Source organism: Lepidochelys olivacea (assembly GCF_965140295.1).
Source record: "Lepidochelys olivacea isolate rLepOli2 genome assembly, chromosome: 9".
NCBI classification, from domain to species: Eukaryota; Metazoa; Chordata; order Testudines; family Cheloniidae; genus Lepidochelys; species Lepidochelys olivacea.
The window spans coordinates 49,553,250-49,812,521 of record NC_140419.1 but is presented as its reverse complement, the minus strand read 5'-3'; the positions used below and the strand labels follow the sequence as shown (position 1 = coordinate 49,812,521).

The 259,272-nt window shown below is 45.1% G+C and overlaps 4 protein-coding genes and 1 long non-coding RNA gene across 11 annotated transcripts; 4 read left to right on the top strand and 1 right to left on the bottom strand.

The window, feature by feature from the left end:
• The first annotated feature begins 7,716 nt into the window (after positions 1–7,716).
• On the top strand, positions 7,717–26,833 carry LIPH (lipase H). The gene is made up of 9 exons (XM_084640321.1): positions 7,717–8,068; positions 9,607–9,715; positions 10,304–10,405; positions 12,073–12,162; positions 14,229–14,396; positions 15,400–15,495; positions 21,970–22,081; positions 25,068–25,241; positions 26,393–26,833. Exons 1-9 carry the CDS (start codon positions 7,781–7,783, stop codon positions 26,478–26,480), a joined length of 1,227 nt encoding a protein of 408 aa, XP_084496447.1. The 5' UTR covers positions 7,717–7,780; the 3' UTR covers positions 26,481–26,833.
• A 4,934-nt stretch (positions 26,834–31,767) lies between these two features.
• On the top strand, positions 31,768–43,821 carry TMEM41A (transmembrane protein 41A). 3 transcript variants are annotated; one of them, XM_084638203.1, is made up of 6 exons: positions 31,823–31,963; positions 35,240–35,324; positions 36,894–37,047; positions 38,589–38,750; positions 40,815–40,953; positions 41,847–43,821. In XM_084638203.1, exons 2-6 carry the CDS (start codon positions 35,263–35,265, stop codon positions 42,068–42,070), a joined length of 741 nt encoding a protein of 246 aa, XP_084494329.1. In that variant the 5' UTR covers positions 31,823–31,963; positions 35,240–35,262; the 3' UTR covers positions 42,071–43,821. The 3 variants fall into 3 exon arrangements, with proteins under 3 accessions (XP_084494328.1, XP_084494329.1, XP_084494330.1); XM_084638202.1 differs by lacking the exon at positions 35,240–35,324 and having other exon boundaries at positions 31,768–31,963; XM_084638204.1 differs by lacking the exons at positions 31,823–31,963; positions 35,240–35,324 and adding an exon at positions 35,593–35,800.
• A 16,750-nt stretch (positions 43,822–60,571) lies between these two features.
• On the bottom strand, positions 60,572–190,454 carry MAP3K13 (mitogen-activated protein kinase kinase kinase 13). 5 transcript variants are annotated; one of them, XM_084639328.1, is made up of 19 exons: positions 190,335–190,423; positions 182,322–182,451; positions 163,522–163,612; positions 160,150–161,485; positions 154,375–154,514; positions 148,130–148,284; positions 102,640–103,211; positions 92,617–92,800; positions 89,380–89,571; positions 87,620–87,778; positions 85,152–85,310; positions 82,130–82,238; positions 79,297–79,406; positions 78,762–78,878; positions 77,625–77,762; positions 74,882–75,635; positions 69,471–69,541; positions 64,118–64,415; positions 60,572–61,461 (listed from the first exon to the last, which is right to left on the bottom strand). In XM_084639328.1, exons 7-19 carry the CDS (start codon positions 103,136–103,138, stop codon positions 61,360–61,362), a joined length of 2,892 nt encoding a protein of 963 aa, XP_084495454.1. In that variant the 5' UTR covers positions 103,139–103,211; positions 148,130–148,284; positions 154,375–154,514; positions 160,150–161,485; positions 163,522–163,612; positions 182,322–182,451; positions 190,335–190,423; the 3' UTR covers positions 60,572–61,359. The 5 variants fall into 5 exon arrangements, with proteins under 5 accessions (XP_084495454.1, XP_084495457.1, XP_084495456.1 ...); XM_084639331.1 differs by lacking the exons at positions 154,375–154,514; positions 160,150–161,485; positions 163,522–163,612; positions 182,322–182,451 and having other exon boundaries at positions 190,335–190,454; XM_084639330.1 differs by lacking the exons at positions 154,375–154,514; positions 160,150–161,485; positions 163,522–163,612; positions 182,322–182,451 and having other exon boundaries at positions 190,360–190,444.
• Positions 190,455–208,713: 18,259 nt separating this feature from the next.
• On the top strand, positions 208,714–258,005 carry EHHADH (enoyl-CoA hydratase and 3-hydroxyacyl CoA dehydrogenase). Its single transcript, XM_084639333.1, has 7 exons — positions 208,714–208,992; positions 219,338–219,441; positions 220,934–221,109; positions 226,377–226,488; positions 231,761–231,865; positions 241,032–241,373; positions 255,291–258,005. The coding sequence occupies exons 1-7, from the start codon at positions 208,916–208,918 to the stop codon at positions 256,559–256,561; spliced, it is 2,187 nt and encodes a 728-aa protein (XP_084495459.1). The 5' UTR covers positions 208,714–208,915; the 3' UTR covers positions 256,562–258,005.
• LOC311526379 lies at positions 226,499–229,083 on the top strand. The gene is made up of 3 exons (XR_014712997.1): positions 226,499–227,705; positions 228,200–228,313; positions 228,448–229,083. It is a non-coding gene; the product is annotated as an uncharacterized lncRNA (long non-coding RNA).
• Positions 258,006–259,272: the final 1,267 nt, after the last annotated feature.

Genomic DNA, 259,272 nt, shown 5'->3' with positions numbered 1-259,272 from the left:
AGCATTTAGAGCCAAATAATTGACACTGACTAGCTCTCACATGTCGACATTCCTCACATAATGAAGTCTCAGGTGTAGAGCAACCTACCAAAGAAGGTCCTGAGAGTCTCACCAGCCTGTAGCATTAATCTGACTGTATTAATCATGTTTGCACAATTCCAGTAGTCTCAGTGTAGCTACTACAAGGCTTTTCAAATATTTTCGGTGCTACTTATTAGCAAACATGGATGTGATCTTAAACAGATATCCTCTGCCACGGAATCTGATGAGTCTTAGATCTCGGTCTGGTGACTGTGGTGGCACACAGCAAAGTGCTTGCCTGAGCAAGTCTGAGCGCTGGCTACAGGACACGTAGGCACGAATAAAGTTAAGCAATAAGTGGTAGTGCTCTGCACTGAATGATAGGAACTCTCAGGCCCAGTTCCTGCCTGCTCCCATACAACTGTGATGATGATGTTTATAAGAAGACATACAATCGTATGTATTTGTTTTGGGGTAGCAGCTAGATACCCCAGGGACGACTGGCACCCTCTTGTGTTAGGCACTGCACTGAAAAGTATGCCTTTCCCCCAAAGAGCTTACAGTCTGCATTGCCCATGACAGCCCGTGTCGACAGCCTGGGGCTAGCAGGGTTCACGCTAGTGCTCTTAACAATGGCGGTGTAGACAGCGCTCTGAAGTTACACCTTGGGCTGGAGCTCGGGCTCTGAGGCCTAGGGAAGAGGTGGCCTTCAAAGCCTGACCCACCGCCTGAGCTACACCTTCAAACCACTCTCTACACAGCATTTTTAGAGCACTAGCGTGATCCCCTGCAACCCAAGTCTGCCAACCTGGGCTGGGAGGCTCGATGCCGCGGCTGGGCAGACATACCCTAAGGCACCAGATCTGCAAAGTTGCGCACACATACTTCCTTTAACACAGGTGCAAGTCTTTGTACACTCAGCATCTGAGTACGTAATGCGTATCTTCCTTGGTAGACTATTCTGAGATCTATAGAAGAAACGCACCTTAGAAAAGCTATTAATTAATTATTATTATTTAATTAAACTGGGTGAAAAAGACAAGATGGAGAGGAGATGGGTTAAGGCCAATACTCATCCTGGTAATGAGGCACTTAGCTATGAATTCCCCTCTAGGCCGTACTCCAACTATAGGCAGACACAACTTGGTAGCGGCATTGCAGCATTCTCCTTAGCAGCCTGATCCAAAGCCCACTGAGGGCAATGACTTCAATAGGTGTTAGACCAGGGCCTGTGATAGACTGAGCTTTTCTCTGGGGTCACACCCAGGCTGTTTCAGAGTCTCTTTCACTTTCAAAGTCCTCTCCCTGCTTGGGAACTTTACTCCAGCCTTTCTGAGTTCATAGCTGTGGGGGTCTCCCACTGAAGGGGATGTTCAGTCACTGAGTTTCCTTATAAAAGTCTGGTTTATACATGATAGTCTGGCACCCTAGGCTGCAGTGATCAGCTTGTCTTGGGTCTGAAAAGTCCTTGTGGGTGGGGGAGACTTGTCAGCTGTTTCTTCTTAGCCACTCTGCAAGAGTCAGCTGCTTCTGAGGCGCAGCGGCTTTCTTCCTGGTTGCCACCCCTTCCTGTGGCAAGCTCTCTTTTGAAGCCTCCTCCCCAAGCTTTGCAGGTGTGCCCGTTTGGTACTGGTTGAGCCCAGAGGAGTGCGTTAGCCTTCTCCTGATTGGGATGGAGGCATGCTCCATCACACACCCCACCCCTCAAGATGGAAAAGGGCTTCTGGTTCAGAATGTCCACCTCTCCAGGTTCCCTCTAAAAAAAAATCACCATTGGTGTGGTCTTTCCCTGCATGCTGTTGCACTCTGATCCTGTACGGCTGGAGTGTGAGCTACCACTGCATTATACGAGGGTTCCAGTCCTTCAGGTATTCAACCAACTTAAAGGGGCATGATCAGTGACCAATGAGAAGGAACTCCCCAGCTGGTAGAACCTGAAAGACTCTATGGCTCACTTAATTGCCAGTGCCTCTTTCTCAATAACCGAATAGGTCCTCTTCCTGGGGAACAATTTTCTACTTAAATCCAGAACTGGGTGCTCCTTGCCTGCACAGTCCTTGAAAGCACAGCATCCAAGCTCCATCCGAGCCTCCACATGGAATATAAATTCTCAGGAAAAGTTGGGTTTAAAAAGGATGGGTGCCTGACAAAGGCATGTCTTCAAGGTATTAAAAACCTTCTCGCAGTCTGTATCCCATCAGATCATCCGGGGGTTAGCTCCCTCTATAAGGTCTGTTAGGGGAGCCACAATAAGAGTGAAGTTAAGGGTAAATTTCTGCTAATATCTGGCAAGGCCCAGGAAGTGCCTCAAGTGCCTTTTAGTTTTGGGGACTGGGCATGTTTTTATCGATTACTGGCTTCATGAGTCCATCCCCTATGTCGTAACCTAGAAAGGTCCCCTCCATAATTGTTAATATACTTCACTATAGGAAGCTGGTCTCACAGCCTAACCCTACAATCCTAATACTGCCTTCATACGTAGTAGGGGCTCTTCCCCCATGGAGCTATAGAAAATGATATAATCCATGTAGGCTGTGGCATAATGCTAGTGGGCTGAGAACTTTATTCATAAGCTGCTGAACGTTTGCCACAGGCCTATGCCGTTCAAATGGCATGGTCTTGAAATTACAGTGTCCAGAGGGGGTTGAAAAGGCGATAAGGGGGATAAAGGAATTTGTCAATATCCCTTCATGAGCTTGATTGTACTAAGTTATCCCAGAGGTCCCAACTACTCCAGTGGCTTATCTCTCATGACATTAGAATAGCATGGAATTTCAAAATGCAGTTAACTTTATAGGAAACAATGCAAAAACTAATCAAACTGTCAGGTTGGGGGACCAGAATTATGGGGCTCCTCCACTCACTTTTGGACTATTCAACTACCCCCTGTCACACTGTCTAAGGTGGCTCATGACTGTGAGTGACGACCACAGGGCAGACTGGCAAAAAAAGAAACAAAAAACAAAAAAACCAACAAACTGGTGGTGTGTTGTATCATTAAATTTCACCAAGCCTGTAACAAATGTGAACTCCTGGATCACTGTAACAATCTCTCCATGGAGTCACAGACAGTCGCCTTAGCCTGTCCAGGCTATCTTGTGACCCAGACAAACTGGACTTAGTGATAAACGGTCACTTACATCAAAAATCACCACATTCAGGTTGAGACCATTCAAGAGACCAGTTACTTATTCCAAATCAGTTGGTACAATCCTACACCAAAGAGAACACCTGTAGCTAATCCAGTAATAAACTATCTAAAGGTTTATTAACTAGGAAAAAGAAGTAAGTGAGTTATTTACAGGTTAAAGCAAACAAACACACACACCAATGAGTTACCATCTAAATCCTAAGGAGTCTGGTTGCACCTTAAAGACTAACAGATTTATTTGGGCATAAGCTTTCATGGGTAAAAAAACACTTCTGCCATGCATCTAAAGAAGTGGTTTTTTACCCACGAAAGCTTATGCCCAAATAAATCTGTTAGTCTTTAAGGTGCCACCGGACTCCTTGTTGTTTTTGTGGATACAAACTAACATGGCTACCCCTGATACTTGACATCTAAATCCTAGGAGTGACAGAGCTGTAGTGACCCGTCAATTCAAAGTGTCTTTCAGGGCAGACTCAGGAGGCAGCCCCTGGGGAATCTCTGGCTTCAGTTTAGCATTTCTAGCCCTTCGGAGTTTAAATAGCCCAAAAGACACAGTTTCTTCTTGTCAGGGATTTTTATTCCCTTCCCTCAGGGTTTAATGGGGGGGCGGCAGAATCAACAAAGTCTTTTGCACTCTGATGTGCCACAGTGGTTTGTCTGGTGTCTATGGCTCTTCTTTTGTTGGGCAGGAGATCACACCTCCTTTGGCAAACTAGTATTTCACACTTGGGAATGCTTCTCTCCTGACTGGCAGTTTACAGTAACAGAGCAAACACTTAAATATTATTTTATAACAAGGGATGTAGGTATTACAAGTGAGATTAATGCATGCAGCAATTTACAAGCCTTTCATAGAGTCTACACACAAACTATATTCTTATAAGACTAATACTTATTTTAAGCAAAACTAACATACAGGTGACCTGGTCTGGTCTCCAGCCACAAGGTTGTCTGTTCTTAGCTAATGCCTGCAGCTTTGGCATGAGTCAAATGCCAGCGTCATGTCCCCATTTTTAAGATTGCCTGTACTTCTTCCCAGACTATGTCCCACATTTTCTGCAGTAGGTTAGGGTTCTCCCTAGCTTGTTCTCCAGATGTGGTTTCCAGGTAGTGTTTCACTAGCTGGGTTTTTCCAGATATTGAGGAGAACACATGAGTGAAGTTCTCAGTTTCTTGGGAGAGTTGTGCTCTCTGATCAGGAGGGAGTCCCACACCTTCTACCACAGGTATCAACCCCTGGCAGATATGAACCTGAGGGCCTAATTCAGGTCTCACAGGGAAAGGAGTCATCAGCAAAGCTTCCCAAGTTTTCCAGGGCTTGATAAGACTCACGTGGTAGATTCTGATCTCTTTTCTTCTACCTGGTAACCAGATTTCATAATTGACCAGTCTTGCTTGTCTAGCTACCTCAAAAGGATCCTGCCAACAGGCCATTAATTTAGACTTAGCTGACAGTAACAATAATAGGACTCAGTCTCCCAGCTGGGAAGTACTCAGCCATGCCCCTCAGTTATAACCTTGTTCTTCTCTTTGTTGTGCCTTCTGTAGATTTTCACTAGCAAATAAACCCAGCTGCTTAAGATATTCCCTTAGGCGAATAATATACTGAGTCACATTGACAGCATTGTGTCCTGTTCCTCCCAGCCTCATGTAGAAAATCTTAAGATTCCTTGAGGTGCATGGCCATACAATAGTTCAAAGGGGGAGAATCCCATAGAGGCCTGTGGGACCTCTCTTGCAGGACTAAGAGTAGTGGAAGCAATTGGTCCCAATGCTTGAGCCAGATTTGGTTAAGCACTTTAGCATTTCTTTTAGACTTTTGTTAAATCTCTCTGTGAGACCACCTGTCTGTGAATGGCATAGAGAAGTTCTCAAAGATTTGCTCTTCAAAAGAGAGCACAGCTCTTGCACAGCCTGCGAAGTATAGCTGGTCCCTGGGTTGGTTAATATCTCATGAGGGCACTCCACAAATGAAAAAAGTTTCATAAGTTCTGGTGCAATCGCGGTTGCCTTTGCTGTGTGAAGGGGAAGAGCCTCCAGATACCAGGTCACATAGTCAACAACTACCAAGATGTACTGGTACCTGGAGGCACTCTTCTCTAGGAACCTGACTATGTCCATCCCTATTCTCTCAAAGGGTGTCTCCATCAGTGGCAAAAGAACTAGGGGAGCCTTTGGAGTACTGCTGCCGATGGACAATTGGCAGGCTGGCAGGAGGAGCAGTATTTCCTCACTTCCTGATGGAGGCCAGGATAGAAGTTGGCCATTATCCACGACAGTGTCTTCTGCCACCCCTAATGCCCAGCACAAGGGATGTCATGTGCAAGCTGCATCACTGGTTGGCAGTATTTGTGTGGCACTGGTAGTTGTGTCCTCATCTCCCCAGACTGTTGGTCTTGCTTAATGCCATATAGGTACTCCTTCTTGAGCACAAAATGGGGGTAGTGCTCCAGGCACTGAGATTCCGTCAGTTCTCCATTTACAGAGGTCAGTTGCTTGTGGGAGCAGCTGTATGTGGGGTCATCCCTCCGTGCCTGAACAAAGTTTCCTGCCTGCAGTAGGGGCCCTAGGTCCAGGGTGGATATCTTCCCCTTCTCCACCTCCGGCCTTGGTTGCGTTGCTCTCGAGGTATCCTCTCCCAGGTCTGCTGGGCCCTCAAGTCCTGCATCTTACATGCAATGGGATCGGTCCCAGTCCATAATCCTCTGGCTGGTGAGCTCATCCATGATTTGATGAAAAAAAGGCCAGTCTCATCCCACTATTATTGAGTAGGCCTCTTCTCCAGCCAGAGCCGCAGGTATGGTTTCTGAGTGAGTGCCCACAGTCAATTGTAACCGGTGGCTGAGGTAGGCTTTTCCATCACCATGCATGGACTCTATGCAGATTGTCTCTCTTGGGGTGCCATCTTCCCCAGCCAGGGACGCAGGAACTACTGTCTGGCTGCACCCAAAGCTTAGGAGTCCTTACACTCTCTTCCCTTATACCCAGACCAGCATTATCAATCTGTGGGGAGTTTTCTTATGGGTGCGCATCTCCATGGTCCAGTCCTGGGCGCATTCACACTCCACAGGGGACATTCTTCCCTTAGATGTCCCTGCTGCCCACATGAGTCGCAGGTCACTGGGCTGGCTTCAGAGGCATCTGTCAGAGGTTGATTTGGTTCTGGGATGGTGAGAGAGCCTCTATCTTAGGATCCTGTTTCAGTCAACTGGGGTATAAGACGCACATTCAGGTGAGGCCCCACCCTAACCCCACCTCATTGTGCTCCTGGGCCTCTCCATGATGAGAAGGTGGCCCGGCCTTCCTGGACCTAATTGGTGTGATTTATGTGGCCTCTTGTGAGCTGCAGTTAGAGGCTTAGTGTCTGTGTCCCGTGCCTCCCTTTGGTCAGTCCTATCGGCTGTTCAGGGTCTGGGAAATTCTGCATCTAGGGACCCTTTGACCACTAAGAAATTTTCCATCTGTCACACAGTGTCTGACAGAGACCCAAGGCTGCATCATCCATTCTCGACTTTTCGCTGGTAGTAGCCATATAAATTGTTGAGTTAGAATAAACTTGGCAACCTGGGCCCTAGACCACTGTTCAGAGCGAACCCACTGTCCACAATGTTCCTTCAGGCATTGGGCTACTACACAAGGTCTAGTGCTTTGGGATACATTTCTGACCTACATCGCTGGTGATGCATCTCTTCATTAATAGTAAATAGTCTAGAATAACAACTCTCACTTGCTTGTTGTCCTTGGTCTGCTCTTGGTCCAATAGGCTGACTGTGCCTGCCCCCTCAAACATGACACCAACATCAAAGTCCAGTGCTCAAGGGGCCACTGAGTGGCTTGGGCTACCCTCCCAAAGGTTGTCACAAATGCTTCAAGGGTCATCATTCAGTAACTAGGGTTGTGCCCACTCGCACCTCAATTGAATTTGGCTCACAATCTCTTCATCAGCAGATCCAGGCATGACAAAGGAAGCAATTAATATTGCTGTCGGACAGAAGTGCTGAAGTATGCTCACTGTGTGGCATGACCTTGTACTGATATATAGAGAGCATGATTTATGAGGGCTCTGATATGTCCATCCTAGATGGGGAGGCGCTCAGGTGCCACAATGGTGATGGGCACAGTGTACAGAATATATAAGAACATAAGAATGGCCATAAAGGGTTGACCAATGGTCCATATGGCCCAGTATCCTGTCTTCTGACAGTGGCCAATGCCAGGGGCTTCAGAGGGTATGAACAGAACAGCTATATACATAGAGCTAGAGGAAGTGGAAAGATGATGGCCAGAAGTTTGAGAGTACTGTGATGTTGGCTCCAGGCCGAGGCTCTCATCCTGGTGCTGCAACTAAAGCTGGGTTCCCATGATGGCCCCAGCAGTACAGATGATGAAGGGAAAAGGAGGGAAATGAGTGACCCGAAGGGATGGAACTGGATGGAACTGGTGATGGGGTCTTGCTGATGGGGAAAAAGGCAGAGAAGTTTATTGTCTCTAATCTGATTAATAACGACCTGCCATCCCCTGTTTTCAGGTACAGAAGAACAATGTCCTGCATTTACAGGTCTCAGTATAAGCAGTGCTTTGACTGGCACAAACTTGAAAGTGAAGCTAATGCTGTACACAAGACAAAACCAGAACTGTGCTGAAACTCTCAGTTCAGCTGGCTCCAGGTATCTGAATGTGACCAAGAAAACTACCCTCATTGTGCATGGGTACAGACCCACAGGTTCTCCCCCAGTCTGGATACAACAAGCAGTACATCTCTTGCTCTCTGTGGAAGACATGAACATAATCATTGTAGATTGGAACCGCGGGGCTACGACTCTGCTCTATCACAGGGCTTCTAGCAACACTAAGAAAGTTGCTGAATTCTTGAAGACACTTATAGACCAAATGTTGGTAAGTTAGATGTTCATAATAATTGTGATGGTGTTAACGGAGTAAAGGAAGTATTGTAATACAGCAGGATCTTAGGGATAGCAAATTGTTCTTTAAAGAGATGCATTAATTACTGTAAACTCAAATATACGCAGTGCCAAAATCTTTACTTTGGCTTTGCATGTTAGCATTTTACAGCTTTGTTCAGTTTAAACTTGGAGTACCAATTTTTTTTAAAAGCCTCTAATCTGAGGTACATACATTTCAAGTGCCCCAGAAATCAGATTTGCAGGTGCACATTTGAACACACAAACTAGGCAGCTGGATGTCTAACAGGAGACTGGCATGCACCAGTTGGAGTTTGGGGGCACCTCCACACTGTTCTCTAAACTCGAATTCCCAAAAGTTAGGTGCCTAAAGTTGGACAATTAAAAGTACAGATTTGGTCGCAGCCACTTCAAAAATGTGTCACTGAGAGTATACTTGAGTTCAATTCACATCCAGGGATTAATGGTTTTAAATGTGAAGCTACCAACTTGAATGGCAGAGGAAATATGAATGAGATTATTGTAAGGACAGTATAACACTGAATTACATGCACTTAAGTGGTCTCTCCCTGTAAAGAGGGGTGCTGAATGGTCTGTGCAGATCAGGATGTAAAGGTGTTCCACTGAGCTACACTCCCCCTGCAAATAGGAGATAGCCTCATACAGGTAACGATGACACTGATGACTCATTCAAGCTTATGCACACCCAACAGGCTCCGTGTCCTCTCATTACCCACATAATGATTATCACCTTCTGACCTCGGAGCAATCTTTTTCTGATGAAACATCAGGGTTCCAACAGATAAAGTGAAAAAAAGTGAATGAAAATATGGTTTTATTTTGTTTAAGGTGTTAAATGTTATTTTACATTCTTATTTTGACCAAATATTATACGATTGTTCAAGTCTTATTGATTTCACTTGGCTGTTAACTGGTGACTGGGAACACTGGTGTGATTGAAGAACATGTGTCAAAAGTGTACAGGGCAGGACATTTTTATGGAGGACCAGACTAACGTGAGCACTTGTGACATATTGCACAGATTAGTTAACAGCTTCAGGGAGGCCATGGGCTGCAGCAACTTGCATTAGGATATTTTAATTAGCAAATACATTTCTGAAACCACATGCTGGCAATTTGGGGTTTATTATTAATTATTGGTATTGCCACAGCAGCCACACACACTAGACACTGTTCCATGCATAATTGCTGTCCCAGGAAAACACAGTGACGGCCCGGAAATGTTTAGCTATCAGATTCACATCACCAAAGGGTGTTGAGCATGAGATACCTCAGTGGACAAAAGGAGGCTCATTTCAGTGGAATTTGCCTTGGGCATTATGTCTCAAAAGACACCTCCATTTGGGGAAAAGAGAAGAACTGGCAGGTAAAATTAGGACGGGCTATTTACGTTATCCCTGGAACCAGCTGGATGGCCTTTTCCTGCTCTTGATGTTTCTTATGTGCTTAACATTTCTGTAACCTATGATCATGGACATTTTTAAATCACAGGCCGACGGAGCATCACTTGACTCTGTTTATATGATAGGAATTAGTCTTGGAGCGCATATCTCTGGGTTTGTGGGACAGCTGTATAATGGCAAACTTGGGAGAATAACAGGTAAGCCTCTTTCTCAATCCCTGCTCCTGCCTTGGGCAAATCACTTCAGCTCTCTGCCTCCATTTACCCAAACACTGAATAATACTTTCTGTCCTGAGCTCCAGGAGAACTGCATAGATTAGTTAGTTAGTGAGTGCCAGTCCTGTGTTCTGAACACATGGAGCACTACATCACTGATAGGCCTTATGCAACAGTGTCAGGTGCAAAAACCCTACATGGAGATGTAGTTATTTCTGCTAACTAGCCCTCCGAACAGACATGGTGAGCCCTGTCAGCCACATGCCAGGAACATAAGCTGCCTTGGGGCCTCTCTGAGGAAGAAGGAACTCCGAGTAGGGACAGCAGGGTCTTGAGGGGGAGCCCTAGGAACCTATGCTAAGGAAGAGGCTCAGACTGAGGCTTATATTTTGTACTTCACCAGGAGGGAGGGAAAACCCTGTAACAGTTTGTGTGTTCTCAGATGCTAACCCAGTGTGTGAGTGTGCTGTATCCGGGGTGGAGTGGGGACTGCCCATTCACAGGGATATAGAGAATCATTTAAATAGCACCACATTACAGTCATGCCATAATAATCATTTTGCATTTCAGGTCTTGACCCAGCAGGCCCCTTATTTAATGGGAAACCCCCTGAGGAAAGGTTAGATCCTACAGATGCCCAATTTGTTGATGTCATTCATTCTGATATTGATGGTAATATTTCATTTCTTCCTTCTCTGTGTTTCATTAGATGGAAACCCAGGAACTAAACTGGTGCAGGAGTGAGAAGGCTACTGTGAGGCAATGCCTGGGCTCCTCTCTCATTGGCTGGAACACTGTGCCTGCAGGGGGCAGTGATCTAACTCAGATCACAGGGTTATGCCCAGGCTGCGTGGGGGTGGCAGGGTGGGTCCCATTCTGCACAGGTCAGAAAATGGGTCACTATTCACCCCAGAGCTATTTCTGCTGCGTTACTGGTTTAACAGGACGTATCTCAACAGCCAAACCCAGAGGACTCAGTGACATGGGTGGTGCCGAGCTTCACAGCCCCCAAGGGAACACTGGCCGTTCCTAGGTCTGCACAAGGTGCACGTGTGCTGCTATAGACCTGCATGGGATACAGCTTGCTTTGCTGGCCGGGGGAGAGGCATTATGGCCCCTGGAGAGGGAGGGCAGAGCGGTCCTTGTGTTCCACTAAGTGCAAGGATTTCAGCTGTGAGCTGGCAAAGGGAGAGCACCCTCATGTGCATAGCACCTCAGAGCCAGCTCTGCCTGGCTGTGGGAGCGCTGCTGCTCGCAGTGGTCACAGATCACTAAGGAACTGGAGCCAGGAATTAAAATAGCAAAAGCTAATCACACCAACTTGAAAAGCTGAACCGTTTCATTCCCTTAGACATAGTGTTAATAACATAAAACTCCATGGCTGCTTGTAACCTGCCCTGTGGTCCTCAGCTGGGAGGCATTACACAGCTTTGCATAACGCTACCTGCCTTTATTATTCTCCTTGGGCCAAGAATACTTTCATCAGGTGAGTCTGTATCCTTGGCATCATCCTGGATTCTGAACCTTTCTTCCCACACTGTTTCCCAATCACCCCATCACCATTTGGTAATTGCCCCCCCCGCAGTTCCTCCTCTGCTGAAACCCACACCCATATGTTTGACTTCTCTGACCTAGACTACTGTATCGCTCTCCTCCATGGCACTCAAGACCCACCTGCCAGACTCCAGCAGCATATGCTAATGGCTGTGGCTCCCCTTAACAAAGCAGCATCACCCTGTTCTCACACAGCTCCACTAGCTCTGTATTCATTTCAGGATCCTGTTCAGAATCCACCTCCTTGCATGAGATCAAGCCCTGGCCCATATCTGTGCACGGAGGGGACCATCCACTCATGGATTTTCTCCTCCTGCATGGAGGAGGGATGTCAGCAGTTTCTAGAAGGTGCTCTGTGAGTCCAAGATCTACCCTTGGATAAGGCAAGAAGACAGGCCAGGGTCACCACTGTCTGGACCATCAATTTGCCTTCTTGAAGGCCTGGCAAACTCCTTCCCTAAGAAGGCCACAAAACCACAGAGATTTAACTTACCTTTTTTCCCTCCCATGGTTTCTCTGTAGGTGATGGGCCCAGATACACATCATGCACATGTCACACACATTGTCTTGTTGTGAGCATTTAATGTCATTATCTAAAATATGGCAATGGGGTCATTGTCTTTTAGTTCAATGATGCATAAATAGATTAAGGAAGCTAAATCTCTTGCACAGCTGAGACTGCCAATGCTAAAAGAATCCAGGTTATTTGTTCCTAATTCTTCATCTGAAATTTCTTTTCCCGGCACTTTAAGATTCTTTCTAAAAATGATATTTTCTTTGATTAGGACTAGGCTACAGAGAAGCTTTAGGACATATAGACTTCTATGCCAATGGAGGAACCGACCAGCCCGGCTGTCCACAAACAATATTTTCTGGTAATGAAATACACTTTGCATTGGGAAAACTAGGACAAAATATTTTCAACAAATCACCCAAAGAAGTGTGAGGGAAACACTCACTGACAGTAAAAAAAATCCACAACCAACTTTTTGAAAAACAACCCAAAAGTCAGATCCCCAGCTGCTGTATATTGGGGGGTCGCTACACTGAAGTCCAGGGAGCCACGCTGATTTGCACCAGAGGAGGATCTGACCCATAACTTTTTGCTGTTTCATCCTGGATTTTCTGCTCTCTTCCAAGTGAGCGAATGAGATCAAATTTTGCTGTGGAGCAAATTTGCATGCATAAATTCAGTGAGCAAGTTTACCCCCAAGAACTTGTAGAAATGTTTAGAAGATGTGGGATTTTTTATTTAAAAAAAAAAAAAAGCAAATTCAGTGTGAAAGCACAAGTGTTACCAGTAATGAGTCCCCAGAACCAGTGCAGAGAACAGTGTAAATGGAGAAGACAACACTTAGGCAATGATGCATGTCTTGGCAATGACAGACATTTTGGCACTCAGGAGACCTGTGATCTGTTCCTGCCACTGAGCTAGTATGTGACCGTGAGCAAGTCGCTTCCCCTTTGTGTGCCTCTGGTTCCCTTCCCGCCCTTTGTCTAGTCTCTTCTATTGTATAAACTCTTCAGAGAGGTACTGGCTCTTGCTGTGTTTAGTCAGGCACTAAAAAAATATAAAACTTGTGTATTTTAAACAAAAATTTAAATTCTACAGAAAACACTGAAATTTGCAGCAAACCCATACATTTGAGACCAATAGCAATGTTTTTGCAGTGTAAATTTCCACTTGCCCTGGTTAGGCATTGATATCATGTCCATAAAACCATGTGTCTAAACTGTGAGACAGCAATTTGAGGCTTTAGCTCCTGGCAGTGAGGACATCTAGAGTCACCCATTGAAGAGAGGGAAAAAATGCAGCATGTGTGCTGGGGAAAGATGCCAAGCCCTGCACTATTATACATCGGGCAACAACCTTACTAAGGAGTCATGGTCCATGGAAACATTTTTCAAAGGACTTTTATGGTGGGCTGAAGCTTGTTTTGCTTCAGAGGTGCAGATCTCTTATGTTGCTTAGTGTAGCCATCATTGCCCTTTTCTGTAATGCTCTGTGGCATTTTTCAAGGGTAGCACACACAGGAATTTAGCTTTGCCCTGGCTATTCTCACACATCCTGAGTCCCTCTCCTGCTGTTTGTAGGTCTTTAACAGAACTTCCTTACAGTTCCTGTGAGGTCACCAGCATGCCAAATTGGAGAGGTGGGCATTTTGAGGCAGGTTTTAGTACACTGCTGTGCGTTTCAGCACAGACCATGGAATCAGTTGCTTCTGTAAGAGCTTTTATCAGGAATGACAAGAGCTTATGCAAAAGGAATGCACCACCTAAGTGACAACCCCAGCTAAGAACCGGGTGGCTAATTCATGAGGTGGAGTAGAATCCATAGTTGTGCATACCAGCAGTGGCTCTGCAGTGCTAACCATAGGCTAGTCTTCTTTTAGTCTGGAGACAGGTATGACTTGAAGGTACATATGAAGCAGACAGTGTATGGTGAGTATGAAGGTGCCATTTTACAGTGTTTTTAAACATACCCATACTTTTGGGCCTGGTCTCATGAAAGTCCATTGTGGTTAGATTACTTGAGGCACTGTTTAGATTCTAAGCCCCTGTTCATTGGTAGGAACAGGTATGTCCCGGTTGACAGCCCAGAAGCAGTGGGCACAATCAGTGTCTCTGGCCCAGAAGCAGTGGGGGATAATCTATGTCCAGCCCAGAAGCAGTGTGGAGCGCTTAGGGTCTCCTTCCATCTGATTTATAGTGCGAGTTGCACAAGCTGCGCTGGCTCAGAGTTTCTTGCTTTACAGGATGTGCAGCTCTACATCAAGTTGCTGGACATGATTTAACGTGACCCTGTGAACATCTCTTGTGTTAAGAATGGACAGTGATACTGTCACAACAACAGGGTGCTTGCTGTTTTGCTGTTGCACTAACATTTTGCCTGCCTTACACAGATTTCTAATGAAATATCCCTTTTCTTTGTGTCAACAAGGATCACAGTATTTTAAATGTGACCATCAGAGGTCTGTTTTCCTGTTCCTGTCATCCTTGAAAGAGAGCTGCAACATCACTGCATACCCCTGTAATACATACAGAGATTACAGGAACAGCAAGTGTGCCAGCTGTGAGGCTTTCCAGCCCATGCCATGCCCCGTCCTGGGTAAGGATGATGCAGTGTCCAATGTGGATAAAAGCTGTGTATTGGAGATGGTTTTTAACAATCCAAGGGACTCATACTGCTGCCTGTCACACTGTACCCTATGTTATGCCATGTAACCTGTAACAAACATTCTGGTACATGTTGCCAAAGGACTCATGAGACAGAGCTGTTTGCAGAGTCCCTTAACACATACAGCCTTTGTTTCCTTCTGCGGGTGGGTGGGTGGGTGAGATGACACCATTTCACATCTGGAAAGGTAGGTATAAATCCTAGCTTACGTTACAAGTGAAAATGGATTTGGATGCTTCATTTAGCCTTTGTACATTCACATCACAGTTACTGCACAGATCAGCACTCACAGGAGACCGAACAGCCAAATCAAGAACTTGTAGATTTTTCTGGGGGGCAGAGCAGAATTCACATACTTTTGGGGAGCTGAATGGGGATAAGCACATGCTCCTGCTAAGTGCTGAGTGCTTCCAAGAGGTGTTCAGTATCTTAAACCCTTACTGACTTCAACAGGAGCTGCTGAATCCTCTCCACTTTTGAAAATCAGATCACTTGTTTTACTTGTCCAAATATACATTTAGGAGTATAACTTTAGGCTCTCATGTTTGGAAACCCTGGCTCTAGAAAATATACTTGAGCTCCTGGAAATAAACTTCCAAAGTAAGGGAGATTATTGTTCTATTGAGCAACACTTTGTCTTGACAAGAGACAGCAGATATTAAAAAAGGATGGCTCTTAAAATATGGGATGGACAGAAAACAGCCATATTTAGGCCTCATTCCTGTGAGCACTAACACATGGGCTTAGCTTACTCACATGAGTATACAGAGTATTAGGGATTTTGTCTATGCTGTGTTTTATCAGTAACTATTTGCAATATTCACCTTGTGGCTGAAAAGCAATTTGGTATAAATCAAGCACTAACTTGATTTCTTTTCAGTCATTTGGTCTTGTACAGTCACCTAATGCTGAATTTTCACACTGTGGTCTACAGGTTATTATGCTGACAAGTGGAAAAGCTATTTAATACTAAAGAATCCTCCCGTGACTAAAGTGTTTTTTGATACATCAGACGAAGAACCATTCTGCCGTGAGTGATTAACATTCCTTCAACTTTGCATTGAGGACTCTCTCTGTCAGCAACAGCACTTACATCGAATTCAGAACAGTCAGTTAGCTGTCATTGCATTTCACAGCTTGTAGCTGATGGATAAAATGCATTTCAATTTGCAATGATAGCACTCTGCCCCAAAAGGGCAGATACACTTGGCACAGTGACAAAACAATCTTTCCCTATCAGCTCCGTAGAGACACACAGGAACAGACCAGTTTCTCTTTTAGAACTAGTAAATTTGGTGATATGTGAATAAAGCCTAGGAAAAAACAGTAACTGTCTTGGGGTCTAATCTTACTACCATTGAAGTCAATGGCATACCTCTCAGTGAGTTTAACTGTGTAAGATTGAACTGTTAACCCTTAAAGGTGACCTGCAAAGAAAAAACAATAGATATTTATCAGCTTTATGATGGATGATGAAGCAGTGACAAGTGTTTGGGTTTTCTGTTTTTTTAACTTTATCTGCTTGGGTTTTTTTCCCCATGAGAAATTCAGGTTCTGTGTAGGCTGGAAGGTTCCAGGGTGACTGGAGAGTAGGGAAATGGTGACATCACAAGAATCCAGGAAGTAGAACTGGAGCAAACTGGAGAAAGGAAGGGGTTTTCAATTAAACCATTTCAAACTCTGTTTGCTTTAACACTCGTGTAACTCAATTGTTGATTGCCACTGTGGCTAACAGAGGATTCAGCACTCCCAGCTCTTCAGAGTGCTAGAGTTCACAATAAACATCGGGGAGATCTCCAGCAAAGCCAGGGAGACCAGACTAGACATTTCTAAGGTAAATCCCTTTCAGGTATTCTTAATCCATCATACACAAATACAAATGAGCACAAGCCCAACTTTCCAAAACTCCTTTGCAGGTCACCCTTGAAGGCTCTCTGTAAAACGCACTTTTGCTCTGACAGTGACTCTGTACAATGACACGGTGGTGCCCCATGTTTATTGGCAAGTCAAATTATGTGAATGTGGAGCATGTGGGAAGAGGACAAAAGGAGCTTCCACCCAGAGCTGACACAACCCAAACAAAGGCCAAGTGCAATTGGTGTTCTCTCCCCTGCTCCTGCCTCAAACCATGGGAAGGAAGTGGGCTGCAGAGGAGCAGGCTCCATCCCATAAGGATGTAGTAGGCACCCTCCCTCACTCTGCCAAGAAGCTCAAAGAGGCAGGGTGTGTTCCCCTGGGGCAGTGCAGCTCTTAAAGGGTCAATATAACCCTCAGTGACTTCTGGAGCAAATATGCTCAGTGTAAGAATACCAAGATGTTTTGTCCAACTGCCAGTCCTGCTAGGGATTGGAGAGTCTTTCATTCTCTTGCCTCATCACTGGGAAAGGCTCTGCCAGCCAGACTCTGAGCTCAGCTAAATCTGCACAATTCTCATTGTCTTCAGAGTTGCTCTGCTGTGACTGGGGGCAGGAGGTGGTCCTGATGCCGCTGCTTAGCTAACAGATGTGATCTGTGAGCTGGAAGAGAATCATGCTCACTGTCCTAGAGCTAGGGGGACTCTTAGTTTTAATGGGATTAAAAAGTAGCAAAAACCTATTTTAGCCCCTAAAACAAGCAAGTCGGACAGCAAACATGCACAAGGGAAAGTCTGCAGAGTGAAAAGGTGCCTTTATAGGGAGACACATTTCAGAGCAGAATCAGGCTTTAAACAGATACAAAAAATTCAAGTTTGTTTCCATAAAGAACAAGGAAAAAACACCTGGCAACCTCAAAAACAAGAGAGAGAAACTGTGGGGTACACAGGCAGGAACTGGGAAAAGACACCATGTAGAGATACAAAGGGGACTGATCTGGGCAGGAGGAAGCACACGCACAGGGCTGGACAGAAGGGATAGCGGGCGGAGAGAGACTGGAGCAAGCAGGAGCAAGGATAAATTAGTTGAGAAGAAGCTGGCACAAAGGAGAGAGGCTTCACTGGGCAGGAGTGATAGCACTGAGGAAAGGGTGTTCTGGAAACAAAGAAAGAGTGAGTGGATGAGAAGAAATCAAGGAGCAGAGAGAAAAGGACTGAGCAGAAGGGTGAAAAACCTGGAAATCGTAGGAAAGAAAAGGAAGGGAATAATTTAAGCAGGAAGGTGAAAGATCTGTCATCATCCTCATGGCAAATCCCAACAGGATGTAACCTCCTTGCAGACTGAGCATCAACTGGATCACTCTCTGACGAGGTCCTGAAGGCATTCTGACAGCAATAGACATAGACTGAACATCCAGCCAATCTCACTGCCCCACTGAAATGTTTGGTGACCACATGATCCCCAGCCATGTAAGCAGCATTCATTGGTAAACATGCTTTGTAATTCATTGGTCTTCCATCCTAATAATATGTCCATACCAAGAAAGCAATAAACCAGAACAGCACTGATAGAGGCATTTGCTGGGTTCAGCTATGAATATCCTCACTGCTGATCTATTCCTCCCATTTAATATGGAGCAGCTGACGAAGATGACAATAAATGAAAATGTAACCACCATTTGTCAGCCTTCCTCAGCACCCATGTTTCACTGCCATACAATAGAGTGGGTAAAACCATGGTCCTATAGATCTGCAGCTTCCTAGCAAGATTGATGTCCCAATGTCTTCACTGAGGCTGTTGAATGGCCCGAAACATGGCTCTCTCGCACAGTCTGTGATGCTTCCCAAGTATTTGACAGTCACCACCTGCTTGAAGTCCCGTCCGAGCAGGTTAATATTGAGCTGGGTGTAATCTGGAGTTGGACGCTGCATGATGGTCAGCAAGTTGGTTTAATCCAGATAAATAGCCAGACCAATGCTCGCTGCTTCTTGCCCAACCAGATCAGCCATCAGCTGCAGTGATTCACCACACTGAGCCAGCAATGTCATTGGCATATTCGAGATCTCAAAGCAGAATGGTGTTCAGCGCAACACCAAAAGGCACATCCTCATGTTTATCCATCAATCAGTACCAATACTGAACAACAATGGTGACAGGATGCAGCTTTGTTGAACTCCCATGGAGATAGGAACCATACCATGTATCTGCCATGGACTTGAACGCAGCTTTCCATTCCATTATAGAGTTTTTCTTTCAATGACACTATCTTCCCAGGGATGCTGAGTCATGTCATCAGATCCCATAAGCTTACCTGATGCACTGAATCAGAGGCATGACGGAAGTCTATAAAAACTGCTGCACACAGCTTATTAAATTCAGCCATCTCCTCCAAAAGCTGCCTTAAGGTAAAGATCTGGTTGACAGTGGAATGAGCAGGTCTAGAGCAACACTGAGTATCCCAGCCTTTGCCACAAAGTGCGTTAGTGATTCAAGACATTAACATGGAATTGAAGACTCCCTCTGGGGGACAGCATAATACCTCTGTAGTTGCTACATTCTGCCTTATTGCCCTTTTTGAACAGAGGCAAAATAACCACCTTCTTCAAATCATCAGGGATGATATTAGCTTGCCAGAGGGTCTGGAGGAGTCTATGCAGCATGGTACAACAATACTCTGACCTGTCTTCAACACCTCATGGGTGATGTTACAAACCCTGGTGCCTTTCCAGACTACAGCTTTTGGACAATAGACAGTCAACCTGTGGGACTTGTTGCCAGGGGATGCTATGAGGGCCAAAACTGTAACGGGATTCAAAAAAGAATGAGGTAAGTTCATTGATGACAGGTCCATCAATTCCTGTTAGCCAAGTTAGTCAGGGATGCAATCCCATGCTCTGGGTGTCTCTAAGCCTCTAATTGCCATAAAATGGGAGTGGATGACAGGGGATGGATCACTTGATGATTGCCTATTCTGGTCATTCCCTCTGATGCATCTGGCATTGGCCACTGTCGGAAGATAGGATACTGGGCTAGATGGACCATTGTACTGACCCAGTATGGCCGTTCTTATGACTGATTCAGATCTCATCTTGGTTGAAGAAAGGTTCTTAACTGGATCTTCCTGGCCCTCTTCAAATGGAAAAGGGAATGCAGGCAGCAGTCAATTGAGGAACATATTGAAATGATCTACCCATCGATGCAACAGATCTTGCATAGTGGCTAATGCTGCCATCTTGATTCTTTACTGGACAAGCTGGTGCCACCTTCCCCCACAAACACTGCAAAGGTGAAAAGACGGTGTGGAGATCATGCCTGATGGCAGCCTGTTCTACACTCGCTGCCTGAGTCGATCACCATGATTCCTTATTGTTCTTACAAAGTGACTTGATGATGTTCCAAAGCTGAACCCATTCAGCTTTTGCTTTCGCTCTTGACAAACATCTTTAAAGACTCAAATTGTAGTCTCACTTTTTTCTTAGTTGCGAATGAAGTGAGTGAGCATGTCCTCACTGATTCTTGGATGACATCTGAAGTGACGAGCCCCAGCACTGAGCTGGCAGCAGTTTGCACTGACAACTTGAAACAATACCATTCCTCATCAGGTGACAGGAAGTGAGACTTAAGTCTCTAATGCTTCAATGGCCTTATGCAGTTCAGAATAGATGACAGAACATAAGAACAGCCATACCGGATCAGACCAAAGGTCCATCTAGCCCAATATCCTGTTTCCTGACAGTGGCCAGTGCCAGGTGTTTTAGAGGGAATGAATAGAACAGGTAATCATCAAGTGATCCATCCTGTTGTCCATTCCCAGCTTCTGGCAAACAGAGGCTAGGTACACCATCCCTGCCCATCCTGGTTAATAGCCACTGATGGACCTATCCTCCAAGAATTTATCTAGTTCTTTTTTGATAGCTTAGTTGTAATAAGAGGTTTTAATTGAATTGGACTAATTTTGGCCCATTAACTGGCTGACATCAAAGTCAGAGGTGCACTTTTGCCAGCTAAAGCTGATGATCCAGTGTCAAGTCCGATGCCTCTGCAAACTCCTACATCTATGACTGCCAATGGTTGTTAACAAAGTCACAATCAATAAGAGTCCTAGAGAAACCATCTGGGCTGTACCATGTCTGCTTGTGAATCTTGTGGTGATGGAAAAATGAGTCAGTGATCATGTCGCTGGCAGCTGCAAATTCCAGCCATTGCTGCTCATTCCTATTATTTATTATTTGGATTACTATAGCACTTAGGATCCCCAATCATGGACAAGGATGTCATTGTGCTTGGTGCTGTACAAATACTGAATACCCAACTTCCCAAGTGAATTTGCCCAGGAGTCATTATCCTCTTCTACCAGGACATTAAAGGTGCCCAGGATCATCTCTTCCTGGGGTTTCATTTAAGACTATCTGCGGTTGCTTGTAAAAAAAATCTGCAGCCACATCATTGGTGTTGGTAGAACCATAGACTATGTTGATGGGAAGATGCCCACAGTTGGTATGGAATCACATGCTGATAAATCGCTCAATTAATCTCCTGCCAATCCTACAATGCCTGTCAGGCATTAGGTAAAAGTACAATAGCCACACTTTGCTGGCGCAACCCATCAAGTTCTCAGCTTTCTTTTCACAGCTTCCTGGCCAGGGCACTTCACATAAAGCACAGATCTCAATTCAGGGTTTTTAACTGCTGGATGAAAAGGAGGATGTTAGCTGTTTCAAACAATGTTCAGGTGTTCCATGCTCCAGTTTTACATTTGCCATCAACACACAGAATGACAAGATGGCCCTTTTGCAAGGTTTCATTGGTCTTTTTTGTCTCAGCAGCAGAGAAACTCTTGGCCATTTTGGCTTCAAGGACAACTGACCAGGTTGTCCCAAGTAGTTGGATTCAGTATACATACTCTTGTGCTATGAATGTACCCACCCTAGAAGGTGGGGAAAAATCCTGAAGTGAATCAAAAAGAAAAGGGAGAGAAAAAGATATGAGAGCAGACAACAGATCTGTGGAAAATTTCATAAATTCCAATCCTGAAAGGGACCCTTGTGCTCATTTAGTCTGACCTCCTGTATAGCACAGGCTATATACAGAACTGCCTCAAAATGATTCCTAGAGCAAAGTGTAGAACAGCTAGAGACAGCATGCTTGGCTAGGCAGTGCAACAGCAGAGGAGATGGGCTAGAAGGAAGAAAGTGGCTAGTTGAGAGAGTCCAAGTAGACAAGGTGGGCAGTTCAAGAGCAGTAAAGGAAGTTCTGGAGAACTAAGGAAATCTACATCATGCAGAGGGGAAAGAATCCCATATGAAAAGAGCCATGTGGAAGGGTCAAGTGAGAGCCTGCTAGGAGACAGTAAACAGAGTAGAGTGGCAACAGAAAGGAAAAGGTCCACTGCAAGGAAATGCACAGTGAGAAATGGAGAAGAGTGATCATGTGAAGGGGCAAAGAAATGAAGCAAATGAGAAGGGGCTAGGAGATGACAAGCAAGAGGGAGACTGAAAGTTGAGAGTGAAAGGAAGCAACAGAAGCAAGACACAAATGTCAGATAAATGAGAGGAAAATGTGCTCCATCTGCAGCTCAGCTTCCAGCCCAAAGCACTTTGTCAGAAAAGGAAAGAAGTTGAATCTAACCGAGCTCTCCCTCTGCCTTGCAGTTCATCATTACTTGGTGGATATTATTATCTGGAACAAAACTGTTAGAAGAGGCTCCCTCATAATTAAACTAACAGATCAAGCTGGGAACACAGCAGAATCCACAATCAATCAGTAAGTCCTACTGGGTTCAAGATCCAAAACTCTTGGCAATTAATTTAGGCCAATCAACCCCTGGTGCTGGCAGGAAGCAAGCACACACGATTTGGGGGTTGCTTGCACCTCATGGAATAAATCCCATGTAAGCAGGTGTAAATTAATCAAACTATGTGACTCCAGTGGAACTTTTCCAGTTTACACCAGTTGAGCATCTGGCCTTGAGAGTATAATCTCCAGAAATACTGCATTATTCTCAAGGGTGAAATGGTGATTCATGTGATTATGCAAATTTGTGAGACTAATCTAATCTTGCTACAGCCAGACATTTCCTGCATGACCAGTTTTTCAGTGACTCTTCAATGACTTGTCAAGGAAGTTCTAGCTGCATATTCCTTCAGCTTTGAGTCATATGCGGCTTATGCTGGATTTACTTGCATATCTAAAACTCTCTAGTGTTTCATGGTATGTACTCCATGCATTTCTAAGCATTTAATAACCCGCCAGTCACCATGCATGAAGGAACAAAGACATATTCAGGTGAAATTGTAAATACTTTTCACATAAACACTGGGTTTCATCTTGCTGACCTTCTCATAGCTCCTAAATATGTTAATAAAGCACATCAAATTGAATGCTAGACTCTGAAAATGTTGCACACTTCCAATTACATCTCCATGTTTACATTTGTAATGGAATTTGCCACCATAATCCACTAGTGGTGGAATAACAAAGCAGCATCTACATTTTTAAAAGACTTTTGATTACGGCAAAGTTAGTTAAAATACTACATTATACATTACTTATTCAGGATCCGTATCTTTAAATATCCATCCATATATAGAGAGACCTTCATGAAGTACGGTCACATGTGCATGTTTATTACTGTTGCACTGAAAGGTTGCTGGTATTTGCTTCAGGTTGGGGGGCTGTCTGTAAGCAAGGACTGGCCTGTCTCTCAAGATCTGTGAGAGTGATGGGTCGTCCTTCAGGATAGGTTGTAGATCCTTGATGATGTGTTGAAGAGGTTTTAGTTGGGGGCTGAAGGTGATGGCTAGTGGCGTTCTGTTATTTTCTTTGTTGGGCCTGTCCTGTAGTAGGTAACTTCTACAGCCACGCTCTACGATACAACCACATTTGCTCCAACCCCTCAGACAGAGACAAACACCTACAAGATCTCTATCAAGCATTCTTACAACTACAGTACCCACCTGCTGAAGTGAAGAAACAGACTGACAGAGCCAGAAGAGTACCCAGAAGTCACCTACTACAGGACAGGCCCAACAAAGAAAATAACAGAACGCCACTAGCCATCACCTTCAGCCCCCAACTAAAACCTCTTCAACACATCATCAAGAATCTACAACCTATCCTGAAGGACGACCCATCACTCTCACAGATCTTGGGAGACAGGCCAGTTCTTGCTTACAGACAGCCCCCCAACCTGAAGCAAATACTCACCAGCAACCACACACCACACAACAGAACCACTAACCCAGGAACCTATCCTTGCAACAAAGCCCGTTACCAACTGTGTCCACATATCTATTCAGGGGACACCATCATAGGGCCTAATCACATCAGCCACACTATCAGAGGCTTGTTCACCTGCACATCTACCAATGTGATATATGCCATCATGTGCCAGCAATGCCTCTCTGCCATGTATATTGGTCAAACTGGACAGTCTCTACGTAAAAGAATAAATGGACACAAATCAGACGTCAAGAATTATAACATTCAAAAACCAGCTGGAGAACACTTCAATCTCTTTGGTCACTCAATTACAGACCTAAAAGTGGCAATTCTTCAACAAAAAAACTTCAAAAACAGACTCCAACGAGAGACTGCTGAATTGGAATTAATTTGCAAACTGGATACAATTAACTTAGACTTGAATAGAAACTGGGAGTGGATGGGTAATTACACAAAGTAAAACTATTTCCCCATGTTTAATCCTCCCCCATCCCCCACTGTTCCTCAGACGTTCTTGTCAACTGCTGGAAATGGCCCACCTTGATTATCACTACAAAAGGTTTTCCCCCTGCCCCCTGCTCTCCTGCTGGTAATAGCTCACCTTAAGTGATCACTCTGGTTACAGTAAAAAGAAAAGGAGTACTTGTGGCACCTTAGAGACTAACCAATTTATTTGAGCATGAGCTTTCGTGAGCTACAGCTCACTTCAAAGTGAGCTGTAGCTCACGAAAGCTCATGCTCAAATAAATTGGTTAGTCTCTAAGGTGCCACAAGTACTCCTTTTCTTTTTGCGAATACAGACTAACACGGCTGTTACTCTGGTTACAGTGTGTATGGTAACACTCATTGTTTCATGTTCTCTGTGTATATAAATCTCCCCACTGTATTTTCCTCTGAATGCATCTGATGAAGTGAGCTGTAGCTCACGAAAGCTTATGCTCAAATAAATTTGTTAGTCTCTAAGATGCCACAAGTACTCCTTTACTTTTAACATAGAATTTTGTATTTAGCATATGTTATACAGTATACATGGCTGCCTAAATGAACATATAGGTCCATATAAAAGGCAGTGTTTGAACCATGATTGGATTTAATCTATGACTTTGAGTTCAGGTTGAAGGCAGAATCAGAGCTCAGATTCTATTTTGGGGTCAGATTCAACGACACCAAAATCTTGTGAGCTGTTCTAACTAGATTTCAGTCTACGGTGTCAGAAATCAAATGATTTCCCAAGATATCCACCCTCTTGAATGATAAAAATAATACCCTTCTCATGAGATTTTTCCCACCTCTGAACAAGACCAGAAAAGTAGATGCCTTGGGGGTTTGGTGGGGACTGGGTACCAAAATCATAAGAACAGGTTTGGATCTGAGAATCTGAATTGATAGCCCACTCTCAGAAAAATCAGCAGGAATTCAAGAGCCTGGCACTTCTCCATAACCTCCATTGTGAATATTACACGGAATCTAGTCAAAATGTGATTTGCTTCTTAGTGAGTATATTCTAAATTGTTTGCTTTCTGTTTAGTGAAGTTGCAACTTTTCAACAATACAACCAAACTAGTGTGCTAGCTGGATTTGACCAGGATTTTGAAAAAATTGCAAGAATTTCCTTGGCATTTTCCACAGGGTCTGTAATAGGCCCAAAGCACAAACTCAGGATTCTTCAAATGAGGTTAAGGTCAATTACAAATCCAGAAAGGTAAGTGGATGATTACTAACAATCTCCATACTGGCAAATTAGATGGTTTTAAATGTTTCATGTGGATTACTGGGCTGATTGAGGCCAGAAGAATTACATTTAGACCACATAGTCTAATTACCGTACATATATTTTGGGGTCAAATTCTGCCCTCAAATTTATACATACAATTCCCATTGTAGTCACTGAGAATTTTGTATCTATGCTTGAAGACAGAATTTGGTTTATTGTCTCTAAAATGTGTAATCTGGGATCTCAATGTACAGTTTTATTCAGGCAAAATTTGCATTGATTAAAAGGAGATTTAAATAAGGGCCTTGGAAAGAAGTACAGGCCCTTTATGCAGTTACAAGGATGTTGCCTACGGCTCAATACTATACTGAAAATAAATGTGATGCAAGTAAATACAAATGTTCAGCATATAGAGGCTGACGAGTTTTCTTGTCTTTGGGACAGTCTGTGTGAAATTTCTTGAGCAACAGGCCATGGATCATCTACTTGTGTTAAAAATAAGGTTTATTAACAATAGAGAGAAAATGGTAGCAAAATAAAAGGAATGAACTGCATATTTAGATTTCTCATAAATTCTGCTAGATCAGGCACTTTGGGCTTCGCTACAGAATAATAAAAGGAAAATTTATTCTGTTCCTAGTAAGCCAGGTCTCTTCTCTCCAACCCTCTCTTGCGACACCTCTTCATTTCTGTGTCTCAGATCTCCTCACTCCCTGCTTTTCAAGTTCCAGGTCCATATCCAGTCCTTTGATATATCTGGTTTTCATGAGCCTCTCACCCCAGCTGTCACCTAGGAGATAGCAGCAGACTGACCCCCGTCTGCATTGACTTCATCCTCTGGAAAAGTCTTTTCTAAGGAGAAAGTGGCTATCACTTTCTTTTATCATTAAGAGAGGCAAGAGACTTTTCCAGTGCAGAATGTCACAAAAAATCTGGTTTAAATATTCCTGTGATCCACAGCATAGGCAGGAAGCAACCCCACCTCACCTACCAGCCCCTCTTTTCCGCCTAAGCATACTACAGACAACTCATTCTATACAAATCCCTAAAGTGCTATAAGAGGACATGTGAACAAAGAAAAGAGGGTAGCTTGTTTTTATATCAATGGCTTCTTTTGTTTATTTATTCTCTTTATGCAGGCCACATCTGTGCAGATATGACCTTGTACTGCTGGAAAACACTGAAATAATCTTCAAACCTATTCCATGTGAAAACATGCAAACTTGAGCCAAGAAAGACTCAGCTGTATGCCATGTTATACTGACAACAGCACACATTTCACATACTGTGGGGAAATGGCAGGGGGGAAAAAAGGACTAATTTTCAAGTGTCTTCACATCTTGTCATCTGTGGATGTCAAACTATAGTGCAATTCCTCATGCTCTCCAGGTGTCCTGCTGCCCATGCAGTGACTCTCAAATCATTTATGGTGGTGGTATTAAAAAAAAAATGTTTTAGATTCACAAGGCCTTCCATCCAAGGAGCTCAGAGTGCTTCCCAAACATAAGCTATTGAGGAACAGCAAGGATATTGCAGGAGACTACCGTTCTCGGCTTATAAACTAGCCATCTTCATTTTGAAAATCATTAGGAAATGATTGGTTATAAAACAATTATTAGAAATTATTTATTTTTTTAAAAGATGTCTTTTGATGGTAAATAAAGCTTTGCCACAAGCCAATTGAGTGTAGTGGAGGTATCATTTTCAGACTGTACTTTTGGCTTATTAACTTCTTACAATAGGTATGGTTATTTTATGATGAAGCTACCATCAGAATAGGACTTTTCTTTCCACTGAAAGCAATGATTTGCTACATGTGCATACGCATACCTAATAAAAGTTAAAGCTAAATAACTGGTGTTATATGTAGTAATCGACACTTTCACTCTGATCGTAACAACTTAGAAGTGAAACATTCCTTTTTACATAAAGCTAGTTTTCAAGCTTGTGGTTTTGGTAGTTAGGACTTTAAACCAGTTTGTGTAAAGAAAAAGTTTCTTTAAAACAGTGATATCAGGCAAGAAACCTTAGAATCACAAGTTGAAACACCCTCATGCAGAAGGACAACCTTACTATAAACACATATGGTGAGCAATGTTTAGAGAGAGGCCAGAACCAAATTCTGTGGCTCATAACTTAGTCAAATCTCTGACCACAAGACCCTGTCAAATTTCAAACCTAGCTCGAACCCTGAGAGACTCTTAAAAAAAACAGTTGGGAAATTTTATATTAGCAAATCTACCTGTTTTTCACTTGCCTCGTTCTCAGAAAACTTTAATAAATTTAATTTTTACTAAAGCTTTGCATAAAAATTCTGCCTGAGGCCAATACCCAGCTGTAGTGAGGAATGCTTTTAGGGCTCTGGTGCCTCCTACTGGCCCATCTGGAGATTAGCTTGCCACATGGTCTGACACCCCTTCCTGCAATTGCTCATCCCATCATCCTATTCATTTACTCCACAGCCTCCCCCTTGCTCCCAGAGTTGCAGCACTTTCCTCTTAGAGGCTCAGCTCTCTGGCTAAGTCACATTGAAATTCCCTCTCTTCCACAGTATTATCAAAGTCTCCTTCCAAACTGTCCCTGGCAGTCTCCAGATAGTTTGCCCCTAGCATGCCCTTTCTGCAGTGACTTGTGGGGGAACTCAGGCCCACCATCTACACTGGGTTCCAGTCAAGGGACCCTCAACCCAGCAGCTCAGGTCTTTAGTCTCCCAACCCTTATTGCTCCTTCCCTAAATGGCTTCCTACACTGCCTATCACAGGCTCCTACTCTTCCCCCTTGTATCAGGGACTGTGACTGCAGACTCTCTCACTGCAGGCCCTTCTTCTGTTGCCAGCTCTCTGGCTTTATAGAAGCCCCACTTGTTTCTGCCCAGTTGAGCTTCATTCCCAGCTAAGCCTCACTGGGTATGTCTGCATAGGAAAGAAAACCTACAGCTGCGCCAGCAGACTCAAGCTTGCGGGGATCAGACTGCGGGGCTATTTCGTTGCTGTGTAGACCTCTAGGCTCAGGCTGAAGCCGGGGCTCTAGGATCCTGTGCAGTGGGAGCCCCAAAGTCTACACAGCAATGAAACAGAACGCACAGCCCAGCCACAGGGTTTTCTTTCCTGTGTAGACATACCCATTGGATCATTTTTTCCCTCCAGGTGCATCAAATGGCTAATTAGCCTCTCTTGCCTTGTTAACCCTGCCAGGGCTAGTGTGGGATGAACACCCCATCATGGAAAATTTCAGCCTCTGTTTAATAATTATAAGCAATTGATAATAGGGCGCTATAATGGAAAGTGCTGGACAACCCTGATATAAAGGTCATCGCCAATGTCTCCTATAATATAGTGCTACACACACACCTCTCTCTCTATCCTTTATATACTGGTTTTATTGGCATTTGGGTGGGAGCGCTGCATGAGTCATGCCAAGAAAACCTTCATACAGCACCACATCATCATGTACTTTGTGCAAGACACCTGCTGTACAATAAAACTATTTTAAATACTTTCTGAGAATTATTTTTTATATATTGCTGCCTGTAAAGCCAGGCTTCCTTAGCAGTGTGAATCTAATTCTAAAGGCTTCCACGGTAGAGAAAAATCATAACTGATACAGTTGTAGACATCTAAAATGACATAAAATAGCTTTTCCATGTATAGAAATGTAATTTTAATGGCCACTATTCCAGGATCTTTTAGGGAGTGATGCAAGTGTGTGCACCACTGGGAAACTGGGACTAAAGCTCTCTCTACCAGCCCCAAAAAGTTGTTCAGCCTTAAATCTATAGTAAGTACAGGACTGAATATTGTTTATCCCCAGGGCAAAAATTCTACATATGTCAGGGGGAAAAAGAAAATGTTTCTCTGGCAGCTTCATGGGGTAGCAGTGTTGGGGGGTACAATGGCAGCACGGGCACATGCTTACAACAAATTATTATGGCCAACATAAAATGAGAATAAGAATCTTTCCTTTCTCTCACCCTTTGTCTGTCTGGCCTAGTTAGGTACAACACTCTCTGGTGCAGTGACTGTCTCCTACTCTGTGCTGGGGCCTCATCTCAGTTGGCGTGCTCTAGGGTCTACCATAATACAAATAATAATACAAAAAGTACTGAGAACTCATCTTTGCTACTGACTTCAATTTCAGTTGTGGGTGCTCAGTACTTTTTTATACTACTATTTGTATTATGGTGGCCCCTAGAAACGTCCAACTGAAATCAGGCCCAAGCACAGACACAGAGTAGGAGACAGTCCCTGCACTCAACACAATTAATATTAACAAGGGGGAAGGAATGAAAGCCAAAATAGCAAAAGAACAGGTTAAAGACTATTTAGATAAATTAGATGTAGTCAAGTTGGCAGGGCCTGATTAAATTAATCCTATGGTACTTAAAACACTAGATGAAGTAATCTTGGAACCATTAGCAATTACCTTTGAGAACTCCAGAAGGATGGGTGAGGGCCCAGAAGACTGGAGAAGGGTAAACATAGTACCTGTCTTTAAAACAGGGGAACAAAGAGGGTCCAGGGAATTATAGGTCAATTAGCCTAACTTTGATACCTTGAAAGATTCTGGAACTAATTATTAAACAATTTGTCAGCACCTGGAGAATAATAGGGTTATAGGCAGTGGTGAGCTGGAGCTGGTTCACACCAGTTCGCTAGAACCGGTTGTTAAATTTAGAAGCCCTTTTAGAACCAGTTGTTCCGCAAGGGACAACCGGTTCTCAAAGGGCATCTAAATTTAACCGGCCAAAAGTGGCGCCTTAGGTGCCGACTCCACGGGTGCTCCAGCCCTGGAGCACCCAAGGGGAAAATTTGGTGGGTGCAGAGCACCCACCAGCAGCTCCCCACCCCCAGCTCACCTCCGCTCCGCCTCCTCCCCTGAACGCGCTGCCCCGCTGTGCTTCTCCGCCCCCCACCCCCGGCTTCCCGCAAATCAGCTGTTCGCCTGGGAAGCCGGGGTGGGCTGAGAAGCAAGCGGTGGCTTCCGGCTCAGGCTCAGGCCCAGGGAGGCAGAGCGGAGGTGAGCTCGTGCGAGGGCTGCCTGCGCCGCAGCAGGTAACCCAGGGTGGGGTCGCGCAGGGGAACCACTCCCCGCCCCAGCTCACCTCCGCCACCCTTGGCCTGAGCGGGAAGCCGCGGCCTGCTTCTCAGTCCTCCCAGGCTTCCCGCCGAACAACTGATTCGCGGGAAGCCGGGGCAGGGGGCGAGAGGCAGAGTGGGGAGGTGCATTCAGGAAAGGAAGCGGAGGCGAGCTGGGGCCGGGCGCGGGGTGGGGAGCTGCCGGGGGGTGCTCTGCACCCACCAATTTTCCCTGTGGGTGCTCCAGCCCCGGAGCACCCAGGGAGTTGGCGCCTAAGGCGCCACTTTTGATGTGATCGGTGGGGGGAGCGACCACTCCCCCTGTTCCCCCCCTAGCTACGCTCCCCCACCCCTAGGAGCCAGAGGGACCTGCCGGATGCTTCCTGGGAGCTGCCCTAGGTAAGCACCGCCGGGACTTCCCACCTCGCCCCGCAGCAGGTGCCTCTGGCTCTTAGGGCTGGGGTGGGCACCCACTACGGTGGCCCATGAAACCCTCCTGCCCGGTTCTGGAGGCAGTCAGGGGACAGGGGTGGATGGGACAGGGGTCCTGGGGGGGAGTGGGCGTCAAGGAATGCAGGGGGGGGGAGCTGGATGGGGCAAGAGTTGGCAACCACCCCCTCGCGGGTTGAGGAGGGAACTCGTTGTTAAGATTTTGGCATCTCATCACTAGTTATAGGGAATAGCCAGCATGGATTCATCACAAAGAAACCAACCTCATTTCCTCCTTTGACAGAGTTCCTGGACTAGGGGATTGCAGGGAAGCAGCAGACGTGAGCTACCTTGATTTTAATAAGGCTTTTGACACAGCCCCACCTGACATTCTCTTAAACAAACCGGGGCAATGGGGTTGAGATGGATTTGCTAAACGGTGGGTGGGTGCACGCTGGGAAAGGCTGTGCCCCCAGAGTAGTAACCAGGAGTCCGTTGTCAAACCGGGAGGCCACATCTCCCGCGGCCCCACAGGCTCAGCCTCGGGCGGGTGCTATCCAACACGGTCATTAGTAACCCGGGTAAGGGAGGAGAAAACACGCGACTGAGGCGAGCGGCGAGCACTGCGGAGGGCAGGCCCGGCCCCCGGTCACCGCGCCAACCCGAGCAGGCTCCGTCTGAACACGGCAAGGCGGAGGTGCAGGGCAGCCCAGGGCAGGGCGGGACGCGCAGAGGGAAGACTCCCGCGCAAACCACGCCGGGGCGCTGCTGCCCAGCAGGCTCGGGGGCGCCAGGGCACAAACTCCCGATGAGCCAAGGCCGGAGGCAGCCGCAGCCCCAGTTCTACCCGTGGCGAGCGAGCGCGCCCGAGGCCCGGGGCCCAGCCCCCGCTGACGCCCGGGGCGGGGCCTCAGGCCGCACGGGAGCCGATCGCTCTCACGCGGGCGGGCGAGGCCGCAACAGGGTGGGCTGCAGGAGCGCGGCCCGTGTCACGTGGCTCCGCTCACGTGGCTCCGTGGGGCGAGCCGCCGGTCGGTCACGTGATCGGCCGCCGCGAACGGCCGGTACCCGGCGCTCTTGGCGCTGCAGCTCCCGCGCCGGGATGCGGCCGCTCTGCGGTTTCCTGGCGCTGCTCGGGGCCGCTTCCTGCGGCCTCTACCTGCTGTCGGCGCGGCTGCGCCCGGGGGGCCCGCTCGGGGCCGGCAGGTGGGTGACGGCCGGGCCCAGCCCCCTCCCCCCAGCTCGGCTCCGGTCCTGCCCTCTCTGGCCCGGGGAAGCGGCTCCTCCCTGCAGCGGGAGCCGCCCGCATCTCGCGCCCGTGCCTGACGGCGCCGCTCTCGCTGTGGGCCCGGGACCCCTGGGTCACCAGAGCTGGGCGCGAGCGCCCGTGGGCTGCCGAGGGGGCCGGGCTCCCCAGGCTCGTGGTGTGGGGCACGGGGCCGGGCCTGCAGGCGGGGTGCTGGGGTCCGGGAGCATGTGGGCCAGGGTGGGACCAACAGGCCGGGCCATCTAGGGCTTTACTGCAGCTGCAGCCCACCGTCCCAGCATCCCGGAGCCGCTTTCGAGAAAACCCTTCGACCCTCGCTTCGTCCGTCTGTCACCCCGCCGACAGAATTTGCAGGGTGGCGGCGCTGTGGGCAATGTGCTTTGCTGAGGGACTGCTGTGATGCCTTGGGTGTCCTGGAGGAAAGCCCAGAGGAGAATGACTGTTGTGATCTATTTCAGAGTAACAGCCGTGTTAGTCTGTATTCGCAAAAAGAAAAGGAGTACTTGTGGCACCTTAGAGACTGACCAATTTATTAGAGCATAAGCTTTCGTGAGCTACAGCTGTAGCTCACGAAAGCTCATGCTCTAATAAATTGGTCAGTCTCTAAGGTGCCACAAGTACTCCTTTTCTTGTTGTGATCTAATGCATGTGCACATTTTGCAATGGAAAATGGCAACTTTCAGGTGCATGCACTATTTCCCCATGTGAAAAGATTTTAAATGATTCAAGAGGTAGGAGGGTTTTCTCTATCTGATTTTGACTGAGGGTAATGTTCAGGATGAATGGGTGAAATACTGGATTTTTGTTGACCTGTTAGTATAGGGTGGCAGCCTAAAAATATATCCCCACCATGTGATGATCTTTGCAGGGTGTGAAATCCATAGAAATATGGTGTTGCATGTTCTGAGCTATGTTTAGCAATAGCAAATCAGTGTGAAATCAGATCTTTGAGAAGCTTTGAAACTAACAATGTTAGTGCCGGTCATCTTTGGCTTGACATACCCTTCTAGGATCCTTCATCTATCCTGACTGCTAGGATTTGGCAGATGTTTTGTGTTTTATTGCTTTGATTTATATTGTAGCAAGAAAGGTCCCTCTCCAAAGCTGTAGGTGTCCTTGATACTTCTTTAAAACAACAAATAGCAAAAAGGCAAGTGCTCCAGCAAATTCCATTATACACCAGCAATAGCTGACTGATGGTATGTCTATGCTATGGGGTTATGCCGACAATGTCCCAACTAGACATAACCCCATAGCACAGATGCAACCTACACCTGCAGAAGAGGTTTTTCTGTCAGTGTAAGAGTGCCACATCCCTGATGATGATAGTATTCTTACATTAACATAGATGTGTTTGCACTGGGGCTAGGGTGGTATAAGTATGGCATTCAAGGGTTTGATTTTTTTTTTCACACCTGTTGTCCACTTAGCTATGTCAACCTTTTAAATGTGGACCAGGCCTAACCCTTACAGCAGCACTGTATAAAGAAAATACCCTGCTTCTGAAATAGCAGCCCTCAGGTAGTGTCCCCCATCCCAAAAGCCCCTGTAAAAGGAGAGGCTGTGTTATGTGCTCTGAACGGCAACACATTTGGGCCATATGACACCTAGGAAGAGTGAATTCTGACGTGGAGGACCCTCATAGAGAATACCCTGCTTCTGGCTGCTCAGAACCAAAGGGCCTTCTGCTTCTCTGCACTGTGACGCTATGGTCCTGAGAGAGTGACTGCTCAAGTAGGCAGGTGCAAGGCCAGGTAACTCTTAGTTAAACTACTTTTTTTTTTTTTTTTTTTTTTTTACAGAAAGCACATAAAAGCCTAGACACGTGCGGTCTATCTCTAGTTGGGATTCCTTTCGATTTTTAGCTCTGCCTAACAAAGGTTTGGCCAGCTTTGAGCCCTTTGTTGCCCCAAAACCAGGAATTACCACCCAGAAAACAAGTCAGAGCAAGCAATAGCCCACCCTACCCACAGATACTAGCTCTCATTGCATCACTTAACTGTGGATTCTAATATACCATTTGCTATGTGTTACCTGAGTTTGTTCTCTAGGCCCCTGTGCTCTTTGGGGCAGAACCTCAGCTGGTGCAAATTGTCATAGCTCCACTGAGGTCAATGGCACAAGGACAATTAATATCAGCTGAGGATCTGACCCTGCTGAAGACCTGCTCATGCCTTACTGCCTGGGGTGAAACCAGGTGACTTGTACTGACCAGTAACTCTTTCTAGCTTAATGTTATTTTGCCAATAAGGTGCAAAAAGGTCTCTGACAGTCAAGGGTAGAACGCTGTTGTGGAGCAAGGCAAGTGAAAAACACATGTGTGCACACAGTGAAAACTCCTTTAATGATGAGATATGTGTAGAGATGTAGACTCCCCTCTCAAACTGGAATGCCAGTGTGTGGCCCCTCGCACAGACTGACATATTCCAGACTGCTATCTGGCTCTGTAGAAAGGATGTGGTGTTCTTTAAATGAACTGTATAGGCCAGCAGAGGGCTGGGCATTCTTTTACTTTTTCAGAGAGAAGAGGGCTAACATGCTTAGAGGTAGGACAAAAGGCAGGAGACTTGAATGGGTCCCCTTGATTTTTCTCTCTCTGAGTGAATTAACTCATTGACTCTGCGACAGGATTCAGGCCATGATATCTAAGAATGGGTATCTGTCTGTTAAGCTCATTTTATCTTTCTCTGTAACAGTTTCCCCAAGCTTGAACAAATCCTGATAGCTGTGCAGATTTTGTATGGTTGACAATTGTTTACGATACGCACTTTGATGGTGATAGTAGATGCACTCTCTCTTTAACTGCGTTGCATTTTATGGGTGTTTCAGACAACAATGGACAAGTGTCCCCTGCTGGTCTTCCCCAGTCAGGTCAGATGCTAGTCCAAAGAGTAGATTGTGGAACACAGTGATACCAACAGCCCTTGTCCAACCAGAGACAATTCAGTGTTTGAACTCTCCAGAAATCACTCTGCAGCCACAGAAGCAGGTGGTTGTGTCGGAATCTGCTTGGTGTGTTGGAGTTTTGTTGCGTACAGAGTAACAGCTGTTTCCTATTCATTCATCAGCATAAATCATCTGAGTGAGACTTAGTGGGTACAGTGGTGGAAGCAAAGAAACTTTTGCACACCCACAGCATGAGATTTCAAGATATGTTATGAAGCAATTTGTCCAATTCAGTGTGAGATTTCTGCCACTTGAGCTTTTTCCATCAGTTGCCAGAGGAGAGATGTAACCCATGATGACCTGTGAGGTGGAAACCAATAAGGAAGATGCACAGCACTTAACCAGTAGTGGAAGGTAAAAGATCTTCATACAGTCCTGTTCAACCAGCAGAAGGGTGTGAACAATATTCTTCTTCAAGAAATGACCAGGTCCAATTAATCTCTGAGGAAGGGCCATCAAAGTGCCTAGCCCCAACCTCAAATTGCAGGAGGCAACAGTCAGTCCCTGCCATGGGTAAAATCTCCAGTTGTCACACCTCCATACTCAGCCCAAACACCAGATCCAGAGGGCAGCCAGTGGTATGAGTCGGGCCAGCAGCAACCTGGGATAGTCAGTGCCATGGTGGCCAAGAGATCCTGGCACTGGTGTCTCCAACACCTCCTCTGTGAGGAATGTCGGCTGCTTGCACGCAGCATGGTGATCTGTGCACTGGCTCCAGTCCCATCTAATGATGTCCTGGATGCTGTTTTCAGTCCTGCTTCAGGGTAGGAGATGAATGCTCCAGGCTGGATGCAAACAGTACTGTTAATTTTCAGTTTGCTGAAGACCAGGTAGGGAAAACTCTCTCTCTTTTTTTTCTGGCAGTTTCAGCTTGTTCTGTGCAGGCTGGATGGGTCCGCTGAGCAATACCAAAGGTCGGTCATGGGAACGTTTGTCAAGCTGAATGGGTGCACTGCGTAGATAAAGCAGGAGCTTGCTCTGCAATATAGCACTGCTGTTCACACTTAGAAAAGGCCTAGGTTGGTGTAAAGCCTGCTGGTGGATTTCCTAGGAACTCTGTTGTTCAAATGAGAATGTCCTTGAGTCACTAGCAATGTTCCCTCTAATTTTTTATATCCAGGTGCAGAATTAATTTTGTTATGTGAACCGAATATCGAGGTGATGTGTGGTGGGGGTGGGACCAAAGGGTTCGGAGAGGGCTTGGGGCTGGGGCAGAGGTTTGGGGTGCGGGCTCTGGGGTGGGGACAGAGATGAAGGGTTTGGGTGTGGGAGCGGGTTCAGCTAGGGCAGAGGGTTGGGCATGGGGTGCTGGGGATGCAGGCTCTAGGGTGGGGCTGGCAATGATGGGTTTGGGATGCAGGAGGGGGCTCAGGGCTGGGGCAGATGGTGAGTGCAGGGGTGAGGGCTCTGGGTTGGAGCTGGGGAAGAGGGGTTCTGGGTGTGGGGGGGGCTCAGGGCTGGGGGCTCTGGAAGGGGGTGTGGGCTCTGGGGTGGGGCCAGGGATGAGGGGTTTGGGGTGCAGGCTGCCCCGGGGAGAGAGGACTCCCCCAGCCCTCTCTCACCACAACAGCCCTGGGGCCGGGGGGAGAGGCGCCTCTCCCTGCCGGCAGCCCTGCGTGCCCCAACTTGCTCCCCTCCCCACCCACCCCCTACCTCTCACCTCTCCAGGCTGCGTGCCTACATGGATCTTTATAGCCTGCTGCATGGCCACGCAGCTTAGAGAGAACTTAAGTCACTAGACAGTTTGCCACAGACTTCCTCTGACCCGAAGTAACTTAACCTGCCTCAGTTTCCCCATTTGTAAAATCAGGTGAAGATATTTGACCTTGGCTGTCCATTTGTTAATGTGTGCAGAATGTCTGAGAGATGCTTGGAGTGTAAAGGGTTTATCATTTTTAGCTGGATCTCCCTCTTCCTTCTCAGGTCACTCAAGTTCCCATCAGACCTGGAGGAGCTGCGAGAGCTTGCAGAGTTTCTACAGTATTATAAGCAAGAGCACCAGAGCTATGTGCTGCTGCTGTTCTGTGCTGCCTACCTCTACAAGCAATCCTTTGCCATCCCCGGCTCCAGCTTTCTGGTACGCACCTGCTCAGCTCTCTAGCACTCTGTTCCTTTTCCCTCACCAGACTTTCCGAAGCTGGGATTTGCCGTAGGGTCTTAGCCCACTCACTGGGCTCTCTCGTTTATTGGGGTCACTATTTAACCCCCACTGTCCTGGCCTGTCATCTTGCTTCCAGGTGAACAGGACTTCTCTCTGGGAGTTTGAGAAATGCATTGCACACCCCTTGCCTGGGGACTAGACCTACTAGCCAGAGGCGGATAAAAAATACTACGTGGGCTGCACCATCAAGGTTTAGTGACAATGCTATGGGGTGAAGCTCATCCCTGCTCCTTTATATTCCCCCGGTTATACCTCCAAGGGTCAAAGCCGCGCACTGGAAGCTCATGCTCAGTTTAATGACTTCTAAGTCCTATCCAGAGTCACTGCTTTCAGGCTAGGGTTCCATATGCCATGTGACTAACATTCTCTGTTTATAGATGTGACCTTATGTTTGGCCATATTAAAATGTGTAGTTTTGGATCATGCCCAATTTACCAAGTGATTCTGTTGTCTCTGTATGACACCCCACCCCCGCCTTCCTCATTATTTAGGAAACAACCAGTTTTTCCATATACAATATCTACAGTGACTCTGTTTATCTCTAAATTGTTGATAAAAATATTAATATTGAACAGCCTTGGGCTGAGGTCCAATCTCTGCAGGATTCCACCCAATGATTACACGTGGCGATCTGTTAGTAATCCACTTACTATGCACCTGGTTGAGTTTGGATAGAGCTGGTTTTCAATCAGACTGTTGTGCGGTGCTCAAGCACTTTACTCATGTCCATGTTTTTGGTTCACCCTGGTTCCTGCCACCTTGAATAGCTTTAAATAAGTTCTAAATATTCCTCTGCTCTTACCATTCCATGTCAGCAGAGGTTGTAGTTGGCCTGGGCCTATTGTCTGATCACAAATGGGAAGGGGGAGGCGCCCATGAGACAACCTCTGCTAAGATGCTGGCTGCACTGTGGAAATGCTTTAGGTCACCTGAGCCAGGTACCTTTCAAGCCCTGAAACTAAGGGACTGAGGGAAGAACCAAGTGAGTCTCCTCCATAAGGCAGCTGAGCTGCCTGACTCAAGGACTGAGACTGCAGTGGTCAGTTCAGACACTGCTCTCCTGCACTGGTGAAGTTTCTAGAATGAGCCATGAGTTTTAACCATTTGTGTTATGGTGGCACTCGGAGGCCACAACTGAGCTAGGTGCTTCCCTGCCCCAGATGTGGCTGGCATCTTATGCGAAGGTGACAGAGCTCCTCTCTTTGGAACGGTTGATGCTGTCCCCAAACTCTCTGCCTTCTCTGGATGGGGGATCCTCTCTGGAGCTTTAATACAGAAAGTCCACAACAGGCAGTGAAGCTGTGCCCCTGTGGGAGCAAAGGGGATGGCTGGCTCCCCATCAAGCTACCCATGTGGCCAGAGGAGGGTTGGGCTGGCTGTGATTGTGTACGCATTGCTGAATGCTTTTGTCCAGTCTCTTATTCATAAAGTCTCACTCCCTGCTTTTGTTCTACCAGAACATCCTGGCTGGGGCTCTGTTTGGACCATGGATGGGGCTCTTGCTGTGCTCTGCTTTGACTTCCGTGGGTGCCACCTGCTGTTACCTGCTCTCCGGGGCCTTTGGAAAACAGTTTGTAGTCTACTGGTTTCCTGATAAAGTGGCCATGCTGCAAAGAAAGGTAAAGAGATCCTTGCTGCTAGTCCCTCTGCTCAGGGCATGGGGACAAACCCCCGGTGATGGGCTGACTGGAGCAGAGCTGAGCTGTGATTCTACAGCCCCGTCTTAGCTCAGGGCTTGCATTTGTGGTTCCTCAGTCCCCTGTGTCCTACCACCATGGCAGTTTTTGTCCTTCTGGCTTTGGAATCAGTCCAGTGGACCCAAAATGCAAGCAACATGAGCTTTTCAGAGGGAGAACTAACCATATTAGCTATCCCTTGGATAATGGAGTAGGTACTCCTGCTCTGAGAGCAGGGACATGGTAGTGCCCTCTAGCGTCAGCCCAGTTTGCTTTGAAAAGGAATTGGATGAGTGGCTCCAGGGGGTTCCATGTTTGTGTGTCAGTCTCTCTCTGCTCCTCTCAAAGGTAAATGCACCCTGGATTCTGAGAGTTGAGCTGGGCTCTGCTTTCTCATGCATTGTCGCCAGCAGGCCAAATTGGGCCTTCAGAGATTCCTTAGCAACCTCTTTGAAGGCAGGTGTAACTAGCTGGAACTTGGTAAGTAACTTTGATGCCCAGGAAGATACTAGCTCGTTCTGCCATAACCCTGCTTGACCAGTACAGCTGACAAGAATAAAATGCAGTGGACACTTAGGAAGGGTGGGATACTTTGAGCTCTCAAGCAATAATGGCTGAATTCTGCAAACAGAAACTTGACGTAGATTCAGTTCCTGTATTCACATTTAAAAATCAGCTCTGGCACAGAGACCGCCTGACTTGGTGCCCCACCTGTTCGTGCCTGCTGTCCAGTCCACCTGCCATCCCCTGCTAGGACTGTCCGGGAGCATATGGGAAGGCTGCTCTTGTTTTGCAATGTAAATTGGTACAAATCCTTAAAATGATCTAAGGCATTACAAGGGCTGGAAGCTGCTTTAAGCCAGCCCTCTTAGTCTTGTGTCTGTTAAACAGAGCAAAGGCTGTAGGTTGGCTGAAGACGTTTGCTGCACAAGAGCTTTAGAGTGGTTTTAACTGCAGAATAATATTGTGGAGAATGCAGCTTGGAGGCTGAGTGCTGGCCGGGGGTGTGTGTGTGTGAGAGAGACTGATGCTGCCTTGAACTGTGCCCTGAGGGGTCTGCATAGGAACGGCAGTGCCTCCTTAGCCTGCAGCCCCAAGAGTCAGCAGAGCATGGGATAGTGGCTGGCCAAGCTGACAGGTGCCTATTGTGCTAAGGAGGTTGATGGGCTCCATGGGACAGGAGGGAGGGGCTTGCTGTGTCCTTCTTTGTCCTTTTTAACCCCTCCAAAGTCTGGCCACTAAGTGCAAAGCCTCCCTTAGGCAGTATTGTGCTGTTAGAATTGATCGGTGCCCGTGTACAGCACTGGGAATACTCCCAACAGCTGTGTTACTGAGGGCCCGAGCCTGAAAACACTGCTGTCAGGCGGAGCGTTTCCTAGTGGGAGTGGAGTCAGTCAGGTAAGCGTTGGCAGGAGCAAGCCCTGCAGGTGTGGAGAACGTCTGGCTGATCACATCCTAATGCTTTCTCCCAGTGCTGCTGCCTGGACACAGCAAAAGGTGCACTTACGCTGTTAAGGAGATGCTCAAGGGACAGGGCTAAGGTTGCATGTTCACCCTTCCCTTCCACACTGTCATTCGGCTGCCTTTTTAATTTTAAGGACTACCCATTATAGTGACCTTGAGAACCAATTTTCACTAGCAGAATGGCGCTGCCGGAAAGCAGGGTAAGTTGCAGGGAATGCAGCTGCCCTTTGTGTAAGTGTTTTTTTCGATCATGTCTGTCCGTTAGTGATTGCCCCCTTTTCCACTGGTCTTTCATGCCCCAGGTTTGCGCGTATGTTCACTGGGTGCAGCTGCTGCACAGACGAAGCTGATCCTGGTGCATGTGGGTACGGTGGTACTAAGCTATTCTGGTTTGCTTTTATTTCTGGGCTGATGTTACATTGTGGCTTATTGAAATGAAGTCCTGACCTTCTGCTCGTGTCAGACTGGATGTCTCGGCTCTGCAGTAGTTGGCCAGTAACAGGCAGTGGCAGCACTGACCTGGTTTCTCTTGTCCAATGGCAGGTGGAGGAGAACAGGAGCTGCTTATTTTTCTTCTTGTTGTTTCTGAGACTTTTCCCCATGACCCCAAACTGGTTTCTGAACCTGGCGTCTCCGATTCTGAACATCCCGGTTTCTCAGTTCTTCTTCTCCGTCCTTATCGGTAAGGGGCTGGGGCTGGGGGCGCGCAGGCTCTGTGTTCAGGAGGGGATCAAACCCAACCTACTCTATGCTGTTACTAGAACCCAGCAAGCTTGAGAACGTACCATGCTACACTTGAGGAATTCCATCGTTAAGGATCCCACAGCAACAGTCACCTGGCTGTGTTAGTTTCCTGATTCGCTGCTGTCTGTGCCCTTACACTGTCACCTCTTCCCAAGGTGAAATGGCTGTTCCTTTAGAGAACTTAGCTGTCGTCGGGTGTCCCGATGCCCACTGGTTTTTAATGAGTGCTGGGAAATGGCATTGCAGCTCCGCTGTTCAACACGAGTGATTTCTAATCTCCCCTGTTCGCACAAACCCATACAATGGCCCTGCAGAAGCTTGCCCCTGGCCTGAGCCTCATGTGTGCTGCCCTCTCTCCAGGTGCTGTACAGCATATTTGATGCAGATTGCCCACTGCGCTGCTGCAGCCAGGTTGGCCACTTGGCTGTGTCAGGGGCTGGGAGCGGAGTATTCCCAGTGACAGGACCCCAGCTGTGTTAGATGAGGCTGGGCGCAGCCTGTCCAGAAATCCTTCCCCAGGATGGAGGGGCAGAGAGGGGGCATTGCTTGTCCCTGTCTCCTGCTTCACAATGGTTAGTCCCCCTTAGTGCTAGCAAAGGAAAGTGACCCTTCCAGGGGCACTGAGCTGTACTCCCCCATGTGCAGCTCTCACTTTGTCAGCACACCTGGATGCAGAGAAGATGTGACCTTTGACCAGTGTCTTACACTGTACCCTGCATGCCATCTCCGAGCAATACAGATCTGTGGTGTCTAGCCAGAGCAATCCTGAAGACAACACCAGGGCACTAGGGATGGTTGTCTAGTAACAGGCTTCTCCCTCTTCTCTTCCAGGTCTGATCCCCTATAACTTCATCTGTGTGCAGACGGGTGCCATCCTCTCACAGATCACCTCCCTGGATGCCATTTTCTCCTGGGGCACGTTGTTTAAGCTACTGGCCATAGCCATGGTGGCGTTGATACCAGGCACCCTGATTAAGAAATTCAGCTGGACACACCTGAAATTGGATGAAAAGGACCAGAGCGTTCGCCTGCTCAACGGCAGAAAGAGCTCATGATGGACCGGGCGCAGCAGCTGCTCAGAATACCTGATTGTGCATTTATGGGGATGGTGCAATCCTCAGCAACCAGATGGTGTTTTAACTTGCTGCCTGCACTGCCTCTTCTCTGCACAGGCCAAGGCAGAGGACAACTGCAGTTCTTAAATCTTTTTAAATCTAGGAGGAGACGTGATGGTCTCGTTTTAAATGGTGCTTGTATAAATGTGAATGTCTGGCTTGCTGGGGAGCTGCCAGTGGGCTTTGGAAAAATCTACAGGGCCATTTTCTGACCCTGGTGAAGTGCTGCCACATTTAGTGCCATAGTGGAGCTCCTGGCCTCCACAGAGGTTTGCCAAGTGTGTCCGGTGCCCTGGGGCTCTCCGAAGTGCTGGTGACTGGCATTCTCATGGCGGTTGGTTTAAGATGGCTGTGGTGGAGGTAGAGCTTAGTGAGGACTGGGCTGGCTGTGATAAATGAGCCACTTGTGTGCCCACCTGCACAGCGAAAGCAGCTCTGCTTGCCCTGGCACACGGAGTTCAGGTGTGTTCAGACAAGGCCTCCTGCAAGGCTGCAGTGTGTCACTGCCTCCTTCCTCCCCAGTCTCCGTGAGCTGTGCAGTGGGGCTTTCACTGGAGCTGAGCTAATGCTACAGGCTCGAGGGTTAACAGGCCCCCTGCCAGGGTGATTGTGCCTGGGGGTACTGGGGAGCTTGTGCCTGGGGTACTTACCATGCTGGAGCCCAGACCAGACTTCCCCTTGCTTGGTTCACAAGGATCGTGGTTCCTGTTGTTTTGGATTCAGGAGAGCACAGGTGCCCTTGCTGCATCCACAGCTGGCCTGCTCCTTTCCTTCTGGCATAGGGTACTTCTAGGCACACCTCAGCCCCACCCCACCCAGATCCTTTCCTGTGATTGCTTGTTGTTCTACAGCTCACTTCAGTGGCTGCATGTTTCCCACCGTAGAATCCCCCCCCCCCCCCACCGGTTGCTGTATTCTTCAATGTCATTCTTTTAATGCTTCCGAAGGAATCAGAATAGCTGTACTTCCTGTCCCAGGGAAGCCCATTGCATCCTCATCCCTTGTAGCCTGCCTCCAGCAGTGGCCAATAAATCCCCAGTATTTCAGCAGAAGATACAAAATCTCCTGCTGCTTCCATAATGCCCCTGGCCATGTGTGCAATTCTGTGCATGGAAAGAGACTGCCTGCTTGAGAAAATGGATACACAGCTCCAGAAGTAGCTTTGCTTGGTTATCCAGCCTGTCTGGTCCAGAGTCAGTGCTCCTGGGTTTATTGGAGTATAGTTTCTTAATGCAGGAAACCAGCACTAAACCTGGTTACTTCACAGCCAAGCCCTGAGCTTTTTACATGCCTATTTCTGAACAGAGGAAACCCCAGGAACAGTATCTCCAGGGAATCAGTCTCAGCATCACTTGTGCCATCCAAGTGTTTGGGGAAATAGCAACTCTTTCTGTCTGTATTTAGCTGTTCAGGATCTGTGTCCTGCTGACAAGGTTTCATACTGAGGAATGGACTTCTCTGCAGCGAGGTTGCGTCTGTGCCTGTGGCAGGTACCATCTGGGGTGCATTGTGAATCAGCTGCTCCTTAGACAAGAAGACTGAAGGAAACGCAGCCCAGAAATCCCTGGCTGCTGAAGCCCATCTGAGTGGTTATTTGTCTCCTTGCCTGGTCTCACCAAGTGCCTTACCACCCAGGTGTCTGTGTTTACATGTAAATTACTGCGTCTCAAATAAATGGTGGTGAAACTTTACCGAGCAAGTTTGTTAAATGAAGCGAATGTCGTGCTTGCAAAGGTGGCTGGCAGCAAGCAGCCCCTATACTTCCCCTCAGAGCTAAGGGATCGCTCTCACACCTGGGGAGGGTAGCTCAGTGTCCAAGCCCATTCCAGGAAGCCTCAGGCAAGAGGTTTAGCAAAGTGGCTGTCTGTAAGGCACTGGCCTGAGAATAAGTTCACTTTGCCCAGTGAGCCGGAAGTTGCTGCTAACCAGTCTTCACTGCCATTGGCTGGAAACTTGCTTGTAATGGCAACTGGCAATGAGAGGAGATCCGTATGGTCAAGGAAACATCTAGAGCATAAAGTTCACTTGTTTGTGGCCTTTGCTTAGCATTCCTGCTGCACTCAGATGCCCTGCAGTGGCGTGTCAGTATTCCCTGATGCGGGATGTGCTGCCATCCTACCTTGCAGTGTCTTTCCCAGTTTAAAATGTTTTCTGGAAGAGCTAAGCATGCTGAAATTCCCTTGAGGCTAGGGCCTGTTGGATTCTGAGTTCACTGCCATGGGGCTGATTTCTCAAAGTCTGGGAGCTAACACACACCTAATCCCAGCTGGATTCTTAAATGAAGTGTTCTCCTGCTTTTCTCATAAGAACGGCCAGACTGGGTCAGACCAACAGTCCCACCTAGCCCAGCATCCTGTCTTCCGGTAGTGACCAGCGCCAGGTGCCCCAGAGGAAATTAACAGAATAGGGCAGTTATTGAGTGATCCATCCCGTCACCCAGTCCCAATATCGCAGTAAGAAGCTAGCGACACGCAGAGCATAGAGTTGCATCCCTGACCCTCTTGGCTAATACCCATTGATGGGCCTGTCCTCCGTGAACTTATCTAATGCTTTTTTTCAACCCAGTTATGCTTTTGGCCTTCACAGCATCCCCTGGCAATGAGTTCCACAGCACTGTGTGTTAGCCGACGGCCAAGGATGTTTGGTGAGGTGCCAGCTATGCCCGTTTATACCATCCGTGACTTTAACCGCTAGGACGCACTGTCCCTTCGCGGCGGGCAGCCCGGGCTAGGCTGACGGATGCCCCAAGGTCCTAACCACCCGTGACTTTAACTGCTAGAGCTCAGAGCTCCTTCGCAGCGGGCAGTCAATACTGACTGACAGGTGCCCCAATGGCAGCACTAAGAGCCTCTCCACACCCGTGACTTTAACTGCTAGAGCTCAGAGCTCCTTCGCAGCGGGCAGCCAGGATTGACTGACAGGTGCCCCAAGAGTTTGCCCCGTGGAGGCGGCACAATTCAACGCTAGGCTCTTAGTACTCTCACCTAATGGCCAGGCTTTAGAGCCAAAACGGCTGAGGTTCTTTAATTGTGTTGGCTGCTTTACAGTAAACCAGAGAAAACAAGTCAGGCTTATGCATAAATGGTTACCAAAATTTATTAAGCTAGATTCTAATCATGTGGTTACAAAATTGCTAGTGCCTACTTATTTAAATGTAGAGATGTTACACACACAAACAAGTTACAAAACTGAAGCCACAATCCCAAAGAAAGAAAACAAAGTATAGAGCTCTATTTCAAAATATGTGTACACTAAAGATAGGAGATCAGGTGTGGGTGCTTCTTACCCTCCTTGCATCTCTCGATTCCAGCGGTGCCAAGCCAGGATCGGTCACTCAATTCCGCGGAAAGACGAATAAGGGACAAGGCGTAGGGACCCTCTTAGCTGCAGAAGCCTTGGGAGGCTGTCACTTATCTGACCAGCAGATAGATAGTGAAAAGCACTCAAAAATCATGGTGCTGTAGGTCCCCTACTTATACCTCTGTACTCCTTTATTCTCTTTCTCCTTTCTTATGCCAAATTGAGGCTGGTCTGTCGGGGTGACGCCAGCTTTTGCAAGAGTAGTTTACATTTGCAAGGGAGAGAAACAATAAGTTTCGACTACTGGACATTTCTTTTATCAGGGTAAATATTTTCCCACCTAGGATGTTGGTGTGTGTGCATCACCCTATTTAGTAGGGGCTAAGAGCCATGTCTGTCACAGGGCCTCTGCCTGCTGTGAGCTTAATCCTTGTATCTGCTCCCAGAGGCACATTGTAGCAGCACACCTGTGCTTTTCACAGCTTCAAAGGCTGTGCTGGAATATATGTTAAGTGCCCTGTTCCGGCTTCCTCCTGTGTTTCCAGCAATGCTGGTCTGAGAAGGGGGGGGGCTGTCTGTCTGGCTACACTGTGTGAAGAAGTACTTCCTTATGTTTGTTTTTAAACCTGCTGTTAATTTCATCAGATGACCTCAGGTTCTTGTGTTTATATGAAGGGGTAAATAACTTTCTTCACACCATTTGTGATTGATTTTTTTTTTATAGACCTCTATCATATTTCTCCCCATAGTCATCTTTTTTCTAAGCTGAACGGTCCCAATCTCTCCTTGCACGGAAGCTGTTCCATACTCCCAGTCATTTTTGTTGCCCTTCTTGGTACCTTTTCGAATTCTAATCTATCTTTTTTTGAGATGGGGCGACCAGAACTGCACGCAGTATTCAAGGTGTTGATGTACCATGGATTTATATAGTGGCATGATGTTTACTGTCTTTCTTTCTATCCCTTTACTAATGGTTACTAACATTGTTAGCTTTTTTTACTGCTGCCACTGCATGTTGAGCAGAAGTTTTCAGAGAACTATCCTCAATGACTCCAAGATATTTCTTGAGTGATAACAGGTAATTTAGACCCCATCATTTTGTGTGTGTGTGTGCATGTATATATGTATATGTGTGTATAATAGTTGGAATTGTATTTTCCAGTGTGCATTTCTTTGCATTTATCAACATTGATTTTCATATATTTTGATGCCAAGTCATCCAGTTTGAGATCTCATGGTATCTCTTTGCAGTCTGCTTTGGACATAACTATACTGAATAATTTTTGTATCATCTGGAAACTTTACCACCTCACTGTTTACCCCTTTTCCCAGATCATTTACGAATGCTGAACAGCACTGGTCTAAAAGATCCCTGTGAAAACGGACTATTTATTCCTACCTTTTGTTTCCTATCTTTTAACCACTTACTGATCCATGAGAGGACCTTACCTCTTATCCAATGACTATTTACTTTGCTTAAAAGGTTTTGGTGAGGAATCTTGTCCAAGTCTTTCTGAAAGTCCAAGTACACTGTGTCTACTGGAACACCCTTGTCCATGTGCATGTTGATACCCTCAAAGAATTCTAATAGATCGGTGAGGCATGATTTCCTTTTACAAAAGCCATGTTGACTCTTCCTCAACATATAGCATTCATCTATGTGTCCGATAATTCTGTTCTTTACTATAGTTTCAATCAGTTTGCGTAGTATTGAAGTTAGGCCTACCGACCTGTAAGTCCCAGGATTGCCTCTGGAGCCTTTATAAAAACATAGGAGTTACATTAGTTATCTGCCAGGCAACTGGTACAGAACCTGAGTTAAGCAATAGATTACATACAACAGTTAGTAGTTCCGCAGTTTCATACAAGTTTCCACAGACCCTTGGGGTGAATTCCGTCTGGTCCTAGTGAGTTATTACTGTTTATCACTTTCTTCCAAAACCTCCTCTACTGACACTTCAATCTGGGACAGTTCCTCAACTTTGTCACCTGAAAAGAATGGCTCAGGTGTGGGAATCTCCCTCACATTCTCTGCAGTGAAGACTTCAAAGAATTCATTTAGCTTCTCCACAATGGCCTGATCTTCCATGAGTGCTCCTTTAACACCTTGACCATCCAGTGGCCCCACTGGTTGTTTAGCAGGCTTCCTATTTCTAATGTACTTACAATTTTTTTTGCTGTTAGTTTTTGTGTCTTTTGCTAGTTGATCTTCAAATTCTTTTTTGGCCTGCCTTATTTATGTTTACACTTGACTTTCCAGAGTTTATGCTCCTTTTTATTTTCCTCAGTAGAATTTGACTTCCAATTTTTAAAAGACATCTTTTTGTCTCTGACCATCTGTTTTACTCTGTTTAACTGTGGTGACTTTTTTTTTGGTCCCCTCACGGTTTTTATTTGGGGAATACATTTAGTTTGAGCCTCTGTTATCATGGTTTTTAAAAGTATCCATACAGCTTGCAGCATTTCACCCATGTAACTGTGTTCCTTTTAATTTCTGTTTAACTTGAGTCTGGTCTACACTACACGGTTAGGTCGATGCAAGGCATCTTGCATCAACCTGGCTGTGGAAATGTCTATGCTTTTAAATTTCACTCTTGCTGGCAAAACTGCTCCACTACACCGATTTAATAACACCATTTCCCTGAGTGGCATAGAATCAAGGTCGATGTAGTTAGGTCGACAGAGGGTCAGCGTTGACACTGTTACTTACTTTGACTGTTACTGGCCTCCAGGTGATGTCCCACAATGCCCCACATTGACAGCTCTGGTCACCAGTGTGTACTCTGCTGCCCAGGGGCCAGGTGGACAGGAAGCTGCCCCTCCCCTTTAAAGCCTCGCAACTTCTTTAAATTCCTTTTCCTGATTGCCTGGCTTGGTGAGCACACCTAGTGGGGCAGCTCTCCACTCTTGTGTGCTACTGCCCAGCTGACTATGCCAGCTACGTGCTCCAGATACGCTCCTGCCTGGAGTACATAGGTGGTGTTGGATCTCCTGGGGCTGTGGGGAGACGAGGCTGTGCAGGCACACTTCCAATCCAGCCACGGAGCTGTTGACCTCTGTGAGCGGGTGGCTCAGGGCATGCAGGAGAAGGGCTACAAGCGGGACCAGCAGCAGTGCTGTGTGAAAGCCAAGGAGCTGCAGCGGGGGTACCAGAAGGCTAAGGAGGCCAACAATCCATCTGGTGCTGAGCTGCAGACCTGCCTCTTTTACAAAGAGCTGCATGTCAACCTTGGAGAAGACCCCACCACTGTCCCCAAGAGCCCTATGGATAACTTTGGAGGACCATGAGCCCTCACCATGATCAGCGAGAGGGGAGGGTGGACAAGGAAGAGGCGGAGGAGGCTGGTGGACAGGCAACTGGGGGATCCAGCTGTGCAGTGAGCCAGGACCTGTGTTTGACTCCAGTGCAGTCCAGCCAGTCCCAACAGGTGAGCCTGATGCAGGGGAAGGAACCTCTGGTAAATGTGCAGTTTGCTTTGAAGTTACAAGGGTAGAGCCCCCAAAGTAGCAGGACACATCTGTTGAATTACTCTCTATCACTTCTGCTAGACAAGGCAGTGGTAGAACCAAGAGAGGTAGAGTTGCTGTCTGCTCCTCATTCCTCTCTGGAGTTATGCAGAGGGGGCCAGGCGGAGCAGTTTGTTTACATGCACCAGGACGTCCTGTGAATCCTCTATAGAGATCTCGCTGACACTTTTATGCAGGTACTCTGCAATCCTCTGCCAAAGGTTTCTGGGGAGGCTTGCCTTACTACTTCTGCCACGGTAGGACACTTTCCCATGCCACTTAGCAGTTAATTCAGCAGGCATCATTGCAGCACATGGGCTAACAGCATATGGGTCTAGGTGGCATCAGGATGCCAGCAGTAGCTGTGCTCTCTCACTCCTGAGGGTGACAGAGGCAGAGTGGCTACAATCACTTCTGCCTGTGGGAATTGGTGCCAGTATTGAGTTTCATTGCCCTATATAAATATATTCATGCCTGGGGTGTATCCCCCTCATTCTGGCCCCACCCCAAGAGCCATACTCACCAGGGCTGGTGCTCTGACTGATGCCATGCTGTATCAATCCCAAGGAGAAGTGAGAAGGCAGTGCTTACAACTTCTGCGGATCAAGGGGAGTGAGTTCAGTAGCCTAAGTTTTGATTTTTGTTGTGAACACACTGACAACGCTTCCTGTGTGTGTTATACCTGCAGTTGCTGCTATTGTGGCCTTGAGGCTCTCCCCCTCCACACCCGCCAAAAATCTTAGCCAGATGAGATGAGTGGGAGAAAGAAGCGGGCTCAGGATGACCTGTTCCAGGAGATCCTGCAAGCCTGTGCTGCAACAGAGAATGAGACCAGAGCCTGGAGGATCACCCTTGCAGCCAGCATGGAGAAAGAGAGGGGGATGCACAAGGACATAGTGGGGCTTCTCAGGCCGCAAACAGAGATGCTGCAGACTCTGGTAGACCTGCAGGTCCAAGAATCCCAGGCTCACCTCCCTCTGCAGGCCCCGCCCCCTCCACATTCCATGTGCCATGAGCAATTGCTGTGCTACCACTCCACCCCAGGGGACATGAAGACAATCAGAGCTGCCCATGCACGGACTTGTGAAAGGCACGGTTGGTGCATGTGAAATGGAAATGACTGTTGTTTCCCCTTCATACGTTCTGTTTCCTTAATTTATTAAGTTCTAAATGTTTTATTATTTGTCTGGTTCTGTCACAGAATAAAATTTCACTTTCTGGAACATAATTCATTTTTATTAGTTCACAACATACGCTGGCTGGTGCTGAGCAGGTCTGACATCCACCAATTTCATGTTACTTCATTTTGTCACAGAACCTATAACAACGTTCACAGACAACATTAATAGGTGCATTGACAATGCTCTATTTCCTACACACACACACACACACACACAGAGCAATTACTACAAGATTCATTCTGGGCTGGAAAAGAGAAAGTCCAGGTAGAGCATACTCCAGCAACCCACACTACTCTGGCTCACTATTAAAATGATCTTTAACAGCCTCCCTGAGCTGTACAGCTCCACTTTGAGCTCTTCTTCTAGCCCTTTTATCTGGCTGTTCGTATTACCCAGAGTCACAGTCCTGCATAGCAGGAGGTGATTAATAGCCCTGCGCCCTTATATGAGCACTGCCCCTGTGGTAGATTTCTGACTCCAAATTGATTCCCAGCTGACCAGTAGCAATCTAGCATAGGAAGTTTCTACAGTGCAGTCACCACTTGCTTCTTAGCTGTCAGTGCAGATCTCCTTTTGATGTCCCTGCATGGGAGGGCTGGGGCAAGTTCAGCACAGAGATCCAGGAATGTGGCCTTGCACAGCTGAAAGTTCTGTGGCCACTGCTCAGTGTCCCAAACCTGCATTACAAGGCGATCCCACCAGTCAGTGCTTGTTTCTTGGGCCCAGAACTAGTGCTCCACCATCTCCAGCTGCTCTGAGAACACCAACAACCTTGAATTGTTTCTTTTTATATCCCACAGCAGTCTAGCCTCCGAGGAATCATGTTCCCCATGGGTCCTCTTGCATCTCTGCAAATACTGCAGGATTAGGTATCCTCCCTATGCTCATGACAATAGTGCTGAGCTGTGCAGGTTCTGTGCTTCTGTCAGAGGGGACAGCCAGCAAGGAGGGATGTGGGGATTTTGAAGAAGTGTGAACTATTACGGGAAGCAGATGAAATGATTGGCTGGAGAACATTGCATTACAGGCAGTTGAACCTATGCTCCATGTCACCCCTGTGCATCTCATTTTGGCTCCATGAGGCATTGCAAATACTTCTCAAAACACTCTACACTGGGTGGTGGCGAGTTGCACAGGATACCTACCCATGGTGCACTGCACTCTATCGCTACAAGCCCGCCCAGTGAGGACAGAGCCCTCGCTGACACATGGCGAGTAGTGTGCTCACACACAAGCGATGCAATAACTGTGGTGGCTCATGTAACAACAGTGGACATGATTTTGTAGTGTAGGCCTGGCCTAGAGTCTTTTTGTGTAGCTCCCCTTTTTGAAGTTAAATGCTGCTATGGTGGGATACTTCGGTATTTCCCCCTACAAGAAGGTTAAATGTAGTTACATTCTGGTTGCTATTACCAAGCAGTTCAGCTATATTCATTCACCTCTTGAACCAGATCCTGTGCTCCACTTAGAACTAAATCAAGCATTGCCTCAGCCCTGGTGGGTTCCAGGACTATCTGCTCCCTGAAGCAGTCATACAGGAAGCAGGCTCAGAGGTTACCTTAGAGCAGCGGTTCCCAACCTGTGTTCCGCGGAACACTGCTGTTCCGCCCGAGGTGAATAGGTGTTCCACGAAAGAATCTAGAATTTAATTTTGACTCTTGCACTTGATTTTCGTACTACATTATACACGCTTTCCAGTTAGAAATTGTTCAAGTTATTTTAAATTTGTATTTTTGCTTTGTTTTAGAAAATAAAATATATTTGAGCATAAATAACGCAATTGTTTATTTGAACACCCAACGACTACAAAATAATATAAATGTTCCGTAATAGGCTAAAAAGTGTTCCGTGGCCAAAAAAGTTTGGGAAACGCTGCCTTAGCACATGCCTACCCAACTGGGCCCTGCAGAAAAGAGCCACTGGTGGTACCAGTGCACCCCTCCCCCCAGCACACACAGTGCGTACTCAGAAGGTTGTAGGTCACATGCCTGGGCTGGGGCAGATCCACGTTCAGTTCCCTCCTCTCCCTGAGAGGAGCAGGGACGTGAACCCAGCTGAGTGCACTAACCATTGGGCTCTGGGGTGTTCTGGGGCACATCTCTCACCTCTTGAAGCAGTTCCATTTTGCATAACAGGCTGAACGATTCACTAGGCCTAAGCGAGAGAAAATCACTAAAGCTAGTGGTCAGGGCATCACCTGGGATGTGGGAGAGCGAGTTCAAGGCCGTGTTCCGCTGACTACAGTATGTATATAGAGGGGAACAACTGCAACAGGAGAGCCTGAGCCCCACCACCAAACGCACACCGGTGACGTGGGAGATGGGTTCAAATGCCATCTGCTTTCAGGTCAAGGGGGAATGGGAATCTTGGTCTCCCGTGTCCTGGGTGACTGCTAGACCCCCACCGCTAGTGGTAGAAGAGGCAATGGGGACACTAGCACTTTTTATTTTTTTTTGGCAAGGAAGGACTGGCCCCGGCTCAGGTCCCTGACTCCAGGAGTGTTCATGGCTGAGAATCCGGAGTGGAGATAGGCACCTCCCCCTGGCAAAGCCCAGTCCCCTTTGAGGGCAGGGCTTAGACCACACACTTCACCTTGGCATTACCTCATGGGTAGCTCAGTGTGCTGCCTTCTGAGAGTCCCATTCTTAGGCACCTGTTTCTCTCCATGCCTTGTACAAGGAGCCTGGGCATCTAACTCAGGGCTGCAGATTCCACAAGGCAGCAGGGCACCTGCAGGTTAGGCGTTGCGATGCTGAAACTAAGTCCCCTTTGTGGATCTAGCACAGGGTGTTCTCTATGTCCCACTGGCACACCTCCATGTGGTGATGGCTGGGGATTAGCTCTGCCAGTCTGATGCCCTTCCTGCGGGTGCTCACTCTGTCTCTCTTGGGACCCTCTAGTTCCTTCTTCGTGGCTTGGCCCTCTGGACAGGTCACTGTAGTGTTCCCCTTCCAGGGGGGTTTGTGTACCAAGGTCTCTGTACCAGGCCATCTTCCAATTCACAGCCCATCAATAGTGCCACTTCCTCAGTGGCTGATAGGGGAACCTGAGCCCACCTTTTACTCCTGGTTCCAGCCCAGGGACTTTACAACCAGTGGATAAGGTCTGCACTGTCCCACGCCTTGCTACTCTTGTCCTGGACTGTCTCCTACATTGCCTCTAGCAGGCTCCTTCTCCACCTTTCTCTGGGCATGCCCTGCCCTCCATAGCCTCAGACAGTGACTGCAGATCTCCTCCCTGCAGCCCCTTTCTGCCCTCAGCTCCCTGTCCAAGTGAGCTTCATCATTTAATTAGTCCTCATTGTTTCCTGGCTCCTCCAGGTGCAGCCGCAGTGCTTAATTGGCTCACCTAGCCACCATAACCCTTTCAGAGGCTGGTGTGGGGTAAATACCACATCACACCAGCCTTTCCTCTTGCTTGAGTGAATTTAGTGTTGTTGGAAAGTGCTGGGGGAAATGGTCCTACAGCCCCACACTTCATGCTGCCTCATGCGCCACCATTTTAAGGCCCTCTAGAACCTTACCAGAAACCAGGCTTAAGGTAATGTGATGTAAAGCTCCCACCTCAGGCCTTATCAGACCCCCTTCCAAGTTATATAGAAGTGGAGCTGGTGTCTCACAGATGCTAGGGGAACTGTTACTACAGGCCTGTGAGAGGGTGAAGGCACTGTACGTGAAACTCCTTGAGGCCCTGTCAACTTAAGGAATCTAGCAACAGTCACAGCGTGCTGCCATTGGGCACCCTACATGATGTCAGTGATCCCATAAAGTTAAATAGCCCCTGTGGACAGCAGTTGTGACAGCATATCATCAGGTGCATTAAGGTGAGTTAATAATGTAATGCCAGGATGTCCATGTACCCTAGGGCCAGGCACCTCTTTATAGGAAACAGACTAAATTACAGAGTTCTCCTGTATCTTATGTTTCAGAGTAGCAGCCGTGTTAGTCTGTATTCGCAAAAAAGAACGGGAGGACTTGTGGCACCTTAGAGACTAACCAATTTATTTGAGCATAAGCTTTCGTGAGTTACAGTTCACTTCATCGGATGGATCTTATGTGCTTGTTCGCCAGATGATGACGAGGCTTCTTGCTTGGGAAGGGTGGATAGACTCTGAAGCATTTCCTGAACCCTGGCTCTAATGAATAGCTCCTTTAGCACTGTACCATCCCAGCTAGGGTTAGATAAGACACTGGCTAATAAGGCAGGAGGGTGAGCCTTGGGCCTGGCCTTGTCTATCTCCTTTTACGAATGCAGTTCTTTCTGATTTCTCTTTTCCTCATGAGAGGTGGGGGAGCTGGTCAGGCACCCTGCCCCACACCACGGCTGCTGTCTAGCACACATGCAGCACCAAGCCGCACTTGCTTTAAAAAGTATGTGTGGCACCAGGTTGTGGCTGCTTTCAGACATGCACCCTTGCTCCTAGGTTCTGAGCTTTCACACAGTATCCTTTCCAAATCTGTATTTGGTAGCTTATCTAGTTATTTTAGTTTCCTGTCATGTGATGTCAAGCAGTCTTCACAGAGGCAATTGTGCTTTCTCTTGGTGCATGAGCTGTTAGGATGTAGCAAGACTAACCTGAGACAAGGGAAGAGGGTGTAGCTTGAATTTGTTTCACCGCAGCACTGAGCTCATCCCAAGAGGAGGGTAGTGAAAGCCTTGGAGCTTGGTCTGCTAGCACCTTGCAAGGGGAGAGCACTGTAAGAAATGGGTGCTCTGCTGCTCTCCCTGGGAGATTCCTGGGGGCAGGGAGCATCCCTGTGGCTTCAGTGCACTGTCTCCCCTGCCTACAATTGCGGAGAGCTGCCAGTGCCACCCGCAGGGAAGGGAAACTGAGCCGGAGGGTGTTTGGAAGGCAGCTTGGTTACATTAGGCTAAATCAGACAGTGTTAGTAGGGATCCAGGGCTTGCATTTGAGAACAGGGGCTTCCTGCTTGGAGAGCAGCAGCTAAGAAAGGGATGAGTAGGGAGAAGGGCCCAAGCTCTTCTTGTTACACTGAGTCGCTGTAGGGCTTCAGTTAAGTTACCTCTCTGCCGGAAAGCTCTGCCCACCACCCTCCAAGGTGGAGACGTACCCACCTCACAGGGAGCAGCCTTCATTTGTTCAAGTCCTTGAGCCCAATTCTGCTCAGTTACATCTGCATGAACCCAGCGTAATGGCCTGCGTCAGCACCAGCGGAACTGATGCACAGCTGGCCTGGAGGGGCTGCTTACCCACGCAGTGTGGGTAGATTTCCACAAGGGCTGACTCGGGGCCTCCTTTGCCCCAGGGTTGTTTGTCCCTGCAGCATAAATAACGGGTGCAAAGCCGAGTATTTGCTCCTGCAGCCACCTGAGCACAGGATCCTTGTTCCATCACTCACCTAGGAGCCAGGACTCCCACCTACCAAGCAGGTTTGACTCTGTGGTGTGCATGTCTGTCTGTGCTCTCTGGCTGCCATGGTGTGGACTGTGCCATAAACGGGCCCTGACATGTTTGCTAGGTCATCATCCATGGCTTGTGAACGTAATACGTGGGGATAACGGCTGGGCCCTCTGACAAAAGGATGCATGGGACCCTAAGGGGCTGGAGTCCAGCTCTCCTTTCTGATTGCATGGCTGTTTGCTTTCATGACTGGACAGGTTCTGCTTTCTGCATGGCAACTGGGGGAGGGGAAGATTTTTCAGAGTACAAAGCAGAACAGTTGGCAGGGGAGGGTTTTGGTGGGGGGAACCCTGCTCTGGCCAGAAAGAGGGTGCCCCCCACCCCTGACTTGACTGGAGGGAGGGTAGTGGGTAAGCCCAGTGGGAGGGCTCATGGGGAGGCAGAGCCAAGACTCAGTGTGTGGGGAGGAATGGTGCGTGAGGTGCATGTGGTGATGGAGCCTGGATCTGAGTCAGCTGATGAAAACCAGCACTTCTATAAAAATACAGGGCTCAGGGCCATGCTCCCACGCCTGGGGACAAGCCCCTCCAGTCCAGGCTGGAGAGTCAGGGACTCTGGTCAGAACCAGCACAGCTGGAGTCAGAAACACAGCTAACTTCAAAGACACTTTAACTGATCAGCGATTTTCTGTCAGTTCAACAACTTCCAGTATAAATTCTTCAGACACGACACACCACCCAGACACCATGCCAAGCCTGGGACGTACTGAAGTACACTGGCTTTTTATTCCATGCATTTGTTTGCTTTGACACTCATTCTTGTTCCCATCACTGTACACAGTTCAGTACAGAAATCAAGTTTGTATCAGGAAGCCACAGCGCAGGGAGGAGAGAAAGGGAGATGAGAGAAACTGGGAAGGGCTGAGATGAAATGGTCACTTTTAACACACAGCGGGAAAAACAATATTAAACATAAACGCCAGAAGCCAGGCTGGTGTTGAGGAGCTGTCAGAAGCCATGCTGGGTGGGGAGTGGGCAGGGAGCCCACAACTCACCCTTCTCCTGGGAAGGCGAGTTTATAGGGAAGAAAAGAAAATGAAGTAGCCTGTCTACCCCTGGGGCTTTCTCTGGGCATTTCGAGCCTGCCCTTGCCCAGGCTGAACGGCATTGTTACTGGCACTTCTGCCTGCAGCTCACCCTTTGTAATGCCCTAGTGCAAACTCTGCACTCAAGCCAGACAGCGGCACCTTCTGCACTCAGCTCCACGCATATAAATCCACAGTACGTCAACATGCTTTGGTGAGGTTACATTGGGCTTACAGGAATGTAGCTGAGAGCAGACCTTGGCCTCTAGTTCTCACCTTCCTAAGAGCTACAGCCTAAGCAGCGAATGAAGTCTAGACTTTGCAGTACAAATGGACACATTCCTTTGCAGACGTTACAGAGCTATTGCCCGGAAATACAAAACTTGGCCTGCTCCTTCCCACCTTGGCACATCAGACTGCACCAACACTGGCTCAGCTGCATGGATTTTATTCATGTCATGGGTCAGGTTATGATCCTTACTCCACTGTTCCCCAAGTACCTTCATAAACTCAACCCCCTTGTTCAGAAATATGGTACCTAGCACCCCTCAGGAGCGCCAGCACCTGCAGCCCTAGGACTTTTACCTTGGTTTGGTTTTCACCCTCTGCATGCTATTTACAAAAGCTCCTGGTGCTGCGGAATCAGACATACAGCGATGGGTGAGGCTCTGCCCCTATGGAGGGAGAGTGGCGATGGCATGTACTACCAGTTATAGCGGTACTTTTTGTGAGTGGCAAAGCCAGGACCCCAAAACAAACCCCTGAATGCCCTGCAGCATCCTATGCTGGATGAGACATGGTTTACGGAGCAAACTATTTCACTGATGTTTCAAGGAGTTTTTAAAAACAGCTCAGGCTGTTGCTCCATCCCTTGGCCTGGAAAGGCAGCCTGCCTGAGTGATGTAAATCCGAGTGTGTAGCACCCTGAGCAAGGGGAACCCAGAAACGATCATAGTTCAAGGCTGGATAGGGCCATAAGGTCATCTAGTCTGATGGGGACTAAATAATAGGTTGGAAACTTCCACAAGTAATAGTTGTTCTAGGTGCTATAATGTGGCATGTTTGAGACTGGATATCTCGGGATAGAAGCGAGAACTGAAGTATCCAGATCCCAGGGCTTCATGGCTTCTGCTTTTAGCCCTGATGACAAGATCTTGAACCTTAAAATTGCTTCTGACCTACACCTGACCGCTGCCTGCTTTGATCCTTGGCCCAGTAAAATTGGGGGTGATGGGCTCTGGTAGGTTTTTCCTTTTTAACTACCTGTTGTTTCAGGGTGTGTAGAGGTTTAGAATGTTAGAAGGAAGCTGCCAGGAGTGTGTGTGGAACGTAGGCCAGGGGCTTCAGTGCCAGGACATCCTCACATGCATGGCACACTCTACGCTAGGAAAAGTGCACATGCAAAACTAGACCATGTTGAACCTTCTGGGATGGAGTTAAGCACAGGTGCACTCAGGCTGCCTGAGCTATTGCACAGTGCACACCAAGGTCCATTCATGACCCAAGAGAGCCCGGCACCTCATACAGCATAGCTGCTGTCCACATGCTACCAGTGCATAAGGAGCAATAACGCTAGCAGGACTCCTGAGGGAGGCACTAGCTGTTGGCAGGATTTCGGATACCTGCCAGCAGGTAATGGGGGAAGTGCCTCTCAGGATGAAGAGGGGCAGCAGACCAATGCTAGGGTGGAAAGTGCCCACACCAAAGGGGATGATTTTGTACTGCCTCTCCATGAGAGTGAGGCATGATTGTGACAGACAGTGGAGATGAGCAATGTGGTTGAAGGCAAGGCCAGGAAGAAGCCTAAAGAGGTGTACAGTACAGGTAGGGCCACAAACTCACATGCTTCTCAGTATATGTTAGCAGGTGCTACTATAAAAGTCTAAGAACTTTCAGAGAACTCCCTCATGTAACTCACCAGGGGCTACCACTATCTCTGCATGCTGGCAAAACAACTCCTGTGGGCACCAGGGAATCCTTTATGCCTTCTCAAGCAGGGTCTGATTGATATGGAGTCCAAATACCTGACTCAGGGCTCTGGCAGTCTACAGCATGAGGTCGGATGGTCCCCTCTTGCTTATGCTCTACGGCTGCCTTGGGAAATGAGCGCGCTCTTAAGAAAACACTTGACATCTCAGGTGAGCAGGGCTGGCTTGGCACATGGGTGCCCTCTCTGCACATCACAGTCCAGTAACCAGATCACCCTTAGCAGCACAGCTTCTGCTGGAGCTTAAAGCTCTCAGCAGGGCCAGGCATCGGCACTCCATTCTGGGGTGAACCTCCCCATCACTGGCACACTGAATTTGGTCCCCCTTGCATTTGTGGTGGTCAATCTGGCCCCTGCCTTCAATTTCTAGGGTCCTGGTCCTCTCTCCTCCTTTACCTAGCTGTTTTATGCGAGCATTTGTGACCTCCTGAGTAGCACCACCACTAGAATTGAGGCCCTGCTCTGTACTAGCAGCCGAGAAAGCCTCTCTGGAGAGGCTCGGTCAAAACTTTCTGCTTATTTCTCACTATAAAGTACTCCCTCCTGTCCAACCCTTTCCCCTCACTCCATCTGCCCTCCCCCTCCCCCCAACACTCACACCCTGTTGCCCCTTCGTTAATCAGGAGCAAACCCAAACTGTACAGTTTCACCCGTGTGGAAGATCTCTAAAGCCCATGAAACTGAGTACCTCCTCCTTCGCCTTGCAGGCCAGCCCGGACTGACACAGCCTCCAGAATGACTGTACTCTGCACGACACCAGCAGGGGAGCAAATCCTGACAGCCCCTGAAACCAGCTCTGTTCCCATCCTTCTATGATGCACAAGGAGGAAATAACATCACATGAAGAGAGAACAATTGTGCTAGCAGTAAAGCCAACCTTCTGATCTACAGAAAAGTTAATAAATAAAATAATGTAATAACTTAAGACCTACATGTAGTCCAGCTACAAAAATTTAAAAATATGGAATAATTTAACTCATACAATACTGCTCTTTGTATAAGCAAAACATTTTCCTTCATTCTTGCCACTAGGCTATAAATTACCAAGGCTACCTTCAAATCAACATTTTAACATAAAATGTAAACAAACAAAGCAACAGAAGAACCTGCCTACTGTCCATTCCTGCCGGTCATCTGAGGCTCATGCATGGTTTCTACAAGATGGCTGATTTCCCCAGGACACACTGCTCTAGCCATGCTAGCCAGACCATGAGGAAGAGCAGCTGCCTTTCCCAGGGCTCTTGAGGCAGAGCTGAAATTGTTCCAGGGGGAAAATAACTGAGAAGCGGACTAAAATCTTTGTTCTGTGTGTCAGTTAAAAGGAGCCATTTGTTTCTGAACGGAAGGCCCAGTGAGGCCCCTGGGAATACTAGGCTGGTCACTCAAATGTCAGTGCCTCTGCCTTTCAGATACCCCCACAATGCGTCAGTTTCTCCTCCAGGCTGGAATTTACAGGAGTGGGATACGCTCTTTGAGGTCCCCTACATAAAATACATCCACAACCAAAATCAAGCGCTCTCTCCTCTCCCCTCCCCCCCCTTCCTTATGTAACTGAGTCCAAATTTTGCTTTCTGTTTTACACCAAGCCTAACATGAAGGGCAGGCAGCTGTTAATGCTTCCAAAACCAAATCATTAATAAACAGAACAAAGGGAGGGTTGATACTGTTGTCCAGGCCAACGTATTCCCTGGTTTGCTCCCAATACACAGCTCTCTCCCTTGGCGCTGGCCAGTTGTGTGGTGATGTGATAGGTGGGAGGTTGCCTCTGAAGGTTCAGTACAGGTGTCTCTGGTTTCCTCCCCAGTCTAGTTCTCAGGCTTCGCAGAATGTGCTTTCCATGCTTCTTGTGTTTCCAGCACTGATTTGATTGAATTTTTTTTAATTGAAGAAAACAAATGGGAGAATGGGAAGTGAGGAGAGGAAGTAAACTGTGGGAAAATGGCACTCTGCAGCTGAAAGATCTTTCTCTGTTCAGATGGAAATTCACATGGTTTTGTCTGCCATAGTGAAGCTGATTGGTGACGGTAAAAAGTGCTGTTATACCAAGTCTTGAGAGAGAATGAGGTTAGAATACATCTGCAGGATCTCACAACAAAATGCTGATTAAAAAATAAACCAAAACCCCATCAATTAACCCCCATTATCACATTCCTGGGGGAATGTATTGATTCAGAAGACCCTGGATGTAAGCACCTTGGTACCAAATTTCTCCAGGAACATGTCCACTTTCTGATTAAAAGTGACCCAGTGGTTATACTGAATGCCATTTGTTCATAGGTTACCTTTAGCAAGGTTTCTCTTATGCTTCTTCATTTGATAAGACTGATTGGTTTGTTTCTCTTTATCTATTCTCCAACCTTTAGGGCCATGAGGCTTCGTCCCCTGGGAGAGCAGCAGTAGATCCTGATGTGTCCATCATGCTATTTATGTAAGACTCACAAGGATGAGTCTCTTTCATTTGCTTGCTTTCTTAACTTTTTTTGCAACAAATTAATGTCTCTCTCAATATATAGTCCACTCTTTACAGTAAAAAGTGTTAAAATATAAAAAAAATAAAATAAATATCAATGTTACAGTAGCTAGATTATTCAATAAAGTACATCCCTGCCATTCTTGATTGAAATACTCAGTGAGAATTAATTTCATTTGGACATTTTTCCAGAGATTCAAGTTATTGCAGATCATTTCTGGGATGGGAAGGAGAATCAGCTTCTCTTCCTGTCGAAGTATGAGGGGGTGGGGGAAATGAAGGGAGTCTTGGGGAATCCAAATGCCAGTATCAGAAGGGCTTTGGTGGGGAATTTGTCATTACCAAGTAGCAGAACTGCAGGGCTTATTGGTCCGGACGGTTGCATCAGAACACTCCCCCTCGGAAGAGTCACAATCCGATTCTCCAAACTGTGCCTGGTTCTGTAAGGCAAAAGGACAGGGAAACTCTTTTAGTCATTTCCCTGCACTGCAGAGTGACTGCACTGGCAGGATCAGCAGCTGATTGGTAGAGGAGCAGGAGACAGGGAAAGGTCCCAATCAGTGAGCTTATCACTTCTTGTCTTCTGGCAGCCAGCAGGGGGCATTGCGGCTCCACAGAACGTCACTTCTGATCCCCAACACATAGCCACAGAGACCTGCTGGCTAGAGAGTGTAACTGGTGGAATAGGGAAAGGGAAAGCAAGGACCTTCCCCCACACACATGCCCACTGTCCTACTTCCATAAAACTGGAAGGAGAACAGCACATAGGCCAATCTAATGCAAAATTCCTAAAACCACAGAAGTTAGGGGAAGAGGGAAGGCAGAGCAAGAAAGATGAGAGAACACAGGGAATGCCACAGGGAATGCCATATCTAGTCAGACCAATCTCCTGTCTCCAACAGTGAACACAACCAGTTGCTTTACAGGAAGGTACAAGAAACTCCCTAGTGGAGAATGAGGAATAACTTGCCCTAGAGGAAATTATTCTAACCCCTTAGGCTGGTGTATGACCAAAATAGGATGGTTTATATTAGGGCTGTTGATTAATTGCAGTTAACTCATATGATTAACTCAAAAAAATTAATCACAATTAAAAAAATTAATCATGATTAATTGCAGTTTTAATCACACTGTTAAACAATAGGATACCAATTGAAATGTATTAAATATTTTGGATGTTTTTCTACATTTTCATATATATTGTATTCTGTGTTGTAATTGAAATCAAAGTGTATATTTTTTATTACAAATATTTGCACTGTAAAAATTATAAACAAAAGAAATAGTATTTTTCAGTCCACCTCATACAAGTACTGTAGTACAATCTCTTTGTCGTCAAAGTGAAACTTACAAATGTAGATTTTTTTTTTTACATAACTGCACTCAAAAACAAAACAATGTAAAACTTCAGAGCCTACAAGTCCACTCAGTCCTACTTCTTGTTCAGCCAATCGCTAAGAAAAACAAGTTTGTTTACATTTACGGGAGATAATGCTGCCCTCTTTTTATTTACAATGTCGCCAGAAAGTAAGAACAGGCATTTGCATGGCACTTTTGTAGCCGGCACTGCAAGGTATTTACGTGCCAGATATGCTAAACATTCGTATGCCCCTTCATGCTTCGGCCACCATTCCAGAGGACATGCTTCCATGCTGATGACGCTTATTAAAAAAATAATGCATTAATTAAATTTGTGACTGAACTCCTTGGGGGAGAACTGTATGTTTCCTGCTCTGTTTTACCCACAGTCTGCCATATATTTCATGTTATAGCAGTCCCAGGTGATGACCTAGCACATGCTGTTCATTTTAAGAACACTTTCACTGCAAATCTGACAAAACGCAAAGAAGGTACCAATGTGAGATTTCTAAAGATAGCTAGAGCACTCAAACCAAGGTTTAAGAGTCTGAAGTGCCTTCAAAAATCTGAGAGGGATGAGGTGTGGAGCACCCTTTCAGAAGTCTTAAAAGAGCAACACTCCGATGTGGAAATAACAGAACCCGAACCACCAAAAAAGAAAATCAACCTTCTGCTGGTGGCATCTGACTCAAATAATGAAAATGAACAGGCATCAATCCGCACTGCTTTGGATTGTTATCAAGCAGAACCCATCATCAGCATGGACACATGTCCCCTGGAATGGTAACCAAAGCATGAAGGGACATATGGATCTTTAGCGCATCTGGCATATAAACATCTTGTGACGCTGGATACAACAGTGCCACGAGAATGTCTGTTCTCACTTTCAGGTTACATTGTAAACAAGAGGCGGGCAGCAATATCTCCTGCAAATAAAACAAACTTGTTTCTCTGAGCAATTGGCTGAACAAGAAGTAGGACTGAGTGGACTTGCAGGTTCTAAAATTTTACCTTGTTTTATTTTTGAATGCAGTTTTTTTTGTACATAATTCTACATTTGTAAGTTGCACTTTCACGATAAAGAGATAGCACAACAGTACTTGTATTAGGTGAATTGAAAAATACTATTTGTTTTTTTACAGTGCAAATACTTGTAATCAAAAATAAATATAAAGTGAGCACTGTACACTTTGTATCCTGTGTTGTAATTGAAACCAATATATTTGAAAATGTAGAAAACATCCAAAAATGTTTAAATAAATGGTATTATATTATTGTTTAACAGTGAGATTAATTGTGCAATTAATCGTTCGATTAACTTTTTTAATTGCTTGACAGCCCTAGTTTATATCCCTTCCATTTTATTATTTAAATTCCAATTTTTCATCCTATCTAATATAACTGTGGATGCCTCATTAGTCATATAAATGGTCTCTCTTCTTCTGATGCCTGTTAAGCTCCTGGCCTCAACAATATCTAGTGGCAATGAGTTCCACAGGCTAATTGTGTCTTGTGTAACTTTTATCAGTTATACATTTTCTGCCTTTCAATTTCTTGGAATGTTCCAGGGTGAAGAGAAGTGCCCAGTCTACCCTCTCTCTGCAGTACCCCTCTCATGGCCCCTTTCTGTGCAGTCCCAGGCTTTTGCCTCTCTAGTCATATGGATTTATTGTCTGGCTTCTAGTTATTTTCACCACCCGACAGAAGAGGAAGGGGAGTACTGAAGGCCCCACTCACCTCACAGCTGTGTTCATCTGCACAGAGCTTGCCCAACGACATCTGTGTCTTTACCCTGCGCACGGCGCACTCTTTGTCCGAAAGACCATCAGACTGAGTGGAGATCTCGATGGGGATTTCCGGAGTCTGGGACAGCATGTCCTCCAGCTTCTCAGTCAGCTGGTCTTCCAGCCTGTTGGCCAGCTCATCTGGGCTGTTTGAGTGGTCGCTGGTGTTTCCCTCCTCTCCATCGGACACGGAGAAGTTCTCAGAGCTGAAGGTTGAGTAGGACTGGCAGCTACTAATGCAGCGGTGAGGCCTGCAAGCCCAGGAAAACAGCTTAGCTTCACTTTGCCCATTCCATTCATTGCAGTGTTTCTGTTTATACTGGTAAATCACTTCCCCCACTCCACATTATTGGCCGAGCTGCTCCACTTCACTCCCAAAGGAGATTGGCCCTGACAAGCTAACCCACATCCACCGAACACTCTGTGGGAGCCTGCGTTAGGATGGTCTCCAATTGCCCCTCAGTTGCCACCTTTTTGGTAGTTCCAGTCCCATCCTCCACTTTTGTAAAGTTCACTAGGCAGGGCAAGGGGGCCAGCAAAGAACACTTCTCCAGCTGGAGCCATGTCACTGATGGTACATTTTTCAGCCCTGCCTGGGGAAAAACCCTTCTGACTGGCTCCTTTCCCCACCTCCAGAGGTGTAAGCAGCCAATCAGAGCTGCTCTCCCCACCCCTCAGAAGCTGAAATCATTCTCACAAAAGGGGAGGGGAAGAGGGAGCAGAAAGAGCCCAGGGTGGCCCCCTACTCCCTGGGAACAATGGGACAGCTCCTCTCTACCTCCTCTATACAGCACCCAACCTGGAAGTGACAGTGGGGATCCTGCCGCAGCCCTGCCCCAGGCCTTGGAGAGAGGTGAGGAACCCCAGAAGCTGCAGAAAAAGCAGAGGTAAGGTTGGGGGAGGAGAACAGATGGGGATCTGGAGGAGGCAGAATTGATGGGGAGTGGAGGGGCTGCCAGATGTGATGTCACCTTCATTTCTGTACAAAATGATAGAGCTCCCCACTTTTTTCAATCTGCTCTATGCATCGGTAACAGGCTAACCATATGTTGCTGGCCCCAAGTATTGTTGTTATTATTCAAAACAAAGCAAAACAAGTTGCTAAGATTGCAGGCACAGAGACATGCTTTGAGACAAAAAGTATTAGGAAAATGTTTAAAAGTGAATGACATGATCTGAATTTTCAAAACCTGAACTTGAGGTTTGTTTTCTGATTTTTACAAAATTCCCAGAAGAACTCTTGCTGGGACTGAGAAGTGACATGCTAAATTTCACAGGGAGTGGTCTCTACAGAGAACTTGAGAAGGAAAAGGTGTCTTTTGGAGAGGGAGGGGGCATGAAGGGCTCTGTGATGGGGTGTCTACCCCACTCAAGGCAGAGCAAGTTAGATTAGGTTAATTAACCTGATTGGCTGCACCTGAGGGAGAGCCAGGGCTTGAAAGGCTGATTGACGATGGAGCCCATCTGAGAAGGAACAAGCAGGGCTGGTATAAAGCCAGGAAGTTGGCAGCAGAAGAGGGCTGCAGGGGAAGTAGTCTGCAGTCACTCTCTGGAAGAAGGGAGTTTGGGTTGCTAAAAGTGGGTGGGGGGAAGGGTGCGAGAAGATGCAGGAAGGAGTCCAGGGAAACAGCAGCAGGGTCTGGGAGCAAGCAGACCACAGGTGCTAGACACAGGGTTCCTTGACTGGAACCCAGAGTACAGGGTGGGCCCAGTTCCCCTATGAGCCATGGGGAAGTGGCCTAGACTGGGTAGTGGAGCAGAAGAATGCCTGGGGCAGTTGTCCAGTGGGATTTTGCTACCCTGGAAAGGAAGGACTATAGTGACCTGGCCAGAGGACCAAGCCACAAAGAGAGAGCACCTTGAGTCGTAGAGAGGGAGGATGCCTGGCACATGAACAAAAGAAGGGGATGTTGGACCTGGAAGGAGCTAATGCCCAAAGCAGCCAGAAGGAGGCACCCTAGCAGTGATTGTATCCCATGAGAGGTTTATAAAATGAAGCTACCTTTAACTTTAATTATGGCACAGTGGGGCCCTGATCCTTGAATGGGACTCCTAGGTACTACAGTATCTCTTCGCTTAACATTGTAGTTATGTTCCTGAAAAATGCAACTTTAAGCGAAACGATGCTATGTGAATCCAATTTCCCCATAAGAATTAATGTAAATAAGGGGGGTTAGGTTCCAGAGAAATTTTTTCACTAGACAAAAAACTGTATTTTTTTATATATATATATATATATATACACACACACACACACACGATAAGTTTTAAACAGACAATTTAATACTGTACACAGCAATGATGATTGTGAAGCTTGGTTGAGGTGGTGAAGTCAGAGGGTGGGATATTTCCCAGGGAATGCCATACTGCTAAATGATGAACTAGCATTCAGCTGAGTCCTCAAGGGTTAACACGTTGTTAATGTAGCCTCACACTCTACAAGGCAGCACGAATGGAGGGAGGGGAGACAGCATGGCAGATAGAGACACACACACTGTGTGAGAGAGATGCACATTGCCCCTTTAAGTATGCTGACACCACTCTAAGTACATTGCCTTTTTAAGTAGATCAGCAAGTTGAGATAGCAGCTGTGGCCAGCAAGCTCCCTCTGTCCTGAGCCCTGTCGTGTCCCCACCCTGCTCTATATGGAGAAGGGGTAAGCGGGGGGCAGGAGTGGGGGGAGGGGGACACCCTGACATTAACCCCCTTCTCCCCCCCACCCCACCCCTGCACAGCAAGTAGGAGGTTCCTGGGAGCAGCTCCAAGGCAGAGGGCAGGAGCAGCACATGGCAGTGTGGGGGAGGGACTGCTGACAATTGGTAGCCTGCTGGGTGGCTGCTGCACAGGGAACTTAGGGGAGCGGGGAGCTGATGCAGGGGGGTGGCTTCCGGTCCACCCTGGTTCCAAGCCCCCACCAGCTAGTTCCAAGGGGCTGCTCTTCCTGCAAGCAGTGGACAAAGCAGGCAGCTGCCAAACAATGTTATAAGGGAGCATTGCGCAACTTTAAACGAGCACGTTCCCTAATTGATCAGCAATGTAACAACGAAACAACGTTAACTGGGATGACTTTAAGTGAGCAGATACTGTACTACAATAAATATTATAATAAATCCAAAGCACTGGAATACTTTCCATAGATCCCTTTTGAAGCTGTACAACTGCTCAAGCACTACAGCACAATGACTGAACATGTCCTCGCCCCTTTCCCACCTCCCTGCTTCTGCACTAACAACGTGTAGTTTTCAGCGCGCTCCTGCACTGTGATATCACAGCTACTCGCTCTTGCAGATCCCCTCTTCAGAGCCTCTTCGATCATATGTTCCACTGCCCCTCTCCTCAACACAGCACGCCTAGGGGCAGCACAGTGCACCGCTCAGCTTACCTCCTGCACTGGGACTGAATCACTGCACTAGCCCAGCAGGTGCTCCTCCAGGCAGTCTAAGCAGCACTACCTGGCTGATGCCCCTGCATGCTGAGTCAAGTGTACAGCACTTCTGAAAACCCCCTGGGCAATGAGTGGGCACTAGGTGGGCACTGACTCCATATAAATGTCCTCTCTGATGCCCCTCCACACTAGAAAAGGGTACTGTCCAGGTGGCAATGGTTTATGATTAATTAGGAAAGCAGGCGATGTCCCCTGGGGCTGAGTGAATGCACTGCGCAGCATTTTCATTCCACATGCTGAGAAATGCCACTAGCCATTTGAGTCACCTCATTTACACAAAGGTTCCCATTCTCCATGTGCTCCAGACAGCTGGGAAGAAATGATGCTGAATTTCCCATGACAATTGATGGTGGTTTTATAAAACTTGCCCACACCTTTTATTGCAGGATTAATCAGAAGGAATATGGGGTCTGTCCCAGGAGAAGAGCTTTTAATACTTCACACCTGGCAGTGGCTAACAGCTTCAGAAGATGATACAGACCCAGATTCTATACTCTCTGAGCCACTCGATCCAGATTTTACTACATTGTCCACAAATGTGAATCCTTCAAATCCCCTTTCCATCCTAATCGTTGCAATATTTTGGTAGACATAGGTGCACCTTTGTGACCCCACTCTGGAACATTCATTCCTAGCTCTCTTTTCCTTATGGAGAAGATGTGTTGTGGGGAGCACGCTCTAATTCACACACAAATCTCTGCAGCAATCACAGGACACCCATAGCACAGCTGACACACAGGCAGAGGAGGGTGCTTTTTGTATTGACATGCTCCTTTTCCACTTTTACGCATGTGAAAATCCTTTCAAGACAAGATTCAGCAATTTCTAACACAATGAAAGTCATGGGGAACACCCATAATCTTTGACTAAAATGTTTGGAGAATGAAGGAGCCCCTGCCTAGAGCAGCCAAAGCCAACAGACCAATTCCTCCAATAGGAGGAAAGTGGGGAGCAGAATGGAGATCTTGGAGGTGGAGTGGAATCTGGATGACAGGTCCTGGGGAGGAATCAAGAGGCTGAGTAGAGAAATTCAGTATAAATTGTGAGAGCCAAATTACTGTAGCTGAGACCCAAACTAAAGGGCTGTAGTTGGATGTAGCTAATGCTCTTTCAAATGTTTCACTCGACTTCTCTCCTCAGTCCCTGGGCTTCTCTCCAGGATCCCTGCCTTCAATTACCCAAGCCCCACTTTTTCAAAGGGGGTCATGATCCCTGCCTTATGGGGACGACGTGACCCTGTTTCAGAAAACCAGGCTTTTGATCAAGTGACGTCCATGTAATCAAGGCTGCACTATTCTAGCCCAGATGCTGGAGTCATTCCCTTGCCCTCTGCAGCAACAAATCTGATAAAGAACTTTTGAAAGATGCTATCAAGGGTGCCAGACCCTGGCAGTTTCAAGCTTAATGGTACAGATATTGGAGATACCAGACTGGGTAGCAGTAGCCTCTTGCACTGGTCACACATAGTGAGGTTCCGGCGTAAACAAGCCCATAATGGAGAGGAGCTATGCTGGAGATGCCTGCAACTTCCAGGGGGCTGAAAACAGCTCAGCACAGCATGAGACATCATAGAGGGGACACTCATGTGATTGATCTTGTAGCTAGTTGGACCGGAGCTCTTGCCATAGTTTACAGTGCTGATGGTCACCACAGGACTGGCCAGGCCCTTGACAGTATCACTACAGGGTTGGATACATTTCATGCTGGAACTTGGGCAATGATTCTGCAGGGACCTATCATGCCGAGGCAGAAGGCTCAGAATTCCCAGCACAATGCCATGATGTTAAGTGAACCAGGTTAAAAAAAAAAATAGATTTCTGCCTACCACTCAAGGAAGGATTGGAGGGGTTTAGCTATTTACCTCTGTCTCCGTGGGAACTCCACTTCACTGTCCACTTCTCCTTCTTCCTGTTCTGAAGAGTCATCACCACTCTGGCAGGGGGAAAGAGAACAATGTTATTGGACTGATTTAAAACAATCATATAGCTATCTAGCTGCCACTTGGTTCTCTGGTACAAAGCCACTGCATCAAAAGGTTTCATAGTGTTTAAAGCCAGAAGGACCCTTAGATCATCTACTTTGATCTCCTGAATATCGCAGACCATTAATTCACACCCAGTTACCACCATATGGAGCCCAGTATCCTGGGTAAACTAAAACATTTCAAAAAAAGAAAAGGAGTACTTGTGGCACCTTAGAGACTAACCAATTTATTTGAGCATAAGCTTTTCACGAAAGCTTATGCTCAAATAAATTGGTTAGTCTCTAAGGTGCCACAAGTACTCCTTTTCTTTTTGCGAATACAGACTAACACGGCTGTTACTCTAAAACATTTCAGTCCTCAAGAGACTAAGCTGCTGTGTGCCACAGGCAGAGAACAGGGGGACCGAGGTGCCACCAATGCCTGAGGCCCCAGCAATGGCAGGGAACAGATAGATGACATATGCTAAGATGATCCCAGCAGATGAACCAATCCCCCATGCTGCAGAGGAAGGTGAAAACCTCCAAAGGTCCCAGCCAATCTAACCTGGGGAAAAATTCCATCCTGACCTCTAATCTGGTGATCACTTAGATCCAGAGCACATGAACAGAGCCACACCAACCAGGCATCTAAAATACAGGATTCTCTGTACCACATCAGATCATTTTGTCCACCCCATCTGGTGTCCCATCTCCAGCCAGGGCCAATCCCTACTGCTTCAAAGGAAGGCAAAAAAACCCTAAATTTCAAAATACATCCAGCTAATTACGCATCAAGGGAAAAAGTTCACCTTTAGTGCTCAGGGAGGACAGCTGAAGCCATGAGGCCTGAGATTAAATTATATTAATTGCCATAATGCAGACCTGCAAGTGTTCTGAGCATGCTGAGGGCAGTTCAGAGAATCTGTACTCTCCATGGCCCATGAAGGAAGGGAGTGACTACAGCACTCCAAACAAATAAGGAGTCAAAAACTTCTGCAAGCTAAAAGCTATGAAAAGTGGAATGGTGCAGGAAACTCTGAGATGTGGCAAATGTTTCACACTGGACGGACACAGACATTTGACTGCTGATCAATTTAACAGGAGATACAACCAATCGGGTCTTAGAGTCATCATGCCTGAAAATTACGAAGGTCTGAGTTAAAATACCCAGGGCAACTTCTGAGATACTGGAATATCCCAGCAATATTCCTGAAATGGGGACATTTAACATAGAGTTTAGATCTTGTCTTCACAGGGACACTGACTAGCAGTATAATTGTACTGCTATAGCTATGTTGGTATTACTCCCATATAGATACTCTATTCCAGAAGACAAGTGACTTGGTCCTTGCATAATTACTCTGTTTTGTGTTTTGCAGTGGGGTAATTTTTCCGGAATAAAGTCACTTTTTTTTCCAGAATAGTGTCCACATGGGGAATTATACCAACCTAACTACAGCAGTGAATTCTGCCACTAGAGTTTTGCCAATTTCCCTGCATAGGCAAGCCATACAGTCCTTTAAGTGACGAGATGACCAAAGATACAGAATTCAGCAGGGACTAAATAATGTGCTTTATTGTGGAATTATTAGTACTTAGTTTTGAAATATTCTTTGACAGCCACAAGGTCACACCTGAAAGAAAATTATTCCAATTCTCTGTTTCCAAAATTATATCATTACGGAGAGATGTACAGTACTTTGGAGTGATAATATAACATGACAAAAATACTGAAAGAAAACTGATAGAAATGAGGTAGAATATGAAACAGCACTGGATTCTGGGGACATCCCAAAGGTTTATCATGATATTAGAAGCAGTAGAGTATAACCAGAAGAACTAAAACAAGTAGAATTAGAGTAATAAGGATATAGTCACATAGTCCTCATAACTCTCCGAACAAGCTAGCTGTCTCTAGTCAATAATACATAAAAGCAGGGGAGATATCTGAGAAAATTAAAGTGAGAGTACACCAGAGTCTGAAGGAAGCAAAAAGGCAACTGTGACAGAATTGGAACTGTTCATTAGTCATCATGAATGCTGGATGTTGACCTGGTTATGGGGAGGTTTACTGTACAGTTTTAGTTTAATACGGGGCTATTGGGAAAACAAGCAGGAAGGAAAAGAATAGCCACTCCTCTGCAAACATTTGAGGGTTAAAAGACACTACCAGGAGAGGAAAAAGCCTGAGAACTGGAAGATCAAAAGGACTATAGCAGCTTAAAAAAGAACACTCTCTCACAAGGAGTTGTTCAGGGGAACCAAACTAAGGCCATGACTACATTACCGCTTATGTCGGCAAAACTTATGTCACACGGGTGTGAAGAAAACACCCCCTGAGCGACATAAGTTGCACCCACAGAAGCGCCGGTGTGCTCAGCGCTATGTTGGTGGGAGAGCTTCTCCCACTGACAGTCACTGCCACGTGAGGTGGTTTTATTTTGTCAACGGGAGACCTCTCTCCCATCGACCTCAGCTGTGCTACTGTAAGCTCACTATTGTAGACATGGCCAAAGAGGCAGGTACCCGTTGGAGGTGTTGGAAGAAGCTGGGCCTGCCTACGTTACCATCACCCCTCTCCCCAGGCTTCAGAGCCCAAGCCCGAATGTCTACATGGCTATTTTCAGTGCCATAGCACGAGACCCACAAGCCTGAGCTTGCAGACCCAGGCTTTGAGAATCATGGCCACAGGGTTTATTGCTATGTAGACATATCCTAAATGCTTTGTCCCTACTGTTGAAACAAACACCACCCTGATATAAGAAGGCTGGCTGGTCACTATATACACCACCAATCACAGACTCCTAAAGGGAAGAATCACAGGCGTCAAAACCAGTCAGATCTGTTGGGGTAAGTGGTGTTGATCCAGAGGGCATGGCAACCCAGGGCCTTGTGTAAGAGTGGCACCTAATAAAGTCACAAGGCCTGAGACCTGGGCTGCACTAAGAGAAACCAGAGATGGCACAGAGATGCAGCTAGCCCTGTAGTCATGACAGCATCACTGGAAGCTGGGAGCAAGCTAGCTTTGACAGTATGCTGAGCTCAATAATCCAACCAAGAAATGATCATGCATGGCTTTTGTATTAAGATTTGACTACAAATGAGATTTAACTGCTTTCTCTGGTATTTTTCTCAAAATCTAATGTCCTCCTGGCAGACTTCTGGCAGATCATTTGTATTTCTCCTCCAATGTAGCTTGTCTTTTTCCATGTTCACCCTCCCTTCTTATATCTTCTTTTCTATCTCTTGAAAAATTGATTATTTTGTTTATTATCTTATACACAAAAAACGACATTAAAAGAACATTATTAAGGTTGCAAAGTCAAGCACTGAAAAATTAGGAAATGCCAGGCTGCCTGCATAACGTTTGTCTCCCTTGTGTATATGCATTATGATACATTCTTTAATTATGTAACTGCCTTAACCCTGACACCATCCTTTCTCTTCCTGCAATCCCCTGCCTTGTTCACTAAACACCTTCCAAGTTCCACAACAAATGAGACAGGGCCCTATAGAAAAAAGCAATGATTCATCCCCAGAGCAGCTCCATCCTGTGTACTGATGGAGGCAGGGGTCCTGTGGAAAAAAATAGCATGTGATCATGTAATTAAAGACTGCCTCATAACGCATACACACAGGAGGGTTGATTTAAGGTTGCACAGGCAATCTGAATTCTGGCATTTCCAAACTGTGGAATGCTTGACTTTGCAACCTTAATAATGTTATTTTAATGTAGTTTTGTGTGTGTAATTTTCTAGGGCTTTTTTAAAAAGCAAACTGGAAAAAAAAATCCATCGTGTGGAACCATACCGCCAACCACATGGGCCATCAGTAAGGTTGGAAGCTTTAGATCCACTGCACTAACCTCTTCCACTTTAGCTAACAGAGTAACTGATAGCAGTAGTAGATTGTCATCCTCTGTGTGGCCCAGCCACAAGAGGGAAATGAGGCACACATTTTGTCAGTGGGTTTCATAGCTATTTGTTGCCAGTACAGGAAATGTTGTGACTCGGGAATCCTCCATTCTATTCCAGGTTATGAAAGGAATGCACTTCAGTGTTGAGACCCTTCAGGTCCTATTCCCCCAAAGTCTGACATATTCTGTGCCTGGCCCCAACAACCTGTGTTTGTCCCAGTTCCAGTCTCCATCCCATCTCACTTCACCTTCACAACCCAGTCCCATTTCAATCCCCTTTGTTCCAGTCCCCAGTCCCAGTCTCTCCTCTGGCCAGCTCCTCTGTTCTCTGCATTCCAGCCAGGCTGGTTCCCACATCTCCTTGTTGAGTACCAACAGGGGAAGTATTGAGAGCACAAAAGACTATATCCCTTCTCTCAGGTCCTGTTCCTGGCACCAAAGCACTCCCAGGCTGCAAAGAAGAGCAATTGCAGGGAAAGTCCTTCAGTTCCTGGCTGGAGCATGCTCAGTGCAGACAGAATCTTTGGGGTATTTAGCTGCCAAAGCCTCTGCTGAGCATGAACAAATTGCAACTTTTGGAATCTTATATCTCACAGGAATTCCAAAAGGCATTTTGCTAACACTAGGGCAACACCTGTGGCAAATTTAGAGACTAACCAGTTTATTTGAGCATAAGTGTTCGTGAGCTACAGCTCACTTCATTGGATGCATCATGCATCCGATGAAGTAAGCTGTAGCTCACGAAAGCTTATGCTCAAATAAATTGGTTAGTCTCTAAGGTGCCACAAGTACTCCTTTTCTTTTTGCGAATACAGACTAACACAGCTGCTACTCTGAAACCTATGGCAAATTTGGAGCTCTTGCTCCAAAGCATAGAGGAACTAAAGCTTCTCAAAGAAATGGTTGTAAGAATTTTTTCTAACATGGGCAAAACAATATAATTTTCCCTGACTCTGTTCTGAGAAATGGCTGGACCATTTTTTCTAGTTTAAAAAAACAAACAAAAAACCTTTAGTCAGAGACAGACACTTGGCCTGGTAAGTTTCCGTCCAGACAGTTAATGTTTGGCAAAGTTACAGGTAACTTAAAGGAGTCTTATAATGGGAAGTGTTAGGCCACCTTAACCACATGTAGTACTACTACCTCCACCTATAACCTTCCCAATAAAAACTACTTTTAAAAGGATGTCAAGGTTGCAAAACAAAGCACACAAATTAAAATTAAAGTTGCATGCACAACCTTAACTCTGCCCCTTTGTGTATGGATTGCTATACAAAGTTTTTTTACATAGATACTAACTCTCAAACAATACTATACCACATTGTACAATTTTTTTCCAGACAATTTTAAACATTAGACAATTGTTATTTTAAAGACTACTTTCCTGTCTTTACCTTTTGAATAGGTCTGGGTTTGCAAGGTAGCACTGGGGTAGCCTGGTGTTGAGGGGTGCCTAGCAATGACACTGACTTGCAGCTGTTGAAGTCTTCCTCCTCCATCTTTTCAGGAAGCTGGGCCTTTTCAGACAAGGGACCACACGTTGTCGATTCAGGGTGGTTCATCCCTGGTTCAATGGATGGCATCTGTTTCTGACCACTGTTTGCCTGCCTGCACTGAGAGCAGGGGTTGTGTGGGTCTGCTTTACAACACTGCCAATGATCAACCTTATGTTCCTCATTCTCCAAATTCCTCCGACAATCTGCTTCCATAGCAGTAGAGATGAGATCGGGGCTGGAGCCGGACACGCGCCTTTGGGCATGGTTACTGAGGGGGCTCCGCAGGGCTGCTGCAGGGCCAAAGTACCTCAGGTTGTTCGCACAGTTCGCGATGTCTTGCCCCATGATGTTTAGCCTGGGGTGATGGCCATGGTAATGGGGGTGGCTATGCTGCTGGTGCTGCTGTAGGCTGGAATGATGAGAATGAGGATGATGATGAGGTGGTTGGGGTGAGTTGTCCTGTGCTGGTTGGTTTTTCAAGATCCCTGCAAATTCATTATAGCTGCCTTTGCTGTTCCCTCGTCGGTGACGTGGTTTGCAGCGGTATCGGCCTTTATTACTGAGTGTTGACATTTTGGGACTTCCTGAGACTGGTGAGCCATTGGGTGCCACCTCTGTACTGGATATGCCCTCTGACTTCAGCAGGTCTGGCCTGGGAGACAGGTGAAAACTGGATTTAACTTTGAAGGCAGAACGAACCCATGGCATCAGTCTGGGACCAGTGACTCAGTCAGCAGGAGTAAGCACAAGCAGCTGCACCAGACTCTGCTTACTACGGTCTATGGACATTCTTTCCCTTCTGTTGATTGGCTGTTGGGTCCAACTCCCTTCCCTCTATCCCCACTCATGGTCCTTCACATCTGCTTCTCTCCTATGACCCTCCCTGGTCCCTGTGACCGATATTGCAACCATGGGCTGTATCTTTGGCAGAACATACTGTGTTAAGTTTGCGTATCACTGTGGGCCAGCGATGGTTCGTATGATTGTGTTCTATTGATGCAGGAGCGTTACCACAGCACCTCCAGGAACTTGAAACAGCGTGGGAAGATTAAGGGGAATCACTCACAACTGTAAACATCTGCAGAGAGGTACCACCCATTGGGAGGCTTCCATATACTGGTTCAAGCTGCGTTTTCCAGAGTTCTACAGACCAAAAAAGGGCTTTGGGCATAAAAAAAATTGTGTTTAAACTGACTCAAGACCCTCTTTCTGATCCAGCAGGACCTTATGTCCAAGGTCCCCAATCCTTGTGGAAGGATTGGAAATGTTTTGTCCTACTATGATTGTTGGGGGATTCCCGGTATGTTTAGCTACTGGAACGTTTATTGTTTTAATGTTTTCTCTGTAATACCTTTCCCTTAAGAATAAATGTGCTTGCTTAGGAAGAGTTGTGCGGTAATTTGTAATTGCTGGCAATACACTGGCTCTTGGAGAGAAAGCAATGCACAGGCACTGGACTTCAGGCAGACTGGCTTGCTGGCAATATCACTGTGTAAGGCCAGGAGCTGTGCTGCCGTAAAATGCTCAGTCAGGAGGAAGAGACACTCAGGTCTACACCCAAGAGAGGTGACAGCTAGGAGCTGGAAACCTTAAGCAGGTGCCCTTGAGGGAGCACAGGAGCAGTTACCCAGAAACGGTGACATTCCCCTCCTACCTTTCTCTCCTCCCCATCCCTCTTTGTCCCCTCTACAGCCTGTCTTTCCATTTAGTTAATCCCCTCCTAAATTAAAAAACCCACTAACTTCCCACCAATAAATCATGACACTAACACATCTGCTTGTATGTTTTATCCCCTTCCCACACACTTTGTCTTTTCTATTTAGCTTGTAAGCCTCGGGGCAGGGACTGTATCTTTTACGTATCTGAGCAGGGCCCAATACAAAGAGGTCTCCAGGTGGCACAAGACAAACAATAACAGTGGCCAGTTCATTTCAGCTACACAGGAATAATCATTATTCATTGATTGTTAATCAGTGAGTAGAATCCCAACAACCTAGGGAAAATGGCTGAAAATCTGTCTGCATGAAACTTGCCTGAGGTTACACAGGGACTGTGGGGCTGAGCTAGGTGCCTCAGCAACAAGGCCATCCTTCCAGATGACTTGGATCCTGTTTCTGGCCACTCTCCACGTTCCCTACTGCATTAGCATCAGGGCCACTGATGAGCGGGCACTAAATTTGCTCAGACTAGGAGATATTAGTTTCTCCCTGCCAGCCCTGCAAATTCCATGGGGTTCTGAGTGTCAAGCTGGGTTCTTTCTGGCTCCTGTATCACCACCAATAAAAATATTCTGTGGACCCAATGTTTCACCAGGGTTGCCCACGTGTAACTGAGGGCAGAATTTGTCCCTACAACATGAACTTAATTAACAACTGTGTTGATGGTGTTGCAGTCAGACTAGAGTCCAGTTTACTTAATCCTAGCTGCGCTGGTTCTGCTTTGCTAGCAGGACTCAAAGGACAGAACCCTGCTTGGCACTGAAGAAAGCAGGCACATTACAGAACACACAGAGGAAGCAGATCTGTTGTGCAAGAAGCAGCCATTTTCATCCAGTCACATTTGCAAGACAAACCACACTTGTCACTCTTGTGTAGGACTTGCTTCCCTGGCTAGGATTTTGTTTTGTGTAGAGGTTTCTTACCGTTTGGTCTGGCTCCCTGGCTTATGAGTGACCCCTTTCCTTTTCATCAGCTTCTCTACCGCAATGGGGTGGATTATCGGTCTGACTGGATGACGCTTGTAAGTCCCAGGATATTTCTTTTCCACCGCTTGTTCCCGTCTGGAATACGGAACAAAGAATAAATCCCTAGCCTCCTCTCTGTAAAATGGAAGTTACTGTTGGATGCAGTGGCGGATTAGCCACTGGCCCAATGGAGCCCGTGCCCAGGGACCCCGGCCAATTGGACTGAGACATGGGGGTTTGCCCTGCTCTGCTCGCCCCTCTGGTGGCAGAGCAGGACAAGCCCCAGCACCCCAACCCCACTCCCCAGCAGGAGCGCTGGACAGGCGGAGCAGGACAAGCCTCTGCACCCCAATCCTACTCTCCAGCAGGAGCGCCAGGTGGAGGAAGCAGGGCAACCCCCTACGCCCCGACCCCACTCCTCAGCAGGAAAGCAGGGCAGGCTGACGAAGCGGGGCAAGCTCCTGCACCCTGATCCTGCTTCTCAGAAGGAGCGCTAGGGTGAAGGGGGGGGGGAACTGCTCTGGCCCAGGACTCCACAAAATTGTAATCCACCTCTGGCTGGATGGAAAAGCAGCTGTGACCTAAGTGGTGATGCACACTGTGTGCTTGTTTCATGGACTGACAAGGTATGTGGTATGTTTTGCACTTAGAAAGAGCCTAGTTATTTTCTACTCTCTTTGCAGGGAGCAGGTGTCTTATCTGTGGCCCTGGTACATAGTTTAGGGAACGCTGTCTCCTCTCTTTACAGAGAGGCTGATGGCAGGGGCCATTTAACACAGCTGGCAGCAAAGTATGAAAGCTCTCTTCTCTCTCAGTCATCAGCTGCAGGATAAAGAGGAGGATGTTTACAATAAGGAGTCTGTCATTCACCATCCTTAAAAAGAATACCCTTCAATCTGGACAATGACTTAGAGAGATCAAGCAGGGACTCAGCCGCCTGGTCCTTTATCCAGGTCTGGAAGCTTGCTGCTAGAGGCTCAATCTGAAGGCATGTGGCGTAGTTTAGAAAGGACACCTATTTATTCCCAGTTCAGAACCACCTCCTGTATATGAGCATGTGTGTATGTATGCTCCCCTCTTCCCAGATATACATACTTAATTAGCTCCTTCTCGCGGACCTCCAGCTGCAGCATGATGGCGCTAAGCTCCATGTACAAGTTATTGGCTCGCTCTAGCTTCCTCTCATAATGTTCACGGATGTCTAATGCGTGCCTGTTAACAAGAAAGGAAAACCAAGGCTCAACTGGACAACCTGGGGATCCTGACCCAAGAAGGGCAGAACAAACACTTCTTATTTGAGAATGGGGGAGGGGTAAACCAGCAATGTTCTATGGCCTAGTCATCACTAGGGTTTACCTTGACAGGCCAACACATGTGAAAACTACCACTTCAGCTAATGTGGTTAAAAACACATCTGTTTTCCTCGTGGGGTTGCTCTTGAAGTGCATTTCTGCAGAAGCCTTCAGAAGGGAGTGTGCATTTGCAAATCAGGAGACAAGTTAGAGGTTAATGTTCAGAAACAAAGGGATCTGATTAACTCAGAGAGGCAGGGGGGTCATTACATCTCACTGTGGCCAATAGCCCCAAGGGGGTGGAGTAGCAGAGGAGCGGGGTGAGATCCTCAACAGACCTGAGCTCTTCTCTTCGGCGACGAATCAGCTCTTCGTCTAGCCGGTGTATGCAAGTTCCTTCACTCTTAATTTTCTCAAAGTGCTTCTTTACTTCTTCTCTCCATTCAGCCTATGGGATGGCATTTTATATTCATGGTTACACAGGCCTCATGATTCATGGCAAAGGCAACTCTGCAGCGGAGGAGTTCATTCTTCTATTACTGGGTCATTCCCATATTCAGGCTATCATTTATGCGTGTCATCACCTGTCCACCAAAGAGCCTCTGTCCTGATCTGTCACACCCCTGCAGTATGGAGCCACCCTACAGCCCATCCATCCCAGTCCTGGCCTGCAGCTCCCTGTTGCTATTCCAGCATTTGGGCTGCCCTCACCAATGACTAGTAGTACCGCCTAGACTCAGGTATAGTGCAAGCAGGCATCATGCAAGTTTCCACACACAGCTCTGTAACGCACTCAGTCCTGACCTGCAAAATTCCCTGTTATCTCTGTTCAATCTACCGAGGCTCTTAAACATCACCTACCCTGCAAGTATGGAAGTGCCCTTCAGATTCCAGCTCCCCCACAGAAGACTACAAAGCACATCATATGGAAGTAAATGTCCACCTGGCATTAGGCTTCTCAAAGTCATTTCACATGGCCCCTGAGTTAGATCTGAACTGTGCGATTAAAACCGCAACGTTCACGGCCGCTCAGCGAGTGCGTACTGTGAGATCCCAGCTCTAAGTGGCTATTGCAGGCACTAGGGCCATCAACACCGGGTGACTGCCTGGTAAGCTAAGACTTACATATGAGCTGTTTAGTAATCTTAAAATATGTTTTCTCTGTAATGTCTTTGTTCTGAATAAATAATACTTATGAAGCCTACGAAGGCTGGCTGGTCACTGGTTAACCCTGTTATTGCTCCCAAAAGAACAGGATGGCAGGTGCTGAACTTAAACCAGGGTTACTAAAATGATCATAGTGAATTGCAGCCTAACTCCCTGATCTACTGGGAGAAAGTCACAGAACCTCGCCCCAAGAAAGACGATAAGCTAGAGACCTAAGCATGGTGCCTGCCCTCAAGGAGGTCACGAAGAAGTCATGCAGTTCTCTCGGGAACTATGATATCAGTGACTGAAAGTGGTTCCCACAGCACTCCTGTATTCTGCCCCTGCTCCCTCACATACAGTCAAGCGGGTTGTGTAATGAACCCTACCTGGTCTGCTTCCAGCAGAAGCTGCATAAGATCAGCAGAATAGTCCTGTTTCTCACTAAGCCCTCCCATCCTGTCACACCAGTTCCCCACAAATCAAAGCCAGGGCATGCCTGCATTCACTTCGTGCTGTGCAGCCCACCCAGAGCCAAGTCTCAAGTTGCTGCTAAGAGTCCCAGGAACCCCATGGACATAAACTTTGCTGCCCATTGTAGTTCTATCTTAATGAGTGTTTGGTCACTTTCCAAGTTTATGAGGCCTGGTAGTGTGTCTACTGGCACAGTATTAACCCTCTAAAGAAGTCCCTAGCCCTTGTGGCCCTAATGTGTAGAATCACACCTTGTGTGCTCACTCACCATACAGGACAGAGGGGATCATCCCCATCTTTCACCCTGGGAGCAGCTGATAGGGCCAGGGAGCTGGGACCCTGGGGATCCTGCACAGCTGTCTTTGTCCCTTTTGATTACTCCCTTGCAGTCCTAGGTCCCTTCACTGTTCTGGAATGGCTCTTTCATCTGTTCAGCTCGCTGTCCTTCCCTGCTCCACCATAGCTGTGGTGGTTCCTCTGGCAGCTCAGCCTCCAGGCGGCCCTCTGTTTGCACCCTGCAGCCAGACTCCAAGTACTGCTCCATTGGCAGCAGGTCCATTTGTCTCCTGCTGTCTGGGGCTTAGCCTGGAGCCAGTGAGACCCCCCAGCATATGAAGGAACGGGGAAATGTGTGTGGATGCAGGGCTCAACTCTACCTCCTGCTGAGACATGTTTCCAGGCTCCAGACAAGTCTAGACTAGCAGCCCTCACTTCCTTTTCATCTGTGCCTGCCTCTTTGCCCAGCCATCCCTGTCCTGGGCTTAGTACGTTGCTTGTGTCTCCTCTCTCAAAAAGAGAAAGGGGCCAAACAGTTCCCAGGGCTCCTCCCACTACGCTGGGATAGCTACTGCTCGGAAGTGACCAGCTGACCCTCTAGGTGATCTTTGACTGGGCTTGCACAGAAGAGGGCTGGAATTTATTGGAGGCCTGGATGGTGCACACAGTTACATGTGTCTCCAAAGAAGCTTCTCTAAGACAGCTGTGGCTGGGCTGAAGCCTGAGCTTGCTGATACTGTTGGGTCTGTCTGGTCTGCAAATGCTGTAAACGGCTATAAATGCCGGACTGCAGACCAGGCTTGCTGGCCGTTTATAAATTGCATCAAGGCCTATTGGGCTGCAGGCCTAACTTGTAACTGCTGCAGCTGTTGTTGTGCTATCCATTTCTTCTTCCACTTCTGTCTTTTGGGTAAAGGGCGTCTGGAAACACCACTTCTGGTACAAACGTCCCCACCCTGTTTTCTGAACACAGCAGGTGCATACACACACGGTTTGTGTCCAAAGCATAATCCCTTCCTAGCACAAGCCTTTATTGTTAACATAAATAGTAAAGCATAAGCCTCAGCCTAAGATTTTTCTGAGGTTGGCTTATTATTACATTTTCCCTTGCAAGACCCTCCTGTCCTTGCCCTAGTCCTCTCTTTCCCGCTCAGACACAAACCAATCCATTACATCCTGGGCTGGAGTCCCACTTGGTCTGGCTTCCAGCATGAGTCAGCAATAGCTGTGAGACCCCCGTAGCCCTCCTAGCAGCTATGACCAGTCTGTATTTACCTGGGATTTGAAATAAGTCTCCTGAGGGGTGGCAAGAACGTCAGCAGATGCAATGTCTAGGTGCATCAGCGTCTGTCGGAAAGAGGGACGGTTCCGGGGCTTGCTCTGCCTGAACAGAACAACAAAGTCAAGTTAAGGGGACATGCTATAGAGTTAAAATCAGACTGAAAGTGTTTTACCCACTACTGGTACAATAAACCTATAATTGCTGTAGCTGGAAAAGAGCAGAACACAAGAATTCTCTTTCCCACCCAGTGTATTTCTTTGGTGCACTTGGCAGCTTGCTGTGTGTAAGCCCTTTCACTGTTGCGCTGTAGTCAGTTTTCCCTTCTACAACACCAGGGCAGAGAGAACATTTGTAAAACAGGAAACTGTAACTGTGAAATCACAAAAGTCAGCAGAGGCCTCAAGGCAGGTAGAAACTGAATCTTCTCTAACTCATTTGGTGAAACTGACTAGATTTCAGCCTGGTGTCCCTTGAGTTTCTGAATCTGTAACTGACATATTTAGAGCACGCTCCTAAGAATTACAGGTCAGTGAAGAATAGTCAGCATCACAGCATTTTTCTTCCTCATTCTCCTAGTATATTAGCCAGAACGAATGGTGGCCCATCTTGGCTAATGTAGGAGAATCAAGGTATTCTTTAATATTCCATACCCCTTAGGGATTCCCTGCCATTAGTGAGCCTGAAGTATGAAGACTCAGCATTAATGCCCTTCCTAAGAATAAGACCTTGAGCTCTGTAACCTGGCAAGAGGAATGTATGGAGAACATTACCCACAACCACAAGGGTAAAGTCCCCAGACCAGCACACAGCTGGATTTCCTCTATAACTAGCTCATGACCAGCCATTTTGACAGAAGCATCTAGGCCCCCAATAGAAACATATTTCCTTGGGAAAATTTGATGTCAAACTTGCAGGTATGAGACGCAGGTTGAAAAATAGGTGGATTTGTCTGCATCTCATATAGAGAGGTTTCTGTGCATATGAGGAGGTATGCAATTCTTAGCTAACGAACTCAGACTGTACTGGTCCAAGAGCTATAGAGCCAACAGATTAAAAATAATTTTCCAGGATTGTATTAATGGATTCACAGATTCCAGGGACCATTGTGATCATCTAGTCGGACCTCCTGTATAACACAGGACATAGACCTTCCCCAAAATAATTCCTAAAGCATTTCTTTTAGAAAAACATCCAATCTTGATTTTAAAATTGCTGGTGATAGAGAATCCACCACAATCCTTGATAAATTGTTCCAATGGTTAATTATTCTCACTGTTAAAAATGTACAGCTTATTTCCAGTCTGAATTTGGCTAGCTTCAACTTCCAGCTATTGGATCATTTTATACCTTTGTCTGCTAGATTGCAGAGCCCATTATCAAACATTTGTTTCCCAGTTAGGTCCTTATACACCCTGATAAAGTCACTCTTAACCTGTCTTTGTTAAGCTAAATAGATTGAGCTCCTTGAGTCTATCACCATAAGACAGGTTTTCTAATCCTTTAATCATTCTCATGGATCTTCTCTGAACCCTCTCCAATTTACAACACAAGAACTGGATGCAGGATTCCAGCAGCAGTGACAAATACAGAGGTATTATAACCTCTCAGCTCCTACTCGAGATTCCCGTTTATGCATCCCAGGATCGCATTAGCCCTTTGTGCCACAGCATCGCACTGGGAGCTCCTATTCACCTGATTATCCCATGACCCAAATCTTTTTCAGAGTCACAGCTTTCCAGGATAGAGTCCCACATCCTGCAAGCATGGCCTACATTCTTTGTTCCTAGATATATACATTTATATTTAGCCATATCAACACGCACATTGTTCGCTTGCGCCCAGTTTACCAAGTGATCTAGATCACTCTGTATCTGCGTATCATTTATCACTCCCCCAATTTCTGTGTCTGGAAACTTTATCAGTGATTATTTTGTTTTTCTTCTGGGTCATTAATAAAAATGTTAAACAGTGTAGGTCCAAGAACTGAGCCTTGTGCGATCCCACTGGAAACACATCTACTCAATGATGATTCCCTATATAAAGGCCCAGAAGGAGGGCAGACATGACTGCTAACACAGACGGGACAGAGTCAAACAAGATTGATGGGGCTTCTGAGCTCTTAAACATTCTTGCTAATTTGGATATTTTCATCCTCAGACAGCAGAATTTGCAGGGAGGGGCTTGAGAAGGTGTCCTGAGTCTGGGAATAATATGGACCAGGGAGCCAAGAGGCAGCAGCATCCACAAATTGACATAGAGAATTAGCTACAGCACAGAGACGGTGGCATCTCTCCAGCTCCCAGCGGAAACAGAGACCGGATCCCTCTGGCTGACACTGCCTCTGCTGCAGATCACAGCCTCCCCTTCTTTCACCACCTAGAACCGTGCCAAGGCTGGGAACTGGATCCCTGTTCCTGTTGCTTCCAATTCTTCCCTCTTCCTCCTCCTCTTCTGAACAGCACTCCACTCAGCTCTCCTCTCTTCCCACCCTCCGAGTAGTTGTTACGTACCACCCACCTAGCTCCAGATCCATAGTCCTCTCTGAGTGACTCCTGGTTCTCCCGTATTTAGCCACGGTCAGGATGAGCCTTTGGCCACCTGCCTCATCGTCCTTACCTCCTCATTCGATCTGCAGCTCTCCAGCATCTCTCTCACTTGCCCTGGTCGTCCCCAAGCCCTGCCATGTCTAATTTCTCTATCACTGAGTTCCGTTCTCTGACCACCCTGGTCTCTTTCAACATCAACATCAATGGCATAAGTAACTGCATGCTGTCTGTAGGAACTCCAATGCCTTGCTGGTGACAAGTCATTTTGCTTCATGGCAGCGGGACATGGAATGTCACACCCAGCATAGTATGCCACCAGCACATAGTCTCTCTCTCAGCGGCAATGGTGTTTTTTAAAAAGAGAACTTTGCTCTGGACCCCACCCTCCAGTCCTTACTCAGGCGCCACTTCCGCAGAGCCAGAACTGCAGGATCAAGCCCCAAGTCTGTGCAGGGGATGTGGCTCTTACCATGTTTGCTTCATGAGGATTTTGAACCCATCTGGACAGGTGGAAGGGACAGGAAGGTGCAGGCTGTTACTGCCCACTCCCCAGATGATAGCTGAGGAGTCTACATCCTTGTATGGAATCTCTCCTGTAAGCAGCTCCCACAAAACTACCCCAAATGACCTGTTGCAGAAACATAAGGACAAACCTCCACAGTGAGTTACACGGGTTGTGAAAAAATTCGGTAACAGACTAAGAGACTTTCTGTTCAGTTATCAAAATGGGCAGCAGGTTACATCTGATTTTGGATTTTGAAAATGGATTCAAGAATGGTAATGTTCATATATTTAACTAGATAAGGGTGTTATCCAGGGTTATGTTACACTTTGTGCAGTCTCTCTGTGCCACTGTTCTAGACCCTAGCCTTTTATCCACAGTTGCATCGGTTTTACCTTTCACTTTATACTGAAAAGCTAAATCAAATCCTCCTCCTTTTTGGGTTTTTAATCTCAAAAATATATGAAGTTATGAGCAAAATACAATGGAATATGGGTAAAATCTACAATGGAAGGTCATGGTCTTGCCAATTCCAGTAACTAAAATGCAAAGTTATTTTTTCCAAACTGTAATCATTGCTGATCATAGCTCCTTTGCTTTGGGACAAAGTGAGAATTTGTGTGTATTCATGATAAACCAGCTAACAGATTTCGATTGCTTTTAAAAAAAAAAAAAAAAAAAAAAACCAAACACTCCCCCTGCTGGCATGTTTGCTGCACTAGCCGTGCCCTCTGCAGAAAAATGCTTCCAAAGCTAATGAAACACAAAACAACAGCAATGATTACAATGTGGAAGTGAGGAAACAAACACAGCCACTGTGTAGGTGCCACTATTTGGACATTTCAGACTCCATTGGAGATTCCCTCTTGTCCTAACTTGAAGAAAAATGAATAAGAATTGTGTTAAAACCAATCATGGCTAGAACAGTATAAGGAGGGTCTGTCGAGAGCAGGCAACCCACACTACAAGAAATGAAAATTACAGGTAAGAAAACTAAATCTGCCTTTCTCCTGTAATGAATCCAAGGCTCCAGAGAGAAGTCATAATTCACAAAAGGTAGCAAGGAATGACTGCCATCACCAACCACACAGAGGGCATCATAAAATAGTAAACTGATGCCAAAATGGTTAGTACAAAGGCAAAAGAGAGGTGACCAAAAGCCAAAGAAAAGCACTCACTGAATAACTGTTCCAGAAGCTAAAATTAGCCTGAGATGCAGAGATGTGGTAAAGACTATTTAGTGAGTTTCAAAGTCCAAATTTACTATATCCCAGAAGGAACAGCATCTTTCTCTCTCTTTCTCTATATATCCTTGCACGCTGACTACATTTCCCAGACTTGAAGAAAAGCTCTGTGTAAGCTCAAAAACTTGTCTCTTTCACCAACAGAAGCTGGTCCAATAAAATATATTATCTCACCCACCTTGTCTTTCTCCTGTCCTGGGACCAACCTGGCTATAACAACATCGCATGGAACAGAAAAACATGATCCTGTGTTTGTTCACTGTTTTAATTCTTAAAGGGGCAGGTTTTTGGGGCCCACTTTTGTGAGGTGCTGAGGACCTTCATGTCTCATCATCATCAAACATCTAAATACACTGAAATTTTATTTCTTTCATAGCTCCACTCCTCATTGTAGAGCTTATAATTAGGACCCTACCAAATTCACGGCCAGGAAATATGCGTCATGGACCGTGAAATCTGACCTCCCCCATAAAATCTGGTCTTTTGTGTACCTTTGCCCTATAATATACAGATTTCACAAGGGAGATCAGCGTTTTTCAAACTGGGGGTCCAGATCCAAAAGGTTGCAAGATTACTGGAGGGGGTGTGGTATTGCCACCCTTACTTCTGCGCTGCCTTCAAAGCCGGGTGGTTGAAGAGCAGAAGCTGCTGGCCAGGCAACCGACTCTGAAGGCAGTACAGAAGTAAGGGTAGCAATACCATCTCATGCCATCCTTTTTTCTGTGCTACTGCTGGCCGTGGCACTGCCTTCAAACCTGAGCTCCTGGCTAGCAGCCACTGCTCTCTGGCCACCCAGCTCTGAAGGCAGCGCCGCTGCCAGCAACAGAGAACTAAGGGTGTCAATACTGTGACCCCCCCCCCACAATAACCTTGTGCCCCTCCCCACCCTTTTTGGGTCAGAACCCCTACAGTTACAACAATTACAATGAAATTTCAGATTTAAATATCTGAAATCATGAAATTTATTATTTTTAAAATCCAATGACCATGAAATTGACCAAAATGGACCATGAATTTGGTAGGGCCCTACATATAATATTTAGCAGCATCTCTGAGAATGGAAAGTCCAGTAGAGAGCAATGAGACAGACCTTCTGGTGAGTATAGAGTGCTGGAAATGCTATATAATGGGAAGATCTGACTGGTTGAAAGGAAGGTGAAGATGTGTAATTAACATGACAGTACTGCTCACCAGATATCCACTTTTTCAGAGACGGGCTCATTCCGTATCACCTCTGGGGCCATCCAAGCCACAGTGCCCGCGAAGGACATTTTTGTACTTTTATCACTGAGTTCTTTAGAAGTACCAAAATCTGAAATTTTTACTGCATCTGTATGAGTGACTAATACACTGGAGAGAGAGGGAAAAACACAAGGTATCAGCAATGAGAAAACGCTTTGCACTTCCCTTGCAACTTTCAGAAGTGGATCTTAAAGTTTTTTGTCACCCACTAACACTGTCAGGTATAAACTATAACTATTTTATCAATGGGCAAAGTGAGGGTGTAAGAATTAGTGGTTTATCTGGACCTAGCAGCCAGGAACTAAAGCTTTAAAACAATTTGATCAGTAAATGGAATTAATTTGCTAGTTTCGGTAAATTCTCTCCCTCTGTTCAGAACAAGTTTTTCTTATGTAACTCCACCAGATCCAGTTGTTCCGCCAACATGGGAGGGAGTCATAATGACCTCTTCCTTGCTTTGCATCATTAATAAGGTAGTGCTGAAATAAAATCAGTAGAGCAATCTACACTAACATTTTTGCTTGTCTGTCTCCAAGGGCTCCTGGATCAAGGGCTCCTGGTTTCTATCATTGCTCAAACCCACGGCCCCATAAACTACACTGTTCTGGAAACAAAGCTCCTCCCTCTTGGAATCTAGCTCAAACACTTCCTATCTAAAGCCTCAATTTTAACCACAGTCACTCAAGATCTTAGTGCAGTAGCTATTGTTAGCAAATGGCTCTGTTTCAAATCAGTATTACGTATTGGTGAGGCTGTTTGACAGGGTCAGAGTACAGGGTTAATAATACTGCAGCTTCACAGATGAATTACCACAAAATTCTTTTGATTTTTTTCCAAACTCGGATTCTAAATTCTAGAGGCCAAAGTCCATTCTGGTGTAAACCGACTGTAACAGAGTCATAACGGGGAACATCAAGGTTGACTATATTTGGGGGACTTTCAAACTTCTTTTAAATACATGTTTTAACACAAAATGACTACTAAGATGGAAAAATGCAATTAGCCATATGCAGGTATATACTGTATACAGTATAATTAGAGGTAACAATTACAGAAAAATGTAGAACTATTTGTTGGAAAATTTATCTTGATATTCAAACTAGCAATAATATAAATAATAAGTGATGTAACAATAATAACCTCACTGCCCAAACAATGTAACATACCATTTAAAACATTTACAGCCAAATACAGATACAATAACAGAACCACAGTCACACCGCGTGCTGTAAACAGTGAAGGAAGGGTGAGGCTGAAGCAATGTCCAGGGTGAACGAGATAAGACAGCTGGGCAGTATCAGCAGGGGAACAGGTGCAGGAGAAGAGGAAGATACACATTCAGGAGAGCAGGGGATGAGACCAGAACAAAACAGACAAGACAGACAGACAAAATAGAGAAGAAGGAGACAGAGTGATTCACTTTTTCAAAAGGGCAAAACAGACATCTCATTAGCATACATGTTTCCCTACTATTACTTTCCCACATAAGCAACTGGTGCATAACAGAGATGTTATACTAGTATAAATGGGAGTAGAGATGGTCCATGCAGTTACAAACAGGTCAGAGGAGCCACAAGACAAATCTCTCTCAAGTTATGGGCCAGACCATGAGAAAGTTTAAGGGCCCCATATCTAGCTCGATATCCATTTGCTGGAGGAATTCACTCAAAAATCTACTTTTTCAGAGTTTTAAGCACCCAAGGACTTACTTTGGTGACTTGAGGTCTCGGTGGATGATTTTATGAAGGTGTAAGTAATTCATTCCACTTGCAATCCCTGTGGACCAGTCCACAAGCAGCCGAGGCGTGACTTTCCGACCCGCTCGTAGCACTTCATAGAGCTGTCCATGTGCGCAGTACTCCATGATAATACAGTAACATGGAGCTTGAGTGCAAACTCCCCTGTCAGAGAACACACAAACACTATACACATTACTGCAAATCAAACCCAACACTCAGTATCAAAGGGATTCTCTGAACTCAAAAATATACCATTGTGATCTGAATGCCCAGAGCTCATTGACTTTCCTGGCAGGGAGCTGTAGGGGCTCAGCATTTTTGAAAATTAGACCGTTGTTCTTTATCTGGAACGTGTCAACTGTGCACCTGACTCATACGTGGAGAAATTAAGTTTGTCTATAGAAGCAGAAGCTGCTCTGTAGGTTTATGTCTTTGGCTTTTACTTTCTAGTATTGACCTTCATTCTCCAGGGATACAGGCACAGGAACACAGACATTGCCATACAGGTCCAGATCAGACTACAGAGCCCCCAGGTCAAGCAATGACAGGGGCTTTCGATGCTTCACAGGAAAACAAAAACCATGCCTTAGTAAATGCTCAATCAGGAAGAGCTCTGGAACACCAGACACATAGCAAATACAAACTTTAGTGTAGTTCAATGCCAAAATGCCTGAAGAGAGCTAACCTTCCATGAGAAAACTTCCATTCTGAGAGACCCCATTAGTCCCCCAGCATTTTGATTAACCAGCTAATAATGTGACACTATTAGATTAAAAGTAATATTTCTATTACTATTTCTTCTACATTTTCTCCTCCTTCCTTCCCACTAAGATTACAGAAAACAGATCCATCTCCAGTCAGCAGGACTTAGACTTTATTTTTTACTTCGGGTTTGTTTGTATTTGTTTGTGTGGTGTTCCTATGTCAAAGTTAGGTCAAAATAGTAGGTTTTATATTTATTCCATATCTTGTCAGACATGCTTTGGAGAAACACGGCTTGTGTTCATTGAACCACTGCAGTCACCTTCTAACTTGTCACATAATTCGTTTGATTGGCTTGCCTTCTACTAAGTCACTCTGGGCTCAGTTTTACAGCTGCGTCACGTGAAGAGCTCCCACTGAATTAGCAGAAATTCCACATTAAAGTAGCTCTAACCTGGACCTTGTATTAGTATTCAGCCAGGTTAACAGAATAAGGGTTCATCTCCACTCCATTTGGAGCTAAATTCTTGTTAACACTCACCATATATTTTAGTACTATTCAAAAATCCTCTTGCAGCAAAAGTTAAATTAGGTTGGGAAGTATCTGCAGGCATCACTTGGATAACAAATGGGGTTAGGAGTAAAATCGACTTAGATTATTTGTCTGTACTATATGGTCTGTCTCCTTAGGGCATGGACTGTGTCCATGTTTTGTACAGCACTGAGCATATCAACCATGCCCAGTAAGTAACTCCAGTAATAAATTACCTACTTACACCACAGAGCTGCAAGATCTGGTTTTGCTTTATGCACACTCTAGTGTTATGCCTACTCCAAGAAGATCTGTTGCAAGTTCAAGTACAATTCAGTTCAGTCCTTTAAGAGGATGAGGGCTGTAGAGACTGATAGCTCTGCGAGAGCTCTTGCCTTTTTATGTTTTGCAATAACATGAATTCAGATTGGGTCAATGGCAAAATTCTGCCCTTGCAGCAAGAACATTGTTGGAGGGAAGCAATAAGGTGTTGGCTTTAGGAAGGGTCCATATGCCATCCTGCCAGCCCAGGCTGAATGCAGTGGGCAGAATACCTCATTCTGTCCCCTAAAAAGCAGCATTTCCAATCCCCACGTATGCTACTGACTACAATACGTACAGGTGGATGGGCCCACACCAGTACAGCACACACCCTGTCAGTCCATCAGCCATGCCCTGACCTAGCACTCAATAGACACTGATGAGGAAATCCTCCCCACTTGCTGTGAGAAAGAAGCAGCAGCACCCTCAAAGCTCTTCTGATTTAAACACACCTGTGCAACATAGAGCGCAAGTTGCCCTGGGTGTTCAGACTTTCATGGGATCCTCACATAACACAGAGTCAGGCTTGTGCTTAAGTACCTTGAAGAGTCGGGGTTTAACTAAGGAGCAGGTTGGAAAAAAGGCCATGTCCTTTAAGACATTCTCTGGTGTATAGACCATCTCAGAGAGTCCTCAACCTGAGGAGCACACCATCATGTAGCCCTCTCAAATCACATTTCACAGAGCCTTGAAAATTTGTCCTGCCTGGATCTGCTCCTAGGATGAGACCATGAACCTGTCCTGATGCAGGCAAGCTACAGGCCAAGAGGACTTGGTAGTCCCTGGGAATTTTAAAACCTGAATAAGGACTACAGTAGATCTTTCTTTGTTCTCTCTCAGACAGTTATGACGAGAGAATGCACCTTCCACAGGGTGTGAACTACACCAATTGCAAGACTGTGCTCTTGTGCCAGTCATCTAGATAAGGATAGACCTGCATGCCCCAGTGACATGGATTAGGCACCACCCCAGCCAGTTACTCAGTGATCACCCACGGAGTGCTGCCAGTTGGAAAGGGAGCATTTTATACAGGCTGCCCACCATAAACCTGAAGCTGTTCCTGTTCTCCTGTCTGAATGTTCTTGGGTCTCACCATCATCTTTAAAGAGCTTCACTAAGCATAGCTGGAGCCCGCAGAGCACAGTCTAAGGAGCAACTCATTCTCACTCAAGGGGGAGAGGAGTTGCTCTTCTGATCAGCTCTGTTCACTCTGCCTGACTACAGCTCTACGCATTGTTCTCCTTCTCCCCAGTAGTGAGGCTCTCCCCGATGGACAGGACAGGACAAGTTTCCCATGGGCTTTGTGCATGGGGAAATCTCTCTGGCAATAGTTTCCTTGGTCTTTCCTTTACCTGTAGATGTGCGAAGTTCACAGGACTGTGTTTTTGTGTGTATGAGTGTCTATATAACCCCTCTAAGTTGGAATGTTGCACACCATAACAGTGCCCACAACACTACATACCTGTGCGTGAGAGGAGGGGCAGAATATGTTTCCAGTTTTAACTATGGAAGATTGGATAAACCAGAAGGCAAGTCGTGTACTCGGAGCTCACCATTTGGCCAGGACATGATGGCTAACAATGCCTTCTTCTGGAAAAAAACAAGTTATTACTTTTCTAGTAATTATCTAGATAACAGAAGTCATGACCTACTTGAAGGCGATGATGTTAGGATGCTTCAGCTTCCGCAAGTGCTTGATGTCAGTTTCATTCTGTTCTCTCACTTTCTTGATTGCCACCTCCTCCGCTCGGAATTTGCCTAAGAAGACAGCGCCTTGCGCTCCACTGCCCAACCACTGCAGCTCTGAGATCTCCTCAAAAGGAACTTCCCATGTATCTGGTAATACACAAGCAAGGCACATAGCTTAGAAGATCTCCAAGTTCATGCAGTGCTCTGTTGCAAGGTCATACCGGAGACAGTGACTGTCAACTCCTTTGTCATCTCTTATGACCTTTTCACCAAGTAGCTCAGTAACACATTCAAAATCTTTGTGAGCTGCTAATGTGATACAATAAGTTAATATACTTGAGACTTTCACATCTGAGAATTTGGAGAGTGTCCCTTCTTCGGTGAAGTTCAAGGAGGGAGGGAGCGGGGCTGTACAACATTAAACATATAACTATAGACAATCCAAACATTCCGATAAAAGGAAACGTTTAAAATCCACAATGGCCAAAACAAATTGAAGGGTTTTTCTACAGGAAAACCACAGAATCATAGAAGTGTAGGACTGGAACGGACCTCATTAGTCCTCTAGTCCAGTCCCCTCCACTCAAGGCAGGGCTAAGCAATAACTAGACCATTCCTGACAGGTGTTTGTCTAACCTGCTCTTAAAAACCTCTAATGATAGAGATTCTATAACCTCCCTAGGCAATTTGTTCCAGTGTTTAACCACTCTGACAGTTAGGAAGTTTTTCCTGATGTCCAACCTAAACCTCCCTTGCTGCAATTTAAGCTATTGCTTCTTGTCCTACCCTCAGAGGTTAAGTACAACAATTTTTCACACTCCTCCTTGTAACAACCTTTAATGTACTTGAAAACTCTTGACATGTTACCTCCTGCCTTCCCCAGTTTTCTCTTCTCCGGACTAAACAAACCCAATTTTTTCAATCTTTCTTCATACATCATGTTTTCTAGACCTTTAATCATTTTTGTTTAAATGGGGTAAAACAGGGCACAGAAGGGAAGGCAATAAATATGGAGCCAACAGTGGGCCGAGTATAAAACAGTGGTGGTCAACCTGCAGCCCATCATGGTAATCTGATTGTGGGCTGCAAGACATTTTGCTGACCATTGACTATCCGCAGGCACGGCCCGCTGCAGCTCCCAGTGGCCGCAGTTCGCCGTTCCCAGCCAATGGGAGCTGCGGGAAGCGGTGGGCCACAGCGATGTGCAGTCTGCCGCTTCCCATAACTCCCATTGGCTGGGAACAGTGAACTGCAGCCATTGGGAGCTGCAGAGGGCTGCGTCTGAGGACGGTCAATGTCAGCAAAATGTCTTGCGGCCCGCGATCAGATTACCCTGATGGGCCACATGTGGCCCGTAGGCTGCAGGTTGCCCACCACTGGTATAAAAACTAAAAACTGTTTAAAAAGACAGCTAAGGTTGCTCAGTGACAACAACTAAGTTACCTAACACATCATTTAGAAAACCCAAGCACTTAAAGCAAGATATGTTAAGTACATCATAAGAGTTACACTGACTACATAATAAAACACACACATTTTTCTTCAGAACTACAAAGAAATGCATGTTTCCTCACATCACAACTTGAACTTTGCCCCCCAGATTGCACTTTGATATCTACTAATTTTATCATCTTGATTTCAATATAAAGTATACATTTTTAACAGTGAAAGTAAGCAAGCATTGGAACAATTTACCAAGTGTTGTGGATTCTCTGTCACTGACCATTTTTAAATTAAGATTGGATGTTTTTTCTAAAAGACGTGTTGCTCTAGGAATTACTTTGGTGAAGTTCTCTGGCCTGTGTAATGCAGGAGTTCAGACTAGATGATCACAATGGTCCCTTCTGGCCTTGGAATCTATGAATCTCTAATTTTTAAAGGCATAGAAGTTAAATGGAAAATGTCAGTTAATGTATTTGTTTGAAGTGTTGTAGTCATGTTGGTCCCAGGATATGAGAGACAAAGCAATATCTTTTATTGGACCAACTTCTGTTGATGGAAAGGACAAGCTTTCAAGCTTCACAGAACTCTTCTTCAGGTCTAGAGAAGGAAACTACAGTGTCAAAGATAAATACAAGTGGGATAGATTGTTAAGCATAAATGGTTCACATGTTGTAAGAGACCACTTAAAATGAAAAGCACAATTAACACCTCTGGAGTCAAGTAGGAGAATGGTGGGTTAGTAGGAAGCAGCGTATGTTACAAGTTGCTGTAAGTGGCCCCAAAACCAGTGTCTCTGTTAAGTCTATGGTTTTTGGTGTCCAGCAGAGTTATGAATTTAAGTTCCCAGGCTCTTTTGAAGATGCTGTGCAAATTTCCTTTAAGGATGAGGACTGAGAGGTCAGATATTAAATGATTGCTTTATGAAAAGTATTTGCCCATGAAAGGTATGGTGTGTGACGGGGCAAGGCCAGATGGCTATAGAAAAGTAGTGGGAGATAGATAGATTAGCTCCAGGCTAAACAAATCCCTGGTACCAGGATAAGTGAAATGGCAGCTGCTTCAGGTCAATTAAGACACCTGGTGCCAATTAAGAACTTTCCAGAAGGCAGGGAGAATGCTAGGTTGATTCGGACACCTGAAGCCAATCAGGGGCTGGCTGAAACTAGTTAAAAGCCTCCCAGTTAGTCAGGTGGGTGGGTATGTCAGGAGCTGTGGGAGGAAACTGTGCTGTTGGAGAGACTGAGTAGTACACACCATATCAGGCACAAGGAAGGAGGCCCTGAGGTAAGGGTGAAGTGGAGCTTGAGGAAGTGAGGGCTGCTGTGGGGGAAGTAGCCCACGGAATTATACATGTCATGTTTCTAAAAGGTCAGTTACCATAGCTGATACTATTAGGGTCCCTAGGCTGGAGCCTGGAGTAGAGGGTGGGCCTGGGCTCCCCTCCCCCTTTCCCGTCTGATTAATCACTGAGACTGGGAGACAACAGAGACTGTGCAAGGAAGGATAACTTCTCCTCACCTCCCTCACTGGCTTATGATGAACATGGCTCAGTAGACTGTGACCCTTGTCTCTAGAGAGAGAAGGGTTACATGGAGGGTCACAGTGAACCTCTGAGGCTAGCGAAATCCACCAGGAAACGTGGGACCCACGGAGGCAAGGACAGAGCTTTGTCACAGGTGTTTTTGTCTTTTATCATTTTTCTGTGTGAGTTCATTTGAAAGCATAGTGATTGTCTCATTTCACCCACATAGTTGTTGTTGTTTGGGCATTTGATGAGGTACATCTTGTAACAGGCATGGATCTTGAAAGGGTATTGATCATTGTAGCAGTGGAAAGATGTCTACAAGTTTTGCATCTGTTCTGGCAGAATCTGGTACCACTTTGAATTGGTGAGTCCTGGTCTATGGGGAGCTTGTTTCTGATAAGCCTCATGAGGTTAGGGATGGGGGGGTTGTTTGAAAGCCAGAAGATGGGGTTTCGGAAAGATTTTTATCAAGAAGTGGTCTCCATCAAATATGGGTTGTAACTGTTTGATACCCCATATGGGGTCTAGTGTGGGGTGACAAGTGACAACTAGCAGAGTGTGACTAATGGGATTTTTTCCCCCTGTATTGAAGCAGGTTCTCCTGGGTATCTGGATGGCCTGTTACATTATGAGATCTACTTCTCTGGTGGTTTTAAAACTGCCTTCACCAAACACGTATGCTCCACCAGAGAAGCAGATTGCATCATAGAATGGGCTGTGTCTGATTTCGGTGGAAAGTTTTTTGCCAAAACCCAAACATCGAAAAACCAAAAAGTTTGATTCAGATATTCTTCCGCAGCACTGCAACAGGGTCTTCTGACCACAGTCTCCTGTATGGGCCAGGTTCCCTAGCCAGACTACATTTTCCATGACACACTATGTCCAAGGATGCATCATCAACACAGGGGGACTATGGCACTTTATGGAAGATACAGTCTGGACAGTTTCCTCTAAAAATTTGGTTTTCTGTTATTCAACAAACAGTTACAAATTTCCAAGGAACATTTGTAGCCATCATATTTATTCACACACACAGACTCGTAGACTTTAAGGACAAATGGGACCATCGTGATCATTTAGTCCAGCGCTTTTCAAACTGGCAGTCTCGACACAGAAGAGGGTCACAAGGCTATTATAGGGCATTGTGAGACGGTATGGTATTGCCACTCTTATTTCTGTAATGTTGCTGGCGGCAGCGCTCCTTCAGAGCTGGGGGGGCAGAGAGCGAGGGCTGCTGCCCAGCTCTGAAGGCAGCACTGCTGCCAGCAGCAGTGCAGAAGTAAGGGTGGCCTGGTACAGTATTGCTGTACCCACCCATCCCCAGCTTCCCTTTCCCCCCGGCAGTGTCCTCTACTTGGAAACTTGAAATATGGTAAGCCTACTTTACATTTGTTGAAAGGCTTCAGTGCCTTTGACTGCAGGGATAATGATTACATACTTAACTTGGTGCTCCTATGAGTATGCATAGTAATTTGCTCTCACTTTTGGAGTGTGTGTGTCATCACAGCGTGAAACATTTTCAAAGAGGGGCTCAGCAAAAAAAAGTTTGAGAACCCCTGATCTAGCTGGTGTTCAGCCCAATGCAGGTGACAGAACCTCACCCACCCACTCCTGTAATAGACCCCTAACCTCTGGCTGAGTTACTGAAGTCCTCAAATCATGATTTAAAGACTTCAAGTTACAGAGAGACTGCCATTTACACTTGTTTAAACCTGCAAGTGACCAGTGCCCCATGCTGCAGAGGAAGGTGAAAAACCTTCAGGGTCTCTGCCAATCAGACCAGGGGTAAAGTTTCTTCCTGACCCCAAATACGGCAATTAGTTAGACCCTAGAACACGTGGGCAAGACCCACCAGCCAGACACCTGCGAAAGAATTCTCTGTAGTAACTCAGAGTCCTCCCCATCTAGTGTCCCATCACCAAGCATTGGAGATAATTTCTGCTAGCAGTCACAGATCGGCTACATGTCATTGTAGGGAGTCTCATTATACCCATCCCCTCCATAAACTTATCAAACTCAGTCTTTAAATTAGTTAGGATTTTTTGTCCCCACTATTCCCCTTGAAAGGCTGTTCCACAGCTTCACTCCTCTGATCATTAGAAGCCTTTGTCTAATTTCAAGCCTAAACTTTTGAGGGCCAGTTTATGTCCATTTGTTCTGGTGTCCACAGTGGCACTTAACTTAAATAACTTCTCTCTCTCTCCCTGGTATTTATCCCTTTGATGTATTTATAGAGAACAACCATATCTCCCCTCAGACTTCTTTAGCTTAGGCTAAACAAGCCAAGCTCTTTGAGTCTCCTCTCATAAAATAGGGTTTCCTTTCCTCGGATCTGTTCCGGTTTGAATTCATCTTTTTTAAACATGGGAGACCAGAATTGTGCACAGAATTCTAGATGAGATCTCATCAGTGCCTTGTATAATGGTACTAACGCTGCCCTGTATCTACTGGAAATATCTCACCTGACGCACCCTAAGACTGCATTAGCCTTTTTCACGGCCACATCACACTGGCGGCTCATAGTCATCCTGTGATCAACTAATACACCCAGGTCTTTCTCCTCCTCATCACTTCCAACTGATATGTCCTCAGCCTATAGCAAAAATTCTTGTTATTAGTCTCTAAATGCATGACCTTGGACTTCACACTATTAAATTGCATCCCATTTCTATTACTCCAGTTTACAAGGTCATCCAGATCTTCTTGTATGATATTCTGGTCCTCCTCCGTATTAGTAATACGTCCCAACTTTGTGTCATCCACAAATTTTATTAGCACAATTCCGCTTTTTGTGTTGAGGTCTTTAATAACAATGTTAAAGAAGATTGATCCCAAGACTGATCCCTGAGGAACTCCATTAGTAACCTCCCTCCAGCCTGACAGTTCACCTTTCAGTATGACCTATTGTAGTCTCCCTTTCAGCCAGTTTCTTATCTGCCTTTCAATTCTCATATTAATCCCCATCTTCTCCTATTTAACTAATCATTTCCCACGTGAAACTGTGCCAAATACCTTACTGAAATCCAGGTAGATTAGATCTACTGCATTTCCTTTGTCTAAAAAACCAGTTATCGTCTCAAAGAAGGAGATCAGGTTGGTCTGGCACGGTCTACCTTTTGTAAAACCACATTGTATTTTATCCCAGTTACCGTTCACCTTAACTACTTTCTCTTTCAAAATTTGTTCCAAGGCCTTGCATACCAACTGAGGTCAAACTAAGGGGTCTGTAGTTTCTCAGATCACCTTTTTTCCCCTTCTTAAAAATAGGAACTATATTAGCAATTCACCATTCACAGGGTTCGATCCCAGAGTTTACAGATTCATTAAAAATCCTTGCTATTGGGCTTGCAATTTCATTTAATATTTCCTTTAATATTCTTGGATGAAAATGATCCAAACCCACCCCCCACCCCCGATTTCGTCCCATTAGGCTGTTTGAGTTTGACTTCCACCTCAGATGTACTAATTTCTACCTCAAAATCCTAGTTCCCATTAGCCACCCTGCCACTACCCTAAGCTCTTCATTAGCCTTATTAAAAACTGAGGCAAAGTATTTGTTTAGGTGTTGGGTCATGCCTAGATTATCTTTAATCTCCACCCCACGCTCAGTGCTTAGTGGTCCCACTTCTTCTTTCCTTGTTTTCTTTTTATTTATATGGCTGTAGAACCTTTTACTATTGGTTTTGATTCCCTTTTGCAAAGTCCCACTCTGCTTGGCTTTTAGCTATCCTCACTTTATCCCTACACTTTCTGACCTCCAAGAGGTCTTTCCTTGCTCATCCATCCCATCTTCCATTCCTTGTAGGCTCTCTCAATCACCTGTTTGAGATGTTTGCTCATCCAGATGGGTTTGCAACACTTCCCCATGAATTTTTCCCCCTTGCTTGGGATGCAGGCTTCAGGTAGTTTCTGCAACTTTGATAAAATAATTCCAAGACTCCTACACATTCAGATCCTTGAGTTCTTCGGTCCAGTCCACTTCCCTAACCAGTTCCCTTAATTTTTTTACGTTAACCCTTTTGAAATCAAGGACCCTAGTTGTAGATCTATTTTTGTTTAGCCCTCCATTTAGTTCAAAGTGAATTAGCTCATGATCACTTGAACCAAAGTTGTCCCCTACAACCATTTCTTCCATGAGGTCCTCACTACTCACCAATACCAAATCTAAAAGGGCATGCTTGACCCTTGTTGAGTCAGTGACTATTTGGTGAAGAAATCTGTCAGCTATCACATCCAGTAAAATCGGTGCCCTACTATTATTAGCAGCACTTGTCCTCCAAGCTATATCTGGGAAGTTAAAGTCTCCCATAATCACACAATTCCCAGTAGTATTTATTTCATTAAAAACATTAATGAGGTCTCTATCCATATCCAAATCAGATCCTGGGGGTCTGCAGAATACGTCAAATACTATCCCTAGGGAACCTCTAGTAGCTCTCTTTCCCAAAGTGATTTTGGCCCAAACAGGCTCTGTCTTACCCATTCAATCACTTCTAATTTCTTTACAGTCTACCTCATCATTAATATACAATGCTACGCCACCACCTTTGCCTTTATTTCCGTCTTTCCTGCACAGCACACATCCTTCAATACCTGTACTCCAGTCATGACTACTATTCCACCATATTTCTGTTATCCGTATAATATCTGGTTTCACTTCCTGCACCAGTAGTTCGGGTTCCTCCATTTTGTTATCCAGGCTCATTGCATTGGTGTACAAAAATCTTAATTGTAGCTGCTTGGCTTCACCCACATTCCTTACAATAGAATTGCCCTCCAGGCGGGGCTGTATGGCCTTGCGGTCCATTGGGGTGTGTGGGCCACGGTAGGGGGACTGGGTCCTCCCTGCTCCACCGGATCCCAGATCAGGGCCCTGTCAGTGGTGAGTGTCTGCCACTGGGTCAGCGGGGATCTGTCTGCAACACGTTGACCATCATCAGGACAATGGCTAGTCCTCCTTTGGGCTACTTCCTACCTACCATGTTACTTCCGGTGGCAGTCTGCACATCTTTGGGGTCTCTGGGTTCCTTGGCCAGTGCAACTCCCTGTAGCTCAGACCTCCCTGGTGCATCCACAGGTAGCTGGGCATCTGCTTGGGTCTTGGCGCCTCTGGCTTCCGCGGGCCAGGGCGTCAGTGGCTCCTGGTCAGGAGACAGCAAGGAGCATCCTTCCTCTCCAGCAGTCAGCCCAGACTGAGCTGGGCTGCTCCCTCTTATACTGGTGCTACACCTAGAGCATGCCCAGTAGGGATGTGGGGGCGTGGCTTCCTCTGCCCACAGTGAGGAGTTAACCTTTCCCAGTCCAGTGCGAGGTGTGTTCACCCCGTCACACCTCCCTATTTCAAATGACAACTTGTTCTAATCTGTCTTTTTCCTTTCCCAAAGCTGGGGACAGGTTATACTTTTAAAGATATACTATATGTAGGCCTTACGCTCATAACCTCATTAACACATTAACAATTTTCATTAATAGCCATAATTTTTGGCAATCCATTTGTTCTCATGCCACCTCTTTCTGTCCTGCTCTTTTGTATCAGAATTAAAGGATGCAGGGTATAACAACTGTCCACAAATATATGAAAAGTGTAAACACCAAGATCACAGAAAAATTGTTCAGCGTGGTAGGGAGGGGAGGTAAAAGGGAGCGAAAAGTTAAATGTTGAAAGTCTTCCTGACAACAAGATGTATGAGGCAGTGGAATATTCTCACAGGGAAGTGATGGAAGCCCCAATGTTTCATATATTTAGTACCAGACTGGACACAACACTAGCTAATACATTCAGCACGGGAAAATCCTGCATTAAGATTGTATGGTGGAAGGTGTGTGAGGAGTTCCAACTATTCCTCCACTGTACCTTACCTTGCATTTGTCAACATTATTTTTAATCAGCCATGTGCTGCCCAATCACCTAACTTGATTACGTTCCTTAGGTTCCCCATAGATTTCTCTAGTCCTGTGTGACGGGGTTGGGTCTCACCACTGCAGCGCCTCCTGTTGGTACCTCTGGGAATTAGCTCAGTCCACGTGGAGCACCCTCCACTGGTGGTGTCCCGTCCGTCTCTCACCCTCCGTTGGTGTCTGAACCCATGTTGCTCCCTTCTTGTAGCATTCTCTTCAGGACATTGCCCCCTAGTCCATGCTCACCCCCTTCCAGGGAAGGGGGGAGGTTTAACAGCAGTCTTTTCGCTTCACCCCAGCTGCAGTGGCCAACCAATCCCCAAAGTCTAACCCCTTCTATCAGGGGTAGCGTGCAGTCCATTATGGCCACTTCTAACGGCCAGGTGTAGGACAAGGGGGAAAGGGGGACTCAGGCCCGCCCTCTACTCTGGGTCCCAACCCAGTGACCCTCTGGCGGCAGCCTCCCTGCCCTCCTTCACTCCCCTTGTCCGCCTCTCCTCCCTGGGCTGCTTCCCCTTCGGCCCCCTTGCACCTTGTGGGCCCTTCTATTAGGGCCTGCAGCCTGCCAGGTATGGGGCTGGAGCTTTCCTCAGCTCCCGCAAGCCTGCCCAGCACTGCGCTGTCCTGGGTGCTGGTCTCCTTTGCTCAGGAGACAGACCTTCTCCCTTGAAGGTCTGGGAGAGACTCCCCGCCTCTCGCCTGGGCAGCCTTTATATAGAGCCTAGCCTGGCCCTGATTGGCTGGCTGACCGCGCAGCCGCTCTGGCTTGCTGTAGCCCAGTCTGGCCTGGGAGCGGGGCACCACCCCACCACACCCCGACTAATTTAAATAATTGTCTCAACTTCGAAGTCCGCCACTTCCCAGTTCAGGGGATGGAGTAGATCATGTAAAAGTAGTCTTTTCCAGCTCTAGCTTATACAATTCTGCGCTTGCGGTTCACTATGGAGTGAATGTTTTCTGTGCAACTCTGTATGTTAGGTATGAGAGAATGTCAGACAAATGGTCATGTGGAAAGCTGGGAAAGGGATTTCATTTGTTTTAGCATCCTCACACACTTCACTTTAAAAGAAATGAAGGGAAGAAGAAATGCACTGGGAGCATTTCTGTGGCACAGGCTTACCTTGTTGCTGCAGTTTGTAGTCAGTGGAGTATGCTTTCCCTATGATGTTCCATACAGGCCTCAAACAGCCAAAAAGTCCCTCAAGAAACCCACTGCTCCCACTCCCGGATCTGCTGAACTGAATTTTAATGTCATCTGTCCCACTGTTCTCTCCATCCATCGTGTTACTGTTGCCCTGAGGCACAGCTGTTTCTGCTTCATCCTGTTCTCTCAACTGCAGCACACTGTTCTCAAATTGGTCCCTAGAGTCCTCGCTGATGCTGGTCAACACTGCTGTGGTGACTGGACTGCCCACATTTTCTATTAGATCTGCCTGAAGTAAGCCCTTCTCTCGCACATCCTCTATGATCTCAGGTGAAGGATGGTTTCCAGTGGGTGCATGATCACCATGTATCCCACTGAAGTCTTTGTCTTCATTGAAAGTCTTGGTGATCAAGTTTGTAGAGGAAGGCCAGCTCAGGTGCTCCTGAGGACTGGCCATGGTGCCGTGCATGTGCATGAAGCAGGTAGTCCGATACGGTGCTTAGAGAACTAATGATACACAATTCAGATGCAACAAATGGCCCCAGCACCTGGAATGAGAGAAAATGGGATAAGAAATATTTTTTTCTTTTCTTAATCACTACTATATGGTATTTCTGTTTTGTGCTCTTTTCAGGAGAAGATCTGATAATGAGTTTAACTAGAAAACTGGAGGCCCAATGATATTTGGTAAATGATTATTGAAATTTACAAATGACAACATTTGTTCCCTTTGACATTTAACTCAGTGCACATCATCAATGGGATGGTCCTTGTTATTTCTCCTCTGGGTTACCCACCATGACTCTTTTTTGGAAAACTCAGATAACTGGCAATGGCTGACCCATGAGAGTCTTCTTACAGGAAAGGCCTGTGTGCACTATGTTACCACCAGGGCCAGTACCCCTCTGCACAGACACCAGTCTGTTCTAAGTGGACCCAACTGCAAGGTCTCACGTGTTTCCACATCAACTCTGTCTGGGTAAAGATTCTGGCTACGCAGGACAGACCCTTTGTCTGAGCCCTTCCCTTGGGATGATCCAGCCACCCCAGACCTCAAAACCAGTGTCTCAGACCTCCTGAGCCCCCCAGTCGCTTACATGCATTCCTTCAGAGTTCCACCTTGATGTGGTCACTCTGGCTTCTAGTTTGGCCCCTTCAGGGACAATGGGACAGGACATTAAAGAACACAGGGGTAGCAAACAAATTTCTTGACCACAGTCACTTTACTCTTGACAGCATCAAGAGTTAAAGATCTCTTCAAACACAACAAAAGTCCAGAGACACAGCCTCCCTTAGTCTGATCTATGTCCCTTCTGTGAGTCCAAGGTTTGTCAGTATTTCAGGCTGAGTACAGTCCCTTCTGTGTTCTCTCTCCTGCTAATGTGGTGACAGTCAGCCCTCTGCTCAGAGCAGCACACCCTCTTTTAAAGAGTCTCCCTCTCCTTGCCATGTGCTCCCCTGGAGTGCTCCAGCCTAGGGGTCAGTAGGAAGGGGAGCAAACACTGATTGTTCCATGGAGGTGGGGTAGTAATAAAGAGCCATTCCAGAATTATAGGCCCCCATTGCTCTGTGATGGCTTCTCAGTGCTGGTGTCAAGCACCTTTCCTGAAGAGGGAAGTTACTGGGAATGCAATTCATTAACCTTGGCTGGGCTAGACATGAGTTCAGCACATAATACAAAATGGAGTTCCCCCTTTTATACAGACATATCCCACCATCACACACTAGTCAGAGACAAAATGCTTATTCCACTCCCACTGCTCTGAGGGCACAAGCCAAATCTCATTGAAATTAATGGAAAGACTCCCCTTGACTTCAATATGTCAACAGGAGATTTTTGATTAAAAAGCCAGAAAAGTTTCCCTAGGCAAAGAACAAAGGTCCTGAAGTCTGAAAACAGCCACCAAAAGGAAGAAATGGAGGAGGTTGGAGACCACAGAACCTCAATGGAAGGTGCTGGGTGTTCCGTACTTTTGAAAATTAGACTACTTAATTCAGGTGACTAAATATGGTATTAGACAGCTAACATCAGGAGGATGTTTGAAAATCGTCACCCCGAGCTTGTGTTCTACCCCTCTTTGAGGGAGCAGTACATTGCATAGATAAAATAATAAGACCACCACCGGGGGAAGTCCAAAAGCCTGAGGTTTTTTTGGTATCATTCATCTCTTTCTCTGAATACACATACAGTTTTATATATAAAGCACACACTAAAATGATGCTATTAAGGTTATAAAGTCAAGTACTTGAAAGTAACAAAAATAGTATGTAATCATGTAACTAAAGACTATCAATGCATGAGCACAGGAGGCCGAATTAAGATTGCACAGGCAACCTGAATTCTGGGATTTCCTAACTTTTGAGTGCTTGACTTTGCAACCTAAATAACATTCTTTTAAAAAGTGTATGTCATTTCCTAGGGTCTTTTAAAGGAAAAAAGTATGTAAATTATATTTGTTGCACCTCTAACAACCCCATCATGCATCATCAGGGTTTGAACTCTGGACAGCACAGCCTGCGCTATAGGACTAACTACATTCACTCACAGCAGGTTATCATCCGGGGGTGGGGGGGGGATTGGCCATTGGGGCTTGTTTGGGGGTTGGGGAGATGGACAGGAAGAGTCCCTCCCAGACTCTCCCTCCCAGAGGGGCTGCTCCCAAGCTTTCCAACACAGTGCGCTGGGCGATGGTTGCAGGAGCATGGTCATGACCTTAGATGAGCTCATATTTAGTTAGAATTTTGGCAGACTCTCAACATTTTATTGACAATGCAAGCAAGAGAAAGGAAAATTAAAATTTTCAATAGGTCATCTTTCATTCAAGCCTGAACAGAAGTTTATGAGACAAACTAAGGGCACTTCCTCTGGCTCCAAGGCTTTCTCCTGACCAAATTCCAAAAGCTTGCTGCAAACAATGGAGATATTAGAGCTTCTAAAAATAAAATACAAATCTCCAGAATCTTTTATACTGGAAAATAACCTCAACTTAGGGCTTGCTTCCCCAATAATGAGGCCTGATCTAAAAGATCAGACAAGGGATTAAAGAAAAGCAGGCTCTCAACAAAAGTGGCTCAAAAGTTTACTCAAACAGCTAAAGGAGATTGCATAAAAGATTAAATGAGACATACATGATGCCAAAATTATATTATTGCTACATAATTAGAGTAATAAACTGGTTAATAAAAATGGTCATTAAAACTCAGTAGTGTTACACTGACTTTTGGCTTTAAATCAAATGTAATGAGAAGGATCGAAGTCCTCTATAACACAGGACATAGAACTTCCCCAAAATCATTCCTAGAGTAGATATTTTTAGAAAAACATCCAATCTTAATTTAAAAGTAGTCAGTGATGGAAAATCTACCACAACCCTTGGTAAATTGTTCCAATGGTTAATTATCCTCACCATTAAAAAATTACACCTTATTTCCAACCTGAATTTGTCCAGTTTCCACTTCTAGCCATTGGATCTTGGTATACCTTTGTCTGCTAGGTTGAAGAGCCCATTATTAAATATTTGTTCCCCATGTAGACATTTACAGGCTCTAATCAAGTCTCCCCCTAACCTCTGCTTTGTTAAACTAAACAGATTGAGCTCCTTGAGTCTATCACTCTCTTCTCTCAATCCTCTCCAATTTATCAACGTCCTTCTTGAATTGTGGCCATCAGAACTGATTGCTGAATTCCAGCATGGCAAATACAGAGGTAAAATAACCTCTCTGCTCCTATTTGAGATTCCCCTGTTTATGCATCCAAGGATTGTATTAGCCGTTTTGGCCACAGCATAACCTTGGGAGCTCACATTCAGCTGATTATCCACCATGACCCCCAAATCTTTTTCAGTCACTGCTTCCCAGAATAGAATCCTTCATCCTGTAAGTATAGCCTGTGTTCTTTGTTCCTAGATGTATATATTTATATTTCATAGAATCATAGAATATCAGGGTTGGAAGGGACCTCAGGAGGTCATCTAGTCCAACCCCCTGCTCAAAGCAGGATCAATCCCCAATTTTTGCCCCAGACCCCTAAATGGCCCCCTCAGGGATTGAACTCACAACCCCGAGTTTAACGGGCCAATGCTCAAACCACTGAGCTATCCTTCCCCCATAGAAAAACACATTGTTTTCTTGCACCCAGTTTACCAAACAATCCAGTTTGCTTTGAATCAGTGGCCTGTCCTCTTCATTGTTTGTTACTCCCCCAATTTTTGTGTCATCTGCAAAATTTTATCAATGATGAATTTATGCTTTCTTCCAGGTTGTTAATAAAAAGGTTAAATAGTGCAGGGCCAACAACCAATCTCTGTGTGCCCCTACTAGAAACACACCAATTCTATGATGATTCCCAGATTACAATTACACTTTGAGACCTATCAGTTGCTGGGATTCCCTCTGAGACCTTTTCCACTCTGCTTATCCAGAACACCTCATCCAGTTCTGGGAGAACACTTTATCCTTGAATCCAAAAACTTGGTTTGAATCAGGATTGTCAACAGGGGAGGGGCTGGGGGCTAGCCTCCCGGGCCGGGAGCTCAAAGACCAGGCAGGACAGTCCCGTAGGCTGGATGTGGCCTGTGGGCCGTAGTTTACCCACCTCTGTTGTAGGGAGTCCAAATTTGCTGCCCTGGGCTACTTCCTACCAGTGTCTGTTCATTTTGGGGCGTGGCAACTCTAGTCCAATTAGTTGGGTGGCCTGCTTCCCATAGGGTCCTCTCACGGGTCGTGAGCAGCACCTTGTCACAGACTCAGTCTCCTTTGGACTGGGCAGCTGCAAGTTGGTCATGCTGAGCCCTACAACATCCCTGGGCTTTGCCCATTCAGCAGCCTCCATAGCTGAAGGCTCCTAGGTCTCCTCCACAGTCTCCCATGGCTGGGGTGACAGTGCTTCCTTCCAGGTGGCTGCCTTGGCGGGCAGGTTAGTGATCCTTCCCCTCACATAGAGAGGTGGCTAGCTCCTGTCATAGCTCCACCAGTCAGCCCCAAAATGAGCCAGGCTCTCTCCTTTTCTCCACTCTACAGGCCTGGAATTGGCTGCAGGTATAATGGGGCAGGACTAGCTGGCAGTTTCTCTGCTTCATTGTAGACCTATTTTTAATTTTAAATATTAAGATCTTAATGGATTTATTGTAAATGCCCAGAAAATCAAACCTGTCCTTAAAGAGCAAGTGCTATAATTTTGGGGAGAATACACTATATTCTTCCTATGTAACAAAGTAGCTGAATCCCTGCTGTATGACTAAAATTCAACTCAATCTTAACTGTGAAACTGCAATGGCGCTTTCATAATAGGTAAATTAAAGGTATTAAAATGTATACCTTATTCCTACACCAGAAGTATACTAATGCTGTTGAGCAATCCAGTAATAATCTGTGTGTCAGGAGGAGAAACAGAGGATTTGGCCCAGAATGATTAAAAAAGACGGCATTCTGTTAAAGGACTTCTTTAGCAAGGAACCACATTCACATCTTTAGAGTCACTGACATTAAGATATAAGGTAGAACAAATACTACTTTGATTTAGCCAGGGTTAAGATCTGAAGACTTCGTGTTTAGGTAGAGGAGGGTAAAGAAAATGTACAACATACTGGGCTACACTGCTAAAAACAATATAACAGTCTCTGCAAACACTTAGAACCTGATTTTACAGCCAATCATACCATCATTGGTTAAGGTATTCTGAAAAATTCTAATAGGCAACCTGCTCAGGGGGTGTTCTGTTTTTCAAGCTTAATAATGCCTCTGCAGAAACAGTCTTCAAGTCAAAAGTTCTTAGATGTATGTGTATGCACAAAGGATTATGCATGTATTTAAGCTATGCAGACTTCACTGAATGCTACTGCAGCAGCATGTTGCAAGGCAAAACCTCGGATTTGAGCTAAGCTGTTTTGATCAGCTCATGCTTATTCTTGCAGCTAAGAAAAAAGGTATTTTAAATCTACAATGGAACTTCTGAAGCAAAGTATAATTTTTGTATGATCACAAGCTGCTGTAAATTATTCTCAGTCACATGGAAAACAGTCTTCCATCCACACCATTACAATTTAGCTCCCTGAATGAAGGAAACAGGAAGTGCATCTTTGTTTATGGAAGAGCCAGACCTGACATCCCTGATATCTCAGCACATTAGACAGCCTTTAGCTGCAGTTTAAAAGCATTAGAAAAGGCAGTTCATCAAGAAGGGAATAAAAGAGCAGTTGAATCAGTCTCATAACTCACATTTGGGAAAAACCCAGGAAATTCAGAGGAAATTCCCCCTAGCTAAATAGCCAAATTCCTTCTCTGCTCTTGGTGGCTTCCATCTCATAAATGAGCTTCTCACACATATACAGAGAGACACATTAACAGCAGCCACACACACGCACACAGCCTACTGAAGCCAAACATCTGAGGGTTTGGCATGACAACAGCACTCAAAAGTAATGATCTGTTCTGAATGGACAACTCAGTCAGGTAAATGCCGTCTGTGACCGTAACGAATGCTCTGCCTTTGTGGCGATGGCTACACTGCATAGTAAGCTTGTGTCTGTGGGACCCAGGCTTCCAGATTTGGTGTTTTTAAGCCCGTACTTAAACATCCACATTGCACTGTAAGCATGGGCCACCCAACACTGCTGACATCTCCATACTGCATGATGCAGACTCAAGTCAGACCTTCTGTTTCTGGTGGCATAGAATCATAGAATATCAGGGTTGGAAGGGACCCCTGAAGGTCATCTAGTCCAACCCCCTGCTCGAAGCAGGACCAATTCCCAGTTAAATCATCCCAGCCAGGGCTTTGTCAAGCCTGACCTTAACCTCTAAGGAAGGAGATTCTACCACCTCCCTAGGTAACGCATTCCAGTGTTTCACCACCCTCTTAGTGAAAAAGTTTTTCCTAATATCCAATCTAAACCTCCCCCACTGCAACTTGAGACCATTATGCATACCCCAGCTTATCCCATGGTTCCATCCTAGAACCCATACCAGCTATTGCCACTCTAGGGCTTGGTTCATAGTGGACTGTAGGACACCTTGTGTGTCCATACTCCATGAGCCCACTGATACATCCAGCTGAGCCATTTTCAGATATGCATGCTCCCAGCAGCAAGAGTCATCAACATAGATTCCGACCTGGTGGAAGAACTTCTCCAGCTCACTGGGTCAGTCCTATTTCAGGAATCAGGCAGAGCATCTGTGAGACACTGGCAAACCTTTTGGCAGAGATTTTTCAGTTGATGCAATTTTAGACTTGGCTTTGGTAAGGCCATCATAGAAGGGTTGGTTGTAGGAATAACTTTGGATTGAGCGATCACAAGTTGATTCAGTTTAAATTAAATGGAAGGATAATCAAAACCGGGTAATCAACTATGGGTTTTGAGTTCAAAAGGGCAGACTTTGGGAAATAAAGGGAATTAGTTAAAGTCAATTGGACTGAAAAGCTTAAGGATTTAAATGGGGAAAAGGTTTGGAATTTCTTCAAATCAACTATCCAAAACAATCCAAAACAGGAATACCAAGTAAAAGAGAAAAAACTTGTGGAGGAATGCTCCAGACCCAGATGGGTGAACAACCACCTCAAAAAGCTTATTAGGAGTAAGCAGAGAGCCTATTCAGAATGGAAAAAGTTGTTGATCAGCAAAGAAAGCTACATCATGGAGGTTAGAAAATGCAGGAATAAAGTGAGAACTGCTAAAAGTCAAGCTGAATCAGCACTTGCCAAAGACATTAAAATAAATAAGAAGGATTTTTCGTTATATAGATAAAAAGAGAATAAGGATGGATGAAATTTGGCTGCTATGCAGTATGGATAGGAAGGAGATGAAAGGCCAAAAAACTAAATGATACTTTGCCTCAATTTTCAATAAGGATAATAATAAGGAACACAGAGCTTAATGCGTACTCACTGGGAGGACTAAGGAACACAGAGCTTAATGCGTACTCACTGGGAGGACTAAACTTCCATTACAGAATACTGAAAGAACTGGCACATGAGATTGCTAGTCTCGTTAGTAGCAAGGATTTTTAATACATCTATCTATTTGGGGTTAGTAACATGTAACTGGAGAATAGCTAATGTCCTACCTATATATAAGAGGGGGGGAAAAGTGATCTGGGCAATTACAGACCGGTTAGTCTGACCTCAGTAGTATGCAAGGTTTTGGAACAAAAATAACTAAATTCACAGAGCTAAAGGAGCTGGAATGCAACATGGATTTATCAAAAGTAGATCATGCCAGACTAACCTGATTTCTTTCTTAGGGAAAATAACTGATCTTTTAGATAAGTGAAGTGTAGTATCTCTAATATTCTTGGACTTCAGTAAAGCATTTGGAACGGAACCACATGGGAAATTATCAGATAGAGAAGATGGGGATCAGTACACAAATTGGAAAGTGGATAACAAACTGGCTAAAGGGGAGAAGGCAACAGGTTGTGCTGAAAGCTGAACTATCAGACTGGAGAGAGGTTACTAGTGGAGCTCCTCAAAGATCGGGGTCTTGGGACTAATCTTCATCAATACAGAGGAGGATCCGAATGTTATACAGGAAGAGCTATAAGACTGGAGTGATAGAAATGGGATAAAATAGTACAACTTGCAAGGTCATGCACTTTGTTGGGTCGCCCTCAAAGTTATATAAGTATGATAGAATTCTAATTATGCAGTAGTAGAAATAAAGATAGACAAAAGAGTATATAGGTATTGTAAAAAGGTATGAACATCAGTTCCATGCTGTTGAATTTCACTCTGTAACAAATGCAAGACCAAAGTGCTAATTATTTTGGGCTGATACAGGACAAAGAGTCTGTGTTGGAAAGTGATAAGAACTTTGAGGAAACAATGCTGTTCTTTAAAACACCACCCTGATGCTCTTCCCCCTTGGGGGCCCCTTGTCATGCCTATGTAAATCTTGGTATCCAAAGAGGGAAAAATAGATAGTGGGATAAAACTTGTTAAATGAATCAAGAGTCATAGATTGTGTTGTTAAGTAAAAGAATGATGAGTGCATGGAACTGAGAGCCTAAATCAGGGAAATAATTGGTTAGTAAATGGTGCCAGCCTAATCCTAAGAATTTCAACCTTGATATCGATGGGCCGAAGAATATGCAAAATAGAGATAACTGGATGACCCCAGAGGGGTGAACTGGATTCCACCCAAAACGAAGAACAAGAAGATAACACCTAGCCATCATGGATGTACCACCTGCTGATTGAGCTGATTGATGGTCATCTCAGTTGTAAATTCAGCATGATGAAGCAACTTCCATAGACTTGTATTGAACCAGAGACCTATAAAAATAGGGTCCAGGGACTGTGTTCTTTGAGTCTGGTTCTACGACCACCCTCCAGGAGCATCGGATGCGCATCTGACAACAACTTGGCTCCACTCTCGTGTCCAGGTCACCTGGCCAGTGACTTGGCACGAGCAACATCTAGGCTGGTAACTATAACAACCTTTATGTAGAACCTGTGTGTGAATGGATCTATATAGAAATTGCATATAGGAATATTTTGTTGTATTTACAATAAACGTGGCAATTTGCCTTGTCTCTCTTACACTAATAAAAATGATACCAACAGGATCTTGTAACAACTTTGGGTCTAAAAATAAGAATTTCTGCTACAAGCTAAGGGTCATCAGTTGCAAGCAACAGAGGAGGAGAGAGACCTGGTTGTGGGGATCAATCACGGGGTGACTGTGAGCCACCAATGTGATGTGACTGTGAAAAAGATAAATGCGATCCTAGGATGTATCAGGCAAGGCATTTCCAGGAGAGAAAGGGAAGTATTAACGCCTTTGTACAAGGCACTGGTAATACTCATTTGAAATAATGTGTCCTAGTCACCCATGTTCAAGAAAGAATCATTCAAACTGGAAGAGGTGCAGAGAAGAGCTATTAGGATGATAAGGGGAATGGAGGGCTTATCTTATGAGAAGAGACTAGAAGAGCTTGGCTTCTTTAGTCTTGCAAAAAGAAGGCAGAGAAGGGATATGATTGCTTTCTATAAATGGAGGGGAGAGGGATAGGGAATATCAGGGAGGGTGAAGAGCCATTTAAGCTAAAGGACAATGTTGGCACAAGAACAAATGGATATAAACTGGCTATGAACAAATTCTGGCTGGAAATCAGAAGGTTTCCAACCACCAAAGGAGTAAGGCTCTGGAACAGCCTCCCTACAGGAGTTGTAGGGGCACACAACTTAATTTTCAGAAAGAGCTGGACAAATTTATTAGTGGGACACTATGACAGCATTGCTTGGGATGCTCTTCCTGTTAATGTCTTATGTTCCTAAAAGCTCAGGTTTCAGGGATTCAGCTAGCCATCTGCAAGAGGTAGGAAGGGATTCTTCCCACACAGTGTTTTGGGTTTTTTTTTGGGGGGGGGGTCTTCTTCCTCTGAACCATCAGGAATGGCCCTGGCTGGAGATGGGACATTGGATAGGGTAGGCCAGATTCCAAAGTTGGCATGGAACACACTGTCTCTCTCAGGTGCTTGGCTGACTGGTTCTTGCTTACATGCTCAGGGTCTAACTCAGGAGTGGGCAAACTTTTTGGCCCGAGGGCCACATCCGGGTTGCAAAATGGTATGGAGGGCTGGGTAGGGAAGGCTGTGACTCCGCAAACAGCCTGGCCCCCCACCCACTATCCACCCCCACCCACTTCCTGCCCCGACTGCCTCCCCTCAGAACCCCCAACCCATCCAACCCTCCCTGCTCCTTGTCCCCTGACCACACCCTCCCAGGACCCCATCTCTAACTTCCACCCCCATCCAACCCCACCTGCTCCCTGTCCCCTGACTGCCCCAACCCCTAACCACACCCCCACCCCCCTGACAGGCCCCCCTGCCCCATCCAACCCCCACCCCACTCCTTGTCTCCTGACTGCCCCCTCCCAGGACCCCCATCCCTATCCACCACCCCCCAACTCCCTGTCTCCTGATAAAGCCAAAGGTAGTAGGCATAAGTGTTCCTGAAATTACTGCTGACTTTGAGAGAATGGGCTTTCCAGACTGCTCAGCGGCCACTGATGGGACTCATATGCCTAGTTTGCTCTCCACAAGGAGCACATGAGAATATAAACCACAAATGGTACTACTCCATTGTTATGCAGGCCCTTGTCAACCACAATGGCAGATGCATGGACACTAATGTGGGATCACTGGCAAGGGGCATGATGCCAGGGTTTTCCAGAGATCAGGATTTTACCTTTGTGGACAAGCTGGGACACTATTTCCACCAAATAACAGTTATAAATGGAATCCCTCTCCCTACTGTTGTTCTAGGGGACCTTGCATACCCCATTTTTCCATGACTTTTGAAACCCTATCCTGTTCACAGAAGCCCTGGTAAAAGAAGGTTCATACTATACACTCAGCAGCTGTACAATGGTGGTTGAATATGCATTTGGAAGATTGAAATATCATTGGCGCTGCCTTCACAACCTTTTGGATGCCAGTCTGCAATGTTGTGGCCTGTTGTGCTGTGCACAGTGTCTGTGGGGACAAGGAAAAATCTTTTTACTAAGAGTGGACTCACACACAGCCAGAAAGTGCATCTGTTACCAGGGCTGGATTCACATGCACAGTGGAAATCAGGGATGCTTCACGCACCCACATGATAGGTTTACATGGTCCTATGCACTGGGAGAGGCGGGGGGCCTGAAATGCTATTTGTAATTATTCTGGTTTTGGGTGTGGAGCAGCTCTGGAAGAATTTTAATTCGGTTTGTAAACACTTTAATGTACCACTACACATAGTGTATTGCTCACTGTGCTGAAATGTATGGAAATGTTTTATGCTTATGGATTACTATGACATTGCATTTTAAAAAAAAATCTTTAGTGAGGCCAGCCATGTACTTGAACCCACAACTTATGGGGTACTGTCATGAAGTTCTACTTCATTACATATAATAAAATTTGCTAAAGAAGCTATGTGTGCAAATTTAATATTTATTTTAAACATGAAAGAAAAGTGTAAAACCCAGACATGCAGACCAGCTGCCATCCAAACATACAACACAATATCCAAACGGTGCAAAAAACAGTGAACAGTGCATGTTTCCAAATAAGACTGACAGCTGTTTCTGGGTGTCTCCTGTTCCTCTGTTCTCCTTGACCTTTCCAGTGTATTTTGCACATGCAGGCTGCAACTGGACTGGAAAGGAGGAAAACACAGGGTACATTTAAACATTCCCTTTAATAGTATTCATTGGCTATGAGATGGTCCAGCCAACCCCTGAACTGTCCAAAGTCTGTATAGTCTGCAAGACATGATAACGTGGAGGGGACTCAGGACATAGGGATGGAGCAGGAAGTGAATGTGGGAGTGGAGCGGATGCTGCAACCTACACTCTGGTGGCCACAAGCATAAGCAAATATTCAAACAGCTCCTTCTGCTGCGGTCTCCTTTCCTTCCTCAACCTGAGGTAATGCTCCAAGAACTGTGCCACCAATCGCTCCTCATGCTATGCATCCTCTCTCTCTTTCCACCTTTCTTGCATCCTTATCTTTCTGGTACTCAATCTGGTCCTTCTGTTAAAGTCTGCTGACCGGTTTTATCGAGAATCTCTCCCATCAACACATCTTGAACTCTTTCTCCCTGCATGTAGTTGGAGGCATCTACTCCCCCAAGCTCCTGGGTCCGTGCACTTGCCCTACAGAGGTGAAATGGCCTTGAAAGGAAAATGGAAGAACACATTATCATCTGACCATGATAAAAAAAATTACATTTCTACTCTTTCAAGGGAGCTGCTTTACTTCAAGGTCAAAAGACTACACATTTTAATCAATGGGCTTTATTTTATTCACACAAAATAGCGGCTACTCCAGATGGAGCAGCACCAAAAGCCATCACACATAAGGGTAAGATACACATACAAAAATTCAGTTACAGTGATTTATAAATCCTCACTACTTTTCCCAGGGGAAGAGGAGGTTGTCACTAGCTATGGATTTTACAATCCTTTCAGGCAGGGCAAGCTCTGGAGGACATTGATATTCTAGAGGTCCCTAGGTGGAAGTATGAACTTCTGTTCCAGGCCAGTGGAGGACAGCCATTCGTGGGCTAAGGAGATTTTAAAGCATCTGGTGACTGACTAGCAGGCATCCAAATGGAGGGGACTTATGAACTACAGAGGTGGCCCTAATAAGTATGCCCTGCTCCAGAAGGTAAGCAATGGCCCAGAGTTCCTAACTCCATGAGAGATTTGCTTTCTTCAACAAGCAGCAATGGGTGAAAATCCATGCTAAAAATCGACAAGATGCTGATGTAGCATAAAGGTGTAGTACAGCCTCCTTGTAAGCACCCTGCATTCATGGACAGACCTGACTGACTGCCAGCCATGGGGACTCCTAACACAGATATGCACCCACCCTGCACTGTAATTTGGATTTAGCTAGCTATGGACCAAACACAGACTCCGGTTTCATTTGGTCTCATTATAGCCAACTTTTTTTTTACTCAGTTAACCGGCGATCTGAAAGAGTGCAGGTACAGCTGATTTATAAGGTGCCGCAGTATTAGCAGGCAGGTGTATGTGAGGCTCCTCATTGTAGTGCCCTAAGCCATATTTCGATCAATTAGTGAATAACTAGTAAAAATATCGTAACACCTTAGCTGTGTTTTCTCAGCTCCCAGTGTCCATTCTGAATCCCATGTGGTGGCTGGGGAGGGAGGAGGGCACTACAGAAATGATGCGGGTTCCACCCTGAACAGAAGCACACTATAAACCCGGCTTGTACTAATAACTCAATATGGCTATAAGCCAGAAATCCCTCTCATCCATATGTTAACAACAAAAATGGCATCAGAAACTTACCAGCCTCTTCTGCTGGTTCCACTGCAGGCTGTCCCCCAGAACCACTCTGCTCCTCTGAATACAGACCCAGGGTGCGCTGCACTCACCTCAGCACCTGGGCCACTTCTTGCCCATCATCCCTCAGTGCCTGTGACTGGGGGGTTATAAGAGTCACATCCCTGCTCAGCAGACTGTTGTGCACAGAGTGGGCCCTGTGCTTGCAGAAGTTCCCAGGAGGCAGTTGAATTCCTTGTAAAAATGGCAGGAAGATGGGGAGTTTCCAGAGGTGCTGTTAGCATCCTTGACTTTGTGGCAGTCCGTCTTGAGCTGATTGATTCGCTCTCTCCATTGATAGCTGGTTGAATCGATTCCCAAAGCCATGAGCCACTCAAATGTAGCTTTGCAGACATAATCATTTCTTGTGCTCTTGCTAAAGTTGAACCTCTTGCTTGCCTCAAACCAGAGGTTAACCAGAATCCGGCTGTTCCTCTGACTAGCTAGCAGCACACTTGATCAAGGACTTCTTGTTAGTGCTGGGATGACCTTAACCCTTATGTGTGCGAGCCAACTGTGTTTCCAGTTGAGCAGTCCAAGTGGAAGTGAAGGGTTAAATGCCAAGCAGTGGTATTTGAACCAGAAGGTTTGCTTCCAGTTCCTGGGAACTGAGTGGGCCTGATACAGCTCCCACTGTACTTAATGAGACTCTTTCCATTCACTTTAATGGGAGTTAGATTGGGTCCTAAATCACCTACTAATGCAAGCATCTTTTACAGGGAGCAGTTTATGAAATACAAAGTAGAACCACACCACACTACACATATATATGCCCCCCCTGACACTTTCTAGGTATTTTTGAATCTGTTAAAATTGTACTTTTTTTTTCCCCCACCAGGACTTTGCATTCCCATTGTCCTACAACCGCATAACTCAATGCTATAGAAAACAAATGATGTTGCATAATGATTTTTACACTTACTATGGTCCTAAAATACAACCAACAGAAACATCATCTTCTAAAATATCTCTTTGGGAGAAGGGGTCATCTCTGATGACAGAAGAATGTTTGTTCCTGTTTCATACCACTTCCTGCTTTTGGAAGCTGGGTTGGACCAAAATTTAGGACTGACCATTAGTCTCTTTCTCTCCCTTGTCTACTCATCTTTTCTCAGCTGTCTCCGTATTATGAAAAACCCTTTAATTCCCTAGCATGGACTTGGATATGCTGCTGGCTCTACTACTTTCCCCCTTTCTCTCCCACCCTACAGAAATTTGCCCTTTTCCCCTTAAAACCTGATTTAAGACCAAGAGTACTGAATGCAAAAAAAAGTTATTGCATCGTTTAAATGGAAATAGTTTACAACCACAAAAGCCAGAAAATATTCACAGTCGCTACTACATCAACATTAACTGTCCCAGGGTGGTGCTGTTGCATTAAGACGTGTGATCATGTAATGAGACTCCAGCACTAGCCAATGGGATATACTTTTTAGCAGTTTCCCTGCCTGTAATAACTGTGATGAACACTATATCTTCCTCACAGGGGAATTGTAAGGATTAATTCATGTCTGTCAGGGCTTTGAAGATGGACAGCACTATAAAATGCTATTATTTTCAGGAACCCCAATGAATGAATCAAGGAATCTGAATTCAGTTTGATCTCTTTTGACCCATTTGATATAATTTTATATTTTAATTTCCATGGAAGAGAAGTCTAGGCAGTCACAAGCCTGCCACGTCCCTTTGGGTGCATAGTTATTTTCTACATGCTTTGAAAGACAGAACGATGCATGGATTCCCTCCTCCCCAACACACCCTTTCTTGCTTTTGAACTTTAATACCTACATGATACAAGAGCTACTCTTTGGGAGTATATATTTACTCTATAGTTTCACTGGGGAAAAAGAGAGATGAGACATTTAATTGAAATGCTGTCTAATAAGAACCAAACTTTTAAACAGGCCTCCATCTATTAGTTCAGGGGAAAAGCCCCAGTTCACAGGGACCCAATCGTCCTGGTGTGCACGTAACTTTCACTGAGTTTAGTGGGAGCTGCACAGGTGAATCTCCAGAAAGATCAGGCCACAGGTATACATGGCAGCTGCGCATGAAAATTTGAGTATTTACATGTCTACTTTTTGGGTGTATGCAAATGTGGGTTTTTAGAGGTGCAAATTAGTGACACTCAAAACTGTAGACCCCAGTGCAGAGTCTCTCTTGAAAATCTGGCCAGGGTGTTTTACTGATCTTGCAATAATCCATCATTGATTCATTAAGAGGCATAAGTTAATGACAGCAGGGACTTAAAACAAAACATCTTTTTCAGGTTCCTGTCAGAGGCCTGCACTGGGAATCAGGAGACCTGGTTTTTAAACTCCTGGTTCAGCCACTGAACTGCTGTGAGACCTTGATCAAGTCATTTCACTACAGTTTCTCTATGGCAATGAAATGAGGATAAATACACTTCTCTCATATGTAACTTGCTTTTAGATCTGTCAATAAAGAGCCCTATAAGAGGTGCATTTATTATAAATAAACATCCAGAGAACCAGAAAGGGCGAGAAACTCATCTCTATTTTCTCACAGCTCATGCATTAAGTATATATTTTCTCTTGTGGAATATTAAGTCAATCTATGTGTAAGCAGGGTCCAAATGCGCTCTCCTCTGACATCTAGTGATGAGCCAGGGGGAGGAGAGGGGAGACGAGAAGACTTCAGGAGCAGACTGTTTGCATAAAACACACCCACTCTGGTTAGGTGCACAGCAGATGGAGCTGCTTTGCCCAAATGATCAAGTTTGGCTGGTTTGGGGTTACAAATCACTAGCATTGAAAGCAAAGGGGTAACTAAACATTGTTATCCCATTTTACGAGTAAAGGGCAGCAGAACTGTGCTTAGCATGCTCTGACTGAGGGGGTCACCCGAAGCTGGACCTCATTTGCTAAGCAGGAGGTAGGGATGCCAAATGCCAGTGAAGATGAGAGTGCTTGGTGACAGATATACCTATGTGATGATGTGGACTCTCCTTAAAGAGTCCCAAACGCCATTTGACCTGCCCCTCTCCAGCATTTAAAGAGAGAGCTGATTAGACTCAGTTGAGAGCCCTTGTTTCTGTTTGGTAATTCCTGGAGCTGACATCACCGCTGAGCGGGTCTAGGGGCTAAGCTTACACCTTGGGTACAGACAGTGTTGCTGTGAAAGCCAACACAGAAACTGCCCTGTCAGTGAGGTTCCCCATGACCTGCTGAAATAACTCAGAGCTGATATCACAAAGAGCTGCTTTGAATTTGTATTCCCTTGTGATAGCCCTCACTTTGACACAGTAGTAAAGCTATAAAGGGTTCTGGAGTAGAAACAGAAGAGCCTCTTGGAGCTTGGGTGATGGTGTCTCACATTAACACAATGTCTTCCTCTCATAACTTAGGCTGTGTCTACACTACAGACCTTACAGTGGCATCGCTGTACCAATGCAGCTGCACCGCTGTAACATCTCTCATGTAGCTGCTGTATGCCAATGGGAAAGAGCTCTCCTGTTGACATAATTAAACCACCCCCAAAGAGCAGCGGTAGCTATGTCGGCAGGAGAAGCTCTCCTGTCGACATAGCACCATACACACTTCCACTTATGCCAGCAAAACTTAGGTCACTCAGGGGTGTGTTTTTTTCACACCCTTAAGAGAAATATGTTTTGCTGACATAAGTGGTAGTGTAGATATGGCCTAATGCAACAAAAATCACCCTCTGCCACACCACAGAAAATGAGCATTAATGAGGAAGACAAGCTGTGCGCCAAATTATTGCTCATTCAGTATCCAGTCTATACCCTGTGTTTCTCCTAATTAGCCTGCTATCCAGCAGATCTCTGCATGTCAGTGGCGTAATGTGCTGGACAGCCTATGCTGGAATTCTGTAAATGAAGGGCTTGGGCTTCAGCACAAGGTGGGATGGGGTAAAGATCATCGTCTCAGTGGCTCTTGCTAGCCTTTGAACTGGGACTATTCTCAGATGAATTCATTCACATGCCTAACCTCAGTTCTGGGGCAGACATTAAGTAATGATGCACTGGGCATTTAAAAGCTATATAATTGCTAAGTATTACAACTATTAAACAGCTATACAAATGCAAATGGCTATTACTGGATTGTGTGTAATCCCATGGGATCTGGTTACAGGAGAGGGTATATGGGTACACAGAGAAAACAGCAGCATCCAATAGAAGGGAACACTTAAGGACTCCATCTGGATGTAATTTACCATAATAATACTCAGCGCTTACTAGCATTTTACATTTTAATCACCACAACAGACCTGCAAGGAAGGACAGAATAATTTCCTGATGTGAACATGGACACAGTGACTTGTTTAGTACCCTATACCGAGACAGTATCAAACATGGGATTAAAATTTGGGACACGCTGGTTTTCAGTCCTATGCTTAATCCACTAGGACATGCTGTCACCATATAGGGTGCAAGTCAACGCAAAGCAGAGAAAGAGAGAGTTTCAGAGATTGTAAGGCCAGAAATGAGACCTTCTAAATCATCCAGCCTGATCTCCTGCATTAGCCAGACCATACAACATCCTGGACGAGAACCTCTAAGAATATTAGTTCCTCCTTGGCCCATCCCTAATATTTACATTTTGGCTGTTGCTGCCAACCCATGCTGTGATGGAAAGGGCTATGTAAGAGCTAAGCATTATTATTACTGTGATTGCACCGCGTTCCATACATAAGGAAAGAATTCTCACTCCAATCGGCTACGCAAGCTCCTGCTCCTTCCCCCTCCCCCATCTAAGCTCACCTTATGCTTACCTTCCAACACCAAGCTGGCAGCTGTTGACAAGAGAGTAGAAGGATCAGATTCGACAATTCAAACAAATTACAGTTTTACTGGAGATGGTGATATCAAGATATAGTAGAGACATGTCTTGACCATTCAAATTGAAGAGCTCACTTTTAAGCCACTACATTTTTACAAATAGCCGTTCCCAAATTTGGTATTTTGATTTAAAGTGAAATTCCACTCTGAAGAGGATAGGAGTGGCACCTTTTTCCACAGCAGACCTGCTCAGTGTGTCACATCTCCTTATTATGACGACGAAAAAATAGCTACTCCTGTTCCGCTCTGCATAGCCATGTAGAGAATTCTTTATAAAGTTCCAGTTAGCTACAACTGTGAAAACCCACTGACAGCAATGAAGAGCATGAATGTCACTAAGGCTTTGTCTACAGTGCCTGGGTGTGTGCCTCTCAGCCTGGGTAGACAGACGCGCTAGCTCTGCTTAAGCTAGCATGCTAAAAATAGCGGTGTGGCCTCAGCTGTACAGGCAGCAGGTTGAGCTAGCCACTGGAGGTGCATGCCCCAGGGTTTGGGCGAGTTTGTACTCCGATAGCTAGCCTGAGCCGCTGCCTAGGCCACACTACTATTTTTAGCACAGTAGCCTGAGCAGAGCTAGCATGTGTTTGTCTACCTACACTGGGATGCATGCTCCCAGCTGCAGTGTAGACACAAGCATTTAACATGTTCTGCAAGAGCTTTATTACCAGAAATGATGTGAGAAATGGAAAGAACCCAGCTTGACTTTACACTCCCAAGAGGAGTTTGTATGGCTGACAATAAACCCATCTTTTCACTTATACAGTGTTTGTACTTCAAGAGTTTCTTTTACATTGTAAGAGTCCACCATTTCAAAGCATTCCATATGCCTAAGAAGAGAATACCCCCAGAACTTGTGAGAACCCCCAGAACTCTCACCAAACTGAACAAACCCTTGAGCTCTGATCACTGTGAACTTAGCACATTTGCTATGGAAATCACTGAGATGCAAACATGGAATGCCACAATCCATTTTCACATTGTTCCTCTCTAGAATAGAATCACACTTTAAACTGTATGGTTTAACCAATGAAATATACTTTAGCTATATAGTGTTTACCAATAAATAATTCCTAAATTTTCCAGGCCACTGGAGACAAACATAGGACCATAGGACTTGCCAACTCATTTAAATAGAGAGCAAAAATAGAAAAGTAAGACACATGAATTTGAGAGAAAAGACAGAAAAACGCAAATTCTGAAAACAATTTTCAGCTGTAGGTGTGGTTGTCTAAATTTTAAGAGTGTCTCACACCCATTTGATGCTATAAATAATAATTTAATAATTCTAGTCATTAAATTGAAAATTAATCAGAACAGTGACAAGTTGAAGTATACTAGGCCAGTATGAGACAAAGGAAAATCTAAACCAAAGATTATCCCAGATCAGGCCTCTTTATCTGATCTAACCTATGAAGTCCAACGTGGAATATAAAATGAACCATCAGAAGTGAGATGAACAACCCCCCCCCCCCCCAATTAAGTCCAAACAGTCAAGAACTAAAAAAGCCTACCAACTCTCAAATTGGGATGTATTGTCCACTGATATTTTGAAAAGACAGATGCATACAGATCCAAGAGGATTTCCTGGCTCTCTTTGAAAGTTTCCTAGATTATGAACAAAGCTACCATCAAAACAAAGATTAGCTTAATTCCCTAACTTTTCAACAACTGTAACCTGTCAACAGTGTAGGACATCCCAGGCGGAGTGACTGTAGTGTGTATGGACAGAATGTGTTTGCAAAACGTAGCTGACAATGCTCTTACCTATTTTACTCATTTTATGTTCACCACAGTCAGATGTTCTCATTTTGATCTGTCATTTCAGGAAAATAATAAAACACTTTCCTTCAGCTTTCCCCGACACCATAAGGACCAATCACAGCTAATGTTAGCTTGTCCAAAAGGTATGGCTCTGACACTGCCTTCTTCAAATTAAAAATTCAGGTATTCACCTTACCCACTGATTTAAAAAATTACAAGCCAGACTGTTGATTTCCTTACTCACAGTGAGTAGTTCCTTACCACAAATGAAGTCCCATTGACTTCAGTGGGATTATTCATAATACGAAGCACTATTCAACGTGAGCAAGAGTATCACAGTCTAGCCCTCAGTGATTCCCACCACTGACTGCAATGGGACTACTCCCAAATGAGGTTCTATGCAATTTAAGAATGAAAGAATCTGGCCATAAGTATGTCCAGAACAAGAAAAACAGTTAAAAGCTTCTATTTAAAAGGACAAAATTATAGACAAAATATTCACCATGTTATACAGTTTGCCTTATCCTCTGAAAAAGTACCTTAAATGATCCATTTCTATAACAACAACAAGAAAGCAAAACTGCTGAATAGCCAGCTGAGAGGAAAGATTACACTTGCCCAGCAGGTAAAAAGCCAGCTTTGCTTTTCCTATTCTGCCTCCAGTAATTCTTCTGTTGTTGTTCCTTGAATACCCTGATATCTGTCATTTCATACGGCCACCCCACGCTGACATTCATTCCCTCCCCCTTTAAAAGGCAGGCACAGGAAGCACTAAGGGATAACGTACAAGATTGTAAATGAAAAATGTCCGTATCTACCATGCAGACAAGCAAAAGGAAAACCAGCTGTCGACTTCAGACACACTCTTGGCTAAATTATGGTTTCAGATTTCTCTCTCTGCCCCTCCCTCAGCATCATTTTTTCAGTCTCTCCACATCACAAATGCACCATCCATCTGCCCCTCTCAAATAAATGATGAGACAGTAACACTTGCATTACACACATCCCTCTACAAGCATTTGGTGAAATACTCACAAGGATGGAGAATTCCTACACATGATTGTCCATTTTCTTGGTTTAAAAAGATAGAAGGTTAAAAAAAAAAAAGCTTAGAAAAATAAAAGGAAATTCCACCCACACAATCCTGCAGCCTGCTGCAAAAGGAGCACAGAAGCTTGCTGACGTCACGGATTCATGAATGGATGTAAATTGGGCTGTGTTAGGATTCAGCACAGAGCTTTCTGTGGCGTGTGCTCTGAAAGGGAAATGGGAGAAGTCAGAGGGGGACAGCCAATCAGCATCAGACAGCTATGGCCTGCCTTCTTTTAGAAGAATCTGGTCACAGAATAAACAGAACCCACCAATCAGACCTCTGTAACAGAGCCTCTCAGGATTATGACACAGAGCCTAGCAGCTGGGAGGGACGCAGAGGTAGGGGCGTGTGTGTGTGTGTGTGTGTGTGTGTGTGTGTGTGTGTGAAAATGTCATTGTTAATGACGGAGGTGCACAGAGGAATTTTGATAAAATACATCACTGCTGCCATTCTGCTGAAAGGAACAGAAGCTATAATTCCATTTAGTGACTTCTCTTATGAGTTTCTGTCCAGCCATATGCCCTGTATGATAAAAGCATATCCAAATAACCCCCATCTGTTACATGAACAAAATGTATTTGGTAAGCAGAAAAAGGACTTGCTATCTGTGCATTTTCTTTTAGAATTACAGTTCCTGGGTATTATAAGTTAATAATAAATCAAAATATAAGCATATATTGGAAGGCAGCTGCAAGCAGAATACAGTGGGGTTTTATGTCAGATCAATAATGCAAAAGCACTAATACAACAAAAAGAAAACCATCCCCACAAATCAATATTAGAGCAATACAAAAAGGATTGACTGAAATCTGTAATATCAAGAAATTCAGAGACTGAAAATCTAAGTGAGCAGGATTCTAAATTTGCAGCCACATCCTGAACTCCAGGCACAATGGACACTCCATCTACACATCACAACAAATGAGCCAAGCACCTGTGCCAAAGGCACACCCATTTCTGAACACCAGGGCAAAATCCCCTCCATCCTGGACTCCCAATTAGATAGCCACAGCAGTTGCTGTTTACATTAATTTTACAGAGAGAATAATTTCCATCTTGGTCACACTACTGGCAAAAAATACCAAACAAAAACCACCCTGATCTGGAGTTAAGGCATACAGGCAGACAGACACACAATATAGCACAAGTTGTGAAGAGTAAACTAGAAATGTGAAGAAATTTTTAGATAGAAAATGGGAACAAAAGTTTAGAGTTCTTTAAGCAGATTTTATTAGATGGCCCAAAAGCCACAATTCCACAGTGAAGAAAGAGGATAACTTTGGTTAAAAGAATCCTGGTTCAGTGGCAAAGTGAAGGCAACAACTAGAAATTTAAAATGCAATATACAAAACACAAGGAAAAAAAGAGGAAAGAGATAGCAATTAATATAAATAAGTTATGAAGTATGGAAAATTGATAAGGGAAGCTAAAGACATCAGGGAACAATTCATGGCTGGCAGGGTTAGCACAATAAGGAGGAGAGTTTTTTTAAGTATATTAGGAACAAATGGAATCCTAGCAATGGTATGCTCCATTACTAGATGAATATGATAAAATTGTTAATGATGACTCAGTAAACACAGGGTACAATGAATACTTCTTTTCTGTATTTGGAAAGGAGCAGGATCATCATCCCTCGTATGATACAGGTACATTAAATACTTTCCAGTCATTTACTAACCAATGAGGATGTTAAACAACATCCATTAGGCATAAACATTTTAAAGTCAGCAGACCCGGATAACTTGCACCCAACAGTCCTAAAAGAGTTGGCTGAGGAGATGTCCGACTCACTTGTGTTAATAAATCTTAGAATACCATGGAAATTCCAGAAGAGTACTAATGTCATGCTAAAAAAGGGCAAGCAGGATGAGGTAAATATAGGCTGCTTAGCCTTACATCAATCCCAGACAAAACAATAGAAAAGCTGATATGAAATTCCATTGATAAAAAGAATTAAAAGACAGGAATATAACTAATGCCAGTAAACATGGCTTTATGGAAAATGGGTCTGGTCAAACAAACCTGATTTCATTCCTGGATGAGATTACACGTTTGGTTGATAAAGGTAACTGCACGGATAGATTTAGGATTTTTTAAGGCATTTTTGACTTATTACAACATGACATTCTAATTACAAATTTAACATTATACAATATCAATAAAGCACAGAAATGGATTAAGAACTTGCTAGTTAACCGACCTCAAAAAGTAGTTGTCAATCAGGAATCACGGTGGGGTGTCCAAGAGAATTCCACAGGGATGGATAGACAGGCCTGATTTAAGTCCCCTGTAATCTGTGTAGCTGCAGAGCAGCCTATTTAGCACCACACAGGCACTCAAGGAACCTGCCCTGGGACCTGCCGCAGCCGGGGGAGGGACATCCTTCCCCCAGCTCCAACTCTGCTGCGGCCCAGCCTGGCGCGGCCCCAGGCACAGACCTGCTGGGGCACCTATCCTGGAGCCCCAACTCCAGAGCTGCCACAGTGGGAAGAGACGCCTCTCCCCCACAGCACAGGTGCTGCTGCGGGAAGAGAGAGCTGGGGGGGGGGGAGGGGGACGGGATTCCTCTCTCCACGCCGTAGCATCTGAGCACCCTCCTACACCCCAAACCCCTCATCCCTGTCCCGACCCCAGAGCCCACATCCCCCCAGCCGGAGCCCTCACACCCCAACCCTGAGCCTTCTCCCATACTCCAAACCCATCGGCCCCACCCCCACCACATGAATTTTGTTATGTGCACAGATATGAAGGTGACGTGTCATACATCACCTCCATATTGGTGCAGATAACAAAATTCATTCTGCACATGGGTGGGAAAAATTAGAGGGAACACTGGGCCTGATGCTATTCAACATTGCCATCAACGATCTAGAACTAAATATAAAATCACTGCCGAGAAAATTTGTGGATGACAAAGACTGGTGGAGTGGTAAAGAATAATGAGGCAGGGCAGTCATACAGAGCCATCTGCATTGTTTGGAAACCTGTACCAATTCAAACAAAATGCATGTTAACATACCAAATGCAGAGTTATACATCTAGGAACAAGAAATGCTGGCCATGACAAAAGAATGGGGAACTGTATCCTTGAAAGCAGTGACTCCAAAAAGGATCAAAGGGTCGTAATGGACTGTCATGGAGTCCTCGGGCAATGCTCTGGAACTGCTCCCTACGAAGACAGTCAGGACTCTGTGAGCAGACTGTCTTCAGGGCAAAAAGTTCACACAGCTTCCACCTTCCTGGGTCTGACCTCAGAGCATTCAGCATCCTCTGCCCTTCCGTGCGCTTCCCACAGTGAGTCTGCCCAGGCAGGGTCCTGGGGAAGCCAGAGGGTCCTGCACCCCGTGACTCTTAGCCAGCCAGTAAAACAGAGGTTTATTAGATGACAGGAACACGGTCTAAAACAGAGCTTATAGGTACAGAGAACAGGACCCCTCAGCCGGGTCCATTATGGGGGGAGTGAGCCAGACAACCACCTCTGCTCTTCACTCCAGGTCCCCAGCCAGCCCAAACTGACTCACTCTCCACCCCCTCCTCCTCTGGGCTTTGTCCCTTTCCCGGGCCAGGAGGTCACTCAATTCCTTTGTTCTCCAGCCCCTTTAGCTATCACCTTGCAGTGGGGAAGGGCCCAGGCCATCAGTTGCCAGGAGACAGAGTGCCAACCATTTATGTACACTGGCCCTTTGCTCTGCAACAATTACACCCCCTTATCTCACCACCTAGAAATGCATAGGGGAAACTGTACCCCTACAGTATTCAGAGGAAACACTAAGAACAGTTCCACTTCGTCACATGGACCAAAAAAAAAAAAAAAATCAACATGAGCTTCCAGTGCTAAGCTGTGGCAAGAAAGGCTACATGCAGTCCATGGATGTAGAAAGAAGAGAGTGGTGATCAGGAGCAGGGAGGTGATTTTTCCTCAGTACACTGAATACTGCATCCAGTCTGGTGCCAAAATTTAAAAAGAAGTTGAAAAATTGGAGAAGGTACAGAAAAGAGCACCAAAAATGACTTGAGGGCTACAGAAAATGTCTTGCAGTCTGTTTACCCTATCAAATAGAAGATCAAGAGGTGACTATTACAGTGTATAGGTACCTTGACATGGAGAAAATACTGAGAACTAAAGGGCTCTTTAGAGAAAAGCAGAACAAGAACCAAAGGCTTGAAACTAAAGCCGGACCAATTCAAACTAGAAATGTTAATACTGCACACATTTTTGACAATGATTAACCATTCAAACTACTACTAGGGGAAGTAGAGGATTTTCTTGATGTCTTCAAATCAAACCTAGAGTTTCTGGAAGATGCTTTAGCCAAACACAATTTATTGGGCTCAAAAGTGAGATAACTGGGTAAAATGTGAGGCTCGTATTACAGAGGTCAGACTAGATGATCTAATGGTCCCTTCCCTTAAACTGCAGGAATTTGTGACAGAGCTGTCAATTACTAGAACTGGCTTGGCTCTATCTACTTGAGGGAAGCCCCTAACACAGTGGAACCTCCTTCCCAGGTAACTAGGATGTAGCCAGGGCCTCCCTTCTTTTTAGCAAAACAGGGTGGTCTTGATCCCCTGATATCTGTTCCCAACCCTCAGGTTGGGAACGCCTGCCTTAGTGAGATGGATTCCATAAGCTGAAATCAGAATTTATATCTACAAATGTACTGTGGTATAATAACTCCAACAGTTCCCACCATAAACTTTCTACTTAGCAAAAGGAAAGTCTGTGGAAGGCTATAGTAAATTAAGGCCTGTGGGGGCCCCCCCCCCATATTGGAGGGAGATGACAAACCTGGCTTCTAGGAGAAAAAAAAAAATCTCAGGTGAAGGAAAATTCCTTCTCTCCCCCATGTATTTCAGCTCACCATTCCAACAATAGGATTTTCAACAACAATTAAACCCCGAGAAAGAGCTTCAGAATAGCTGCACACAACATTATATAACAAGTGATTTGTGAGGGAGTAACTGCTTGCGGCATTCTGCCAAAGGCTGCATCCACCGCTGCTTTTATAGGGAGTTTGTAATGCCAGGAGAAAATATGCCTAGATTACCATGTAGTAGCCTTGCAATTTTTATCAGATTCAAAGGACTTTTCTGTCCACAAAAAATGAAAATGCCTCTCATCGGATAGCTCTAAGGAATCCCAAAGGATTCATACCTTTAACCTGGTACGTTGCTCTTGCACAAAGTTTCAGCAACTGAGGTTTTAGATGCTTTCTATCCTGTAATTGTAGGACGGTAGGGGACAAATATATGTTTTTGGTTTTCTGAATGATTCTGTCCTTATCACATATTTTGATAGCTCAGACATTAAGGAGGTGCCAATCCTTCCTTTTAAATTCTTGGGGTTTGGATTTAAAAAAAAAAAAAAAAAAAGAAGCAAAATTTCCTGGGAGTTGTAAGACACAGAATTTAAATTGACTTCAGCAATAAAAGCTAGCTCTAACTAGCCTACAACTTTACCTGTGGGGAAAAATACCTCACAGACAAAGCTTCCAGCTCTGAAATCCAACCTGCAGGCATGTTAGAGATCATGAAGTACATTTAATGGAGACAAAGAAGAGAGAGATACAGATGGAAGTACCTTGAAGGGTGATTTCATAACAGCATCTGAAACTACCAGTAGTTTCCATGAAACCATTTTATGTATTTCTTGGAAATTCAGAAGGGATGCAGCTTTGAGAAATAATCTAATATAAGGAGTACTTGTGGCACCTTAGAGACTAACATTTATTTGAGCATAAGCTTTCGTGAGCTACAGCTTATGCTCAAATAAATTGGTTAGTCTCTAAGGTGCCACAAGTACTCCTTTTCTTTTTGCAAATACAGACTAACACGGCTGCTACTCTGAAACCTAATATAAGGGTGAGTAAATAGAGCTTTCTCCCACAGTTTACTTGTTCCTAGGATCGAACATATATCTCCGATTTTGTCTTACAGAAAGTTTGGTCACTACAAGCCACATAAATAAACCATTCTGCTGAAGTTCTAGAATCTGAAATTTTGGATTCAGCTTTTCAGTCTTGCACCAGGTATAGAAAAAGTGTTCCAAATCCATGGAGTATTCTTTGACAGTGGATTATTTCCTTGTTGATTATAATTTAAAGATGTTTAATCTCCTGAGAAAGATTTAGCTGGCTCATCTGGAAATTTACTAAAAAATGGTGACAGTGAAGAAGCAAGTGTCCCTGGGTCACTTTAACAACAGGGGTCATCAGCTCACTTGTTGCTGGGACTTGGCCTCTGAAGCAAAGGAATTCTGGGAGATGTAGTCACCATCGGTACCCTGACATTTGTAGTCTGCTGTAAGGCATGTTGGAAAGAACAGAAGGACTACTCAAAGACCGGTTTGAGGCTCAGAACAGAAAAGAACTGCCGGGAGTAGGAAGAGGCAGATGAAGGAGTAAGTAGAAGGAAGAGAGCTTTTTGGGTTTGATGCTTTGAGTTTGCACTTGTGCTTATTTAGGGACCCCTAGGTTTTCCAGTGAAGGTCAGAGGAAGCTCCATCCTTCAAGTACTGCATTAACATGCTTAGTCCTGGTGGAAGGGCAACTACTACAGATATAAAGAACACTGCATCAGTGAGTCTGAGGGAAAAGTGAACGCCTACTCAGCTACTTTTGTATGCCCTGGAAAGGGAGGATTTTATTGTTTGGGTGGAAGCCAAACTCCTCTACCATAAGGGAAAGCACTAAAAATACGCCAAGACATTCCAATCTCTAGGTAAGAGCACCTGCTATACTGGTGTTCTGAAGGGCTTGTTCTGAGCGACCCCAAGAGAGAACATTGTCCAGAAAGGGATTTATTTCTATGAGGCCATATTTTGCCTAAGGGTCAATACTAGAACCTAGCTGGAAGAGCAGTCTGATATGGTCTGAATCACTAGTGTTTTCTCAAGAGGAGTCTTTAGATTCCTGCTAAGAGTATCGGTTCCATGGGGACCTGTGCTTTTGTCCCCTCATTGCTGAAAAGAGGATGCCAACATTACTGAAACAGATATTGGGGTAGCAGGTTTGAGCCGAGTCTTTCACTGCTGTTACTGTACTTACTCCTTGTAAGACAGTGATCTGAAGAAAAGAAAGGGAGGTCTCTCCTGTTGACAGGAGATGCAGAGGAGCCCCTCAAACCAGCATCAGCAGGAGTGAACAGAGGCACTTCATGGATTTCATAATCTTCTTGGCCAGCTGGTATAGCACATTGAGGGGAACTATTGAGGAGACCCATGGAGCAGAAAGTCCCTGCAGACACACGGTCTTTCCCAACATTTAACCCAAAGGAAGAGGAAGGTCAATGCCAAGGAAAAAACAGTTCTTCCCCAATTTCAGAGAATTTTCCTGGGCTCTGCAGGGCAGGTAGCACAGCAAGTTGGGAGGCTTCCTGAGAGGCAAAGAGAATGGAGGATTTTCTTCAGGTAGATGGGAGCCAATCTAGTTTCCATGACTCAGTTTTGTCCTGCCTGCGTGCTACACAAGCACAGGGAAAGCTCCCGGTTAGAACAAGTGCAGGAGAGATAAACAACCAAGTGGCAGCACAGTGAGAAAAATGAACTGGAAGGAAGGGGAGGGGAGAAAAAAGTTTGAGCTTTGTTTTAAAGACAGATCTGGAGAAAGTTGAGTCCATAAACAAAGGGAAGGAGGGAACCTACAGTATGAACAAAGCACAGAGAAAGTCTGTGTGAGGGAACTGAAGAAATCCCTCTAGTCAGAGCAGAAAACACACAAGTTGTTTGGAGGATGGCAGGGGGAGAGAAAAGAAAAGAAATGTCTCTTAATTCACTAGTTTCTCTTCATAGAGATCCCCTCCAGCAATTCTCCATAGGAGGGTTCTCTCTGCCCTTGTGGGTCCAGAGGCAGAAGCAGAGCTATTTGTCAGGGGAAATATAGCTATAAATCCCAAACCCAAGGGATCTCTCCAGAATATCGTCTTCCACAGCTGTAATTAATACTAATTACAAAATGCCAATGGCATTTTGGCATGTATAAGTAGGGGCATAGCGAGCAGATCGAGGGACGTGATCGTTCCCCTCTATTCGACATTGGTGAGGCCGCATCTGGAGTACTGTGTCCAGTTTTGGGCCCCACACGACAAGAAGGATGTGGATAAATTGGAGAGAGTCCAGCGAAGGGCAACAAAAATGATTAGGGGTCTGGAACACATGACTTATGAGGAGAGGTTGAGGGAACTGGGATTGTTTAGTCTGCAGAAGAATGAGGGGGGATTTGATAGCTGCTTTCAACTACCTGAGAGGTGGTTCCAGAGAGGATGGTTCTAGACTATTCTCAGTGGTAGAAGAGGACAGGACAAGGAGTAATGGTCTCAAGTTGCAGTGGGGGAGGTTTAGGTTGGATATTAGGAAAAACTTTTTCACTAGGAGGGTGGGGAAACACTGGAATGCGTTACCTAGGGAGGTGGCAGAATCTCCTTCCTTAGAAGTTTTTAAGATCAGGCTTGACAAAGCCCTGGCTGGGATGATTTAATTGGGGATTGGTCCTGCTTTGAGCAAGGGGTTGGACTAGATGACCTCCTGAGGTCCCTTCCAACCCTGATATTCTATGATTCTATGAATTTTAACAGTGAGGGTGGGGGAGAAAAGGTTCTACATTAAAGATTCAGCAGAAAGAACAGAGAAGCCCTCTCACTGTTTTAAACACAAGAGGATATTTGTACTGTTGGCTGTGCTTCCTGCGATGGGAAATTAGCAGATATACACATCCTCTTTCCCTTTCTCAGGTAAGAAAGCCTGCCCATCAACCACTGCTAGAAGGGAATAGGCAGAGTGAGTAGAATATGAAGGGATGGGCAAAAGTTAAATTGTAAACTCCAAATCTTTAAACTAAAACTCCTAGCACAGCAGCCCCCACCACAGCACATGAGACTCAACTGCCTAATGCTGTTTCTAAGGGAGGAATACTCTCAAATTCATGACACCTGGTAAAGCTGTAAATGTTCAGCCATCTAGCAGCACAGCATTTCTTCTGTGGGTACCTGTGCCTTTCTAGCAGAGAATGAGGTTATGTATCCTGAAAGAGTGTTAATGACCTCAGAAAGGGAAGGGCTTTTGCATACTTCTCCAATAATGGCCCTGATCTGCCAATACATAAATGAGGCATCTGAAACTTTTCAGACTTAACAGCAAGGCAGGGAGGCAACAAACAGTGAATTTGACCTTCTGAAGTTTGATGTCCAGCTAGGTTAAATCTTCAGTCTAAGCAACAAGGCAACCTTTCAACAATGTTTAGGGTAGTTGTAGATACCTATCATCCAGGTATCAATTGTTTTATCTTTACTGGTCAATGCTTCTACTTGCTTTACACATGAAGGTAAATGAAATTATCCCCATTTTATTGATAGGGAAACAGAGGCAGAAAGAAATTAAATGACTTGCCTAAGATAACAGCAGGGCAATGGCAGAGCTGGGAATAGAACCCAGCACTCCTGATTTCAGTCCAATTTCCTACTCAATGGATCATGCTGTTCAAAAAAATATACCAAGCTATCGCCGCCTCAGAATTATTCAAGTGAATGTTAAATTTTATTTATTTATTTATTTATTTTTTGTTTAAAGCAGTGCAACATTTGTTCAAATGCTTTTTGGATTCAAAACATCCAACTCTGTACCAAATGCATTAGGGGTCTGCGACAGCATGGAAACCAAGCAGAAGCACTCTGAAGCATTCTGTGCAAGGCATACACAGGCAGAATGCCTCAGAGAATGCTGCATGGCATTTTAAATGCCTACTTTTTGAAGAAGCCATGCAGGCTCACTCTAATGTCTACTGCCAGATACTACCAGGCATTCACTACAGGGATAGAGAGCAGCTGGCCACTACTAGGGGACTGCTAGGTCTGACTAGCTCCAGGGAGCACCAGTTTTATATCACACCTGGGGTTTTGGAAAAATGAGCTGTGTTAGAAAATATTAACTAACATGGTGTTATATTCAAGTAGAGGTTATTGTCCTGTAGCTGGAGCTTCTTCAAGATGTGTGATCTTATCTGTATTCCACACATGGTTACGCATGCATTCCAGGTGCCTGAGACCAGAGATTTGTAGCAAGGAGCGGTCGTCGATCCACACCTGTGAAGTTGCTTCCCTATGCTCTGAGCAAAGAACATAAGGGGCAATGCGGACCAACACCTCTTCAGTTCCTCTTCATGTGAAATCAGACTAAAGCCAAAGCACAGGGGAAGGAGGGTGGGTAGTGGAATACAGATAGGGACCATATATCTTGAAATAACCTCCATTTCTTCTTTGAATGCTGGTCCCTATGTGTATTTCACATGTGGGTGACTGGTAAGCAATATTCAAACAGGAAAAGGGCGTGAGGATGCAGATGGTATATAGATGCCTGTAATAATGCTGTCCCAACAGTTGTATCTGCAGAAGAGGCATAACTTTTCATAAAGGCGTGGATGGAACTCCAGGTAGCTACCTTACAAAAGTCCAGTATAGATACTTCTCGAAGAGATGCTGTTGAAGTTGCTTGTGCCCTCATCCTGTCTGTGGGAAGAGTATTTGCCTGTTGATAACAGAGAATGATGCAGCCAGTTAAAGAATCTCTGAGCAGAAAGTGCTTGTCCTCTTGATTGCTTGGCATAGCAACAAATAATCTTGCTGTTTTCCTAATGGGTTTCATTCTTTGCAGACAGATCTGATTTGGCATTCTGATGTTGAGAGAGAGTGCAGTCTCCTCTCCTCATTGGTAGCATGAAGTTTTGGAAAGAATACTAGTAACTGAATAGGTTGGTTCACATGAAACTCAAATTACCTTGGGGGTGAATTTTGGGAGAAGACAAAGGGAACCTTCTCCTTATGAAATATACTGCATAGCAGGTCAACCATGAGTGCTCCCAGTTCACTCACCCACTACCCAATCTGAAGGTGACTAAAAAGTGGACCTTCATGAATAGATGGTTACATGGTCCATGTCCTATCAGTTGAAACATATTCCAGTAAGTACTGAGAGTTCCAGGTTGAGGTCCCATTGTGGTGTGGGTTTCACCACTGGTGGAAAGGTCCTAACAAGACCTTTCAGGAACTGAACTATGGTAGGGTGAATAAAGAGAGAGAGTGGCCTTCTATTGGAGAAGGAAGGCACTGATTTCTGCTAGGTGGACCTGCAGCAAGTTGATGGAAAGTCCTGACATTTTGAGGGATGGGAGATGGTCTAAAATAGCAGGGATGCCTGTTGATTCTAAGGATAACTGGCTCTACAGAAACACCTTGTCAGGGTTCCCTCCCCACTCTGAACTCTGGGGTAGAGATGTGGGGACCCGCATGAAAGACCCCCTGTAACAAGGCTGGTTCTGGGGGGACCCAACTGAGAGTGCCAATTCAGGACAAATTGCTTCAAGCAGGGCAGTTACAGCCCAAGGCTGGGGTTTCTATGCACACCAAGGCAAACCAAACCAGCCAAACAGAGAAGACTTTGGTTTTACCCCACTGGCTAACCACAAGTCACACAAGCAATTCCCTTAGACACTCCAGTTTCCCAGTATCACCACCAGTGCCACTCGTTATGGGGACAAATGGTTATGAAAACCAATACCCCGGTAAAAGAAAAAAGGTTCTCTCAATCCCAAAGGACCAAGCCCCACACCCAGGTCAATATACAAATCAGAACTTATCCACAAATCACACTGTTGCCAATCCTTTAGAATCTAAAATCTAAAGGTTTATTCATAAAAGGAAAGAAATATAGAAGAGAGTTAGAATTGGTGAAATGGAATCAGTGACATACAGCAATGGCAAAGTTCTTGGTTCAGGCTTGCAGCAGTGATAGAATAAACTGCAGGTTCAAATCAAGTCTCTGGAGAACATCCACAGCTGGGATGGGTCTTTCAGTCCTTGGTTCAAAGCTTCAGTGTAGCAAAGTTCCTCCAGAAGTATGAAGCAGGATTGAAGACAAGATGGAGGAGCTGCAGCAGTTTTTTATATTCTCTTGCCATGTGGTCTGTCCAAAGACAAGCTGTCCATCACATGGCCTGGAAAAACCTCAGAGTTCTGTCCATAGGCATGTTCCTGCATACCTTGCTGAGTCCCAAGGCATGTCTGCCTTCTCTCAATGGGTCAGTTGTATGGCTGATGGTCCTTAATGGGCCATCAAGCAGGCAAGGCAGAGCTGACACCAACTTGTCTGGGGTGTCACCCAGAAGCATAGCATAAGTTTGAAATACAGACATTATAGAGTCAATATTCATAACTTCAACTATAAAAATGATACACATATACAGATAGCATAATCATAACCAGCAAACCATAACCTTGTCTTGGACACCTCATTTGACCCCCTTTATATAAGATTTGGTGCCACTACAGGACCTTGGTTGCAACAATGATCTATATGGTCCCAGTTCAAGTCAATAACGTCACACCCCCTAAACTTATATTTTACCAGCTTAGGTTAAAAACTTCCCCAAGGCACAAATTCCTTTCCTTGTCCTTGGATGGTATTGCTGCCACCACCAAGTGATTCACACAAAAATTCAGGAAAGGGTCACTTGGAGTTCCTATTACCCCAAAATATCCCCCCAAGCCCCTTCACCCCCTTTCCTGGAGAGGCTTGAGAATAATACACTAACCAATTGGTTACAATGTGAACACAGACCAAACCCTTTGGTTTTTAAGACACTGAAAATCAACCAGGTTCTTAAAAGAAGAATTTTATTTATAAAATTAAGGAAGAGAATCACACCTGCAAAATCAGGATGGAAGGTAACTTTACAGGGTAAATAAAAAGATTTAAAACACAGAGGATTCCCCTCTGACTCTGCTTCCCAGTTACAAAACAGGAATGAAACTACCTCTTAGCATAGGGAAAATTCACAAGCTAGACCAAAAAGATAATCTAACGCATTTCCTTGCCCTTACTTACAATTTTTGTAACCTTAGATGGATCGTTTCAATTATGTTTTCAGGAGATGTTTCACCTGCCTGGTCTCCCTCTCTGGACAGAGAGAGAGAGAGAGAAACAAAGAGAGCACACAAAAACCCTCCCCCCGCCCCGATTTGAAAGTATCTTCTTTCCTCATTGGCCTGTCTGGTCAGGTGCTAACTAGGTTATTTGAGCTTCTTAACCCCTTACAGGTAAAGTGATTTAGAACAGCTTCCCAGAAGGGATTTTATATTATCCTTATCTCTATGTTTATGACACCTCCATGTAGCTAGATAGCATTATATGGTGGAGCGTTTTCTGTTGTGATTGAGAACAGTTCAAATGGGTTCTGCACATGAAAGCTCTAGGTCTGACACCCATCCAAATACTGTGAGATGAGGAGGGTCTGGATTGGGATGTCCGATCCTGCAGGTCTCCTGAGTTAACAGATCTAGAAAGGGTCAGATACTGATAGGAGGATGGGCTGATGTCTGGAGGAGATCTAGAAACCAGAATAGTCTGGGCCACCTGGGTGCAATCAAAATGACCTGGGCTCTGTTATGAAGAATTTTTCAAGAACCTGAGGAAGCAGGGGGGAAACAGGAGGGAGGAGAGAAAAACTATGTATCAGATGGTCTGTACGGCATAACAGAAGGGCATCACCCCGGAAGTCCTGCTCTAGAACAGCATAGACAACATTTCTTTTTAGTCTGTGAGGCGAACAGATCCCAAGACACCATTCCCCACTGGGTGAAGATATCGTTCAGAAGAGAGCTATGTATCTCCAATTCGGGGTCTGTGGAGAAATGCCTGCTGAGATTGTTGGCCAGAGAATTCTGTGCACCTGACAGGTATGTTGCTGAGCGCATGATGCGGTTGCTTATGCACCAGTTCCATAAACTCCGTGACTCTGTACAGAGAGGAAGAGATTTTGCGCCGCCTTGTTTATGTAGAATACTTTCATCACATTATCTGACATTCTCTGGATATGACAAAACAGTGGAAGGAATGCAATGCATCCTAGGCAGACTACGCTCAGCTTCAGGAAACTGATATGCATTCTGGCCTCCCAAGGAGACCATGTGCCTTGCGCAGTGCGACGGTCCATGTGGGCTCCCCATCTTTTCAGGAATGCATCTGTGATTATGGTCGCATCAGGTGTAGGTGGAAGGAAAGGCACTCCTGCACGCACATCTCCCGAGTTCGTCAGTCATACAAGAGAAGCTGTGACCTTGAGAGGGACTGTCACTTTGGTATTCATGCTGTCTCTGTCCGGTGAGTAAACAGATTAGAGCCAGGGCTGCAAGTAACAGCGGTGAAGCCCAGCAAATAGTGTTACACAGGTACATCCAGCCTTGTGGCCTAGTAGGTAAAGACAGTCCCTGACTGTGGTGCAGAGTCTGATAGTGAACGGTCTTATCAGTCTGTTCGTGGTCTGAAATCTGTTCATAGGATGGTGGGCCTTCACTGAGGTTGAGTCCAGGGTTGCTCCAATAAAGTTTATGGTTTTCACAGGAGCCAAAGTGGACATTTCATTGTTTACACAGACACTTAAGGATGCCAGAAGACAAAGCAAGAATCATGTCAACGACTGGACCTCCTTGCTAGATCCACCCATCAGGAACCACTCATCCAGATACAGTAAGATGGTGTAGCCATTTCATTTAATCTGGGCTGCCACCACTGGGTGCTCTTGTCAGTCCAAGAGGGAGCACTCTGAACTGGTAGTGCTCCTCTCAGGAATCGGAGGAGCTTTCTGGGAGATGGGTGAATGTCCACATGAAAGCAAGCATCTTTAATGTTGAGTTCCATGAACCATTTGCCTTCCCCCAGGGAGGGGATTATCAATGCCAATGTGATCATGCAGAATTTTGATTTTCAAATAAAGACATTCAGCTGCTGTAGATCAAGAATAAGTCTCCATCCTTCTGTGGTACTAAAAGCTATGGAGAGTAGAACTCTTCTCCTTGGTGTTGAGGTGGCACTTCTATAGCCCCTTCCTGAAGACAAGAGCCCACTTCCTGATAGAGAATCTCCGTATGAGAGTGGTCCCTGAAGAGAGGTGGGGAAGGGGGCTTGCGACGGGGATGTGCAAAACTCAATCAGCTAGCCAGAGTGGATGATCTCTAGCATCCACATGTCTGTTACTGCCCTTCACTTGCGGGCAAAGTAGGTGAGGCAGCCATCAAAAGTTAGGGGGACAGTATAGAAGGGCATCTAATTCAGGTATGCAGTTCTTGAGTGCCCTGTTGAGTGGTGACAGCTGAAGTGAGGAAGCCACATATCTGAGTCTTTGCACCCTTTGATATTTGTCTGGTGGTTTGTAAGGGCACCGATGGTAAAATGGTTGAGGGAGAGGGCCTGGATTTATAAGCTTGTTTGTGAGGTTCTCTCTTCGGGGCCAGGCTGTAGATGCCCAGGGTGTGGAGGGCTGTCCTGGAGTCTTTAAGCAAGAGTAGTGAGTGATCAGTCGTCTCAATCAAGCAATTAGACCAAAGGGCAAGTCATAGATGATATTTTGGACCTCCCTAGAGAACGCCAAAGAGTGAAGCCAGGATTCTCACCTCATGAGGACAACTCTGGCAATAATTCTAGATGCAGTGCGCCAGCTGCATCCACGGCTGCTTGGAGCTAATTTTTAGCCACCAGTCTGCTCTCATTGATGAGGGCTTGAAATTGAGCCCTGTCTGCCTAGAGAAGTTTGTCTTTGAATTCTACCTATTTAGAATAATTTGTGAAATAGTATTTTGCTTACAGGGCTTGGTAGTTAACAATTTTGAATAGGAGGCTGGTTGATGAAAATACCTTCTTCCCAAAAGGTCAAGGCATTTAGTGTCTTTTTCAGCTGAAGCTGATTTAGGGTGTTGTAGCCTGGATCTCTCCATGGGTCCCTGCACTACTAAGGAGTTGAATGCTGGGTGGGTATGACCTTAAGAACATCCCTATGCCAGAAGGCAAAGGGCTCTCCCAAGGTATCTAGCAGTGAGTTCCACCTAGTCCAACCAGATCAATGTACCCCAACTCACTACTGTTATAATCTGCATCTAAAAGGTGTCATGTAATGTGCTGCTGGAAAACTGGTAAGTCCTTGATCACTGATATTCTTGCATGATGTATGTATGGTCAGCCCACAAAGGATGATACAGTTATGCTGGAATTATGACTAAAATGTGTTAAACCAGGCATGTCAAGGGAAAATTATAAACAAGTTTTTTCCAGATAAAGGAATGAGGTTCTGCCTGTTTGAATGTGTCCCCCATGTAAATTGAGCAAGGTGTGACCAAAGACAAAGAAAAGTACATTTGCATGACAGGCAAACAAAGTCATCAGGAGAACAAGCAGAAAAAATGTGATCACTTAACAATCTCAATGAGGGATGGACACTGCACCCCCAGGAAGACTTCCTGTCACTTGAAGCAGGGTCAATGAACTTTGAGAGTGATACTTTTCAAAGGTTTACTGGACTATAAAGAGAGGGCAGAGAACCCCAAAGTTATCCTTCACCCAAGGAGACAAGCAAAACCAGCGACTTGGACTCTGTGAGGACCCTAAGAGCTAGTCAGCCACTGCTGGAAAAGGAAGACTGGTGAGGAAACTACCTTGAACAAAGCCAACAGCTTGATAAGTTAGGCCTTAGCCATTATAAAGAATATTTTTACTTTGGGTTGTTTATAAACCTTCTGATCTTTATCCCATATACTTGAACTCACTTAAAGCCTCTCTCTTTTTGCTTAAATAACCTTGTTTTACTTTTTATCTAAACCAACTAAGTGCTTTGATTGAACTGAAGTGATTGTTAACTCCAGTCAAGATAACAAGCTGCTGTTTCCATCTCTTTAAAGGAGCCGGAAACTTAATAACTTCTATGAGAGTGTTCCAGGAGTGGGCTGGACATTGCAGGGAGATGGTATTGGGGAATTTTGGGGCTGGGGGGTGGGTGTTGGTGTCACTCTGCGAACAGTAACTGGGTGGTGGAAGCCAAGTGTGATCTGCATGTTTGTAGCCTGGCTGTTGATGTCTGGACTGTGAGACACAGCAACATAGCATTTAAGGCACCGAGAGTTGCTAGGCAGGCAGTGACACAACCCCTCACTGGTCTGGGTTGAACCCCAAAATGCAACAGGGATAAAAAGGAACTCTGCCCATTTAGTTAGTATGAAGTAACATTGTTCAGCCCTTTTGGGGTGGGGGCACAGGAGACAGGGGTATGCCACATTGTCCTGGCAAGTTCCAAAATGGCCTCGTTCACTGGGTGTCCAGAAGTCTATTTTGCATGTCACGTGCCTCTTGAAGAGGGATCTGGAGTTCAGTCACCACCCTCTGCAAATGCTCCTGGCATTGCCTGTAGTTGTCAAGCAGTGATGGAAATAATGGAGCAATTGCTTCATCAGCTGAGGAAGAGGATGTGCCCACTGGAACCATCAGCACTGGTGGATCCAGTTCAATTTCTTCCTCTAGGTACTCAAGAAGCACATGCTCTACTAACTGAAAATATTAAGACATGAAACCATCGTGGATGAATGAAAGTAACATTGGACAGATGAACAAATGAAGACCAGTTTTGTGTAGGTCTGGGCCTCTCATTTGAATACCTGATTGCTTTCACCAGGATAAAGTCAGTTTCAACTCAAAAAGCAATTCTAATTCCCCTGTGAAAAGATTCCACCTTAACCACAAACCTTAATTAATTACAGAATGCTAAATGAAAGGAATAGTATTCTCTTCATGAAGTAACATTTCCTCAAGAATTTCATGTTGAAATTTAAATGAGAATATTTATTAGTAAAACCATTTTGCAGACCGATTCCCAGAAGAAATGGAAGTTTTCCATATTATGCTGATTCCTGAGCACTAACCAAAACAGTAAAACTGTTTAGATAATAACTCACAATTAAAAGACAAGGACAGGAGACATTTCAATGAACATATGTACAGAAAACGGTGATGCCTGGCTCTCATGAAAGCATTCCCCTGTTCTTCATTCCTAAAGTATACACATTTCCTTTCTACAACATCTGCAAGGAACCTGTGCCTGCAATTCAAATTGCTAGATGGCTAACCTCCCTTTAATAAAATTGAATGATTTATAATGGAACTTCAAGCAGACAGAAATTGGGTAATCATGAAGTACTCTTTCAAAAATCTGTACTTTTGAAGTTAACCTGTTCTCCATTTGGTTGAATAAAACAAGTCTGTTACCTAAAGCAATTAAAACTCAAATATTTTGTATAATAATCAAACTGGTGTTATTCTATTGCTATATATATCAAGTATCTCCTACTTTAAAAATTGGGAACTGACAATAGAATCAGATGTCACCAGATAAAGATGTATTGCTACACAAATGCTTAGGTAAAGTTGCTATTTATTTTCATTTATTTTAAACAATTATTTTATTTAGTTTTCAGAATATAAAATAGACAAAGCTAAACAGTAAAGACTACTGCTATGATCTAGCAACAGCTAGCATAAACTTATACAATATCATTACCTAATCTACATATAGTATTGCAGAGATGCTGAAGACCACATATGTATTCCGAAATACCAGAGGCACATGCAGGCACATCTGAAAAATTTTAGACTATAGAATTCTTCTTTCCTTTGGGAAAAGAGACAGAGAGCAAAACTACTTATTCCAAATGCCAAAACCAAAAGCAGACTACACAGATTCAATCTGCAGACCAACAAGACAAAAGCCAATTAACAGATTTTAAGGTCAGAAGAAGCCATTAACATCATCTAGTCTGACCTCCTGCTAACCACAGGCCAGAGAATTTCACCCAGTGATTCCTGCATCGAGCACAATTTGTGATTGCACTATGTGACGTCTTTATAAAAGACGGTCAGTCTTGATTTAAAAGTTATAAGTGATGGAGTATTTATCCCATCAGTTGGTAATCTGTTCCAGTGTGTCAGACATGAAATGATCACAATATTGTCACTGTAAAGAAGTTTTACAGATTAAGTAATAATTGATCCATTTGTTGTTGCGCGCAAAAGGGATTCCCACATTTAGCCATCACCTTGCAAATTTAATTTGCAGTCAACCAATAGTACAAGAGCATTCAAACGAATGTTCAGATATAGCATATTCAGGCACTCACTGATGCCCACAACCACATCATCGTGGCCTCTTACATCCAGAAAAACAATTGTAAATCTGCTTGCTAATAAATACCCCCACCCATAAAGAAATGAGCCACTAGCGTAGCCAAACAAATAGGCCTCACATCACACCTGAAGTTTACCAAACGGGAATGCTGGAGGCAGGAAGTTCCAGATAAACCGCAGGCCCTCCACAGACCATTCAACCTGCAGAAACTCAAGGTGGGGAGCTTTGTCTGGACTGGTGGGGAAAAAAGGGTAGTGATTCCTTTAAGGGTCTCTTTTCCCTCAGATGGTGAAGAGAGTGACTGGGGGGAGGGAGGGAGGAAGGGAAGGGAAGGCATCACCTGAGCTAATGGACAGGCCAGTGGGAATCAAGTAACCCATTGGCCCTGCACATATATGGAAGGATATATAAAAACTCTGTCCCTCCAGACTGAGCCTGCTCTCACACCCCATTAGTGTCTCCCGCCGTCCTGTTCCTGGGATTAGCAATAGGACCAGGTTTTCTGGTATGTTGCAAGGATTGCAGGAGATCTCAAACTTAATTGCACACCACCCCCTTCTAAAAACAAAAATTACTAGACAACCCCAGGATGGGGGACCGAAGCCTGAGCCCGCCTGAGTCCCGCCAAAGCCAGAGCCCCACCACCTCAGATATGGGGGAACAAATCCAAAGCCCAAGGGCTTCAGCCCCAGGCAGAGGGCCTGTAACCTGTGCCCCACCACTCAGGGCTAAAGCCCTCAGGCTTGGGCTTTGGCCCTGGGCAATGGGGCTCAAGCTTCGACTTCCATCCCAGCAAGTCTAATGCCACCCCAGCAACCCCATTAAAACAGGTCATGACCCACTTTGGGGTCCTGACCCACAGTTGGAGAACCGCTGAGCTATTGCATTAATCGCCTCTTTGGGGACTGGGAAGAAATTTTTCCCTCACCACCAGTCTGGCCAGCACAGGGTGGGTTTGTTTATTTTTGGTTTCGCCTTCCCCACAGCAGCTCAGGGACTCGGTGGGGTAGGTCAGGATGTAAGGTTCAAGTTGTTGCAATTTACCAGGTGACAGGCATCCAGTGGAAGTTCACGTTCCGTAGATAGTCCAGTTCCTTGATGAATTGGAAAGGAACTTAGGAGGAATGCATCTCCTAAAGAAGCTGGGGAACGGGATTGGGGTTCCTAATGTCTGGCACAGTGAGGAGATAACCCCATTTCCTCAGCCCCTTAACCCTTATATGAGAGGAAGGTGCTGGGGTATCAGCACCAGGCTAGGACTAGCTGTGGAGGAATGGGGGGCTGACGGCAGCTCTCCACCAGGTAGAAATGATTAAGGAAGGAATCACTGTACAAACTATTGCCATTTAGTTCCCAGATGAGTTAAGAAATAAAGCTGCAGCCTAATAAATCCACATCCGTTGCATTTTCTCTTTCCATGTGACTAGGACAATGCATTTCCACTGGCTGTGGCATGCTTCAACTCTGAAACAGACAGCCAGAATGACCCAGAAGATCTCAATACCTGTGGCAGAACAGCTCTCTCCAGTAATTGCATATGAGGCCATTTAGGACTTTACAGATTATAAACAAACACCTTGAGCTGCTCCAGAAACAAATAGCCAATGTAAATCACAGAGCACTGGTGTTATTTGCTCATCTCAAGAAATGAGCCACTATATTCTACACTAGCTGAAGATTCAGAGTCCTCTTCACCAGTAACCATATTTCTGAAGTTAAAAAGGCATGACTATTTGTTCTTATGACTTAGCCCTGATCTACGCTACAAGCTTAGGTTGAATTTAGCAGCATTAGATCAATTTAACCCTGCACCCGTCCACATGATGAAGCCATTTTTGTTGACTTAAAGGGCTCTTAAAATCGATTTCTGTACTCCTCCCTGATGAGGGGATTAGCGCTGAAATCAACATCGCCGGGTCGAATTTGGGGTAGTATGAATGTAATTCGACGGTATTGGCCTCTGGGAGCTATCCCAGAGTGCTTCATTGGGACCACTCTGGACAGCACTCTCAACTCAGATGCTCTAACCAGGTAGACAGGAAAGCCCCGGGGACTTTAGAATTTCATTTCCTGTTTGGCCACTGGAGAATCAAACTGATATGCTCCGGCGTATGGTTGAGCTGCAGAAAAGGCACCAGGAGCATAGACTGCCACTGCAGCCCCTGTGTAACCGCCCGCCCTCCTCACCCAGATGCCCAAGAATGTGGCGGGGGCCCTCTGGGCACCCAACCACTCCACCCCAGAAGACTGCCCAAGCAACAGAAGGCTGGCATTCAATAAGTTTTGAAGTGCAGTGTGGCCTTGTCCTTCCCTCCTCCACTACCCCACCCGGTTCCTTCCTCCCCCACCCCTCCCAGGCTACCTTGGCAGTTATCCCCCTATTGGTGTGATGAATTAATAGAGAATGCATGAATTTGAAACAACAATGATTTTATTGCCTCTGCAAGCGGTGATCGAGGGGGGAAGGCAGTTGGCTTACAAGGAAGTAGAATGAACCAAGGGGGCGGGTTTTCATCAAGGAGAAACAAACAGAACTGTCACACCATAGCCTGGCCAGTCATGAAACTGGTTTTCAAAAGTTTCTCTGATTCGCAGTGTACCCTGCTGTGCTCTTCTAATCACCGTGGTGTATGGCTGCGCGTAATCAGCGGCCAGGCGACTTGCCTCAACCTCCCACCCCACCATAAACGTCTCCCCCTTACTCTCACGGATATTGTGGAGCACACAGCAAGCAGCAATAACAATGGGAATATTGGTTTCGCTGATGTCTAACCGAGTCAATAAACTGCACCAGCGCACTTTTAAACTTCCAAATGTACATTCTACCACCATTCTGCACTTGCTCAGCCTATAGCTGAACAGCTTCTGACTACTCTCTAGGGTGCCTGTGTATGGCTTCATGAGCCATGGCATTAAGGGGTAGGCTGGGTCCCCAAGGATAACTATAGGAATTTCAACATCCCCAACGGTTATTTTCTGGTCTGGTAAGTAAGTCCCTTGTTGCAGCTGTTCAGACAGACCAGAGTTCCTGAAGATGCAAGCGTCATGTACCTTTCCTGGCCATCCCACGTTGATGTTGGTGAAACGTCCCTTGTGATCCACCAGTGCTTGCAGCACCATTGAAAAGTACCCCTTGCGGTTTACGTTCTGGCTGCCAAGGTGGTCCGGTCCCAAGATAGGGATATGCGTTCTGTCTATTGCCCTACCACAGTTAGGGAATCCCATTACAGCAAAACCATTCACTATGACCTGCACATTTCCCAGAGTTACTACCCTTGATAGCAGCAGCTCAGTGATTCTGCTGGCTACTTGGATCTCAGCAGCCCCCACAGTAGATTTGCCCACTCCAAATTGATTCCCGACTGACCGGTAGCTGTCGGGCGTTGCAAGCTTCCAGAGGGCTATCGCCACTCGCTTGTGAACTGTGAGGGCGGCTTTCATCTTGGTATTCTTGCGCTTCAGGGCAGAGGAAAGCGAGTCACAAAGTTCCATGAAAGTGCCCTTACGCATGCGAAAGTTTTGCAGCCACTGGGAATCATCCCAGACCTGCAACACTATGCGGTCCCACCAGTCTGTGCTTGTTTTCCGGGCCCCAAATCGGCATTCCACGGCATGAGCCTGCCCCATTGCCACCACGATGTCCAAATTGCCAGGGCCCGTACTTTGAGAGAAGTCTATGTCCATGTCCTCATCGCTCTTGTCACCGCGCTGCTGTCGCCTCCTCGCCTGCCTTTGCAGGTTCTGGTTCTGAACATACTGCAGGATAATGCACGAGGTGTTTACAATGCTCATAATTGCCGTGGTGATCTGAGCGGGCTCCATGCTTGCCACGAGATGGTGTCTGCAGGAGAGCAGAGTTGCAGCGGAAGTAGTGGCTGACGACGGATGCCACGAGAGTAGATATTTATAGAGAACGATGAGAGGACCTGCGAGGTGGATTCAGGAGAGCAGAGTTGCAGCAGAAGCGGGAGCCCATGACATCCAATATGGAGAAATTTGCTATCAAGACAAGAGCAGGAGAGCAGAGTTGCAGCAGAAGCGGTGGATGACGACGGTCATATAGAGGACCTGCGAGGTGGATTCATGGGACCAGGAGAGCAGAGTTGCAGCAGATGCGGTGGTTCAATGACAGTTAGCAGTCCTACTGCACCATCTGCTGAAAGCAGTATGGCATCCGCATGAAAAAAAGGCACAAAATGATTGTCTGCTGTTGCTTTCACGGAGGGAGGGGCGACTGACGACATGTACCCAAAACCACCCGCGACAAAGTTTTGGTCCCATCAGGCATTGGGAGCTTAACCCAGAATTCCAATGGGCAGCGGAGACTGCGGGAACTATAGGATAGCTACCTACAGTGCAATGCTCCGAAAGTTGACGCTAGCCACAGTACTATGGATGCACTCCGCCAACTTAATGGGGACACACACAATCGACTGTATAAAATTGCTTCCTAAAAAAGTCGACTTCTATAAATTCGACCTAATTCCGTAGTGTAGACATACCCTTACTGTGACAAAGAATGGTTAGAGAAAAGTAGTCAGCTTCCAGGAAAAGTGAAAACGAAAAATGAACGACATCCCAAAGCTGTCCCATGAGAATCCATGATCAGCGATGGATCAAAATGGCCCAGAAAGTTCAAGTTATATTTGAAAAGACCAGACAAAAACCTTCAGTTGAAAGTGTACCCATAGGCTTTGGGCACCCTTTAAATTCTTGTCCCTCCCTATCCACACCAAATGAGTCCCATCAGAACTGAGCCCCAGCAAGGTGCACTATAGCTCATAGTAACACAAGTATGCAATTTACATATTAGACATGTCTATGTACAGGAGGAATGGGAGGTGGCCATTATTTAAGAAGGAGAAGATGATATACCTGGTAATTAAAGACTGCACTTGCAGAAAATTACGCTCTTTGAATTTATATCTGTTGAAGTTATTCACATTCTTACCACAAGTTAGATACAAACCAGTTCTGATGCCTGATCATTTTTCCAAGTGCACTGCAAGCCCATGTCCTCTTGGCTTGTTGTCCATATGCTTCCTCTTCAGGTTAGATAAACCAAACTGCTCTCTGAAGCTGCACTGAGCGTGTCTAAGATGGTCCAATATTGGATTCTTCTCTCTAAAACCAATAGAAATAAAAGAAAACTCAGTGTTGTGTTTAAACAAGAATGGACCTGAATAAACTGTCTCTAAGAGCTGTCCAAAATAAAACAGTGTATCAGTAATGCCAAGAGGAAAACTTCATTCTTGTAGGATGAAGACATGGCCTCTACAATTATGCTCTACAACTCTACCTACATACAGGCGAGCATATCCAATATTAGCTATTCTTCTTTCACTCTTAAGTAGAAGCATACAAGTCCAAGGTAGAAAAGATCTATTAGATCATCTAGTCCAATACCTGATAGCACAGAATTGTTCTCCACAATATATTTTGTTCTACATTTTCCAGTCCAATATAAATAATCACTGGTAAGGTTGGACAGGACACAAAAATTGGGGAGGTGGTAAATAATGAAGAGGACAGGTCACTAATACAGAGTGATTGTTTGCTTGAGCCCAATTCACCAATCTGTGTTTCAAAATGGCTAAAATATAAATGTATACATTTAGGAAGAAAGAATGTAGGCCAGAATTACATGATGGGGCACTCTATCCTGTGAAGCAGTGACTCTGAAAAAGATTTGGGGGTCATGGTGAATGATCAGCTGCACAGGAAGTCCCAGTGCAATGTTGTTGCCAAAAGAGCTAATGCTATCCCAGAATGCATAAACAGGGAAACCTCAAGTTGAGAAGAGAGTTTATACCTTTGTATTCAGAACCGTTGTGACTGCTGCTAGAACAGTGGTTTTCAAAATGCGGGTCGTGACCCAGTACTGGGTCATGGAATGTAAGGCACTGGGTGGCGGCAGCTCTGGTCAGCACCACCAACCGGGCCATTAAAAGTCCTGTCGCCAATGCTGCCCATCGAAGGCAGGCTAGTCCCTACCAGTTCTGAAACCACGCTGCGCCCTGGAAGCGGCCAGCAGCAGGTCTGGCTCCTAGGTGGGAGGGCCATGGTGCTCCGTGCGCTGCCCCCACCCTGACCACTGGCTCCGCACTCCCATTGGCCAGGAACCAGTCAATGGGAGCTGGGGGTGGGTGGTGCCTGCAGGCAAGAGCCGCGCAGAGCCTCTTGCACGCCTCCGCTTAGGAGCCAGACCTGCTGCTGGCTGCTTCTGCTTCCTTGGCGGCCCCACTGCACCACTGACTGGGAGCCGCTGGAGGTAAGCCAGTGCCCCAATCCCCTGCAGCCCCCCCAAACCTGGAGCCCCTTCCTGCACCCTAAACCCCTCATCCCCGGCACCACCCCAGAGCCTGCACCCCCAGCCCAGAGCCCTGACCCCCTCCCACACCCCAACCCCCTGCCTCAACCCAGAGCCCCCCCCCCCCAACCCTGAACCTCTCATTCCCAGCCGCAGCCCTCACCCCTGCACCTCAAATCCTCTGCCACAGCCCATAGCCCCTTCCACACCCCAAAACCCTCATCCCCAGCTCCATTGCGTCGCAGGCGTCAACAATTTTCTTCAACTAGGTCGCCAGAAAAAAAAAGTTTGAAAACTTCTGTGCTAGAATACTGCATCCAGTTTTGGTACCCAAAATTCAGTAAGGGTACGGATAAATTGGAGAGGGTTCAGAGAACATCAACAAGAATGATTAAAGATGTTTTCTGATCCTTATAATGATAGTCAAGGAGCTCATTATATCTACCTTACAGTCAATAAGTTTAAGGCCAGAAGGGACCACTAGATCATCTACTTGGTATAACACAGGCCACTAGCACCCACACATTAAGCCCAACAACTTAAATTAGAGCCAAGTATTACTAGCCACAGATGGGTCAGGTGTTCTGTGGGGGGCAGTCAGGGGGCGGGAAGTGGGAGGGGGAAGATGGGGGCGGGGGTCAGGCTGTTTGGGGAGGCACAGCCTTCCCTACCCGGCCCTCCATACAGTTTTGGAACCCCGATGTGGCCCTCAGGCCAAAAAGTTTGCCGCCCCCCCTGAGTTAGACCCTGAGCATGTGAGCAAGAACCAGCCAGGCAAGGACCTGAGAGAGAATTCTCTGTACCACCTCAGCAGTCTATCCTACTCCATGCAATGTCCCATATACAGCCGTGGCCATCCGTGATGCTTCTGAGGAAGGAGATTAAAAAAAAAAAAAACAGAATGGGGCAGGGGAAGGGGGATTTCCTTCCTGACCCCTGCAAGAAGCCAGCTAAAACCCTGAAGTATGAGCTTTTAGGAACACAAGACAAACAGGAAGTGAACCACATGGCTGTGGAGCTCAGCTCAGTTCCCCCTAAGCTGCGTGGCCATGTGCACAGTAGCCTATTAAGCATGGCACAGGCACTCAGGTTGCGGGGGGGGAAAGGCGTGTCTCCCTCATCCCCGGACCTGCTGCAGCCGGGGGAGAGGCGCCTCTCCCTGCTGGCCCCAGCCCAGCCCTGGAGCTGCTGTGGGCAGAAAATAGGTGTCCCTCCACCAGCCCGAGCCCAACCTGGACCTGCCGCGGCCGGGGGAGAGGCGCCCCTCCCCTGGCCCCAACCCAGCCCCAGCCTAGACCTGCCGTGGCACCACCATAGCCCCAGGGCAGCCTGCACCACAAACCCCTCATTCCTGGCCCCACCACCAGCCAGAGCCCTCACCCCACGCACCACAACCCTCTGCCCCAGCGCTGAGCCTCTTCCCATACTCCGAACCCCTTGGCCCCATCCCTTTACATGAATTTTGTTATGTGCATCAATATGGAGGTGATGTGGCACACATAACCTTTATATTGGTGCACATAAAATTCATTTCACACATGTGAGAAAAATTAAAGGGAACACTGCTTCTGAGCCCTGCCCCCTGCCATCACAAGCAATCCCATCATACAATCCCACTCAAATTTGTCTAGCTCTCTGAAAACTAATTAAGTTGTTTGCCCACATAACTCCTTTTGGGAGGCTGACCCAGAACCGAACAAATTTGATGGTTAGACAGCTTTTTCTGGTTTCCAGTCTGAATTTATTCATTGCCAGTTTATATCCATTTTTTCTTGTGCCAACATTGTCTTTTAGCTTAAATAGCTCCTCACCATCCCTGGTATTTACTCCCTGATATATTTACAGAGAGCAATTATATCTTTTCTCAGCCTTCTTTTGGCTAGATTAAACAAGCTCGTCCAGCCTCTTCCCATAAAATGAGCCCTTCGTTCCCCTCATCATCCTACTCGCTCTCCTCTGCACCTGTTCCAGTTTAAATTAATCTTTCTAGAACATTGGAATACTATATACAATTCTAGTTACCAAACAAGGTCTTACCAGTGCCTTGTACAATGGCACTAATAGCTTAACAAAGCAAAGGTTTAGGAGTGACTTGATTATAGTCTGTAAGTACCTACACAGGGAACAAATATTTACTAATGGGCTCTTCAATCTAGCGGACAAAGGAACAACATGATCTAATGGCTGGAAATTGAAGCTAGACAAGTTCAGGCTGGAAATAAGATCAATTGTTGATGGTAAAAGTAATTAACCACTGGCACAATTTACCAATGGTCATGGTAGATTCTCCACCACTAACAATTTTTAAATCAAGATTGGATGTTTTTCCAAAAGATATGCTGGAGGAATTTTTTTTGGGGGGGGGTTGGGGGGAATCCTATGGCCTGGGTTATACCAGAGCTCAGAGTCACAATGATCCCTTCTGGCCTTGGAATATATGAATACGTGTCCTAGGTAATGGAGCTTACAGCACTTTCCTTGAAAGAATATGCCACATCAAATAGATTTTAGAAATTACATTTTTTCCATTCATTCATTACTAAATTTTCTCTTTCTTAATTATATTCTATCGCACCTGGTTATATCCCAGTGTACAACCCTAAACTATTAGTCTCCTTCCTTTGTGTTTACACCTTTCAAACACTTGTAGAAAACTATCATGTTCCCATTATCTACAGATGGCACTAGTTCCTAGAAAAAAGTCAAAGTTCCTCCAAGCCAATGGCTCATCTGGCTGATGCAGTTAAGGCATGACAGTTTCAGAACATAATAAATTTTGGATACAATCATCTCAAAAATGGACTGTTCTTACTGCTACAAACACACATCAGACAAAGACCTCTTCACAGTAGACCTAGTACTAATAATTAAGGTCCTCCAACCCTTAGTTGCTCCCCCCCACGCACACTCAGATGTGTGGGGAAATGATTTTTTTGTTTGTGTAAAAATAAAACTATGTTATAAAAGGAAAAAAAGCCTTCTTTCAGAACAGCTTTAATTACCAAAATCTCTGCACTGGGTATAGATATAGAAGATGGGATTCAGTGACTCTAGCACAATTTTGTTGCTATGGTCAGAGACTTTATTTCTAAAAGACAAGTGCCTATGGCCCTTATCCTGCAAAGACATGGGGATCTGCTTAACTTTATGCATTGTGCATATCCCCATTGAAATCAAACTACTCCCACAGTATGTCAAGTCATTGGAGAATCAGATCACAGGTATGTTTACATATTTTGAAACTGAAAATATTATATCGTACTAAACCTACTTCAAGTCTGAATACTTGGATTTACACTGAAATTGACTTTATAGGACTTTAAATCTTTCTAACAAACAGACTTTATATAACAAATCATAAGGTATTTGGAGGTTTGTAACAACATTATTATTTTAAGAGAAAATATAAAACCGGAACAAACACCTTTAATTATGACTTGGGAGAGACTGAAATCTGTTCAGTCAGAAGCAAAAACTTTACTTGCAGAACAATTTCCATTCCCGCACCCCTTCGTGTGTTAGCTTTCTGTGACTATTCTACAAAGTTAATACACTGACAGGAATGTTTTCTGAAACAGGCAGCTTTAAAATGAATATTGCAAAATATTCACAGAATGTGAACTGTGAATTTGTAATTGTGAACATTCACACTAGAATCCTGGTTCTAAGTGTTACATTCCGCTAAGACTGAGAACAGAAACACACAACATGAGCTGTGTTTATGTAAAACAGTTCAAATTACAAAAAAAACAAACGAGGAGTACTTGTGGGATCTTAGAGACTAACAAATTTATTTGGGCATAAGCTTTCGTGGGCTAAAACCCTCTTCATCGGATGCACGCAGTGGAAAATACAGTAGGAAGATACACACACACACACACACCATGAAAAAATGGGTGTTGCCATACCAACTGTAACAAGTCGCAATTCTCCAACATAAAAAACTTCAAAAAACAGACTCCAATGAGAAACTGCAGAATTGGAAGAGTCATTACACAAAGTACAATGTATTTCACCATGCTAATTTTTCCCCCTACTGTTACTCACACCTTCTTGTCAACTGTTTGAAATGGGCCATCCTGATTATCACTACAAAAAGTTTTTCTTCTCCTGCTGATAATAGCCCACCTTAATTAATTGGTCTCATTAGAGTTGGTATGGCAACACCCATTTTTTCCATGTTCTCTATGTATATATATATTCCTACTGTATTTTCCACTGCATGCATCCGATGAAGTGGGTTTTAGCCCACGAAAGCTTATGCCCAAATAAATTTGTTAGTCTCTAAGGTGCCACAAGTACTCGTTTTTTTTCTGATACAGACTAACACGGCTATCATTCTGAAACCAGTTCAAATAATAAATACTGAATACTCACAATGAACTGTTCATAAACAAGCTACAGATCAAGTTTTATTTGAAGAAATAGTTCACCATATAATTGTGAACTATGAATGTCTCCATTCACCTGCAGACAATTGAAATAAATGTATTCATTACAATTTTTTTGATCTTCACTAATTATGAAAATGGAAAATTAAAAATATAATAAGAAAAGCAATTTCTTAATTCCCTTGTCAACTTAAAGTTGTTTAAATCTCTCCCCTCAGGACACAGCAAACAGTAAGAAGCCAGGAAACCATAAATTAAAGAGAAACTTCATATCTGACACAGAAAAAAGCAACATAAGAAAGCGATTTAAAAACAAAACAAAACCAGGTCACTTTGGAGAGTACTTTATCTCAGGAACAGCTTGACCTAATGTCCCCAAATTTACATCACCTCAAGACCTCAACTGGCACTCAATTTTCATGTCCTATGCCAGCATTGCACTAATGTACAATAATACTTTCTCTAATACTGTCATAACCATACAGCTAAGGGTAGCCTAGAATTCCTCCTTACCTGTAAGGGGTTAAGAAGCTCAAATAACTTGGTTGGCACCTGACCAAAAGGACCAATGGGGAAAGAAGATACTTTCAAATCCAGGGCGGGGTTGTGTGTTCTCTTGGTAAGCAGAGAAGCATCAGGTCAGAAAACTCCTCCTATAAATCATCCTAAAATGAGTCTCAATATTGCAAAAAGTGTAAGTAAATAAGACAAGGCACGTTAGATTAGGTTTTGTTTTAGCTTGTGAATTTTCCCTGTGCTAAGAGGGAGGTTTATCCCTGTTTTTTGTAACTTTAAAGTTTTGCCTAGAGGGGAATCCTGTGTTTTGAATCTGATTACCCTGTAAAGTTACCTTCCATCCTGATTTTACAGAGGTGCTTCTTTTACTTTTTTTTTTCTTTCTAATAAAGTTCTGTTTTTTAAGAATCTGGTTTACCTATTTGGTTGGTATATTATTCTCAAGCCTTCCCAGGAAGGGGGTGTAGGGCTTGGGGGGATATTTTGGGGAAATAGGAATTCCAAGTGGTCCTTTCCCTGATTCTTTGTCTAAATCACTTGGTGGTGGCAGCATACTGTCCAAGGACAAAAGGATTTAGGGAAGTTTTTAACCTAAGCTAGTAGAAATAAGCTTAGGGGGCTTTCATGCGGTCCCCACATCTGTACCCCAGAGTTCAGAGTGGGGAGGAAACCCTGACAAATATTTTTCAAACAATACTACCCTCAACACACTCATCCAAGAACTAACTGATTCTACCTTCATTGCATTCATGACAGAACAGCACAAAATGTCTCTCTACATCTATTGTATAAAGCATAGTTGTAGTCATGTTGGTCCCCAGGATATTAGAGACACAAGGCACGTGAGTAATATCTTTTAATGGACCAACTTCTGTTGGTGAAAGAGACAAGCTTTTGAGCTACAAAGAGCTTCTTCTTTAGGTCTGGGAAATGTATTCAGAGTGTCACAGCTAAACAAAGGTGGAACAGCTTATTTAGCATAAGTAGTTAGCACATATTTCAAGGGACCATTCAAGGTGACCATTCAAGACCTCTCCAGACATGGTGGGGTGAAGATAAGTGGGTTATAGATTGTTGTAATAAACCACAAATACAAAGAGTCTCTGCTCAGTCCATGATTTTTAGTATCTAGCAATGTTATGAATTTAAGCTTCCAGGCTTGTCTTTTTAATATTTGGTGCAGGTTTCCTTTCAGCTTAAGGACAGAGGTCAGATTTAGCATGATCGCTTTGTGAAAAGCATTCAACCACAGGTGATGAGGTGTTTTTGTTGTTTATCATTTTTCTGTGTGAGTTCATTCAAGAGCATAGTGATTGTCTAGTTTCACCCACACATATTTGTTATAGGGTCATTCAATGCACTGGATGAGGTATACCACTTGTGATAGGGATATGTAGAACTGTAGCGGACTGCCGACTCACTGGCGTGGTGCCTCCTGCTGGTCAGTCCGAGAATTAGCTCATCCAGCTCAGGAGCGCCCTCCTCTGGCTGATTTCTCGCCCTTGCTTACATGCCCTGTTGTCTCCACCATCTCCGGCCCCGTGTCCTTCCCCGACCTTGGTGCCCCTTACCTTGGGGTGCTGCCCCACAGCAGTGCCCCACACTCTGGGTCTCCCTTCCCAGGGGAACCCCAACCCCCCTATAACCACCTTGCCTCAGTGGCTACTGCCAGTTGTCATCTAGCCCCTTCTCTCAAGGGCAAACTGCAGTATGAAATGGCCACTCATCACTGGCGAGGGGATTTGACCTGCTGCCTTTTCTTGGCCTGGCTGCCTCCCTGCAGCCCTAGGACCTCCTGAGGCCTTTACTGCAAGGCCTCAGCCTGGGAGGTCGCCAGGCCAGAGCTCCCCAACTCAGCCTGCCCTTTCCCAGTACGGCTCTGTCCAAGGTACCCCTGTCTCTGCCAGGCAGCTCGGCCCTTCTTGCTCCACTGCTTGAGCAAGACTCACTTCCTTTTCCCCAGGAGCCCTTCCTATACTGGCCCTGCTGGGCCCTAATTGACTGCTTCAAGCCCATTCGTGATTGGCTCCCTGGGGCAACCCTTTCCCAGGGCTGTTTTTAACCTCTTCCAAACCGGAGGGGGTGACTGCCCCGCTACAAGGACCCATAGATCTTGAAAGGTGTATTGATCATCATAGCAGTGGAGTCTCAAATACAGTATTTACAAGATAATGGACAACACTCAGGAATCCAACCCAAACATAGTCAAACTCATCCATTGCATCCTTTATCATTTTACATTCAGTGACGAACACTTTTTCCAAACCATGGGAACAGCCATGGGTACAAGGATGGCTCCCCAATATGCCAACTTCTTCATGGGCCACCTTGAAGAATTTCTGGACAAATGCACCATAAATCAATGATATGCCTTAGATATATCAAGGATATTTTCATCCTCTGGACACAGGATTTAAACAACCCCAGCCATCCACTAAACCCTTTTTAGAACACTCCCACACTAGCATTAACTTCCTGGACACCATGATCAGCTTCAACAATGGAGCCCTACAGACAACTATATAAAAGAAATCCAACGATCACCAGACCTACCCTCATGGGTCCAGTATCCACCCCTAACACACCAAGAAATCTGTTCACTACAGCCAGGTACTCAGATACTACAGAACATAATCCAAGGAGAAAGTCCAGGATAAATACCTTAATAAACTTAAAACCACCTCCATTAAATAAGGACACTCAACCAGAGAAAGAAAAGGAGTACTTGTGGCACCTTAGAGACTAACAAATTTATTTGAGCATAATAAATTTGTTAGTCTTTAAGGTGCCACAAGTACTCCTTTTCTTTTTGCGGATACAGACTAACACGGCTGCTACTCTCAACCAGAGAAGTAGATTGCATCATGGAATAAGCCACCGAAATATAGCAAGAGAACTTGATTCAACACAGAAATAAACCCCCTCCAACCACACGCCTCTACTTGTCACCTACCACCTCACGCTAGACCCCATACGGGGTAGCATCCAACAATTACACCCATATTCGATAGGAACCACATCCTGAAAGAAATCTTTCCTAAATCTCCTCTTCTGGCTTTCAAACAACCCCCACTCCAACCTCATTATCAGAAGCAAACTCACCACAGACAAGGGTACACCAATTCAAAGTGGCACCAGACCCTGCCAGAACAGATGCAAAACCTCTAGGCATAATTCCACTGCTGCGATGAGCCACACCTTCACAACACACCTTTCAAGATTCATGGTCCCACACATGGCCTGACATAACAAAAGGTACGATTAAAATGTAATTATTTTGGTGCAAGTCTGTGTATGGATACTCCTATTTTGGAATAAAATTGGCTGCAGTCAGCAATAAACTGACTTAAATTGAGTGATCACACACAGACTTGCACCAAAATAACTATATCCGTTTTAATTCACACAAGTATAAAATGAGTGACAAAGAGTGGGTAAAACAAGCAGATGAGGGAAGCACAAGTTAACGAGACAATAGTATGTGAGCTCCTTGAAAATGTGGACAATTTGCCACTCAAAGGAGATTATCAACCAAAGAGGTCATTATGATCTTTGACTCATACTAATGGTTAAAAAAAAAAAAAACACTCGTAGAAAGACAGAAGAGGCATTACTGAGGGCATGTCTACACTTGCAAAGTTACAGCGCCGGCAGTTACAGCACCACTCAGAGAGCGCCAAAGGAAAACTGCTGTTGTGTGTTCCCACTGACAGCTGCCTGTGCAATAGCATGTTCACACTTGTGGCACTATTCGGAGCAGTGCACTCTGGGCAGCTATCCCACAGAGCACCTCTTTCTCTTTTGCCGTTAAGACTTGTAGGAAGGCGGAAGGGGTCATGGGGCATCCTGGGTCCTGTCCCAATGCCCCGTGATGCATTGCTTCAGATCCCAGAAAACCCTCTGATTCCGTCTGCATTTGGTGCCATCTTTTAATGGTTTCTGTACTGCGCGCCCTGCCCCTTTCGGGCTGCAGGAATGGATCCCGACCTGTTGGTCAGTGCAAGCAACTTACTGGTCAACACGTCACTAGTGGCCGTGGAATTACTCCTTAAACTACAAAGGCAAGAGGAGTGCAACATCGATCTCAACACGCATACTAGCTACGACATGAGATTGCTTGTAGCATTCACAGAGGTGCTGACCACAGTGGAATGCTGCTTTTAGGCTCGGGAAACAAGCACCGAGTGGTGGGATCACATCGTGATGCATGTCTGGGATGACGAGGAGTGGCTGCAGAACTTTCGCATCAGGAAGCCACATTCATGGGACCGTGTGATGAGTTTGCCCCAGCCCTGGAGTGCAAGGACACGAGAATGAAAGCTGTCCTGCCGTTGGAGATGCACATGGCAATTGCACTGTGAAAGCTGGCTACTCAGGACTGCTACCAATCGGTCACTAACCAGTTTGGAGTGGGAAAGTCGACCGTTGGAGTCGTGTTGATGGAAGTGTGCAGGGCCATTAATTGCATCCTGCTCCAAAAGACAGTGACTCTGGGCAATGTGCGTGAATTGTGGATGGCTTTGCACAAATGGGCTTCTTGAACTGCAGAGGAGCAACCGACGACATGCACATTCCAATTCTGGCACCACACCACCTAGCCACAGAGTACATTAATCGCAAGGGGTATTTCTCAATGGTTCTCCAGGCGCTTGTGCATCACCGTGGGCGTTTCACAGTAATTAACGCAGGCTGGTCCGGAAAGGTGCATGATGCACTCATGTTTTGGAGCACAAGCCTGTTCAAGAAGCTGCAAGCAGGGACTTTCTTCCCTGACCAGAAGATCACCATAGGGGAAGTCAAAATGCCCATTGTGGCCCTGGGAGACCCCGCCTATCCCTTAATGCCGTGGCTTATGAAGCTATACACAGAGCAACTTGACAGCAGCAAGGAGCAGTTCAACAGGCTGAGCAAGTGCAGAATGACTATGGAGTGTGCATTTGGCCATTTAAAAGCCCGCTAGCGATGCCTGTATGGGAAGCTGGACATGGCCGATGACAATATATTCCTATGCTTATAGCCGCCTGCTGTACACTCCATAATATTTGTGAAGGGAGGGGTGAAAGCTTCATTCAGGGCTGGACCGCAGAGGCTCAGTGCCTGGAAGCTGAGTTTGAACAGCCAGAGACCAGGGCTATTAGAGGGGCACAGCGTGGGGCCATAAGGTTCAGGGATGCTTTGAGGCAGCAATTTGAAGCTGAAAGCCACTAATATTTGTTGCTATGCTCGGGACTGCAGTGCTTGTAATGCTTGGAGGTGATTGGTGTACATGATGCAAGAAGGGACCTTAACATAATTGTATGTTGCTTTGCAGTGCTCTTTTTGCTTTCACTTAATAGAATAAAGATTGCTTTCAAACCAACACAGTTCTTTTATTGAAAAACAACCAGAGAGTCTCAAACAAAAACAAAAAAAATCAGCAGCAGGGAGGGGGATGGAGGAAGGGAGGTCTCAAGAGGAGGAGGGGTCCTGGGATGGCTACAGATTTGTGTATGTCCAGGGATCATACCCAACCTTCTCCTTTGGAGTACGATGTAACGCGTGCTGTACTTCAGCAGGGCCAAACTGCAGAGGGATGGGTGTTGAGTGCAGTGGGAGTCCACAGTGCTGGACTGTGAGGAGGGAGCAGTGGAATGCTGTGGGTAGAGAGTGGAGCCAGGAAGTTGATAACAGTGTGTTGGAGATGTGTGTGGGGGCACATGGGAAAGAGTTTTGCAACAGAGGCTGCAGGGGAGGGTGGGCACGGAGCTGCTTGGTTTGAAGAGCTAGTATCACCTGGAGTGTGTCTGCTTGGCACTCCATAACGGTTAAGAGCCGCTCCGTGGCTTCTTTCTGGTGTGCCGCATTCTCCTTTAGGTCCCCTCTTCTCGCTGTCCCGCCACTCCTTCAATTCTTTTTTCTTGGCGGCAGACTGCATCATAACCTCACGCAGAAAGTCCTCTTTAGTTCTTCTTGGACGCTTTCTAATTCTGCACAGTTGTTCTGCCGCCGATAATATAGAGAGAGGCTGTGCTCCCAAGGTCAACTCTGTGAAGTTTAAATGCAACATTTTACAGAAGCAGTATTGTTTCCAACACAGAAAACACTGTTTCAGTGCTTTAAAACGCAGCCAGTACTCGCATACCTGTCATTAACTGGCTGACCTTAGGCAAGCACACATGAGCCACAAGACCCCCAAAATGGTGAGTAGCCACAGGGCAGGGTAAATCACTGTTCCCAGACCCTGCTATACAATGGGCTCTTGGGAACCTGGAGAGAGTCAGCACTGTAGGGTGGGCCTGATTATGATCCCCTCCTGTGGAAAGTGTGGTGACAGGAATAATTATGAACAATATCTCGCTGCTGAGGGTTAGCAGGGAATCAACGGAGGGTCTTCTCCAAGCCTGCGGCTTCCACCCTAGCGCCTAGCCTGTGTGAAGCAATGATCCCCCCACCTGTCAAGGCAAAGTGGCACGGGAAAGTTACCGTTAATGGGGCATGAAACAAAGCAGCTCTGCCGAGGAACCTGCGGCAGCGGATTGCCCAGTATCTCCATGAGATTTTCCTGGAGATCTCTGAAGGAGATTCCCATGAAGTGAGGGAGTGTATCAACAGCCTGTTCCACCACTCAGGCTAGGCATGAGGTGGGAGACAAGCCTGCTTTCTGCAAAGCTCCTGCCCCCAACAACTCGCTTCAGCAATTCCCAAAATCAGATCCACTTACCAGGGGCCTTCTCTCCTCTTTGCACTTCACCAAGCTCTGACTGCTGTGACTCCTAGGCTCCTCCAGGGTAGAAAAGAAAACCTGACTGCATGTATCTCTGGCCTCCGAGTCATCCTCTGCCTCTGGGTCCCTCTCCCCCTCTTTGTCCAAGATTGCCCCCTCCTGGCTCGGTCCACTCTCGACTGGCACGCAAGCCAATGAAGTATCCACAGGGTCCTCCACAGTGGAGGTGGGGTCACCACCGAGTATCGCATCCAGCTCCTTGTAGAGCCAGCAGCTCATGGGCACAGCACTGGAGCGGCGGTTTGCCTCCCGCGCCTTGTGGTAGGTGTTCCGCAGCTCCTTCACTTTGACCCTGCACTGCAGTGTGTCCCGGTCATGGCTCCTTTCTGTCATACATCTAGAAATCTGTCCATAGGTATCATAATTCTGACGGCTGAAGCGCAGCTAGGACTGCGCAGCCTCCTCTCCCCAAATACCGATGAGGTCCAGCACTCAGCATTGCTCCAAGCGGGGGATCACCTGGTGCATGGAGCAGGCATGGCCACCTAGAAAGATGTGCTGAGACCACTGCATGCATCACAGAGCAAACAGGAAGGGGACTTTCAAATTTGCAAAGGAATGTATGGGGTGAGGCCGACAGTTGGTCAACCTGAGGGCAGGGCAGTAGAGCTCAAACCAATGGCCAGAGAGGTGAGAAGAGGCATTGTGGGACACCTCCCGGAGGCCAATCGCAGCGCTGGAATCACCACGGTGTCTACACTGGCACCGCAGCGCTGTAGCCCCGGTGCAGAAAGCTCCAAGCCTCTCCGAGTGTTTTGTTTTGTTTTTTTAAGAACGCTGCTCTGCGCAGTTTCTGCGCACTAAGTGGCTTGGCAGCGTCTACATCTTGGGAGTTACAGTGCTCAAAGCTGCTTTACTGTGCACAAATTTGACAGTGTAGACAGGGCCTGAGATAAACCTGATTATACTTCCTACAGTAGTGTACCTACTCTAGCTGGAAGGAATTTTACTTAAGAATTATAAAAAGTTATGAGATGGTATCACTATAATTTGGGTTACTGCATTAACTGCAACAAGGAGATGGCAAATGGAGTTTCTTGAAAATGAAATTAGAATCAGAATAAAATACTCAGAATGTATACTACTATATTTTAACGGGCTCATTTGGATTAGATGGAACTTGAGAAAGGTCTGTAACAAATTATTTTAAATATAAATATCAACATAGGTTTTTATCTAAAAATGTCAAGAATCTGAATAGCCCAATGAAAAAGAAAAGTTGTTAATCAAGGGAAAGAACAGGTGATTACAGTACACCACACCCTTAAGTGTCTCAAGAGGGAAAATGGAGTATAAAGATCAAGCTTTATTTTCCTGTTCCACAAAACGTAAACCCTCAGAGATTAAACAAAAATACAAAGACAAGATTAATGTTAAATTAAATAAAAGCATTATAATAATAAGGAACATATGATGGATAGTTTCAATATAGTTCTAAATACAGTTAAAAGATGGCCCAGGCACATAGAAAATTAAGAGCAGTAGACTGTAAAGAGATTCTTAAAAACACTGGAGGATATAAATGCTGGAAAGTGGCAACATGCCATTAGAATTTTTTTACATAAACACCAATGCTTTTCTAGAACAGATTTTAAACAGTCAGTCCAGAACTGGCCTGATTCTTAGTTAAGAACCACAGGCACCCTACAACAGAGAAGATATCAGGGTCTTTATCACTTGTACCAGTATGTCAGTTAAACCTGCACCCTAGTCTACCAATGCTTCTGTTTTATGGTTTACCCTTTATTCTATACCTGCCTCTTTTAGACCTCATTCCAGCAAGGAGCTGAGAATCTCCAATGCCCATTCAAGCTAGTGGGAGTTAAGGGCACTCAACAACTCACAGGATTCAGTTAAGCACAAATGCATACACTTTATTAAGATATTTAATAAACAAAATTGTTTACAATGTGCATATATAGTAACCAATATTATGAACTAACATTTGGGTTAATTCCAAGCTCTACAGACTGGAACCAAAAAAACCTAAAACACATTCTATAGAGGCCAATGCAAAATGCTTGCTGACTGACTGCATTTTTTTAATTCCCTTTTGGAATTAAGAGAAATTCTTTCACTCTAGCATTTCTTGCCCTAATAAAATCTTCAGAACTGTTATTACTGTCTGGGTTAAAATACTGTCCCCTGAAAACATGACTTAAAGGAATGGGAAATCAAGAGAGTCACAGAGACAAATAATCTTTGGTGAAATCCTGGCCCTACTGCTGCCAATGACTTCTACCAGGGCATGATTTCTCCCATGTCCAGTTTTAGATCCCTTAATAATTCTATCTTTCTAACAAGACTACGAACATAATTTCATATTCACAATACCACACCCAGTTCCAAACAAAATATTCTATGTAAAAAGAAATACTTACAATACAGGGACAGGCTGCACAAACAGTGAAACTACCAGTTGCGGTTGATTTCTTCACACAGTAAACTTTGTCCTCAGCCAGGCTGTCGTGCCTGGATTGGTATAACATTTGTACACATTAATTTGGCCTGGGGAGTTTCTATCTAACTGAGTAAGGTGGGAGGGTTTGTTATTTTAACTCGTGGCTGATAACAGCTTATCAGTAACTTCTCAAAGGTCGAGTTCAACACATTTGAAGAGCGAGAGATGCAAAGAAAATACCGAGTAAGCCTGTGAATCCCAGAATTCTCTCTTCCCCTTAGGGTGGGGCCTTATGAGTCTCCAGGATCCCCCGCTTTTCCCCACACTCCAAGAACTTATTCTGCAGTCACAGTCCTTCTGAGAAAGGCAATATGCAGCTCTCTTCAAAGGCAACGAGCCCCACCCTTGAAGATGGCTTTAACTGCCATTAGGAGGAAGCAACATGAAATGCTTCCTTCCGAAGGAGGAGCTTGTTGTGTTTGCTGCATTCCCAGCTTCTGCCAATCCAGGTACTAAAATGAAATCCTGAACTCTGACTCAGCATGGCAATGTAACTGTGTCACCACCACCAGTCTTACAACCAGAGTTCCATGCCAGCCCCGTTTTTTGTTTTATTTTAAATGATGCATTTAATGCCTAATACAGCTCTCACTGAAATTAATGGGAGTTCTTCCACTGATGTCAGTGCATGCTGGACTAGGTCCTTAAGCAGAGTTCATTATCCACTACATTTTAGGGTGCCTAACTGATGTAAAGGTATTTTTTAGCCATATACAATTGATGAATAGAAAGGTTCTGCTGAAATTGCCTGGATAGGAACACTTGGGTTCTCAGGGATAGCATCTGCAGAACCTACTGTCTCCAGCAGTCCACCCAACTTTGACTTTGTTGACCTTTAGGGTGTGGACCAAGACACATCCTCTTGGTGAAGCATTCTGTTGATTTTAGACCATCAGCTGGTTGAAGACTATAGAGAGGTATTTAAATTGCTTTTAATATTAAACTATAGTAGATGTCACATCCAGTTGAATTTAAATTTTCATTGTATGCCCAGATGCCACAGCAATGGGTGCACAAACGATTAAACAAGCCAAGAGGAGGGGAAAAAAAAAAAAGGCCACAGATAACCCCCTTTGCCCTCTTTCTCCTCCACCTCCTGTTCTTGTGATCTAATTCTTAGTAGCTGGGTTTGAGTCCTGCTCAAGACCCCATATCAAAGCAGCCTTGGATGATTTTCAGCATATTAACAGATGAACGCATTACTACACAAGATACCCACCCGAAATGGACTGACACCATCAGAATTCATTTCATGCTGGTGTATCTGTCAGAAAACAGGCTAAACTCATGAGAATTCATTTCCTAATGAATCAATTCCTGCTTGGGACACCTATATGAACTGTGGAGTGGTGCTTCAAAGCCAGTTTTGTTGCAGATGAATATTTTTGCACCACAAGCTTCACACCAAAAATTTTTTTTGTAAATTATCAAACTGATAATCAGTTCACGGTCATCAAAAGTTTGTTTTGCAACTTGTCTGCATCACAAAATAATGCTGTATACATATGAATCCCTTTCATAAGTAATCTGCAAAGATCTCTTATTTGACCTAACTGGTGGCTAAACCCTTGAAGGGTGCTACATCTTGCCTTTCTCAGGTGGACTTTAATGAGGTTTGCTGGATCTATTCATGTCACTCTTACAAGAACAAAAGGATTTTTCAAATTATTTTAATTTTATTAAAGGACTATCATTAGAAAAATATTGCAACAAACCTGGTTTAAATTGACATTCTTGTACTTTATTTTTAAAAGTAAAAAAAACTACTAAGGTCTGTTTATAATTTAAATAAATAAAAAAATAGGTTAATTTACCAACTCCTTGGGATTCATAACACATCTAGCAAGCCAACCTTAATCAAACCATCATGTCTTTCTACCTGTCACAGGTAGGAAGCAGCATTTCATCATCCCACATGGCTTGGAAAATATCTGCAGTCTTAATCCCAGGTAACTGCTGAGCTTCAAAAGGCTGGTGGCAACTTTAAACCAGAGAGAGAACTACAGACTTATTACTAATTCATCCTGGGTGCAGCTGCTCACCAACAACTGCTGGGTCTCTCAATTGACAAATGTTAGGCATTATTGTCACTTAATGGTATTTAGTACCTACAGCCCTATCTACTGACACATTTCCAAAATGTTCTGGCACCGTTTAACTATCAACATGAATTAAGAAAGTTTAGTTTAAGCCCTGAGTTGTCAAAGGACTCAGGAGCACAGAATAAGCTTTGCTAGCCTGACACAGAAAAACAAAACTTATTACATGTCTGGAGAAAGCTGAAGCCCAAGGACAGAGGTCTGACAACCCACTGTAATTCACAGGCCAACAAGGCAGTGACTTAATTATAGGTCTAGGTATGACTGTGAAGAGAGTGAGAACGCATGTGTGTGCACAAACTTCCATGATTGCAGCCCTCTTGGATAGAGGGAACACTTTGTATATAAAGCCTGAAAAACATCCAATGGAAGAAAAATAAATTATTTTATTCTGTAGAAGTCAAAGACAAACGTTGCTTATTTTGCCTCTGCTGACAATAGATTAGTCCTGTTTTAGAGAATAATTACAGCACAAGCCACACCACCACAAGGAAAACAATACCTTCCATCCCTCCTCCTCAAAGGCTTTACTTAAGGAAATCTAATGTGCCAACACATTCCCCCTCCAGCATCATGCCTGCAACGTACAACAATGCTCCCAACAGCGCACAAGCAACCACGGTATCTTTTTGATTAGACTGGCTCAAGGCTAACTGTTACGTGGACCTGCACTGTGCCAGTTTCCACTGGTGCAGCACAGTACTAGTGTAGATGAGGATCACGGGCATAAAAGCCCCAACAGTGCAAGTATTTCCCCCATTACCACCTCACCTGTTACAGCTTACATGGCCTATCTGGTCTACCTTCTCTACTCCACTGACCAGGGGTCATGTTTGCTGGAAGCCAGTTATATGTACAAACATCATTGCATACATTGGAGCTCCTTTGCACAATGTTTTATCAGCAATCAACTTGGATAGGTCATCTAGCCCAGTCCTCTGCATTGGGGTAGGACCAAGTATTTTCTAGCTCATCCCTGACAGGTGTTTGTCTAACCTGTTATTTAAAATCTAAAATGATGGAGTTTCCACAACCTCCCTAGATAATTTGTTCCAGTGCTTAACTACCCTTACAGTTAGGAAGCTTTTCCTAAGGTCTAACCTAAATCTCCCTTCCTGTAATTAAAGCCCACTACTTCTTGTCCTGTACTCAATGGATAAGAAGAACAATTTATTAACCTCCTCTTTACAACAACCTTTTATGTCTTGAAGACTTACATCCCCCCTCAGTCTTCTCCAGACTAAACAAACCCGATTTTTTTAATCTTTCCTCATAAGTAATGTTTTCTAGACCTTTAAATCATTTTTGTTGCTGTCCTCTGGACTTTCTCCAATTTGACCACATCTTTCTTGAAGTGTGATGCCCAGAATGGGACACAGTACTCCAGTTGAGGCCTTATCAGTGATGAGTAGAGTGGAAGAGTTATGTCTCGTGTATGGCTCAGACTCCAAAAAATGATGTTCATTTTTTTGCAACAGTACTATATCATGGACTCATATTTAGTTTGTGATCCACTATAACCCCCAGATCCTTTTCTGCAGTACTTCTTCCTAGTCCGTCATTTCCAATTTTAAGAACATAAGAATATACGACTGGCCAGACCAATGGTCCATCTAGCCCACTATCCTGTCTTCTGACAGTGACCAAGACAAAATACTTCAGAGGGAATGAACAAACAGGGCAATTATCAAGAGATCCATCCACTGCCGTCCAGTTCCAGCATCTGGCAGTCAGAGGCTTTGGAACACCCAGAGCAAGCAGTTGCATCCCTGACCATCTTAGCTGATGGCCATATCCTCCATTAACTTACCTAATTATTTTTTAAACCCAGTTATACTTTTGTCCTTCACAACATCCCCTGGCAACAAGTCCCATAGGTTGACTCTGCAGTGTGTGAAAAAGTACTTCCTTTTGTTTGTTTTAAACCTGCTGCCTATTAATTTCATTGGGTGATCCCTGGTTCACTCTCAGGAATGTTTTCTAATCCTTTCTTCATTCTTGTGATTCTTCTCTAAACCCTCTACAATTTATCAATATCCTTCTTGACTTGTGGACACCAGAACTGGACACAGGATTCCAGCAACAGTCACCCCAGCGCCAAATACAGAGGCAAATTAACCGCTCTACTCCTACTCAAGATTTCTTTGTTTATGCATCCCAGGATTGCATTAGCACTTTTGGCCACAGCACTGAATGAGGAGCTCCTGTTCACCGTGACCCTAAATCTTTTTCAGAGTCATTGATTCCCAGGATAGAGTTACCCATCCTGGAAGAATGGCCTACATTCTTTTGTTCCTAGATGTATATTGTTATAGTTAGCCATATTGAAACATATATTGTTCGCTTGCACCCAGTTTACCAAGCAATCCAATTGCTCTGTATCAGTGACCTATCCTTTTCTTTATTTACCTCTCCCCCAATTTGTGTGTCATCTGCAAACTTTATCAGTGATGATTTTTATGTTTTCTTCCAGTTCATTAATAAAATTTTAATTAGCATTAGACCAAGGACAGATTCCTGCAGGACCCCACTAGAAACACACTCACTCAATGATGTTTCCCCACTTACAACTATATTTTGAGACCTATCACTTAGCTAGTGTCATTGTTTTGTGTAGAGATTCATAAGGCCTTGCTGGAGCCTCAGGATCTGTTTATGGAGCCCTAATACCAAGATGTGGCAGCACAGATGGTGCTCATGCTGGTTCCTCAGGAGGAGGAGGGACTCTCTCCACCAGGTACGCTGGGGGGGGGGGGGGGGTTGTTTTTTTAACAGGTACTGACAAGAGCTGATTTGCAGGCTGGGAGCATAGAGGAAGAATTTTCTAGGTTTGTATGTTAGCAGTTTTTAGAAGGGCAGATATAACTTCATCCAAGGGCACAAATGTTCTTCCCAATCCACAGTCTGCCATGGTCCCTCCCCTCCCCCACACTTTTTTGTTTATTGGGGGGTTTTAAAAGGTCAACACTTCTCTGTGTTTATATTATGGAAGGCAGGTCAAGGAAGTGCACCTTGCACTTGGAGAGAAAAGTGGGGAGGTTTGAGATGGTTCTTACTTTCTGAAAGAATGTGTCCCACAGTCTGGAACCAGACCCTTAAAAAGCTTTCTGCTGCACAGAGGAGCACAACGTGCCATTGCGCCTGAGGAGCAGAAATATCAACCACAGTCTTTATCCCAGAGCTTTAGGCCCTTTTAAATATCCTGGCTCCCCTTTTAAATATCCTGAGTGTCTTGAAAATAAGGACCAAGGCCTTAAACTTGACTCTATATTCTATGGGGAGCCAGTACACAGAGGGAGGGATGGATTTGATGTGCTCAGAGTAACCCATGTAGCTGAAGAGATGTGTTGCAGCATTCTGTACTAGTTGGAGTTTCCTAAATGCTGAAGTCTTCATGCTTGGGTATATCACACTGCTGTAGTCAAAGGTGACAAAGGCATGAATATCTGAGATCAGGTAACCATCAACGAGGATGGGACAGAGTTTCCTATCTGATAGAAAACATTACTTGCAGATAAGGTTCATAAAAGCCCCTCACCAGGCCACTCAGTTCAGTTTCTTCATAATCACTCCAGGAGAGAGAGTAAAATTGCCATAAAAAAAATCAAGGGGAAATTCATTTAACTAAGAAAGGATTCCTTGCAGGAGTTCTGTCAAAGTACAGAGGAGGAAACATCTGCTCTATTCTGAGGAGGCAGAAAGACTGGAAAAGAAGCTACTGGTTCAAATATACCCAATAAGGAAGGTCTGTCCCCATGAGTTAAAATTGTTCAACACAGAAGATCCATAGCAGGATAAATATATTTATCATTACACTGTGTGTTCCCGCCTTGAAGCTCTTCAGCTGATGGGATGAAATGATGTGAAAGAACACGGGCAAAACTAAAAGAACTTAGGAAAACACACTGTTGCATAAGGCATCCTTATCATCTTAAATGACAGATTTAAGACACAAGAAGAAAGTATATTAACTTTTAATATACCTGTTAACTGTTCATTTCCTTTTAAGAGGCTGCTATAGCACACTAGACAACATAGCAGGATGAAGGCTGTATACCCGCAAACAGAGTTCAAAAGATGGTGCCTCAAATACAGGCTCAACCAGCTTAGAAAAACACTGAAGAATAAGATCATCCTAGGACTGGAAAGAGAAAAGGAGGCGAGTGGAGGAACTGGAGGATGAGTAAGGAGAAGAGTGAGTGCTGCCAGCCACTTACTGATCAAGAGCAGCATGGCAGGCACATACAAGGAAGGGCAATGCCCATGGAGAACCATAGGAGAAGAATGTATATAGAAATGAGATGGGAAATAAAACAGCATTCAAAGGCGGCTGGTGTGCAAGGGCCTGTGACCCGAGTGTGATGTGTCATTCCATATTCTTTATGAAAATATGCTTATGACATGAATATGACATAACTGAGATGTGCTTTATGCAAGATGGCTCATGTGAGATATCATTGGAAAGGTGATGATTTACTGAATGTGATTATCCAATTTGTATGCCTGTATCAAAGTTAGGAATATTGACAATGTATCTGTATTTCAACTACACTACTTTGGGCGACGTCCACTGCCAACACTTCTGGTAGAACAATGGAAAACCCAGACACATCGGATGGTCCATCATCAAGGACAATAGACTATGAAATGGACTTGGCCTTCCTGTGGACGCTCCATACTGCCACCGACTCATGGGATGATGTGATACTACAGAGTCAGGTAGTCTTGTCACCTAACACTAAAACATTACTTGGGACTTCTTGTAACTTTCCACTATAAGGGGGTCAAGTTTGGGAAACAAAGGAATCCCACCTTATGTAAATCCTATTAAGGATGAAGAGGAAGGCAAGCAGGACTCCTCCTCTCCATGGCTGTCTGCCCAAGAAGAAAGATTGCAAAAGCCACCTGAAGGAAAGGCAAACGGGGAATCCAGACTGAAACAGGGGTCTAGTCTGAAAAGCAATATAACTGTAACTCTGAACCACAGAAACTTTGCAACCTGGCTGCAATATCTAGGGTGAGAAATACTATTTGTAACCAATTTCTTTAGTGAAACTAGTTTAGTTTGCGTGCTTGATTTCATTTGTTTAGTAATCTGCTTTGTTCTGTTTGTTACCCCTTTTACCACGTAAAATCTGCCTTTCATAGTTAATAAAACTTGTTTTGTTTATTATTAAACCCAGTTTCTGTCATTTCTAACTGTGGGGGCAATAAGCATGCACACTTCTCTCCACATTGAGGGAGTGGGTGAATTTCATAATATATTTTTGAGTCTGCACTCCAAGGGAGGTGTACATCTGAGGGCTGGAGCAAGTTCCTTCAACTGAGTCTTCCCAGAGCTGATCTGCAGCTGGGTGTGGTCCTGCCTGTATGTGTTAGAGGAGATTTTAAGAGCTTGGCTCAGCAAGACAGGTTAAAGGGGGCCCATGCTGGCAGAACAGGTAGACTCAGTGGTATCTCAGCACATCGGGTGGCTTCCCAAGGGGTCCAGCCCGTCACACTGAGTTGTTAAAAACAGATGAAAGTTCAGTTGACCTTTTATATAAAACCATTGATAAAGTAAGTGAAAGATGGAGCCAAAGAAATTAGTACAAACAAAACATGTTTAAACTAAAAGAACAGATTAGGGGTTTGCAGGGATTCTGGTAAGGTCACAAAATTGCTTATGGCAACAAATCAAAATGGCAGTAAAATGACAGGAGAAGGTGGTGCACTGTTGGAGCATCTCTGGCGGAAATCCCACGTCCAGGCTGACTTACTCCATTATAATTTTGTTCACTCCTCTTTCACTTCTACCATCTTCCTAGCTAAAAACTCTTCTTCTCCACCTTAATTGAATCCCATGTCTTCAATCCCAGCCACCTTTTGGCCATCTTTGATTCACTCCTCAAATCCTCCTTCTCTCCTGCCTCCACATTTTTCTTTGCATAGGCTCTAACCAATTTCTTCCAAGAGAAAAGTGACTAAATATCACATGATCTTTCTCCCTTGGCACAGCTACCATTCCCCCTCCTCGTCTTACTTCCTTGTCACACATGCAGAAATTTCTCATCTGCGGTCTTCTTCTAATTCCTCTCTTTGCGGCAGTGACCCCATCCATCTTCTAATCTCCCTTACACCCAGTCTCATACCCTCACTTACTCCTCTCCTTAACTGCTCACTCTCCTCTTGCTCTTTCCCCTCATAATGCAAGCATGCTTTAGTGTCTCCTATCTTAAAAAATAACCACCCTGGACCCCATTTGCCTCTCCAGCTATCACCGTATCTCCCTTCCATCTCTAGGCTCATTGAATACGTTGTCTACATCTCTGTTTGGAGTTCTGTTTGTACAATCCGTCACACATCCCTTGCACTCCACTGAAACTGCTCTCGCCAAAATCTCTAATTACCTCTTCATAGACAAAGCTCAGACCCAGTACTCCATTCTCATTTTCTGTGACCTGACAGCCACCTTCAATACCACTGACTATGCTCCTCCTCTTGAAATTTTGTCTTCCACTTGGCTTCCATTAACCTGTCCTCTCCATGTTCTCCTCTTGCCTTCTCACTTTCTGAGGGGGTTCCACAGGGTTCTGTCCTTGGTCACCTTCTCTTCTCCCTCTATACCTTATCTCTGGATAATGTCATTCACAAAACACAGATTCAACTACCATCAGATCTACCTCTCTACTCCTGACTTGTCTCCCATAAAAAACTAAAATCTCAGCCTGTTTCTCTGACATCTCCTCATGGATAATTAGCTATCAGATCAAGATCAATCTTCCCCCTAAGCCCTCCCTGCTACCTCCTTTCTTGATTACTGTGGACAACACCACTCTCCTGCCCATCATGCAGGCCCATATAACCTGGGCATCATCTTTCACTTGGAAGTCTCTCTAGGTCCTCACATCCAGGGTAAATCTAATGTTTGCAGATTCTTTCTGAATAACATCTCTAAGATGCAGCCTTCCTTATCCCGCCACACAGCTAAAACTCGTCCAGGCTCTCATCATCTCACAGCTCAGTTAGTACAGCAATATTCTCTCTGGCCTTGACAAATGCAATCTTGCCTGCTCATATCCATTCAGAATGTTTGTGCAAGGATCATTTTCCTAGCCCATCACTTTGGCCATGTCACCCCGTCCTTGCATCCCTGCACTGGCTCCCTCTTCTCTACTGCATCAAACACAAGCTATTTGTCCTCACTAGCAAGGCTTTTCATGGTCAAACCACACCTTACTTATCACTCACTATCAAGATGTTGACTTCCCCATCAAATCAGCCAACGATGCCAGCTTATTATCATCATGCAGGCTTGAAAGAAGCTCCCTGTAAACATCTGCAAATCCACCTCAGTATTTTTCTTCAGTTGCCTCCAAAAAACTTGAGAATGGTTAGGCTGCTGATGTGCTGAGAGACAGCCTGTCATGCTAACAAATAGTCTTGTCACTGTTTTCTACTCCCCGTCTGTCTGTATCCATCTGTTGTCTCTTGCCTTATACTTAGAATGTAAATTCTTTTGCATTCTTTGGCAAATTCTTTTTGTTCTGTGTTTGCACAATGGGGTCTTGGTCCATGTCTAGGGCTCCTGGGGACTATGACAATACAAATAATAAATATTAATTTTGATAGCTGATGTTGCCACCCCTTTCTAGACATGGCTTTTCCTGAATTGGGGGGGGGGGGGAGGGAGGAGCATTACTTAGCAACTTGATTGTGGACTGGATAGTTTAAAGGAGCTAAACTGAAGGAGAGGAAGTGAACTTCATCATCACAGCTATCAACACCGACTGCTGTGACCAAGGAATGTACCATCACACCACTGGGCGTGATCCTGAAAGATGTCCTGAATAGAGGAGAAGAAGGAGCCAGATGATAATCACCCCATCTATTAGGTTTGCATGAATCCTGACCACCATCTGGCATGGGAAACTGCTGCCACCCCTTCCCTACGGTGATTTTTACTTCCCTATTGTACTACTTCTGTTTCTTTTTTGCTTTCTATCTAGTAAAAGTCGGTCTTAAGATAAACCCAACCTTGTAACACTGCTGTAATGAAAAAGAAAGCTCTGAATAATGCCTTAAGCAGCCTGATACTGGTAAAAGTTTTACCAAGTGCTGAAGGGCTAATAAGATCATATGCTGTGCTTGTTGTTTCCCAGCAGCTGAACTAGAAACAGACATCTGTTGCACTTTCTTTCCTCTCCTCCTGTTTTGCCTTATCTTAAAAAATAAACTCACAAGGAACAGGATTCAACTGTATCAAGAGTCACCCAAAAATGACAGTCTAAACATTCTTCCCCCTGCTACTCCCCACACAATAAGGAAAGTTAACACCTTGATTAATACCATCTCAGGAACTGTATAGGAGGGAATTTCCCTCTAAAAGACTATACGCTTACAGAGAATAAGGGAAATTCTTATAAGAAAGTTTTACATTTCAGATACTTTGACAGTTTGCCCTTTGTATTGCTCCAACAGGAGTGAGCCAGTGAACATAAGAATGGCCATTCTGGGTCAGACCAAAGATCCATCTAGCCCAGTATCCTGTCTTCCGACAGTGGCCAATGCCAGGTGCTTCAGAGGGAATGAACAGAACAAGTAATCATCAAATGATCCATCCCCGGTCATCCATTCCCAGCTTCTAGCACACAACAGCTAGGGACAATTCAGAGCATGGTTTTGCATCCCTGCCCATCATGGCTAGTAGTCATTGATGGTCCTATCCTCCATGAGCTTATCTAGTTCTTTTTTTAACCCTGTTATAGTTTTGGCCTTCACAACATCCTCTGGCAAAGAGTTCCACAGGTTGACTGTGCATTGCATGAAGAAATACTTCCTTTTGTTTGTTTTAAACCTGCTGCCTATTAATTTCATTTGGTGACCCCTAGTTCTTGTGTTACAAGGATTAAATAACACTTCCTTATTTACTTTCTTCACACCTGTCATGATTTTATAGACTTCTGTCACACTCTATGTGAACCCCAGGGTTTAATATGTAACAAGGGTTTTTGAACTAACTCCTGCAAGGCCTCCCAGATGCTTTCCCTTTAATGGAAGGGGCAGAGTGAGATGCTGAAGCTTGCAGAGTCAGGGAGTCCTGTGACATTTATCAGAAATCAGTTCCACAGACAACATTTTTGGGGTCCACACAAGCGATTGTGCATTAACAGCAGTCTTAAAGGGGCTTTAAACAGGAAAACAAAGACAATTTATGTGCCCAGAAACTAACACATTGCCCCGATCTAAAACAAATGTACCTGAAGACAGAGCAGAAGCCCACTTGGAGCAGCTCTCCCTCTTGCACTCCCTCTTGCTCTGCCACTAGAAGGGGGACAACTCTGCATTTAAAAGCCCCTAGCCTTTCTCCTCCCCATGTCACTTCCTGTTTAAGTAATACTTGCCAATCAGCTGATTAAAGGGAAGGGTTACACTCTCTCCCTCCCTCTTGACTTTAAATAAATCTCAAGCAGCTCTAACTCACCTATTCTTGCTATAGCTATAGTTGTATTAATCTATTAGGATACTGGCTTCTAGTTCACTCAGTGCTACAACTATTGAACTGACAAGCAAGTGTCAGAACAAACTGGGAAAGCATAGGTTAGCTCACAATGCAAGAGTCTAATAAAGAGGAATGTCTTAGCAATTTTCAAAGTGACTGGCTACAAACTACTGAGACTATTTAAACCTGTCCAGCCTACTAGAAACCCCCCACATAACAGCTTTAACTCATTAAGGGGCTTAGCTTTTAACTCACGTAAAGAACAACCTGGCAGATTGTGAAGTACATACAAGTACATTGTGATGTGCTTGCTAAGAAGCAGGGAGTGCACTGACTATATGCCATCAAGTATAAGAAGTAATGGTAATACTGATCTCCCCTCAGAACACTATATGGAGATTGTGCAAATGTGATAACACAACCTCAATCAATCCTCAAAAAGGCAATTAAATGGTTAATTTGGCCATTAAACACGCCTATCTAGAAGCTTTGGTTTAGATTTCTTTTCAGCACTGATGGTTGGTGACGAGAACCATTTGCAGAGCCCATGTACCTATCACCGCCAATGCAGCTGGATGCTAGTCTTCTGTGAAGCAGCTCTGACTTTTCCAACAGGGTCAAAAAATATAGTGTTTTGATTTCCTAGCACTCTTGGTGTCACGTGGTAACTTTCTTTATACAATCTGTTGATAATCACAGCCCTACAGAGAAAGATGGCAGATGAGGAAAGCAGGTGTCTAGAGAGGAGCAGCTGACAAATCATGCTACCCAATAGACAGGAAATACCAAGTTGATCGGGATATTAATGTTCACCTCTGCCCTGTACACATATGCATTACAACAGTCTCAAAATACATGAGCACATGCCATTTTCCCCACAGGAACCATGTCTTATTCATTGCATAGGTAGGATTAGGATAGGAGACTCAGTGAATGTAGCGCCTGTTCAATATTTTATCATCACTGACCAATATGTGGTCCTTGCATCACTCACAGCATGCCAATCAACTCTGCTGAATGAAGACAGGATTTATGAGATACATAAGCCAGTTTCATTCACTGTCCAAGCAGCTCAAAGAGGCCGGCATCCTGTGGGGAAAAATGGTATGGAATCATGTCTTTAGAGACTGTATAATAATTCATATGCACAGTGGGTCAGTTATGCCTATGCCATTAAGATTGACATTTCCAAAACAGTGCACACTTACTCGGCAACTTAACTGTTCTTCTAGCAAAGAATTTTAATAAAAATACACAGATATGAACTTCTAGCTGGAGTGTGTAATGGCAGTTATAAAGAGGCCTAAATGCTTCCATTATAACCTCCCTTCAGTGCTCTCAATCAGCATCCTGTCCAGTTCCATGAACACCCTCACAGCTCATATTCCATACCCATGGTCATGCGCAATTAAAAGAATTAAATAGATACCTGTTATGAATAGAAATCATGGCATGTGCACTGTGGATGTCTTCTAAATCCTTACAAAGTTCAGCCAAATCAAAATAGATTGTCACCCAAAACCAAAAGGCACAGTGCACAGGGAGGCTGGCCTCTTTCAGGGGAGAAGAGTCCAGCCCTACCTGTAACACAATTACAGGCAGAGAGAATAAGCTAAGTCATGTTACAAGAATTTCATGTGGCTAAATCAGGCCTTTTGAGGTGAAAATAAGACAGAAGCCTGTGGAGAGCCAGAGCTAAGAGAAGGGAGACTCCAGGAAGAAAGCCCTGTTAGGAACTGCTACTTGATAGAGAGTGAGTCTGCTTAGTGGAAAGCCTCAGCAGCGATAGGACTAAGAACCTTGCACCAAGGGTTGTGAGCCCGCTAGGAAGGCTGGGGGGAGTTCTTGTGTTTTCTTTTGAACTTTGTTAATAAACCCAGCCCCCACAAAAGGGTGTCACTCAACACATTAAAGACAATGCTGAAGTTATCAGGAGTCCAAGAAGGGGAAACTGAGGCAGTGGCTAGTCCAAACCCATCAGGTAAGCAGTGGTGCTCCACACAGGCTGAGAGCAAACATGGCCAATTTTAAACACAAATGATAAAACTTTTGAAAGTTACACACAAATGAAAGACACTTTTAAAATGGGAACACTTATGCAACTTTAACTACTGGCATTGCTGTGTTGGGAACAATACATTTTATGTTTTGTTTCCCCACAACTCTGAGAACTAAAATACCTCTTATTTATCTGAACACACTCTTTACAGGAGTGGAGATAATACAAGAAGTAGTTGGCCATTTTTTCATTCAGAGAACTCAAAAACACTATAGTCAGCAATAGATACAGTTTTATTTCCAGTTCTTCACCACAAGCTCTCCCTACAAAAATATATCCATACAAAGACTTTTCTGTAAACATGATTCAATCTCATTTTTTAAATACTTGCTTTTTTCATGCTGTGAGTTACTGTATTTGTGCATCCCCCTGGCACAAACCCAAAGGTCAAGGTACACAGATACATAGTGGCTGATATGCCTCAATGATTATGTCACATGAAACCAGGTTCTATCGAAACTCCACAAATAGATATTTCTGAAATAACAGGGGAATTCCAGCAGAGGCAAAGCTCAAGGGTAACAATACTGCACTTAAGTATACACTGCTTTGCTTCTGTTTCTATGGTAATACAACATACCATGGTGGGTGGGGGGAGCGGAGGGGACCAAAAAGGTTACTTATACTTAAGGCTACAATTTAATCATGAGTATTTTTAGTAAAAAAAGTCATGGCTAGGTCACAGGCAAAAACCAAAAAAAATCCAGGGCCCCATGACCTGTCCATGGACTTTTACGCCGTTGAGGCATGCTGCAGGGGGAAAGCCGGGGCCCCGCTGTGGGGAAGGGACCCCATGGGGGCCCATTGCTGCTCCGGCCCTGCCAAAGGGGGAGCCCCATGGTGGGCTGCCAGTGCTCCAACCACCACTGCGTGGAGGAGAGTGCCCCGGGGGTGGGAGCCACCTCCATGCGGGAAGGGGGGTTGTCCTGGGGCCAACCCCATTGGCAGCTGCTTGGGTGGTCCCTGTGGCCAGCTGCCCGGGGCCACCAGAGCAGCAGCCTGTGTGGCTGGCTGCAGAGCCGCTTGGCCAGCCTTGGGTTCAGCCACACTGGCCGCTGCAGAAGTCACGGAATCCATGACAGACACAGAGCCCTACTTATACTACAGTAAAACTGTGCTTCTTTGAGATGCTGTCATCAGTGTGGTTCCCACTACAGGTGCATGTAACGGCAGGGCACCTGTGACCCTCCCTCACTTCCCTCGCAATTTAAAGCCCATGGTAGCCGAGGACTCAATAGGGATAGAGCTGGGTCATGGGATCTACACTGACTACAATATCTCTAAGAACCACAGTTATTGCAGAGGGTAAGTCAACATTTTTTTCCTCTTTCAGCATGAGTCACTGGATCCCACTGTAAGTGACTGGCAGGCAGCATCCTCTCAGGATGGCAGGAAACGAAGAGTTCCAGCTACATCAAACAGTAACCGAAGTACGGCTCTCATGAACGTGGCATCTGAGCTAGTAGCCAAGTCTAAGGCATGGTGTTTGACAAATGTCAGTGGGTTTCTCCACATTACAGATTTCTGATATTGGCACATTCCTGAAGCAGGAAGAGGATGTTGCTTGAGCTCTGGTGGAGCGATGTTCAGTGGAAGCAGCATGCCAGGCACATAGCGAGATATGCTGCGTTACCCATTTCCATGTTCTCTATGGAGAGATGGATGGACCTTTAGAACATCTAGCTGTGGCAATAAACAGAAGGGACAACGTTCTAACCGGTTTGGTCCTGTCAATATAATAAAACAAAGTCCTGGTAACACCAAGAGCTATAGCTTCTCTTCCCCCCAGCATCTAGTGTGGTTTCAGTAACAAGACAGGTGGACTGACTGGCTCAAATGAAATTACAAGACCACCTTAGTAGTGACCTTGTCCTGTCATATGGAGGATTGGGCCATAAGCACCAGAAGTTCACTCACTCTTGTGGCTGAAGTGTCAGCCACCAGGAAGACCAACTTCAGAGTGAGATGGGGAAAGGAACATCTGAAAGAGCCTCAAACAGAGGCTCCAAGAGCTTCAGGAGGACCAAGTCCCCAGCAGGAGCAGGTTCTCTGACTGGTGGGCAAGTGTGTAAAACCCCTTGAGGAACTTCAATACCATGAGGTGAAAAAAAGATCAGGAATTCCAGGCTGGGCAATGGAATGGAGCACTGGCACTCAGCTCGCTCTATCGGGCCAGGAAATGCTGAGCTGTGAACTTAGCATTGGGTCTAAATACATCCAAAGGCCTCTCAGACCAGACAGAGCTACAGGGCACTAGTGAGATGGCTCCCTCCCCCCTCAGCTGAGACCCAGTGACATTTGAAACATCCATCACTCACAAGGACTCTGCAGGGAAAAACACCACCACCCCGGCCTCTGCAGAAGGTAGGGCAGAGAGAGAAGCAGCAAGCCCCAATCAACTCCCTCTGATTTATGTGGCAATGAAGGTCCAACTCCTATGACTCCCAGAATGGGGAGTGATGTTCCTAGCCTTGCTTTCCCTTACACTACATGGGGGAGAATGAGGATGTGGCCATGGCTCAATGTGACCTGAAAGGACAAGTACATCAGGGGCAAGGAAGCAAAGAAGCTAGCACTGTTCCTGGTCCCATCCTCAGACAATGAAAATAGCCTCAACAGAGACAAGAATTAAATAATATATGGACATGCTTAGCACTTATATAGTATTTTTCATCAGCAGAGCTTAAAGCCCTTCATAATACTACACGACTACAGGATGGGGGACTGAAGCCCTGCTGTCCCGGGGCCAAAGCCCAAGGGCTTCAGCCCTGGACAGGGAGTCTGTAGCCTGAGCCCACCACCTAGGGCTGAAGCCGAAGCCTGAGCCTCGCTGACCAGTTTGAGAACCCTTGTACTATTTCCTTCTCTTTTGTTTACACCTTTCAAACATATATGTACTCTTCAACCCACCTGTAATCATCTTTTAACCTCTCCTCATAAATCAATCTCTTCAGCCCCCTGATCACTTCTGTTGCTGTTTGAAAACTCTCTCTAGTTTATAAGTCTATTTCTTGCAGTGTACAAAGCAGTATTACCGATGTGTTCGCACTGGAGCCAGGAAGGACTAATTTGTCTTGCTCTGTGATGTGATGCCCTCATGCATGGCAGCCCAAAAATTGAATCTGCCTTTTGACTACCATAGATTGCCACAAACTCATATATAATTTGCTCTCCATTAGCCCCCCTACATCTCTTTCAACATTACCATTTTAAAGATTTTTCCTTCTCATTTAACTTCAGTATTTATCATTATTTACTGTTTCCCCAGAAGGATTTTTCCAAGTTGAATCTCATTTTGGGGGGGTGGGAGAGTTATGCTGCTCACATTTCTGATCTCTCGAGATGCTTTTATAGCATTTCTGTATCCCCACTGGTATTTGAAGCCTCTCACAATTTACTTCTCCAATGCCAAACTCTGCCTTACTGGTGCACTTATGCAGACTGCCCCTCCTTTCCCTCTCATCAGACTGACACTTCCCTTACCCTTTTGTCTATCTTCTTGTGATCTTATTACTACTGTTATAATAGTTCTTGACTTAACTGGGACAAAGAAAATTATTCTGAGATCTTTCTGTCCTAGCTGCTAACCTGCTCTGTATTAACTATCCAGGGTGCTGAGAGATCATACTGAATCCCCAGACAAACATTTAACAACGCTTTCAAATCTATGTTTTACCAATCATCCACATTTACTTCAGAAGTCCATGAATTACTAGTTTTGCTGCTACAATTGCCTAATTTCCTTTAGGGTGAAAACTACTTAAAAAAGCCCTAATATTAGAAAATTGTTCTATGCCATGTCTATAACAATATAATAGCAATATATAATAATAATACTACATTTATTACAGCATTCAGTCTGAAAGATCCTGTAATGGGGAGCCCGTTGCGCCCCTGAGTATTCAGACCCTTGACCCTGCTCCTCCCAAACTCAGGGTGGCTCCAAGCTGGTGCAACATCCATGCTCTTTATATGTGTCCATTTCCCACCACCAGTTTCCTACTATATACAGACTATTTATAATGGCTTGGCCTAACCCAGGCCTGGTCAGCAACAGAGTAGCAGGCTCCTACCTCTCCCTGAGCCTCACTTCCTCCCAGCCTTATAGCTTCTTCCTTAAGAGGCTGGCAGGTACAGTCAGTGATTATCCAAACCTAGCAATCCATTTCCCCTGATTGGGGCTGGAGTGGTGGGAGCTGATTGAGGCTCCCCCAGCAGCGACCTGCCACAGATCCCAGTGAGCTGTAAGTCTTTATCATAGAATCATAAAATATCAGGGTTGGAAGGGACCTCAGGAGGTCATCTAGTCCAACCCCCTGCTCAAAGCAGGACCAATCCCCAACTAAATCATCCCAGCCAGGGCTTTGTCAAGCCTGACCTTAAAAACCTCTAAGGAAGGAGATTCCACCACATCCCTAGGTAACCCATTCCAGTGCTTTACCACCCTCCTAGTGAAAAAGTTTTTCCCTAATATCCAACCTAAACCTCCCTCACTGCAACTTGAGACCACTACTCCTTGTTCTGTCATCTGGTACCACTGAGAACAGTCTAGATCCATCCCCTTTGAAAGCCCCTTTCAGGTAGTTGAAAGCAGCGCTCAAATCACACCTCATTCTTCTCTTCTGCAGACCAAATAATCCCAGTTCCCTCAGCCTCTCCTCATAAATCATGTGCTCCAGCCCCCTAATAATTTTTGTTGCCCTCCCCTGGACTCTCTCCAATTTTTCCACATCCTTCTTGTAGTGTGGGGCCCAAAACTGGACACAGTACTTCAGATGGGGCCTCTACAATGCCGAATCATCACTAACACACAGCTATTTGTTAGGCAAGATGTTGCCACTGTTTAAATAGCATGCAAACATTTAGAAGAGTTTAGGACAGGAAGTGAAGAATGCTGGCTAAGATTTTCAAAATATGGGATCCTAAATCCATATTTGTCTTCAGCCTGCACTTCTTCAGAAAGCCAAAGGCATTCTGAACTGATGTAAAGGTCTACCTACCCTAATCACTCTGCATAATCAGGACCCTAAGATGTTGAAGAGCTCACCTGCCATAGAGAGCAACCAAAAATAACCCCTTACCTTTTTCAAGACACTGTGGGTTCCAGTAGAAAAGTATGAATTTGCTCATTTTTGAAAGACTTAGTGGTCCATGTGTTTCTGTTAATTTGATCCGTTTGGTGCTCTTCACAGAAATTGGTATTCTGGAGATCTGAAAGGAATGCCAATTTAATGTATATATCTCCAATAAAGCGCACACTGTTACATACATACTGCACTTTTCCTGTTTTCTGATGTCTCCATAAAAGTTCATCTCAAATCCAATCAAAGTGGACAATTATTCTGCTCAGAACCACAGTTCTGCTTGGGCAAGGAGAGGTTGTCTGTTAACATCATGATACTGTAACAGCAACCGAGCTCAGGGACCCATTGCATTAGGTGCTGTACGAACTATTAGTAAAAGACCGGTGAAGGCACTTCCCCAAGGTCACACAGCAGTTTAGTGGCAAAGCCATGAACAGAACATTAGTCTCAAGACTCCTAGCCTATGCTGTTCACACTTTATTCATTTACATGGCTTTCAGTTTTTAATTTTGGACACTGCGATTTCATATGTGGCTGAAAAACTGTAGTGTAGTTCTGTGGTATTTGATTTTCCCAGGGTCTCGGAGACTATTCTAACCATGCCAGCACTTAAACCTAGACCATGCTAATTCCATCCATGCTACACGGTGATTGCCTTTTGTTTGTAGCATGAATGGGACAACAAAGTTATAGCATATATAGCGCTAAGAAGCTATGACAAGGCTCTCAATAGCAAAACAACCTCCACTCACACTAAGAGTACTGAATGTCACTGTAGGCCCATTTTGCAGGCAGAATAACCTAGTTTGACAGTAATTTAATTCGGCTGTGCCCAAACCAAGTTATAGCATGGCATGTGTGTGGAGGCGGCCAAACTGTGAAACAGACAATTGTTTAAAAAGCTATACACCATGATTCAGACTAGGTCTTCACCAGGGCTACTGCATTCATAGAATCATAGAATATCAGAGTTGGAAGGGACCTCAGGAGGTCATCTAGTTCAACCCCCTGCTCAAAGCAGGACCGATCCCCGACTAAATCATCCCAGCCAGGGCTTTGTCAAGCCTGACCTTAAAAAAATATGTTTTAATATGGTAATAACATTTGTCCCTATCTGCACAAACTGAACCAAACCCTGCTATAGCCTAGCCAGTCACAGCTACTCAATGCAAGACCTCATTCACTTCACAGTAAACGGATCTACATTCTAAAGTAAGGTCCCTACATTCTGCAGTTGCTGCTGCTGGGAGTTCTGAGGAAGATTCAGATACATATTTAATGGAGAATCTTAATGCATTAAATATAAAAAAAATTAATCTAGTCAGTGCAGCAACCTCTGTGATATACAGTTGGATATTACATTCATTTTATACTGTCCCCACAATTTCAGTTTTCAACATGCAGCTGTCATTTTTAGGTTTCAGAGTTAACAACCCATTAAATGAAAAGGGCAGTTGACGCCTGTTGTAAAGAATATTTCTGAAACATTTAAAGTGGAAATTCTAGAGCATAATTCTGCAGCAATGGCAGAATCATGGAATACACAGGGCCCTGATTAAAGGTGATCTACAAAGGAAGCAATTGTGTTTCCTTGTTTATTATGCATAAAGGAGACTAAGAGGCTATTTCCACACCCTTCCCCCACACTACCACAGACCATTTTTCCTCCCTTTTGTTTGTATTTTTACACTAGAAATTCAGCTCATGCTACCCTGACTTTCCTGGAGGACTCTAAAGGTAACAGAAAAACTAGCATTATCACATCACAAGTACCAAAAGTGCATATAACCTTATAAGTGTGACTGAGAAGGGAAGGGATTTTTAGTCAGACCGTTTAAAATTGTTTTTATTCTGTGATATGGAGGTGATCAGTCTAGCTCGGGTTCCCAAACTGGGGATTGCAACCCCCCAGGGGGTCACAAGGTTATTACCTGGAAGTCACAAAGTGTCAATCCTGCCAGGAGTGGGGCTGGGAGCCTGACTCCCTGTTAAATTAAGTATAAACTAAAAACAGGGGGGTTTAATTTTAAAGGGGGGCTGCATTCAGAAGCTTGCTATATGAAAGGTGTCGCCAATACAAAAACTTTGAGAACCACAGGACTAGATAATTGGAAAATGGTCTTAAAATACAGGTATTTATAGGTTTTTAATTCAAATCCCTGACCAACAGTTCAGGAAATTCTCTGGACGGTTTCAGTCCCTGTACTTATTCAATTAAGGGCTGAGAAAGTGCACACGTCAGTTCTCACATGTTTTTGCAGGTTACTTTTAAACTTGGTAGCTTTATAGTTTAAATGGGCCTTCAACAGCAGGCCATCAGCATTACACAAAGAAGCCAAGAAAAACTCTCAGATTAAGCCCCTGAACTCTAAGAAGAAGTCACAATCCAAGTGCTAAATCCGGATCTCAGACACCCAAACAAAACTCACAAATTTCAACTAGAGCTGTGCCTGCATATCTGAGAGCAGAATTCTGCCATAAAGATATATGGAAATGAGTACCACATTACGGTACTGAGCTCATAAATCAGACCGCTAATAAATGGGAAGGGTGGTGAAGTGGACTGGAAAACAAAAAACGTAACCCACCACCACCACACAGCCCTTCTACACAGCAACAAAGCATTTTCTAAACATTAATGAATTAAGCCTCTTTAGGTCATTTATCTCCATTTTACAGATGGAAAAAACTGAGAAATAGAGATTAAAATGGTTTCAAGATCCCAGGAAGTTCGTGGAAGTGACTGAATAAAATCCAGACCTCCCAACGCACAGTCTTATGCTTAAAACAAGACCACCCATCTGCCATAAACTGGACGCATCAATTTGTAACAGATGAGGGTGACCCATTGTACCCAGAACCACCTTCTAATTATAAATACATGAGACTCAAAAGAGGAAACCCAGCTGTAAAACGCTTCTGAGTGAGCCAGAGCTTGATTAATTTTTTTTGCCCGGATGTAAAGGACACAAAATAAATATCAATGCAATCTGTCATAAAATATCGTTTCTCTCAGTTCCTCCAAACTAGGCACTAGGGTACTGCCACTGGACCTTAATCAGGATGTCCACCTTTTTGTCAGCATAAATAAATATAAAGTGAGCACAGTACACTTCATATTCTGTGATGTAATTGAAATGAATATATTTGAAAATGTAGAAAACATCAAAAATATTTAAATTAGGGCTGTCAAGCAATTAAATAAATGGTATTCTATTATTGTTTAACGGCACGATTAATTGCAATCAATTTTTTTAAACATTTTTGGACACTTTCTACATTTTCAAATATATTCATTTCAATTACAACACAGAACACAAAGTGTTCAGTGCTCACTTTATTTTGATTACAAATATTTTCATTGTAAAAAACAAAAGAAATAGTATTTTTCAACTCACCTAATACAAGTATTGAAGTTCAATCTCTATCATAAAAGTTGAACTTACAAACATAGAATTATGTTCAAAAAATCCTGCATTCAAAAATAAAATATAAAACTTTAGCACCTACAAGTCCAACCAGTCCTACGTCTTGTTCAGCCAATCACTCAGACAAAAAAGTTTGTTTACATTTGCAGAAGATAATGCTGCCTGCTTCTTGTTTACGTCACCCAAAAGTGAGAACAGGCATTTGCAGGGCACTGTTGTAGCTAGGGTCGCAAGATAGTTACATGCCAGATTCATATGTCCCTTCATGCTTCAGCTATCATTCCAGGGGACATGTGTCCATGCTGATGATGGGTTCTGCTTGATAACCATCTAAAACAGTGTAGACCGACATGTTCATTTTCATCATCATGATTCAGATGCCACCAGCAGAAGGTTGATTTTCTTTTTTGGTGGTTTGGGTTTCATAGTTTCCACATCAGAGTGTTGTTCTTTTAAGACTTCTGAAAGCATGCTCCATACCTCATCCCTCTCAGCTTTTGGAAGGCACTTCAGATTCTTAAATCTTGGGTTGAGTACTGCAGCTTTCTTTAGAAATTTCACACTGGCACCTTATTTGCATTTTATCAAATTTGCAGTGAAAGTGTTCTTAAAATGAACAACATGTGCTGGGTCATCATCTGAGATGGCTAGAACATGAAACGCACTGTGGGATGGAAGAATTCTATGCACTGCTACAGAATAGGGACCGAGCAGCTAGGCAGCAGTTCTGCAGAAAAGTATCTACGGCTTATAATGGACAAGAAGCTGGATGAGACTCAACAGTGTGCCCTTGTTGCCAAGAAGGCTAATGGCATTTTGGGCTGTATAAGTAGGAGCACTGCCAGCAGATCGAGGCACGTCATCATTCCGCTATATTTGGCATTGGTGAGGCCTCATCTGGCTTACTGTGTCCAGTTTTGGGCACCACACTACAAGAAGGATGTGGAAAAATTGGAAAGAGTCCAGCGGAGGGCAAAAAAAAAAAAAAAAAAAAAAGATTAGCGGGCTGGAGCACATGATTTATGAGGAGAGGTTGAGGGAACTGGGATTATTTAGTCTGCAGAAGAGAAGAATGAGGGGGGGATTTGATAGCTGCTTTCAACTACCTGAAAGGGGGTTCCAAAGAGGACAGATCTAGACTGTTCTCAGTGGTAGCAGATGACAGAACGAGGAGTAATGATCTCAAGTTGCAGTGGAGGAGGTGTAGGTTGGATATTAGGAAAAACCTTTTCACTAGGAGGGTGGTGAAGTACTGGAATGGGTTACCTAGGGATGTGGTGGAATCTCCTTCCTTAGAGGTTTTTAAGGTCAGGCTTGACAAAGCCCTGGCTGGGATGGTTTAGTTGGGGATTGGTCCTGCTTTGAGCAGGGGGTTGGACTAGATGACCTCCTGAGGTCCCTTCCAACCCCGAGATTCTATGAAATATATGACAGAACGCGGGTAAAACAGAACAGAAGGCATACAAGCATATCCTCTGGAACGATGGCTGAAGCATGAAGAGACATATGAATCTTTAGCAGATCTGGCACATAAATATCTTGTGACGCCAGCTACAACAGTGCCATGCAAATGCCTGTTCTCACTTTCAGGTGACATTGTAATTAAGAAGTGGGCAGCATTATCTCCCGTAAATATAAACAAACTTATTTCTCTTAGTTATAGGCTGAACAAGAAGTAGGACTGAGTGGACTTGTACGCTCTAAAGTTTTACATTGTTTTGTTTTTGACTGCAGTTATGTAACAAACTATTTCTTATATTTATCATTTTTACAGTGCAAATATTTGTAATCAAAATAATATGAGCACTGTACATTTTGTATTCTGTGTTGTAATTTAAATAGATATATTTGAAAATATAGAAAAACATCCAAAATATTTAATAAATTTCAGTTGATATTCTAATGTTTAACAGTGCAATTAATTTTTGAGTTAATCGCGTGAACTAACTACCATTAATCAATAGACCTAGTACAAATAAATGTTCCAAGAGTTGACAAGGAAATCTTAGTTTATGAATTATTAATTAAAAGATGGGCTCCTTGACAAATTTAGCATACTGCATCAGGATTTTCTTTGTCCCAAATATATTAAAACAGAGACACTTCAAAGTTTCCATATAATTAGAACTAGTTGAAATCTCACAGGTAAGTTTCAATTACACTAAGTTATTAATGACAGTTCTATTGGTCATAATGAGCAGTGGTATGATAGAGACTGAATACAGATGTCAAAAGTTTCCACTGGTAGATGAACTGGCGCAACTGTGATGTCTCATTAAAGATTCCATGGCTGCATGCTAGTTTAGGCAACAATACTATCATCATGGTACTGCTGCCTCAGTTCCACAGCATATTAAAGCAGCACTGCTGGGAGAATTGATTCTGGGGCATAGGGAGATACCTTAAACCAGAGACACACTGTGACTCAGAGACGGGGCTCTCCCTGCCCCAACTTCACACAGCACCAGTCTCACTAACATAGATCACTAAACCAATTGAAAAGTAAGGACCAGACTCACTTTGGTTGCCTTGACCAGCTCCAGTAATTTAAAACAGCCGTAAGCCAGCTACATTGGCCAGTGCACTCTCCCTGTTTTGTGCCACCAGTGGCTTTCCCATTAAAAGTTAAATAATTTAAGACTGGTATTTTATATCTCCAAATCATTAGAAACATTGCATGACAGCATTCTCTTTGGTTTTTTGTTTAGGAGTCATGTATGAAATTTTCATAATTTCAAATAATGAAGGAAATTCCCAGCCAAAAACAACTACATGAAGATGTAGTTAAGGTTGACAGTACATATCAGTAACTTAAATTAAAGAACATTACAGGGATGCTGTAATTATCCTAAAACGAGTTAAGATTAGACATAAAAGAAACCCAAACATGTTAATGTAAGAAATGAACATTTAAGGCACCCAAAAACTTTAAAATTCCACTGTAGTAATGCAATGAAAGGGGGAAAAATGAAACAAATCAAGTGTCTCTAAAAATCAGTTTAATCTAATCTGGGACCACAAACACTAACCTGCGTTAATTAGGATAGGAGAAAAGGGGGCCTATAATCTCCTTTTTAAAATATTTGTATATATCCTCATATTACCAAGAGCTTTGAAGTTTCAGGACTTTGAATTATTTGGCTTAATTTCTGAACTGAGACACTCTGGATAAAGGTCTATTGGGTCCCCAGGAGAATACATTCTCTCTTTGACAACATATAAAATTCAAAACTTATGTCTATTATATACAGTAACTAATATAGGATGTAACTAAGGCCTTGTCTACACTGCCACTTTACAGCACTGCAACTTTTTCACTCAGGGGTGTGAAAAAACACCCCCTGAGTGCTGCAAGTTTTAGCTCTGTAAAGTAGCAGAGTAAACAGTGCACTCACTGGTAGCTATTCCCATGGAGGTGGTTTTTTTGGTGCCATGACTACACAGCTACATTAAAGCACTTTAATGTTGCTAGTGAAGCCGTGCCCTTAGTAGCCTATGATTGTCCCTTCCAGAACTACTGACAAACTTCAGCACGACACTGAATTAGAAAGCTACTCAGCGTTTCTTCCAACTGCCTGCCAGCTTCCTTTTTCTCAGCACAGGGGCCCTCCCACAGCTGGCATTTGGGGAGAAATGCAGAGGGTGTAGGATTGATGGGTGGCTGGAAAAACAGGTGGGGCTAGAAATAAAAGGCAGCGTTGGAGCATATGGCTCTGAAGTGCTAGGAACAATGCAGCCACTGTAACAATCTCAAAAAGAAAAGGAGTACTTGTGGCACCTTAGAGACTAACCAATTTATTTGAGCATGAGCTTTCCTGAGCTACAGCTCACTTCACAGCGGCTACAGCCTCCTTTCCACTGCCCCTCCCAGTCTCCCACCTCTCTCTCTCCTGGCATTGCCCCCGGTGGTCCCGATGACACCCGTACACACCCCTCACCAATCCATTCTCCCACTCGCTGCCCTGGCACCCCGAGTCCACATGGCCCCCCAACAGCCTGCCCTCTCCCCGCGCCCGCCCGCTCGGCTCCGCCTCCTCTCCCCGCGCCCCCCCCCCCGCCCGCTCGGCTCCGCCTCCTCTCCCCGCGCCCGCCCGCCCGGCTCCGCCTCCTCTCCCCCCGCCCGCCCGCCCGGCTCCGCCTCCTCTCCCCGCGCCCCCCGCCCGCCCGCCCGCTCGGCTCCGCCTCCTCTCCCCGCGCCCCCGCCCGCCCGCCCGCTCGCTCGCCTCCGCCTCCTCTCCCCGCGCCCCCGCCCGCCCGCTCGCTCGCTCGCCTCCGCCTCCTCTCCCCGCGCCCCCGCCCGCCCGCTCGCTCGCCTCCGCCTCCTCTCCCCGCGCCCCCCGCCCGCCCGCTCGCTCGCCTCCGCCTCCTCTCCCCGCGCCCGCCCGCCCGCTCGCTCGCCTCCGCCTCCTCTCCCCGCGCCCCCCCCCCGCCCGCCCGCTCGGCTCCGCCTCCTCTCCCCGCGCCCCCCCCCCGCCCGCCCGCTCGGCTCCGCCTCCTCTCCCCGCGCCCCCCCCCCGCCCGCTCGGCTCCGCCTCCTCTCCCCGCGCCCGCTCCCGGCGTTAAAAGAGGCGCCCCACATTACCTAGCCGAGGGCTACGCGCACTCACCGGGAGCGCCCAGCCACCGCCTCAGACTGCCACTGCAGCCCCGCCGCTACCACCTGCTACGTTACCTGCTGCGTCAACAAACGCGTCATTTCCTCCATGCAAAGCAAGGCACTGCCCCCAGCCAAAGCCATCCGACGCTGGTGACGTCACTGCCGGCTCCAAGATAACTGGGGAAGCAGCTGAGCCACACGCGTGCGCACTAGGGGTTCGGGAATCAGGAGGCGAGCGGGGCGGGCTAGGAGCTGTGCCGGTCTGTTGATCTCCCGCTCGCTCCCCCTCCAATCCCAGCCCTGCACTGGCCATGGACCCGCTCCTGGCGCGCGCCGCGCTCCCCCAAAGGGCCGGGTCGGCTACTTATAACGCTGAGGGGGGGAGCGCTCTTCCCCCACAGGGTACCCCGCCCTGCCCCTGCCAGAGGGGGCACCTCGGCCTGGGGGGCAGCCTGGCTCCAGGTGGCTCCCGGAAGTAGCTGGCATATCCCTCTCCTAGGCACAGGGGTGGCCGCACGGGTTCCATTCACTGACCCGTACCCAGCTCCCTCCCATGGCTCTGCAGCTCCCTTTGGCCGGGAACGGTGGCCAATAGGCGTTGCAGTGGCGGTGCCTGTAGGCAGCACACAGAGGTGCCTGGATCCTCCGCCTAGGAGCCGGACATGCTGGCTGCTTCCAGGAGCTGTGCGAAGCCAGGACAGACAGGGAGCCTTCCTTAGCCCCACTGCACTGCCAACTGGGAGCCGCCTGAGGTAAGTGCTGCCAAGGCAGAGCCTGAACCCCATCCCACACCCTACCCTCCTGCCCCAGTCAGAACCCCTTCCTGCAACCAAACTCCCTCCTGGAGCCCACACCCCAACCCCCTGCCACAACTCTGACCCACCTCCTGCACCCCAAACCCTTTATCCCCCCAGCCACACCCCCTCCCGCACCACACCCCTAGCCCGAAGCCCTCTGCCGTGCTCCAACCTCTCAGCCCCAGCCCGGATCCCCCTTCTGAACCCCAAACCCCTCATTCCCTGCCCCACCCCAGCGTCTGCTCCCCTAGCCAGAGCCCTCACTCCCGCCCACACCCCAACCGTTTGCCCCAGCCTGGTGAAAGCGAGTGAGGGTCGGGGATGGAGTCGGCTGAGACTGGGCAAGGGTGTTCAGTTTTGTGAGATTAGAAAGCTCGCAACTCTAGGAGAACAGACAATCACCGTCCTCTTCCTAACAGCCCTTAATGGACTTGAAGATTTGGTGTGTCCCACTCAGCTGTCTAAACATGCCCATTTCTTTCCCTCTTTCCCTACAGGTCAGGTTTTATAAACCTTTTATCATGTTTGTTGCTCTTCTCTGGACTCTGCAATTTGTCTACATCAGTGTTCCCCAAACTGTGGGCTGTTCGTCCCAGGGAGTGTGGAGGAATGTTTGGGGAGGTGGAGAGGGAGCTTCACTGAGCCCATCTTTGGCCCCAGCCCCACTCTGCTCCTAGCCCAGCCATGGCTCCACCCTGCCTCCTGCTCTGCCCAGGGCCACACTTAAGAGCAGGCGACAGCCTGGGGTGTTTGGCTTGCTGGTGGGGGGAGGGCACACTAAGCTCTCAGTGCTGTTTTTGTTGTTAGCAACAAAAGGGAAAATAGAATGTTTAAAGTAAAATGTCTCGGGGTATTTCCTATGTGGATTCATTTTTCACTAACCTTCTAGAATGTTCTGGACCTTTGTAGAACCTTTTATGGCCTACTACAAATGGATGGAGGTCAAGTCCAGGCTCAAGCTGAATAAATGTATAGACGTAGAAAACCAGCGCAGCATTCATGTAGAAACTCAGCATTGGAGGAATGTGCTCAAGCATCTGATCTCAATTACCCTCTTCCTTGCAAAGAATAATTTGCCTTTCTGAGGCTTGTCAGATAAGTTCACTGAACATAGTGGTAATTTCCTCTGTTTGGTAGAGCTCCTTGGGAAATACGTTGATGTCATGCATGAGCATCTATGTTGAGTAGTTTGTAAAGATGCTGTGGACCATAACTGCAGTGAAATAATTCAAAACAAATTTATTGACCTTATGACAAGGAAGGTGCTTGATAACCTATTGATGCGGCTTCGCCAAAGTGAAGTACTATGCCATAATAATGGATTGCACTCCCAACATTAGTCACAGTGAAAAGATGACATTCACAGTAAGATTTGCCTTGCATAATGACAGGTTTTAGAGTAACAGCCGTGTTAGTCTGTATTCACAAAAAGAAAAGGAGTACTTGTGGCACCTTAGAGACTAACCAATTTATTTGAGCAATGAAGTGAGCTGTAGCTCACGAAAGCTCATGCTCAAATAAATTGGTTAGTCTCTAAGGTGCCACAAGTACTCCTTTTCTTTTTACAGTAAGATTTGTTGATGACGAGGATGGCTGTATCCCCGTAAAGGAACACTTTATCTGTTTCTGGTTTGTGGACAACTCTATTGGAAAAGGCCTAACAGAACTGTTTATGAACATTTTGAATGAGAATAAAATAAAGCTTCAGGACTGCTGCAGCCAAGGCTCTGACAACTGCGTGAACATGAAAGGAAGAAACAGTGGCATCCAGGCAAGGATCTTTATGCTGAATCCAAGAGCTTGCTTTGTGGCTGCCATCTCCTCAACCTGGTTGAGTCAGATGCAGCGTCATCTTCTTTAGAGTATATCTACACTAGAAACATAACTCAACCTACATTAGGTTGACTTGCACCATCGGAGTAATTATTGTGGTGCCTGAATGTCCACACTACCCTCCTTGGATCGGTGGTGCACATCCTTCCTCACCAAGTGCGCTTCCACCATCCTAAGAGGGGCAGTGGGAGGAGCTGAGAGCCCGATCTCTCCACTCCGCTGGCGACTCCCTGGTGGGAGCCCAACTACCCCACAGGCTCCCAGCAAGCTGATCTCCCCGTTCCCCATCGGGAGCTGGGGTGTGTGTATATGCGGGGGAGAGCCGCCTGGGGCTTCTCACCTTGGCAGGAAGCAGGGGATAGCTGGGCTCTAGCTACCCAGCTTTCTTATCAATTTCATGGCTCCTGCCATGAAATTGACAAAACAGCTAAGGGCCCTGTGATGCACCCCATAATGCTTTATGGGAATATGCTCATGAATGTATATATGACATACATGGCAAATGTAGCATAAAACATATTCCAGTTAACACATCTCTATAAAGGTTATGATCTACTGAATATATTCATCCTATCTGTATGCATGTATCATTTTTGTATTCGAAGTTATGAATATTGGCTGTGTACTTGTTTGATTTTTAAATAGCCTTCGTAAGGCATTTGGTCAGCTTCTTTAGAAAGGAATGTGCAAGTTAAGTGCCCAGTCAAGAAACACTTAAGCTGACAATAGACCTTAATAGACACCAATCTACATCTGAGCTTTCCTGGCTATGTGGCTTGGCCTGTACAGTTTTGGAGTCGCATGTCCATGCATGACTCAAACTCCATTTTGTACCTGTAATTCTGCACAGGTGGAGGAAGGGGTTTAGACCCACAAGGAGAAACTATATAAAGCCTTGGGAGACCCCTCCATTTTGTCTTCAGCTGGCTCAAGAGAGCCTCTCCGCCACCAAGGATACCTGAGAGAAACTGAGTACTTATGGCACCTTAGAGACTAACCAATTTATTTGAGCATGAGCTTTCGTGAGCTACAGCTCACTTCATGGGATGTGTGGGTGTGAGTGATTGCTGGACCCAGACTAGAAGGAAACTAGTTTGTAAAAGGAAGCTTACTGGAACACCTCTGAGGGTGAGGTTTTATCTGTATTCAATTTTCTTACTGTATTAGGCATAGACTTGCATGTTTTATTTTATTTTGCTTGGTAATTCACTTTGTTCTGTCTGTTACTACTTGGAACTACTTAAATCCTACGTTCTGTATTTAACAAAATCACTTTTTACTTATTATTTAACCCAGAGTATATATTAATACCTGGTGGGGGTGGGCAAACAGCTGTGCATCTCTCTATCAGTGTTATAGAGGGCGAACAATTTATGTGTTTACCCTGTATAAGCTTTACACTTATAAAGCGGGTGAAGTGGATTTATTTGGGGTTTGGACCCTATTGGGAGTTGGGCATCTGAGTGACAGAACACTTCTTAAGCTGCTTTCAGTTAAGCTCGCAGTTTGTGGGACGTGGTTTAGATGTGGGTCTGTGTTTGTGGCTGGTAAGCATGTCTGGCACCACCTGGCGGGGTTCTGGAGTCCCAAGCTGATAGGGAAAGCAAGGGCAGAAGTAGTCTTGGCACATCAGTTGGCAGCCCCAGAGGGGTTTCTGTGATCCAACCAGTCACAAGCCCATGTAAAAACGCAGTGTCTACACAGACACTCATCTCACCCTAATTACACCGACATGAGGCTTGTTCTTCTCATGGAGTTATTATGTCAGTGTAGTAGGGCACTTACATTGGCAGGAGCAAAGCTGAAGTGTAGACACTGATCTAATTAGGTTGATGTAAGCTGCCTTAGGTTGACCTAACTGTGTAGTGTAGACCAGCCCTTAGATTCAGTATCTCTTTTTGGAGTACTGCAAAGGGTATAAGTTGATGCTGAAAACAGGACAATCACATGGAAGATCTTCACTGACAATCTTACAAATCTGACCATGAAGCCGCTAAGTGAAACTCACTGGTAGAGCTGCATTGACAGCCGTAAGGCCACGGGCGTACCAAATGACTAAGGTTTATGATGCCTTCTTGGAACTGGCACAGTCGAGTAAAGCTGAAGCCGAATCTTACACAAGACGCAAAGCCTGGTAAACCAGATCCTGGACTTCAAATTTCTGGTCTCAATTGTGGTTTGGCACAATATTCTGTTCCAAGTAATGTAAGGAAGGCATTACAAAATCAGTTGATGGACATCGTGGCTGCCACAACTTTGATGAGAAGCTGCCTTGATTTCATTGTGGTCTACAGAGAGAACAGATTTGAATATGCCATCATTGCTGCCAAAGAAATGGTGGAAAATTTAGGAGTCGAATATGAGTTTCCTTGTAGACAGGCTCATTGGAAGAAGACAGTTTGATTATGAGGATAGAAATGAGGTGATAGGGAAGCTCAGAAGAAAAATTCAAGAGGGAGGGTTTTTGCTCACTCGTTGACACTACTCAAGTCCACCTGTAGTCATTTTTCCCCAGAGGTGGCTCCTCCTCCTCTGGGTCTGTGGGTGGCCAATCCACCCCACTACATCTCGGGGGGTCACCTGACATGGGGAATCCGTGGGGCGATGGGAGACATGAGCTCGGGCCTGTGGTCAGTGCCGAACAATAAACACAATTACAGAGCCCCAGCCCTACGTCAGGGCAAGGCAGCAAAGAGTCTCATGGTCAGGCCTGTACTCTGCCTGTTTGCTGCCCAGCCTATCAGCCTAGGCTCTGGTTCAGAGCGGGACAGTAAACAAAGTCACTCAGCTCCAACCTGCACTTGGGTGGGGCTGCAGACAAAGCATAAGTGCTGGCTTCCTCGCGACCCAGTGGGTGCTCACCTGCTGCACCGCCCTCACATCACCCCCATTCCACCCTCTTCCCCCAAGTCCCCGCCCCTGCCCTGTCTCTTCTCCCCTGAGCGTGCTGCGTCCCCACTCATTCCTCTCCCTCCTAGAAAGTCTTAATTGCCGCTAAACAGCTATTAGGCAGCGGGCAGGAAGTGCTGAGAGGGAAGGGGAGGAGCAGGGACGCGACGAGCTCGGGGGAAGAGGAGGAGGTGTGTGGGGGGGGGAGCACTAACTTTTCCCCATGGGTACTCCAGCCCTGCAGCACCCATGGAGTCGGCGCCTATGAAACAAAGTCAGTTAACTCAGGCTTTCCTTCAGCTAGCCTGAGGGAGGGGGAGACTGCCACCCACCGCTTGGGTGGTGGGGGGGGATGCAGGCCCTCCCACTCCACTGCATCCCAGTCCCGGGCCCTAAGGGTGGTGGAGGGGTCTGCCACCACGTCAGCAGGGATCCAAGCTGCAACATGCTAATTCACCCTCTGCCAGCGTTGCAGCTAGACAGGGGTCTACTACCCCTGGGCCACTTCCACACGCCCTCTCCAAGGGTACCTGCTGGTACTGTGAGGTAAGGTGGTCAGCAGGGACCTCAGTTGCCAGTAGAAGCTCTGCCAGGGTTGGGCCAGCCGGCAGTCCAGGATAGTCATCTGCCTCCTGCGGGATTGGGTCGGCCAGGTGGTCCAGGCCAGTCGTCTGCTCCCTGTGGGGCCGGGTCATCCAGGAGTCCAGGTGGTCCAGGCCAGTTGTCTGCTTCCCCCTAGGTCAGGTCAGTCCAGGATCCACGTGGTCCAGTCCAGTCGTCTGCACTCTGCAGGCCTGCTGCCACCTCCCAGGGCGAGTGCTCAGGGGATGCATCTGTCCCTTCTAGTGGCCAGGGCCCTAGTCAGCTTCTGGGTTCTGCCTTTATACGTCCAGCCCCACCCCTTGGCTTCCGGGGGCAGAGCTAGGAGTAGGGCTCCACCCACGAGGGGGTGGTGCCACCCTATTCCTCCGTGTCTGGGGTGGGCCAGTCCACCTCACTACACCATCGAAGAAAAGTCTGGACAAATGAAGCACCACAAAAAGACCTGGTTTTTGTATGACCAGCAGACAGGAAAACACTCTTGAACAATTGTACGGACCTTCACCAGACGCTGACATATGGGGAATGTTCAGAAGTCAATGATAAAGACCTATGTCAAATTGGACAACATGCATCACATTTTGCAACACAGGAAGCACTTTCCACTCCCAAGTTCTCCAATTCATTCATGATGCAGAGCTAAAGGACACTTTTTTTCCTAAAGTGTGGATAGCTTTGAGGATTCTGCTCATACTGATGGTCACGATAGCAAGTGGTAAGAGCAGCTTTTTGAAGATCAGGCTCCTTAAAGCATATTTTTGATCAACGATGGCTGATGAGACTGACATTGCTTGCTATTTTATCCCTTCAGAATGCCATTGGCCAATTTTTGGATCTCTGTGATGTTGTGCTTCAGTTCACGAGGGCAAAAGCAAGAAAAGCAACCTTTTGAACTAAAGGACAAGGAGTAACATTCTATAGCTGTCACCTACTGTAACACTATTTAATACTAGTCCACCCAATCTTGATGCACAGTTCAATTTCTTGGTGTTGGTATGTTTCAGTTATTCTTAAAATTAAAAACTTTCTGTAAGCTTAGACAAAGTAATTTTTTTATTTGCTTATATATGGCTTGAATAAATACAAATGTACAGACCGTAGCTTGCAAATTTATCATCTTATATGAGAGGGATAAATCATGCATGCAAATTGTGCATCCAAGTGTGAAATGGATGACAAATGCAATAAAAAAATAAGGTATTCAAAAGTTTAACAAATGGGAGGTGGGGGTGCTGAAGACGCTCCTTACTTGGGGTGCCATTTGGTCTAGGGCCAGCCCTGAATGCAATGGTGGTATGACTGAATTTTCCTTGAATTTCCTTTAGTCCTACCTGTAGCAGGAAGCTGCTTTGGTAATTTAAAATTGGTTAAATTCAATACTACAGATATTAGTTGGTACTAGGCTGTCAAGCTATTAAAAAAATTAATCACGTGATTAAAAAATTAATTATGATTAAGCACACCGTTAATAATATAATACCATTTATTTAATTATTTTGGATGTTTTCTACATTTTCAAATATTGATTTCAATTACAACACAAAATACAAAGTATACAGTGCACACTTTATATTTTTGATTACAAGTAATTGCACTGTAAAAAAAACAAAAGAAATTGTATTTTTCAATTCACCTAATACACAAGTACTATAGTGCAATCTCTTTATCATGAAAGTTGAACTTACAAATGTAGAATTATGTACCCAAAAAACTGCATTCAAAAACAAAACAACGTAAAATTTTAGCGCCTGCAAGTCCACTCAATCCTACTTCTTGTTCAACCAATCGCTCAGACAAACAAGTTTGTTTATGTTTGCAGGAGATAATACTGCCCGCTTCTTGTTTATAATATCACCTGAAAGTAAGAACAGGCATTCTCATGGCACTGTTGTAGGTGGCATTGCAAGTTATTTATGTGCTGGATATTCGAAACATTCATATGTCCCTTCATGCTTCGACCACCATTCCAGGGAACATGCATCCATGCAGATGACAGGTTCTACTTGATAATAATCCAAAGCAGTGTGGATCGACGCATGTTCATTTTCATTATCGTGAGTCAGATGCCACCAGCAGAAGGTTGATTTTCTTTTTTTGGTGGTTCAGGTTCTATAGTTTCTGTATCAGAATGTTGCTTTTTTAAGACTTCAGAAAGCATGCTCCACACCTCATCCCTCTCAGATTTTGGAAAGCACTTCAGATTCTTAAACCTTGGGTTAAGTTCTGTAGCTATCTTTAGAAATCTCAAATTTGTACCACCTTTGCATTTTCTGAAATTTGCAGTGAAAGTGTTTTTAAAATGAACATGTGCTGGGTCATCATCCAAGACTGCTATAAAATGAAATATATAGCAGAATGCACGTAAAACAGAGCAGGAGACATACAATTCTCCCCCAAAGAGAATCAGTCACAAATTTAGTTAACACATTCTTTTTTTAACAAGCATCATCAGCATGGAAGCATGCCCTCTGGAATGGTGGTCGAAGCATGAAGGGGCATACAAATGTTTAGCATATCTGGCACGTAAATAACTTGCAATGCCAGCTACAAAAGTGCCAAGCAAATGCCTGTTCTCGCTTTCTGGTGACACTGTAAATAAGAAGAGGGCAGCATTAGCTCTTGTAAATGTAAACAAACTTGTTTGTCTTAGTGATTGGCTGGACAAGATGTAGGACTGAGTGGACTTGTAGGCTCTGAAGTTTTACATTGTTTTGTTTTTGAGTGCAGTTATGTAAAAAAAAAAATTCTACATTTGTAAATTGCACTTTCACAACAAAGAGTTTGCACTACAGTACTTGTATGAGGTGAATTGAAAAATACTATTTCTTTTGTTTATAATTTTTACAGTGCAAATATTTGTAATAAAAAATATACACTTTGATTTCAGTTACAACACAGAAGGCAATATATATGAAAATGTAGAAAAACTTCCAAAATATTTAATACATTTCAATTGCTATTCTATTGTTTAGTAATGCGATTAAAACTGCGATTAATCGCTATTAATTTTTTTAATCACAGTTAATTTGAGTTAATCACGTGAGTTAACTGCGATTAATCGACAGCCCTAAAAAATCTTTTCATTTTTCACTGGGCTTCCCTTAAATTAAGCAGCTCACATTTTATTTTCATATTTCAGTTTTGAATACAGTGTTCACATGCAAGAGCTTTTATTTTATTTTATTTATTTTGGCCTGAGGTCTGTTATCTGCTGTGTTTTAGCAACGTTCTGTTTGACTGATGCTTTGCTTTCTTTCTTTGTTTCTGCTGCTACACTTAAACTGTTCTTCTGAAAGGCAGTGTTAGCTGCTGTTACTCATTTTTTCCTCTTCAGCTTCGTAGGTATTCCCCCCTCCCTTTTTTTTAAATTGTTCTCTTTAACACTTATGCTCTTTAAACCTTGTACTACCCTTGACTGTCTAGTCCCTTTCGAGCTCTGCAGTGTCCTTAGAGTCTGTGCAAAACTCCTTTTAACTTAACATTTATTTCCCTTAAATCATTCAGTTTCAGTTTGTGAAATAGGACATTTCCAAAGGCTTCACTAGCTACAAAATTCTGAGATTGTAAACTTTTTACCTTTTTGGCCAGAGTGACAGTTTTCAGTCAATGTATTTAGCATCTTAAAGCTGATCTTTTTAAGCTATTGCATTTTGCAACTGGGTCTGCAATCTCCTGAGAGTCACGGACCACACAAACATGAGTAACAGAAAACTTGCCTACAGTGACATCTAAGGGTTTAGTAAGTGTGACAGGGCAAGGCCAGATGGCTATAGAAAAGTAGTGGGAGATAGATATATTAGCTCCAGGCTAAACAAATCCCTGGTACCAGAATAAGTGAAATGGCAGCTGGGCCAGGTCAATTAAGCAGAAGGCAGGGAGAATGCTAGGTTGATTGGGACACCTGAAGCCAATCAGGGGCTGGCTGAAACTAGTTAAAAGCCTCCCAGTTAGTCAGGTGGGTGTGCATGTCAGGAGCTGTGGGAGGAAGTTGCGCTGTTGGAGAGACTGAATAGTACACACCATATCAGGCACAAGGAAGGAGGCCCTGAGGTAAGGGTGAAGTGGAGCTTGAGGAAGTGAGGGCTGCTGTGGGGAAAGTAGCCCAGAGAATTGTACATGTCATGTTTCTAAAAGGTCAGCTACCATAGCTGATGCTATTTAGGGTCCCTGGGCTGGAGCCTGGAGTAGAGGGTGGGCCCGGGCTCTTCCCCCTCTCCCCCTTTGCCCCCTGATTAATCACTGAGACTGGGAGACAACAGAGACCATGCAAGGAAGGATAACTTCTCCTCACCTCACTCGCTGGCTTATGATGAAAATGGCTCAGTAGACTGTGACTCTTCTCTCTAGAGAGAGAAGGGTTACATGGAGGATCACAGTGAGCCTCTGAGGCTAGCAAAATCTGCCAGGAAACGCAGGACCACGGAGGCAAGGATAGAACTTTGTCATATAAGCCAGTGAGTGGCTCCTTGTCCTGTCACTCTGGGCATGGTAATGCACGGTTATGTGACATCCCCACCTGAATTCAAGATGTCAAAGAGACAGACACCCCAGGATCAAGCAAAGCTTGTTACAAATGCCTCCTATAACTGTTAGCACCTGGCGGCATCCCCGCTCCTACAAGGTAATGCAGGTAAGAATCTTGGATGAGTGGGAGGAGGCTTGGTATCCCTATCGGGGAATCGAGGAAGTGGTTCTAGCTGATAGACCGCTCCCCATCCCTGAGGTCCACTCCTGAAGCCTCTGCACCTCCTCCAGTACCTCATTACGCCTCTGTACCTCATAAGAGGGAATCCATGGGCACGCATGGCTGCTTCCTTTCTCTTGGCCACACCTTCTACAATATCCTGTACTACCCTTAGCTTGGATTCCTGGCCACTTTCAACCCTGTGTGCTTTAGCCTCATCCACTGGGTCCTTATTCTTACCCTACATCACGTAGCAAAAAGCACGTTCTGCTTTTTCAACCAAAGTCTGAACGTTCATACAACTCCCTATCAAACACCATTTTAACTACTACTTTAACATCTGGAAGTAGCCAATCGATAACAAGTTGTGGGTAGCCTGGATTATCATGAGCTGGATTATTCATAACCAGAGAATAAGCACACATAAATTACTCCTATTCTGCAGGGGGCTTGTCAGGTTTTGGCTTAACAAACACTGGCAATGTGGTTGCTGCAGCAGATCCAAATAAAACTCAGATAATTTCTGAACACAGGAACTGGCACTGTCCCAGACCTCTAACACCCTGTGGAATATGCAACCAAACCTCAGAACTGACTCCCTTCTGCAAAATTCTCCCCCAATCTCCTCTAGTCAGGTCACAAAATTCAACCTGCTCCCTAGTTTTCCTAATCCACTTCTTCTGTGCCCCTGCTTCTGGGGCAAGGACCTATTTCTTTCATTATGGCTGATACCTCCACTAGTGAAAGGTGTTTAACCTTCACCTCTGTACGTGTACCTTCACCCTGATTATTTTGAACTGTGGATGTGATTACAGGCTTCAAAGGGACAGGCATTTTAGGGGCAGCTTTAGAGTCCAGATTGCTCAAGGAAGGAAAAAGTGGAATATAAGGAGGTGGAGCCTCCTCAGACTATACTGTCCACATCAATGCTTTCTCCTTCCTAAAGTTTCACTGTCGGTTCTGTATTCTCCAATTGCACTGCTTGCAGAGCACCTTCTGCTCCTTATGAGACTCACATTCTTGAGCTTTCTCAGTCAAAGCCTCAGACCTTATAACATAGTGTGCCCATTGCTCAGTGACCTTGTGTGTCAATTCTTGAATCTCACCTGCCTGCATTTAACTTCATTTTTATATTTTCAACATTCCAGTTTCCATATTGTTTCATAAAAGCTCTGGCTGTCACTATCAAATCCCAAACAACTGCAGTTTTTACCCTTTTCTTATAGCAATCTTTTTTGCTAAAAAAGTTGCCTTCCAGATGTTTAACCACTGCTTCAAGCTGATTTGGTCTTGTGAAGATGTTCATCTCCTTAAGGGGACCCTCACCATGAGGATACTTATCTCCCCAGTGACTCCATTGTCCCTTAAACCCCTCAATATCCTTAGGTTACAGTCTCTGGGATATTAGGTGTTAGCCCAATCAGCAAACTGCCTGGCTCCTCAAAATTTTGGTTTGAAAATAATTTACTTAGCAGCTGGGTCTAACAAATCTTTATTAAGGCAAAACACTTAGCAGGTGGTGAGGAATGGTTATTTCCAGCCCATCAGGAAAGCCTATTAAATCCAAATGGACCACTGTAAGCCATCAAAGAACAAGGACTTTGTTGATTGCTCCTGGCACACCTTTGAAGAGTGGGGTGCAGAAGCACTTGTCCCATCAGCTTGAACTCTAGGGAGATGTGGATAAAAATCCTTAACAAGAAGAAATTAGGGTCTTTTTATGTTGTTTGGACTCTAAGGGACAAAAATTCCTAAACATAAGCAAGAGATCCCCCAGGATTAACTTGGCTTAGCCCTAAAAGACTTATAGAGCTGGCATATTTCAGCAGCTCTATCACTATCTGAAACGTAAGACTGCAACTCATTTGTGTGTGTCTGTTTACCTGTTTTAACCTTGTAAATAACGGTTACTACTTCTTAGTTAATCCTTAGTTTACTACAGGATTGGCTACAACTGTTTGGTGTGAGATCTAAAGTGCAAACTGACCTCGTGTAAGTGACCCTTTGGGACTGGGAGTAACCTGAATATTTTGTGATATCAAGTGTAAAATGACCATCAGCGACAGAGTCAAGCTTGCCTGGGGAGGCAAGAGACATTAGAATGCCCAAGGAGACCATCTGTGACTCCATGTTAAGGCTTTATGATGCCTGAGTTTACACTTGTTACGTGGTTGCTGAGATCTAAGTATAGAACTCACAACCAGTTTGGGGTTTGTGCCCTGCTTCTTAACAGTCTGCCTGAGGTTAGGATTCTTGCTTATGAGCCACGCCAAACAGGGGCCAACAAACAAGGGGGTCAACAAACGTGGACAAGGGTGAGTGGATATAGTGTACTTGGACTTTCAGAAAGCTTTTGACAAGGTCCCTCACCAAAGGCTCTTCAGCAAAATAAGCAGTCATGGGATAAAAGGGAAGGTCCTCTCATGGATCAGTAACTGGTTAAAACACAGGAAACAAAAGGTAGGTGCAAATGGTCAGAGAGAGTTAAATAGTGGGGTCCTTTAGGCATCTGTACTTGGACCAGTGCTGTTCAACATACCCATAAATAATCTGGAAGAAGGGATAAACAGTGAAGTGGCAAAGTTAGCAGATGATATAAAATTACTCAAGATTGTAATTCTTCACAGTCTGGTAAGGATTTAACTGAGGGATCTCACAAAACTGGGTGACTGGGCAAGAAAATGGAAGATGAAATTCAATGTTGATAAATGCAAAGTAATGCACATTGGAAAACATAATCCCAGCTATACATACAAATGATGGGGTCTAAAGTAGCTATTAGCACTCAAGAAAGAGAACTTCGAGTCATTGTGGATAATTTTCTGAAAACATCTGCTCAATATGCAGTGGTGGCAGTCAAATAAGCTAACAGAATGATAAGAACCATTAGGAAAGTGATAGATAAGATAGTAAATATCATAATGCCTCCATACAAATGCCTGGTACACCCACACATAGAATACTGCATGCAGTTCTGGTCACTGTCTCTCAAAAAAGATATATTAGAAATGGAAAAGGTATAGAGAAGGGCAACAAAAATGATTGGGCGGGGGGTGCAACAGCTTCCATATGAGGAGAGATTAAAGAAACTGGGACTATGCAGCTTTGAAAAGAGACGGCTAAAGGGGGATATGAGACAGGTTTATAAAATCATGAATGGTGTGGAGAAAGTGAAGAGGGCCATGTTATTTCCCCCTTCACATAACACAAGAACCAGGGGTCACCCAATTAAATTAATAGGCATTAGGTTTAAAACACACAAAAGGAAGTACTACTTCACATAATGCAGAGTCAACCCGTGGAACTCATTGCCAGGGGATGTTGTGAAGGCATAAAGTACAATTGGGTTCCAAAAAAATTAAGTTAATGGAGGATAGGTCCATCAATGGTTATTGGCCAAGATGGTCAGGGACGCAACCGTATGCTCTTGGTGTCCCTAAGCCTCTGACTGCCAGATGCTGGGACTGGACGACTGGATGGATCATGTGATAATTGCTGTTCTGTTCATTGCCTCTGAAGCATCAGGCACTGGCCACTGTCAGAAGACATTCTACTAGACTAAATGGATCATTGGTCTGACCCAGTATGGCTGTTCTTATATTCTGATAACATTTAACAGCGTAAGGATAAGCTGAACTGCATATGTGTAAGAAACTGCACAGTAATCATGTTTAGTGTTGTGCATGTATAAGATTGCAGAGTAATCATGTTTGTGAGAAAAAGAAAAGATAAAGTAATTAAAAAGCTAGAAAGTTTGAACTGACAATGAGGAGATTTAACATGGAAATGAGAGACTAATACATATGTGTAAGAAAAAGTTATAAATAGGTTTATATAACAAAGGGAGATTGACACTGTGTTGTCCAGTGCTGGAGACAAATGTGATGGGATCATCCTGATGATGTTACCACTTGTGAGTAACAGATCATAGGTGCAAACTAGTATTTAACACTTGGTGATGATTCCTCACTGGATTTGCAGTTTGAGAGCAAACATTTTTACAGTTACAGAACAAATACTGAAGTATTATCTTACAGCATGGGTTACAGATATTACAAGTGAGATTAATGTATGCAGCAATTTACAAGCATGACAAAGTCTAAACACACTGTTACAAGTCTAGTCTAATACCTATTTTAGCAGTACTAACACACAGGTGAGTCAGATTGTTTTCCAACTATGCATTTGATAGTGTTCAGTTGAGGCCTAGGAACCTTGGCCTAAGCTGTCACCTGGTCTCGCGGCATCACACTACTCCAAGAATTTTAATAGATTGGTGAGGCATAATTTCCCTTTACAAAAGTCATGTTAATTCTTCCCCAGCAAATCATGTTCATCTATGTGTCTGATATTTTTAGTCTTCACTATAGTTTCAACCAATTTGCCTAATACTGAATTTAGGCTTACTATCCTGTAATCGCAAGGATAGCCTCTGGAGTCTTTTAAAAAAATTGGCATTACATTAACTAACCTCCAGTCATTTGGTAAAGAAGCTGATTTAAGTGATAAGTTACACACAACAGTTAGTAGTTCTGTAATTTCATATTTCTGTTCCTTCCGAACTTTGGGGTGAATACCATCTGGTCCTGGTGACTTATTACTGTTTAATTTATCCGTTTGTTCCAAAACCTCCTACTGACACCTCAATCTGGGACAGTTCCTCAGATTTGTCACTTAAAAAGAATGGCTCAGGTGGGAATCTCCCTCACATCCTCTTCAGTGAAGACTGATGCGAAGAATTAATTTACCTTGTCTACAATGGCCTTATTTTCATTGAGTGCTCCTTTAGTACCTCAGTTGGTCCAGTGGTCCCACTGATCGTTTGGCACGTTTCCTGCTTCTGATGGACTTTTTGCTCTTAGTTTTGTGTCTTCTGGTAATAGCTCTTCAAATTCTTTTTTGGCTTGCCTTATTTATGTTTATACTTGACTTGTCAGCGTTTATGCGCCTTTCTGATTTCCTCACTAGGATTTTACTTCCAATTTTTAAAGGATTCCTTTCTGCCTCTAACTGCCTCTTTGTTGTTTAGTCATGGTGGCTTTTTTTTTTTTTAATTTGGGGAATACATTTAATTTGAGTCTCTAATATGGTGGTTTTTTAAATTTTCCATGCAGCTTGCAGGCATTTTACTCTCATTACTTTACTTTAATTTCCACTTATCTAGGTTCCTCATTTTTGTATCGTTCCCCTTCTTGAAGTTAAATGCTACTGTGGTGGGCTTCTTTGGTATTTCCACCCCACAAGAATTTTAAAGTTAATCACATTAAGATTGCTATTACTAAGGTTCAGCTACATTCATCTCTTGGACCAGATCCTATTCTTCACTTAGGATTAAATCAAGAATTGCCTTTCTCCCTGTGGGTTCCAGGACTAGCTGCTCCAAGAAGCAGTCATTCATGATGTCTAGAAGTTTTATCTCTGCATCCTGTCCTAAGATGACATGTAACCAGTCAATATGGGGATAATTGGAATCCTCTATTATTGTTTTCTATATTTATAGCCCCTCTACTCTCCCAGGGCAGTTCACAGTCACCATCCTGATCAGGTGGCTGGTAGTATATTCCTACTACTGTACTCTTTTTATCCAATCATGGAATTTCTAGCCATAGAGATTCTTTGGTACAGTTTGATTCAAGGTGGAACAGATTGTTTAGTATAAGTAGTTAGCACATGTTCTAAGGGACCATTCAAAGTAGAGTGGTCTGTTAACACCACTGTTAAACACCTTGCCTTTAGCTGTGGGTACCTTTCCCAAACCTGAAGAAGAGCTGTGTGTGGCTCAAAAGCTTGTCTCTCTCACCAACAGAAGTTGGTCCAATAAAAGACATTTTCTCACCCACCTTGTCTCCTTAATATCCTGGAACCGACATGGCTACAACTACACTGCATACAAAATCACATGTTATCAGTTTGCATGTTTAAAGGAAAGTGTACACAAATGAAAATCACTAGTGAATCTTAAATTTATTTGGGCATAAGCTTTTGTGGGCTACAGCCCACTTCATCCGATGCATGCAGTGGAAAATATAGTAGGAAGATATATACACACAGAGAACATGAAAAAATGGGTGTTGCCAGACCAACTGTAAAGAGACTACTCAATTAAGGTGGGCTATTATCAGCAGGAGGAAAAAAAAACTTTTGTAGTGATAATCAGGATGGCCCATTTCAAACAGTTGACAAGAAGGTGTGAGTAACAGTAGGGGAAAATTAGCATGGGGAAATAGTTTTTACTTTGTGTAATGACCCATCCACTCCCAGTCTTTACTCAAGCCTAATTTAATCGTGTCCAGTGTGCAAATTAATTCCAATTCTGCAGTTTCTCATTGGAGTCTGTTTCTGAAGTTTTTTTTGTTGGAGAATTGCGACTTTTAGGTCTGAAATTGAGCGACCAAAGAGACTGAAGTGTTCTCCAACTGATTTTTGAATGTTATAATTCTTGATGTCTGATTTGTGTCCATTTATTCTTTTGCGTAGAGATCGTCCGGTTTGGCCAATGTACATGGCAGAGGGGCATTGCTGGCACATGATGGAATATATCACATTGGTGGATGTGCAGGCCTCCCCTCTGCTGAAGAGACAGCCCAGCTATGGATTAGCCATGTATTCTGCCTCTGGCCTTCTGGAACACATCACGTCCGAGCGGAGATCACAATTCATGACATGGTTCTGGTGCAAGGCCCTGTGCCTGCTGGGAGTCTGTACTTGTCTTTCCTCTGCATACCAGCCACAGTCTAAAGGCCAAACAGAAAGGGCCAACATAATTCTTGAGCAGCAGCTGTGCTACTACATCAGTCACCACCAGTATGATTGGTCTTTGCTTCTCCATTATGCAAAATTTGCCTACAACAACTCAGCACATATGACTATGGGTCAAAGCCCCTATTTTACTAACTATGTGTACCACACCCAATTACTCCCTTCCTCTCCCAACCTGGCCTCCTCAGACCTGATACAGCAGATGCACTGGGACTGGGAAGAAGTAATGGGATACCTGGAAAAAGCAAGAGCAGACTATAAATGGAATGCAGACCAGCACCCCATAACAAGGCCCCACCTACTCAGTGGGACAAAAGGTATGGTTCTCTACAGGGCATCTCTGCACCGACAGACCTGCTTGCAAGCTGGACTTTCGATGCCTTGGTCCTTTCAAGATCCTGCAGCAGGTTAATGCAGTCACCTTTGAACTACTGCTACCCTGCTCTCTGAAGATTCAGCTGGTGTTTCATGTATCACTTTTGAAACTCTACATAGAAAATCCTTTGCCCCGCAGGAGCTGGCCACCTACTCCCCCAGTACAGGGACACAAGGAATACAGGGTGTGATGGAGTGGTGCGTCTCTCCTGGGTGGGGGAGGGGTTGTCCCCGCTGGCCATGGGCTCCGGACGCGCAGGCGGACGTAGCCCATGGCGGTGTGCTGGGGAGGGTGGTTTGTCCTGTCTGGGGGTGGTCTGGTGTGCCTTGGGATGGGGCAATGATGTGCTCTGCGGGAGCACTGTACCCAATGGGCAGCTGTTGAGGGCGGGGGGGCATGCAATGGAGGTGTGCTCTGGGGGGGGTGACTGTGTCTCAATGTTGTAGCGGTGGCAGCATGCGCTGCGGTGGGAGCGCGTACCCTGTACCGCTGTGTGCGGGCGGGGCTGTGCCTTGCGGCGGGGGGCGGGGCGCTCCCCAGGGCTTTGCCGCAGCCGCTCGGGAACACGGGACCGCCCCGCCGCCGGCGGGCCCCGCCCCGGGCACAGTCCAGGCCGCCGGCGGTGAGGATGGCGCAGCAGTGCGAGCGTGGGGCGGCGGCCGTGGCGATGATCCGCCTGAACAACCCGCCGCTCAACGCGCTGAGGTAACGGCCGGGGCTCCCCGTCACACTGGGGGAGCCTGGCAGCAGCTCCCGGGGTGAGGGGCGCGCTGCAGCGCCGGGAAGGGCAGCGGGGCACCCCTTGTTTCGTGCTGAGCCTGTGCGGTGGTGGGCAGAGCCAGTATCTCCGCTCGCCCGTGCACCTCGCCTGGGGCTGGGCTGGGCTCCAGCACCTCCCTCCGCACAGCTCCCTCCGCAGCAGGGACAGGCCGGGGTTCGGCGGCCGAGCCCCGGTAGCGCGGTGTGCCGGGTGTGCCCCGGTCGGACACGCACAGCCGGTGCGTTCATGGGCCTGCAGAGATACCGTGGCCCTGACCCTGACCCTGTACTCTGGCCCTGGCTTAACAGAACCCTGGCACTGGAAGGGAATTTGGCAGTGTTGCAGAATTAGCTGGTGGTTTGTCTAAACATTAACCTGCTTACTTTATAATCAATTGACTTTTACTGCATTTACTTAAAAAGACAAAAGTTCCTTGTGTGGGCACTGTAGTGGGAAGAGAGCCTGAGATATACGCCCGTGTATCAGAGGCCTGGTATTAGGCAGGCCCTGCTCACAGAATCTGGCAAAACAGTGCTGATATTGCAGAAATACACATTCCTAAAAAGTACTAAGCATAGAGTACTCACACAAACACATCCCCATATCAAGGATGGTACAAAAACATTCCCCAAGGATAACAGGAACACACTGAGCTCTCTTAAAAGAAAAGGTCAGGATAACAGTACTGTACGCAATAAAGATGTTTTAGTTGAACCAACATGTACAAGGTGATGGGTGATAACTAGCCATGTCGGGGCAGTAACTATGTCAGAGGCAGTACGTAACTTGTTTGTATCAGGTTATAAAGATGTATCTTGGAGGGAATATCTTTGTCTGGGGGGGAGGGGGGGAATGGAAAGTCTCACCATTCACTGAGCTGCCTCCATTGTCATGGGCATATATGTCTTATGTGGGCGGCGGGTGAACCGCTGGCTCGGGGAGGCTAGACCCCTCCCTGCTCCTTCTGCCCAAGCCTCCACTCCTTCTGTGCCAGTCAACAGAGCCCAGAGGTCCCCCTACCACTGCAGCTACTGGCTGCACCCCTGCCACAGTGCCGAGAGGCCGGGCAGCATAGCCCCAGCCCCGGAGTGCCAGGAGGCCAGGCAGCTCAGCCCCAGCCCTAGCCCTCCCAGCCCTGGGAGGCCGGGCAGCGCAGCCCTGGTGCCAGCCCCATCTGTGGCCATGGCACACAGGAAGAGTTGCCTGCAGAACGGGAAGCAGGAGGGGAAGTGGGGGCGAGGCCACACGTGGCTGTTTGGGTAGGCTCAGCCTCCTCCAGCCTATGATACCTGCCTCCCTTGATGTCTTAGTATCCTCATAGAGTCTGACAGGTGCTATTACCGTGCTTTGTTGACAATAAACCAGGCCTGGTGCCTTCGTACCTTAATGGATCTTGTGATCATTGGGCAGTTCGCTTGAGGTCTACCATGCTGGCTGTCTGCACAGAGCTGGGGCAGCATGCAGGCAGAACACACACACACATACCGCCAAATATCTAACCACAGGTACTGTAATCCTCCATGAAATTAACTCAAATGTGTACAGTCCTTCACCATTTTGATAAAAAGAAACAGGAGCACACATCAGGGGTGCTGGAACAAATTTTTATAGTGGGGGTGCTGAGAACCATTGAAACAAACTGTAAACCCTGTATATGATGGAAACCACTTCAAGTCAGGAGGTGCTGCAGCACCCCTAGTTCCAGCACCCATGGCACACATACTTTTTGGAGTCTCTGTAAAGCAGGAGGGAGCCCAACCTGGCTTAAAGAAGCACAAGAACTTGAGCATCACCATCAACTAAGTTTTTCTCTGAGATTTTCAAAGGGAAGTTTCAGTTTTCTTTGTTAGGGATGAAAATAAATGTGTTTCATATCCACAATACCACCACCCACTTTTAAAATGGATAATATTCTGGAAATTAAACATGTTTAGGACTTTGAAGGAATTTAAGAAGGTCTACTTTTTCAGATTCTAATTTTGATGTCCAACTTTTTTTTTGATTCCCTTAATCTGCAAATATTTTTGTTGAAACACAAATCTGTTGCTTAATGTAGATCTAAACTGATCTTGTGCATATATTAGTTTAAAATAAAATTATTACTATGGTTACCATATTAATGAGTGCTGTTGGGAGGGCACTCTTTGTGGTGCCTGTGGCTTTGGAACTTGTTCCCCTTCCTTGGTTCAAAACAGCCCAAACTTGATGGCCTGTGGGGCACACTATAAAGCCCATCTCTTTTCCTGAGTGCCTGTAAAGGTTGTTGAGTCATCAGTGTTAAATGATTGGAAAAGGATGATTGTTTCAACTTTTGACTGTGGGTTTGTTGGTTGGAGCGATTATATGGGATGGAATTGGTGCAATTTAGTAAAAAATTAAGGGAATTATTGATCTATATTTTATGTCAAAGGGGCCTAGAGCTTTTCTGTACTGGGTAAAAGTGCAGGTTGTCGTAAGGGTACAATTTGTAAAGCTGAAAATGGATGAGAACTTAATTGGGTGGTAACAGACTGTGAATCCTTATGATGATTCAACCAGATGATATTCTAAACAAGAAGAACCCTTAACCATGCTTGTAGCTGTTTCCTTTGCCTCATATTGACTCAGGTTTTCTAGGCTTCAGAGTGACAGATAAATATTTGGAATATATATATAATAAGATTCCAAGATTGTCAGAGAAGTCTACAGAGGAAACATTCTCTCTCAAATAAATAAATCAGTTTTAGAGGTGAGTACGAGAAAGAAATGTAACTAGTCAGAGGCTTGGAAGGCAGTGCATTCGGCAGAAGCAGGGCTCCCCAAGGCCCAATTTTGCAGCTCCCGCATACCAACAAACTCCCGCAGAAGTCAGTAGAAGTTGCTCAGATGCAGCACTTCCCCTCACTGGTCTGGTTCTGTAGCTGCTGCTGCTTTCCTATGAGTTCAGGGGAAGTGTTCGTAGCCTCTTAAAATGTAAAAGGCATCGTGGGAGAGGCACCTGGGCTTTGCTGGAGAGAGGGCTCTGTAACTGTTTTCTTCCGAAATATCAGAGGCTCTTCCCTTATGCAGAGCTCAGGAACTTTGCAGGAGAACAGAGACTCCACCCTGCAGCAGAACGGAGAAGGACAGATGACTTTTCCACAGTGTCTTTTAAATATCAGATGTCTGAGTGCAACTTTCTCTTTCAGCTCAGGAATCCTAGACTCCCCTTGTCTGTGCAGCTCAGGAACTTTTCAGCAAAGGGGACTTTTTCTCTTTGCTGAGCTTTAAGAGAAGAGCTGGTCAGAAAAAAGAAATTCCTGCAAAATACTTTACAGGTTGTTTTTTTGGGGGGGGTGGGATTTGTCCTGAATTAGGATGAGACACGAAAAAAGCAAATTATTTTGCTGGAAACAAATTAATGGAAAATTTCGTTTTGGGAGAACCAAAACGGATTTTTCCAGCTGCCCGCCTGGCAGGCTCTTGTCCATTTTACTTAATTGACAAGAGCCTTCCTGCCTGGCTGCCTGAGAGCCAGAGAGCTGGCATGCTCAGCCTCTCGCCTTCCTTCCAACCCTGAAGCCACAGGAGCTGAGTACCCCAGCTCTGTGCCTGTCCAACTCCGTAGAGCTAGGCAAGGAGGCTTAGTGGCCTGGCTCTGTGCCTTTTTGGCCCCAGAGCCTCGGCAGGTGTCTGTCAATTTCATTTTCTGCCTGCAGCAGGGAGCTGTCATTTTAATTGACCCCCCATGGAAAAAAAATTCCATTTTGCAAAAAAGGGGTATTTCTTTGTCAGAAAATCATCCTGGCAAAAATTGGAGCCAACTCTTCTTATCCACAAGAGAATAGCTCTCCAACTGATACTGGGATACCGTAGACAGTGTTCACATTTGAAAAGGGATGTTGATAAAATGGAGACAGTGCAGAAAAGAGCTACAGAAATTATCTGAGCACTGGAGAAAATGCCTTACAGTGACACTGAAAGAGCTCAATCTGTTTATCAGAAAGAAGATTGAGCAGTGACTTGATAACCGTCTGTAGGTACTGTGATGGGTTCGGTTACAGAGACCCCCTTGGGACTGTCACCTGACATGCTGGAATTACCTCTGAGCCTGTTTCCTGCCAGCTTAGGACTCCGGAACCCTGCCTTGTTGAACCAGACACGCTAGCCTGCTGCAACACAGACTCAGGTCTGGTCCACACCCCCAAAGCCGCAGACTTTAACCAAAAACTGCTTAGCAGGTCACCTATCTCCAACACCCAGATACCCAGTTCTCAATGGGATCCAAACCCCAAATAAATCAGTTTTACTCTGTATAAAGCTTATACAGGGTAAACTCATAAATTGTCCACCCTCTATAACACTGATAGAGAGATATGCACAGCTGTTTGCTCCATAAGGTATTAATCACTTACTCTGGGTTCATTAATAAATAAAAGTGATTTTATTAAGTATAAAAAGTAGGATTTAAGTAATAACAGACAGAACAAAGTAAGTCACCAAGCAAAATAAAGCAAAAACACGCAAGTCTAAGCCTAATACATAAAAAAACTGATTACAGGTAATATCTCACCCTCAGAGATGTTCCAATAAGCTTTTTTCACAGACTAGACTTCTTCCTAGTCTGGGACCAATCCTTTCCCCGGTACAGTTCTTGTTAGTTCCAGCAGACATCGTAGGTGGAAACTAAAGGTCTTCTCATGACTGGCAGCCTCCTCTGTCATGCTCCACCCCTTTTTATAGCTTTGGCCCAAGGCAGGAATCTTGTGTGTCTCTGGGTCTCCACCCCTCCTTCTAAATGGAAAAGTACCAGGTTTAAGATGGATTCCAGTATCAGGTGACCTGTTCACATGTCCTGTGAGACCCCAGCCACCATTCTTTTAGGGCTGGCCCTCACGTACCCAAGAAGGTTTGCAGGTAAATAAACCATCTACAATCAATTGTCCTAGTCCAGAGGTGGGCAAACTTTTTGGCCCAAGGGCCACATCTGGGTGGGGAAATTGCATGCAGGGCCATGAATGTAGGGCTGGGGCAGGGGTTGGGGTGCAGGAAGGAGTGGAGTGTGCCGGAAGGGGCTCAGGGCAGGGGGTTGGGGTGCAGGAAGGGGGTTGGGGTGCAGGAATGGTGTGGGAGGGGGCTCGGGGAGGGGATTGGGGCACAGAAGTGTGCTCGGTGCTTCAGGGGACTCAGGGGTTTGGGGTGCAGGGTGCAGGAGGGGTTCACAGTGCGGGCTCTGGCCTGGCACCACTTACCTGGAGCTGCTCCAGGGTGTCAGCAGCACGCAGCAGGGCTAAGGCGGGCTCCCTGCCTGCCCTGGCCCCATGCTGCTCCCAGAAGCGGCCGGCACCACATCCCTGCGGCCCCTGGGGTGGGGGTGCGGGTGCAGAGGGTTCCGCACGCTGCCCTCGGCTGCAGGTACTGCCGCCCCTCCCCCACAGCTCCCATTGGCTGCAGTTCCTGGCCAGTGGGAGCTGTGGGGTGGGGGCAGGGGCAGTGCCTGCAGGCAAGGGCATCGCATGGAGCCCCCTCCCCCCCTTCAGGGGCCGCAGGGACGTGGTGCCAGCTGCTTCCTGGAGCGCTGCAGGGCCCGCAACGCCACGGGGGTGGCAGTCCCACGGACTGAATCCAAAGCCCTGATGGGCCTAGTTTGCCCACCCCTGTCCTAGTCAATGGGAGCCATCATGATTCTAAACCACCATTAATGGCCCACACTTGCATAATTACAATAGGATCTCAGAGTTATACTTTATATTTCTAGCTTCAGATACAAGAATGTTACATGCATACAAATAGGAGGAATATATTCAGTAGGTATAACCCTTGTAATGATACCTTACAAGAGACTTTTTGCATAAAGCATGTTCCAGTTACATCATATTTATACTCATAAGCATATTTCCCTAAAATATATAGAGTACAACATCATAGATACCTTCTCAGGGAGAAAATACAAGGTACTAAAGGGCTCTTTAATCTCGTAGAGAAAGACAGAACAAGAACCAATGGCTGGAAGCTGAAGCTTGACAAATTCAAACTGGAAATAAGGCACCCTTTTTTAATAGTGAGGATGATTAACCACTGGAACAAACTACCCCAGGAAGTGGTGGATTCTCCACCTCTTGATATCTTCAAATCAAGACTGGTTGTCTTTGGGGAAGATATGCATGAGCAAAGCACAAGTCATTGGGCTTGGTTGGATACCAGCATGAAATGTGATATACAGGAGCTAAGCTAGATTATTCTTATTTGTATTACCATAGTGCATAGGAGCTTATGTCATCTAATAGTCCTTTGTGGTCTTAAATTATGCATCTGTGAATCCACCAGTGCACCTCCTTAGATACACAGTCGTGCAAGATATGCAGCAAAGTTGTTGCACATCTTAGTAGATTCACTGGAGGACAGCTAAACTTTTGCACACCTTCCATTCTTCCCTTTCTGTGTATGTTAAGTAGTTTGCAGAAGGGAAACCCTTCTTCTATGAACCTCCTAAAGTCTGAGCAGAGGAGTGCCTATCTTGTGAACGCTAAGTGTTTGACAGCGGAGTCGGCTCTAGGTTTTTTGCCGCCTCAAGCAAAAAATTTGCTGCCCCAAGCTCCGAGAGTGCAACTGCCCAAGCAAAAAAAAAAAAGGGTGGCCGGAACGCCGTCCCTGGCATTGTGCCTCCCCAAGCACGTGATTGCTTTGCTGGTGCCTAGAGCCGGTCCTGTTTGACAGAGAAAAATTTTGTTCTTGGCACTTTTTTTGTTTGTTTTTTTAAGAGGAAGCCTAGTTAACCTTCAGGGCTTCTTATGTTCTTTTTTAAAAAAAAGCTTAACTAACTTAGTTGAAATTGCTACTCGAAATAATATAAAATACAGGACAAGATCATTACAATTAAGAAAACCCTATGTATAAAAGGAGTAGGAATCGCATGTTAAGGTCATCTTCATAAGTATTTTCTTACCTTACAGGGCATACATTTAGTTAACAGTAGTGAAGTGAAAATTCACCATATACGTTCCAATATGTCTACAGTAAGTCAACCGCATGCACCCTTATGAACTCTCTGAATGTCTTTCTCATTATAAGAAAAGGAGTACTTGTGGCACCTTAGCGACTAACCAATTTATTAGAGCATAAGCTTTCGTGAGCTACAGCTCACTTCATCAGCTCACGAAAGCTTATGCTCTAATAAATTGGTTAGTCTCTAAGGTGCCACAAGTACTCCTTTTCTTTTTGTGAATACAGACTAACACGGCTGTTACTCTGAAATTTCTCATTATATAAACTTTGCACAAATACATGCATATCTTAGCTAGGCATATCTTGAAAGGGTTAAAGTTGTAGGAATGTGTACAGTGAATTTTCACACCATTGTTAACTGAATGGATATACTGTCATGGTAATGAAATACATGTGTAAATATAACTGGCCACTTCTATTCCTTTTATGCTCATTTTTCAACTCTGATATTTTTCAACTCTTGTGTATTATTATTATTACTTCTTATAGGAATCTTCATGGTAAGTTATGTTTTTTGGAAGCGCATTCTAATAAGGATGCATGTTACTAACTTTGTATACATTGGGCCTGCAGCATCTGTCATGGGAGCAAGTGAATTGTCTGGACCTGACAAGAGTGAGAGGCTAGTGTAGTTAGGTGCTCCTCTTGGCCTTTGTCCTGCTTTCAGTAAAAATTGTTTTTCTTGCTAGAATTCTTAAAAAACAAAAAAACATGATCCCATTTATGAAAGCTACAAGCTGAGTAAGGGGAAAGGAAATTTTATGTACTAGCAGAGTGTCAGTTATTCCCTGGGAAAAATCAGTTCTGTGTTAGGCTGTGATAGGAAAGACAGGGAATGGAGGGTAGAATTGCCCCTTGGTATCAGCCTCAAGTGACTGATTTCCTTAGGCTTGACAGAAGGAGTAACCTGTGACACACACTTTTTTCCATAAAACCCCACAAATCTCTCCCCAGTGCAAATTAACTCCTGGTTTACCACACTTCTGAGCACACTCAGCATGTTATAACTGCTGATCATATCCAAAAACTTTTTAATGTGTATTCATCCCATAGAAGATGAAATGGCTGAATTAGAAAGGTTTGATATCCAGATACATATGCTTTGAAAAGAACCTTTAGTGAGTCATCTAGTCTGTTTCCCTGCATCATGGCAAAATTGGTTTTATTATCTTATCTGATTTCAGCATTCAGAGCCATCAGCAATGTAGTCCTTTGTTAATTACTGATGATCATACATATAGTACTGTAGCGATGTCAAGACTCACTGGTGCAGCGCCTCTTGCTGGTCGTCTTGGGAATTAGCTTTTTCTAGCCTTTGGCACACCCTCTGCAGGCCTGTGTCTTGCCTGCCATTGGCCCCGTGTTCCTCCCAAACCCCAGTGCCCCTTATCCTGGGTTTCTGCCCTCTGCAGTACCCCTACTCTTGGTCTCCCCTCCTAGGGGAACCCCCAACCCTCTAAACCAACCTTGCTTCAGTGACTACTGCCAGTCATCATCTAGCCTCTGCTCACTGGGGCAGACTGCAGTGTAATGGCCACTCATCATTGACAAGGGGTTAGGACCTGCTGCCCTTGCCTATCTCTGGGCTGCCCCTCTGCAGCCCCAGTACCTTTTGGCCTTAAACAAGGCCTGCAGCCTGGGGTTTTACAAGGCTGGAGCTCCCCAGCTCCCTCTGCCCTTCCCCAGCACTGCTCCACCTCAGGTACCTTGCTCCCAGGCAGCTAGCCCTTCCCACTCCAGGACTAGAGTGAGATTCCTACAGCTCCTGGCCCTCAGCCCTCTTATAGGGCCAGCTGTGGCTGCTTCCCCCAGTCAGCCTAGCTTTTCCCAGCCACAGCCCTCTCCAGAGCTGCTTTTACTATTGGCTCTCCAGGGAAGCCCTCTCCCAGGGCTGTTTTAACCCCTTCAGTGCAGGAGCGGGGTGACCACCCTGCTACAAGTATGGTATCATAGATGGTGTGATGGATGCTTGGAGGGCCAGGTGGTGGAGAACACCTGACTTGCAGCCCCTTGTTCTCTGTCAGGGTAGTAGAGGTGGCTGTTCCTGACACTAAGCCAGGAATTTTCAGTTCTCCACCTCAACTTGGGCCTTGTCCCTTAAGGGGATATGATAGGAGGACCCAGGCCCTCCCACTCCATGTCCCTGTGGGAAGCAATACCAACATCAGTTATTGGGGGTGGACCACATCCACCCTGACTGAATTGGCCTTGTCAGCACTGGTTCTCCAAGGTAACTCCCTTCTCTTCATGTGCCAGTATATTTATGCCTGTATCTGTAATTTTCACTCCATGCACCTGAAGAAGTGGAGTTTTTTACCCACGAAAGCTTATGACCAAATAAATCTGTTAGTCTTTAAGGTGCCACCGGACTCCTTGTTGTTTTTGTGGATACAGACTAATACGGCTACCCTTCTAATACTTAACACCAGCAGGTTTTTCCCAGCAGCAAGTCTAAATCCACTGCCCTGGGCTACTTCCCATTTATATGTCCCTTCAGTTTGGAGCCTGGCTACATGGGCGAGAGACGGGGTGGAGTTGAGATTATTAATAATCTTGTTTATCACAGTATTGCATAGGGACACACTGAGAACAGGGCCCACTTATGCTAGGCACTGTACAGATAGTAGCAGACACTTCCTGCCCCAGAGCACTAACACCCCAAAGAGACACTCAAGGCAGAATGTATAATGTGATAGCTACAGGTGTCATGAGAGTTACACAATTTTTTTATTTTTTGGGAGTGGGGTTTTGATGGGAAGAGATTGTCTGAATGGAAAGACCAAGGAAGGGGAGGAGACATTGAAGGTCAGGGGGCATGTGTGCAGTGGGGTTGAGATGAGGAGACTGTGAAGGAGGGTTTGCCGCAAACAGCCAAGCAGGACAGAGAGAAAGCCCCATCAAAACTGTCCAAAATATTGATGTCATTACCAGCATCCACAGGCCCCTGCTTAAGCTGGTCTTGCTGGCTTCAGTCTCTGGCTGTCTTCTCCCTTCACAGTAGCAGGCGCATTAGTCTGTATTCGCAAAAAGAAAAGGAGTACTTGAGGCACCTTAGAGACTAACCAATTTATTTGAGCATAAGCTTTCGTGAGCTACAATGAAGTGATGCTACGATGAAGTGAGCTGTAGCTCACGAAAGCTTATGCTCAAATAAATTGGTTAGTCTCTAAGGTGCCACTAGTACTCCTTTTCTTTTTTCTCCCTTCGGTTTCTTTACCCAAGCCCAGGTGGTTGCAGGGTTAGATATCGCATGTGCCTCCAGAGGGCCCCCAGGTTGCAGTCCTGATTGACAGGCTCAATGGCAGCATTGTTGTTGATTTATTTTAGCTCTGCAGTTGTTCAGGCTTTAGAGCAAGGAGTGAAGAAAGCGGATGCAGATCCTGCTGTGAAAGCTGTTGTGATTTGTGGGACAAATGGGACATTCAGTGCAGGTAAGATTCTCTCTTTATTTAGTATACACACACATATTGAGTCAATAATTATTCCAACCTCCTATGAGAATTTTTCCACAGTAATTACAAGGATCATGGTGCACGATTCTGTGGTCCTTCAGAGTAGCTGCATGATCTGTAGTCTCACTATACTTGTGTTATTCTAGCACAGGGGTTCTCAAACTGAGGGTCGGGATCCCTCAGGGGGTCGCGAGGTTATTACATGGGGGGGTTGCGAGCTGTCAGCCTCCACCTTAAACCCCGCTTTGCATCCAGCATTTATAATGGTTTTAATTTATAAGGGGGGTTGCACTCAGAGGCTTGCTATGTGAAAGGGGTCACCAGTACAAAAGTTTGAGAACTACTGTTCTAGCAGTAACAGTCAACAATGACCAGATGTGTCTTTAATATAGTGTTTTTCATAGATAGACCAAATTAGGCATACAGTGGCCTGTGATTGCAGGGGTAACTCTCATCATGATATGAGATCAACTCAGGGAAGCACTCCCTGCAGAGGGCTAATTAGGTGTAGCCCCATCAAGATGACCTGCAAAGAGAAACTATTAACTCATCATATCGTAGTGTTGCCACCTGCCCTGAAATGGAAAGGGCTGTTTTACAGAGCTGCAAATCGAGACTGTTCAAGTTCTGACATTGATTGGCATTGAGAGCCCCTGATGGTTCCAGGAGTTGGGCTGAGGACAGATCCAGGGCCAGAACTGAGAGCTGCTGTATGCTGAAGGTGGGGTGTGGCAGGACAGCCCCACCTTCTCCCTGATGCATGGCTGCCATGTTATTTTATGCCATGTGGCTTTATGTCTGTGTACAGACCTGAAGCTATCCCCGAAACTCTCAGGCTGTGGTAGAAGTGTCTAGTGGTGGCAGCTGCTGTAGTAGGGGTCTCTCCCCAGATGAGCCACCACTGAGTCTCCCCAAGAGGTGGGGAAGGAGCAGACCCCACACACTGGGGGCCTGTGGGGAGCGAGAACCCAGTGGGGAAGTAGGTGGCTGGCTCCCTTACATGTTCACTTCCAGAGGGTGTAACCTGTGGGATGTTCGTAGAGAGGGTAATATTGCTCTTCAGCTGTGAGCTGGACTGCATACTGTCAGCCTGACCTCCTCTTTAACTAAACATTTTTGGGAATTTCAGTGCTAACTCCACAATGATGGTGGAGTTAGTTGTGCCTTATCTATCCCTAAGGTTTTATGACTAGGCCCAGAGAGAGGATTGAGATCAGGGTTCTCCCCAAGGTGTCCTCTGTGCTAATGAGTGGGTTTTATTATCTTTACTGCTTTCTTCACCACATCCAACCTATTTCACACATCTGTGCATTGTGGCTGCTTTCCTTCAAGTTCAGGATTGAATAGGAGTCCATAGTCTGTCAGCATTAATGCTTAATTGTCTGGAAGGAAGGGCATGCTAAGCAATGACAAGCACTTCCTGCCCTGCAGATGTTTCATGGTCTTGTTAAGCTCCTCTGTGTTTCCTCAGGTGCTGACATTCGAGGGTTTTCCTCCGTTCAGGCAGGAGACAGGCCCAGTCTGACATCAGTAATTGATCTAATAGAGAGAAGTGAAAAGCCTGTGGTGGCTGCCATTGAAGGCATGGCATTGGGTGGAGGACTGGAGGTGGCATTGGGCTGTCACTACAGGATTGCACATGCACAGGTAACATGCTGTTAACTATCGAGAGTCCAACAAAGGGCAACAAATGTATTAGAAGGGTATGTCCTCCTACACAAGGTCCTACACAGTGTAAAGTGCTTAGAGCTGCTCTAAATGCAAGGGGAAATGGAAGGATCTGGACAGGGAGCCCAGGGGAACCCGAGGCTGAATTAATAAGAGTGCTATTGCATGGCTTTCCTGGGAGCAGAAGAAAGGCTAGAGGAAAGAGCTCATAACCAAATGCCTCATTTGCATGCTGAGGATCCCACTTAAGAGCTTCACCCCCAGCTCCTCCCATTCTCTACACTGCCCTTGGCAATAGGGAAGCAGGTGCACAGGAAGAGTGAGACCTAGGCCTGCTCTGCACTACAAAGTTAAGTCAACTTAAGTCACCTTGTGTCAACCGATTTGTGTATCTGATTACAAGCAAATTTGTCTCCAGCCAACGTAAGCACTCTGTTACGATGACATAGTAAAACCACCTCCCTGAATGGCATAGAGCCACAGTCAACCTACTGAGGTGGATGCACTGCATGACATGGGTCCATCCTAACAATCCTCCAGCAGCTGTCCCATTATGCCCCATTCCTTGCAACAGTGTCTGCTCTGGTCACAGTTGCAAACTCCACTGCCCAGGGGTCACAGGGACCAGAAGCCACCCCAGCCCTTATAAAGCTACCCACATATATCTGAAATGCCTTTTCCTGATTGCCCACCTCATGAGCACACCTAAGAACTCTCTCTTGTTGCGTGCAACTGCCCAACCAACCATGCTGGCTGCACACGCTAGACCTGCTCCTGTCTGGAGCAGACAGGAGATACTGGATCTCCTGGGACTGTGGGGAGAAGAGACTGTGCAAGCACAGCTATGGAGCAGCTGTAGAAATGTGAACATCTGCAAAAATATTTGCACTGGGGAATCAGGCAAAGGGGTACAACAGGGATCAGCAGCAGTGCCAAAGCGAAGGAATTGCACCAGACGTACCTCAGAGCCAAGGAGACCAACTATCGATTTCGTGCTGTGCTGCAAACCTGCCACTCTGACAACTGGCTGCATGCCATACTTCATAGAGATCCCATCAGCACTCCGCAGACCGCCATGGTGGAGGAAGAGCAGTTGAGGTGGGGCGGGTGGAGATACAGTGGAAGGATCCAACCATGCCATGAGCCAGGACCTGTTCATGACTCCACCACAGTCTAGCCAGTCCCACCAGCTGAGCATGGACAAGCCCAATGAAGGGGAAGGAACCCCTGGTAAGTTTGTGCATGCATCATTTCTTACGGTGTTTAAATCTAAAGATGGCACCCAACCCATACCCAAGTTCACAAGACACAAGTATCAACTTTTCAATTTTACGTGTACAAGAACAGGTAGAGGTACAACAAACAGAGGTTGAGTTGGTATTTGCTTTCATTCCCCTGTTGGATTAGGCAGGAGGCATCATGCGAAGCAGTTTGTTTATGTACGCTGCATCCTCCTAGGAAATCTTGATGAAACTTTCATGGAGATACTCTGTGATCCTCTCCCGAAGGTTTCTAGGGATGGCTGCCCTATTTCTTCCTCAATGGTGGGACACTTTCCCATGCCACTCTGTGATGAGTTTGGCTGGCACCACTGCAGTAAACAGGCTAGTGGCATACAGACCTGGGCAGCTGTGAGACACAAGTAGCAGCTGTGCTTTCTGTGCCTTTGTGACCCTCAGGAGAGAGATATCAGCTAAAACCATCATGACCGGTAAAAAAAATTCTCCTAATACTCAGTATCATTGCCCTGTGCTTGTACCCACTGAAATAGGCACCGACATTTTATTGTTTCATGAAACCAAAATTCCTTCCACCCCTCTCCCCTCACCACTGGTGGGCCATACCCACTATGGCTGGGGCTGGAGAGCGGTACTGTGCACAGGTGTCCCAAAGCTGACATGTCAATAAGCATGTCTTTTTAAAAGTTTTTATGGGAATTAGTTTCAACCCCCCCACGCCACCCCCTGTCCTTATCTTCCACTTTTTGTTGTGACCATAAATCCAATGACACATCTGTCTTGTTTTTATCAGCAGCTTCTGCCTTTGCAACCTTTGCCCCCTCCACACCCTGAGAACGCCTGACTTTGATGAGGGGGAGACGGAAGAGGACTAGGCAGGACATGTTACCGGTCCCAAATGCTGCAGACCCTAGTTGACCTACAGATCCAAAAGTCACGGACTCCCCACCCTTTGCAGTCCTTAGAGAACTCGATGCTAGCAGCTCCCTACACCCCCCAACATACCATGTGGCATCACAGACTGCATCCCTGCCCCTACCATTTCTTGTCTAGGGACAGCAAGGAAAACCACAGCTTTACATCCACTGGCCTGTGAGAACCACAGTTGGTATATGTGTAGCCACAAGGGACTACATTTGTGCACTGAAATGGACAGGTATGTTTGCTGCTTTTCCAATTTTAAAGTTCCATGCTGTTAGTCTGTGTTAAAAGTTTGTATTGCATTGCCTGTTGTGTTTTGCTCATTGTCTTTCTGCACTGTTTTTTCTACTCAATAAATATCTATATTTTTTTAAACAAAACTATCTTTATCTGTTCACAACACATATTGCAGAATGTGAAATGGTACTCAAAGCATACAGTACTTGTAAATGTACAGCACCACAGAACTCCTGATTTCAGTAAAACACACAGTAATAGTTATAAATGTACAGCAAGCACTAGACATTTCTTAGTAGCATCCAAAGCTGCAGGCCCAGAGATCACTCCAGCACAGAACACTACTGTGAGTGACCATTAAAGTGCTCTTTCAAAGCCTTCCTCAACCATATAGCTCCACACTGAACTCTTGTAATGGCCATTGTGTCTGACTGTTCAAAGTCTGCTCACAGCTGCTCCACCTCCACCCTGGCAGCAGCTTTTCCCCTTTTGGCTCACAGATATTATGCAGGACACCAGAGGCCACTATGTGAATCAACACTGTCAGCATCCCTTCAGTCTACCAAAAGCACATGCAACTGTTGTTCTGCACCTGCTGAGCTGGTAGTTGAATCTTTCCTTGGTGCTGTCGAGGTAGCAGGTGTCTGGGTTCAAGAGCTAGAGAAGCAAGGAGTAGGCTGGGTCTCCAAGAATCACTATTGGTATTTCAACATCACTAATAGTAATTCGCTGGTCAGGAAAGAATGTCCCTGCTTGCAGCTTTCCGAACCATCCTGTGTGCTTAACGATGCGAGTATCATGCATCTTCTCTGACCAGCCCACATTGATATCAGTGAAGCATCCCCAATGATCCATAAATGCTTCCATAACTATAGAAAAGTAGCCCTTTCTGTTGATATATTCTGTATTAAGGAGGGCTGGTGCCAAAATAGCGATGTGTGTTCAATCTATCATACCATTTCAGTTCAGGAATCCCAAACCTGCAAATCCATCCATGATGTCCTGCGCACGTTGCCCAGAATCACAGTTCTGCATATCAGGAGATGGTTAATGACCCTACACACTTGCATGACAATGGCCCCCGCTATGAATTTTCCAACTCTAAAATGATTTCCCACTGTCCAGTAGTAATCCAGCATTGTAAGCTTCCATAGTGTGATAGCCACTTGTTTCTCAACTGTCAATGCAGCTCACATTGTGGTGTCCATACACTGGAGGGCTGCGGTGAGCTCAGCACACGAATCCAGAAACTTGGCCTTTCACAATCAAAAGTTCTGCAGCCACTGCTTATCATCCCAAACCTGCATTATGATGCAATCTCACCAGCCAGTGCTTGTTTCTCAGGCCGAGAAGCAGCACTCCACCACCTGCAGCTGCTCTGTGAATGCCACCAAAAGCCTTGAATTGTTTTTCACTATGTCCCTCAGCAAACTATCCTCCAAGAAGAAAAGGAGTACTTGTGGCACCTTAGAGACTAACCAATTTATTTGAGCATGAGCTTTCGTGAGCTACAGCTCACTTCTCCGATGAAGTGAGCTGTAGCTCACGAAAGCTCATGCTCAAATAAATTGGTTAGTCTCTAAGGTGCCACAAGTACTCCTTTTCTTTTTGCGAATACAGACTAACACGGCTGTTACTCTGAAACCTATCCTCCAAGAAATTGTCATGTCCCCCATTGTTGCAGTACTTCCTATGGATTTGCAAATACACGAGAATCGTGTGTCCTGTATTTCCAGCGTTCGTGAGAATAGCACAGAGGTCTGCAAGCTCCAGGCTTCTGTCAGAGATGATGGACAGCGAAAAGAGCCACGTGGGTTTATGGAAATAAAAAAAACACAATCATTTTAGCATATGGATGGCATTATGGGATGGAGAAAGGTGCGTGCTGGGAACTTGACTCCTAGTTCCCAGAGATCCCTAGGTGAGTCATTTCTATCCCACAACACATTGCAAAAAGTTCCCAGAAGGCGCTGCACTGGAGGATGGCATGTGGCACACTGGGATACCTACCTATGATGGAGCCATGCTTCATCCCATACACAATCTCACAGATCATATTCTACATGTACCTACACATTGAAAACAAAAGGCCACTCAGATTTTTCATGCACACATGTAGAAAACTAATGGAATATTGAAAGCCTGAATTTCCATTCAGCTGATGAATGTATGAGTGCCAATAGCGCCCAGCAAAAAACAGCACTTTTAAACCTGCATAAGTCATCAAACCATCACAGGTGTTCACCAAGTTACTGAAGGCAGATTTGTGACCTAAGTTTATATCCTGACCAAATTTCAAGTTTCTACCACTCTGTTGTGGCATTAGAGTTGTTTTGAAAGTTTACAAATATAGGCAGAGTAGGTGGCCACATCTCTAGTTAATATTGCTAAATACTGTCCATTATAATCACCTACTTTTAGTTGCTTATAATTTGCTAAACTTTAACCATGTGAAAAGTGGTTTGATTTCTTTTAAGTTTCAACAAACTGTTCTCAAGAATTAGGTTGGGGGGATATAGGCAGTTTTGCCAATGTTGAACTTTTTTTCAGTGATTTCTTTGAAAGAGCTCTAGTGTATCCCTACTTTTGAAGTAGAAACCTGAAACTTAGCAGGTGATGTTGGTGGTGTCGGGGGGGTATCTTTTGCTTTTCCCATTAAAATGTATCCAGATCTAGCACAGTTATAAATTGCTGAAAAACACAATTTGCACCTTTCTGGGACTCCGCAGAGCAGTTTGTTAGAAGGAATGGGGTGCGACTGTGATTCTGCTGTACTTGCATCTTCTGTATGTAGTATATAATTATTGCTTTCTTTAATTAGACCTTCTGTTTACCTTCATTCGGCTCTAGGCCTGGGTAGGTCTTCCAGAGGTCACCCTTGGGATACTTCCAGGTGCTGGAGGAACCCAGAGACTCCCCAGACTGATTGGGGTCCCAGCTGCACTTGACCTAATCACCACAGGTAAATTTCTGTGGCTTTGTTTAGAATAGGATGGAAAGATGTGACACGGGATCATTTTAGCTAGCTCAATCTACTGAACATCTTCAAAAACTCTAGTCAGACAATGCAAATTGTATTTTAACACATGATAATCTGGTTGAGTCAAAACAATTTGCCTTGTCTTAACTTAAGTTTTTGAAGATGTTAGACTGAGCTAGCTAACAGATTAACCTTTAAATCCTGGTTTAGACAAAGCCAGAATGTTAGAATAAACTCTGTATATATGTGTGAATGCTCAGACACGACGTGTGCAGACACTCCCAAGGCATATTTATGTGTGACATTAGGCCCTGGTCTACACTATGAGTTTAGGTTGAATTTAGCGGCATTAGATCGATTTAACCCTGCACCCGTCCACACGATGAAGCCATTTTTATCGACTTAAAGGGCTCTTAAAATCGATTTCTGTACTTCTCCCTGACGAGATTAGAGCTGAAATTGACATCACCGGCTCAAATTTGGGGTAGTGTGGACGCAATTCGACAGTATTGGCCTCCAGGAGCTATCCCAGAGTACTTCATTGTGACCACTCTGGACAGCACTTTCAACTCAGATGCACTAGCCAGGTACACAGAAAAAGCACCGGGAACTTTTGAATTTCATTTCCTGTTTGGCCAGCATGGCAAGCTCATCAGCACAGGTGACCATGCAGTCCCAGAATCGCAAAAGAGCTCCAGCATGGACCGAACGGGAGGTACTGGATCTGATCGCTGTATGGGGAGAAGAATCCATGCTATCAGAACTCCGTTCCAAAAGACGAAATGCCAAAATATTTGAAAAAATTTCCAAGGGCATGATGGACAGAGGCTATAACAGGGACACGCAGCAGTGCCGCATGAAAATTAAGGAGCTCAGGCAAACCTACCAAAAAACCAAAGAGGCAAACTGCCGTTCTGGGTCACAGCCCCAGACATGCCATTTCTATGATGAGCTGCATGCAATTCTAAGGGGTGCCGCTACCATTACCCCACAACTGTCCGTGGACACCTGCAAGGGGGGAGTCTCACGCAACAGTCATGAGGATTTTGGAGATGAGGAGGAGGAGGATAGTGCACAACAGGCAAGCGGAGAAACCGTTCTCCCTGACAGCCAGGAACTGTTTATCACCCTGGAGCCAATACCCTCCCAACCCTCCTAAGGTGGGCTCCCGGACCATGAAGCCGGAGAAGGCACCTCTGGTGAGTGTACCTTTGTAAATATAATACATGGTTTAAAAGCAAGCGTGTTTAATGATTAATTTGCCCTGAAGACTTGGGATGCATTCGCGGCCAGTACAGCTACTGGAAAAGTCTGTTAACCTCTCTGGGGATGGAGTGGAAATCCTCCAAGGACATTATTAAGAGGACATTCAGAGGTGGCTGTTGTTGCTGGGCTGTTTGCCTGTGGCTGAAAAGAAATCATCCCCGCGGATGGCACGGGGGGGGCCGTTCATGCTGAGCTGTTCGCGTTTGGCTGGCAGGGACCTTGCCTGCTACTAGTCATATGGTGGGAGGAGGGATGAAGCGATCATCCCAGAGAAATGGGTAGTGGGAGGAGCGGGGGGGGGATTTGGGTTTGTGCTGCACGTTAACCCAAAAACTGCAGCCCCTTCTTTTAAACTGCCAACCCAACGGGTGCTTGGTACGGGAAAGGAGGGCGCTGCTGTTTGAAACCATTCCTATATGTTATGAAGGTTGAAGAAGCTGAAAGACTGTGGCTTACCATGGCTGCCTGCAAGCCGAATTCTGTTGCCCGGCCCCGCGTGTGTGATCTCTCACACCAAACCGGCAGGCCCCCAATATAAGAGGTAAAATGCGACCTTGTACCGAAAGCACCTGTAGTATGTAATGTTAACAGCTTGGTTCACCGTGAAAGAGTCTACGCATTGTTCTCTAAAACGTGTCTCTTTAAATACTACTCTCCCTTTTTTTCCTCCCGCAGCTGCAAATGTTTCAAGGCTCCACCTATCATCTTCGTCTCAGAAGCTAGTGCAAATAAGGCGGCGAAAAAAATGCACTCGCGATGAAATGTTCTCTGAGCTCATGCAGTCCTCCTGCACTAAAAAAGCTCAGCAGAATGCTTGGAGGCAAACAATGGCAGAGTCCAGGAAAGCAGAAAATGAACGTGAGGACAGGAGGGATGAGCAAGATGAGAGGTTGCGTGAGCAAGAGAAGAGGTGGTGGCAGCATGATGAGAGGAGGAAGGATGCAATGCTGAGGCTACTGGGGGATCAAACTGATATGCTCAGGCATCTGATGGAACAGCAGGAAAGGCAGCAGGAGCACAGACTGCCACTGCAGCCCCTGTGTAACCTCCCACCCTCCACCCCAAGTTTCATAGCCTCCTCACCCAGATGCCCAAGAACGCGGGGGGGAGGAGCTCCGGGCACCCAACCACTCCACCCCAGAGGACTGCCCAAGCAACAGAAGGCTGGCATTCAATAAGTTTTGAAGTGCAGTGTGGCCTTGTCCTTCCCTCCTCCCCTCATCCACCACCTCACCCGGTGCTTCCCTCCTCCCGCACCCATCCCAGGCTACCTTGGCAGTTATCCCCCTATTTGTGTGATGAATTAATAAAGAATGCATGATTTTGAAACAACAATGATTTTCTTGCCTCTGCAAGCGGTGATCGAGGGGGGAGGGCGGTTGGCTTACTGGGAAGTAGAGTGAACCAAGGGGGCGGATTTTCATCAAGAAGAAACAAACAGAACTGTCACACCATAGCCTGGCCAGTCATGAAACTGGTTTTCAAAGCTTCTCTGATGTGCAGCGCGCCCTGCTGTGCTAATCGCCCTGGTGTCTGGCTGCACGTAATCAGCGGCCAGGCGACTTGTCTCAACCTCCCACCCCACCATAAACGTCTCCCCCTTACTCTCACAGAGATCATGAAGCACACAGCAAGCAGCAATAACAATGGGAATATTGGTTTCGCTGAGGTCTAACCGAGTCAGTAAACTGCACCAGCGTGCTTTTAAACGTCAAAATGCACATTCTACCACCATTCTGCATTTGCTCAGCCTATAGTTGAACAGCTCCTGACTACTGTCCAGGGTGCCTGTGTATGGCTTCATGAGCCATGGCATTAAGGGGTAGGCTGCGTCCCCAAGGATAACTATAGGCATTTCAACATCCTCAACAGTTATTTTCTGGTCTGGAAAGTAAGTCTCTTGCTGCAGCTGTTCAGATAGACCAGAGTTCCTGAAGATGCAAGCATCATATACCTTTCCCAGCCGACCCACATTGATGTCGGTGAAACGTCCCTTGTGATCCACCAGTACTTGCAGCACCATTGAAAAGTACCCCTTGCAGTTTACGTACTGGCTGCCAACGTGGTCCGGTCCCAAGATAGAGATATGCGTTCCGTCTATCGCCCCACCACAGTTAGGGAATCCTATTGCAGCAAAGCCATCCACTATGACCTGCACATTTCCCAGAGTCACTACCCTTGATAGCAGCAGCTCAGTGATTCCGTTGGCTACTTGGATTTCAGCAGCCCCCACAGTAGATTTGTCCACTCCAAATTGATTCCCAACTGACCAGTAGCTGTCTGGCATTGCAAACTTCCAGAGGGTTATCGCCACTCGCTTGTGAACTGTGAGGGCTGCTCTCATCTTGGTATTCTTGCACTTCAGGGCAGGGGAAAGCAAGTCACAAAGTTCCATGAAAGTGCCCTTACGCATGTGAGAGTTTCGCAGCCACTGGGAATCATCCCAGACCTGCAACACTCTGCAGTCCCATCAGACTGTGCTTGTTTCCCAGACCCAGAATCGGCATTCCATGGCATGAGGCTGCCCCATTGCCACCAGGATGTCCAAATTGCCGGGGCCTGTACTTTTGAGAGAAATCTGTGTCCATGTCCCCATCACTCTTGTCATCGCACTTCCGTCACCTGCCTTTGCAGGTTCTGGTTCTGAACATACTGCAGGATAATGCACGAGGTGTTTACAATGCCCATAACTGCTGCGGTGATCTGAGCGGGCTCCAGGCTTGCTGTGATATGGTGTCTGCAAGAGAGCAGAGTTGCAGCGGAAGCGGTGGCTGACGACGGATGCCATGAGAATAGATATTTATAGAGAGCGATGAGAGGACCTGCGAGGTGGATTAATGAGAGCAGGAGAGCAGAGTTGCAGCGGAAGCGGTGGATAACGACTGTTAGCACCGCGCACATTTCCCGAGGAAGAGCACACGTACCCGGGAGCCCATGACAGACAACATGTCTCAATAGCGAATTTTTCCAATAGCAGCAGAGCAGAGTTGCAGCGGAAGCAGTGGATGACGATGGTTAGCAGTCCTACTGCACCGTCTGCTGAAAACAATATGGCGTCCGCACGGAAAAAAGGTGCGAAACTGTCACCTGCTGTTGCTTTCACGAAGGGAGGGGCGATTGACGACAGATACCCAAAACCACCCACGACAATGTTTTTGCCCCATCAGGCATTGGGAGCTTAACCCAGAATTCCAATGGGCGGCGGAGACTGTGGGAACTGTGGGATAGCTATCCACAGTGCACCGCTCTGTAAGTCAACGCTAGCCGCGGTAATGAGGACGCACTCCGCCGACTTAATACGCTTAGTGTGGACATACGCAATCGACTGTATAAAATTGACTTCTATAATATCGACCTAATTTTGTAGTGTAGACATACCCTAGATGGTACATTCATGTGTGCATGCATTCATACCTATGCATCTCTTGCAGAATGGAATTAGCTGTGGTCTAACTGGGGGACAAAAGGAATGGCTTTGTAATCTCTATCTAGATATTTATTACCATTTTCTTTCTTGTAAGACGGAGTTGCCATTTTGTCTGTACACATTAGATTACGGAAACCTTTAGGTTTCAGAGTAACAGCTGTGACAACAGTGGGACATTTTAAATGAAAAGGGGTTTTGCTCCTCAGTACTCTGCTGTGCTGAGAGAGCACAACTGGGGAAATACAAGGTGTATAACCACACTTCAAAGTTAATTAGAATAGGAGAAAACTGACAGAACAGGATGTACCCGGCCTTCAGTTTTTACTGCTAGCTTCCCTTTGTTTTTTCCCATTCTGTGTTATCTCAGCACACCTGCTTTTGCCATTCCAGAGCAAAGCCAATTAATGATTTAGTTAGCAGTGCATGTTCCTGTCTGGTGTGACTAATGCATCCCAACTGGGAACATATCTCAGGCCAGTCAAATACAGAAGTTTTATCAAATGGAATTTAATGAAATCTCTGACAGCAGGAAGCTGAAGCCACCTTATTTCTTCATTATAGGGAAACGTGTGCTGGCTGTTGAAGCGCTGAAGCTGGGCATCATTGATGAAATCGTGGAAGAAAACACAATTAATGCAGCAATCCACTTGGCAAACAAAGTGTCAGGTAAGGGAGGAAGTGTAATAATGACAAGGAGCCCATTGGTGAGGAGCAGCTCAGCCTAGTCAGGTTAGCGGGCCAGAAGGAGAACAGCTGAGGCTAACCAGAAGGCCTGCTGTGAAAAGAGCACCCTTGCTCTTTTCCAAACACTGTTTCGATCTCCTGCCTCTTTGCTGGGTTTTGAATTCCACAGAAAACAAGCTTTAAATAGAGAGCAATTATTTTTCTGAAGTATGACTGAAAAACTCAAAAATACTGGTGAGCCTCAAGGCTCTCAACAAATTCAGATGAGGCAGAGAGATGGGGACAAATACAGTTAAAGCAACAAAGATTCCCTATGGCTCATGCATGCTAAACATACACCCTTCCACACCCCCGAGGAACAGCACTGCTTCCACCCCAGGTGGTTTTCTGGGTTTATAAGAGGACTGAGCACACTTTCCAAATACAGTACATTCTTGGACAGCCAGGCTTGTTGGTGCTGTGCACAGCTCGGCTGCACAATCAATACTGGCTGCACTAAAAGAACTTTCGGTAATGGCAAATCCTCAGCCAGGCATAATGACCCAGTACATCTGTCTCTAAATGCCCATTTCTCCATTTCTTTAGCCATCAGCTGTTCTTACTTTGCCATTGTCTAAGAAGAGGCTGAGTTGTGAAGAGGGGAGATACACCGGAAATGGCAATCCTATGAAGAGGTCATTTAGAACTTAAAGGTCACTAGGCCAAATTTACTGACACAGGAAATGTTTTCACCACTGTCCTGCTTTGGTGCATATTCTGGGAAGAGCATCCAAGTGAAAATGAGATAGGATCAGAAGAGGATGAAATGGGAAAGAACAAATTAAAAATTACTTAGACAAATTAGATGTCTTCAAGTCACCAGGGCCTGATGAAATGCATCCTTAAGGAGCTGACTGAGGAGATATCTGAGCCATTAGCAATTATCTTTGAAAAATCATGGAAGATGAGAGAGATTCCAGAAGATTGGAAAAGGAAAAATATAGTGCCAATCTATAAAAAGGGAAATAAGGACAACCTAGGGAATTACAGACGAATCAGCTTAACTTCTGTACCCAGGAAGATAATGGAGCAAATAATTAAGCAATCAGTTTGCAAACATCTAGAAGATAATAAGGTGTTAAGTAACAGCATGGATTTGTCAAGAACAAATTGTGTCAAACCAATCTGATAGCTTTCTTTAACGGGGTAACAAGCCTTGTGGATAGAGAGGAAGCAATAGACGTGGTATATCTTGACTTTAGTAAAGCTTTTGATACTGTCTTGCATGACCTTCTCATAAACAAACTAGGGAAATGCAACCTAGATGGAGCTACTATAAGATGGATGCAAAACTGGTTGGAAAACCATTCCCAGAGAGTAGTTAACAGTGGTTCACAGTCATGCTGGAAGGCCATAACGAATGGGGTCTCACAGGGATCGGTTCGGGGTCTGGTTCTGTTCAATATCTTCATCAATGATTTAGATAATGACATAGAAAGTACACTTATAACATTTGTGGATGACACCAAGCTGGGAGGGGTTGCAAGTGCTTTGGAGGATAGGATTAAAATTCAAAATGATCTGGACGAACTGGAGAAATGGTCTGAAGTAAATAGGATGAAATTCAATAAGGATAAATGCAAAGTACTCCATTTAGGAAGGAACGATCAGTTGCACACGTACAAAGTGGGAAATGACTGCATAGGAAGAAGTCCTGTAGAAAGGGATCTGGGGATCATAGTGGATCACAAGCTAAATATGAGTCAACAGTGTAACGCTGTTGCAAAAAAAAGCGAATATCATTCTGGGATGTATTAGCAGGAGCTTTCTAAGCAAGACAAGAGAAGTAATTCTTCCGCTCTACTCCACGCTGATTAGGCCTCAACTGGAGTATTGTCCAGTTCTGGGCACCACATTTCAGGAAGGATGTGGACAAATTGGAGAAAGTCCAAAGAAGAATGACAAAAATGATTAAAGGTCTAGAAAACATGACCTGTGAGGGAAGATTGAAAAAATTGGGTTTGTTTAGTTTGGAAAAGAGAAGACTGAGAAGGGACATGATAACAGTTTTCAAGTATGTAAAAGGTTGTTACAAGGAGGAGGGAGAAAATGTTTTTTCTTAACCTCTCAGGATAGGACAAGAAGCAATGGGCTTAAATTGCAGCAAGGGTGGTTTAGGTTGGACATTAGGAAAAATTTCCTAACTGTCAGGGTTGTTAAGCACTAGAATAAATTGCCTAGGGATGTTGTGGAATCGCCATCATTGGAGATTTTTAAGAGCAGGTTAGACAAACACCTGTCAGGAATGGTTTTAGATAATACTTAGTCCTGCCATGAGTGCAGGGGACTGGACTAGGTGACCTCTCGCGGTCCCTTCCAGTCCTATGATTCTGTGAACTCTGCCGGAGCTCTGCACATGAGAGCCAAGCTGGGAAGCACTGAGTCCACACACTCCTTGGCTGTCCTGGCCACATGCCTTTTTCTGCCAACACCCCACCTTCTTCTGGAATGGTGTTTGTCCACTTTCACCTCTTCCCAGCACAGAAAAGGTTGCAGGCAGTTTTCCCTGCTGCAGCCTCTTTCCTAGTGGACCTTCGGGCCTTGTGCCAAGAGCTATGCCAACAAAAGCTGGCATAGTCCAAAGGGTGAATCTAGAATTCTAGATGCCTGTATGTACCATTTTTAACACTATTTAATTTATGCGTTCTTGCTCAAGATCAATATGTTGCAGCATTCTCACCTACATTTTGTCCAAGAGCTCTCTGGCAGAAGTGGTCTCCTGCAATAGATACTTTCCCCTCTCACAGTGTTCAGGTTATTTTTAAGATTTTTTATTTCTGTCTTTAGCAACAATCAATCATTTCCATAAGCAGTCCTCCTTCATCTCTCTTTTTTTGTTCAGACAACCAAGTTCTATGGAAATATAAAGCTCTTAGAGATATGTGTTAATATACTTTGCTGTTGGTTCTAAGCAAGGCAAAGAAACTTCTGCTCATCAACCTCACCTGCCTGTTTTAGATGAAAGTTCCATGTTTGTCCCTCCTCTATCTTTTGGAGAAGTTATCACCCTTCTCAGCAATGTCTTTCCAAGAAGCAATGGATTCACTCTGAAGTATGCTCCAGGTTGATGACCCTGTGTAGGGTCCATACCAGTATTTATAGCAGAGATATGTAACTTGGGTAGATACATTACTGGAGTTGGCAAATGCTCTGGTTTTCAGCTTAATATTATTTGAAATCAGATAAAACCCCCAGACATTTGAATGCTTATTTTCTTCTCTGTGACAAGTTAGTTATGCATCGTGCAGTGACTGAGAATGATGAGCGCCAGCATGACCTCAGAGGAGAACCTCAGGACTGGATGAATCATCCAACATTCTGTTCCTTGATGCCATTTGCTTTTGGGATTTACATATCTACTATCATTACCAGATCATTTCTGTACTTTAATTTCATCCTCAGTGACTAACAGAATTAACTGCATGAGTACTGTAACAAACAAGAATCATAGCAAGAAGCTCAGGGCTTTTTAAACTGCTATGTACTCTTTCCTTACAGCTTTCATGATACCTGTTTCAGCTGTCCATTTTTCCCAGACAGCATTTTCAAAGTTAGCCCTGATTTCCCACCTACTCTGAGGATTTGCCACCAAGCCTTGTTGAAGAACACTGAAATCTGAAAACGTGTCAATTCACTATTTAACGGCATGATCCCTGATCAAGATGAAAGAATGAGCTGACAGAGAAAGCATAGGATAGATTTATGACATTGTTCTTTGTTTACTTCTCCGTCATACTATGATAGAACAGCAGCATCAGTGTCAAACACCTTAAAAAAAGATGCAGCTGTCTCAGCTACTTGGGCTGCACTCATGAGCTCAAATTTCAGTGAGTGCTTCCAAATTGGCTCGTGTATTTTATGGGAACCAACAACCAAGATGCATGGGAAATACCAAGATTTGAGTCCATTATCCTTGCATATAGCACTAGGCTCGCTGTCTGATAGGACTGGTGAAGAACCTTTTTTCATATGTAAGCTGGATAATTGCTTATGTAAAATAACTTGTGGTGGCACTGCTAGAATTTCTACACTTGGTCAGATACTTAGCCAAGTAAATGGAAGATCAGTTTCAAAAAGTCAACTTGGAGATTATTTTCTTTCAGAGCTTTGCTGTCTGCTAGTGCTGTAGATTTTGTGGCTAAAGCTCAGTCTTTCATATTTCATAGTGATAGGCTGGTACTGTGCAAGGCTTCCTTGGTTTAATATAATATGTGCTTAACAGAATTGTCTATACAGTCTCCACCTGTTAGAAGAACATCCTTCATCCACAAATGGTTATGGAATGTTCCTAGCGAAGGACACTCAGGTACAGTTTTGTGTATTTAAGGATAAGAATACACAGACACCATCTACAGAAGTGATGCTCCACGTTTACTTATTCAGTGAAAATCAAGACTGATGTGTGGCAGGTCAGGTAAATTAACATAGTCTTCAAGCCTTAGCTTTTGCAGCCAAAATAAATGTCCTCACTTCTGAAAATATCCCTGATAAGAAAGGAACAGAGACTACACTGAAAACTACAGACAGAGATTAATTTCTTGAAGAGCTGCAAGCTGTAATTTATAAGAGGAATGTTCTTTCATGAGGTTGGGTTTTTTTTTTTTTTCTTTTTTTTAAATAAAGGTCCCGGCTGCCAATTTAGAGCAGCATTGCACAATGTGTCCACTGGATGGCACCAGCAAATTGACATTCAACTGGTTTCAGAGTAGCAGCTGTGTTAGTCTGTATTCGCAAAAAGAAAAGGAGTACTTGTGGCACCTTAGAGACTAACAAATTTATGTGAGCATAAGCTTTCGTGAGCTACAGCTCACTTCATCGGATGCATGCAGTGGAAAATACAGTGGGGAGATTTTATATACACAGAGAACATGAAACAATGGGTGTTACCATACAGACTATAACCAGAGTGATCACTTAAGGTGAGCTATTACCAGCTGGAGAGTGCCGGGGTGGAGGGGAGTGGGGAGGGAGGGCGAGGACGACCTTTTGTAGTGATAATCAAGGTGGGCCATTTCCAGCAGTTGACAAGAACGTCTGAGGAACAGTGGGGGGTGGGGGAGGATTAAACATGGGGAAATAGTTTTACTTTGTGTAATGACCCATCCACTCCCAGTCTCTATTCAAGCCTAAGTTAATTGTATCTAGTTTGCAAATTAATTCCAATTCAGCAGTCTCTCATTGGAGTCTGTTTCTGAAGTTTTTTTGTTGAAGTATTGCCACTTTTAGATCTGTAATCGAGTGACCAGAGAGATTGAAGTATTCTCTGACTGGTTTTTGAATGTGATAATTCTTGACGTCTGATTTGTGTCCATTTATTCTTTTATGTAGAGACTGTCCAGTTTGACCAATGTACATGGCAGAGGGGCATTGCTGGCACATGATGGCATATATCACATTGGTAGATGTGCAGGTGAACGAGCCTCTGATATTGTGGCTGATGTGATTAGGCCCTATGATGGTGTCCCCTGAATAGATATGTGGACACAGTTGGCAACAGGCTTTGTTGCAAGGATAGGTTCCTGGGTTAGTGGTTCTGTTGTGTGGTGTGTGGTTGCTGGTGAGTATTTGCTTCAGGTTGGGGGGCTGTCTGTAAGCAAGGACTGGCCTGTCTCCCAAGATCTGTGAGAGTGATGGGTCATCCTTCAGGATAGGTTGTAGATCCTTGATGATGCGTTAGAGAGGTTTTAGTTGGGGGCTGAAGGTGATGGCTAGTGGCGTTCTGTTATTTTCTTTGTTGGGCCTGTCCTGTAGTAGGTGACTTCTGGGTACTCTTCTGGCTCTGTCAATCTCAGTCATTCAACTGTCACTTGGCTATTCACTTGCTCTCAGTGCATGAAAGCACATATTGTACAAAGACCAACCGCACTGGGAGCCAAGCAGAACCTGAGGCAGATTTGGGTCAAAGCAGCACCTCCTGGCATCAGGCTGTAGGTGGGAAAGAGGATGAGGAAAGCCTGAGTGCCGATTTGCCAGTGTGGTGATGTGTGTTTCCTGTCTGAGTAGCAGGTTGCCGATGGGCATCACTGATACGATTGCTGGGTAACTGGGCAGATCCTGACTCTTCAATGGTGACCACTGGAGGCAGGCACCAACCAACTGTATCTCTCAACCATCCTTGGGGGACATTCCCAATAGCCTTGCCTCTCTTCAGTCCCTCTCCGAGGCTCACTATTGTGGCTGCCTACTGCTCTAGACAAAGAGGGATTGACATACTGCGCTCTTGAGCCAACCAGTGTTGCTCCTGGCTTGATCAGAGGTGGGCAATTGAGAGCAAGGGGTGGTATTTGTCCTTCTGATGGATTAGGTGCACTGCCTTCCTTTTATGTGCTTCCTGTCTCTGCTGGCCTGGGGAGTAGGGACAAATCTTAGCAGCAGTCTTCAGTTCCTTGTCTGGAAGTTCATTGTGCTGGAACCAGACTGTGGGGTTGGGTCTCGCACATGGAGCCCAATAATTTTTCAAGAATTTAGGCACCTAATTAGGCTGCATATATTTCTCTTACTTCAATGGCATGATAGTTATTATTGTTGCATATTCTACAGATTGGAACATTTTACGTCCTTGGCTTCTAATTGGTGCCACCTAGAATATAGCTCCTGGTAATGTGTATCTTTCTTAGCTTCCATTGACTGAGGGTTCTTGTGCCCTCTGGGTAGCTGTGGCTAACAATGCTGCCCTTGTCCCCATTTCCCTTATTTTCCTTACCAGGCTAGAGGTGGTCTGGGCTGGTCTCTCTGTCACAGGTTTGGATTTGGGTTATTTCTCATTGTGTTAGTAATCTGGTGCTGATTGTTTTCAATTATTTTTATTGTGATAGTAACTAGGAGCCCCACTCAAGGACTAGTCAAGGCTAGGTTCTGTACAGACATGGAACAAAAAATGGTCCCTATACCAAAGATTTCACAATCTAAGTAGGGAGTTATAATAATCTGATCAGGGTACATACGTGCTGGAACTAAGGTGCTGGGGATGCTGCTGCACCCCGGCTTGAAGCGGTTTCCATTATATACAGGGTTTGCAGTTTGGTTCAATGGCTTTCAGCACCCCCACTATACAAATTGTTCCAGCACCCCTATCAGGGTGTTAAATACTCATGTTTTGTCACCAGTGCAAGGAACTTTATTCATCTGGTCTTTAGTCTCAATATTCCTAACTACAAGTGATAGACACTACCTGAGGGCTATGCTGAATGTCTCCCATAGCATATGGTAGCATCTCTTTCCAGGGCCTTCTCAAATCAACAGAAATCTTATGTAAAATCTCATAGTATGGTTCATCAGTGTCAGTTGTTTTCAGTTATCAGATCCACCCACAAATCTCAAAGTACAGTTTTGATCAGCAGATGAAAACCCACTGTGTATATGGCCTGATATTGAGGACTGCAGATTTGAAGGTAAAAATTGTAGATTCAGGAAAGGAGAATAAATAAGAGTAAAGCTGGAGAAGAATGAAACCATCCAGTTTTGGAAGGTTGAACCAAAATCTGTTCAATCTCAGTCAGAAATCTTTCTCCAGATATACTCTGAAGAAAAGCTGAGCAGCTTGCACAGGAGGTATTTTTCCTTCTCTTTTTGGATTCTTCACAAGTTTTCAATAAACAAATTTGAACTTCAAAAAAAAAAAAGCTCTTTGTTTCCTGGCTGTCTAACTTACCTCATACCCAGGAAATTAATCTATCATGTGCCTAGTATTTCTCTCAAATGCTCTATTGGCTTGAAAGAAGAACTGGAGCTGGGATGGGCTAGTTAGGGAGCTACCATTATGGCTCCACTAGTGTTTCTGCATTTCAGCAGCTAATATGGAGTGGGCACTACTCTGCTGCTTTTCCTTCTCTTCAGGCTGACAGGCCAGAAAGGCAGCTGCACAAGCTCTGTCATAGCTAAGATGATGCTATGAGAGTGGAAGAGCTGGGTGGGCAGATTCTAGTAATCGCTGAAGCAAATGCTCTCCTGTGGTTGGGCTGATGCTGCAGGGGCCAAGAAACTCCAGTGGAAGACCACAGAACTAATATGCTTCTCAGGGCACCAGGCAAGGAGGTCACTGCCAGGTGTGAGTCTATAACTGCTCCTGTCTTTGAGCTGATATCATGAGTGGTAGCCCACCGTGAACTGCTCTGTTGTGTTCAGTGTGGCAATGTCCAGAATTACCCCTCAGGGTGCTGGAAGGGCTAATTACTTAATGTTCTGTACAGTGCTGTGATGCTGTAAAGCACCATGTAAATCCTTAGTAGCATGAATGGGATGGATCCTGAAGTTCTTATTCTATTTTTCTCTCCATCCTTAATCAGGCAAACTTCCCCTGAGAACACAAGGAGTTTGTGTGAGTAAAAATGGAATAAAGACCTGAACAGTGGCTCCAGGGTTTGTAGTTTTGGAGGGGGTGCCTGAAATGTAACTTATTTTGGTCAATTAAAATTCCTTTGTGCCATCACTATAGCAACTAGTGTGTCTTGTAATAACTCATGCACTGGTGGGACTCTTTGATTAGCCCCTTGCTGGTGTGTAGATACAAACTGTCCTTGGCTATTCATTTACTGACCTCTGATAGGGTATAATCCTGTTGGATGTTCCCAAAAGTGTCATGGGAAATTCATGCTGTTAGGTCAGAATTAATACAGAAACAAATGACATTCCCAAATCTTTCACATGAACACCCTGTGGACCCAGACCACTGACTACAATTTACTTTGCTACTCAGACACATCCTAAACCAATTACTAATACAGCACTGGAAATGGATGATAGCAAAGGGATATGAGAAATGGAGAGGTGGAGACAGAGAATACAGCATGCTTGGTGGTTTATGCTCCTGAATAGGCAAGCATCAGCAATTGAGGAGAAGCGCTTGCTTGGAATTTTGCCTTGCTGGAACGTCTGGGGAGTGTGCATTTGGAGAATCGCAATTGTGAGAGAAGCCAGGAAATGGAAGAAGAGTTTTAAACGTTTTACAAATCACTCTCCGGTGTCATGTGAAATCTTTACATACCAAGCAGCAGCCGAACCAGCAGGAGGCATTGACTTTCCATGTAGAAAGGGGCAAAAATCTGTAGTCTACCAGAAAAATGGTAGGGTTGGCAGTTCAGTAACTGTATTTCTCAACTCTCCCACACAGGTCAGCCATTAAATCCTCGCAGACTCAGTCTGAAGCAAGTTCAGAGTCTGCCCAACATGGATGCCATTCTCAGTGAGGTTCTTGTGAAAGTGAAAAAGCAGGCCCGGGGATGTCTGTCTCCAGAGATGTGTGTCCAAGCAGTCAAGGCCTCTGTGCAGCTACCCTTCACAGAGGGAATTCTGAAGGAGAGAGAGCTGTTTAACCTCCTGCTGACCTCAGGCCAGGCCAAAGCACTGCAGTATGCATTCTTCGCACAGAGAGCAGCACAGAAGTGGATAACACCCTCTGGAGCTTCCTGGAAAACTGCTTCAGCTCAGCCCATCCGGAAAGTAGCTGTGATAGGTAAGTTGGTGAGATCCATTATGTTTGCTAGCATGGCAAATGCCAGTCTAAATGAACTGGAGTGGTATGGCTTTTCCCAAGAGTGCTGGGAAAGGAAACAATAGAATAATGTTGGGTACCTTGTGGGACCACGGCAGCCCCAGGAAACCAGAAAGTCTTGAATGACTTCCTACAATGGGGCTTTGGGAGCTGCTTTGGAGTCCTGAAGCTGCACAACTTCCCCCTTAGTTTACTCCCCACTCCTTCCAAAAGCCTCATTGCAATAAGACCTTACCTTTTATGGAAGGGCTGAAGAAGAGTCCTCTGGAGGCATCAGTGCCTCTGCATGTACCCTCCAGGGGTACACGCTCTCATGAAGGCAGAGCTTCTCAAGCCTCCCAAATTAAAACAGAATACACAAGATTGGTATATTCTAGGAAGGAAACCTTTTAGTACTAACTGGTTGTAACAGTAAATCTCTGCTAGTGAGGACTGAGATGAGGTTAAATGGCTTAATCCCATAGTGTCAGATCATTTCTGTATGCTCCTACCTCCAGCTACCCTGATATCACTTCAACTACAGCTTCATCCTCAGTTCATAGAATCATAGAATATCAGGGTTGGAAGGGACCTCAGGAGGTCATCTAGTCCAACCCCCTGCTCAAAGCAGGACCGATCCCCAATTAAATCATCCTAGCAAGGGCTTTGTCAAGCCTGACCTTAAAAACTTCTAAGGATAGCGATTCCACCACCTACCTAGGTAATGCATTCCAGTGTTTCACCACCCTCCTAGTGAAAAAGTTTTTCCTAATATCCATATATAGGTAATTTCATTTTAAAATAGTGTTGTCCTGAAAGCATAGTTAATTCCATATTATAAACAGAGATCTGTATGAACTTCTTCTTCTAATCCAGTTTTGTCATCTGTGACTGTGTGTGCAGAGAGTGAGAGTGAGTGAGTGTGTGTCAGGGATATATAAATACAAAAATGTTTTGTTGACAGCTGCATTTTAAGAAGCTTTCATCTCATCATGATCCACCCTTGCCGTTTTGCACCCCCTGGAAGATAATGCTTTCATTAAATTTTTATAAGTGCAATTTAAATAAAACCCTTTGATGCACTGCACAGATCTAAAAACTAAAACAAAAAAAAAAAACCAACCTTCCTGCTCTGCATGTTGATCGCTACACTTTGTGTAAAATGGCTCGACAAGAATAAAGAACTGGGAAAGTGTCCATTTCAATTTTAGAGATATCCAGTCAGGTTGCCACTGCTTTTCACTGTCTGGTTATCATATACAGGATCTTCATTTCCTGCAATGAACTCTGAGCCCTCTTCAAGCTCATCTCTGCCAGAAGAAGCCACAGATGGTGTTTCTTGAACTGTCCCTTTTTCTCGTTTGTTTTGCCGAGTTAATTAATGTCATATATTGAATGGTCATTTATGAATCTTTGGACTTTAAGTACTGTACTTAAATCTGGCAAACATTAATCTCCCAACAGGCTAGTATTAAATTGTCACGAGGTCCTTCCCTGGTGAGATGGCATTTATGCAAGCAGCATGGAGCACTATTGGGTCTGTCTTGTGATTCATTGCTGAGCAAAATGATTGAATTCATGTAAATATTATCTGTCCTATCACACATGGGAGGGCTCCATTTTGCATTTTTGTAAGAACGAATAGGTGACAGGAAGCAGAGCTTAGACTTGAGATTCTCTGCTGTTTGGGGGATAAATCCCACTTAGATAAATGAGTCATTTGAAAAACTACACTCCTTCATGGAAATTCATGGGTTCATAGATTTTTAAGGCCAGAAGGGGTCACTGTGATCTATGGAGTCTGACGTCCTGCATAGCACAGGCCATTGGACTTCTCTGAGTTAATTCCTGCTGTGACAGACTGACAGTATCCTGAAATATCCTGAACAAACCTTCAGGAATTAAGATAAATTTACTGAGTTAAATTAAACCTTATTGAATGAAGGTTAACACCTTTGGGGTACATTGTATCAAAAATATAATAGTGTATGTGTTATTGTGGCATTGTATGTACCTTCTCCAGTAGGGAAGGGGGATGCTAATGTACTTCCTCCATTAGCAACCATTTGAAGCTACCCTCTGTAGAGATATACATCTACTAGTTCAAACTGGTTTCTCCAGAGACCAATTGAGAAAGAAAGGGTTGGATACATAATCTGGTTTTTAAGTGGCTCAGGGCCTTCTCCCTGATCCAGCAAATGGACAGGATTTCAGGACCATGCAGAGCCCCCATCCTTAGGGTAGGGTTGGAAGGGCTGGATGCTTGTTCTGAGCTGAAGCTGTGATTAACTTGTAACCACAAGGAATCCCCCTTGGGTTGGGTATTGAAGGACTGCTCTTGCCAGAGCGCATTTTAGGAGTGAGGTTAACTCTGATAAGCTTTTTAGCATGCATGTATTTTTTTATTGTTTTTTAATATATTTTCTCTGTAAGGCTTGTTACCTTACGAATATAGCAGGCTTGCATGGGAAGTGGCATGTGGTATCTTACAACTGTAGCAACTACACCTATTAACTGTCTCTGAAGAGAAACCAAGCAGGTCTGTTTGGGCAGACTGTGCTGGGGATAATACAGTGAAGGCTGGCAACTGTACATCCTGGGAATACCCCAGTCAGAAAGGAGTGGGACACCTGTCTCCACCCAGAAAAGGCAGCTGAGGAGCTGGAAGCCTGAGATTGGGTGCCTGTGCTGGAATCCTGAGGGGAAATATTGGTGCAGTTGCCCTGAACTGTGACTCCTGCTTCAAGTCTAACTGCTGTGGTTGACCTAGAGCATATCTACTAGAAAATCATCCAATTTCTATTTAAAAGTTCCAGTGATAGAGAATCTGCTACAGCCCTTGGTAAACTGTTCAATGGCTAATTATCCTCACTTAAAAAATTGCACCTTAGTTCTAGTCAGAACTTGTTGAGCTTCAAGTTGCTATCACTGGATCATGTTAGATCTTTTTCTGCAAGATTGAAGAGCCCATTATCAAATTTCTGTTCCTCATGTAGGTACTTACAGACTGTGATCAGGTCACTGCTTAACTTTGTCTTTGTTAAATTAAACAGATTGGGCTCCTTGAGTCTCACTATAAACCATGTTTTCTAATCCTTTAATCATTCTCATGACCCCTCTCTAATTTATCAACATCCTTCTTAAATTGTGGACACCAGCACTGGATGCACTATTCCAGCAGCAGTCACCCCAGTGCCAAATTCAGAGGTAAAATAACCTCTGTACTCCTGCTCGTGATTCTGGTTTATGCATCCAAGGATCATATTAGGCCTTTTGGCCACAGTGTCACGCTGGGAGCTCATGCTCAGGTGATTATCCACCATGATCCCAAAATCTTTTTTGGAGTCACTGCTTCCCAAGACAGAGTCTTCCATCCTGAAGGATGGCCTACATTCTTAATTCTTAGATCAGGGGTTCTCAAACTTCATTGCATCGCGACCCCCTTCTGACAACAAAAATTACTACACAACCCAAGGAGGGAGGACTGAAGCCTGAGCCCATCCAAGTCTCACTGCCCCAAGCTGGGAGCCAAAGCCTGAGTCCCACTGCACCAGGCGTAGGGAGGAGGGGGGAGCCCAAGGGCTTCAGACCCAGATTGGGGGGAGCTGTAGCCTGAGTCCCGCCACCCAGGCCTGAAGCCCAGGCTTCGGGCCTGGGCTTGGGGTTTGGCCATAGGTGGTGGGGCTGGGGCTTCAGCTTCTTCAGCCCTGGGCCCCAGCAAGTCTAATGGCAGCCCTGGCAACCCCATTAAAATGGAATCATGACCCACTTTGGGGTCCCAATCCACAGTTTGAGAACCACTGTCCTAGATGTTTGTCCTCACATTTGGCTGCATTGAAATACATACTGTTTGCTTGCGCTCAGTTTACCAAGCAATCCCGATCAATTTGAATCAGTGATTTATCCTCTTCATTATTTATCACTCCCCAAATCTATGCTTCATCTTCAAACTTTCTCAGTGATGATTTTATGTTTTCTTCCAGGTCATTGATAAAATTGTTACACAGTATAGGGCCAAAACCAGATACCTGCAGGACCTCACTAGAAACTCACCTGCTCGATGATCTTTCCCCATTTACAATTACACTTTGAGACCTGCCAGTTAGCCAGTCTAATCCATTTGAAATGTGCCATGTTGATTTTCTATCATTCTAGTTTCTTAATCTAAATGTGTAAGGTACCAAATCAAATGCCTTACAGGAGTCTAAATATATTAGAACTGTGACAGAAATGGCAATTTCCTACAATATCTTTGGGAGATCTTACTGAATTCAGTTTATGTATCTTTGTGGAGGAGGGATTATATGTAATTCCATGAGGGAGAGTAACCACAGCTCCTCCAGGAACTAAGAACAAATGGGGGTCATTAGGCAAATTCATTCAGATTGCAACATCTCCAGAGAAGTACCACCACCTGGAGAGGCTCGCATATACTAGTTCAAACTGGATTCTCCAGAGACCAGCAAAGAAAGGAATTTTGGATAAATAGCCTGAATTTAATCTGACTCAGGTCCTTCTTTCTGATCTAGCAAATGGACAGGATCTTCTGTTCAAAGGGGAGGGGACAACCTCTGTGGAAGGCTTGGAAGAACTGACACCTACCAGAGCTTAAGGTTGGAGTTGGGGTGACCTCTGTTTTCACTGTAATGCTTTAGGAATAAATGTGTGTGCTTAGAAAGAGTTGTGTGGTAAATTGTAACTACTGGCAATTACAACTTTTCATACCTTTCGGATAGAAAGCAAAGCACAGACATTGACATGTTTAGGCACTCTGGCTTGCTGGGAATATTACAATGCAGGGAGGGAACCGTACAGCCTGGAAAATGCCTGGTCAGGGAGGGAGTGAAGCATAGGTCTCTGCTCAAGAGAGATCATGGCTGAGGAGTCGGGAGCCGAAAAGTGGATGCCCTCAAGGCATCACAAAGGAGGAATACAGGTGCAGTCATCCTGAACTGTGACAACATGAACACTGTTACCTTTATCAACAAACTTGTTATCGCATCAAATAATGATATCAAGGTGGTCTGACGAGATCTGTTTTCCATAAGTCTCTGTTCATTGTCATTCATTCGGTTACTGTTTTTTAATTCATTATTAACTGAGTTCTGTATCATCATCATCATATCATTGCATAATTTTGCCCAGGTTCGATGTCATACTGACAGACCTATAATTACTCAGGTCATCCCTTTTACCTTTTTAAAGATTGGCATAACATTAGCTTACTTCCCATCCATTTAGAAGTTCCCTGGTGTTCCAAGACTTATTAAAACTAATGTTAATGGTCCCAAGAGCTCCATGGCTAGCGCTCTTAAAATTCTTGCATGTAAGTTTTCTGGACCTGCTGATTTAAAAATGTCTGATTTTAGTAGCTGCTGCTTAACATCCTCCCGAAATATTAGTGGGATGGAAAGACAGTCATCATCATCATATGATATGAATACATCATCTGGCTTTTTCCCAAATACAGAACAGAAATATTTATTGAACACTTCTGCCTTTTCTGTATTGTTATTATTGACAGTTCTACCATTTCCATCTTCAATAACATTGTTAGTGTTCCTTTTGTTCCTGATAAACTTTTTAAAAAATACTCTTCTTATTGTCCTTAACTCTTTTAGCTGTAGGAGTTCTCTTTTTGATTGTGATGGGGTATGCACCTTACACCAACCCTGAAGGGGTTAAGGTGGCTCAGAAAGGGCCAGTTAACCTTAACACCAGCAGGAGAGTTAGGCTTGATTGATAAGGCTAATTGATGATGAAGCCCAGCTGGGGCAGGCAAGCAACTGAGTGACTAATGGAAGGGCGTGGTAGGCCAGACGAGAGCTGATTGCCACCCACAAGGAGGAACTACAGTGGTGAGTGCACCCTGTTACAGTGTCTTTTTGCATCCCTTATCCATTTTCTACAGTTTCTAGCTTCTAGTTTATATTCATTGCTAACAATTTCTCCTTTTTCCATTTTATATATATCTCTTCTTTCTCCCAGCTGATTCGGCTCATAATTGTTTCCAGCTTTGTGAAAGTGGCCTTTCTAAACCACCAAGTATATTGATTACTTGCATGTAAGCAACCACTAATTTTTAGTTCTGTGATCAATTCCTCATGATCTGTCAAGGAGAAGTCTAAGATAGAATCCCCCTGGAGTGGATGCAATACTGTTTGAGTTAGAAAATTGTCATCTGTAATTTATAGAAATTCCAGTGATATTTTTAGTATTCGCATCAAGAAACCTCCAGCATGTGTCAATTAGATTGAAGACCCCCATTACAACCCAGTTTTTCCCCCTGCACATTATAGATTAGTGCTCAAGGATTGTCACTTGATAAATTGCCCTGTTCTGTTCATTCCCTCTGAAGCATCTGGCACTGGCCACTGTCGGAAGATAAGTCACTGGGCTAGATGGACCATTGATCTGACCCAATAGGCAATCGGTCTTATTATTTGATTATACTGTTCCCAAGTGTGATTTGGTGTCTGTAGCAGACACCCCTCTTGTGCTTTATCTATAGATCCATATTCTAACAAGCATTCAAGATAATTTACTTCCTAGATGTCAGAGACTTGGAAACAGGCAATGCCATTTTTGACAGAGTGACTCTGCCTCTCCCCTTTTGCCCACTAGACCCTTCCTAAACCACTTGTAACCACGGATTTTAAAATTCCAATCATGCAGATCTTCCCACCTGGTTCAATAATACTGTCTACATCAAATTTATGCTAATAAATGAACAATTCCAATTCTTCTTGTTCATTACTTGGGTTCCTAGCTTTGGTGTATAGGCAACTAAACAATTTATTCTTTTCATGTCCCTTGGTGCTTTGATATCTTGATTTTGTACTAAATGAGTGCCCCTTTTCACCTTCTATGTTAGTTTAATGCCCTTCTGATTACTCTAGCCAGCCTGTCCCTGAGGAGATTGGTTCCCCTTCAACTGAGGTGACTATACAGCTCTCTCTCCTCATAGAAGGTAGACCAATGTTCCACAAAACCAAAAAACTCTATCTTACACTACTGCCCTGGCAGCAGTTCACCTCTGGAATGTCTGACTTCTTTGCTTTGCTCATGAGACAGGAAGGATCTCAGAGATCAGAGAATATTCTCCTTCAGCCCCATGCTGAGTTCTGTGAAGTTGTCTATAATCTGCAAGGTATCCTGTGAAGCAGTGTCACGAAGGCCAATGGATCGTTGCCTGCTGAGTTCAGAAGCCTAGCCAATCTTAGAGTGATGTCTTATGTCTTGGCTCCAATAAGGCAGCACACCATCCTGCTATCTGCCTGTCCTTTGCAGAATGTTCTTTCCATTCTCCTTTGCACAGCATCCTCATCTAGGTATTATCTGTCTTCTGTGGATGGCTGGCGATCTCTTCACAGGTACGCTTGATAGTCTTGCTGCTTGGGCTGAGCAGCCATTCTCAGGAATGTCCAATGCACCTGTTCCATTCAACTAGCTGGCTCTTCAGAGACATTTTCTGCAGTTTCCGTGCTGAGAAGCTGATTGGATACTTCTAGCTGTGTGGAATTCTTCCCGGTCCTCTCTGGTAGTTACAGCCTGCCTATCCTCATCTGCCTCCAACAGAGTAGAATGCCAGCTTGACCTCATGCCTCTGGTGGTTACAAACTCTCTGATTTCCACATTCTCTCATTCTTTGGCCACCAGTTCATTTCTTCCTTGACTCTGGGGTGGCGATGCTTCCTGAATCTGGTTGTTCCAGTACTCTACATCCTCTCTGATGCTCTGCAGTGTCAGTCCTTGTAATTCCAAACCACAAATCTTTCCTTCCAGCACAATCACCAACTCGCACTTTGTACATAGGAAGTCCCTTCTGGCTTCAGGCAGGAAAAAAAACATTCCCCATCCGTTGCAGGTTGCGATCACTGATCTGTTGCTGGCCATCACACTCTTGAGCATAGAACTGTACCTAGAAAGAGAACCTCTCATGCACCTTCCTGTGAACTCCATACAGAAGTCCCCTGTTTGCCCCTCCTGTTCACCTGCTGTCACATTAATAATTTCAATGAGAAATATTAACCCCAAATAATCATTGAAATAGAGCAGCCTCAATTTACATCAGTCTGCCAGCATTTGTTCTGCATGATTTTAAACATAATGCTGGAACAATACTTGTATATTCTGAACATGCCACATAGCATTTCCCTGACACAGCATTTTTAATGTAATTGTCCATTTAAAGTCAGATTACAATTTAATATAGTTTGAATTTAGTACATATTTCTGTAATAAATGGAGTCACTATATATTAGTTGTATCTTATATGACTGATCAATAACTGAAAACCATGATTTGCTCAATCTGCCCAACAAGTGGATTTATAATGTACATATGTATTGTATAATGAAATGGGTAGAAAAGTAGTTTTTAGCTGTGTGGCAAAGAACTGAAAGGGAGAAGATCTGTTGTGGTGGTTCTATCTGTGAGGAAGCCAGGAGCCTGCTGCTGTTGGCATTGCAATGGGTGTGAAATATGCTAAGACAGTTCTGATAAGAGCTTGGTTTATTACTATTGAGATGGCTAAGAGGAAATGAGAGAAGACAGCCCTGAATCCCTGAGCACAACAGTTCTCAGGAAGCACCCCAATCCATACAACCTGTGGAGTGTTTCCTGGTCACATCCCTGGGTTTCTGATGCTGGAGACTGCATGGTTTGAGGTGGGATTCAGTCATTTTGGACCATCTGAGCAGAAGTTACTTTTTCTTCTTTCCCCCAGGTCCCTCCACATCACAGAGAGTCCTGACGATTCTCTACCATTTTTCTGTTCTGTTATACTGTCATGGGAGGGGTGCATTCGCTGCTGGTGGCACTTCCTGCTGGTCATTCTGGGGATTAGCTCCAGCCAGACATTGCACCCTCCTCTGATGGTGTCTCTGCTGTCATCCTCTCACCCTGCAGACCCCTCTTGCTCCAGGAATTGCAGCCTCCTCCTCTGGAGGGCTGTCATTAGGTGGTTTCCCCTTCCCTGTGTGTGTGTATGTAACCAAGTCTTTCCAAGACAAACTGTCCCAGGCAGTCCACTGTCCTCTACCTGGTGTGTGCCATGTCCACATTCTCTGGGTTCACCAGCCTTCCAATTCCATTCTCCTAGGGAGTAACTATGGATAACTCTCTAGCCACTAACACACTTACCTTCTCCCAAGGAGTGACTGCAGCCTACTTCCCTGAAGCCCTGTCTGTTGCCAGCTTCCTGGTTTTATAAACCCAGCCCAGCTCCTCCCCCAGCTGGACTTCATCAACCAATTAGGCCCTAGCACTCCCTGGCTTTCGTCCAGGTGCTGCCTATAGGTTAATTGGCCTAATTTACCCTCTCAGGGCAAGTGTGGAGAGTACACCCCATCACATATACACTCTTCCTCAAGATCACCAGCCTTACAAGCAAAGAGGATCTAATGAGGTCATCGGCAGACATGCCTCTTAACCTGCTGAATGTTCAAGTCTCCCCTTGTCTCGACCACCCAATTTTAGAAAAAAACCCACAAGTGTTATCCCTGCTGGGTGTTCTAGTGTAACAAGGCTCCAGGTGCTTCCACTGCTCTTACCACCATGCTACTGAAAACCTCCTTACATACAGGCCATTGAAGAGTCAGGTGGTAACTTGGTAACCAACTATCCTGGGCCAAAACTGAACTTGGCAAGCTCAGGTCTTGTCCATGGGCTCAGGTCTGTGTCCCAGAGAATGAAGTACCACCAAGGATGTCGGACTGCCTAAGACAAAAAAATAGTCTTCGTGGCTCACCAGTGGAAGATCTGAGGTCCTGGTGCCGAATCCACCATCAAACCCCTAGTTGCTGATGAAAGATCTGGCAGAGGTGGGAGGAGGGGCAGCAGGCTGGCAGCATGTTTTTAGTGTTAACATCTGTATTTTGTCTGCATTCAATATATGGGAATGGACAGAAGGACATGTACAATCATTTTAAATTACTTTACCTTTGTTGGTTACATAAATGAAATTTTAGTGGTATGTTAACTTTGATTATGATGTAACAGATCTTATTTTTCCATCATTGGACCCAAGACAGGCATAAATAAGAGTTCTGGTGATATTTCCCATCAGAAGTAAAATAGCTGTCTTTGAAAACACATTTTCAAAATCTTTGTTCTTGTTGTCAAGATAGGAAATGTTTTGCATAGCATGTGTTTGTGTGTATAACATGTGGTCAGAGCTACATCAGTGATGACAGGCTGCTTGTGGAAAAAATACTCCACCTTGTTTGACCTGCTTTATGGAGACTTGAGCTTGTTTTACTGATGACATAATTTCAGCCATTCTTCATAAAGCAGCTTTAGATTAATTTCTTAATCCCCTTGGTTTGTGTTTCTTTGTTTGGCTGATAAATTTTCATTCGAAAACCTGGTCAGCTGGATTTTGGATTTTAAAAAATCATTTTGATAGAATTACTGCAGACCTTGTAAAGTTGTGGCTTTATTCTGGATATTAACAATGCTCACATTCAGAGTGCCTCTTTTATAGGAGTGCTTGGCACATGAAAAAACTTTTGAACTCCACTGGCATTTTACTTTTTATGTGGTTCTCTATTTTTTATTTACTTATATTACTGTAGCAGGCAGGAGCCCTAGTCATTGTGCTAGGTGCTGCACAAACTCAGAACAAGACTGTCTAGTCCCTAAGGAGCTTACAATCTAAGTATAAGAGACAACACATGGAGAAAGACAGGGGAGTACAATGAGACAATATGACAGGTTTCAGAGCAGCAGCCGTGTTAGTCTGTATCCGCAAACAGAAAAGGACGACTTGTGGCACCTTAGAGACTAACAAATTTATTTGAGCATAAGCTTTCGTGAGCTACAGCTCACCTTCATTGGATGCATGCAGTGGAAAATACAGTGGGGAGATTTTATATACACAGAGAACATGAAACAATGGGTGTTACCATACAGACTGTAACAAGAGTGATCAGGTAAGGTGAGCTATTACCAGCAGGAGAGTGATAGGCAATGGGCCAGCAGCCCAACCATTGTCAAGTTTTTTGCAGGCATCGCAGCAAAGAATAGTTTTAAGGGAGTATTTGAAGGAGGATATTGAGTTAGTTTTGTAGATGTTTACAGGGAGCTCCTCTCAAGCATGAGGGGCAGTGTGGGAAAAAGCACAAAGGTGTTTGTTTGAAAATTTGACAAATGAGCAAGGGAGGCTGGCATCATGGACCAGTCGGAGGCAGGAATTAACGTTTCAATAGCAAACAAGAGAATGGTAGGGTGGGGATAGGCCATAAACAGCCTCGAAAATGAAGACATGTAGAGTATGTCTGATATGCTAAAGAAGGAGGAGCCAGTGGAGGGATGCAAAAAGAGAGGCTACATGGTCAAATAAATGAGCTAGGGAAATGATCTTTCCAGCAGTGTTCTGAATGGATGTGAGTAGGGCCAAGATGGCATTTGTCAAGAACAGGGAAAAGGATGTTGCAGTTATCAAGGTGTAAGATAAGAGCCTGAACCCGAGTTTTAGCAGTGAGGATGGATAGGAAAGGTTGTATCTGAACAATGTTATATAGAAAGAGTCTGCAAGATTTAAATATAGCCTGAGTGTGAGGATATAGAGAACAGCGTGAGTTGAAGATGACAGCCAGATTACAGGCCTGAGGGACAGGCAGGATGGTGGTATTGTCCACAGTGGTTGAGAAAGAGGGTTGGGTGGGAGACTAAGAACTCTGTTTTAGCTGTGTAGAGTTTGAGCTAATGGCTAGACATCCATAATGAGATGTCAGAGAGACAGGCCAAGATTTTAGTTTGGACAGGAGTGGAGAGGTAGACCTGCCAATCATCTGCACAGTTGAATTTATGTTTGTGGATGAGATAAAGTACAGAGAGAGAAGAGGAGAGGTCCCCAGACAGAGCTCTATGGAACCCCCCCAGAAAGTTGGAGTGGGGATGAGGTGGATCCTCCAAAGGACAAGCTGAAGGAGTTGGGGAATGGGGCAGTAGTTGGAGAGGCAAGTGGGATCTAGGGTAGGATTTTTAAGACAGGAGAGACTAAAGCATGTTTGTGGCACTGTTTGTTTTTTCCCTCCTATTTCCCCTTGTCTCCTTTTCATTTCTAGGCTCATGGAATGTGCTGTTCACAGTCACTGTCTGGACTTCCTCTCCTGGAGTTGTGTCCTAGAACCTCTCCAATCTGGCTTCCACCCCTTGCACTCCATTGAAACTGCTCTCACCAAAGTCTGTAATGACTTCTTCCTAGCCAAAGCTCAGAAACAGTACCCCATCCTTCTCCTTGACCTGTCAGACTCCTTCAGCATAACTGACCATGCTCTTCTTGAAATGTTGTCCTTCCTTAGCTCTCAGGACTCTGTCTTCACCTGGTTCTCCTCCTACCTGTCCAGTTGCTCCTTCAGCTTGTCCTTTGGAGGATCCTTCTCATTCTCCAAATTTAACTTTTGTTATAATATTTGTACTGTTTTAACAGCATTTTCAATTAGCCCACTAGATTGTTGGTAACCTGGACTTGATGTAATATGTTTGAAATCATATGCTATGGCAAAACTTAAACTCTTGACTGTGAAATTGAAGTCCATTATCAATCATTACTGCATGGAGTATGCCGTATAAAAACTTTTGAGTACCTAAGTCCCCCATTCATTTTATTAATGAATTGTTTGGCACAAGTGTTTTCTAATATAGATATTTCAGGAAAATACAAAAAATAATCAAGAACTATAACATATGCATGTCCTTTATATTCAAATAGATTGAAACCTACTTTATACCAAAGTCTTGTTTTCTTGAATAAATGTCATAGGCTGTTTAGACTGAGCATTTCTATGATTTGTGACGTATGCCACTTTCTTTTATGTAAACCTCTATGTTTTGGTTCATTTGTGGTCAGTACAGAACCTCTCTTTCTCTACCTTTACATTTTTCTATGGCTAAATGTTCCTCATGTATGTGTTTCAACATCTCTGCTGTTAACACTACAGGAATTACTACCCTATTGCCTTTAAACAGAATTCCTTCAATTACTGAAAAGTCTTTAATAAGTTGATTATATGGCTTCAATATCACTTTATTATATCCTTTTTCAATAGCTGTAATAATCTTTTGTAAATTCTCATTCTGTCTAGTTGCTTGTACAATTTCTTCCCATACTCTTTCTGATACAGGAAACAATTTTTAAATACCTCTACTTGTACCACATCTTCCTCTTCAATTATATTGGTTACATCATAAACTCTAGAAACAGTATCAGTAACAATTAATGATTTGCCTGGCTGATACTCTAATTTTAAATCAAATGCCAAATTCCATTTCCAGAGTTTGAAGTTCCGCGAAGTACAGGGTCTGGAAGATCAAGTTCTGTACTTCACTAGAGTTAAACTCTTATTTGTTTCCTCTTGCTTACGTATGACAGTTTTCTGAATGCATGTTCCAAAAATAGATAAAGGTTCAACAGCCCTAATTTATAGCTGGGGATCGTAGGTACTCAAAAGTGCCTTGCAAAGGGTCACATTGGAAGTCAGTAGCAGAGCTGCAAATAGAATCCAGGTTTCCTGATTTCTACTGCCCTACTCCAGCTACTTCCCATATGATAATATATGAATTGGAGAACCGACTTAAATTACACAGGGGTACATGTGCTCTGCATACTACCCCAGCATGGCTCCACATCCTTGAACAGACATTAGCTTGCCGTTACATCTTCACTTTTCAGACAGATGCTCCAGTTAGCCCTCTAAGTGCACTCAAAGACCAAATTAAAATGTTGCTTTCTCCCAATTTTCCATTTACTTTTTTCCCATCTACATGCCCCTGTTTAATTTGCACAGAGACCTGCTTTACGTGCTGGAAGTACCAAAGGAGCCCATTTGCAGAGGTGTACTTAACAATTCCTAGTACTTACAGTCTCTGTTTCTCTCTTGCTTTTATCACTAGGGCTGGGAACAATGGGCCGAGGCATTGTGACTTCTCTGGTGAAGGCCAGGATGTCCGTAGTAGCTGTAGAACAGGATCAGAAGCAGCTGGAGGTAGGAGGAAGAGCTGTGACATCCCTTCTAGAACATGAGGCTTCAAAAATGCAGTGGAGTGGCCAACGCCCGGATGCCTGTGATCCCGCCCTTCTCCAGTTCACTCTGGACTTTGGTATGTTACAGGATGTAGATCTAGTTATTGAGGCTGTGTTCGAGGACATGGCACTGAAGAAGGAGATCTTCCATAAGTTGTCAGCAATCTGCAAGCCAGGGTCCTTCTTGTGCACTAACACCTCCGCCTTGGATATTGATGAGATTGCTTCAGCCACCAGTCGCCCTCACCAGGTCATTGGTACTCACTTCTTCTCACCTGCCCATGTAATGAAGCTGTTAGAAATAATCCGTGGTCGTCACACATCGCCCATCACCATTGCCACCGCCATGGGTTTAGCTAAAACTATAGGCAAAATAGGGGTTGTCGTAGGGAATTGCTTTGGATTTGTTGGGAACAGAATGATGGCTCCTTATGCTGAACAGGCAGTTTTCCTGCTAGAAGAAGGATGTAAACCAGAAGAAGTAGATCAAGCTCTAGAGGGATTTGGTTTCAATATGGGGCCCTTCCGAATGTCAGATCTTGCTGGGCTTGATGTGGGCTGGAGATCTCGGAAAGGGCAGGGCCTGACTGGACCCGAACTGGCTCCAGGAACTCCTGCTCGCCTGCGTGGCAGGAGGAGATACAGCCCGCTGCCTGATCTTCTATGTGAGAATGGAAGGTATGGCCAGAAGGCTGGCATGGGCTGGTACCAATATGAGAAACCTGGGGCTAGAATAGCTAATCCAGATCCATGGCTTCACAATTTCCTGATTGGGTATAGAGATGCCCATCATATTAAGGCACGCTTCATAGACGAGGAGGAAATCCTGGAGCGTTGTCTGTATACCCTCATCAATGAGGGCTTCCAGATCTTAGATGATGGAATAGCTTCTGCCCCAGAAGATATTGATGTAATCTACATTCATGGCTACGGATGGCCAAAGCACAGAGGTGGCCCCATGTTTCACGCTTCCACCATTGGACTACCTCGCATTCTGGCTAAATTGCAAAAATATTCTGAGGCCCATCCTGACATTCCCAGAATGCAACCCAGTGCTTTTCTGAAGAAACTAGTGTCCATGGGAAACCCTCCCCTGAAGGAGTGGATGTCCCATGCAGGACACCAGAGCAGTAAGCTGTGATGTCCCTGCAGCCTTCTCTACGCATTCAGCCACTTGTCTAGTGGTGACAGGTATCTCTCACTGCCATAATCAGTGATGTCTGTTCCAATCAAATCCAAAGCACAGCAGGTTGAAGATTAATGTCTGGCTTAGCTGAGCGGAGTAACTACTCCCTCAAATGGTAGTTGCTGTCGCTTCCCTTTCCCTACTCACAATACACCCCTCCCTCCCACCTCGTTAGTTCACCACACAACCCCTCAAGCTGCCAGTAGGAGACCCCTTCTGGCTGGCTGTTTCCTGACAAGCTGCACTCACCCGACCGCTGGATCCTAAAGCTGCTGTTCTTAACTGCCTGCCTCTTGCCATTCCTCTGGTGAGGGAGGGAGCAACACCTGGCAGCTCATGAGGCAGTTGAAAGTGGGAGGGTAGGCCGGGAGTCCTGGCTCAGGGGAGACAAAGCCAGTGAAGATTCACTGCAGACTGGTATCCTCACCTAGCTGTATCTGCCAGCAGCTACAGATCTCCTCTTGTTCCTGCCACAGAACCCTCTAGTGACCAAAGGCAAACCATAGGAACTAGTCCCCACGGGAGAGCCACCCCCGAACCATCCAGTTTACTAAGGATTCATTTACAGGATGGACCTTCCCCTCCCAAAGGGAACAGATTAGACTGCCCCAGATAATGGTCTCTTCACGGAGTGCAGGTTTGTGGGGTTTTGGATTGACTGGAGGGAGTGGACAATGGTGCAGAATGGAACCGTGCATTTTGGAAGTAAATTGTGATGCAGTAAAGAGAGCATCCAGAGCTAGTATCAAGGGATGGCACTCAGCACCTACCTCCAGCCCCCAAAATAACACTCATAAACACAGCACAATCACAGAAGACTATGACCTGCTCATTAGGTAGTGGCTGAAAGATCACACCCTTTCCCCCTCCTTCCTTAGCATTGCCCCTGCCCTCCAACCTCTTCCTCCAGACAAAAGTGCCTCCTCTCCAAGAGGGAGGGTGTGTGTGTGTGTGTGTGTGTGTGTGTGTTTTCCCAGAACTCCTCACCTGCTTTTCTAGCCTGCCTGCTGGCAGCTGCTCAGCGTAGAAGGCATGGAGGGCTTTGTGCACTACAAGTGACAGGAGAAAAGCCTTGTGTGGCACTTCAGTGTTTCAGGTGTACAAAGGGTACCATGGAAAGTAAATGGGCTCAAGAGCTGTGCAGATAGGAGTTATGCTACAGGCAGGGAGAGAAGCCTCCAGCAGATAAAAGAACAGGAAGAGAAATATTTGCTTTTCTGAACTTGGTCCTGCAGGGTAAGGACTCCTCTTGCTTTTGTGCAAAGAGCACAGCTCCCAGTTACTGGCAGGTGATCCTGGAGGCTCCAGAACACACACATTCTCTTCTTAGGAAAAGCCGTATCTGAAAACAGACTCTGCTTTGTTTCATTAATTTTTAATAAAGCTGATTTTCATTTTCTCTCATAGCCTACGTTGTATCATCAGGTTTTGCTGCATTGTTCTCCCACATGTACACTGGTCACTTTTTTGCCCAGTGGTAGTAGATATCAAGGTCTTGCAGGTCAGTTTCCTGGTGGTAGAGACCCACAGAGACCGTGGCATCAGGTTAGCAGACCAAATAGCTTCAGCCACCTGTGATTGTCTAGGTAAAAGAACCAGTTGATGGTAGCCATCAACATCTTCCAGCATAACAATGCACCCCATGTCAGCTATTGGGAGGGAAGGCAGAGAGTTTTAAAACATTGACATCCTGAATGACTTATCTCCTACAAAGAAAGAAAAGAAATAATAATTGAGAGAGAAATAGGGGACATACAGAGCTCCTGGCAGGAGAGGGAGACTGGAAAGTCCTGAGGGGGAAAGGAAACACAGCACCTCTAGCACATGGTGGAGGTGGAAATGGGTGACAGAGCCACTGGCATGAGGGAGTAGGCTGCAGGGAGTTCCTGAAATAGCAGGGACTGGCACACAGGGAGTTTGTGGGGGGAATAGAAAGACGCAATAAGTGCCTGGTGCGTGCAACGCACCCAGCCTACACAAGCTACCAAATGTGCAACCTTCTAGTACTGGCTAATCAAGCACAATAGAACGACTGTACAAACCTTTTCTGAAGAGCCTAAACATTGGTCCTGGTCAAGAAACTACAGCCAAGATTTTCAAAATCAGCATGTAAAGATAAAAAGAAAAGGAGGACTTGTGGCACCTTAGAGACTAACCAATTTATTTGAGCATGAGCTTTCGTGAGCTACAGCTCACTTTTGGTTAATCTCTAAGGTGCCACAAGTCCTCCTTTTCTTTTTGCGAATACAGACTAACACGGCTGCTACTCTGAAACATGTAAAGATAGACTCCTTGGACATTTTCAAAAGTCCTGAGCATTCCGCAGCTCCAATTTTATTTTATTTGGATTCCTGTGCCACACCCATCACCATGGTCTGAACACTACCAGCAATACGTTGAGAGATATAACTAGCATCTGCCATCTGTGTGGTTCTTTCTTCCTGTCCTCACATGGAAGAGACTGTAAGGATTTTTTAAATTTAATTACATTTTATTTTGTGTGCCCTGTGAACTAGCAAAAGGCAGGCTGAAGATGAGTGTCCTGCACCTGAAGTGGAAGGTGCTGAGGTTTGTGGAGTTTCTTAGGATTGGTCTGTATTACAAAATTAGGTCAATGTAAGCCGCCTTGTATTGACCTAATTGTGCATGTGTCTACACTTAAATTT

Coding starts and splice junctions, on each gene's coding strand:
- LIPH (XM_084640321.1), top strand. CDS start 7,781: ATGCTGTACACAAGACAAAACCAGAACTGTGCTGAAACTCTCAGTTCA. Junction 8,069..9,606: donor CACTTATAGACCAAATGTTG/GTAAGTTAGATG, acceptor TTTAAATCACAG/GCCGACGGAGCATCACTTGA. Junction 15,496..21,969: donor AGACGAAGAACCATTCTGCC/GTGAGTGATTAA, acceptor TCTGCCTTGCAG/TTCATCATTACTTGGTGGAT.
- EHHADH (XM_084639333.1), top strand. CDS start 208,916: ATGGCGCAGCAGTGCGAGCGTGGGGCGGCGGCCGTGGCGATGATCCGC. Junction 226,489..231,760: donor ACTTGACCTAATCACCACAG/GTAAATTTCTGT, acceptor TCTTCATTATAG/GGAAACGTGTGCTGGCTGTT. Junction 241,374..255,290: donor CCGGAAAGTAGCTGTGATAG/GTAAGTTGGTGA, acceptor TTTTATCACTAG/GGCTGGGAACAATGGGCCGA.
- MAP3K13 (XM_084639331.1), bottom strand. CDS start 103,138: ATGCACATGCACGGCACCATGGCCAGTCCTCAGGAGCACCTGAGCTGG. Junction 87,779..89,379: donor CGAGACCTCAAGTCACCAAA/GTAAGTCCTTGG, acceptor CTCTCTCTCCAG/TGTATTAGTCACTCATACAG. Junction 64,416..69,470: donor GAGTTCCCACGGAGACAGAG/GTAAATAGCTAA, acceptor CTGGGCTTGCAG/GCCTCACCGCTGCATTAGTA.
- TMEM41A (XM_084638202.1), top strand. CDS start 31,860: ATGCGGCCGCTCTGCGGTTTCCTGGCGCTGCTCGGGGCCGCTTCCTGC. Junction 31,964..36,893: donor GGCCCGCTCGGGGCCGGCAG/GTGGGTGACGGC, acceptor CTTCCTTCTCAG/GTCACTCAAGTTCCCATCAG. Junction 38,751..40,814: donor TGGCCATGCTGCAAAGAAAG/GTAAAGAGATCC, acceptor GTCCAATGGCAG/GTGGAGGAGAACAGGAGCTG.